The 228,294-nt window shown below is 37.2% G+C and overlaps 3 protein-coding genes across 3 annotated transcripts; 2 read left to right on the top strand and 1 right to left on the bottom strand.

Annotated features, from left to right (window-relative positions):
- Positions 1 to 8,128: 8,128 nt before the first annotated feature.
- Positions 8,129 to 30,883, top strand: LOC150074862 (STAGA complex 65 subunit gamma-like; the record flags this gene model as incomplete). Its single annotated transcript, XM_090389453.1, has 6 exons — positions 8,129 to 8,281; positions 9,812 to 9,933; positions 11,106 to 11,290; positions 19,928 to 20,137; positions 22,993 to 23,160; positions 30,851 to 30,883. Coding segments are annotated over 6 exons (854 nt in total), but the record flags the coding sequence as incomplete, so codon positions are not given.
- LOC150074863 (trafficking protein particle complex subunit 2-like) lies at positions 11,946 to 67,725 on the bottom strand. The gene is made up of 5 exons (XM_090389455.1): positions 67,456 to 67,725; positions 57,675 to 57,816; positions 36,234 to 36,322; positions 30,955 to 31,068; positions 11,946 to 12,128 (listed from the first exon to the last, which is right to left on the bottom strand). The coding sequence occupies exons 1-4, from the start codon at positions 67,546 to 67,548 to the stop codon at positions 30,970 to 30,972; spliced, it is 423 nt and encodes a 140-aa protein (XP_090245581.1). The 5' UTR covers positions 67,549 to 67,725; the 3' UTR covers positions 11,946 to 12,128; positions 30,955 to 30,969.
- Positions 67,726 to 92,224: 24,499 nt separating this feature from the next.
- LOC150074864 (uncharacterized) lies at positions 92,225 to 214,667 on the top strand (the record flags this gene model as incomplete). Its single annotated transcript, XM_090389452.1, has 6 exons — positions 92,225 to 92,330; positions 150,925 to 151,047; positions 170,282 to 170,521; positions 189,507 to 189,662; positions 208,764 to 208,862; positions 214,575 to 214,667. Coding segments are annotated over exons 2-6 (705 nt in total), but the record flags the coding sequence as incomplete, so codon positions are not given.
- Positions 214,668 to 228,294: the final 13,627 nt, after the last annotated feature.

Genomic DNA, 228,294 nt, shown 5'->3' on the forward strand with positions numbered 1-228,294 from the left:
ACCACCACATATCCCAGAGCAATATGGTCTTAGTTGCTAATGCTCCTAAAAATAAAAATAACCAGTGTAAGCTTCTTCAGGCATTCTGTTATGGATACTTCCTTATCAATTATTTGTTTGATTAAATTTTCCTGTAGGTGCATTTTGAAGGTCGATATAATGGCTTGATCCAAAGGTTGGATCTTTGAGGTTGTATTCTTTGGCAAATAGCTCACCTTTATTTTACTGTCATGGCTTATGAGGTTTTCTGCAGGAGGGTGGACAAGACAGTTGTCCAGCAGCAAAAGTGCTTTTGGTTCCATATTTTTCTTTCTTAAATGAGCACACAAAAATGGCACAAAAAGTTTATGAACCCATTTCTGCAAAAACCTCTGCTGTCATCAAGGCAGTCTTACTGTGGCAGTACGAAAACTTTAATGCCTACATGTTTTTTGTGGTGGAAACACCTTGGTACCCTTGATTTTCCTATGCACAGTCGTTTGACTTTGTGTGTCCCTGTTTTATTGACATAAAACAGGGACACACAGGGACACATGTCATCCTGTCCATCATCACTTTATAAAGCCCTGTGCCTTTTGTTTGTCGGATTTACAAGCTAGTGTCTTGTTGGGAAGCATGCAATGACAAAGTCCTGTTTTGTTCCAACTATAAATTTGTTCTGGAATATTAGCCCCCTTCTTGTATGATAACCTTTAATTGTGATGGATAGTCATCAGCAGTCTTCATGTCTGCAGGTCGAATTTCACTCGAAATTGCAACTTGGCAAATTCTGTCTCTTTTTCCATTAGCTGAGTCAGCTCTTGCTCGCTTTGAATTCTTTCTTGTATACTTGTACTCCATGCTAGTTGTCTAAGTCTTTCTTCAGTTTTTCAGCTTGATTCCTGATAATTTCAGGAATTCCTTCTGCATGTTCTTGTGTGAACCATATGAACACAGCCATGTCCCGTGGGCTGTCGCTTGCTGTCTTTAGTTACTTTTTCTGAAGACCTTCACTGGCATCAAAGTTACTTGTTGCTTGCCATAGGTTAGCTTCATCTTTTATCCATCCCCAAGCGTGCATTTCCCCACACCTATGTGTGGAGACACCTCCGTTCGCATCTTTCCCCATTTTAGTAAGTCCAGTGCAGCTAGCTTTTCTTTTTTTATTTTGAGAACTTTCAAAACAAAACTTTGAAACACACACTAATGTTATGTAGAGTAAGCTTGTGTTCAATTTCCAAACAGTACATGTAAAATTTATCACTGATTCATCTTTCCAGGACAGCTTTGAGTTTATTTGTATCACTGAACTTACCTTCTAAAGCCACAGTTCAATCAGTAAAGTAATATAAAGAGAAATAAAATAAAGAGAATTATTATTGATCGCCTTTATAAATTAGTCATGGTGCCTCCAGCCTGAATCATATTTACCTAATACAAAGTCAAACAAAGCATTAAGACGAAAACAAAAGAAATTACAAGTGGTATTGTGAAGTTTATTTGTAGGATATTTACTGATAGCATTATGCTAATCACTTGATGAGGCCTATAAAAATCAGCAACTATAAATGTTCACCAACACAGCAGCTTACCACTTATAATAACACAGCAGCAACTGTTATTTTAAGTGGTAAACTTCAGGGCTAGGCACTGAATGTTACTGGACCTTCTGATAGGCCTTCGCAGGTCTCAGGGAGCAAGGAAGTTTATATAAACATAGAAAAACTTTTTTTTGCTTTGTTTATTTATATAACAGCTCCTCCTTCACAAAGCATTCCATTGAAAGATTGCTGTAGTCATTTTATTAAAAATAAAATGTAATGATTATTTATAAAAAAATAACTATCTCATCCATAAATTTTATATTTTCAACTTAAACAGTATTCTTGCACTTTTTTTTTTTTTTTTTGTAAAAATGAATGTTGAATCTTTCTATGCTGCCGTATCACAGTTGTTCTGACAGCTGATATTTAAAAATTTCATTAAAAATAATTAGTGTAGATTTTTGGGGATTGTCTAAGTCCCCACGCACCTGCTGGCATTACAAAAACCATATACACTCTCAGGCAGGTTAATTACAAAGTTTACTGAAAACAATAACACAAAGAAGCAAGAAATGCCACCCTTTTTTTGTATGGATTATAAGTATCAAACAGTAAATAATATCCCAAGATGTTATATCTCTCTCTTTCTCTCTCTGTGTGATAACACAGAACTTGTTTTCATGTACAGCTCGTATACATAAATCTGCATGATTGTTATGGTAGCAAAAATGAAACTTAGCAGCCTTGTTATCACATGTAAAATATTAACTATTTCTCCATGTCACAATTATCTTTCTCATTCTGATTAAATTAGTGTATTAACCATCTATCCGCAAATTTCTACCACAATGAAACTAAAAGATTGTTAATATGAGAATTACATTAACTACTTTTTACTGTAGATGGTTTACTGCTAAAAGTGCAATAAACTACATAAACTTATATAAAAAAAAACACCTTTCTGGTGTAGGTGGCTTTATTAATTCCATAACAACAAAGCTCTAATATCCAAGTTGTTTTAAAAAGTTAATTTCTTCATAGAAATTATATCCTCTAGACCTGTATTATAGAAGATGGAAATTAAAACTTATCTGGCCTAGTTTTTTATGCCTCGATATTTTCACAATAGTAGGGCTACCAGATGTTCTGATTTTGGGTGTAATGTCCTAGTGTCTCAAAAAAAAAAAAGTTTTGGGAATGCTGTTTTGTTCTGATTTTCACATAAATCTATTTTTATGAACTAAATGGTAAAATTAATGTTATATAATTTTGTTAATTTAGCATTGCAATTAACATTATTGTAATAAATAGCAATACTCACACCTTTTTCATCTAACAATGTTAAAATGTGAAAACGTAATAAAGCATAAATATATAAAATGTATATGTTCTGTTCTGTTTACTCACGTCCTACTGTTTTTGTACCTTAAATAATTAAGCAAGCAGAAGTCTTGTATTATTATTGTTAAACAGTGTGTGAAATATTTTTTCTTCTCGTTCAGTAAAATGTCTATGTATAAAATGTTTATAAAGAAAAATATTGAAAAGAATAGTTATTTAACAAAAAAAGATCACATTGATTTAAAAAAAAAAAGTTTATACTCTGTCATTAAAAAATGTTTATTAATCATAGTTTATACTAAATATGATTAATGATTTACATTTGTGGTTTATTGTAAACTCCTCTAACCTGGTGGTCATACCAGGTTAGAGGAGTTTACAATAAACCACAAATGTCATCATTAATCATATTTAGCAGTCACACTGGCTTGAACTATAGTCCACTCGAAGAGTGCGTGCTATTGCACTCCCGCTCCTGACCACTCAGCTAAGTCAGGCCTATATGAAGTTAAATGCACAAAATGCATGGTATTTTTAAGTGGTGGTCATGCTGATATAAAGGCTGGTTTAAAATAAAGAAACAAGCAAAATTGCAGAAGTGGAACTACAAATTCTGCACCCACCCCCACAAGATACTCAAATAACCTCACTCTACTATATGTTCTTTTAACAACCATACCGAACCAACCATCAGGTTGTCTGAAGTTTTGAGTACCTGCATGGTGGCAGACCTGGTGTTATTGTAGCCTCACCACTGCAAACAGGACGTGCCAAGCCATTGCAATGCCTGAATCCAAACATCAAATGCTGTGAGATGAGTGCTGCTGAGATGAGTGCTCAGTGCTGCTGAGATGAATGCGTACCATTCTTTAAAAAATGATCAAATAATGCAATACTCAAAAGCTGGTAGTATGTATTAAGCACTAAAGTGACTAAGCCACAAAGAGCTAATATACTGTGTCTGTAACAGCATGTATTCTTTGGTCATATTTGCAGTATGAAAAACTTGGGTTTCCTGGAGACAGTCATAAAGGCTTTTCTTTTTCTAAATTGCTTAACATCATGTCAATGTTTCTTTGAACACACATTGGACACAGAAGGGCAAATTTCAATGGAAATCTATACACCGAAAGTGATTCTACAAGTAGCAGCTGATTACAGCTTGACTTGTTTGGAACTTCTTATAAAAGAGAAAATTAAACAAAATAGGATCTAGTGAAGAATATGATTAATAGTTAAGTTTTTTTTTTTTTTTTTTTTTTTTTTTTTTATGGAAACTCCAAACACGACAGATATTTGAATCTATGGTACTTAGTAGTGCATAAGTTTAAGGTTGAGGAGATGAAAGAAGATACTTGTTGACATTAGACTTTAATTTTCTGGAAATACATGTGAAGGGAAGTTCACCACCACAAAACTTTCTAGCGAAGACCAGCAAACTGACTTAAAATATATTTATTAAAATAAATAAATAATATCTACATAAAATGTTAAAACAGAGATAAAAATAAAAGCATTAAAATAATAAAATATACTATAAATATAAAATATAAAATAATAAAAGCAATAAAATATACAGTAGCTTTCGAGACAAAGTGCCTCTTCATCAGTTTAGTTGGTGAATGGTGCATTGCAGTATAAATATATATATATATATATATGTTGGTTACAACAGCAAAAGTCACCTGAGCATGATCATGCCTCACTTGTCTGGGGTCGGTAGAGCAGAATATTTTATCTCTGTTTTAGTATTTTATGTAGATATTATTTATTTATTTTAAGTCAGTTTGTTGGTCGTTGCTAGAAAGTTTTGTGATATGCAACCTGAAGCTCAAGGCCTGTTTTCCAATGAAGGGAAGTTGTTCCAGAAAACAGAAGTGGAAGGAATAAATGAGAAAGAAAAGTTGGTTTGCGAGTTTGAAGTTGGACAGTAAAAGAATGCAAACTAGTTGTGGCATGTGTTTGGAAGAGCAAGATGGGGGAATTATAGAAGCCAATTCAGAAGAACAGTGCCTGTGGAAGTATCTATAGAAGAGGCATGTAACAGAAGCAGATCATCTATGAGACAGAGAATGGAAAGACTTTGTAAGAGATGGGTCATTAATTAACCTACTGTCCACTTTTGAATCAAGTTCAGAATCCTGAAAGAGGTTAAGGGGCCATCACCGAAAATGTGATGTGCAGGAAATGATATTTGTTATGTGCTTATGCCAAAAGAGATTAGAAATCAGGGTAATCCCTAATAGAGATATGTGATCTTGTCTAGAAATCTGAGCATTGTCAAAGATAATAGGAGCAGACAAATTCTTTTGTGTGAGATATAAGACAGGACTCATTTTTAGAATGATGAAATTAACTAAGTTATCTCTGCCCCACTAAAGAATTACCTGGAGATCAGCATTTAAAGGAATTGGCAGTGGATGTTTGAGAAGTTGAAGCTGTTTGTGCAGGGCAAGCTTTCTCAAACTGGAAGATGGCATGGCATGTAATGTGCTATCATCAGCAAAATTATGGATAGGATTTGTAGTCAATGGAAGGTCATTAACACACAGGAGGAAAAGACTGGGAGAAAGGACTAACCTCAGGCAACACCAGCATTAGTGGAGAAGCCATCTACTGTCCATCAGCAGTGAGTGGTCAGAAAGAAAACTGGATGCCTGATTACAAAAAACCATTGGCAAACCATAAGATGGAAGCTTATTTAGAAGACTTTTATGTCAAACACAATCAAAAGCCTTTGAAATGTCAAGAGCAACTGCTTGTGTTTCACCAGACTTTTCCATTGAATTTGTTCATAGATGGCTAACATAAGCCAGTATATCTTCAGTGGATTGACACTGGCAGAATCCATATGGGCAATCATTGATCAGATGGAAGGTGTCAAGATAGGTAGTGGAGTTTGTGGGTAATGGATTTCTTCTTTACTTTAGAAGGAATAGAAGTAAGTGTAATGGGACAATAATCTTATGTGAGAGATTTGTTAATCTTTTTAGAAACTGGTTGGATATGAGCATATTTCCATGTAGAAGGAAAAACACTAATGGAATAAGTGTAAAAAGGTGATACAGAACAGGAGTAAATTCAGGAGCACATGTTTTGAAAAAAAGTGAAGAAATATTACCAGGACCTGCCCCTTTCTTAGCATCAAGACTGTTCAAAATTCTTCTGACTTTCTTTTAGGTCAAAGACCACAGAAGGCATTGAATGGAATGTACTGGGAATGGTAAGAGATATTTTACCAAGATCATCAGTACTATAGTTAAAAGAAAAGGAGAATGCTAACAGGTCAGCTTTATCTTAGCTGCAACAGAACTATTGGATTTTAACAGAGATGATCAAAGGTTTCAGCCAATAGTTTTGCAAGAGACCAGAATGCTCAACCATTTGGACAAGAAGCAAGTTTTCTACTCTTGGCCTGTTCAAAATCTAGTTTGGACTGATTAATAACCTCTTTACAATTGTAAAGAGGTTATTATTCAGTCCAAAAATGAGATTTGGTGTAGGCAAAAAATGAACGTGGAGATTTGGATGCAAGCCAGCTGCAATATGCAACATTCTTATCTTGAGTAGCCTTAGCACATTTATTTGAAAACCAAGGTTTTCAAATAAATGTAAACCTTAAAATATTGTCCCTTATCTAAATAAAGGACAATATTTTAAGGTGGAGTGTGGAATAAAGGTTTTCATACCAACAATAATTTCACTGACACAGTTTGAGTAAACACTGACAGCAGAAGATTTAAAACAGTAATCCAACCAAGGTAAAGAAAAATAGAAATCTTACAGATCATCCTATTTTGCATTCTTGTAATGCCAAATAATCCATGAGATTATTTGGCATTACAAGAATGCAATAATGTTGAGAATAGCTACAAGAGAAAGGCTCCATTGGAGAAGGGACCATCACCAAGTTGTGATCTGAGGTGTCGAGAGGACAACTGACCTTGATTATGTACTTGAAAGGGTTAAATGTGAGAAAAGATCAAGAGTGTTCACTGTGTAATTAAGATTGTCTGGTATTCTGGTAGGTAAATGAACAGTCTCTGTGAGGTCATTAGTAATTGCCTCAAACACCTCAGCATCTTAACCAGGGTCCATATGACTAGAAAATCGAAGCCAGATGAAGCTGTGAACATTAAAATCACAAAGGAAAATTAATTTACTGCTAGGAAATTTGGACTGGAGAAAGTCAAAGAGGCAACAGTTGAATTTGATAGTGGGGTAGAGGGATTTTACACCAGAGATTGAAAAGAGATTTCAAATTACTAAGCCTCTGATAGGGAATATCAGAGTGGACGTATGCATAAGTACCACTTTTGAAGCAAAAGGAAACATGCAGTGAATAATAGGACAACTGAGTTGAGCAGTGGCTTCATCGGATTCTGTAAGAAAAAGTAAGTAGGGCTTAGTAGCCTAAGTGCAAATGGACATCATTGAAATTGGAACTAAAACCACGTGTATTTCTGAATATTTCTGAAATGAACAAGGAAGTGTTTGGATCTTTTCACAGATAAGATTGTTCTCTTAGTTTGATGCATGATTAATATGAAAAGGTGGGGGCATGTTGTATGAAGTCATGAAATTTTTGGATATGGTGTATACATAGTAAGAATAGGATTGGTTATCTGGTATTTTTTAAATGTAAATGTAGTTTGATATTTGGGTTCCCATAGTTAACATTTTCCTATATAAAGGATGATAATTGTGCCTGGATTATGATTTGTTCCTACAGTGAAATGATTTATAATTTTACTTAAACTAAAAATAAAATTGCAGATCTTTTATGAAATTATATTAGCTTTGCTAATATTAAGGTGCCCTAGAAAAGACAGGCAGTAAACATCACATCACTTTGGCTTTTATAAATGGATCCTGGAGATGTCCCATTTTTTTCAAGTGTGTATTTTGTCCTTTTTCATCTCCAGAATTTATTTTGTGATTTTCATCCCTGAAAACCTTGTCACTTAAACTTTTCACTTTTGAAAACTTGTCACACAAATGATAATACCAGTGCAAGTTCAGATATACTGATTGATTCAAAAAAAGAAAAACAATTTTTAAAATCATAGATATGAAAACTGCATTTATTATGGTTGGGACATTCACAGATCTGTTCATCTGTGTATCAAACTTGGCTGTAAAATGTTTACCTCAACAACAAGTCGAGGTAAACACTTCTATATATGTATCATTTGGTATTTGATAATTTACTGCTATGTGCAAGGTTAGTATTCCATGAAGATTTGAAACTGTTTACCCAGTAGATAATCACATAAGAAAACTGACTCGAACCTTCATTGTTTTCAGTGATTTTGTATTGGGAAGAGGAAAAGCACCTCCTGAATTGGGATTTCAGATAGTTCGCCAGCTACTTAGAAAATCGATTGCAGCAATATGTGCTCATGCAGGCTTTGATAGTATGTATTTATGTGTGATATTTTTTTTATTTATGTGTGTTTGCCAATGCTTATTTTAGTGATTAACTGAAATTGGTGAACCTACCAATATTTACACTTAATTTTATTGGGAAAACAATATTTAAAAACTAAATAATTATTCCTTTATTCTAATCAGCATTTTTCCAGCAAAGACCTCCAATTTTCAGAAAATAGGCATCCTCTCAAAGGACTATGCCATTTGTATATATATATTATGGACTTTACTTGAATAAGTGATGATAAAAGTTTTCCCTATAATTACAGGATCAGGTATTTATGAATTCATCAACTGTACTACATTTAATAACTTCTGCATACCATATCTTATCACCATAGAATAACCAAATAAATGAGACAACAAAACACAATTTTTTTATTATTAAAACAAGAACAAGTGATTATATATAGATGTATTAACAATTCTAGAATGAATTATTTTTCTTTGAATAATATTTATAGAATCCACTTGATAGTTTATCAATGCTAAACATTAAAATTGAATTTTGCTGATATTACTGAACATCAGTAACATTGCTGTTGATACTGGTAGGCTCCAAGGAAAAGGAGGGGACAAGAAATGGGAGAAAGTATGGAGTAATAGATGGGAAGTAGGTGATTATCCAATTGTATAAAGTGATGGTTAGGCCACATCTTGAATACTGCATATGATTTGGAAATTTCATTTTAAGATGGATATAGTTCTGTAGGAAGGGGTGCAGAAAAGAGTAAAAAGATTAATTGGAGACACAAAAGGGTATCCTTATCAAGGAAAATTTGAATTCCATAAAACCTGTGTGGTGGTTCAAGTGTATAAGGCTTTAAAAGGTTACATAAACAAAATGCTGATGGCATCATTACTCTTTCTCTGATGACCCAAACAAAGGGACATTAAATTTAAATTTTATAAAGGATGGTTCCAGACAGAGGTGCAGAAATCTGTTGCTATCCAGAGAATAATTTATTATTGGAATAAAATTCTGTGTAGTGTTTTTTGACTAATATATTGGTGTTAGACATAACATAAGTTAACAAACTGGAAAAAAATGAAAAAATATTATATTTACAGTTTCTTTTTTTTTTTTATCCCAATTGATTAAAAACTGGCTTTCAAAAAATTAATTAAATTAAAGATAATGAATATGGGTAGACATGGAAAGTTGTAACTGTTTTGTATAATAAAAATGACAGTTATTTATTCAAACCCACTGGCAAATGTGTGGTGGTCATTTTTTGAATTCCTACTCCCCTTTTTTTATTTATTTATTATAGCTCTTTTGTGCTCTAAAACCACTCTTTCCACCTGGTCATAATTCATAGCACCTTTCAAGGAGAGATTTTTTTTTTCTTGGTTTCTATTAAAAATTTAAGATCTCTCTATTGAAATGTCCCTAATGTATCTTACGTTTTTACACACTGTAAAAACTTACAGATAAAGGATAAATTTTATATAAGCATTTTTTTCATTTTTTATTAAAACAAGAACATTTTAATATAATTTAATTTCCACAGCAAGTACAGAAACTGTATTGGATACGTTTACAGACATTGCTCATGAACATAATCTTCGGATTTGCCGACTTTTAAGATTTGCAGTTGATAAGGAAGCACTAACTGGAAATACTGGCTTTGTGGTAAGTAATTGTAAATATTTTTCATTTTCAAAAAATGTAAAAACTATTTTTTTTTTTTTTTTTTTTGACACAAAAATCCTATTTTTCCTTTTCATTTTAAATAGAGCATCTATTTAATGTTACCTTGCTTGTCTATTTAATGCTTAAAAAAAATTGATATAAATTTCCATTGATTTTACAAAAAGTAAAATAAAATTGTAAAGTGATGAAAATTATATTTTTATTCAAACAAAACAAAACAAATATTAAGAAATTGTATTTAAACATGTTAAAATTATAAAAGTTGGCCATATAAAGAAGAAATCAAATAACAGATTCTCTCACTAACGTGGATTTGTACACTTCCCACAATCAACTTTTCATCAGTAACACAGGCGTCTCCGTAGCCAGGTGGGAAGGAGCAGCAGTGCGTAGCACACGCTTCTTGATTAGACAGGGGTTCGAGCCCGTCACCACCAAATACGGAGGATGCGGAAAGGTCAGGGAATGACCACCGCATATCCAGGAGCAATATGGCCTTAGTTGCTAATGCTCCTAAAAACCAAATAACAAACAAACAAACATCAGTAACACAAAGAGTTTATAGCAAAGAAAACATAAAAGCACATGGTGGGTATCGGATATTTTCAGACAGTGAAAACCATACTTTACTATTATCAAAGTACACACCATAGTTGTTAGAGAAGATAAAGTTGTCATAATACAGTATTAACTATTGGAAAAAATTTAAAAAAAAAAAAAGTCAAATACTCTGTGCCCAATCCAAAAAAAAAAAAAAAAATCCAAATCATATTGGGTCTGATGGCCATCTAGACTAATTTTATTTAAAAAAATTGTCTATGACACTACAGTAGAGCCCACTGTAGCCTAATGCTTAAAAAAAAAAAAAAAAAAAAACCCAAGACACAGACACCTTATGTTTCAGAATGCCATTCTGGCTGGAGAGAGAAACCAATGTACCTCTTTTGATGTTGGTAAAGTCAAAAGATCAGTGACTATTACCTGGCCAAAATTAATGTTGTTCTTTATGTTTGAATTATTCAAAAGCTCTTCATTTAATCTAGATGTTTCTAAATAACTGATATTTCATCATGTGATCAAATTAAATTTCACTAGAAAATTTTCTTTGCTCTGTCTGTCTGTCTTCATTAATGTATTTTTCAATATTTCAGGATGCAATGGAGCAGGTATTCCATGAAATTGGACTTGGTAGTGTCACTGCATTACATCACTTTTATCAGAATAGAATAGTAGGCTATCATAATCATATATTAAGAACATGTCAACAGCTAACTGAAGAATATGAGAAGCTTCGAATTCCTGAAGTAAAGCCCCCTGAAGATGCTAAAATTATAAAGTGCGTTATCTTTTTTATATTTTATTATATTTCATAATGAAAATGTTCATAAAATACATGTATGTTAAGTAGCTATGTAGAGAGCAATGTTTTTTATTTGCAATAATTCATGTTTAAGTTCTCTTGTCAAATATGAATTACTGCAGAGTCTGTAAATATTAGTCTACAAAAAGCACTGACTATTTATAAATAGTTATAAATGGCCACTGCCCTTCACAGACTAATGTTATGAGTGGGATTCCACAGGATTCAGTGTGGGGCCCCTTACTCTTTCTAATATTATTTGTACATATAAAATTGAATGTTACCTTCTGATACCAGGAGATGGTAGCAGATATTACAGTATATCAGGTAATTTGAAATGTAATGTATTTTGTGATCACTACTTTTTCTCAACCAACAGTATAGGATTTTTATATGAATTTTAGTGTGCATTATTAGAAAATTCAGTCTGAATTGAGTCTCCTAGCTTGCATAATTCAAAAACAACTGCTGGCAAACATCATTATAACAAAAATGGAGATAGTAAAAATTTATTAGTGTACTGCATATGATATCATTATAAGTATATAGAACCTTTAAATTTTATATTTCTATTCGTTCCCAGTAATTGGGTAGAATCACTGAGAATTCATGTAACTATAATTTACATTATGGGTGCACGCGTAATCCATTTTACGTACACTGCAGGAAAAAAAACTGATCGCTAATGATACAAAAACATGTGATTTCCCAACGCAAGTGCTGTGCATCTTCAATTCACTGCCCATACATGCTCAATTTGAAAGAGAATGACTGAATATGCTTCAGAGAAACAATACTTTTGCAACTGGAGGATCTAAAAAAAAATAATTATTCTTTAAGAATCACAAATGAGGAATGTTAAATCCTTTTAAATTTCTTACATGTAATAACAAATATTGCCAAATTGCATTTTTGCTGCCATTATTTTTATTGTTTAGTTTTACATAAAATATGGATACTCTCTTTCTAAAGAAAGAGAGTATCCATATTTTGGGATATTATTTACTGTTTAATTTTGACAATGACATTTCTCTCTTCTAAATAAATAAATAATTTTTTTTTTTTCTGTTTATACTCCGGCACGACAACCAAGTCAGTAGAGTTTACAATAAATTGTCAAAACAAATATTTATCGTATTTAGTAGTCACGGGCGTGAACCCCAGTCCACTCAAGGAACGCGTGCTATGCACTCTCACTCCTGACCACTGGGCTACGTCAGGCTAGCACTGCTGCTCATTCATTAAACTTAGTAGCATAACTGAACTATTCTTGTAATTACACAGAGTACTCGTGTGAACTGCTGAGTAGTAATTTCATGTTACTTCAGAGCAGGTCAGAGAGAAAATACTCAGTATGTAGATACAACTGTAAAACTGTACTTTTGATTACAGTTGTGAAATTTTATCTTTGTTGTGCAGAATTAATTCTATTTTTCATGGGCATAAATTAAGTTACTATTTAAGGAAGATGAAGCTGCTTCTGGAGTTTCTCTCTTTTTTCAATACCGCTTTGCCAAACCAAGTAAAAAAGATATAAAATTTGGTAATATCTGAATATGAGATGCCACTAAACACGATGGCAAGTTAGTTTCCTATTACAGGTTCCTTGGGGGAATCTACCATTGTTATGCCTACATGTTTATCAAATAATAGTTGAGTGACAAACAATCAATGGATTAATTTATTATATAATAAAACACTTAATTTTGATTGGATCTATTTTATGTGCAAAATTTGGGTGTGCTTCATTTCTTCCATTCTCCCTCTGCACATGTTGTGGCCATGTTTCATGGCAAATTTTTTCAGTCCACTGTGATCATGGGTTGCAAAATGATTACAGTTAACAGTGTCAAATATTTACCTAGGATAAAAGAGAAAACATGATTATGAAGTGTACAGAAAGCAGTAATGCAAATGTTACCTTTTTGTATGGATTACAAACATTAAACAACAGTAATATCCCAAGGGATGGATTCTTTCTCTCAGCAGGTTTGTAAAATTATACATAATAAACAACACAATCCTTATTTTAATTATACATCTTGTACACATCAAACTGTTTTACTAGTAATGGCAGCAAAAATTAAACTTGGCAATCTTATCAAATATGAGAAACTTACTGAATTTTTTCACTAATGTATAATGTTTTATATGAGAATCATGAAAATTCTACATAATGTTAATAAGAGTACCTGAATAAAAAAAATTTCTTAATTAATAGCAACATGTTCTGAACTAGTAAATTTTGAATGTACAAGTTCAGAACATGTTTGTAAATTTTAAATTTAAATGTACCAAAATACATACATTTAAATAAAAATGTACATATTTCGATACCTTGAACTTTGAATTAACTAGATTCTGTGCAGTATACATTAATACATTAAAATAAATTGGAGACACAAAATAAATTGTCTCCAATTTATTTTAGACTTTGTTAGGATAAAGTAGTCCTTAAATGAAGCAAAATGGTCAAGCAGTACAATCCCATATTCAGAAATCCCTGAAAACTTCACTACTTATCACTCCTGAAGTTCTGTTGTTATCAGTGCCTGTGTCTTAGGAGTTAAGATGAAAGTTTCCTAAACCAGAAGAAGCCACAAGTTTGGGGCTATGGTGTTTAAAAAAGAGATTTATATTTTTACTTTTATATTTTCATTTTTGTTTGATTTTCTGTTTCATTTTCCTAAACTATTTTTTTCCTAAATGTTTTTATTTCCCTTGTAAAAATGTTTCAACATAGTTATACAGTGACTAGTTTGAATACTCAACTTGTAGTTGATGCCTGTAGCCATGTTCATGACCCCCTATCATGAAGACTTCTTCAGTGGCACTTGAAATTAAAATACAGCAGGCCCCCATTATAATGTGGTTCACTTTACACTGATTCACTATAACGCTGTTTTTATATTATAACCCATATCTGACTATAATGCTGTCACAGATCACGATAACACTCTTTTACAGATTGCATTTTTGGCATATTTAACGAAATCTTTTCATTTGATGGAGTCGATAGCTTGAAAATGAATAGCAAAACAGCATTAAAACGTTTCCCACGCCAACTTGAGAAATTTTTCCATGCTCAGTGAAATTTTCTCGCACACTAATTTAATGCAGTACAGTGACCTGTTACGTAGTTCTGAGATCAACATTTTTAAAAAATATCAAGTATATTGCTTGTAATATTTGCGTTATATGCATTTATCCGAAGTCTAGTCATCACTCAGTACAGTATTAGACATTGTGCGTAACGGACAGTTTACTCAAACATTGTATCATAATTAATGCAAAACGCAGTTACATTTTCGAAGACTTAATAATGACCGATAAGAATGAAAAAGCGAAAATTAAATTAGACATTTTGAAGCGAATCAGTTCCGGTCAACGACAAGCGGATGTGTGCCATAATTTAGGACTTTCAAGTTTAACTGTAAGAACAATTATAAAAAAATAAAGAATTAATTTTAGCAGCAGGAAAGATAGCTGTTCCACTGCAAGGAACTAGGGCTAGGCCGGCTATTAGGATTGAAATGGAAAGACGTTAACTAATTTTATCGAAGATAATATCCAATGCAGAATTCAGTTAAGTTAAATATTATAAAAAAAAAAAAAAAAAAGAGAGAGAAAGAAATTAGCCAATATGATCTGAAGAAAACTCACCAAAAAAAAAAAAAATAATAAAAATGTGGAACCATTTAAAACTGGTAAGGGTTGGTTGAATAGATTTAAAATCCAGGGAGAAGCCTCAAGTGCAGATCAAGGAGCTTAAACTTTCAAAAAAGAACTTGTTAAAATTATTGAAGAGGAGTATTATGTGTTATACTTCTCAACAAGTTTTTAACATAGATGATGCAGGACTTTGCCTAAAATAAGTTTCATATTGAAAGAAGGAAAAAACATGCCAGGTTTCAAAGCAGTGAAGGATTGGTTGACTTTATTGTTAGATGGTAACACTGTGGGGGATTTAAAATTAATACCCCTTTTAGTTTATTTGGAAGAGGGCCAAAGTTCAACTCAAAATCGACACATTTTTCATGATTAAATTAAATCAATTTAGATCAATTAAATTCATGATTTTAATTGGAATTTTAAGTTTAATTTTGATATGTAAGTAGTTACCACATAATTATATACGTGTGTAATGCAGAATATTTTATATGTACAAATATTTGAATATTAAATATTTTGACCGACATTTGTTCATCTTTTCACTACCATTTATTATTGATTAGAAAATATTCTATGGCACCGACTGCAACTCAACAATACATATGTTACATTATGGGAATGCGGCACTCGCTTAGTGCGGATTCACTTAGCGCTCTTTTTCCAGAACGAATTATCAGTGTTAAGCAGGGATCACCTGTAATGTTTGCATTTATAACTTATTACATTAGTTATTTAATATATATATCGGTTAAAAAACTATGAAATTATTTGCAGTTCTCCGAGTACTGGAGCCTTAACTGAGGAGAGAACAACATAGAATGGGAACTGCTGTGAGACAAACAAAAGTTATTATCCAATCAGACTGCTCATTTTGTTTCAGGGTCACACTATAAAATTTGTTAGGTGAAGCCCGTTTTCCCTCATGTGGAGCCTCCATTTCTCTGCTATTCTAGTAGATCTGTGCATTCCACTTGGAAGGGATCCCTTTGCTGCAGGTGCCAGATCTAGGACTGGTGTCACTGGATCTGAAAAGAAGTACAGTAAACCCTTGCTAATCCAGTTACAGTTAATCCGAATGTCAGATAATCCTGACCGAAATATGAAAAATTCTGTTCACAGTTGAGTACTTTGAAAGACACACAGGATTTAGGAAGTCTGATGAGTAACTCTTTGCAAGTGCAACATACATTACATTGTCTTGCGTGTTGTTCAGTATCATTGTTGACCGAGTCGAATAGATGTTATTGCTTATATCACTTCATTTGCACTCTTCTTAATATGTATACATGTGCATAAGTTAACATATTTTATATAATTATGGGTTATAAAGAATTAAAAAGTGAAATAAAAAGAAAACACTTTAGTTTAACTATCATTAACAAGCCCAAAGTGATAGAGCAACTTGAAAATGATGTTCCTGGAAAAAAATAATTGCTGAAGAATTTGGTATTGGCCAACAGGCTGTGTCAGATATTAAAAAGAATCTATAAAGACATTTCCTTTAAAATTCGATGTGGGGAGTGATAAAAGCAGTGTATCAAATATACAGCATTAAAAAAGCCAAAAGAAGTGTTGCTGAAAGATGTTGTATTTAAGTAGTATTCCCAGTAATGATCAAGTTGCTGTTGTTGTTTGGTTTTTAGGAGCATTAGCAACCAAGGCCATATTGCTCCGGGGATATGCGGTGGTCATTCCCTGACCTTTCTGCATCCTCCGTATTTGGTGGTCACAGGCTCGAACCCCAGTCTAATCAAGAAGCGTGTGGTATGCACTGCTGCTCCTGCCCACCTGGCTATGGAGGCGCCGATCAAGTTGCATTGGCATGCGACGCCAGCACCACCTGATAAATGTATAAAAAGACAATACATTTATCCATCAATCGATGGATAAATGTATTGTCTTATTATAGTTTTTAAATAAAAGCTCTACAGTGGTATTTTTTATTTTCATCAGCACTGCCTATATCATTAAATTTTCCATTTATTTGTGTACTAAGTTTTTTTTTTTTTTATCTTTTGCTTCACTAATCCGGATTAGTAAGGATTTACTGTATAACCAGAATCTGGAGCAAGGGGAATGGAAATGGCAGGGAAGGCTGAAAAGAAGGGAGGGAGGTGTGTTCAGCTCATTTCTGTTTATATTGGAGGGGTTGGAGAGGATTTTGAAAGCAAGTCTCTTCTCTCTTGCAAAGACTTTGGAAGCTTTTAAGTTGAAGCTGTGGCCTTCAAAGCTGCTGTGGAATGCTACATCATTGGCGGCTGTGTTATGCCTCATGTGGTCTGCATGCTTCCTCATTTTGGCATTTGATTTCCTGTGATGGCCGACAGGTCATTTTTGCACTGGAAGGTGACCTTGTAGGCCATTTCTATTTACATTGGACAGGTTGAAAAGGATCTTTAAAGCTTTCATACAGGCTCTCCTCTTCTAGTGTCATTTTATTACAAGAATTTTTTTGAGATTTTAAGTTAAAGTTGTAACCTTGGTTTCCAGTCCTGGGGCTAGGGAAGGAATGGCTGTGAGGTGTTGTTTTAGCTTCCTATTTCACTGAACCTGTACCTTGCCTCTTTTACTTGTTGGCTAGCCTAGTGATCTTATCCCATCTAGTTAGCCATCTTATTCCATCTTGACTGGTCCTCTTGCATATCTGCCTTAAATTGGTATATTTTCCTTTGTGGTTCTTTCAATCAGTTATTAATAGCTTATTTTTTGAAGCAGAAGTTTTGTGCATCTAATCTCGTGTTCTAAGGACTGCAGATTCTTAGATGATGCCTGCTTTTATAGAAATGAGATGACTGAAGCAAAAGTTAAGAATACTCCTGTGTCAATAGGTTTGTGGTATATGGTGGAGAAGATGGTGTTCGTGTTAATAAGTACATCCAGGAAGGGGATGAAATTATCTTATTCCAATTCCAGGAGAAAGGCTCTGCTGGAATCCTGTAAGTGTTGAAAAAAATCCAATCAAAATATCTTTGCTGTGGCTCCATAAAATAAGAATATCAATATTATCATGCCAGAGCTTACACGTGTATGCGTAGAAAGAAAGGGCAGAAAATTCAAAATCTGCCATGAAAAGTATCCTCTTCCACAATGATCTCTATTGCTCTAGTTCAGGATTATCAGATTCAAGCTGATCTTGGCCAAAAGCATTCAAGCACAACCTGAGCAGGTTTGATGTTAGTACTCCCCCCCCCCCCCCAACAAGACCTACATGAAATGTAGGACATGCAAGTGGAAAAACTTAGACCAGTTTCTTAACCATAGTAGTAGACTTAGGAAATATTTGACTGACCTTTTTCAGGCCAGCATGAAATCGATAGGATAGCAAGCCATTCTCCAACTCAACACCAAGCTGCCTGAAAATTGTCAGGATACTTAACTCCAGCCAGCCAAGCTTTAAGAAAACTGATCTGCAATCAATCACAATAGAAGAAAGGATGGAAGCTCTCTACTGCTGAGGTTAGCAGGCTGATGAAAGGGTTACAAATTGCACCCATGCCTAACAAATCACCACCACCACTACTCAACATGTTGGACCACCTGGAAAGAGAGCCTGCTGCTGATGGTTACAGGCCCACAAACTAAAAGTCTTGCATTTAATATATTATGGCACACCAAGAAGACCAATTGTACTGAGATATATACAACACAATTTCAGATTGCTAAAAAATTTGGTGCTGCTCATCTCAACAATGCAAACAAAAATTCTGGAGTAATCATTTTAGACTAGGCTAACTATGATGACTCAAAGATTCACAATCTAAGTGATGAAAATGTATATTCCAAACTTGAAAATCCTAAAAAACAACTTGAAAAATGGGTGAAGCAAAAACTTTAGGAACTCCTCACTGCCAAAAAAAATTGACAAATGTGTCAACACCAAAAATTGCTAGCCTGCTAACATCTGTTGGAATATAAAAAGAAAATATACCAGCCAAACTTGGAAAATGTCACCCATATCTGGCTCTGGCAAAAAAATTGGCTAACATTTCTTACATAATGCTCACAAACACACAAAAAAAAAAACTCAACCACCTTCTTGGCAAATGCATATCTAGAATGTTCCTTTATCTAAGCTTGCTAACATACACCCAATGTCTAAACCTGTCAGAATGTTCCCTTATAACAAAGGGAACATTCTGGCAATCTTATATACTGAGTCTGCTTACCAGTATTCACTCCCTGAAGGAGGTTTATTGTCAATCTTCCAGTGATGAAAGCTAAGGCTACCTGAGAGTTTAAAATTCTGATGGAGCTGATATTCAGGTCCCACTTGTGAGTGAAGTGCATCGCATTTTAGCCATTTTGGTTGTTGATTGATCTGCAACAACCAAATCTGCTGCTCCTTCACATTTGGTGGGATTTTTAGTAACTTTTAATATCTGCCCTCCACTCTAGTGACCATGCCATATGCAAGTTCTAAAAATAGTATTAATTGGACCAAATAATACAACAGCACAAATTTATTCTGTATCAGTCAAAAAAAAAATTGATTGCAGTTTGCCCATTGCTAAGAAAAAAAAAAGTTAAATATTCAATTCTGCATTGAACTTTGTCAGACTCTCTATTCCAACTAGTTTGTTGGAATAGAGAGTCTGCCCAAAGGTGGTGCTGGAGGTAACTGCCAAGTGTGAACCAAAGTAAACTTGGTTCACACCCAAGTAACACTGAATAGGCATCACACAGAAATGGCCAATCCTCTGTGCCAGTAGGAAATAAAGGTAAGTAGGCAATACCAGGTAGTAAATTATCTCATCATTTGGTACAATACCATCAGTTTGCTTAGTGAAGGTTTGAATTGAAGAAAACCATATTTAGTCTCCAGGAAAATAATATAATAATTATGAATTATTATTATTTTTTTTTAATTTTTTGTTCATTGATACAATTTAATGAATTTCTTAAAACTTTAATCATCTTACTTATGATTATTTTTTGTGACAGAGTAAAAGAGGAACCAGTCTCAGATATTCAGTTTCCAGTAATGGAAGAGACTGAAGAAACAGTTCAAGAACAAGCACAAATACCATTACACTTGGAAGAGCTACAAGGTGCCTTGCAAAATATGGAAGCTGATACAACTGCCACATTAAAAGATGAGGATGCCATGAAGTGGCCACCTGGTCAAGGTGTAAAGAAGGAAAATTTCATGCAGTAAGTAATTAAGTAATACTTATTCTAGAATTAATTTAATTGTATTAAAACGTTGACAGTGGTTTTAAAAACCTTGCTCAGTTAGAATTTATAAAGGAATATACACTGAGTGATCACTGAATTATGACCACCCCTATAAATGCAATTGAATGCGACCCGTTGACCACGTGGGGTACAAGAGTACGGAGTTAGTCGACCTATGTAGCATAGGTAAGGTGTCAGTGGTTCAGTAGGTAGTAAAATTCTGAGCATGATGGGTAAAAGGAAGGATTTATTGGACTTTGATAAAGGACAGATTGTGGGGGCTCGACGAGCTGGTGCCTCAATTTCCCAAACAGCTGAACTGGTGGGGTGTTCAAGAGCCGCTGTGGTTAAAGTGTACCAGGACTGGCATGAAAATGGTCAAACAATGACCCAGCAGCAAAACTGCAAAGGTCAGCGAGAGGTGAGTGCCAGGTCCAATGACTCATACAGGTGCAGCATTGTTGAAGAGTTGACTACCCAATGCAACATGGGCCAACCCGAAACAATATCTGCCATGACCATGCATCACACGCTCGCATGTATGGGCTATACCAGCAGACGACCCCTACAGCATCCTCTCCTAACTAAGGTTCATCGGCTTAAAAGACTTGCCTGGTACAAAGAGCATGCAAGTTGGATGTTAGAAGACTGGAAGGTGTGCTGGTCAGATGAGTCACATTTATTCCACACCGTGGATGGTCATCTATGGATTTGGCACCAACAACATGAGGCTCTTCATCCATCATGCATGGTATCAAAAGTGCAGGCCAGTGGAAGCAGTTGTTTCACTGGCAGGAACTTGGACCCCTGGTGTATGTGGAACAACATATCACTGGTCTCTGCTATCGTCAACTGCTTGCTGACTGTGTACATCCCACTATGTTACACTTTTTCCCGAATGGCAATGATGTCTTCCAAGATGACAGTGCACTGAGCCATCGGGCACTTGTTGTGTAGGAATGGTTTGAGGAACACAGTTCTGACTTCCAGCATATCGATTGGCCTCTGAACACCCCCGATATCTATCCCATAGAGCACTTGTGGGATACTATTGAAAGGTATATCAGGTGTCTGGATACACCAATCACCTCCATACCTGACCACATTACACACAGCTTGGATGGCCATACCTCCTGAATGCTTCTGACATCTTTTTGAATCAATGTCACATCGGATAGCTTCCGTACTGAGGGCAAAAGGAGGACCTACAAAGTATTAGGTAGGTGGTCACTCTGTGTAATTTCAGCTTTCTCCTGTTGGTAAATTGTCACCTTTCATTTTTTAACTGAATGGATTGCTGGTGGCACCACCACTATTTTATTGCAGTTGTTTTTCATGCAAAAAATTTTAATGCAGGAAGAACTGTTTGCCCCAGTTGTCTGTTCCAAGAATGTCAGCTTGCTCACTATTTGACTGATTTAATACCCATACCTCTTTAAACTAAAGATGAATCAATTTTTCTCTTCCAGAACAATAAAAGAGAACATACTAGTCAGATGCACTGACCATTTCTGGATAGAACTTGCTGTGATTGGATAACACTTCCTTCATTGCTCCCAACAAAATTAATTCTTGCAGCGACTTTGAAAGGGTCATCTTTATTGAAAACGATGTCTTACCAAACTTGAACTTAACCCTGACTCACTGACTTTTTATTCTTACAGAAAATGCTCATGTACAATTATATATTTTCACACCTGCCAAATTTTATGGAAATTATATGCTTCATGCTTTTCCAGAAAGTTAATGATACTTCTAGATTTCAGTCAAGTTTGCAATATGTTAGACGGCACTGCTCATCTTTAGAATAAAGTACGGCATGTGTTGAGCAGAAGGTCTATTGTGTGGTTTAGGTTCCCTGTTAATATCAAGTAATGCTGAAATTTGTTTTTTATGATTTGTGCCCAAGTATACTTGCTAGTTTTTATAAAGTATTTCAAATCAGTTCTCTTAATTAGTATTAGCAAAGATGCAAGAAAGCAAACTATCAGTATACAAATCACTTTGATGGTACTTGTAAACTTGCACTAACAATTTTTAAAAAAAATTGTTTTTTACCATATTTAAAGAATGGATGGGGGAAAAAAATGAATGGAAAAAAACCGAACTTTTTTTGACATTCATAACATGTCCCTGTACCTGTCTCACCGGTCTTTTGTAAGCAGTGCATGTATGATTTAAAAACATGCAATTTATTTTCTTGGAAACATTCTTTAATTATGCTCGTTTTTAATAAATTTAATTATTTTATTAATCTTTACTGCTTTATAAATTGAGAGAGGGTGTCATCCATGGGCTGTAATGTTGGAATTTTCAATTACGTTACAGCAGGTTTTCAAACCTGTGTTTGTTAGTGGTTTATTATTATTATTATTTTTTTTTTAAATAGCTATCTGAACAATTATGACAAACTATCACGGTCATATTCTTTCAACAAGTTTTTTTTTAAATTCTGATTTTGCTATTTTTTTGGGAAAAGAAAGATGGGGAAACCCCATGGCAACAACTCCAGTATGATGGTGAGATGGAGCACCAAGGGGAGGCAGATTCAAGTGAAAAATCTAGAGCAGAGTTGGCTAGATGTGTTGAGCTATGCCTCAACAATTTGACTTATGCTAAATAAAAATATAAAAAAGATTGTAATTTTGATATTTTTTTAAAATAAAAACATCAAAGACTGCCTTCAGTACTTTTAATTTGGGGAAGGGGGAATCAAAAATGTGAACTTGTTGTTGATTTATATTTAATTCAAAATTCAGAATGAATTATCTATTCAAATCAAATATTAAGTGTGTAAATTTAATGAATAACTGTCTGATATTTTTCACTAGGGGTAAAACACCTAATTTAGATCTAGATGAGGTGATCAATGTTGGCGATTCTCCATTACATTCAGCTGGAGACATTGATATTTCTCAAGGAATTCCATCAGTTGCAGTATCAGACACAATGTCACCAGGTATGGAAAATACTCGGATAGGAAAACCCCCAAAGAAAAAGTATGTTAATTTCTTGTGCTTCATTCTTATATGTGCTTTAAGCATAATATAATTATATATAGTGCTTGCCATAGTTGTATTGCAGCTTCTGAACTAGAATATATTTTAGTGGGGGCAATGCTTTGACCTGATCCTTGTCAAATCTGAGAATGTCAAAATTTAAGTGGTCATATCATAATCAAATTTTAAAAAAAAATACTATTATTTACTGTACATAGTACTGTATAGTGTGTGCCTTACACTGAGGGAAAAGTAGCATTAATATACAATATGTGGAAAAAAAAAAATTATACAGTAGAGTAAGAAACAATGCCAAAAGTTAAATAATTTCTTTATGAAGCCCCAGCATCAAGTTTCTTTAAAAGGAAACCTTTATTGCAATACACAATAACTTATGTTGGAACATAGCAGTCTGTGTGATAATTTTTTTTTTTTTTTTTTTTAGATGGATATTTAAAGGAAAATGGATACTAAATATAAATGTACTTTTCAAATGTTTTTTTTTTTTTTTTTTTTTAATAATAAAGGTTATCCTATATAATCTTTATTAAAATAATGTACATGAATGAACACTGAATTTGTCAAATATAAAGGGATGAAAGTTGCTGTGTTAGGGGAAAAGAGGTTTGCTTAAAGTGATTGATGAATGCGTATATCAGCCTGATATTTCACAGGGCCCAAAAACTTCGATATCATTGAATTGTTAATCTTGTCTATAAATAGTCATAGATAATCTCATGACCTTTTAACTTACAAATACCAAAAATTAATTACCATTTTTTGTGGATTTGTAACAATCATTTGATGGGATAAACCAGAAAAAGTGGATGGAGATACTGAGGATATGGGAATTGTTTGAAGATGTAGTTAAAAAGTAGAGAATGGGGATGGGCAATAGGTACAAGGGCGAGATAAGGGTCACTTCCCACCATTGTTCATTATATGAGGTGTGGCAATAAAGTTTGTGGACTGGTGCTGTTGCAGTCATGCTTGAGTTTGAAAATAAATAGAAGTGGTATGTTGCAGTTCAAACTTCCTCCAATGGATGGTGGTACATTAATTGTCCACTAGGCTGACAGGTTACAAAGTAACAACCAGTTTCATTGGTAGGCAGCATTAACATTCCGTGTCACAATTTTGCAATGCAGCAACGAACGAATATCAACGAATTCTGTTGCTAATTCTGATAACTGCAACAGAACCATAAATGTTTAAAGAACTGTTTATAGTGATGAAACATTAAGTTTTACCAATGTGTTTGAATAGTATAAGAGGTTCAGACTGGCATGAGGATGTTTGCAATGACCCAAAAAGTGGGCATTCAAATTCTTGAAATGAGGTCAGAACTGCAACAGTTTTCATAAAATTTTGGCAAGAGATAGTTGTTTGACTCTCAGAATGATAGCTGATGAGTTGGATATGAATAGGGAGATGATTTATCAAATTCTGCATGAAGATTTGGGGAAAAGGAAGGCCTGTGCAAAAATTATGCCATGCAGCCTCATGGGATGTGCAAGAAGCAGTAGAGTATCATCATGCAAAGACTTCATCCAGAATTCTCAATCAAGGCAATCCTAATTTCCTCCACTGTATTGCCACTGGAGGTGAGTACCCTCAAAGGAAAGAGATTTCAGGATGTTGAGAACAAAGAAAAATGTAATCACTGAACTGAACATATCTCTTTCACTTCACTTCACTTCACTGACCGAAACTTTTAGAATGGTGTGATAAGTGCATTCAGTCGTGTGGTGATTACAGTGAACCCCCGCGAATAGCGGGGGTTACGTTCCTGAGAAATAACGCAAATACTGAGTTATGGCTCCCATAGTAATAAAGGGGTTCTCTGTTCCAAAGTATGAAATATACAAGAAAAACTAGTCTAAAATTTTGTCTATGTATGTATTATATGTACCTTCATAATATGACTATGTACATAGACAGTATATAGTGAAATGCAAGCATATGGCATTGAAATGAAAATAAGAAACAATTTAATATTAAATGTAATATTTATTAGAAATTTCAAACAAATCTTTCAAACCAGCGCCTAATTTTAAATATGTATAAAAAAGATATTAGCCAAAATCTAAATGTTATTATTATTATGTGCCCCACAGCATACACTTATTACAAATCCGTTGAACCACGTGACTACTCTTGTTGCCGCACAGCCAGTGCACTCGTTTAGTGAAAATTCACGCAGTTTCGTTGTGGAGAGCATAGTGTATGCATCAAATCCTTATTTAGCTTACTTAATATTAATAACCGGACAGTACTTATACATTACTTTAATATTTGACTTAAAATGAATACTATGAAAAAGAGTAAAACGTATCATTTTCATCAAGGGTGGGAACTAGAATACTTTTTTGTAATGATAAAAGAAAAACGTTGTTTGATTTGCAATGCTTCAATGGCCATATCCAAAAAAGGAAATTCAGCTGCAATCCATGGTAAATACTAATCGGATTTTCCGCCTAATAATGACCTTAGAAAAAATAAATTAAAAGAACTTAAATCCAGATTATTCACACAATAAAATTTCTTCGTGACACCTAATTTACAATCTAAAGCAGTAACTATTGCATCATTTAAAGTGATTCATCTTCTTGAGAAAAAATAAACCATTTTCTGATGGTCAGTTCATCAAAGACATATTTTAGAAATAACAGATTCTCTTTTTGAAAATTAAAAAAAAAAAAAAAAAAATGAAATTAAAAGTGCTCTTCAAGATCTGCAACTATCTCGAAATACTGTGATGCAATGCATCGAAAAAATGAGTAAAAATGTGAGCGAACAGTTGCATGCTCATATTGCTAATTTTGTGTACTTTGCTTTACAACTGGATGAATCTAAAGACATCAGTGATACAGCTCAATTGCTCGTTTTTATTCGTCTGGGTTTCGATGATTCTGCCAATAGAGAAGAACTGCTGGGTATGGTTTTGTTAAAAGAAAAACACTAGAGGTCTTGATACATTTAACGCATTCAAAAATTTTATTGAAAAAAATAAATAAATTACCACCATTTAAGCTCGTATCAGTAACAAGAGATGGAGCTAAAACAATGACGGGGCATCTTAGCGAATCGCATTGTGCCAAAAGGATGATGAATTATCAGCTTTTTTTGAGTTACCACTGTAATGTCCACCAACAAGTGTTGCCCAGCAAAAGATTAAATACTAAAAGTGTTATGGACATAGCTTTCTAAATTGTGAATTCCATCAGAGGACAATCTCTTCGAAGGAGACTTTTCAAAATGCAACTCTATGAAAATGAATCAGATGTGAGATGGCCGAGTCGGAGTAAGTTTCTACAGAGATTTCGAAATTTGCTGAATGAAATTTTTAAAAAAAAATTGTTGATCAAAGGGGTGATGATTATAAGCAGCTACAAGATATGGAGTGGTTGTGTGATCTGGCTTTTTTGGCAGATTTTACCAGTAAATTAAGTGACATGATTAGTAGTATTTCTGCATATAAATATCAATTTTTGGCAATGGCTAAGGATCTCAAAGAAAAAAAATTCGATCATTTTGCAAATATGCAAGGTCATTATCAGCAGATACATTGTTCAATACATTTCTTATCCATTTAATCTCGACTTAGATACGAAACAAATTGCAGAAAAAACCGTTGAGATTTTTTACATAGAGAAAATATTACTTGAAAATGAAATTATTACATTGTGAAACGATATCTTCCTAAAAGCCAGGTCATCAGAAAAAGACTTTTGGAAATATGTTTGCTGAGAAAAGTACCCAAATGTAAAAAAATGCAGTGAACTTTTAAATTCCTGTTTTGGTTCCACATATCTATGCGGATCGGCCTTTTCGTATTTGAAACAAAAAAAGGTGAAGAACCGCTCTACTCTTACGGACTTGCATACAGAAGATTCTTTATGGTTGGCCTTATCACAGTATATCACAGTATATCCCCAATTTTGAAAGCATGGCAGATGACATGAAGACACAAACTTTACATGAATTTAAAATAAGAATTCTGAATTCCATTTAATTTTAAAATTTATAAACAACATTTTTCAATATGTGTTGATTAACTTTATTATTAACCTTGTGCAATGAAATTCTTGAGATGGTAGATCTCATCACAAATTCAGTTGGTCACCCCTGGTCTAGATGATCCCATAAAAGCTCTATTGAATTTAAGTCATGCAAATGGAATTTGCAATATCCCCTCTTGGTTTAGTTGCTAGAAAGTCTCTGCACATCATAGAGCTATGCTTCAGGTCATTGTCTTATTGTAAAATAAGATTTCATTCACAAAGTTTAAGTCCAGAACATATTGCATTATGTTCAAGAATGTTTTTATAGCCTTCTTTTAGAATTCTTTCAATTCTGAAAATGTCAGTCACTCCGCAGAAAGAAACTAAACAATGTGGCACCATTATATTTTCAGTTGTCTTGCATAAACTATATTTGGATTCATCCATCCACAGTATATTTTTCTTTTTCTGTTTTAATAAGAATTTTCGGCCACACGACCATGATGTCCTGCTTGTTTAAGACAGTTTTACAATGGATGTACATACGAGAGTTTCTCATTCCTGTTGAACTTTTCTCAGATTTAAGATGCAGCAAGCGGTCAATTGCATTTGAACCCAATGTCTTATCTTGTGCTTATGTTGTTATGATCTATCGTCCTGATCATGGTTTGCCCTTTAAATGAAACAGTTTTTTGCCAATACTTCTCATGGTATAGCTTTCTTTATGCAGAGTTATAATAGCACTTTTGTTTTCAACACTTATTTCTTGCCATGTTTATCAAAATATACAAAACTTACACCAAACTATTTCTGAATGACGGGCGATTGATTTCATAGGTTACAACTCTCACTACTGTATGTACAGTCTGTCCTCGTATAGCACGATAGTTGTGTTCCTAGAAACTCTCGTGCAATGCAAAATCGTGCAATATAAACAACAGGCCCTATGGGAAAAGTGGGGTTAGGTGCCGACCACCCAAGATTGAACACACATTTGGAACCAAAACATTACCAAACACAATAAATAATCGGGTAATTTTAATAACGATTAAAATACGTAATAAAAATATATATTTTTTATTATAATATAATAAAGTATTTTTACGAATAAAATACGTATTTTATTTGTAAAAAATTATTATTTTAAATAAAATAGTCATAATAAAATACTTACGTATTTTATAATACGTAAGTCGTAATAAAATGCTTACGTATTTTATTACGACTATTACGTAATAAAATATTGCTAATGCTTTTGCTTCTATCGCAAGCAAACTTGTTTTTTGTTTGATTTTCTATCCAAACAGATGACAGCCGTTTCATCCCTTCCAATTCTTGTGTCTTAATCTAATGGATTTTAATTACACTTTGAGTTGTTCCTGCTATGAAAGTTGTTTTTATTTTCTCCGCATTCTTTGTAATTCTCGGCGTTGCCTCATTTAGGTCTGCAGCACGTGCAATATCACACGGTCTTTCATTTCGCTCAAAGCGTTTCACAATTTCATATTTTTTTCTCTATCGACAGAGGCGGACTGGCCATAAGCCTTACCCGGGAAATCCCGGTGGGCCGGAGGCCGGTGTGATTTTGGCCATAAACCGTAGTATGAGGCCACTATAAATTTTCCCGGGTAAGAATTTTTTACCCAGTCCGCCTTTGTTTATCGATATTGCTTTTTTTTTTTTTTTTTTTTCTCTGAATCTGCAGTGTCTTCACCAGGACGCTTCCTTTTCACACCTTTTAAGTATTTTACTAATTTTTAGAGAATAAAGCACAATTACAAAATAAGGAGGCACGCTTGATACACATAAACAAAGCTGCGCGCGAGTAGCAACTGAATAAACAACACCGTAAAGGCCGAGATACACTATTAACACCGCACATTTTACTAAAGCACATTTCTGGGGGTTACTACCATAAAACAATAAAAACAATTTCCAGTTTTGTTTCTGCTAGTGGAATCTGTAATAAACTGGTAGTAAACTCCATCTAATTGCATTTGCGATTATATCGATAGCTGGAATTATGTTGGTTTTTACGTTATTATGGTGAAATGTGTTTCCCCTTCACTGATATAGAACACATAAATACATTTTCAGAATCTTCTCTTCATTCCTATCGTGTTGCGTTCGGTTGGGGTGATTCCGCGTTCGACTGCCATTTCTTGTAAACACAAAGGCGAATCGTGCATAAGCGAATTCGGTTCGTGTTATATAAGATAACGTTCCCCTATTTATAAATCGTGTATGATCGAATTCGTGTAATGTAAACACATGTTATACGAGGACCGACTGTATTATAGGAACACACTCTAGAATCATATACGATCTTCAATAATATTGAAACAATACTCCCACTTTCTACCTTATTCAGGAATCTTCTACACCTTTCTGTAATATTCTAGAAATTTCTTAAATAATGTCTTTTGATTTTTATACATAATATAAAATATTCTAGTAAAAATTGGTAAACAAGTTGGTACTATTTTAATAAAAACTTCGAAATTTTATGAAAAATGAAATGTGATTTCAAACTTTTAGGCAGGGTGTACGTGGTCCTAATTCCAGTTTTGAATGAAATCTATTTTCACCTACACTAGATGTATCAGTTGAAGCAACCAATAATTGGGATTCCACCACTCGTATCAGTTTCCCTGATTATTCACTTTATCATTCCTTTAATTTCACAGGCAGTATTTGTGCATGTGTCTGCTCTGATATAGGCTTCCTAATTTGGAATATCCTCATTTTGATGTCATCGGGCTTAAAATCTCTATACTCCATTCCACCAGATTCATCTGCTGCTTCTATTGTTCTTCTAACTTCCACTAATGACTCTGACTTCTTTTCTTTGAAACCCTACTTTCTCCAATCTAACTTTCCTTGGCAATTTTATGTTCCCAAATCCAATTGGCTTCAGTTTTCTAGTTGCACAGAACAAACTGGATGAGATGCCGAAGCTTTTCAAATTTACTAATGACCTCGCTCAGCTTGTTCATTTACTTTTCAGAATACCAGGCAATCCAAACCATACACCCAAACAAGCCGACCGGGCTAGCCGGGTGGGTAAAGCACCTGCCTGGCAACCCAAAAGTCGCGGGTTCGAATCACGCCTCGGGCTTGGATCAAAGTACTGCAAAAACCTTGGGAGGTGCATTATGGTCACAGAAGTCGATGGGCCAATAACTACAAAAAAAAAAAAAAAAAAAAAACACCCAAACAACTATTGATTTTTTTTTTTTTTTTTTTTTTTTTTTTTTTACCCCACAGACAACTCTTCAAAGTATAGTTAGTGTTAGTGATCCTCTAGGGACCTCAGATTTTAACTTGGCGATGGTCTCTTCTCCAATGGACCCCCCCTCCCCCCTCTTTCTCACGTGGTCATTTTTAGCCTTGTGTTGTTTGGCATTACAAAAATGTGAAATGAGATGATCTGTTAGATTTCTATTATTCTTTTCCTTGGTTGAATTAGTTTTAAATTTTCAGATTGCAGTGTTTTTTCAGATCGTGTCAGTAAAATTATTCCAGAAGAGCATGTGATTTTATAAGGTTTGGATTTTCACTTTTCAGTCAATAATGATATATATAAATAGTCTTAAAAAATGGTTAAATACTTTTAATTTATTTTATTAGTAATTAGATTGTGTGTTTATTTAGTAAAATTCTAATTTTAAACATATATTTTATAGGAAGAAGAAACAATAAGCAAAGCTGGATGTAACATGTTATTAATATTTATTATAGTTGCTCAAATTACAATAAAATATTTTATTCAATAGACTTAAGTGCTTACTATGCAATAGCAGATTCATCCTGTGAGATACTTTCTACCAAAAAACTGAGCTTTCCTTTCAAAGGCTGGTGACTTTATCTGTGTATTATGGTCATAAAAAGGATTCAAGGCATGCTGAAAATAAAGGTTATATATATATATATGTACACACACAACACTTTTTTTTACTGCTATAAATACAAAAGAAATAGTTATTTAAGCTGCACCTCTCAGTACAAGTTATAAATGTAGGACTATTAAAAAAACAAAAAAATTCTACTCATTAATTCTCATTTTTACTATTAAGTTAAGAAAAAATTAGACCTCTATTACCTTGCTCAAATCAAGAGCCACAAAACATTTTAGTTTTCTACAGTTGCAAACTGGAAAAACGAGACTAAAGGTATATTATTGGTTATATGCAGTAATTACAAACCAGTTAGTTTAACTTCTGTTCCAGGTAAAATAATGGAGTCACTGGTTAAAGATGCATTGCAGGATCATCTGGACAAGACTGCAGCCGTAATTAAGACACTGCATGGGTTTGTTAAGGGAAAGTCTTGTCTGACAAATTTGATTGGTTATTATGATGTGGTTACAAAGGAACTGGATGCAAAAAATAATTTTGATATCATATATTTGGATTTCAGGAAAGCTTTTGACACTGTTGTGCATGGAAGACTATTGTACAAATTGGAGCAGAATGTTATTAAGGGTAAGTTGCTACAATGGATAAAAGGATCGTTAAGTGGGAGAAGACAGAGGGTGGTAATCAATGGGTGCTTGCTATTCGTGGACTAATGTTATTAGTGGAGTCCCACAGGGTTCGGTGTTGGGTCCACTGTTGTTTTGTATATTTATCAATGATATTGATGAAGGTATATCAGGCTTAGTGTCGAAGTTTGCAGATGATACAAAGGTTGCCAGGGTTGTTAATGGCAGTGTGCTACTGCAACAGGATCTAGATAATTTGAGCAGATGGGCTAAGAAGTGGCAACTGAAGTTTAACCTTGACAAATGCAAAGTACTGCATATGGGTACGTAGAAGTAACCCCAGAGAAACGTACCAACTGTGTGGTACTACACTTAAGGTGGTAGAAAATGAAAAAGACCTGGGAGTAATTGTGCAGTCAGATATGAAGTTTTCTGAGCAATGCAGACAGGCTGCCAGGGCAGGTCATGGGGTTTTGTCAATGATATATAGGAATTTTGCTAGCAGGGAAAAGGAGGTGATTGTCCCTCTGTATAAGGCAATGGTCAGGTCACGCCTTGAGTACTGCGTACAGGTCTGGAGGACTCATTTTAGGAAGGATGTCAATTTGCTTGAGCGTGTACAGAGAAGGGCAACAAGATTGGTGAGGGGAATAAAGGGATCCTCTTACCAAGAGAGGCTTAAGTTCTGCAAATTGCAGTGGCTGGAGACTAGGCACCTGCACGGTGATCTGATTGAGATGTATAAGGCCTTGAATGGGTTGAGCACACTGAATTCTGATGGGATCCTTCCACTTGTTCAGATTACGAACCTAAGGGGGCATAAATTCAAATTAAGAAAAGACAGATGTAGAATAGATGTGTGGAAATTTGCCTTTAGCCAGCGGGTGGTTAATTGCTGGAACAAACTTCCATCTGTCGTGGAAGTTGATAGGTTGAATAAATTTAAGGAGAAACTGGACAGGCATTTGGAGGGAATGGTGTGATTTTTTTTTTTTTTTTTTTGGCTGATGCTGCATAAGCTCATACACTTGCTTTCTTGCATCACATGCCACTACTACTAAACCAAAAATGTTTTCAAAAGCAGTTAAATAAATTAAGTAATGCAATTCAAAGTTTTAAAAGCAATCAAATATTCAATATTTAACTGCTCATTGCTTCAACATATTTGATATACTCATACCCCAACTCTTCTTGGCATATTCTAGAAAGAGACTGTAGTTTGTTCATTCAAAAGATGCAGCAGCAAATACTCATGGTTTGTCATTCCCAACCCCCCCCCAACTTCCCTTTCTCAGGATATCCCCACTTACTAGACAGCATATTCTGGAAGTTTTCTGGTCCCAGGACACATTTATAAATTTACTGACTCTTGACAATATTCATATAATTCCTATGGGAAGGGAGATAATTTTAAAATAATGAAGCTTAAGTCTAAAATACGTTTGACCCTGGGTCTCAAAAACTGGTACACAACATCACAGAAATAATTTTCTTTCTGTCCTTTTCATATCACATACTAGCTTTGCCAACAATTCTTTCTGAAAGGAAGAGTGACTAATACAAGGATTGTTCAAAAAAAGAATAAACTTTATATTCAATCATCAGAGCAGCTGATATAGTGACTCCACAAATAACAGTGGGTAGTGCATCTTTTATGGTAGAATAGATTTATTACATAAAATTGATGTTATTAGCCATATATCATTCCAGGGATGATGGAATGATCATAAAAAAAAAATAAAATAAAAAAAATTTATAAATATTTAATAATAAGCTTCCACATACAGTAAGTGCCAGGTTAGTGAACATGTTTGCAAATCGAATTTTGATTCTAATAAACAGTGATTCTAATAAGCGAAAACCAACAAATGTTATCCACAGGCTATAAAGATATAAAGCACAAAATTACACTTTATTACATTAAATATGTGAAAATCAGATCAATATTAGGTTAGCAAAATAAAAAGTAATTTATACTTACGTAAGTACATAGCTTAATTAATTTAGCATGACACTTTGTAATATGATTATAATTTAAAATACAGTAGTCACTTATTTTAGATTGCTTTAAATTATTACTACAAAATCTATTTATACATTTTTCAATATTGTATAACAGTCTATATTGACAATCGCTTGCACCAGTTTCTTCCAGTGCTCTCCTCATTTTGCTGTTTTGTAACCGGAATTCTTTTGGGTTCATCCTCATTTTCCTCCTCTTAGCAAAATTATCAGTAACAGACTGGGCAATTTCTTCATCTGTTAAAGTTGTAAATCATCTATGTCCACCCAATTATTAAATTCCTGCTTGTCCATGTCATTAGGTGTTTTAACATGATCAGTATCGTGACTTAGTTGGCCATCATGAATAATTAATTCACATTTATTGAAACAGTTGCTAATGCAGGTTCCAGAAACCTCATTCCAGACACTAAAATTCACTCTATTTGCTGACTTTTTTTTTTTTTTTTTTTTGGGAGTAAAATTTAAAACACAGTAAAAAAATATATAAGCTCAATCAATAACAAAGCACACGGCACGCACAAATTGAAACTGACAACATGTGCAGCATTTTATGGAGTAAAAAGTTTACAAGTTTAGATATGGGAATGAAGAGCAGATTCTGAAATTTTGTTTTTTTACATGATTGAAGATTTCAGTGAAGGGGAAAACATTTCACCATAATAACGTAAAAACACAATTCCAATATCAGTATTATCGCCAATGCAACAAGATCAAGTTTACTATCCGTTTATAACAGATTATAAAAACAAAAAAGCCCAAATAAACTGAAAACTGCAAATTGTTTTATGGTTGTTACCTCTAAAAATATGCTTTAGAAAATCACAGAGGCATTCAAAATTGATTCTTATAACCGAAGATGTGATTCTAATAAACGATGAACGTGTAGTGCATTTTATCAATTTGAATCAGATCTTTGAAATTTGATTCTATAAAGCAGGCGATTCTAATAACCAGTGATCACTATAACTGGCACTTACTGTATATCTTAATTTTTTACTGCAGTGTTCTCCCCAGGACCTATCTGCACTCAAATAACTTTTGTTCCAATATCATGATCATTTGTGTTCATTTTAATAAAAATACAAAAAATAAAGATTATAACTAACCTTTTTTTTTATTAAATATTTCATTTATTGTATGCAAAACTATTGTAAATAAATTACATCACATTTTATTTTATATTTCAGTATACATAATGTAGTTCAAGCATATTTCATACAAAAATCTCTTCATATGTTATTTATCAGGCAACACCTGTGTGTCTTAAAATGTATCAATGACATCCTACTAGCTGGATATCCCTCACATCCCTTTTCAATAGACCCTTAACCCTTTAGGTACTGTGCTTCATTATAGTCAGGCACAATATTTGTCACTAATGGCCCGCACTTTACCATACATAAGCCTTAAATTCAAATGGGCTATGTACTGCAATCAAGAATAGTATGGCTAATAAAACTTTCCGGATATGTGCCATATCTGTTGCCTTTCAAATAAACTGTCAACTACAAATATCAGAAACAGAAGTGTTTTTTTTTTTTGTTTACAAAATGGGAAGATATCACGTGGCTCCAAACAGTTACTGCACTATGACTTATAAGCAATCGACAATAACAGATTAGGCAAGTTGCAGTTTTATTGCTACTAAAAGTCTGTCATGTCTCACTGTCAGAAGTATACAAAAATTGTGAATATTGGAAAAAAATTCTGAAAATATTTCATTTGATGAAATAGGAATTAACAGTGATCAGGAACTCTAGCATGTTGAGGCTAGTTAGTTCTGATTCTGACAGAGAAAATGGGGGAAAGGGTGGCTACAAAGAAATAGGCTGATAACTTACAAAATGAAATGACATAGGATGAATTTGATCCTTAAATATATAATTTTGACAACAGGAATTAGGGAAACAGTATTTTCTGATGAATGTAGCAATCTGAAAGTATTCTTTTTTCAAATGTTTACAGAAGTTACAAAATTAGTAGTCAAATAAAAACTCTCACACTATTGGCATAACTGAAAATGCAACTAAAATCTTGCACTCGTTAGAACAGTGGAAAGAAACTTTTGCTTTGGAAATTATGTTTTATTGCTTTGCTTATGGTGCATAATAAGATACAGTCTCTGAAAGCATACTGGTAAAATAATTGCTTCTGAATTCCCCACATTTCTCTGAAATTATGGCAAGAGATATATAAAATATTGAAAAATATTTTTTTAAAAATAATAAAAAAAATTTCCAAAATTAATAAAATATGATCCATATATGTATCATACACAATTTTTGTATTATATTCCTTATGTTTTCAGAAAAAGTAACTTTTTGCAAAAAATAATTCAGGCCATGGGAGTAGCAGCTTCAAAAATCACTAAGTAATTAAGAGGTTACTTCATCATTCACAAATTTACCATGTGTGGACATGATTTATGTTCATGTGTTGCAACAGAGGTTCTACCCTATAATAAATACATAGTTCTACATTAATAATGAATTAATATATACAATAACTGTATAATATATGCATATACTATTAACTACACAATTCTAAATACTTTTACTTACCTTAACATATACTTCATACATCTCTGTGAAAAAATTCTTTATTCCATCATCATTTTTTATGTCATGTAACATGAGGAACCTCATCCTTTCTATTGTTAAGGTAAAATTACTACTGTTATCTCCACTATGAGCAAGATAACACAAACCAGTATTCATATAAAAATTAAATAATAAATCTAAGATCAGAAGTTAATTTCTGATGTTCATTTTAAAATACCGTATTTCCCCATGTATAAGACGCACCTTAATTTGGGGGCCCGAAATTTGAAAAAAAAATGTATTACATAAAGTTATTGAATTCAAGTTTTATTCATCATAAAATTCATACAACTCCTCATCACTGTCAAAACTCCCATCCATTAGCTTGTCCTCATCTGTGTCTGATGACGAATCAGTCTTCATATATTGCCTCGTCCTCAGTTCCATCGATGGCATTTGAAATGCCACACTTCTTAAATGACTTAACAACGATCTCAATCTTGATATTATCCCAGGATCTTTTCACCTAGGTACAAACTTCTCCTATAGTTGGTTTCTTTACTCTTCCTGCTGGTGTCAAATTGTCCCCAGAAGACTTCATCCATTGGTTCCATTCGTCTCTCATAGCAGCTTTGAAGAGTTTGTTAATGCTGACATCAGCGGTTGGAGCTGGGATGTCAAGCCTCCAGGTATGACGGCAAGTTTTGTTTTTTGCTCTGCAGCAATCTTTGTGTTTTTTGTTGTGTGCCCTGAACTGATCAAGCACCAGTAGGGCAGGTTTGCGTAAGAGCCCACCTGGTCTCCTGCTCCAAACTTTCTCAAACCAGATCTTCATCCCATCCTGATCCATCAAACCCTTGTCATGAATGTCTTCTTTTGGCATTGTTTTGCGTTTGAAAATCAGCATAGGAGGCAGCTTGGTTCCGTTGGCACAACAAGCTAGAACAACTGTATAATGGCTCTTTTCATGTCCACTTGTCTTCACAGTTACAGTTTTCACCCCCTTCTTATCAACAGTTCTGTTACTTCGGACATCAAATTGAAGGGGGACTTCGTCCATATTTGCAATCTGTCCCAACTCAAACTGATGTGTCTTCCGACATTGAATGACAAAATGATGAAATTCAAGGACCTTCTGCTCATAGCTTTCAGGCATCTTTTGGGCAAGTCTGGTGCGTGTATGCATGCTTAGTCCATTCCGTTTAATGAACCTGAAGCACCAATTGTGTCCTCCTTTTAAATCAGTAACTTCTTTTTCATCAGCAATTCTTCTTGCCTCATTGCTGAACCATCTTTGTGGACACAGGAATTCCAATTGCCCTTTGCTCTTCAATCCATATCTTCAATTCCCTCTCTAAATCAGGCCATTTTGCTGACTTGCCTCTCATGACCTTCTTCTGCCGTGGTGTTTTCAGTAGGGTTTCTTCTTCCCGTAGCCAGTCTCGGATTGTTTTCTCAGTTGGAGGAGGACCAAACTTACGTTCAGCAGAACGATTTCCATTCACTTTTGCAAACTGGATCACTTTTAACTTGAATTCAGCACTGTACAAAAATCTTTTCTGAGTCATTTCTGGGCAGAACGTGGCAAAACGTAACCTAATATACTGGTAACAAGTGCGAAACAACGAGCGCAAAGACAACAAGCGCGAAAAAGCGGGAAATGCAAGTAAAAAAAAATCTACAACCACTGTATAAGATGCACCCAGTTTTTAGACCCCAAATTTTTCGAAAAAGGGTGTGTGTCTTATACATGGGGGAATACGGTAACTATTGAAATGCAAATTAGTCTCTGTAATGATGCAGTAGCATAACCAGTATGGGGCTGCAGTCCCCTCCGAGCCTATACTCTACTCTGATATTTTTACTTTGTACTACTATTTTCCATATTTCAAAACACTATTCCAATTTCAGTTTAATTACTATTTGACAACACCACAGAAACAAAAGATCAACTATGTCCCAAAGTTATCAGCTCGAGCTCTACATACTCTTGTCACCACGCATCTGACTTTCGCCGCTTTTGTTCAGCTGGTTCAACTTGAAATATGCGTAATAAGTAGGCTAATACCTAACAATATTTTCGGCTTAGTTGTAAAGTGACATCAGTGCGATTTACAGCTTTTGTTTGTATGTGTTTCTTTGTTGTAGTTACAATTTGTGTTTCTATGAAAATTTATAATCTGCGCTTGGATAAATTTAATTGCAAGAGGCAAAAAATAGAAACAATTTTAAATTGGTGTATAAAGTTTATATTGAGTACATGTATTTGTAAAAAATTTAGATTTCATTTCGTTGATTCTCACAGTTGCTTTTGTTAGGCTTTAATTTACCAGCATACGTTTATTGACTAAATTACTCAATATAAAAGATAAGTTTTTTTCATTAAAAGTAAATGTTCCACATCATATTTCGCTTTTTTCTTTGTACATACAGTTACAATTCCAAACTTGGTGCTAAGCTTGGGGATCTAGCAAACTGCATGTAAGAGATACAAAGTCAGTTAAATAGGGGCAATGTTGCGTAATTGTGGCCTAATAATGATCTGTTGAAAAATGAATAAAAAAAAAAAAGTTTAGTAGAGGATTAAATTATTAGTTTTTCTGTCGAATAAAAATTGTGCAGTGGCACAATTTTTATTCGACAGAAAAACTAAAAACACATCTTCCTCAGAAGTTAAAAGCAAAAATTCAAAATTTTACATTTTTTCGAAATTCTCAAAAACAAAAAAAAAAATTTATTTTTCAATGAATTAGGCCCCCAGTTACACAATTTACACCAATTTAACCGACCTTGCATCTATTTCTGTTTTTGAGATCCTCATGCTTGCCTCGAATTTGAGGACCTCTATATAAAATTTCGCTTGACTTGAGGTTTTTTCTTTTTTTTTTTTTAGATAAAATGGAAAAACGAAAACAAAGTTCAATGTTGCAATTTGTGGCAAAAAAATTCAAAATGAGTGATGATGGTACATCTGAGCATCAAAATTCTGTCGAGGTCCAGGATACGAAGTCAGTGAATGCAGAGGAAATTGAAGTTCAAATCAATGAAAAGTGTGAAGTTAATGACATTGTGCTACTTAAAGACAAAAAAAAATGTTTATCGTGGATTTAATCAAGACTTTTGGTAGTGTTTGGGTTCCTGATTCTAACTATAAATTTTCTGGATCTACCAATCAAAAAGTAAAGTTTGACGTTTTCAATTTTATTGGTTGAGAAAATACAACTGGTTAGCCTATTCAAAAATAGAAATTGCTGCATATTGTAAATATTGTGTTCTGTTTTCTAGTACAAATGTAGGTCATAATCAGACTCAACAGGTTGGACATTTAGTGAAAACTGGGTATAATAAGTGGAAACATGCCACTGGAGATTAAGTTGCATACTACTACTACACACTATCATGGAATATCCTTACATGAAGCTAATGATTTACACCAAGTTCTAAGTGGCAAATGTTTATCTATACAAAAATTGCTGGATAAAGCAAAATATGAAAAAAATAATGAAAAATCAGAAAAGACTGGTACCAATAATTAAAACGATTCTACTTTGTGGAAAGCAAGGAATACTGTTAAGAGGTCATCAAGACAGTGGGCCCATTAACTTATCAGAAGCCGTAAACTACAATGAAGGAAACTTCAAGCTTTGTTAAGGGAACAAGCTGACGCCGGGGGACACTGTTTTAGAAAATCATTACACAGTCTGAACACATGCCGTCACCAGCCAACATGCATTTACTGTCCAGCTTCAAACTCACAGAACCTGCTGGTAAAAATTCATTATACACTAGTGCGGGCATCCAGAACAAAATAATTGAATGTTGTGGTTCTATAATTCAGAAACAGATTGTGAACAAAGTGAAGAAAGCTAAATATTTTTCTGTGTTAGCTGATGAAACTACAGACATTTCAACAAATGTCGCTTTGTGTCAGATATGTAGACGAAACAAATTTTGTTTAGTCTTCGTAGAGGCGAAACAAAAATAAAGAGACGAAAAGAAAATTTTCTTTCATTTGCCCCTCTAAATTTTGCAACTGGTAAAAATATAGCAAAAGAAATAATTAACTTGAAAAATTTGGGCTAGATATAAAAAATATATCCACGGACAAGGATATGACTGCACTGGGGCAATGAGTGGCAGAATAAATGGCATCCAGGTTCATATACAAGAATTAAACCCAAAAGCACTTTACACGCATTGTGTATATCATTGCTTAAATTTAGCAATTTTGGATTCATGTGATTTACAAGATATCCGAAACTGCATGGGAATCATTCAAAAAGTTTACGCATTCTTTCAGTATCCAAAGAGGCAGTTGGTATTAGAAAACCAGATAGAAGAATTGTCTGAATTCCAAGAAAAAGTATCTCAATAAAAGTGCCCCACTAGATGGGTGGACAGACACGAATCTGTAATTATGTTCATTGAATTGTTAGAACCAACGTTTGCAGCATTAACAGTAATAAGCTCAGAGAACATAAAGATACAGCAACAAATGCACAATTATTTCTCAATTCCATCCAGAATGGTAATTTTTTGGTTGCTTTATATATTATTAAAAAAGTATTTAAGCAATAGTATTGGCTTGAGTAAACACTTACAAACCATTAATATCAATCTAAAGAAAGCAATTGATCAGGCTAATTTGTTAAAGATAGTACTATAAGAAATGAGATCAGATGCTGACAAACAAGTATCTTTTTTTTAGAAGTTCAAGGTTTATGTAAAAATTGTCAAATAAGTTTGAAGGTACCATGAATTACAGGTCATCACACCAACCACTGTTATATACCATGCCATAATGCAGAGGACTATTATCAGATCTCGACTTTTGTGCTGTTTTTAGATAATTTCTTAAATCAGATCGAGTCTCGTTTTTTAACACATAAGGTTGTTTTATCTTCCTTTAGGTGTCTCCTTCCAAAAAGTAATGTTATTGAAGATATCTATGTTCAAAATTTACAAAAACTATTTTCGTTTATGCAGATGACCTTTTAAATAGCGATAACTTTGTTAATGAAAATATGTTAATTTCTGAATATAACCTTTGGCAGAAGGAATGTGCTGAAAAATTACAAAATACTGTGACCGCCATAGAATCCTTGGCAATATGTAATAAAGATATATATCCAAATATATATCAGTTACTGAAAATATTTGCCACTTTACCAGTATCCACTGCGACAGTTGAAAGATCTAATTCAAACTTAAATCGTTTAAAAAGTTATTTAAGAAACCGTATGGGGGACGAAAGGCTGGAGGGATTAATTCTTTTGAATATATACTATGATGTAATCATTAATCCTGAAGAAGTCATAGATCTTCTCAGAGAAAAAAAAACAACAAAAAAAAAGTTGCTCTGCCTTACAAATTAAATTCTTAAGGCACTGTGTGAAGATGATCCAGATTATTCCATGGAGTTCTGTGAATGGGCATTGCACTCAGCACAAGAATAACTAAAATTGTTCTTGTATGATGGGGCTAATTTTTGTGTGTTGGGTGAAGTTAAATGAAGGGCTAGTTTCAGTTCAGTAATGTATGTTACTGGTCAAAAAAGTAATCCAAATAGATTAGCCTGTCTAAGAAGCAAGGTGGTAGTCAATGTTTTAGAAGTCAATGTTTGTTATTACGTGGTTAGGAACAATGGAACAGTTGGTCCTTTTCCTGAAAGGACTAACTATCCCAATGTTTTTCCAAAACAGTGACAGGAGGGTAATAGCAAAATGTAAAGAGAGTGAAACTAAGTCAGTAAGTGGTGATAATGTAGCTTGTTGAGAGCTTCTGCGTGGAATGTTTTATTTACTTTAAAATGATTGGGGTTTTGTTATATATTTTTTTTAAAATTAGCAGTGCAGATATATGCATTGATCTGATAAAAATTAATTTGTTCTTTACTTAGCCTTTGAAATTGCTTAAAAAGGAAGCTAAAGATGAATTCTGTTGCCATTGTTATTGTATCTATGTAAGAATAATATAAAGATACTTAATATTTTTCTATGCAATTCCTTAAAAGTATAATTAATATTATACTTATAATTACATATGATAGAAATGTTTCTATTAAGTCCAGAAAGTACACTATAGGCCTGATGTAGCCCAGTGGTCAGGAGCGAGAGTGCATAGCACGTGCTCTTTGAGTGGACCGGGGTTCAAGCCCATGACTACTAAATACGATAAATATTTGTATTGACGATTTATTGTAAACTCTACTGACTTGGTTGTCATGCCGTAGTATAAACAGAAAATTTATTTATTTATAAATTTATAGCAAATATGATTTTATAACATAACAGTACTACATAACATAACTTAAAATAGTGCAGATCATACTGCAATCAGATAAGCTGGGATTAGTGTGGCATTATTCTATTCATATCTCTTGGTTTCATGTGTTATTTTAAAATTATATTTAGAATAAATCACGTCTCAAGTCAGAACAGCTTTCCTAATAATCAGGATTACATTAATAGTATTTGCTATATAGTGCAAGGAAGCCACAGTCTTTTGCTGTACTGGCAAAAAAAAAAAAAAAAAAAAAACTCAAGTAGATAAGAAAATAGAAATTATATGCTTCCCACCTCACACAGGTAACGCCACTATCTATTTGACCTTTGAATTTATTCAAACTGTCAGCCTCAACTACCGGCGAGGGCAGCTTGTTCCAGTAATCGAAGACCCACTGGCTAAAAGAAAACTTCCTACAATCTAATCTAAACTGCAAGCCCTGTAATTTGAGTTTATAACCCCTACTTCTGGAATTATTTAGAACAATGAGAATTCCCTCTCAGAGCCTTATAAATTTCAATTAGGTCACCTCTGATGTGCCGACCGGGCTAGCCGGGTGGGTAAAGTACCTACCTGGCAACCCAAAGGTTTCGGGTTCGAATCCCACCTCGGGCTTGGATCAGAGTAGTCCAAAAACTTTGGGTGGTGCATTATGGCCACAGAAGCCAATGAGCCAACAACTAACAAAAAAAAACCCTCTGAGGTGCCTTGTTGCCAAGCTCTGTAGCCCACATAATCAGTCTTTCCTCATACAGTCATCCTTCTGACAATCTCACCATCCAAGTTGCTCGTCTTTGGACCCTTTCAAGAAGCTTATTATCTTTTTTCAGATGAGGTCTCCATACTTGAATACAGTATTCCAAAAGTGGTACTGCCTTATACAGTAGGATTACGACCTCCCTATCTCTACAATATAGTGTTCAATAAATCACTGATAAGAAGACACCGTGGGCTTTCCTGGCTGCCTGTTTACACTGTTTAGAAAACTTTGTATCCACCCATATTGTAACTCTCAGATTCCTTTCCTCCTCCACTATTTTTAATTCAACCTCACCAAGTGTATAATTTATTTGTTAGTTACTATTCCCCAAGTATAATACCTTACATTTAGCAGCATTAAAATATAGTTGCCACTTCTCTGACCATCTCTGAAGTCTGTTCAAGTAATCCTGAAGGAGTGCTGCTTGGCACTGATCATTAACAACTCTACAGATTTTTACATCATCTGAACATTTTGACATCATGCCTTCTACCTCTTTGATGTCCTTTATGAAAATGAGGAACAAGTGGTCCAAGAACCGATGCTTGAGGGACCCCACTCCTGACGTTACACCAATCTGAAGAATATCCATTAATCACAACCCTCTGCCTTCTGCAGAATCTCACCAGTAATCCCAAACTGTTCAAGCTTATACAGTAACCTCTCATGAGGGACCAAGTCAAATGCTTTGCTAAAATCCAAATAAACTATGTTGAAATTGTTCTCATTTAGATAGATATGGCATCCTTAAGAATGCCATATCTATCTAAATGTCCCTGGATTACACTCTTAATCATTGCCTCTAAGATTTTTCATACCACTCAAGTCAAACTAACCAGTCTGTAGTTACCATCCTCTCCTAGAACTGGTATTATGTACTGGCAATACATTGGTGCTTCTCCAATCCAAAGATTGCCCTCATAATGAACCTCAATGGTTCAATGCACTCCTTTGTGCTCTCCCTCAAAACTATAGGGTATATGCTATCAACTCCGACAGCCTTTCTTGCCTTTATGCTCAAATGATTTTTTAATATACAATCATATGTAATTACGACACCATTAATTTCATAAAGCTTAGCCTCACTCGCACAGCCTCTTCTCAGCATGAAGAGTCTTTGTCAGTACCAATGCAAAGTACTTATTTAATTCATCAGCTGGGTTATCAGCCTTTCCTACACCTAGTGCACAAGGATCCAATCTGATTAGCTTTCTTCTTTGTTGTATTTTCACCATGAAAAATTAATTGTCCCCTCCCTGACCTCCTGACTTGTGGCATTCCTGACCTTATTTGTGATACTATTACAGATCAGCTTGTACCTGTTGTAGGCTTCAGTACTTTTCATCACTCTGTAACTGTCCCATGCTATCTTTTTCTGCTCTATTTGACCAGCCAGCTCCCCAGTTATCCATTTCAGAATCCTCCTCCTGCAATATTTTCTTAAAGGTATGTGTCCTTCATGGCTTCTGTGATTTTTGATTTAAAAGTTTTCTATAATTCATAATTCAAATGTATTTGCAATCCTTCTGCAATCCATCCAATTCACAGATGCCATATAATGCCTTAAACAGTCAATGTCCCCTGTTCTGAAGTTAAAACCCATGCCTTTACCTTTAACTACTGCAACATCTTTTTTTCACCTTCCAACCAACAACTGCATGAGCACTTCCCGACAATGGTTCCTGTACTTTAAGCCGTGATACCATCTGTTTCATTAGTAATGATGAGGTCAAGAATATTTTTGCCCCTAATACTTTCTCTAACATGCTGGTACAAATAATAATCATCAAGTTTATTTAAAAAATTTTTCCCCATCATGAGTTTCCTCCCACTTATTCCACTCAATCTGGGGCAGATTAAAGTCACCCATTATAAGACATTCACACCACACAGATTCTCCTGGCAGATGTAACTTCAGACTCAGCAAAAGCTCTTACCTCCCTTAAAACCTGACTATCTCTTGGTAACATCATCAATTGTTGCTCCTGGCAAATGCAATCTGGTTTTGGACCACCTATCTTGATTACAAAAAATGTTACCCGTTTCCCTGACAATAGATTCTCCCAATAAAACTAGATTACCTTCGACTACACCATTCTGCACTTGACTATTCTTTTCTGAGATCCAAATCAGGGGTGCATCACTTGGCAGGTCAGGGGATACTTGAGTTCCTGACAAGCTCAGAGTTACATTTGTTTCTAGGGCAAGCACTCATTTCTTCAGCGACTCAAATTCTTCTTGTAATGCACCAAGTTGTAATTCGAGATAAGTACACTCCTTACATCAGTTGCAAAGAAAAGAATTTCCAAATGAGCTAGGTCTGTCTACCACACCAGCCTATTAGAATATATGCCACAGGCTATACAAACAACAAAGTCGAGACTAACAGTGGAAATGCCTGCAGGCATTTCCATCAATACCCTCAGACTTTGTATTGTAAACCTTGTAGCAACCATAATCAAAATAAAATTTGAACTTTACAAAGTTTACGAAATTTAAATTTACAATATATTACCGAATTTATGTTAACAAAATATTGCAGAAATTAAACTGCTGACAAAACTTAAATCACTAAAGAAGTTAAAATTAAGCTACCGAACGAAACGAAATTCCTGCCAAAATATGAATAATAAAGGCAAACTGAATATTAAGCTGTGGCTTTCCAAATGCTTTACAAATTTAAAATTACAAGATACTGCGGAATTTAAATTAACAGACTATTACAGAACTTATACTGCTGACAAAACTTTTAACCACTAGTGAAATTAAATTTAAGCTACCCAACGAAAGTTACAAAATTCCTGCTAAAATATTGATAGCAAAGGCTATCTGAATATTAAGCTGTAGCTTTCCAAATACTTATCTAAATACAGAATAAAAACTAACCTACATGACTATAGGAATTCAAACTACATATTAACTACAGTGTAGTATATTATAATAAAAACCTCAAAATTATTTCAAAAACTAACCTGCAATGAAAAGCTTCAGCACTATGCAGCGACATGCTGTAGCCTTAATCCCCAATGTAATATTATGTGTAATACTTGCCTCTTTGAAAAAGCTAATTTATGATACAGCCAAAGGGGATATTTTTGTTTGTTGTAAAGTGCACAAGGAGATTAAGCACAAATTCAGCATTCTAATAGCCTTATGTGCTGCCTTCAAAGACTGAAATAAGGGACCCATCATACACTCAGCATCCCAGCTGAACACTTCAGTCCACAACTGAGCCAAATGCAACTTCTATCACAGAGACCTCCAATTCCACAGGGAATAACTGCAATCAGTGACAGTGCACTGGTGTTCAAAGAAAGTGCATCACCTAGGAATTTCACATTTTTTGCGATGGTATGTTACATTAATCACTAGCATCACAAATAGAAATATGAACAAAAGATATTTATTAATAGTTAAGTTAAAGCTAAGTAATATTTGACAGGTGCTCTCAAAATATTCCAAAATAAGCATTTACAACCTTTATACAACAGTTTTAGTAAACAAGACAATTATGGCTGAAATGTTATCAGAAGCCCTCAAATTTGCTTCAGTTTATTATTTTAAATGGAAAACAAAATGAAAAGTTCATCAGGTGCACACTAATATTTAGTTGAACCACCTCTGGCCCTGATGACAGCAGCACACCATAGAGGCATTGACAAGATCAATTTCTGAAGATAATCAACTGATAGTTTGTGGTTCCAAACACAAATTATAGCTTCCTGAAGTTCACGAAGGGTCTTTGGTTTCTTTCTGGCAACTGCAGATTCCACACGATGCCAACAGTACTCTAGAGGATTCAGGTCTGGGCTGTTTCCTGGACAGCTAAGAATTGTAATGGAACATTCTTCCTACCATTTTTTCACCTGTAACAAATGCAAACACATTACTGTCAAACCTCTAATGCAGAAATGAAGCTAAAGTAACTACAGATTACCTACTTACACTTTTCGTCCGATGACAAGGAGCAAAGTCATCCTAAAAGATGTGGTTACTTGGTAGGCTGAAATGGTCTCTAATGGTTAGCAGCAATTTGCCTTCCAATATAGCCAGATATCCATTGGCATTTACGGAACCTTTTATAAACTGCAGGTGACCTACTCCACGTTACAAAATGCACACCCATATCGTTTGGCTGGTAGGGAATTTTGTTTGTCTCCCATCAGAGCCATGCAAGTTGAATTTCTTCTCATCCGAGAAAATAACTGACTTCCACTGCTTGGGGGTCCATTTGACATGCTCCTTACACCAAATTAATCGGGCCTTTTTCATTTTTGGTGTGAGGAGGGGCTTCTTCTTAGGACAACGGGCTACAAGTCCATTTTTGAAGAGGAGTCTTCTGACTGTTACTGCACTTTCTACCACTCCTATATGTTCTTCCCATTCTCTTTTCAGCTCATACTAAGAAGCTTTACAGTTTTTAAGGCATAAGCGCTTCAAAACGTGGTCCTGTTTTGGCATAGAGAACTCGTTTGCATCCGGTTCCTTTTTTCCCTATCAACAGAACCAGTATTCTTGAGTTTGGAAAGAAATCTACTCACTGTCGACTGATTAAAAGACACTAAGCAATATGACGGAAAGAACATCCTTCCTCACATAAAGCAACAATAGCACGCTTTCTTCGTGGCATCAACTGCACATAACTTGCCATCTTGACACAAGCAAGGAATGACTGCAACTCTTACAGAGTGTGCTTATATAACTGAAAGTAACAGCTGATGCAATATTACTTCACCTATGCATATCAATCTTATCTGATGCAATCTGTAAGAAATATTGCCATATACTTACGTTATTTGGATGACAATTACAATTTTAAGGGGCGATGCACTTTCTTTGAATACCAGTGTATTATGAAACAAAATATATTGTGCAAAAAGGAGATGTGGAGTATGACCAGATTATGTCTGGAGGGCTAATGTTGATGACATCATAGAGCAGTTATCTTTTAAGGTCACAAAAGGTGATATTGTTGCACACATTGATACCCAGTGCTTTTTTTGAGAAGGTACACAATGGTACGGTGCACCGGCATCTTTATTAATAGTGACGCGTGACATTTGAATGCAATGCACTTTGAAATTTATATTACACAAGTTTATTCACATGTTTACCTACTATTCAAATAAGCTTAAAATTATTTAACTTAATTTGCATTTTTTACTGTCTATTGTAAGATATTTTCTATATAAAACTGTATAACCATTTTTATAATTCTAAATTACTCAGTTGGACCTCTGTTTAATTATTTTGAATTCCCATGGAAGTTACATTTAAAATACTGTAGTTTCCATTGAGCAAAGAAAATTTCGCATAGCGAACGGATTGGGAGTGAATTAACTCAGTACACACTGTTTGCATTTCTGGCCTACAGGCAATTAGTGCTGCTGCGCGAATTAAGAGAGCTAAAGGGATTAGCATTTTATAACTTAGTGGTACCTGGCAAAATCTATCTAACCATCTGGCCCACATACAGAGAAGTCACACTGAACAACAGTGAACAGATCAAGGGGTATTCTCAATGGGCTCTGGTCCACCAAAGGTTGGACACCACTACTTTGCAGCAGTGTCCAACCTTTACCCGTACAGGGGCCATATTCAAAAAAAATTCAAAGTTAGATTTCTTTAGTATGTTACATTTTCAATATCTTGTTGCATGTAAAAGTAAAACTGAAAATATTCAAAAATTTTATTAAGTACAATTTACTGAACAAAACATTTAATTAGAAAATGTTTTTGATAATTAACAAAATTTAAAATGCTGTTTTAGTTCACTTTCCTCACAGGCCGTAAGTTGAACACCTTTGTAAATCAACTGTAAGCACACCGTTTGAGAATTAGAAAAGTGATTTTCTTTTACCCGACAAATAATCATCTGTTGTTTTGCGGAAGTGCGTTATCCACATTTTCTCCTATCTCTGTTTACATGGTCACAGTACCTGAATATCCAAATGACACCGATATTTTGGACAGTTTCAAAAAAAAGAAAAAAGAAAAGAAAATATTGAAATTTAAGAACTAGCGACAATACCAATGAAGAGAGAAGGACAACGAAGGTATTAATCCTTCTAAACATGAATTGTTGGCATTTGGTGAAAATGAAGTTAAAAAATTGTCAATTAGAGTTAAATGCAATTTGTGGATTTCAGGGATACCTAATTGATAAGAAGGTTTCCGAAGAATTGAAGCATTTGACGAACGTTCTGAGTACGATACCAGTTTCACCGAGTGAATGTGAACGAGGATTTTCACAAATGAATCACCACTCCAACCAGCGCTTCGTTGATGACAAAAACAGCTTCACTTCTTCACTACTGTTTCTTAAAACTGTTGACCCACTGCGATTCAGAAAAAAATATGTCAATTTGTGGCTGCTTTGGAAACATCATTCAGCAACCAACACACAAAGAGGAGGGAAAGAAGTCAGCATAGGGTGTCGGATGAGAACTTAATAAAAATTTGGAATATTCTATAAAAACTTTATTATGAAATTATTTTTACTTATTTTACATTTTACTTATTTTTTTTTATATACTTGAATAATAAATTTATGCTTAATAAACTGTGTTAATATACTTAATTTCTTGTTCTTATTCTAAAAACATTGCTACTAAAGTAACAATATCAGGGGGGAAAAAATTTTAGAGTACTTTTCGTATCCTTTTAATTTTCAATTTTTGCTGATAGCAAAGAATGAGTACCGGCACCTATTTTTTTTTTTACAAAAAAAGCACTGTTGGTACCTATTATATTATCAAGAGGAGACCTGAGAAGTTACTTAGCAGGTACAGGGCAATGTTGAGGAAAGTCACAATTTAAGATTAAATTTGAGTGTCTGCAATTGTATCCAGACATAATCGGAAAGAGAGTACATGAGAACATTGTCAATCAATTTGTTCCTGAAGAGACTGCAAGTTGCATGGGATTGAATTTTTTTTTTCAGCACGGACTATGCTTGTTAGCAGGAAAGACTGTTTTTAGAGGGATGGGATACACTTAAATAGAAGGGGTGAAAGAATATTTGTTGATGATATCAAGGCAGTGTTAGGCAGATCAGAAAACTGGCATATGGTGAGAATATGCAGACTAATAAAGTGACAGAAGTTGCAAGCAGAAGTGAAAGTGATCCTTGCACTGCTTCTAATGAGAAATACAGTAGCCTGGAAAGCAAAGTGTGGAGACTTAAAAGGCTTGCTAAGAGGGAGAGTCCTAATGGGACAAGCAAATACATGAGCTACATTAGGGTTACTAAGAGCAAACACAGGTGCATAATGAATTTTAAGTACTTAAGTACTGATTAAGTCATGAAATGTGAACACTGTAGGGAAATCAGAAACAAGGTGCCACTTAGACATAATAGATACTGAATTTGAATATGGGCAGTACAACAAATATAGGAGGGATGGACATAATAGGAGTGGTTGAGTTATGCTCTTGGTTCAGAAGTACATAGAACCTAAGGCAGTTGCACCCAGTTGACATAGGCAGCCAGTGCACTGTTGAGGAGTCAGTTTGATGTAACAACACAGTGGGAAAACAAAGGAGTGTTATAAGCCAAATGATTGTGAGAAGTACGATGAACAACTACTAGACTGGCCAGTAAATCAGAATGTCTTATAATGGGGTTCCAATCAGTAACTTTCAGATACTGATTGGAACTTGTGGGTTGGTCAATCATAAAGTAGCAAGATTTTTGTAGATTAATTGGATGACTGTTTTCAACAGCAAGCAGTACATTAGGAAACAAGAAAAAGCAATACTCAATTATCTGCTTATTAGCAGGGACTTCGTGCGTTAAGAATCTCCACAAAGTATCAGTGATCATAATATATTCATGTGGGATCTCCTTAAAGATATGACCACTATCAAGGATAAAGGAAAGGAATCTTGCTTATATAAAGGTAACTACAGTGGCCTTAGTTTTTAAATTCTTTTCATTGGGAACAATTAATTATGTTACCAACTGTAAATTCTAAATGAAAGCATTCAAGGAAGCAATTGTAGAAGTTAGTAAGCATTTTATACCAACAAAGTGACACTCTTCAAGTTTCAGACCTAAATAGGTGTCAGATGAATATATGAGACTAGTGGCAGAGAATAAAAATGCAATGATTATAAATTATCAGAACACACAGAAATCTACACTATGTAAAAACTAGTCTGCAATCAAGTCAATAAAAGGGACAGGCAAGAGAAGATAGATTATGTGAAGCCTTTTGTTGAGAATGCAAAGAAAAGTAGCAAAGAATTCTTTGCTTATATCAACACTAGAAGAAAAGGGATGAATCACATTGGCCCACTATATATGAATGGTGATAATTCACAACTTTTGATAACTTTTTCTTTTGATACTTTTTTTTTTTTTTTTTTTTAGAATGGTATAAACTATTGATGATTCTGTTCAGGTTGCTGAAAAACTAAATAAATATCACTCGTGAAGAAGTTTTTAAGGATGAGAATACTAGGAGGTATACCAAGTTATAACTGGAATAGAAATTTTTGAAGCTAAAAGTAAACTAAACACCTAGAGCCAATGGGAGCTATCCATTAAAAGCAGAATTTTGGCCATAATTACAACAATACCTTTCGATTCAGGCGAGATCCCTACAGATTGGAGACGTGCAAATGTCTCCTATTCACAAAAGGGCAAAGTGAGTACTTACAGATCTGTAAGTTTGACCTCTATTCCACAGAAAATAATGAAGTCACCAATTAATGAAATAATGCAAGATTATTTTAACAGGAATACAGCTATATGTAAATCACAGCAAGAATTTTAGAAGATGTCTTGTCTGACCAATCTTATTAGCTACTATGACTCAGTAACAAAGGAACTGGATGCAGAAATTAATTTTAACATCAAATATAGTGGACCCCGCTTTACGATTGGTTCACTACACGATCAAATCACTTTATGATGGACTCACCATAATAAAATACCACTCACTATATGATATGTGGTAAGCGCCAGTCATTACGATCACATTTGCAAATTGAATTTTAGTTCTATTAAATGGCGATTCTAATAAGCAAGAATAGGAGGATTATTATCCACAGGCTATAAAAGTAAAGATCACAAATTTATACTTTATTACACTACCAATTAACAAAATTAAATGATACGTGAAAATAAATTGGAAGAATATTTTCCACAAGTTAGCAAAAAAATAAATTTATGCTTACGTACATAGCTTAATTAATATGTACTATATACGTACATACTAACTAGCTGCTATTTCTGTTCAGTGACTTTTTTTGGGAGGGGGGTTGTAAAATTTAAAACAGTAAAAAAGAAGTCTTTGAATTTCCAGTGAATCTGTCCACAGATGGGTAACATAAGCCAGTGGATCACTGATGGAATCCATACTGGCAACCATTGATCAGATGGATGGTTTCTAGATGGTTTAAGGGTTGGCAGTTAATTGATTTCTCATTACTTTAGAAAGACTAGAAGTAAGTGTAATTGGACAATAACTGGATGGGAGAGATTGGTCACCCTTTTTTTAGGAACTGGTTGAATAATTTCCAAGCAGATGACAAAACACCTTTGGAATAAGAAAGTAAAAAAAGGTGACACAGAACAGGAGTAAGTTCAGGAGAAGAGGTTTTGAGAACAAGTGGGGAAATACCATCAGGACCCGGAGCTATCTTAGCATCATGATTCGTCAAAATCCTTCTTACATCCTTTTGACAGAAGACCACAGGAGGCATTCAATGGAGTGTAATGGGAATGGTAGGAGGTGGTTTACCAAGATAATCAATACAAGAGTTGGAAGAAAATTAGGATGCTAGCAGGTCAGCTTTATCTTTGGCTGAAGTGGCAACAGAATCATCTGGTTTTGACAGCAGTGAGGACAGAAGTTTCAGCCAATAGGTTTGGCAAGACACCAGAATGCTCAACTACCATTTTTTTTTTTTTTTTTTTTTATGTGAATCCCAAACACGAGAGGTATTAGAACCTATAGTACTTAGTACCGTGCTGGGTTGGAGACTGAGAAAACGAAAGAAGATATTTGTTGACATTGGACTTGAACTTCTGAAGATTGTAATTTTCAGGAAATACGTATGAAGGAAGGTTGTTCCAGAAAACGGCAGTTGAATGAATAAATGAGGAAGATGAAAAGTTGGTTCTGTGGGTTTGAAGTTGGACAGTAAATGTATGTTGGCTGGTGGCGGCACGTGTTCGGACTGTTTTGAAAGAGACAGCGGGAATTATAGAAGCCAATTCAGAAGAACAGTGCCCATGGAAGTATCTGTAGAAGAGGCATGCAGCAGAAACAGTGCATCTATGAGATAGCGAGTGGAGAGACTCTGTTAGAGATGAATCATTAATTAACCTAACTGCCCTCTTCTGAATGGAATCAAGAAGCCTGAGAGAGGTTTTGGGAGCACAACCCCAGATGTGGGAACAATATTCCATTGCAGGGCGGATTTGCAATTTATATAGAGTGAGCAGCTGTTTGGAAGAAAAGTAACGCCGAGAGCGAAAGAGAAAACCAAGTTTTTTAGATGCAGAGGAAGCAATATTTGTAATGTGCTTGTGCCAAGAGAGATTAGAAGTCAGGGTAATCCCCAAAAGAGATATATCCTTTTGCCTAGAAATTGGAGTGTCACTAAAGATAAGCACAGGAGCAGAAGAATCCTTTTTGCGAGATATAAGACAAGACTGAGTTTTAGAAGGGTTGAAATCAACTAAGTTGTCTTTGCCCCACTGGAGAATTACCTGAAGATCGGCATTTAAGGAATTGGTAGCAGATTTTCGAGAAGTTGAAGCTGATTGAGCAGGACAAGGTTTCTCAAAATGGAAAGTTGAATGCAATGTGCTATCATTGGCAAAACTATGGATAGGATTTCCAGTCAATGGAAGAAGGTCATTGATATACAAGAGGAAAAGAGTGGGGGAAAGAACTGAACCTTGGGGGACACCGGCATTAGTGGAAAAGTTAGAAGACAGAGAGCCATCAACCATCACCCTCAGTGAGCGATCAGAGAGAAAACTGGATAACCAACTACTAAAAACAGTTGGCAAACCATAAGATGGAAGCTTGTTTAGAAGACCTTTATGCCAAACACGATCAAAAGCCTTTGAGATGTCAAGAGCAACTACTTGTGTTTCACCAAACCTTTCCATTGAATTAGTCCATAAATGGGTAACATAAGCCAGAATATCACCAGTGGATCGACACTGACGGAATCCATACTGGTGATCGTTGATCAGATGGAAGGTTTCTAGGTAGTTTAAGAGTTGGCGGTTAATTAATTTCTCCATTACTTTATAAAGAGTAGACGTAATTGCAATGGGACGATAATTGGATGGGAGGGATTTGTCACCCTTTTTAGGAACTGGCTGGATATGAGCAAATTTCCAAGCAGAAGGAAAAACACCTTTAGAATAAGAAAGTGAAAAAAGGCGGCAAAGAATAGGAGTAAGTTCAGGAGCACAGGTTTTGAGAACAAGTGGAGAAATACCATCAGGACCTGGAGCTTTCTTAGCATCGAGATTCATCAAAATCCTTCTGATATCCTTTTGATGGAAGACCACAGGAGGCATTGAATGGAGTGTGTTGGGAATGGTGGGAGGTGTTTTACCAAGATCATTAATACATGAGCTGGAAGAAAAATGGGATGCTAGCAGGTCAGCTTTATCCTTGGCTGAAGTGACAACAGAACCATCTGGTTTGGACAGAGGTGGGAGCAGAGATAGGCAAAAGTTGCGGCCAATAGCTTTGGCAAGAGACCAGAATGCTCGGCTACCATAAGGGCAAGAAGCAAGTTATTTGGACAAGAAGCAAGTTTTCTACTCTTAGCCTGTTCGAAATCTAGTTTGAACTGATTAATAACTGCTTTACAATTGTTGCGAGCTGTGGCGTAGGCAGAAAATTAACCTGGAGATATGGAAACAAGCCAATTATGATATGCAACATTCTTCTCTTGAACAGCCTTAGCACTTTTGAAAACCAAGGTTAACATAAAGAACAAGATTTTAAGGTGGGGTGTGGAATAAAAGATTTCATCCCTTCAAAAGTAATTTCACTGACACGATCTGAGCCCAACATTGACACTAGACAGAAGATTTGAAACAGTAATCTGACCAGGGGAAAGTTTAAAAGAAATCTCGCAGATCATCCCATTTTGCATTCTTGTGATGCCAAACAGGAGGTTGAGATTGGCCATAAGAGAAAGGCTCCATTGGAGAAGAGACCATCACCAAGTTGTGATCTGAGGTGCCTGGAGGACCACTCATCTCGACAGTGTACTTATAATGGTTGTTTGTGAGAAAAAGATCAAGTGTGTAGGCTATGTGATTAGGATTGACTGGTATTCTGGTAGGTAAATGAACAATTTGTGTGAAGTCATTAGTAATTGCAAAAGCCTGAGCATTGCGACCAACTGGGTTCATGTGACAAGAAAATGGAACCCAGCTAGAGTTGTGAACATTAAAATCACCAAGGAAAATTACATTAGTGTTAGGAAAGTTGGACTGGTGAAATTCAAGTTTTAAAGAGAAGAAGTCAAAGAGTTCTATGCGATTAGTTGGTTCTGTGAATTTGGGAGAATGATAGAAGCAACAGATGAATTTGACAGAATGTGGTAGAGAGATTTTAAGCTAGATTAGATCAAAGAGGAGATTCCAAATTACTAAGTCTCTAACGGGGAATATCAGAATGGACATATGCATAAGTACCATCTTTGAAGCAAAAGAATAGTACAGTGAATAATTTGAACAACAGAGATGAGCAGTAGTTGAATCAACCGATAACTGGGATTCCATCAGTAAAAGTACAAGGGGTTTGGCAGACTAAGTGGAAATGGACTTCACTGAGATTAGATCTGAGACCACATACAGTGTATTTGTAAAATGAATGAGGAAGTCTTTGGGAAGTTTAGATCTTTTCACAGCTAAGTTTGTTCTATTAGTTTGCCAATTCAACATGTATTCATAAGCAAGAAAACGTAGCAAGGACATATTGTATGAAGTGATGAACGTTTTGGATATGGTCTACACATAGTAAGAATATACTCAGCTCCTTGACATAACACGGCCTCGACAACACCCCCTGGATGCGCGCGCGCGCGCACACACACTACTCGGACTCCTCTAGTCACTCTCTAGCAGAACAGAGACAGCAAGATTATACACTAGTTCAGTGGTTCCCAAACTGTGCGCCACGACGCACAGTGGGATAATTTAAATATTCGAGGGAAACATTAGCATTAGCATTTAGCATTAGTAGAGGCATATGATGCAAGAAAGCAAGCTTATTCAGCATCAGCCAAAAAAAAAGAAAAAAAAAAAAAAAAAAAACAACCACTACTCCCATTTCACCCCTCAATTCGTTCGAAATACCTGTCCAGCTGAGCCTTAAATTTGTTTAGGCTATCAACTTCAACAACAAGCGATGGAAGTCTATTCCACAAACCAACTGCCCGCGATATTCAACATCTGTCAGACAACCCGTGAACTACCAGCTCAGGATAGTTCACGGTTTCAACATTACTTATTAAATTGTTTAGACCTAACTACTTAATAAATGGAACTGTCAGGTATTTCTTTTGGCCTAGGGGTGCTATGAAAATATTACTGAGACACTAAGGGCACCGTGAACCGAACAAGTTTGAGAACCTCTGCTAGTGCAGAGGTTCTCAAACTTTTTCTGCACTAGCTTATCCGAGAGCTCTCAAAGAGTGACTAGTAGATTTTGTCCAGTGAACACCCTGCGAACACAGTTTTAGAACTGTACCCTCGAAATGTAAGGAAGATTGGATCGCACCATGATGTCCATCATAACCTCAAAAGACATCAATCACACTGTATGATGGAAGAGATGGAGATTTCCAGAACTTTGCTCTGGAGACTAAACGTGGTGCCACCACTTCAAGCTTCCAATAAGCAAACTGGTGGTATTGCACCGGTTGATAAGAGTCATCTACCACCTAGTATTACCTGGTAATACAGAGGGGTGGCATTCCTCTGTGGGTGCCACAACTCGACCACTCCTTACACTGGTTTGCTTGTTGTTTGTTATTTGGTTTTTAGGAGCATTAGCAACTAAGGCCATATTGCCCCGGGATATGCGGTGGTCATTCCCTGACCTTTCCGCATCCTCCGTATTTGGTGGTGACAGGCTCGAACCCCAGTCTAATCAAGAAGAGTGTGCTACGCACTGCTGCTGCTCCTTCCCACCTGGCTACGGAGACGCCTACACTGGTTTGCACCAATGTATACAAACTGTAACACTTTGTATATAACTGCTATACATAACTACATACAATTCAACAGCCATTTTTTGGCATTCATCTTTCAATTCTTTAATAGTTCTCATTTTACATTGAGCTAGACAACAATGATTGTGGGAAAAAAAAAAAAAAAAAAATTGAGCTAGACCTTGCAATACTAATAATTAAAAGGATATGACTTGCAGTGACAAATGCTGAGACATTCCATTCGTTAAATTTATCTACCATTTTTACATACATATTGTTTGATGACCACATATGTTCATCTACCAGGTCTAACGAGGCATGGGCTATGAACTGGTTTAACTGTCGATGATCATTCTGTAATAAAATAAAATAAAAAATTATATATATGTATATATTGATGCCAATGTAAAAGCACTGATAATGTTTTAAATTGCCTATACAGAATGAAGCATACATATATATCCATCACCAAAAAGAATAACCAACATTTTCTTTAAAAAAAATAGAGTCAAAAACATTCTGCGATATTTGAAAAAGCTGCTGAAAAATGCAGTATCTATGTTCTGTTCATGCATGAATGCTCAGTCAGTTTGTGGAGGCTGGGAAGGAAAATATATACATATTCTTTTCATTCTGATAAGCTGAACCACTGTTTTGCTACAACCACATCTTACAAGATCTGGATCCCTTCCATTTGCTTCCTGTACCTTAAAACAGTTCCTGAAAAATGCAAATTGAAGTCTGCTGAGAAGGTACATGTGTTTTGATGGAGAATAAAGGCCTCAAGGACTGTAGCTGCAGACTAAACTATTTGTACAGATATTGTTTTGAAAGTATATTTTTAATTATAAGAAATACAGTACATACTATATATAGTATAGTACATACTATATAAAATTTTAATAAACCACACATTCAGAAATATAGTAAAGTGGATATAATTTATCATTAATTTTCGATTATGTTATTAATTATTTAATTTTTAATGTTTATCTTTTGTATTTATGTATTAATATGAAAATTCGATTTCTGTGCAAACTGAAATATACAGTTTTTCACTGAGAGAGAGAGAGAGTCACCAAGAAAGAGAAGAATGATGATATCCTGGAGCCTGGGTGTGCCAAGCCCATACTCACCAGATGTGAGCCCCCTCCGAATGATACCGAATTCTTTTTCTACATCTTTAACCCAGTAATGATAGCACTTGGTCCAACAGACCACAAATTCACTTTTTTATTTCTGAAAAAAGTTTTTGGTTTACATTCAGATCACACTTTGTATTGGAATTGTGTTCTTATTAAAAAAACACGACACAAACTGAAATAGTTTTCCATTAGAAACTACTGAAATATCAAAGACTGACACTACAATTTTCAAGAAATAATATTTTAAGAAACTGTAAATTAATCCTCATTTGTGCACACATTCTGGCTATATTTTGTGCTAAACACCATTCACACATGAACATTATCTTCTTCCATGAGTCTGAAATATTTTTATAGCATTCATGCTGAATGTTTTCAAAACTTCGGCATAATTGACTTATCTTGTCCAGTAGCTTTAAGAAGCTGTTTAAATGTATGTCAGAGGTGATAACTTTTAAAAGCTGAAATTACTCCTTGATCCATTGGCTGGATCAATGATGTGATATTAAGAGGCAAAAACAAATTTTACATTTTCTTATAAATTACTAAATTAAACAGTAACATTATCTAATAGAATTAGTGTCTTAAAGTCTAAGTTCTCATTAGAGCATGAATATTATTTCATTTCATGAATATCAAGTCAAAACCCAGTCTTTAAATAAAAACTGCTGTAATCCAAGCTTTTTTGTTTGCTCTCAGCAGACAGAAAGTCAATCCTTTTAAACAGCCATTCTTCATAGTTCTAGGTTTTCTGAGTGGTAGAAGCTCAGAAGAAGAGGTTTAAATTTAAAATTCCCCTTCATATTACCAACTAAAAGAAAAAAAGTCTTATCTTTTCCAGTTCTAAATCCTGGTGCAGATTTCTACGTTTTGGTGATATAAGTTTTAGTTCAGTGGTTTTCAACCGGGGTACCGCAACAACATTCTTGAGGTGCCATGTAATTTTGGTTTAAGTTACTTAAAAAACAAATTTAGAGCAGTGTCCATTAATAACCACTCTGTCTTCTCCCACTCAACCATCCCTTTATCCATAACTGTAACTTGTTCTTAATGCCACACTGCTCTAATTTATATAGCTGTTTTTTTTATTTTTATGTGCAGTAGTATTAAAAGATGTCCTGAAATCCAAGTATAGTATATGATTTTATCTCTAGTGTAATAGTTTTCTTCAATATTTTAGTAATACACTCAGCAGATATATGTTTTCATTCATAACTAATCATAAAAATAACTAGCTGACCGGGCTAGCTGGATAGGTAAAGTGCCTGCTTGGCAACCCAAAGGTTGCAGGTTCGATTCCCGCCTCGGGTTGGATATCACGATGGTGCCGAACCAACCGGTTTGTTGGATATCCCGGCCACAATACACGAAGGAAGCAAGAAAAAACTGGTTCCTTCGTGTATTGATCACATCATACGAAATAAATAAATAAAAACATAAAACAGAAATAACACAATGTAATCATACTCGTGCTTATAAATCTAACAAATTTTATGTACATTTGATGTAAGAAGAGAGAACCATAAAATAAAGTTTTATACTTATTCTAAATATTGACAGTACACACTAAATTTATGGGTAAAAATTAAACCAATGAGTGATAAAGCCATGTCTCAGTATAAGTTAAGTAAAGCCACTTTTAATCATTTGGCGATTTGAAAATGTCACAGTCTATTACACAGTTGTTTACAGTCTATCACATTATGTGTGCTAGTTGACTGGCTATTACTAATGTAGTGGCTTATTCCTAATCTAGACAAGCCACCCTTGAACAGTGTAGCAGAAAAATAACGAAACAGGGGAATCCCCAAACAGACAACAAAAACACAAATGCAGAATTTAATTCCTCAAAGCAAAATTTTGGCTTTGATTGTTTAACAATACGACTTTGTCAACAGCACAAATTGAAACAAAGTAAAGTAGGATCTGAATGTACTCTGATTCTGCTGAGAGTATACTAATCCTTGACCTTTTACTAATGGATTGCAATACCTATGAAATGTAATTTTTATTTTATTAAATGAAAAATTTGAAAATTAAAATTCTTATTTTTTTTTTACTGCTGCCAAAAAAGACAAGACACTGCTATTCAGTAAAGGTAGCAATAAAAAAGATTGGAATATAAATTTTAGAAAGGAATAAGAACATTTACAGTGAAAATTCAACAACAGAATTAAGAAAATAATTAGCAATTATTTTTTATTTCACTTAGAACATTATAGGTATGCAGGAACTGCATTACAGGTTATAAATTCAGAACACTTTTTTGTAAATTTTAGAAAAAAAAAAGCTTTCTGAATTTATATTATATTCTAAACAAATAACCAAAGATGAAGTCATTTGTAAATTGAATAGTGATTATCATCATCTCATCATCCAGCTGAAGTCAAAAAAATGCTGATTTCACCAAAAGAAAAAGTGAAGCCCCCCCCAAACTGCAATAAATCACTGGCAATGGAACCACTTCAATGTACTCTTCCGTACGTTCTCTTCCACCTAACCTATTCCTTTAATCAAGAGAGGTTCTGCAAATCAGAATACTCTTTCTAAACCTATAGCTCTATTAGATTAAAAATTAAATCACATAAATTCATTTTAACTGTATAATATAATATCCTTTATTCATGTATATAGTTATTCACTTGGTCAATGTGGTTCAATGTTAAATAATCTTCTTTGTTTCCAATTAAGCATATTGTTAGTTGGGTTTCAGATAGATCATCTTTCCATCTTATTTTTGGTTTCCTCTACATCATTTGCCTATGGATCCCCAGCTCTTTAATATTTCTGTCCACCTGTCATTTTCCATTCTATGTTTTTCCTATTTTATATATATATATATATATATATATATATATATATATATATATATTCATTAATAGATTGTATTTTACTTATGTTTCTCCTGATTTCCTCATTTTTAAGTTTATTTATTAGTTTTTTTTTTTTTTTTGTTAGTTATTTTCTTTTTTACAATTTCATTTATTTGTTTTATTTTTGATGTACCTCTTGTCTCAGCTGCATGTTATTATAGGCCTTACTCCTTGCCCGACCATCCCACTCACACAAAAAGAAGGCATTTTTGTATAGACAGATAACGTGATAGGCATGTTGCTGTATAAGTAACATGCCTATCACTTTGAAGTCAACACACTAACCAACCAACCATGTTCTTCATACTTAATATTCATTAGCAACTTCATGTTTCTTTCAAATGCACATAGTGAGCTACTGAAATTGACCCTATTTATTTCCATTGTGGAGCAACATGCCTTTGAGACTCCTCTTTGAGTCTCAAAGTCAACAAAATGTCTCCATTCCACAGGATTGTAACTAATTCCTAAATAGTTCATTAAGTCATTTATGTTACTGCTAAACACCATAGAAACGTCCTCAGAAAAGTAGGGGACTATTTGTCATTCTCTGTGTCTGAACCATGAGAAAAACATCCCATGTGCTAGAAGATTTTTTGACTTAAGTCTAGAACCAAGAAATTCTGCACATTCCTTTGATAAATTTAAATCTCTTACCGGATCATTAAGTTCATGCTGTGAAAACAGTTGAGGACTGGACTCAATGTCTCTAGGCATGTAAACTTCAGTTTTATCTTCAGACTTTCAGCACTCTCTGCTGCTTCATTCTACAATATAAATGGAGGGCATGGAATCAGCAGGTTATCTCCATGTGGGACTGGTCTAATGGCAGATAGAATATTACAATGCACAGTACTCTTCTTACTCTTTGCATTATATCCCTCTACATTAACTACACAAAAATTAAGTCATCACAGTGATTTATAGCCCCCAAAAATCATGGGAATTGCAAATGGCATAGTCTTCTTTTACCATTTTCCCACAATCTCAATGCATGTGGAACCCATTATTTATCTTGGTCACCTTGTTCACTCCAAAATAAGCACAATACACATTTTTACAAATTCTGTAATATCTTGTCTTTACTTGAGCACTACATAACTTCCACAAATATAACAAAATAAGTTTGGGTTATTCAAACACTTACATAAAGACATTTTATTCACTTTTCAGCACAAGTCTGACATGATTACATAGGTAAATCAAAATTGAGAGTAGGAGTGTGCTATAGGCCTAATGACTCTGATGAGTATAATAAGATACTGTACAGGGAAATAGAATGGGCCAGTAAATCAGAGAGTCTTATAATGGGGGATTTTAATTTCCCAGATATTGACTGGAATTTGTGGGTTGGTCACTCACACACTAGCAGGGCTTTTGTGGATTTATTGGATGATTGTTTTCTACACCAGCATGTTCGGGAGGCAACTAGAGGGAGTAATACTCTTGATCTGATTATCAGTAGTGATTCTTCATGCATTAGGAATCTGCAGATAAAGGAACCACTGGGTGGCAGTGATCACAGTGTGCTGAAGTGGGATTTACTCAAGGAGGTAACTACCATCAGAGGCAAAGGGAAGGGTTTTTGCTTTCATAAAGGCGACTATGATGGTCTGAGACAGTATTTAAATTCTATACAGTGGGACCAACTGATGATGTTACCAACAGCAAATTCAAAATGGGAAGCATTCAAGGAACTAATCTTGGAAGCTACCAGGCTTTACATACTAACCAAGAAATATTGTTCAAGGTTCAGGCCTAAATGGTTGTCAGATGAACTAATGAGACATATGGCAGAGAAGAAAAATGCATGGGATACATACAAATTAATGGGTGACATGGAAGCCTATGATAGATATAAGTTGGTCTGTAACCAAGTCACAAAGGAGATTAGGCAGGCAAAGGCAGATTATGAGAAATCCTTGGCAAAGGACGCAAAGAAAAACAGAAAAGAGTTCTTTACCTATTTAAACTCAAGAAGGAAAGGGATGAATCAGATTGGTCCACTGGATGTTGATGGTTCAACAGTTGAGGATCCTGCTCAGGTGGCTAACAATCTAAATGAGTATTTTGCATCTACATTCACACATGAGGAGTTATTCAGGAAGGGGAATGTCGTAGGTGAAGTAAACATTGGCAGTGAGCTAGATTATTTTCTAATAACTGAGAGGAAAGTGGAGGAGAAATTGCTGAGGATAAACATAAAAAAGGCACCAGGGGTGGATGGGATCTATCCAGTTATATTAAAGGAGGCAGCAAAGGAAGTAAGCAAACCCCTAGCCATAATTATGAGAGCTTCTTTGGACTCAGGGGAGGTACCCATGGACTGGAGATGTGCAAATGTAACCCCAATTCACAAAGGAGGATCAAAGGCTGACACAAGTAATTATAGACCTGTTAGTTTAACTTCAGTTCCAGGAAAATTAATGGAGGCACTGGTTAAAGAAGCACTGCAGGATCATCTGGACAAGAATTCAGTTATAGCTCAGACACAGCATGGTTTTGTTAAGGGCGGGTCTTGTCTGACCAATTTGATTGGATACTATGATGTAGTCACAAAAGAACTGGATGCAGGGAATAACTTTGATATTATATATTTGGATCTTAGAAAGGCTTTTGATACTGTTGCGCATGGAAGACTGCTGCACAAATTGGAGAAGTGTGGCATTGGAGGCAAATTGCTGCTATGGATAAAGGGATGGTTGAGTGGCAGAAGACAGAGAGTGGTAATCAATGGACACTGCTCAACGTGGACTAATGTTATTAGTGGAGTTCCTCAGGGTTCAGTGTTGGGTCCATTGTTGTTTTCTGTATTTATAAATGATATTGATGATGGTGTATCAGGCTTAATGTCCAAGTTTGCAGACGATACCAAGGTTGGCAGGGTTGTTAAGGACACTACTGATACTATGCTGCTGCAACAGGATCTGGAAAGGTTGAGCAGATGGGCTGAGAGGTGGCAAATGAAGTTTAACATTGACAAATGTAAAGTACTACATATGGGAAACAGTAACCCCAGATCAACGTATCAATTTAACCCCGGGGGCTCACATCTGGTGAGTATGGGCTTGGCAAACCCAGGGTCCTGAGCTGGATATCATCATTCTTCTCTTTCTTGGTGATGCCTCTCTCTCTCTCTCTCTCTCTCTCTCACACACACACACACAGGGGGTAACTCGGGATTTTTTTTTTTTTTTTTTTTTTTTGGCTGGTGCAGCATAAGCCTCAGGCTTCCTTGTACCATATGGCTAATAATAATAATAATAATAACTCTGTGGTACTACGCTGACAGTGGTAGAGAATGAAAAGGACCTGGGGGTAATTGTGCAGGCAGATATGAAGTTCTCTGAGCAGTGCAGACGAGCTGCAAGAGTAGCTCATGGTGTCTTGTCAATGATATACAGGAATTTTTCTAGCAGGGATAAGGATGTGATTATTCCCTTGTATAAGGCATTGGTCAGGCCACACCTTGAGTACTGTATACAGGTCTGGAGGCCTCATTTCAAGAAGGATGTAGAGCTGCTCGAACGAGTACAGAGAAGGGCAACAAGATTAGTGAATGGAACAAAGGGTTGCTCTTACGAAGAAAGGCTTAAGTTTTGCAAATTACAGAGCCTGGAGACTAGGCATCGGCAAGGTGATCTGATAGAGGTGTATAAGGCTTTGAATGGCTTGAGCATGCTCAATGCCGATGGGATTCTTCCTCTTGCTCAGAATAATCACCTGAGAGGGCATAAATTCAAATTGAGGAAGGACGGATGTCGGATAGATGTGCGGAAATTTGCTTTTAGCCAGCGGGCAGTTGGTTTGTGGAATAGACTCCCATCGCTTGTTGTTGAAGTTGATAGCCTAAATAAATTTAAGGCTCAGCTGGACAGGTATTTCGAACGAACGGAGGGGTGAAATGGGAGTAGTGGTTGTTTTTTTTTTTTTTTTTTTGGCTGATGCTGAATAAGCTTGCTTTCTTGCATCATATGCCTATACTAATGCTAATGCTAATGATAACTTCAAAAATAAACTGAGCTCACACTGATAAACACTGCTACATGGAACTCTCAAGGTCAAGAAACAAATAACTGAAGACAGTGTTGCCAACATGTGAAGATTTAGTTTACAAATTCCCAGCATTTTCTCCTAACTTAATACATTTAATAATACAACTCATGAAGAGATCTGTGACAATACGGCACATGATAGAAAAAAACAAATAACATTTCTGAAATCAGCATAAAAAACTGGGTTAAAAACAACTATTAGTTAAAAACGTCAAAACAATGCAGAGGCAGGTTATTCTGTTCTCACCTCCTGAACAGCAAAGAACACTACTCATTAGTGATAAGAATTATTAACATTAAAAAAAACTACCATTTTCTAAGACAGTGAGATGATAATAACGAAAAAAATCTTGCCATATTTCAAGAAAAATAAAATAGGAAAGAGAAAAAACTAAACTCTCTTCGGGATAAACATAATATAGAGAACAAGCTTTTAACTTTGGCAATATTAAAGCTCATATGATGAATGTTGACCAATGCGATTACTCAAGTAGCAAGAGTCACTAAAAAAAACGTCACCTTTCTGAGAGCCTTCCTCTCCATCTCCCAAAACATGCAAAGAATTTTGGGAGTACCTGTTTTCTACATCATATCCAAGTATCATCATGGGGGGGGGGGCCATGATGACCAGGTTTTTGAGTGTTTTTTTTTTTTTTTTAATAGACCTAGGTACACTTATATGCATAGTAAGGGGCATATGCCCCATCTGCCTCACCCCAGAATATGCCCCTGCCTGTGAACATTGTGGGGGGGGGGGAGAGTACAATAAGCAGGAGTCCTTAGCTGGGATTTGGGGCATTGCACTCACTGTAACCGCATGGCCTCTGCAAGGGCAAACCCTGACTTGAGATATTGCATCTGAAATATAGAATTGCACTGCTTTAACACCACTCCTTGTAATACGACGTCACTACCATAATTTTTAGCAAATTGGTGACTGACAATTTATTGAGGATAATGTACAGTGGTCTGTCAGCAAAACAGCTTCGAAATGTAAGGCAGTTGCCAATCTGAACTTTTAAATTTATTTTTTAGTATGCACAATTCACTTTCGGTACTTAAGCTTACTTTTGTAGACATTTCATAAAGTAATATGATTTTTAAAGAACTCTACAAGTTAAATTTTATTTTAAAAAAAATAATAAATAACAAATAAGAGCTCATGTGGTTCCTGCATCGTTTTTTCAAGAGAGTGAGGAAATATTTAAGGCTGAGCTGGACAGGTATTTGGAACAAACAGAAGCATGATGTGGGTGTTTTTTTTTTTTTTTTTTTTTGGCTGATGCTGCATAAGCTTGCTTTCTTGCATCATATTATTATTATTATTATTATTATCCATATGATGCTGTTGTTGTTATTTGGTTTTTAGGAGCATTAGCAACTAAGGCCATATTGCTCCGGGGATATGCGCGGTGGTCATTCCCTGACCTTTCTGCATCCTCCATATTTGGTGGCTCACGGGCTCGAACCCCGGTCTAATCAAGAAGCGTGTGCTACGCACTACTGCTCCTGGTTAGAGAGGCGTCCCATATGATGAAAGGAAGCCTGAGGCTTATGCTGCACCAGGAAAAAAAAAAGTTCCCGAGTAACCCTGGGAGAAGGAGGGAGGGAGAGAGAGAGAGAGAGTGAAAAGTAGAAGGGAATCACCAAGAAAGAGAAGAATGATGATATCCAGCTCAGGACCCTGGTTGTGCCAAGCCCATACTCACCAGATGTGAGGCCCCCGGGGTTATGCCTCTACTAATGCTAATGATAATACTAATATTAGTCGAAAAACAGATAGTCTCCTAAATAACGGATCAGGTCAGTTTATTACGAAATAAATGCCTAAGATTATACAGTGGCATTTCTTCTAATAACTGGGTTTTTTTTTGTGTGTGTGTACAATTACGTTCAAATATATATTTATAATTTTCAAACCTTGGAATCAGTCCTGCTGGTAGGCGAGAATTCCATTTCAAATATTGGATTATCATAATGGCCCACAATAACAAAATAGTAATTTCCAGACATTATTTCGACTCCTAACAATCACAATGAGAAGTCCAATGTGGATATGAAAAACTGAAGTTATCAAAAATACATTAATGCACAAAAACTTTGACTACTCTTAAATACTGACGTTCATGTTTAAAATTTTATATATATATCCTCATTAACTTTTGAGAATAACAAACAAATTAGAAAGCAAAAAATTCCATAAATCAAAGTTAGCGTTCCTTATATTTTATTTGTATTTGATCGGATTGTAAGTTAGCGCCCCCTTGATAAAAACACTGTTGCTCCCACAATGAACTCTTCTAGCTACGAAATGCAGTACACATTGTGAAGGTGGCATGACGTCATACATCATGAAGCATTTGCTCGCAGTTCAAGCTCACCAAGGAAAACTATGCACGTCAATCGCGTGTGTGTGCCTCGCCAGATAGATTATTTGCGTTGTTGTTGTTATTGTAGAATTTTTAGGTGAATCAACAACGTTGACCAAATTGAACCATATATATATATATATATATATATATATATATATTTGCTGATCGATTTGTCTGTCAAATCGATCAGCAAATCGTGGTCGATTTGACTATTGCTGAATGAAAAGTCGAGTTTACTGGAGAAAAACCGTGCTACCCTTGCCTAAGACCGACTGACTCAGCCACGTTGTCAAAAAGACCAATAAAATTTCGTCGCATCATTGGCAGAGTTCGAATTTAGTCTTTTCCACCCGGTGCTATGTTTATGTCTTAAGAGAAGGAACTGAGGCTATAAGGTGTATTGTGTCTAAAAATTGCATGTATTCTATGGACGATTTCCTATTTTTCTGAACAAAAAAATTCAGTTTCCAAGAGAAAGCAAACCGTGTTAGCTTCCCCAAGATTGATTAAGTCAGCCACGTTATGAAGAAAAAAAAAAAAAAAAAGTCTATAAAATTGTTTGCGCCATTCACAGGATTCGGACCCAGGCTCTTTTACCCACTTATATCCACTACCGTATTCAGGGGTGGGCAGAGGGGGATATTCTCCCTTAACCAAAAATTAGAAATTAAGAAAAAGAACGCAGGAAGCGTTCTAAAAAAAAAAAGACTTAAAAGTCTGGTCGCCATGCTCCCCCTTACAATGATACCTGAATACTTCACTGTCCACTGCTACCAGCGAGAGCATTATTAAAAATAAATAAAAAATAAACGGCCAGGTGGTTCCTGTATTGTTTTTTCAAGAGTTTGAATAAATATCAGTCGAAACAATTATATTTAGTCTCTTATCTACCCACGAGAGATTACGATATGTTTTTCGCATGCCTATATAAAATAATAAAAAAAACCCGCGTATGTACCCTGTACTCACTAAAGAGGTTTAATGCGCAAACATCTTTGACGACACCTACTAAATTTCGAACAGCTAGAACTGAACAATGTAACGTTTTATGCTCACGCCCGCCACTTACTCTACCGAATCAATGTTAGCGATATTAGCATCATACTTCAGTCCGAAATATTTAGTAAGAACGATGTAATATTTTATGCACAGGCCACTGCTTACTCTACCGAATCAACGTTTCGAAGAGTTAGTTGTGAAAATGTCCTAATTTTTACTTCACATTTGCCTTTGAGGGCTGTTACTTCGCCAAGTCATCTTATACTTGTTATCACTACTATACTTACAGTGTGATACTCACTCTGTGTATAAGGGCGCTCCTCCTTTTTTCGAGCGTACGTTCGTTTACGCCGCGCTAGGGAAAGACAGCAGTTGAAATACTGTTCCACCTTTATGAGTCTGGTTGATGCACAGCAAGAGATCGTTACACGATCGAATCTGACGAAAATCGTGGATATAATATTCAGAAAACGATAAGAAATTAAATGATCTTCGTCTGGGAAAGGAGAGTAATGTTAATTAAGAAGCACACTTTAGGGTGAAATCTGAACCTTATAACTACGGGGTGATTGTTGTCTGGAAATTCCTTGTGTTGAGTAACGGATTTTCAATCTAGTGACTACCGCTGGACAGTATGGAAATTCCACCCCATACAGATTTGAGGTTCATCTTTCTCATCATAAGTTCCATTTTCACTGTATATATATATGGTGTCCAAAATAACAGTCCCTGGGATTTTCATTTCCCCACGAAATTAGCGTTTAACCAATAGAAGCATTGGAAAGTCTAAAAGGGGAATATATATATATATATATTCAGATCAGAGACGAAAGAGGGTCTTGTCGTGTGCGAGGGACTTCTCTTTTCTTCAGGCTACCTCGTCGGAAAACTTCTTGAGAATCTTTTGCTGCTGACTCCTGTTCCTGAATAAAGCAAAGATTATTCTGATAAGTCTCACCCTAACTTTACGACACGATAGCTTAAACATGAATGAAAGTGTCAAACGATCATGCCTGACTCTTTATTCTCTAAGGTAGCATCAATCTCACAACACCTTAGAAATTAGAGTATAAGACTCGGGAATGTCCATTTGCATTAATGTAATATCGTAAGTTATGACTGTTACATAGTAAGTCCTTACAGCACACCTGCATATACACCCAGATACTCAAACTAAAGCATGAGTGTTGGCTCTGAGAGTAAGGGCAGTGCCAACTGAAGACCATATGAAGAACGCTGACATGTTTGTACACAAGTACCATTAGTCTAACATGTTTAGTTCTTCAATTTATTCCTTTTGATAAGAGATGGAATCTTAGTATAATTATCAATTTACATGAGTTTTATATGTACACATGTTAGAAACAAACTATGTTTTGTTTAATCATTCTTGCGTCTTAGCTATTCTCTTGCTACACGTTATCCATAGCACAAGTTTTAGGTCTAAGGTCTAACTTATAGGAGGATTTCAGAATGAATAACACAACGTCAATTCGATGTTGCGAATCTCTTCTCCATGTTGCAGAATAGGTCTTGAGGGCACGAGATTGTTGTCCTAGCATATAAACAATTAGTCAATCATATAAGTCATAGGCATTTTCTGAAACATTAATATTAATGATTAAACTTGCCCGGAAATCTTGTTATACACATTGCAACTTGTGTAATAATAAGAGTTGAACGTCTTAATCTCCATTTGAAGAATGATGGCCATAAAAACCACTGTGGAACATATTCCAATAGCCTAATTACCCATTTGTTGAATAATTTGATTGCCACAATACAAGTATTTATATTGTTACAATCATACTATCATGTTGGGCCATGTTACGCTATCATGCTTTGTCTAAAATTACACATACATGATGTAGCGCTATGAGAGCAGCATGAAACGACAGTATCCACGCACAATATGCTATCGAAATTATGACTTGAATCAGGATCTCAACGAGTACAAGCGAGAGATGGCAAAAGTGCACATTCCATTTCGCAATGAGGAAAGAGAGATGAAATATGTCATAATATATGACGACAATGAAGGGCTCACATTAGATCGTAAATTGTATGAATCGGACTTGGGCATTCGCAAAACGATTGAAATATGTAAGACGATGTGTCAGGACAACGAAGACCCTGCTGAAGCATGCGGTAATGATCTCCATAGCCTTATAACGCGACTGCGAGAATAACCCTTTCGAAAATTTTACAATCATCCAAACAACGAGATGAATGAGGATTTAAAGCTCGCCACGCTCAACGGACTCAGATCAATGAGAATGACCAATGACAAGCAAAAGATTCTACCCGCACATGTAATTTGAAGTGTGTTATCTCCCAATCGCGAACAGACTCAAATATTCTTCGCCGGCCAAGTTGGTTACAGAAAAACGTTTATGATTTGCCTCTTGATGGAAATATACAATCGCTTCAGTAATACAGACTGGTACTGTAACGACTACATTACATGTGCTTCAAAAATTAACTCCAGGGTCTTGAACTGGATATCGTCATTGTTCTCTTTCTTTGTGATTCCCTACTACTTCCTCTCTCTCTCTTTCAGGGTAATTCAAACTTTTTTTTTTTTGTCTGGTGCAGCATGAGCCTCGGGCTTCCGTGCACCACAAGGCCAATAATAAGTCGCAATCCTGAACACCTGTAGGATAGTTAGAGAATTCCTTGAATGACAGTAACACCAGACATTACAACCACCCTGTGTACTCGTTAGCAGTATCCGACACGGAGAGGAACCCCCACCCCATCAGAGAGATATAATATAATAATAATAATAATAATGTACAAGATCCTGACCAGCTGCATAACTAAGAAGATATCAGACCACTTAGAGAGTCAGAACATAATGGCCAAACAGCAGAAAGGATGCAAGCAAAGGATAAATTAACCAGAGATGCCGCAGTTATGGAGCAAGCCTCCAAAAAGCGCCGCAACATATACACGGCCTGCATCGATTACCGCAAAGCCTTCGACTCCGTACCTCATAGCTGGCTAATAGAGACCCTGAAGATCTTCAAGGTCAATCCGATAGTGACAAACTTCCTAGGAGCAACAATGGCGAAATGGAGTACCACAATTAACGTCGAGAACATCACAACCAGGCCAATCCCCATTAGAAGAGGAACCTTTCAGGGAGATGCTATGAGCCCGCTATGGTTCTGTCTAGCACTCAACCCATTATCCACCATGCTCAACGGCAGCAAGTATGGACATAACCTCAAAGAAGAAAGAAAGAACCTGAATACCCTCACCCACATGATGTACATGGATGACATCAAGCTTCACGCGGCAACCGAGAAGCAACTCCAGCAACTACTCCGGATTACCGAAGAATTCAGCAAGAACATCAGGATGGAATTTTGTCTAGAAAAATGCAAGACACACACACTGCACCATGGAAAATTAGTTGGCCGAAACAACCATATGCTGACTGGTAAAGAGATCGAAGCAATGACAGAAGGAGAGACCTACAAATAATAATGATGCAGGGTGAGCAGTTACAACACAAGGAAATCAAGAAGTGCCTGAACGAAAAATATCATTACAGATTAAGAAGCCTGCTGAAAGCAAAATTGAACGGAGGGAATACAGTTAAAGCCATAAACACCTATGCAGCTGCAGTATTAACATACACATTAGGGGTCATAGATTGGACTAACATATCATGTGAAAGACATGAACAATGATGACCAAGAGTCACCAACACCACCCGAAATCAGCAGTGGAGAGAATAGCAATACCTCGGAAAGAGGGAGGAAGGGGCTTGATAGACCTGATAGAACAACAGAAAACAGCGATAGGTAACCTGAAGGATTACTTCGAGAACAACACAGCACCACTTCACCAGGCCATAAGGAAGATAGATAAGTGGTATACCACACTCAACCTAAGCGAGAAAACCCTTCCCGCCCAGATGGTACAAGAAACGAAGTTAGAAAGATGGGCAAAGAAGACACTCCATGGCAGACATTACAATGACCTCCATCAAGATCACATCGATAACATTGCTTCCAATGCATGGTTCCAAGCGGGACGCTCTTCCCCAAGACTGAAGGATTCATGATGGCCATTCAAGACCAGGTAATCAACATCAGAAACTATAGAAAACACATCGCAAAGGAGCCCGGAATGTCAGATGACATATGTCGACGGTGCCACCTGGCCTCCGAAAGAATCCAACAAATCACCGCAGGGTGCAACGTGATCACTCAGATTGAGTATACTCATAGGCACTTCCAAGTAGCCAGGATAATACATCAGAGGCTAGCCAGGAAATACCAGTTGACCAAAGAAAGTGTACCATACTACAAGTACGAACCCCAGGCAGTACTAGAGACCCGAATCCACAAGCTGTACTGGGACCGCGCCATAATAACGGATAAGACCATCCCGCACAACAGACCGGACATAACTCTTCTGGACAAGATGGAAAACGCTACCTACCTGATTGACATAGCGGTGCCGAACACTAGCAATGTCCAGAAAACCCATGAGTTAAAAATTAGGAAGTACACGAACCTGAGACATGAGGTCAAGAAGATGTGGCATATGCAAGAAGTATCAACCATCCCAATCATCGTGTCAACAACTGGTATGGTACCAAAGACTCTACAATAGCAGCTTAGCAGCAATAGGTGTCCCAAACACCAACAAGGAACTGCAGAAAGTCGCAATCCTGAACAACTGTAGGATAGTCGGAGAGTTCCTCGACCGACAGTAACACCAGACATTACAACCACCCTGTGTACTTGGTAGCAGTACCTGCCACGGAGTGGAATCCCCCAATCAGGGAGAAATAATATAAGAGCAACAACAATAATAATAATAAAAAAAATAAACTGGTAAGGCTGAAGCGCATGTAATATAAAGATCTCGGATGTGCACAGGGCTCAGAGCTGCTTTATGCCAGCTCTGAGCACATCCAAGATCACTGCCCTCAAGATATCCATTTCTCTGGTTACTGGTAAAGGATTCTGCCACGGGTGGCAATAGTTAGCTCACACCCACATAAGTGGTATGCCCCGAATTATAAACCAGGAGTTTTTCCGCAACCAGCTGGTTTATGCTAGCTCTGAGGACATTGAACATCACCTCCCATGATCCTTTGCGTGATTTCCTGTCCGGACTCTGTTTTTCTTTGTTATATAACGGAAATGAAATTAAATGACGTCATCATTTGATGTCATTTCCGCTACATAACCTCGCAAAATCGTGAAAAAATTATTTTACTACCGTAGGTGTCGCCAAAGATGTTTGCACACCAAAACTCAAAAACTTGGTCACCATGCTTTCCCCCCATTACGATGATACTTGAATGCCGCCATAGCCGAGTGGTCAGGCACACGGATGCATAAGTACATGTGCCTTGAGTGACCGGGTTCAAGCCCGTAACCGCTAAATACAGTGCTGTTATTTGTATTCTGTCTATCTTGTGAGGTGCCTCTGTAGCCAGGGGGGCAGGAGCAGCAGTGCGTAGCACACGCTTCTTGATTAGACCGGGGTTCGAGCCCGTGAGCCACCAAATATGGAGGATGCAGAAAGGTCAGGGAATGACCACCGCGCATATCCCCGGAGCAATATGGCCTTAGTTGCTAATGCTCCTAAAAACCAAATAACAACAACCATCTTGTGAAATCCTCTGACCATTTTGGTCGTCCCCGAGTATAAACAGAAACTGAAAATTTATGGTCGCCATTCCTTCCCCCCCCCCATTATGATGATACCTGGATGGTCGCCATGCCCTCCCCCACTTGTGATGATACCTGGATACGCCACTGCTTACAACCTTCATATCATCTGCAAATTCTGATATCAGATTTGTATACTTTCGTCGATGAAATATATAAAATTCAGAGACAAAAGTGGTCCCAGTACCGATCCTCTCCTCGTACAGTTTCTACGTCAGTCCAACCTGAAGAGTAACTATTCATCCCAACCATTGTCTCCTGCCCTGCAGCCACCTGGTGATCTATTTGTGGAACTTCCCTGTGATCCTAATATGTTGCTTGTTAAATAGTAGCCTCTCGTGCAAGCGTGAGTTAAATGCTTTGATAAATTCCAAATAACGAATGTCAAAATTGTTTTATACATCAAACTCATAGAGGATACTATTTTAGAGTGACTGTGAAAATATCTAATCAAGTTGGCTATTTATGATTTTCACTTTATAAAACTGCACTGTGTTATTATTAGTAACAAAAGTTGCAAAGATTGCAAGGAAGCAACCCTGTCAGCATTAGCCAAAAATAAAAAATAAAAAAACTCCAATCTGTATATATCTCGAAAAATTTGCCTAAACCTTTCTTCAGTTTATTAAAATACGCTCTTCCACAACAGCAGATTGCAGTTGTTTTTAAAATCAGTTACTCAAAGGTTGAAAGCAACTTTTAGCATTAGCTTAAGCAGTGGCAAATGATGTAAGAAAGAAAGATTATACAACATTAATAAAAAAAAATAAAAATAAAAAAAATACATAAATAAAAAAAAAGACCGTTCCATTTTACCTATTCATTCCTTCCAATAGTTTGTTTAGTTCTCGCTTAAATTTATTTACGCTATCAACTTCCACAGCAGATGGAAGTTTGTTCCAGCAATCAGCCACCCGCTGGCTAAAGGCAAACTTCGGCACGTATATTCCACAGCCGTCCTTCCTCAATTTGAAATTATCTGCCTCTTTTGTGTTTGTGTGTGTGTGTGTGGTCTGAGCAACACAAAGAACCCTATCAGCATTGAGCGTTCTCAAGCCATTCAAATCCTTAAACACTCCATTCAGATCACCTCGCAAGTGTTTAGTTTCCAGAAGCAGCAATTTGCAGAACTGAAGCCTTTTTTCGCTCATCAATCTCGTTGCCCTTCTCTGTACTCGTTCCATTTATATCTTAGAACTGATTTATTGCATGAAGGAGTTTAATTATGCATGGGTAATGCACATCATTTCTACTACAAAGGTAGTTTTAATTATACGAGGGGTTTCCAAAAAAGTAAGGTAACACATTTTTTTTTTCTAAATAATGGTGAAAGGGAATGAGATGAAACGCAGTGGACGAATAGACCCGTTAATAACGTTCAAAAAGACCACCAATGCAGTGTTGCAGTACTGTCCCCTCACAGCAGATTCTAGTTGCAAAATGGCGCCTACCGTACGAGAGTGATCCAAAACAGGGGTTAGGGATATCTTTTAAGCATTAGCAAAGGCACATGATGCAAAAAAGCAAACTTATATAGCACCAGCCAGAAAAAAAAAAAAAAAAAAACACCATTATTTCACCCATCCACTCGCTCTAAATATTTGTCAAGTTCTGCTTTAAATCTATTTAAGCTGTCAACTTCTAGAACAACAGATGGAAGTTTGTTCCAGCAATCAACCACCTGCTGGCTAAAGGCAAACTTCCGCACATCTATCCTACAACCGTCTTTCCCCAATTTGAATGACATTATTCGTGAAGTTATTCGCTTTTTTGCAAGCAAAAGGGTCTTCACCAAATGATATTCACCGTGAGCCGGTTGCTGCTGTGTATGGCGAAAAGGTGATGACAAAGAAGCAGGTGTATTTTTGGTGCAGTGAATTTAAAGCGGGCCGTGTTGACATTGAAGATTGACATTAGGTGGGCAGGTCTTCGTCGAGCAAGACAGAAGACAACATTTCACTCATTATGGGCACCATTCTCAAAAACAGGCGAGTGAAACTGCTTGAGATTGCACAAATAGTGAACGTGAGTAAGTCGACTGTTCATGAAATTGTTCACGATGTCCTTGTCTTTCGAAAGGTGTGCTGCCGCTGGTTGCCCGACAATTGTCAGAGCAGGACAAAGCAAAACGCATGGGGATATATCTGGAGAACCTGTTGCGACACAGCGACGAAGGAGAGGATTTTCTCGCTCGCGTAGCCACAGCAGACGAAACATGGGTTCATCATTTTACTCCGGAGGGCAAACAAGACTCCATGACCTAGAAACATCCACAATCTCCTGTGCGCAAAAAATTCAAAACTGTTCACAGTGTTCGAAACGCCATGGTCACAGTGTTCTGGAATCACGAAAGCGTTCCGTTGGTGGATTTCTTGCCGAACGGAAGAACAATAAATGCACAGCTTTACTGTGCACCGTTGGAAAAACTGAAAGCCAGCATTCGACGCAAACGACCAGGACTCCTGACAAGCAGCGTGATTTTGTTGCACGACAACGTAACCCCACACCACTCGAGAGTGGTTGCGCCGTAGTCGTTGGGATCTCTGTCACATCCCCCCTACAGCCCAGACTTAGCGCCTTCAGACTTCCATTTGTTCGGCCCTCTGAAAAAACATCTTTCAGGAAAGCGTTTCACCAGGGATGAGGAAGTTCATCAGGCGGTGCGATGTTGGTCACTGCGTGTGGGCACAGACTTCTTCAGTACTGGTATTGATAAGTTGATCCATCATTGGGACAAGTGCATCAATAAAACTGGAGACTTTGTGGAGAAGTAGTGCATGTTCACTTATTTCTTGGTGTGTAATTTCAACTTCGTATCATTAAACATCATCGAGAGAAAAAATATGTTACCTTACTTTTCGGAAACCCCTCATATCTCATATTGTGAATACCTTCAAAACGAATTGCTATGGTATTGCACTACCTTGAATAAGTAACGCTTCAGCTATGGAGAAGACTATTGTTATGTCACTATTGCAACAACAGGGTACCTCCCCACCCACCGAAGAGGGGCTAAAAAGCCTTGAAACGGTGCCTTCTGGGTGGTAGTATCCGCCGAGAATAAGTAACAATAATATTCTCCATAGGTGAAGCGTTACTTATTAGAGGTAGCGCAATACCATGGCAATTCGTTGTGAAGGTATTCACAATATGAGATATAATTAAAACTACCTTGGTAGTAGAAATTATGTGAGTGCATTACCCATGCATAATTAAACTCCTACATACTCTTAGGCATTTAGCCAAGAAATATATTTTTGATTTATTATGTGTACAATCTACCTTTTTCAAATTGACACAAATAACTGAACAAGAAACTGTCACTATTTGAGCATACAAGAATTCTGACTCACCATTACAGAAATTATCCACGGATCACCTGGGATATGTGGACTACAGTTTTGAAGCCACTGATCTAAATGATCTTCGCACTCTTTTGCTGCCTTCCTCAAAATTGCATGGTATATGCTGTCAACTTCAGTAGCTTTACTCGCCTATAGGCTCAAAAGTTTTTTCTGATAAGCAGCAGCCTTTTCTGTTATTTGAACATCTCGAATTTCTTGCTTCCTAGACTCACTCGCACAGCTTCTCCTACCATGAAGGTTCTTTCGTCTTTGAATCTCAATGCGCAGAACCTGTTCAATTGATTAACAACAGAAACTGGGGTTTCGAAGAATTTCCCGAATATATTAGGGTTCAGTTTAGTTCATTCTTTTCTTCTTTGTATCCACTCACATAAGTGAAAAATTGATTGTTCCCGCTCTTTGTTCTGATTTTACCGATTTCTCATAATCATTCTTTTTTTTCAGCCTCACCTGTTCTGCGGTTGGTACCCTCCTCGTGCTATATTTTCTTAATGCTGTATGTGCGTTCCCGAATTCTCTGGTTATTATTTATAGAGAGTCGCAAAAAGGGATTGGGGATTGAAAAAAGAAGACCCTCAAGCTGTTTTACAAAGCCGCCTTCCTGCCGATAGCTACCTATGCTTCCGGAGCTTGGTACCCCAAAGTCACCATGGCTGTAGATCGCAGAATCCTCGACTCTATCCATAGAGCCATGCTGCTCGCTATAACCCGGGCCTGCAGAACAGTTAGCACCCACGCGCTGCGGGTGCTGGCGGGAACCCTACCTTTAGACCTCGAAGTAGCTAAATGTGGAGTATTATATGAACTCTCCAAGGGAAGAGCCTGCACCTTCGCCGGCTTCGACGCAGATCCTACCACAAATCGTTTGACTGAGAAAAAGAGACTTGCAAATCATCTCATGCAAACCTGGCAAACCAGATAGGAGAATTCCCCAAAGGGAGAAGTCACCAAACGATTCTTCCCCAACGTTGGAAAACTCTATCCAATGGCTCCAGCATGGTTCACGCCGGGACTCCACGCGACCTTCCTGCTAACAGGACATGGTGCCTTTAAGGCTAAACTTACAGCCCTGGGCATTACAGATGACCCTACTTGCTGCTGTGGAGAGCTGGAGAGCTGGCACCACCTGATGCATGAATGCCAGCTTTATGATGACCTCCGCTGCCAACTCATCACTCGGATCACTTTTTTGCCCAGAGATAGAGAACAACACCTCCTGGACGGGAGACAGGAATATATTGCCTTCTCAAAGTTCGCTGAAGCCCTGTACAGAAGAAGACGGGACCTGAATGCACATTAGCCACATAATGGCTAGAAGCCAAAATGTGCATAACACCAAAGATGGACTACTAAGCAACCATGAAGATAGACAAAAAATCTGAATGAAGGACGAATAGCAGCTGTTCTGGCGGCCTGAGCCAAGCACTAGCCTGGCTCTCCTTTAATACCCCTTCCTGGCAGGAGGACGAGATGACCAGTCGCCTCGCCCCTGCTACCCCACCTTTCCTTCTGGTGAGGCATGGGCATGCCTCACTGACCACCTGGGGGAATCTCTTCTGTGTCCCCCATACTTCTGCCTTTTCCCCCAACCTTCTTCCTCCCCTCCCCCACTCTATACACAACGCGAGCGCCCTACACACTAAATTTAATCTAGCCGAAAAATAATCTTCGCCCAGTCTCGGCCTAATTATCCTACGCAATGGCCTACTCCTGCCATATGAATGCATGCACACGTGCTGTAGGCAAACATCCAAAGTAATTACGATTGCATGGATGCATATATGTGTACATAAGTTTTTTTTTTTTTTTTTTTTTTAAGGTCCTAGCTGCCGAAATCTCAGGAAATTAAGCGGCAGGGCCTGCCAGAGTAAATCTTAGTCTACTGGTGTTTCCTGGTCTGCCTCCACGGGGCGAAGGTGGGGCAACGCTGGGCTCCAGCAGGGGTCCAGCGGCTAAATGACCAGATGAACAACGGTACACGACATTACACAGGTACAATACCCACACACTTTTAAACCTCTGGCATTCCCAGGAAACTGGTCACCCACAAAGAAAGCAACGCGGAGATGGGGGAAACCCCTGGGGCCGCATGACAACAATATACCTTAACATATTTTACGTATATTCACACCGTGGCTGAATTAGTCGGTCTCAGGCATAGTTAGCAAGGTTTTTCCCCCATAAACGGGTTTTTTCGTAAAGCAGAACCGGCAACTCGACCAGAGAACACACGCAATTTACAGACACGAATACGGGTTAATGTAATAATTTACGGGTAACCCTAATATAATAATTTAATTTAATATTCTACGTATTTGCCTTCTGTGTGTGATATCCAGGGGTGGGAATCAAAAATTTTAAAAACCGATTCTCTATCACCTTACTCCCCTTTTCCTAAAAAAATAAAATCCAAACATAAACCAAAAGTAGCGTAGCTCGCATGGCGTTCGGTGTGAAACAGCCTTTAGGGACCGATTCGGCGAACTCAGGAAATTCTAGGAACAGGTTCGCTCGAATCGGTGCGAACCGCTTGGATTCCACCACTGGTGATATCTCTACAGGTGATAGAGCGCCTTCTTAGTCTGAGTCTTAGTCTGTTTAGTTTGAAACTAAACACATTCTACACCGTGCGCCTTCTTAGTCTGAGCGGCTAGCACAGTGGTATCGTCACCGTCCTCCCCACACCGGGTGGAAAAATGCCCGGGTTGGAATTCCGTCGATGACGCAAAGAATTTTAATGAGCTTTTTTCACTCTGTGGCTGAGTTAGTCGGTCTCAGGCGTAGATAGCAAGGTTTTTCCCCCAGAATCGGGGGTTTTTCTTTCAGCAAAACAGACAAATCCACCATAGAACTCACACAATTAACATACATAAGACACACAGCATGGCACATGAATTTAATTATTCGGGTGGCCTAATATAATAGTTTAGTGCGCCTCCTTAAATTGTCAATGTCTTTTATTAAGAAAACAAAAACTAAAGATGAAGTAAAATATTATAATGTTCACAACGATTGATCTGATATTAGCGATAAAGCAACTGCTTAAACCTACTTAAATGCTATTTACTATCAAAAGTAGTTGCAAAGTTGTCAGTCCTGCAGATTTGTTAGTTCTCAGTTCAAAAACATTATTATTATTATATTATTTCGCCCTGATTGGAGATTCCACCTTGTGACAGCTATTGTTACCATGTACACAGGATGGTTGTTGCTATGTCTGGTGTTATTGTTGGTCGACGAACTCTCTGACTATCCTACAGGTGTTCAGGATTGCGACTTTCTGGAGTTCCTTGTACGTGTTCGCTGGGAGACCTATTGCTGTTAGGCTGTTATGAAGGGTCCTTGGCACCATACCTGTAGTTGAGACGATGATCGGGATGGTCGTTACTTATTGCATATGCCACATCTCTTTGATCTCCTGTCTTAGGTTCGTGTACTTCCTGATTTTTTCCCCATGGGTTTTCTGCAGGTTGTCAGTGTTGAGTATCGCTTTGTCAGTGAGATAGGTAGCCTTTTCCTTCTTATCCACAACCGTTATGTCCAGTCTGTTGTGCAGCATTGACCTATCCGTTATTATGGCGCTTTCCCAGTACAGCTTGTGGGTTGAGGTCTCTAGTACTGCCTGGGGTTCGTACTTGTAGTACGGTACACTTTCTTCGACCAACTGGTATATCGTGTCTATGAGTGTACTCAGTCTGGGTGATCACCTTGCATCCCGCAGTGATGTGTTTAATCGTTTCTGAGGCCAAATAGCATCGTCGACATGTGTCATCGCACACTCCGGGATCCTTGGCGATGTATTTTCTATAGTTCCTATTGTTGATTAGCTGGTCTTGAATGGCGAGCATCAATCCTTCAGTCTCGAGGAAGAGCGTCCCGCTCGTGAGCCATGCATTGGAAGTAATTTTATCTATGTGATCTTGATGGAGATCAATGTAGTGTCTGCCAGGGAATGTCTTCTCTGCCCATCTTTCTACCTTCGTTTGTACCTCCTGGTTGGGGAGGGACTCCTCGCTTAGGTTGAATGGGGTATACCGCCTGTCTATTTTCCTTATGGCCTGGTGGAATGCTGCTGTGTATTTCTGGAAGTAATCCTTCAGGTTAACTATCGCTGTCTTCTGGTGCTCAGTGAGGTCTATCTGGCCCCTTCCTCCTTCTTCCGGGAAAATTGTCAGTCCCTCCACGGCAGATTTCGGGTGGTGTTGGCGGCTCTTGGTCATCATTGTCCTTGTCTTTCTCATGATATCCTCCAACTCGATGTTAGTCCAATGTATGACCCCGTAGTAGTATGTTAGGGACTGCAAAGTTGTTTATGCACTGGGACTGCATATAGTTGCACTGCGACTGCATAGGTGTTTATGGCCTTAACTGTGTTCCCTCTTGCAGGGAACACAGCAGGCTTCTGAGTCTCTGATGGTATTTTTCAATCAGGCAGGTCATAATTTCCTTGTGCTGTAACTGCTGGGCCTACATCATCCCCAAGTATTTGTAGGCCTCTAACATGGCTTCAATCTCTTTACCAGTCTGCAGCTGGTAGTTTCGGTTGACTAATTTTCCCTGACGCCATCCGTGGATCTTGCATTTGTCCAGACTAAATTCCAACCTAATATCATTGCTGATATTAGGATGGAATTATTATTATTGTTGCTCTTATATTATTTCTCCCTGATTGGAGGATTCCACTCCGATACGAGTAATGCTACCAAGTATAAAGGGTGGTTGTAATGTCTGGTGCTACTGGTGGTCGAGGAAATCTCTGACTATCCTACAGGTGTTCAGGATTGCGACTTTCTGGAGTTCCTTGTACGTGTTCGCTGGGAGCTCTATTGCTGCTAAGCTGTTATGTAGGGTCTTTGGCTGCATACCGGTGATTCACACGATAATCGGGATGGTCGATACTTCTTGCATATACCACCTCTCCTTGACTTCATGTCTCAGGTCCGTGTACTTCCTAATTTTTTCCTGATGGGTTTTCTGGACATTACTAGTGATGGGCACCGCTAGTAAGAATATTAATTATAATAATTATAATAATAAAAATATAATAATAATAATAATAATAATAATATTATATTAATATAATAATAATACAATACAAATATAATAATAATAATAATACAATACAAATATAATAATAATAATAATACAATACAAATATAATAATAATAATAATACAATGCAATGCAATACATACAATTTATAATACAATAATACAATACAATTTATAATACAATAATACAATACAATACAATACAATAATAATGATAATAATATTAATAAAGAAAGTATACCAATCTATAAGTACGAACCCAAGGCAGTACAAGAGACCCGAACCGGCAAGCTGTACTGGGATTGCACCATAATAACGGATAAGACCATCCCTCACAACAGACCGGACATAACCCTTGTGGATAAGATGGAAAACGCTAACTACCTGATCGACATAGCGGTTCCGAACACTAGCAACGTCCAGAAAACCCATGAGGAAAAAATTAGGAAGTACACGATCCTGAGACATGAGATCAAGGAGATATGGCATATGCAAGATCGTGTCAACCACCGGTATGGTACCAAAGACTCTACATAGCAGCCTAGCAGTAATAGGTCTACCAGAGAACACCTACAAGGAACTCCATAAAGTCGAAATTCTGAACACCTGTAGGATAATCAGAGATTTCCTCGACCGACAGTAACACCAGATATTACAACCACCCTATGTACTTGGTAGCAGTATCCGTCACGGAGTGGAACCCCCGATCAGGGAGAAATAATATAAGAGCAACAACAACAATAATAATAATACAATACAATTTATTTTTATCAGGAGAATCTGTTTACAATAAATGAACTTGTTAAGAAAAGTAAATTTCTTGACAACAAGTTGTAATTCTTCATTTACAACAGTTTTTGCATACAAATTTGTATCTAACAGAAAAGATAATGAAATCACAACACATAGCGCATTACACACTGCAAACAGAGATAGCAATTCTAATCTACTGTATCATTGAGTATCAAAAATTTTCTTGTTAAGAATTTTAATTTGGAGCTAGAATAACTTCTCCTGAGCCTGAAATCTACACTAGCCAACAAGTTGTTTATTATATTCATTGTGTGCCTATCTCCAAATCTATTTAGTACCCTAGGGTGAGGCAAAACAATTGCTTTTGGGTTCCTTAAATTATGTGAGACATTCCTTTGCAGATTCGACTCTTCAAAAATAGTGTTAAGATTTTTGAAGATTAAATTTAACTTCAGTTTTTGAACCGGATAAAGTATTTCATATTTCAACAAAAATTGCCTTCTCTTATTCAGGTCATCCCAAGAGAGTGTCAAAATTCAAAGTTTCAAAATCCTGTTAATTAAGTTGTTTATTACTCTTATTTCAGTTATATTTGCTCGTGTCAATACATTTACTAAATAATTGAGTTGGGAGTCCACTAATGCATAATATAAGGTACCTTTTGTTCTAAGATTTAACTTATTCTTAATGTAGTAAGAAAAGTACATATAAAATCTATTTTTTTTTGTACAAGTTTGTTCTATGCATTGCTCAACTTGGACTGTAGTCAATCCATAACCCAAGGTAACAATGATTTGAAACTTCCTCCACAGATTGGCATTTGCAATTCTGGAAATTCTGATCATGTAGGCATTCATGTTTGTGTAATTTAATACAGGGATGAATGTCCAAGATTCGATTAGGAAGTCTAATTACCAAAAATTTTGTTTTTTCAAAGCTGAGTGCTAATTTCTTATCAGGCAACCAAGTTTGTAAATGTATTACATCCTGCTATAAATCTTTAGCTATTTTAGTCAGGTTCTTTCCAATTGTATATAAGATTATATCATCTGCATAAATTTTTATAAAGGAGTTCTTTACTACTTCGAATATGTCATTTATATAGATGCTGAACACGATTGGCCATGCATCAGTGCCCTAAGGTACTCTTCTCTTTACATTATATGATTTTCCCTTTGTATTTTCTACTTTAACTATTATTTTTCTTTTGATTAAATAACATGCTAAGAGTTGATTAATTCTTCCCCTTATGCCATATTTCAGTAATTTTTGTTGCAATATTGGGATATCAATTAAGTCGTATTCTTTGGCCAAATTTATAAATAAAATCATTATGAAGTTATTGTTGTTTAAATGTAAGTTAAAAGAGTCTACTAAATACTCGAATAATGTCTCTGTGCTTTTGCCCTTCTGATATGAGAATAGAAAGTTGTTTAACAGTCCATATTGATGTAAATATTTGCTTATATGGAAAAAATATAATTTTCTATTATCTTATTTATAACTGATTGTATTGTTATTGGTCTATAATTGCGAAAGTCATCTGGTGATCCCTTTTTATATATATGAATTAAGCTTTTTACAAATATATAGGAATTGAGCTTATGCAGCTTCAGCCAAAAAAAAAAAAAAAAAAAATCACACCATTACTTCCAAATGCCCGTCCAGTTCCGCCTTAAATTTATTTAACCTATCACTTCAACGACAGATGGAAGTTTGGTCCAGCAATTAACCACCCGCTGGCTAAAGGAAAATTTCCGCACATCTGTTCTACATCTCTCTTTTCTTAATTTGAATTTATGCCGCCTTAGGTTCGTAATCTGAACAAGTGAAAGGATCCCATCAGAATTCAGCGTGCTCAACCTATTATACACTTAGGCCTTATATACTTCAATCAGATCACCGCGTACGGGCCTAGTCTCCAGCCACTGCAATTTGCAGAACTTAAGCCTTTCTTGGTAAGAGGATGCCTTCATTCCCCTCACCGATCTTGTTGCCCTTCTCTGTACACGATCAAGCAAATTTATATCCTTCCTAAAATGAAGCCTCCAGACCTCAAGGCGTGGTCTGACAATTGCCTTATACAGAGGGACAATCACCTCCTTTTCCCTGCTAGAAAAATTCCTATATATCATTGATAAAACCCCATGACCTGCCCTGGCAGCCTGTCTGCATTGCTAAGAAAACTTCATATCTGATTGCACAATTACTCCCAGGTCTTTTTCATTTTCTACCACCTTAAGTGTAGTACCACACAGTTGGTACATTTTCTATGGGTTTACTTCTACCCATATGCAGTACTTTGCATTTGTCAAGGTTAAACTTCAGTTGCCACTCCTTAGCCCATCTGCCCAAATTTTCTAGATCCTGTTGCAGTACCACACTGCCATTACTGTCATTAACAACCCTGTCAACCTTTGTATCATCTGCAAACTTCTACACTAAGCCTGATATACCTTCATCAATATCATTGATAAATATACAAAACAACAGTGGACCCAACACCGAACTCTGTGGGACTCCACTAATAACATTAGTCCACGAAGAGCAGCACCCATTGATTACTACCCTCTGTCTTCTCCCATTCAACCATCCTTTTATCCATTGTAGCAAATTACCCTTAATACCATTCTGCTCCAATTTGTACAATAGTCTTCCAAGCGCAACAGTGTCAAAAGCTTTCCTGAAATCCAAATATATGATATCAAAATTATTTTTTGCATCCAGTTCCTTTGTAACCATATCATAATGTCCTATCAAATTTGTCAGACAAAACTTTCTCTTAACAAACCCATGCTGTGTCTGAAATATTGCTGCAGTCTTATCTAGATGATCCTGCAATGCATCTTTAACCAGTGACTCCAATATTTTACCCGGAACAGAAGTTAATCTAACTGGTCTGTAATTACTCGTGTCACCCTTCGATCCCCCTTTGTGGATTGGGAATACATTTGCACATCTCCAGTCCGTGTGGACCTCCCCTGAGTCCAAGGATGCTCTCATAATTATGGCTAAGGGTTTGCTTAGTTGCTTTGCCGCATCTTTTAATATAACTGGATAGATCCCATCCACCCCAGGTGCCTTTCTTATGTTTAACTTCAACAATTTCTCCTCCACTTTGCTCTCAGTTATTACAAAATCATAAAGCATCTTGCTACAATTTGATAACCTTCTGCCATTTTCAAACCTTAATAACTCCTCATGTGTGAATGTAGATGCAAAATACTCATTGTTTGTTTGCTATCCGAGCAGGATCATCAACAGTCGAACCATCGATATCAAGTGGACCAATCAGATCATCCCCTTCCTTTTAGAGTTTATACAAGTAAAGAAACCCTTGCTGTTTTTCTTAGCATCCTTTGCCAAAGATTTCTCGTAATCTGCCTTCGCCTGCCTAACCTACTTTGTGACCTGATTACAGACTAGCTTATATCTGCCATAGGCTTCTGAGTCGCTTGATAATTTATATGCATCCCATGCATTTTTCTTCTCTATCACGAGTCTCATTATTTCATTTGACAACCATTTAGCCCTAAACCTTGAACAATATTTCTTAATAGGTATGAAATTTTAGTAGCTTCCACGATTAATTCCTTGAATGCTTCCCACTTAGAATTTACTGTTGGTAACATCATCAGTTGATCCCACTGTACAGAATTTAAAAACTGAGACCACTGTACTCTCCTTTACGGAAGCAAAAACCCTTTCCTTTACCCCTGATGGTAATTATATCTTTAAGTAAATCACACATCATTACACTGTGAGCACTGCCACCTAGTGGTTCCTTTATCTGCAAATTCTTAATATACGAATGATCACTGCTTATAACCAGATCAAGAGTATTACTCTGTCTGGTTGCCGCTCGAACATGCTGCTGCAGAAAACAATCATCCAATAAATCCACAAATGTCTTACTAGTGTGTGAGTGACCGACGCACAAGTTCCAGTCAATATCTGGGAAGTTAAAATCCCCCATTATAAGACATTCTGATTTACTAGCCCACTCTATTTCTCTGTACAATTGTTCATTGTACTCATTAGGCCTATCACACTCTCCTATTTTTATTTTTGCTTTCGCAGTGCTTATGTCACACCAAACTGACTCAACAGTGCACTGTTCATCTATATCAACTGGATGCACTTCTTTTGATTTTATATTTTTCTTAATTAACAGCATGACACCTCCTCCCATACTGTCCTGTCTGTCCTTTCTTTACAAATTGTACTCCCCAAATTCCAATTCTGCATTCCTAATATCAATGTGACACAACGTCTCTGCTATCCCAACAATATCCGTCTTGATGTCTTGATCAACACTTCAAATTCATCAAATTTATTTACTGTACGTCTAGCATTGGTATACATGCAAGTATACATGTACATATCCTTATTATTAGTTACCGTAACATATCCCATATACCCACCTGTTTCACGATGTCTGCCATCAGTCCCTGAAACTCCCAGCACCCTTCGCTCCAGGTCGCTACTTATTCTAATAGAAGTTTTGCAAGAATCACTTTCACCTCTGCCTGCGGCTAAGCTAGCAGTTTTCCGACCCACCTAACACTGCCTCGATAGCATCAGCAAATATTCTTGCACCCTTTCTATTTAAGTGTATCCCGCCCCTGTAGAAGCAGTCTCTCCTATTAACAAGCACAGACCATGCTGAAAAAATTCTACCCCTTGAGCCTTGCACATTCCCTCCAGGGCCGAATTGATTGACAAGGCTCTCACCATGTACTCCCTCCTATCGTGTGTGGGCAGGATTACAGACACTTTTAAATTTAACCCTGGCTCACGACTTTTTTGGATCATTGACCTGTACTTGTTAAGTAAATCTGCAGATCCCTTACATTTAATGTCATTGGTGCCAACGACATTAAGCACCCTGATACGTGTACAACAATAGTAGTAGTAGTATTAGTAGCATGTGATGCAGGAAAGCAAGTGTATGAGATTATGCAGCATCAGCCAAAAAAAAAAAAAAAAAAAAAAAATCCGACCATTCCCTCCAAATGCCACCTTTTGTGTCCTTAAAAGATGATATATGCTTTACAACGTCATCAACTTTTGCCCCTGGCAGACAAACCCTTTTTACACAATATATTCCCCGTCTCCCTGACAATAGTCACCAACAATAACTAGTTCCTTTGGGACCAGCGCATTCTGCCTTGGAGATTGCCGCTGTGTTGCCTGATGCCCAGGAGTGAGCTCTGGCGTTCAGTCGGGCAGCTGAGAGCTTGACGGGGCCCTCATATTTTCTTCGAGGCAGTGGCGGATTAAGGATAATTGGGGGCCCTAGGCAAATTATATTTCGGGGCCCCCAAAAAAATAATAATAAAAAAAAGAATAAAAAAATAAATAAAAATTAGGTGGCAAATAAATGAAATTTTGTACTTTTGAATTTTTTGCTTAAATTTTCGCTTAAATTAATCAAGATTTTTATGATGTTTACTGAAAACATTAATCTATTTTAGAACACTATAGGAAAATGTGTTGGCTTGGGCCCCCCAAAGCCTGGGGCCCCTAAGCACGTTCCTCATTGCCTTAATGGGTAATCCGCCACTGCTTCGAGGACATCTACCCTCACCTCAAGCTCTCATAGACGCCCAGTAGAACGCCGAGTTGATGCCTAATTTCTAGACACTCTCTGCACCTGGCAACCACAAAGACATCCTCCTTGGCTAGATCATGTTCTGTTCCAGAGAGTTCGGCAAACATTTCACAAATTGCACGTTTTTTTAGGCTGTGATGCGTTGGAGGATCGCCCCTTCAGTTCTCCCCCGAGTCACAGCACTCCTGCCACTTTGTGCCCCTTGCTTTGCTGCTCTAGTCTGGGGCATGATATTTTAAATTAATAAGATCAATAAATAAATTAATTAATTGTCAATACTACGCTATCTAATAGAATACTAAATGCAGTGATGCGTATTACGCTGTATAATTATATGTTAGAGCTATGTAGTTACCACAATTAAAAATTTGAATTCCTACTACTCTATACAAAAACAATGGCTGCAAAATTCGAACGAAATAACGATTTAACGTATATTAAGTAGTAATCTACAAAAACTCTTTATCTAAATTAAAAATAAAAATAATCAGCGTAACTATAACTATAACCCCGGGGACTCACATCTGGTGAGTATGGTCTTGGCACATCCAGGGTCCCGAGCTGGACATCATTGTTCTCTTTCTTGGTGATTCCCTTCTACTTCTCTCTCTCTCTCTCTCTCTCTCTCTCAGGGTAACTTGGGAACTGTTTTTTTCCTGGTGCAGCAGTTGCACCATATGGTTATTAATAATAATAATAATAATAATAATAATAATAAGACTACGTATAAAGTACAATATAAAATAACAATTAATTAAATAAAAAGGCAAACACTTATCGCTTTTTCGGAGCCTGTAATTCACAGCTGTAATTTTTAAAGAGAATCAGTGCCCTCAAGTAAATTTGTAGGACAGCTTCTCTACTGTAACATCCGTGCAATGAGCTCCACCAAGTGAACAGAGAACTGTTCTTTATTTCTCTTTACTTCAGTTACTGTAATACAGTCCAGTCCGTAAGATTTCTTGTCCTTTAACTGTTCTATAATCTTAATAATCTCTGTATATTGTGGAGTTAAGATTACACAAGAGTTTACTATCTGTGGAAGACTATCTTGTTGATTAAAGGAATTTTTGCAATTATGAATATAATATCTTTTGAGATCTAATACGGCTTTGGCAAACCTATATGCAGCCTCATATTGTTTGTTTGTACCAGAAATCTGTTCTAATAGTGTTTTAATTTGATTTCCCCTTGATCATTTCTTCCTTGTAATAAAAAGTTGATTGTAATGTATTTTTTGTTTTCTAATCATACCTGTCAATTTATTTCTGAGTGTTTTATAATTGTGATAATGTTCCATCTTTGATGGACAATTTCTATACTGCCTGAAGTATTTATCCCTTTGTACCATTAATTCTTCTATTTCGTTAGTCATCCAAGGTTTCTTAAGCTTAATCCTGCTACTCCTAGAATTTATGTTGCAAGCTGAGTGATTTACTTTTCTCTCTGTATTAAACCTCGAATTGTTTCTAATTTGTATTATCTTATTTAAAAATACATTTACATTTATTGTGTAAGATACTTGCTCTTGTATTAACATGTTATCTATGTTCTGTTTCAGTTTACCTGTTGATAAATAATTTTTCTTCGTAACATTTGTTAATTTTATATCTTCACATGGATGTTGTTTTGAGTACATATCTACTATTAGTATACATGTTCTGATCTGAAAATTGATTTAATAGTATGTAAGAATTAGCATACTTCAACTTTATATTTGTTATAAGGTGATCTAAACAAGAGCTTACTGTTCTATCACCCTCCATCCATTGTTGCGTAATAATAATAATAATAATAATAATAATAATAATTAACGCTGCTGCTCATATCATTTCTCCATGATTGGCGGTTTCACCTCATGACGGGTATTGCTACCAAGTACACAAGGTGGTTGTTTGGTTGTTGTTATGTCTGATGTTACTGTTGGTCGAGGAACTCTCTGACAGTCCTACAGGTGTTCAGGATTGCGACTTTCTGGAGTTCTTTGTAGGTGTTCGCTGGGAGACCTATTGCTGTTAGGCTGTTATGTAGGGTCTTTGGCAACATACCTGCGGTTGGCACGATGATCGGAATTGTCGTTACTTGTTGCATATTATTATTAGCCGTATGGTGCAAGGAAGCCTGAGGCTTATGCTGCACCAACCAAAAAAAAAAAAAAATTCCCGCATTACCCTGAGAGAGAGAGAGAGAGAGAGAGAGAGAGAGAGAGAGAGAGAGAGAGAAGGGAATCACCAAGAAAGCAAGAAAGAGAAGAATGATGGTATCCAGCTCAGGACCCTGTGTTTGCCAAGCCCATACTCACCAGATGTGAGCCCCTGAGGTGGTCTTATTATTATTATTATTATTTATTTTTTTACCTATAATTAAAGTTGCAAGAGAACGATTAAAAATTGATTTGTACGACAAGCTCTAGATTATTAACCTTGGATAAACTAAGAAGGTTTGAAGATGGAGAAACCATCCTCATCTTGAGAGCTGTTAATAGGCTTTCTGAAGCCTAATGATAAACTGTGAAGACAAGACAAGACAAAGTTGCAAGATTTTCTTAGACTTCTTTATTAGACTTAGACTTCTTTATTTTTATATTTGTTTCTATGGGTCTTGATTTTTAATTTTCAAAATTGGATGTCTCGTAACACTAGTGTTATTACGAAGTGTGTCGGTAATACTACTCGGTTAAACATGAATTTCGCTTTTCGCTTTTGTTCTCCAACAAGTGGCGCTGCTGGAACTTGGTTTATTTAGAAAACCATAGTTATAGCGCGTAACGTTCTGTATTACGTGGTTTTTGTACGATGTGTATTTTTTCTTATTTTTGACAGGCAGCGTAATGTGATAAAATAGCTTTTATACACATATGAAGTTTATGAAGACTGACGAAATAAACAATTATTTGAAACTTTATTTTAAGAGAAACTTAGAGCTTATATTCGGAAGTAGTAGGTAAGTAATTAGCTGTTTCATGTGTCTAATGAGAAAAACTAACGTGAGGAGATTGCTTGCAGACGAATTCGGTTTTGATTGTTCTGATTTGACTGACAAGTATTTCATAAGGAAAACGTTATGATTTCTTCCACCCTATAATCATTAGTAAATTATTACAAAATATTTAATGTGTAAAATGAGGTTAGTTATTAAATAATTTCTTAAACGATAAAAATGATTATCATTAATGCAAACTAAGGAGGAAAGAGTGGGACAGACGTTGCTGTTATGTTTACAGAAATATTTGTTAATTAATATCTGCATATAAATGGAGCCACTGAATTGATTAATTATTTCTGCGATTGTATTTGTTAAGCGAACGAGAGTTATGTATATATTTATATCTTATCGTGCTGTTGTTGTTATTTGGTTTTTAGGAGCATTAGCAACTAAGGCCATATTGCTCCGGGGATATGCGGTGGTCATTCCCTGACCTTTCCGCTTCCTCCGTATTTGGTGGTCACGGGCTCGAACCCCGGTCTAATCAAGAAGCGTGTGCTACGCACTGCTGCTCCTGCCCGCCTGGCTACAGAGGCGCCTATCTTATCGTGCATTTGATTTGGTGTTTAAACGATAATCGCCAGTAGTAATAGCGGTATGTGATGCAAGAAAGCAAACCTATGAGCTTATGTAGCATCAGTCAAAAAAAAAAAAAATTTCACACAACCATTCCCTCTAAAAGTTTGTCCAGTTTCTCGAATTTATTTAAGCCATTGACTTCCACAACAACAGTTGGAAGTTTGATCCAACAATTAGCCACCCACTGACTAAAGGCAAATTTCTGCACATCTATTCTACAACTGTCTCCTCAATTTGAATGTATGCCCCCTCAGGTTCGTAATCTGAGCAAGCAGAATCCCATCAGAATTCAGTGTGCCAACTCATTCAAGGCCTTTTATACCTCAATCACATCACCTCACAGGTGCCTAGTTTCCAGTTGCTGCAGAGTTTGCAGCAGCTGGAGACTTTCTTAAGCCTTTCTTGTTAAGAAGAACCCTTCATTCCCCTCACCAATTTTGTTGCCCTTCTCTGTACATGCTCAAGCAACTCTACATCCATCTTAAAATGAGGCCTCCAGACCTGTACACAGTACTCAAGGTGTGGCCTGACCATTGCCTTATACAAAGCGATAATCCCCTCCTTTTCCTTGCTAGAAAAATTCCCGTATATCATTGACAATACCCCATGACTTACTCTGGCAACCTGTCTGTATTGCTCAGAAAACTTCTTCATATCTGACTGCACAACCACTCCCAGGTCTTTTTCATTTTCTACCACCCTAAGTATAGTACCACACAGTTGGTACATTCCTCTGGGGTTACTTCTAGCCATATGCAGTACTTTGCATTTGTTAATGTTAAACTTCAGTTGCCACTTCTCTGCCCATCTGATTGTTATTCATATGTTTAATGAGGAAGAGGCTGTTTTATATAGCTTAAAGACTTTACCTTATTGTATTCACTGTTTGCTTTTATTTTGCTATCACAATTTCTATCTGATGTTTACCTTAAAATATTGTAGTCTATCAATTTTCACTGATCAGTTTTGTCTACTGTTTAACTTTAGAGTGCTGTACAGGATTTGGAATCAAACCTCAGCCTACACTTGATACAAGAATAGGCTAAGTTTTCTTTTCCCCTTTATGTAATTTTAAAGATTATACAGGAAAATGTAGTAGTAGCACAATTAGGAGAGGGATTTGCTTCCCCCCCAACTTCAGCAAGAGTGTATACTGCCCTCCTAAAAGCATTTGGACTGCTCTTGTACTAACAGGTACCGATCATGCTTTTTTGGACCTTGGCACAACCCCTTCCCACCAATAGCAATCACTACAGTTTGTAGTGTGTCTGAGTTTAATCACAGCTAACTAGAAAGTTAGACCCTGAAACAAATATATTAAACATAATCATGTTATCAGCTGATTAGCATCAGTAGTGGCATATGATGCAAGAAAGCAAACTTATACACCATCAGCAAAAAAAAAAATAAATAAATAAAATAAAATTCCATTTCACCTATCCATTCGCTTCAAAAGTTTATCCAGTTCTTCTTTGAATCTATTTAAGCTATGAACTTCCACAATGACAGATGGAAGTTTGTTCCAGCAATCAACCACTCACTGGCTAAAGGCAAATTTGCACACATCTATTCTTCAACTGGCTTGACTCAGTTTGAGTTTGTGCCCCCTCAAGCAGTGGCGGATTTCCGCATAGGCGCACGAGGCGCACGCCTGGGGCCTCTTAAATAGAGGGGGCATCAAATCTCAGGTCTCAAAAAAAAAAAAATTGTTTCATTTTTAACACTCATCATTATTACCGTTACTGAATAAAACTATAATTTAATATGAGCAGTAAGTAAACTCTTGTGCGAATATCCCTACATATTATATGAAATATCTATGCGAACTAAGTGAATCTGAAGTAGAATACGTATTATCATTAATGCTTAGTTGTGCCATTTTTTTCATTTAAACATTAGTTAAAATATGTATGAAAGAATTGCGCAACCAAAATGATTAAAACCGCAACACCAAATCTAGACCGTGTGCTATAGTAAAAACGTGCGCATAGAATGTAGCGGTACCGAAAATATTTAGAGGGGGGGCCTCAAAATTGAATTGCACCTGGGGCCTCTCAAGTGTATAATCTGAGCAAGAGGAAGAATCCCACCAGCATTGAACTTCTCAGACCATTCAAAGCCTAGTACACCTCAGTCAGATCACCTTGCAGGTGCATAGTCTCCAGATGCTGCAAATTGCAAAACTTTAGCCTTTATTGGTAAGATCACCCCCTTTGTTCCCTTACCAATCTCATTGCCCTTCTCTGTACTCATTCCAACAGCTCTACATCCTTCCTAAAATGGGTCCTCAAGTCCTGTATGCAGTACCCGACCATAATTTATACATTTATACAGGGATAATCACCTCCTTATCCCTGCTAGCAAAGTTCATATATATCATTGACATCAGCTGCTCTGACTGCCTGTCTGCACTGCTCAGAAAACTTCATATCTGACTGCACAATTACCCCCAGGTTTTTTTTTCATTCTCCACTACCTTGAGTGTAGTACTGCACAGCTAATCTGGGGTTACTGCTACTCATATGCAGTACTTTGCAATTGCAGTGTTAAACTTCAGTTGCCACCTCTCAGCCCATCTGTCCAACTTTTCTAGATCCTGTTGCAGTAGCTTACCATCATTACTGTCATTAACAACCCTGCCACCCTTTGTGTTATCTGCAAACTTGGACACTAATTCTAGTATATTCTCATCAATATAATTGATAAATATGGAAAACAAGAACAGTCCCAACACCAAACCCTGAGGGACTTCACTAATAACATTAGTCCACGAAGAGCAGTGTTCATTGATTACCACTCTCTCTTCTCACACTCAACTATCCCTTTATCCATAGCAGCAACTTGCCCTTAATGCTGTACTGCTCCAATTTGTATAGCAGTCTTCTATGTGCAACAGTATCAAAAGCTTTCCAGAAATCCAAGTATCTGATATCAAAATTTTTTTTTTTTTTTTGCATCCAGTTCCTTTGTGACCACATCGTACTATCCAATGAAATTGGTCAGGCAAGATTTCCCCATAACAAACCCATGCTGTGTCCGAACTATAACCAAAGTGTTGTCTAGATGATCCTGCAGTGCTTCTTTTACCAGTGACTTCATTATTTTCCTTAGAACAGAAGTTAAACTAACAGGTCTGTAATTATTCGTGTCACTCTTGGTCATGTCAATTGGTCTAGTGGTCCCTGCTCAACCATCTTTAATTTTGTTGAAACTTGGTGTGGATATTTAAACAGGTTTCAAATGAAGCTGTGCAAAATTTCAGTTCAAAATATAGTATGCTTGAGGCACCAGCACTTTTTTTGTGGAGGTCACTTGTGTTATGTGGAATAAATCAAAAAATTTTCAGTTTTAAGTGTTACTGTTGCACAACAGTAACACTTAAGTGCTCTAAAACTTGGTATAGCTAGTTAACTTTTGGCAGAGGATGCAAAACTTTTAGTGACCAGGCTCAAAAACCTTCACATTTTTTACAATGCAGTCTAAAACTGGCACCAAAAATTTGTCGCAACATATTTAAGTAAGACTTTTGAAAGTCATAACTTTGAAATACAAGCTTTTGGTACCTTCTTCTTAGGACATTCCACTTACCAAAAGCATGAATTCAGCATAACTAAATATCAGCTCTTATACTTGTTTTCTGGCTGAGATATTTTCCTTCAAAGATTGACTCAAAATTGGAAGTCAAATTTGACCTATCTTAAGGGGCAAATATCTTAATGTGAGACACCTTCAATTCTCTTGTTTTTGCCATTAGTGGAAAGAGCATAGTTTCAGCTACAAGGGTCATGTTTATCTGTTTTTCTTTGCACTTAAGGCCTTAAAATTAAGCCTAAACATCAAGTAGTTTTATGTGCTGTAGTGTTATTTAGTGAGATTTTTTTGTTGCAGAACACTTCCTTAATCCTGCTTAATGTTTAGAATAATCTAGAGAGTATATTCTAGAATTCTGGAATATTCTAGAAGAATACCCAAGTATTATAGAATATTCTAGAATTCTGGAACATTGTAGAATTCCAGAACATGCTTGAATTCCAAAAAAAACTGATGAACATTCTAGAACTGGAATATTCTAGAATCATACAAGAAAAGTATAAATAACTAATATTTGAACCATGCTGTTATTAATGTGTTTTATCTTCATGATGAACAGTTTGTTTATTTTGTTCCTTTATTTTTTTTATTGTTTGACTGTAATAAAGTTAATTAAGTTTTCATTGCTTGCAGAAACATCCACTTATTAGTCAGCCATGAAAGCCATGGAATCAGAAGATTTTGCTGGAGATAAGCTGGACTCTTGCACCATCAGTCATATGGATAATTCTAAATGTCATGTGCTGTCCTATACACACAAAACTGGGTTAAAATTATTTAAAGAATTTGAATTTGAAGAACAACAGCTGATAGGTTGATGTTGTGGATTAAAACTGGGTGAAGAAGACACAATTTGTCTACATAGCTTTGCTTTTGATAAAATTTGAATCCTTTCCAGAAGAAAAATTATATGGTGAAAAAAAAAGTTTACAACCAAGTTGTAAACTTTTGATTTATCAATGGCAGACTACCTGAAAGACCTCAGAAAGGTAGACATAAAACCAGGCCAGAAGCTGTGCCCATTGTGCCGAAAAGCAGCAACAGGAACATCTGGATCAGACCATGATGACAAAATGCATGTGACTGAAAGCTTGAACACAAGTTTCATGGCTATTGGTATTTCTTCCCTGAAATTTCAGCGAATGGCTAAGAGACTCACGAGGCTATGCCAAAAGGAAGGCAAATCAAGTACAAGATGTAATTGCATCTATTGGTAGCTTGGATCCAAATGACATCATGGAGCCAAGTGCATGTCATCAGTGTGGAATTTGCTTAGATTACAATGAGCTGCTGAAAGAATTCAAAGAAAAGTTGATGGTATCAAGTCATTCAGAAATACTTCAAATATTAACACTAGCTCCAGTTAGTTGGTCCATAAAGAAAACAATGGAAGAGTTTAGTGTCTCAGAAAGGTCAAGAAAGCTAGAAAACTTAAAGCAGAAGAAGGAATCATGGCCATACCTGGGAAAAAGCAAGGAAAAAAGCTTTGAGCAAGTAAAGCAAAAGGTGATGGAATTTTTTGAAGATGGTGAATTTAGTTGGATATACCCTGGAAAGAAAGATTACATTGCCATTAGAAATGCAGATGGAATAAAAATGCAAATGTGACTACTACTCAGCAACTTGAAGGAAATATTTATAACTTATCAAGATAGAAATGGATCTGACATTGGATTTCCTAAATTTTGTGAACTTTGACCCAAGTGGTGTGTCATGATTGGTGCACCAGGAACACATTCTGTATGTGTATGCACAATCCATCAAAATGTCAAGTTAATGCTAGCAGCAAGTCCTGGTGAATATGATTACAAGGTTCTCATTGGTAAAACTCTTTTGGAGTCAAAAGATTGTATGCTTCATCATTGTGAAAAATGTCCAGGAATAGATGAATTAAAAAAGTTTCTAGAGAATATTTTTGAAAACAATATTTAATTCAAGCAATGAATACACACTGACAGAGATACACTGGACACAATGCAATTAACAACAGAAGATTTTATTGAAGAGTTGAGTACAAAGATTTAACCTTATTTATTATGTGGAATATTATGCAAATATTATTAATAATATTTAATCAATAATAATTATTATTATTATTAATTTAATAATTAATAAATATATAATTACATATTATGCAAAAATTATAATAGCAAATATTATGTGGGAAATATGAAATGTTTAAGGCCATTTTTTAGGCCTTAAGTAGCAAGACACAAAACTGAAAAATCATGATTCTTCTTGCTTAAAATCTGTTCTTTCCAATGGTGGCAAAAAAGAGAATTGAAGGTGTAAGATATATTGATGTCATGTGGCACCACGGGTTTCCCCCATCTCCACGTTGCTTTCATTGTGGGTGTACCAGTTTTCTGGGAATGCCAGAGATTTAAAAGTGTGTGGGTATTGTACGTGTGTAATGTTGTGTACCGTTGTTCATCTGGTCATTTAGCCACTGGACCCCAACGTTGCCCCACCTTTGCCCTGTGGAGGCAGACTAGGAACCCAGTAGACTTAGTTACTCTGGCAGGTCCTGCCGCTTAGTTTCCTGAGATTTCGGCGGCTAGGACCAAAAAAAAAAAATTAATAATATGTATGTGTATATACACATGTATATACTCATTTTGCTTGTCTTTGTATGCCCGTACACACCACTTGGGTGGTTTGATGTTACGTAGATGGATAGGCCGAGACTGGGCAAAGGTTATTTTCAGTGTTGTTAAATTTAGTGCGTGTGGCGTTCGCATTGTATATAGATAGAGTAGGAGGGGAGACAGAAGACTGGTGGTAAAGATAGAAGTATGGGAGCGATAGAAGAGGTGTCCCCAGTTGGTCAGTGAGGCATGCCCATGCCTCACCAGAGAGGAAAGGGGGGGAGAGACAAGGTGTCTCCTCCCCGCCGTGGTAGGGTTGGAAAGGAATCAAGTCAGGTGCTCGATTCTGATCCTCAACAAGGTTTGATGGCAGCGAAGCTGTATGGTTCAGGTCCTTGTGGCCCTTTTGAAGATTCAGGGTTCAGTCACTCACAGAGTTGTAGACCATGTCCTTTTATTCTTGTTGGAGATATGGAATTTGTTGTGGGAATAGTAGCTTGTCCCATTTTATATTGTCATTATGTTGCTTGTTCCATTCTTTGTTGCCTTTTGTTTCTTGTTCCTCCTCTACTGTTTTGGTCTGCGGGTCTTTCTGCATTTGTCACTCTATTTAGTTTCCAGTTGTGTTGTTATTTGCTTGTTGGGCCAGTGTGGCTCTGCATCTGTTAAACAGTTTCTGTGCAAATTCAGTGAATGCCATATATGGTTCTTTATCGTCCAGGATGAATTGCTCCTGGTCCTTCGGTAAATGTTGTAGTCTTGTCACCAGCTGGCAGTGGATGTCATTGTATTGGTGGCAGTCAAATATTAGGTGCGACCAAGTTTCTGGATCGCCACAAGTACAATTTGTATTTTCAGTTATTCCCAGAGTTGTTAGTTTGGCATTTAAGGCACCTTATCCTGTGAGTAGGTATGTCACAAACAGACCAGGTGCATACCAGGTTGGTAATTTAGGTTGGAATCTATCTACATTTGGAAAGAACTTCTTTGTTATTCGACCTTTGATCGAGACATCCCATCGTGCCTGCCACGCCTGCAACAAGTGGGTCTGGAGTCTTCTTTTTTCTGCAATGCGGTTATTTCCTGGATCTCCGTTGAAGTCAAGGTGTGTACAAGCATTGCCTTTAGTGAGCTCGTGGTGGATGCCTCTCCTCGCCACCTCTAGGTCTAAGGGGAGGGTTCCAGCGATGACTTGCAGAGCATGTGTGCTCACTGTGCTGCAGCCGCGAGTAGCAGTGAGTAGCATGATTCTATGTATGGAATCAAGTATTCTTAGGTTTGCAGCTGTACTGGCCTTTTTGTGCCAGGCACCAGCTGCGTATGAAGGTGTTCCACATTAAGATATTTGTCCCTAAAGATAGGTCAAATTTTGAGTCAATCTTTGAAGGAAAATATCTCAGCCAGCAAACCAGTATAAGAGCTCATATTTAGTTAGGCTGAATTCATGCAGATGTTAAATGGAATGCCCAAAGAAGGTACCAAAGGTTTTTATTTCAAAGTTATGACTTTCAAAAATCTTGCTTAAATTTGTCACGACAAATTTTTGTTGCCAGTTTTAGACTGCATTGTAAAAATTTGCAGGTTTTTGAGCCTGGACACCAAAAGTTTTGCATTCTCTGCCAAAAGTTAACTAGGTATACCAAGTTTCAGAGCACTACCTCTCAATGTTGTGCAACAGTAATGGTTAAAACTTTGAAAATTTTTTGTGATTTGCTCTGCATAACACAAGTGACCTCCACAAAAAAAGGTGCTGGTACCTCAAGCAAACTATATTTTGAACTGAATTTTTGCACTCTTTGGAAACCTCTTTAAATATTACACAAAGTTTCAACAAAATCGAAGATGGTCGAGCAGGGACCATCTTCAAAATTAGGCCACTTGACATGGAATCTCCCTTTAATCCCCCTTTGTGAATTAGGGATACATTTGTACATCTCCAGTCTGTGGGGACCTCTCTTGAATTGAAGGATGCTCTCATAAATATGGCTGTGTTTGCTTGCTTCTTTTCTTCCTTTTGATTTTGAGGATGCTCTTAAAAAGGCAAAATTCAAATAGCATTTTAGCCATAATTGTTGCCTTTTAATTTTAGCTATTTTAATATATCACAGATTACCCTTCCTATTTCAATTAGTCACAAAAAACTAATTTCCCAGTAAGTATGTACTTTTTCTATTGTAGCAAGAAACAAAGCATTTAAATTTTTTTTTAATCAAAAGGTCTGTAATCATAAATACTACAAAATTGTACCTTTCCTATTATATGAAAGTGAAATTTACTTGTAAACAGATAGAGGAAAACATACGTGCATGAAAAAAAAAAAATTAAAGTTACATAATCATGAACAGAAACTTCTCAACAGGTGCATGTATATATTTTTTAATGTCTTTCTGGCATATCATTTTTTTTTTTATTTTATGAAAATATTTAATCAGCTTTCACTAGTTAAAGAGCTTATTACAAAAAAATATTGTCGTGGTTTTTTAAGTCATGATATGTCTTCTGACAATCATACATCTGTAGTATTAGCATTAGTAGAGGCATATGATGCAAGAAAGGAAGCTTATACCTTCCCATTTCACCCATCCATTTGCTCCAAATGTTTGTCTAGTTCTGCCTTGAATTTATTTAAGCTGTCAACTTCTACGACAGATGGAAGTTTGTTCCAGCAATCAACTATTGCTTGCTGGAACAACTACGTGCTGGCTAAAGGCATATTTCCGCACATCTGTTCTACAACTCTTTCCTCAATTTGAATTTATGTCCCTCAGGCGATTAATCTGGGCAAGAGAAAGAATCCCATCAGCATTGAGCTTTCTCAAAACATTCAAGGCCTTATACACTTCAGTCAGATCACCTTGCAGGTGCCTAGTTACCAGACACTGTAATTTGCAAATCTTAAGCCTTTCTTCGTAAGAGCAACCCTTTGTTCCATTCATTAATCTTGTTGCCCTTCTCTGTATTCATTTCAGCAGCTGTACAATCTTCCTAAAATGAGGCCTTTAGACCTGTATACAGTACTGAAGGTGTGGCCTGACCATTGCCTTATACAAGGGGATAACCACCTCCTTATCCCTGCTAGAAAAATTCCTGTATATCATTGACGAGACACCATGAGCTACTCTTGCAGACTGTCTGCACTGCTCAGTACATATGCTCAGCTGACTTATGTGGATAGATGAAATTTTATGCAGCTCTATCATATAGTTATGAGTTGCTTTCCAGAAAGTATTCATCATGGTTAGCAAAAATATTCTTTGATATCATATGCAGCATAATAGAGACAACAACAATTACTGATTCCGAAATAAGAAATTTCATCAGTCTAATTCATTAATAAGTTCATAAAGACCATTCAAAACATTTGCACTCCAATATCTTGGCATTGTTGTGCATTACTATTTATTTTCTTTCAGCAAATCTATTTTTGAAGTAAAATAATTGCCCTTAAATTAAATATTTGATGATAAATATTTCTGGGAAGATTCAAAGAAATACTTAAATGATACCATTTCTATGTATAGACATGATGCTCTAACACTAGTTTATACATCAGTTAACTTCTATGTAACATAACCCGAGGCTATTGCTCTAAATGCATTATGTAATCTTAATTACTTGTACACCATCAGACATCTCTCATATTGTGAAGTTATACTTTGCAACTGGGTTGTCATCATTGCAACATCAGGGTACCTGCCCACCCACTGATAAGGAGCCAGCAAGCTCTGAAACAGTGCCATCTGGGTGGTGGTAGCTGCCACTACCCAGATGGCACTGTTAAGAATAAGTAATAGTAGTCTTCTCCATTGGTGAAGCGTTACTTATTCGAAGTAGTGCAATAACTCGTTATGAAGGTATTCACAATATGAGATATAACTTAAATGATGCCATTTCTCAACTACTTAGCAGTTGGCTACGTATAGACATTAAACCCCAGGGGGTTCACATTTGATGAGTATGGGCTTGGCACACCCAGGGTCCTGAGCTGGATATCATCATTCTTCTCTTTCTACTTTTCACTCTCTCTCATCACACACACACACGGTAACTCAGAAATTTGTTTTTGGCTAGTGCAGCAAAAGCCTCAGGCTTTGCACTATATGGCTAATAATAATGATGCTCTAGCACTAACTTATGCTTTAGTTAACTTCTACTTAATCGAAGGCTATTGCCCTAAATGCAGTACATAGTGTTTTTTATATACTTGAACTATACTGTATTTTTTATTAGTTATTAAATGTTCTGTTCTGTTAAGTTACAGCATTACCGCACAAGTCACAAGAGCTTACAACTTGTATTTTTTTATTTTTTTTATTAATAAGGATATTATCAATAACTGTATTTAGTGGCCATGTCGCCATAAACCATGGTCAACTCAAATGCATATAGTTTTTTTTTTTTTTTTTTTTAGTAGTTGTTGGCGAATAGGCTTCTGGGGCCATAATGCACCTCCCAAGGTTTTTGCAGTACTTTGATCCAAGCCCGAGGCATGAATCGAACCTGCGACCTTTGGGTTGCCAGGCAGGTACTTTACCCACCCGGCTAGCCCGGTCGGCAGTGCATATAGTACATACACTATGTAGTATATGCATTTGCATATACTATTACACCATGCATGCCAATGCAGTTTGTCCCTATTTGGGAAAAGACAATTCCCAAATATTCGTTAACTCAATATGTTATTTTAAATAAATTTAAAGAAAAATTTATGTACATAACTAAATGAGTGATTTCAATTAGGTAATTGCAGTATAAAGACATTTGAAACCTTTTAAACAAAGACCAATAGATTGACAGTAGCCACTGGCAGAGGTGAAAGAGATTCTTGCACTGCTTCTATTAGAATGAGCAGAAGCCTGAAAAACAAGATGCATGGTATTTCAGAGACTGCCGGGAGCCATTGCGGTACAAGTAAACACATGGGTTGTGTTAGGGTAGCTAAGAATAGAAACAGGTGCAGGTATACTTGCGTGTACACCAATGCTAGGAGTTTAGTAAATAAATTTGATGAATTTGAGGTATTGCTCAAAACATCAAAGGCAGATATTGTTGGGATATCAGAGACGTGGTGTCACACAGATATAAGGGATGCAGAACTGCAATTTGGGGAGTACAACGTCTACAGAAAGGATAGACAGGATAGGAAGGGGGGAGGGGTTATGCTATTAGTTAAGAAACACATAAAAACCAAGGAAGTGAAGCCAGTCGACATCGCCGGACAGTGCAGTGTGGAGTCAGTTTGGTGTGACATAAACATTGGGAGATCAAAATTGAGAGTAGGAGTGTGCTATAGGCCTAATGACTCTGATGAGTATAATAAGGAACTGTACAGGGAAATAGAGTGGGCCAGTAAATCAGTGTCTTATAATGGGAGATTTTAATTTCCCAGATATTGACTGGAATTTGGGGGCTGGTTACTCACACACTAGCAGGACTTTTGTGGATTTATTGGATGATTGTTTTCTACATCAGCATGTTCGGGAGGCAACTAGAGGGAGTAATACTCTTGATTTGATTATCAGCAGTGATTCTTCATGCATTAAGAATCTGCAGATAAATGAAACACTAGGTGGCAGTGATCACAGTGTGCTGAAGTGGGATTTACTCAAAGAGGTAACTACCATTAGGGGTAAAGGGAAGGGTTATTGCTTCCGTAAAGGCGACTACGATGGACTGAGACAGTATTTAAATTCTATACAGTGGGACCAACTGATGATGTTACCAACAGCAAATTCAAATGGGAAGCATTCAAAGAACTTATCTTGGAAGCTACTAGGCTTTACATACCAACTAAGAAATATTGTTCAAGGTTTAGGCCAAAATGGATGTCAGATGAACTAATGAGGCATATGGCAGAGAAGAAAAATGCATGGGATACATACAAATTAACACATGACACAGAAGCCTATGATAGATACAAGTTGATATGCAACCAAGTTACAAAGGAGGTTAGGCAGGCGAAGGCAGATTACGAGAAATCCTTGGCAAGGGATGCAAAGAAAAACAGCAAAGAGTTCTTTACTTATGTAAACTCTAGAAGGAAGGGGATGAATCAGATTGGTCACTTGATATTGATGGGTCAAGTGTTGATGATCCTGCTCAGGTAGCTAACAAACTAAATGAATATTTGCATCGACATTCACACATGAGGAGTTATTCAGCGAGGGGAATGCCAGAGGTGTATTCAACTCTAGCAGTAAGCTACAGAATCTTGAAATAACTGGAGTAAAGTGGAGGAGAAACTGTTGAAGATAAACACAAGAAAGGCACCCGGGGTGGATGGGATCTATCCAGTTATATTAAAGGAGGCAGCAAAGGAAGTAAGCAAACCCTTAGCCATAATTATGAGAGCTTCCTTGGACTCAGGGGAGGTACCCATAGACTGGAAATGTGCAAATGTGACCCCAATTCACAAAGGAGGATCAAAGGCTGACACAAGTAATTATAGATCTGTGAGCTTAACTTCTGTTCCAGGAAAATTAATGGAGGCACTGGTTAAAGAAGCACTGCAGGATCATTTAGACAAGACTTCAGTTATAGCTCAGACACAGCATTGTTTTGTTAAGGGGAAGTCTTGCCTGACCAACTTGATTGGATACTATGATGCAGTCACAAAAGAACTGGATGCAGGGAATAACTTTGATATTATATACTTGGATCTTAGAAAGGCTTTTGATACTGTTGCACATGGAAAGCTGCTACACAAATTGGAGCAGTGTGACATTGGAGGCAAATTGCTGCTATGGATAAAGGGGTGGTTGAGGGGGAGAAGACAGAGAGTGGTAATCAATGGACACTGCTCATCGTGGACTGATGTTATTAGTGGAGTCCCTCAGGGCTCAGTGTTGGGTCCATTATTGTTTTCTGTATTTATAAATGATATTGATGATGGTATATCGGGCTTAATGTCCAAGTTTGCAGACGATACAAAGGTTGGCAGGGTTGTCAAGGACACTACTGACACTATGCTGCTGCAACAGGATCTGGAAAGGTTGAGCAGATGGGCTTGAGAGGTGGCAAATGAAGTTTAACATTGATAAATGTAAAGTACTACACATGGGAAACAGCAACCCCAGAGCAACGTATCAACTCTGTGGTACTACACTGACAGTGGTAGAGAATGAAAGGGACTTGGGGGTGGTTGTGCAGGCAGATATGAAGTTCTCTGAGCAGTGAAGACAGGCTGCAAGAGTAGCTCATGGAGTATTGTCAATGATATACAGGAATTTTTCCAGCAGGGATAAGGAGGTGATTATTCCATTGTATAAGGCAATGGTCAGGCCACACCTAGAGTACTGTATACAGGTCTGGAGGCCTCATTTCAAGAAGGATGTAGAGCTGCTGGAACGAGTACAGAGAAGGGCAACAAGATTAGTGAATGGAACAAAGGGTGCTCTTACGAAGAAAGGCTTAAGTTTTGCAAAGTACAGTGTCTGGAGACTAGGCACCAGCGAGGTGATCTGATAGAGGTGTATAAAGCCTTGAATGGTTTAAGCATGCCCAATGCTGATGGGATTCTTCCTCTAGCTCAGAAAAATCACCTGAGAGGGCATAAATTCAAATTGAGGAAAGACAGATGTAGGATAGACGTGCGGAAATTTGCCTTTAGCCAGCGGGTGGTTGGTTGGTGGAACAGACTTCCATCCCTTGTGGTGGAGGTTGATAGCCTAAATAAGTTTAAGGCTCAGCTGGACAGGTATTTTGAACAACAGAGGGGTGAAGTGGAAGTGGGTTTTTTTTTTTTTTTTGGCTGATGCTGCATAAGCTTGCTTTCTTGCATCAAATGCCTCTACTAATGCTAATGTATGCATGATATCCCCTTCAGCCTTGGCCAGATTAACTAATCTGGTTTTTTAAGTTTATATTATCTTTCAATTGTAGTAATTCTATAGTTAAAGTTTCACCACCGGGCTAGTCAGGTGGGTAAATTGCCTGTCTGGCAACCCTAAGGTCGCGGGTTTGAATCCTGCCTGCCTCGGCTTGGATCAGAGTAAAATGCAAAAACTTTGGGAGGTGCATTATGGCCACATAAGCCGATGCACCAACAACTAACAAAAAAAAAAAAAAAAAAAAAAAATAGTTAAAGTTTCAAGTTATAACACAGAAAGGAAATATACCTTTCTCTTTCTATAGTAGTAGTGGCATGTGATGCAAGAAAGCAAGTGTATGAGCTTATGCAGCATCAGCCAAAAAAAAAAAAAAAAATCACACCATTCCCTCCAAATGCCTGTCCAGTTCCTCCTTAAATTTATTTAACCTCTCAACTTCCACAACGAGAGATGGAAGTTTGTTCAGTAATTAACCACCCGCTGGCTAAAGGCAAATTTCTGCACATTTATTCTACATCTGTCTTTTCTTAATTTGAATTTCTGCCCTCTTAGGTTCGTAATCTGAACAAGTGGAAGGATCCCATCAGAATTCAGCATGCTCAACCCATTCAAAGCCTTTTACACCTCAATCAGATCACTGCGCAAGTGCCTAGTCTCCAGCCACTGCAATTTGCAGAATTTAAGCCTTTCTTGCTAAGAGGATACCTTCATTGCCTTCTCTGTACACGCTCAAGCAAATCGACATCCTTCCTAAAATGAAGCCTCCAGACCTGTACGCAGTACTCAAGGCAAATCCTGACCATTGCCTTATACAGAGGGACAATTACCTCCTTTTCCCTGCTAGCAAAATTCCTATATATCATTGACAAAACCCCATGACCTGCCCTGACAGCCTGTCTGCATTGCTCAGAAAACTTCATATCTGACTGCACAGTTATTCCCAGGTCTTTTTCATTTTTTACCACCTTAAGTGTAGTACCACACAGTTGGTACATTTCTCTGGGTTACTTCTACCCATATGCAGTACTTTGCATTTGTCAAGGTTAAAACTTCAGTTGCCACTTTTTAGCCCATCTGCCCAAATTTTCTAGATCCTGTTGCAGTAGCACACTGCCATTACTGTCATTAACAACCCTGTCAACCTTTGTATCATCTGCAAACTTCGACACTAAGCCTGATATACCTTCATCAATATCATTGATAAATATACAAAACAACAGAGGACCCAACACTGAACCCTGTGGGACTCCTCTAATAACATTAGTCCACGAAGAGCAGCACCTATTAATTACCACCCTCTGTCTTCTCCCACTCAACCATCCTTTTATCCATTGTAGCAATTTACCCTTAATACCATTCTGCTCCAATTTGTACAATAGTCTTCCACACGCAATAGTGTCAAAAGCTTTCCTGAAATCCAAATATATGATATCAAAATAATTTTTTGCATCCAGTTTATTTGTAACCACATCATAATATCCTATCAAATTTGTCAGACAAGACTTTCCCTTAACAAACCCATGCTGTGTCTGAATTATTGCTGCAGTCTTGTCTAGATGATCCTGCAATGCATCTTTAACCAGTGATCCATTATTTTACCCGTAACAGAAGTTAAACTAACTGGTCTGTAATTACTCGTGTCACCCTTCGATCCCCCTTTGTGAATTGGGAATACATTTGCACATCGCCAGTCCGTGGGGACCTCCCCTGAGTCCAAGGATGCTCTCATGATTATGGCTAAGGGTTTGCTTAGTTGCTTTGCCGCCTCCTTTAATATAACTGGATAGATCCCATCCGCCCCAGGTGCCTTTCTTATGTTTAACTTCAACAATTTCTCCTCCACTTTGCTCTCAGTTATTACAAAATCATTAAGCACACTGCTACAATTTGATAACCTTCTTCCATTTTCAAACTGTAATGATTCCTCACGTGTGAATGTAGATGCAAAATACTCATTCAGTTTGTTTGCAATCTGAGCAGGATCATCAACAGTCGAACCATCGATATCAAGTGGACCAATCAGATTCATCCCCTTCCTTTTAGAGTTTATATAAGTAAAGAAATCCTTGCTGTTTTTCTTAGCATCTTTTGGCAAAGATTAATCTGCCTTTGCCTGCCTAACCTACTTTGTGACCTGATTACAGACTAGCTTATATCTGCCATAGGCTTTTGAGTCGCTTGATAATTTATATGCATCCCATGCATTTTTCTTCTCTATCACGAGTCTCATTAGTTCATTTGATAACCATTTAGGCCTTGAACAGTATTTCTTAATAGGTATGAAACTTTTAGTAGCATCCACGATTAATTCCTTGAATGCTTCCCACTTAGAATTTACTATTGGTAACATCATCAGTTGAACCCACTGTACAGAATTTAAAAACTGTCGGAGACCACTGTACTCACCTTTACGGAAGCAAAATCCCTTTCCTTTACCCCTGATGGTAATTATATCTTTAAGTAAATCCCACATAAGTACACTATGATCACTGCAACCTAGTGGTTCCTTTATCTGCAAATTCTTAATACAAGAATGATCACTGCTGATAACCAGATCAAGCGTATTACCCTTTCTGGTTGCCTCTCGAACATGCTGATGCAAAAAAACAATCATCCAATAAATCCACGAAAGTTTTACTAGTGTGTGAGTGACCAATCCACAAGTTCCAGTCAATATGTGGGAAGTTAAAATCCCCCATTATAAGACATTCTGATTTACTAGCCCACTTTATTTCTCTGTACAATTGTTTGTTGTACTCATTCGAGTCATTAGGACTATAGCACACTCCTACTCTTATTTTTGCTTTCCCAGTGCTTATGTCACACCAAACTGACTCAACATTGCACTGGCCATCGATGTCAACTGGATGCACTTCCTTAGATTATGTTTTTCTTAATTAACAGGATAACCCCTCCTCTCTTCCTATCCTGTCTATCCTTTCTGTACACATCGTCTTCTGCAAATTCCAATTCTGCATTCCTAATATCTGTGTGACACCACGTCTTTGATATCCCAACAATATCCGCCTTTGATGTCTTGACCAACACTTCAAATTCATCAAATTTATTTACTGTACTTCTAGCATTGGTATACATGCAAGCATACATGCACCTATTCCTGTTCCTAGTTACCCTGACACATGCCATATACCCACCTGTTTCATGATGACTGCCATCAGTCCCTGAAACCCCCAGCACCATTCGCTCCAGGTCGCTACTTATTCTAATAGAAGTTGTGCAAGAATCACCTTCACCTCTGCCTGCGGCTACTTTTAACCTTTTAGTCTGTGAATCCCCCCAAGCTAGCAGTTTTTCGACCCACCTAACACTGCCTCAATAGCATCAGCAAATATTCTTGCACCCTTTCTATTTAAGTGTATCCCACCCCTGTATAAGCAGTCTCTCCTGTGAACAAGCACAGACCACGCTGAAAAAAATTCTACCCCTTGAGCCTTGCACATTCCTTCCAGGGCCGAATTGATTGACAAGGCTCTTATCACGTATTCCCTCCTATCCTGTCTGGGCAGAATTGCAGACACTTTCAAATTTAACCCTGACTCTCAACTTTTTTGCAACATTGACCTGTACTTGTTAAGTAAATCTGCAGATTTCCTACTCTTAATGTCATTGGTGCAAACGTGTACAAAAATATCACCTTTTGTGCCCTTAAAAAGATGATATATGCTTTACAACTTCATCTTTTGCCTCTGGCAGACATACCCTCGTCCTGTTCCATCTATCCTTTTTACACAATATATTCCCCCTCTCCCTGACAGTAGAGTCACCAACCATAACTAGTTTCTTTGGGACCAGGGCATTCTGCCTTGGAGATTGCCGCTGTGTTGTCTGATACCCAGGAGTGAGTTCTGGCGTCGAGTTGGGCAGGTGAGAGCTTGACGGGCCGCTCATATTAATTTCTTTGAGGGTATCTACCCTACACCTCAAGCTCTCGTAGACACCCAGTAGAACGCTGAGTTGATGCCTAATTTCTAGACACTCTCTGCACCTGGCACACACAAAGACATCCTCCTTGGCTAGATCATGTTCTGTTCCAGAGAGTTCGGTAAACATTTCACAATTTGCACATTTTTTTTGGGCTGTGATGTGTTGGAGAATTGCCCCCCTCAGTTCTCCCCCGAGTCACAGCACTCCTGCCACTTTGTGCCTGTTGCTTTGCTGCTCTAGTCTGGGGCATGATATTTTAAATTAATAAGATCAATAAATTTAATTAATTAATTGTCACCACTACGCTATCTAATAGAATCCTAAATGCAGTGATGCATATTACGCTATATAATTATACGTTAGAGCTGCCTAGTTACCACAATTAAAAATTTGAATTCCCTACTATTCTATACAAAAACAATGGCTGCAAGATTCAAACAAAATAACGGTTTTATGTATATTAAGTAGTAATCTACAAAAACTCTTTATCTAAAATAAAAATAACCAGCATAACAATAACTATAAGAACAATAACTATAATATAACTAAACATAACAATAACTATAATAACTATTATACCTACTTATACGTAGGTATAAAGTACAATATAAAATAACAATTAGGTAAATAAAAAGGCAAACACATCGCTTTTTCGGAACCTGTAATTCACAGCTGTAATTTTTAAAGAGAGTCAACGCCCTCTTTTTATTACTAAATATATATTTTACTAACCAAATAACTCTTTCAACTGCTTGGCTTTCTAGTCCTAAACAAGATCCAAAAGTATAAAACAACATGGTTACTACCTAGAAGCAAAAAAGCAAGTTCCATTAACTACACTTAAGTATTCCTATGCAGCTATTCTTCAACAACCAAAGCAGAAAGTCTCATTTCAAACCAGTCTCCTCTCCAAATATAATAAGGCTGACATAATAGGGCTTACGGAAATGGTGCCACCTGGAGATAGAGACTGATGAGTTTCAGTACAGCATGTACAATGTATTCAGGAAGGATAGGAAAGATAGAAGTGGGGTGATGGTGTCATGCTTCTTATCAAAGGCAGTCTGAGCTCAATGAAAGCTTTCCTAGATTCAGACATTTCACATGCCAGTATAGAATCTGTATGGTGTGAGATAGTTGGAAGCAAAGGTATAATGAGAGTGGGAGTAATCTATAGGCCAGGTGATTGTGAAGATTATGATGAGAGCATCTACATACAAATGGAATGGGCAAGTAAGAGTCAATGTCTTATTATGAGTGATTTTAATTTGCCTCTAGTTGATTGGAGCAAATGGATAGGAAACTCCACATAGCAGACAAAATTTTTAAATCAACTAGATGATTTTTATTTTTATTAACATGTCAGGGAAAGAACTAGGGAAAAGAGTATTCTAAACCTCATCATCACCCATGAACCAGATGACATAATAGGGCTGACAGTACAGGAACCAGTAGCAGGAAGTGATCACGGAGTTAAACAATGGACGATGAAGAGAGAGAGAGGTAGCATAAGGTAAAGGAATGGGTTATAATTTCAGGAAAGGAAATTATGACGGATTGAGATGCTACATGGCCTCTATTAATTGGGTAGATATTGCACAGAGAGCAAATCCAATTGAATTATTGTTTTTTTTTTTTTTTTGTTAGTTGTTGGCACATCACCTTCTATGGCCATATTGCACCTCCCAAAGTTTTTGCATTTTACTGTGATCCAAGCCCGAGGCGGGAATCAAACCTGCGACCTTTGGGTTGCCAGGCAGGCACTTTACCTGCCTGGCTAGCTCGGTCGGCTGAATTATTGTATACCTTAAGTAAACATTAATCCCAACAGCTTTGAATGTGTATATACCATTAAAAAATACTCTACGAGTAGGATTCCAAGTTGGATGCATAATGAAATTGCCAGATTACTTGAGCAGAAAAAGACGGCATGGAAAAGTTACAGAGCAATAAAAAGTACTGAAGCTTGTAGCAGTTACAAAGTGATCTGTAATAGTGTCACAGAAACAGGCTGGAAAAGGCAGATTATGAGAAATTGTGAGCAAAGTGTGAGGATAAGGAATTCTTAATCAGTCCATCTGATCAATGATCGCCAGTACAGATTCCGTCAGTGTCGATCCACTGGTGATATTCTGGCTTATGTTACCCATTTATGGACAAATTTAATGGAAAAGTTCAGTGAAACACAAGCAGTTGCTCTTGACATCTCAAAGGCTTTCGATCATGTTTGGCATAAAGGTGTTCTAAACAAGCTTCCATCTTATGGTTTACCAACTGTTTTTTGTAATTAGTTATCCAGTTTTCTCTCTGATCGCTCACTGAGGGGGATGGTAGATGGCTCTCTGTTTTCGAACTTCTCCACTAATGCTTGTGTCCCCCAAGGTTCAGTTTTTTTCCCCACTCTTTTCCTCTTGTATATTAATGACCTTCCATTGACTGGAAATCCTATCCATAGTTTTGCCAGTGATAGCACATTACATTCCACTTGCCATTTTGAGAAACCTTACCCAGCTCAATCAGCTTCAACTTCTCGAATATCCGCTACCAATTCCATAAATGCCGATCTCCAGGTAATTCTCCAGTGGGGCAAAGACAACTTAGTTGATTTCAACCCTTCTAAAACTCAGTCTTGTCTTATATCTCGCAAAAAGGATTCTTCTGCTCCTATGCTTATCTTTAGTGACACTCCGATTTCTAATCAAGATGATATATCTCTTTTGGGGATTACCCTGACTTCTAATCTCTCTTGGCACAAGCACATTACAAATATTGCTTCCTCTGCATCTAAAAAACTTGGTTTTCTCTTTCGCTCTCACCTTTACTTTTCTTCCAAATAGCTGTTCACTCTGTACAAATTGCAAATCCACCCTACCATGGAATATTGTTCCCACAACTGGGGTGGTGACCCCAAAACCTCTCTCAGGCTTCTAGATTCTATTCAGAAGAGGCAGTTAAGTTAATTAATGACTCATTTCTAACAGTCTCCACTTGCTGTCTCACAGATGTACTGTTTCTGCTGCATGCCTTTTCTACAGATACTTCCATGGACACTGTTCTTCTGAATTGGCTTCTATAATACCCGCTCTCTCTTTCAAAACAGTCCGAACACATGCTGCCAACATCCATTTATTGTCTAACTTCAAACTCATAGAACCAACTTTTCATCTTCCTCGTTTATTCATTCAACTGTCATTTTCTGGAACAACCTTCCTTCATACGTATTTCCTGAAAATTACAGTCTACAGAATTTCAAGTCTAATATCAACAAATATCTTTCGTCTTCTCAGCCTTCAACCCAAGCACAGTACTAAGTACTATAGGTTCTAATACCTCTCCTCTTTAGGGTTTTCATAAAAAAAAAAAAAAAAAAAAAGACATTGCGATGTCCACCCATGTTAACTGAATGCACTTGCTTAGATTTCTTGTTTCTTAACTAACAGCATAACTCCTCCTCCCTTCCTATCCTGTGTATCCTTTCTGTACACATTGTACTCTCCAACTTCCAATTCTGCATTCCTTATCTCTGTGTGATGCCACTTTTCTGATTTCCCAACAATATCCGCTTTCAATGTCTTCATCAGCACCTCCAATTCATCAAATTTATCTATTATACTTCTATCATTGGTGTACATGGAAGTAATCATGCATCTGTTCTTACACTTAGTTAATCTAACACAACCCATGTGTTTACTTGTTGCATGATGACTCCCAACTGCTCTTGAAATCCCCAGTAACTTGCTTTCTAGGCTGCTGCTCATTACAATAGAAGCAGTGCAAGAATCGCTTTCACCTCTGTCTGCGGCTACTGTTAATCTTGTTTGTGAATCCCCCCAAGCTAGCAGTTTTCTGACTCATCTTATGCTGCCTCAAAAGCATCAGCAAATATTCTTACACCATTTCTATTTAAGCGTATTCCATTACTGTAGAAGCAGTCTGTCCTGTTAGCAAGCACAGACCATGCTGAAAAAAATTCTACCCAATGAGCCTTGCACAATCTTTCCAGGGCCGAATTGATTGAGAAGGCTCTCATCATATACTCACTCCTATCATGTCTGGGCAGAATTGCAGACCCTTTCAAATTTAACCCTAACCGGCGAATTTTTTTCAACATTGACTTGTATTTGTTAAATAATTCTGCAGATCTCTTACTGTTAATGTCATTTGTGCCAACATGTACAACAATATCACCCTTTGTGCCCTTGAACGATATCTGCTCTACAATGTCATCAACTTTTTCCTCCCGCAGACACCCTGGTTCAATTCCACTTATCTTTTTTTTGCACAATATATTTCCCATCTCCTGGACAATAGAGTCACCAACAATAATTAGCTTCTGTGGAAGCATTGCATTCTGCCCTGAAGGTTGCCACTGTGTTGCCTGATGCACAAGCAAGCTGTGGCACTGAGTTGGGCACTTAAGCGCTCCACTTGGGCCCTCCATTTCAATTGCTTTGGGGGCATCTACCCTGTTGTTCAAATGCCCATCAGAACGATCAGTGGTGTCTAATTTCTTCACACTCTTTGCACCTAGTACACACAAAGACATCCTCCTTGGCTAGATCATATTCTGTTCCAGAAGTCCGCAAACATTTCACAAGTTGCACGTTTTTTTAGGCTGTGATGCGTTGAAGAATCACCCTTTCGGTTCTCCTCGAGCCACAGTACTCCTGCTAATTTGTGCTTATTGCTTTGCTGCTCTAATCTGTGGCAAGATTTCTGTTTAAATACTATGTAATTAATTAACAATGAAAATTAATTCTTTTATTAATAAATTTAATTGATTAATTAACTCTACTATACTATACAATAGTATACTAAGCTAATGCAGCAGTAGGTATTCCACTATATAGTTTTACGTTATAGCTTAGCTAACAAGTTCGAGATATATGCTCTCAAGTTACACTATATCTTAACGATCACAACGTTAAATTAGTTAAATTATTAGCTAAATACAAAGGATATATGCCCAAAAACTGATTAAAACCTTCAAAATACTTATTTATTACAATTAAAATCCTACTATTCTTCTGCCCTATTGGTTACACTACAATATTTTGTAAACTGGTGGCATTCGTGGCAAGCAGACGTGCATATTAGATGGAGCTCTTCATAGATACAGTAAAGAAGTATAGATAAGAGGGGATTACAGTAGGATTACAGAAGTAGAGCAGAATTTCAAAGATTTCGTATATTGTAGTTTATTTTAATAAGTTTTTTTTTTCCCTTTCTTTTAATAGTTTGATTTTTTAAAATATTATAAACGTAATTGTTTGAAAGTTTCTTTTATTAATAATTAGAAAATTTTATAATGGTTATTACAAGATCTGCCTTGAACACTTCATCAGAGGGTATCGTGACTCATACGGAAATAGCCGATGGCGATTCCTGGGTAAGTCATGATTTTATCCCTTGCAGAACCTGTGGCATGTATTCCAAGGTTGACCTAGTAGATAATCTTAGCTCACTTGGAGATTCTCATCTTTGTCACCATTGTAAGGAGTGCACTGATCTTAAGTTATAATTTGGTGCATTGCTAGAACAATTTGAGTCACTGAAAAAACGGGTGCTTGCCTTCAAGAATAATGTAACCTGGAGCTAGGCAGGGATTCAAGACTCTAGCAACATGCCAAGTGATGCACTCCCGATTCTGGACCCAGAACAGAATAACCAGGTGCAAACTACTTCAAAAGGACTTAGTTTTATTAGGGGACTCTGTTGTCAAGGAAATGGGAAATATTTTTTGTAATAAGGATAGGTGGACTAGAACCATATGTCTGTTGGGAGCAAATCTTAATGATGTCACCAACAGATTGTCAGATTTTAAGGGGGCAAAGAGAATATTATTATTCATGTGGGAACTAATGACATAAAGCATACATGATCTGATGATTTGTTAGACAAATATAGGACCATGTTGTAGAAATGCCACAAGGTAGGTCACAATGTATATGTGTCTGCAATTCTGCCCAGGCATGATAGGAGAGATTGTATGCTAAAAGCTTTGTGGATTAACTCAAGACTTGGACTCTGCAAGGCTTTTGGGGGGAAATTTCTATCAGCTTGGCCACACTTGTAGGTAGAAAGAATCTGTTTTGTAGAGACGGGATACATTTAAACAAAGGTGGTACAAGGGTTTTTGCCAGTATTATTTAGAATACATTAAAGGTGCAGGGAAACTGCTAGTTTGGGGGGGGACAAGGGTAATATAGATATGCATTTATCTGAAAATATTTGTCAAATTAACACTTGCACATACCTCAAGAGTTCTTGTTTGTTACTGCAACAAAACATATTGTTAAGATGTTCTGAGGGCAGAAACATTTCAAATGAGTGGGCAGCTAATACTGGGGAAGCAAGCTTAAATAACTTTAAGGGATGCGTCAGGGTAGTTAACTAGACAAGAACACTGTCTGAATTGTTTATACTTTAATGTCTGAAGTGTCATCAATAAAATGAGTGAATTCGAACTGCTCGTTAAGATAAGTAATGCCGACATAATAGAGCTTACAGAAATGTGGGGCCACCTGGAGATAAGGGATGATGAGTTTCAGTATGGTATGTATATTGTATTTAGGAAGGATAGGGAAGATAGAAGTGATGGGGGTCATGCTTCTTATCAAAAGCAGCCTGAGCACGATGAAAGCTTTTCCAGATTCAGATGTTCGCATGCTAATATAAAATCTGTATGGTGTGAGATAGTTGGAAGCAAAGATATAATTAGAGTGGGAGTAATCTACAGGGTCAGGTGATTGTTAAGAATATGATGAGAGCCTCTACATGCAAATAGAATGGGCAAGTAAGCGTAAATGTCTTATTATGGGTGATTTTAATTTGCATCTTATTGATTGGAGCAAATGGGAGGGAAACTCCACATGAGGGACAAAAATTTAAAATCAACTAGATGATTGCTATTTGTATCAACATGTCAGGGAAAGTACTAAGGAAAAGAGTACTCTAGACCTCATCATCATTCGTGAACCAGATTGCATAATAGGGTTGACAGTACAGGAATCAGTAGCACGAAGTGATCACGGATTTCTGCAGTGGATGATGAAGAGAGAGGTAGCGGTAGTTAAGGAATGGATTATAATTTTAGGAAAGGAAATTACGACGGCCTAAGACGCTACATGGCTTCTATTAACTGGGTAGGTATCTCACAGAGAGCGAATACAATTGAACTATGCTATACCTTGAAAACATTAATCACAGAAGCCTTGAATGCATATATACCATTTAAAAAATACTCCACGAGAGGATTCCAAGTTGGATGAATAATGAAGTTGCTAGATTACTTGAGCAGAAAAAGACGGCATGAAAAAGTTACAGAGCAATAAAAAGTACCGAAGGCTATAGCTACAAATTGATCTGTAATAGTGCCACAGAAAAGGTTAGGCTGGCAAAGGTAGATTATGAGAAATTGCTGGCAAAAAGGGCAAAGAGGGGGATAAGGAATTTTTCACATATATAAATGCAAAGAAGAAAAGAACAAACCAGATTGGACCCTTATGTAATGGATGTGGGATAGTATTAGATACCCCAGCTGAAGTTGCAGATGACCTCAACAGTTACTTTGCATAAATATTTACAGAGGAAAAACCCTTTATGTCAATAAGAAATTATGGAAGTGAATTTGAAAAAAATGTAATTAATGACGTTGAAATTTCACATGATTATTTAATGAAAAAACCCTCAAGCCTACAAGCCAGTAAGGCTCCTGCGGTTGATGGCATATACCCTATAAACTTAAGGGAAGTGGCAAGTGAGTGCATTGAACCATTAAGGCTAATTATGAGAGCATCACTGGACTCAGGAGTGATTCCATGGATTGGAAAAGTTCCAGTGTATCTCCAATACATAAGGGCGGTTGTAAGAGTAAAGTGGGAAATTACCGGCCAGTCAGTCTAACTTCGGTAGTAGGGAAAATCACGGAGGCAGTGAACAAGGTGGAATTCAGGATCATTTAGATTGAAATGGAATTCTGAAGGATACTCAGCATGGTTTTGTAAAGGGAAAATCATGTTTAACTAATCTGGTTAGCTATTTTGAGAGGGTCACTCAAGAGCTGAACTTTGGGAATAATTTCGACATTGTGTATTTGGATTTCAGCAAAGCATTTGACTCAGTGTTACACAGTATCTTATAAGCTGGATAGCAGGATGGCTTCAGGGCAGAAGGCAGAGGATTGTGATAAATGGTTATTTCTCAGATTGGATTGATGTAAAAAGCGGGGTTCCCCAAGGATCAGTATCAGGACCACTGTTGTTTTTGATTTTCATAAATGACAAATGGGTAGAGGGCGTGATGTCTAAATTTGCAGATGATGTAAAGATTGGTAGGGTAGTTAATGATCGCTGCCAAGCAGAACTTCAGAATGACCTAGATAGTGTAGGCGTTACCTTTTACCTTATTAGTTCTTATTGCATTGACTTGCTAACTGGTTGGCTCGTCAATCGTAAGGATATAGTTTTATACTTTACCTCGCCAATTGTAGGTGTAAATTCTTTGGTTTTTTATTATTAACCCTATACCCTTGGCTACTAAGCTAAACCCTACTTTAATTTTATTTATGGAAACTATCAAGTTATCCTTGGGCCTCTCTGACTGCTTCTACAAGATTTCAGGTTTAATTGCATTTTTAGCTAGGAATTGAGTGAGGCAATTGACAAACACACTTAAAAAGTTTAACATGTTTAATTATAGAAATTGACTTAAAGGTTTACAAAATTGATCAGCAAAACTCTTCATATTACAAACATTCCTCACTGGGATAAACCAAAATAATAAGTTCATTCAGCATATCTTGTTACTAAATTGAAACAAGAGTTCCTTTACAATATCCAATTTGTTTATCCAGTTATTCCTTAGGCTAGTTCAAAATATCACAGTTAGGATTTCAGAATGCCTTTCTTCCCCTTTTTGGATTATTCTCTTGACTAGAAATAATAATACGAAACAGTACTTACAATTATTTTCATTTTTCTGACCTTTTGGACCAGTTCCTTTATCTTCTAGCACTTTCTTTAATGGTTTCCACATCAGATTAAACTCTCCTCTATCAAACTCACTTTGAAGTGGCACATTACTTATTAACTGCCCACTTATTTTAACTTTAATAACACTTGAAACTACTAGTTGCAAACCGTAACTAATTACCATTTCCAAACACGACTTTCCTCGATTACTAGCTTATTTGCTGCTTCCAAACTTGTTAACTCCGAACGACTCATGCCCTTACACCAGCAAATCCTCTCGTCCAACAGTATTCTCGCTGTTTCCCAACTATTACTCTCATGGAACTCCTTCTCTCTACAACTAACTTAATGCTACTGAACCAGTCCTTATATATCCCATTTTTACCCATGATTCCCTGAATTTTGACCATACCTCCCCTAGGTAAGTCGAACGTTCCCCGCAAAATTTTTTTTTTTTTTTTTTTTTTATTTCCAAAATTTTCTTATAAGCTTAAGGCAAATTTACCATTGCCTTGTAAGCTTAAGCTTACAATAGACTTCATGGATAGTCAGAAAAATGGCAGCTACGCTTTAATCCAGCAAAGTGTAAGGTATTGCACCTGAGGAACAGTAACCCCAAAATAACTTATTCACTTGGTGGAATTGAACTAAAGCTGGTAGTGGAAGAAAGGGACTTGGGTGTTAAGATATGGTCAGACGTGACGTTCTCTGAGCATTGTAGACAGGGTGCAAGGAAGGGCCATGGTGTCCTATCGATGATTTATTGAACAATTGCTAGTAGAGATAAGGATGTCATAATCCCACTCTATAAGGCTATTGTTAGACCACACTTGGAATACTGTGTTCAGGTATGGAGACTGCACCTAAAGAAATACATTGTGCTTCTTGAAAAGGTCCAGAAATGGGTAAATCATCTGGTGAGATGGTCAAAAGGGTGTCCATATGAAGAAAGACTTCAAATATGTGTGTTGCAGAACTAGGAAGCTAGGCACCTTAGAGGAGACTTGATTGAGGTGTTTATGGCTCTGAGAGGCATAAGCAAAATGCCTCTAAGATGAAATTTTCACGGTTATAAATGATTCTAGAACTAGGGGCCATAATTTCAAGTTACAGTGGGAGATGTTTAGACTGGAGAGCAGGAAGATTTATTATAGCCAGCGAGTTATAAATTACTGGAATAAGTTACCTACATGGGTGGTAGAGGCTGACAGTTTGGGGAAATTCAAAGGTCAGCTGGATAATTACCTACGGGAGGAGGGAAACGCTTAGGTTGTCCATTTCCTTTTCTCTTATTTATTAATTATTATTATATATATATATATTTTTTAAATTTTCTTATTATTATTATTATTTTATTCTTATTTTATTTTTTTGTTATTTTATTATTATTATTATTTATTTATTTTATTTTTTATTTTATTTTATTTTTTGGCTGGTGCAGCATAAGCCATTGGCTTCCTTTCACCATGTGGCCATTGCTAATACTAACAATAATACTAAATTCCTGCCGAAACACCAATACGATCATGTTATGAGTAGCGTGTTGTACAAAATCATTAGCTAATTTAAAGAATAAGCTAACAAATGCTACTAGGCCTATTAAATCTATTTGTAAAACACAAATTAATATGTTAATTAATAAAAAATACGATAAAATTTCAAAGAAAACTTATCCATTTGCAGCAGCTCCAGAAGTCCATGTCTTCATACCTAGTCTCGTTCCCAAACTTCAAATGCAAATCTTGTCATACTGAATGATCATATTGTGTCCTGTCAATATTAGTTGATGCTGTTACATGCATCACAAATAAAATGTTAGTGCCCCAAAAGTTTATTGTGGTTGTTTTTTGTTTTGAGATTTTGTACCAGTTGTTCATAGTCAAAATTTCTAATTTATTTACTGTGCCCTGAAGTAGTGTTTCAATCATGGACATGTATTGCGAGTGATAGGAGATGGTAAGATTGTATGCATACAGGTACATTTTCACTGTATCTGGTATGTGTTTTTTAAGAGTTTGTTCTTATGGCAAACAGAGTATCACCGAGAACCATGCCTTGTTGGGCCCCAAAAACATGTGTGAATGTGTGCTTTTGTATTTGACTTGATGTTCTGCAGCTTAAGAAGTTTTGTATTAGGAGCAGAATATAACCTCTCAAACCAATCATGTACATCTTTCAATATACCATATTACCATTAGAGGCATATGATGCAAGAAAGCAAGCAAAAAAACCTTCCCATTTCACCCATCTATTTGCTCCAAATGTTTGTGTAGTTCTGCCTTGAATTTATTTAAGCTGTCAGCTTCTATAACAACAGATGGTTTGTTCCAGCAATCAACCACACACTGGCTAAAGGCAAACTTCTGCACATCTATTCTACAACTATCTTTCTTCAATTTGCAAATCTTAAGCCTTTCTTTGTAAGAGCAACTCTTGATTCCATTCACTAATCTTGTTGCCCTTCTCTGTACTTGTTCCAGCAGCTTTACATCCTTCCTAAAATGAGGCCTCCAGATCTGTATACAGTACTCAAGGTGTGGCCTGACCATTGCCTTATACAAGGGGATAATCACCTCCTTATCCCTGCTAGAAAAATTCCTGTATATCATTGACAAGACACCATGACCTACCCTTGCAGACTGTCTGCACTGCTCAGAAAACTTCATATCTGACTGCACAATTCACCTTGAGTCCTTTTCATTTTCTATCACCTTAAGTGTAGTACCACCCAGTTGATATGTTACTCTGGGGTTACTGCTACCCATATGAGGTACCTTACATTTGTCAATGTTAGATAGTATGAATCAGAGCTGTATTACTCAATATGTTCTACGTTGGTAATAATATTCAAAATCGTTTTGAATATTTTCGTTAGATTCTTTTAATTGCGTTAATTTGAATTTTAATTGTTTTGAATTGATTTTGAATTGTGTTAAATTGATTATTTAATTATTTATATTTCACTTTAATTATTTATATTTTACTTTAATGTACCGGTAAGTTGTCGATTTTTTCGTTTTTTCCGTTTTAATTTCTGGAGGGTATCATACGGAAGTGTTCCACGTACTATATTGAGGTAAACTCCTCTTATCAATTTACTAATATTTGTCAATGTTAAACTTCAGTTGCCACCTCTCAGCCCATCTGCTCAACATTTCTAGCGTACTGTCATTAGTGCCATTAGCAACCCTGCCAACCTTCGTAACATCAGCAAACTTAGACATTAAGTCTGATATACCTTCATCAATATCATTTAATAAATACAGAAAAAAAACAGTGGAACCAACACTGAACCCTGGAGGACTCCACTAATAACATTAGTCCACGAAGAGCAGTGTCCATTGATTACCACTCTCTCTCTCTTCTCCTACTCAACCAGCCCTTTATGCATAGCAGCAGCATTTTGCCTTTAATGCCATACTGCTCCAATTTGTACAGTAGTCTTCCATGTGCAACAGTATCAAAAGCTTTCCTAAAGATCCAAGTACAGGAACTCCGCGATTTATGCAAGGGTTGCGTTCCGCGGAATGCTACGTAAATCGGATTTTACGTAAGTCGAGGAATTTCCCCCATGCTTCTGCAGCACGTGCAACTGTTCACTGAATTGATTGAATCAAAAAAGAAATGTTCAAAGAACATGTAAATAGAATTATTTATTGTATTTATTCAATTTTTTTATCTGATGTGCAGGAATAATTAGAAAAGCGTGCAATTTAAAAAAAATTTCAAAATTATAAAAATCACAAAAAAAAAAAGAGGAGACAGGCATAACGTTAGTAAGTTTTATCTCTCAAGCATCGTTGCTGGAATCGATGTCTTCAACTAATTAGTATGTCACTGTGGAGGTTGAAGGTTGCGATATTTAGAAGCGGTCGTGCAACCTTTACAATTTTATCTGTAACCTCTTCATATGATTCGTCTTTTTCAAATCCTTCGTAGCCTTTTATGTGCTGTAGCCATATTTTCTTCCATGCACCATTTAAACAACTTTTGGTAAATTCCACCCAGACCTTATTAATTTCCAAAAGTCTCTCAATGTGAAAATTTTTCACATTGTCTACTGCAGACAGTGCCTGAGCAAATGTTGTGCATAAATAGTATGCTTTTAAATTCAAAATAACACCCTGATCCATAGGTTGGATGAGTGAAGTTGTGTTTGGCGGTAGAAATATGACTCTCACATTCGAATTGAAATCATCTAGATGTGTAGGATGTCCAGGAACATTACCTAATAGAAGTGAAAGTAATGTCGTTGTCTTTACAATATTTTTCAACCTTGCGATTAAAGCAGCATTTAAACCAATTCTCAAAGAGAGATATTGTTATCCATGCTCTCTGATTCGATCGGAAATGCATGGGTAGGGTGGCTTTATTGATGCCCTTAAATGCACAAGGATTTCCAGAATGGTACACAAGCAATGGTTTTAATCTGTAATCTCCCACTGCATTAGCCCCAAGCAAGAGTGCGGCCCTATCTTTTGTGGCCTTGAAACCTAGCATTGTATTTTCCTCTTTGGCAATGTATGTTCGATCCGGCATTTTTTTCCAATACAGAGCAGTCTCGTCAACGTTAAAAATTTGCTAAGTTGAATAGCCGTTGCCTTCATCAATAATTTTTTCCAACACATCACAAAATTTCTCTGCAGCTGCAGAATCGGCACTGGAACTTCACTGCATACTTTAATATTGTGGAAACCAGCGCAGCTCAACACCAGAGCTTACACTTGTGCATCAGGCAACACAGCAGCAATCTCAAGGATCGAATATGCTGGCCCTACAGAAGGTAGTTGTTGTCAGTGATTCTATTGTCAGGGAAATAGGAAATATATTGTGCAAGAAGGACAGATGGAATAGGACCAGGGTATATCTGCCAGGAACAAAAGTACATGACATAGAGCAGATATCATCTTTTAAGGACACAAAAGGTGATATTGCTGTATTATGTTACACTAATAGTATTAAGAGCAGATCTGAGGACCTACATAATGAGTACAGGGCAATGTTGGGAAAAAGTTGAAATTTGAAAGTGTCTGCAATTCTACCCAGATGATGAGTACATAAATAAATATTCTGTTTATACTCCGGGACGACCAAACGGTCAGAGGAGTTCACAAGATAGGCAGAATACAAGAAACAGCACCGTATTCAGTAATCACGGGCTTGAACCCCGGTCACTCAAGGCACATGTACTTATGCACCCGTGTGCCTGACCACTAGGCTACGGCGGCCTATATTGAGAGCTTTGTCAATCAGCTTGGCCATGGAGAGATTGTCTAAGGCTCACGGGGTAGAATTATTCTCAGCATGGTCTGTGCTTGTTAATGCGGACATAGGGGAAACCCTGGAAACCGCCAGTAACATACAAAATTACTTTGCAGACATGTGCTTGTTAACAGGAGAGATTTCTTCTACAGGGATGGGATACACTTAAATGGAAAGGGTGCAAGAATATTTGCTGATGCTATTTAAAGCAGTGTTAGGTGGGTTGGAAAACTGCTAGCTTGGGGGGGGGGCAATTCACAGACTAACAGATTAACTAGAGCTGCAGGCAGAGGTGAAAGTGATTCTTGCACTGCTTCTATTGGAATATGTAGCAACTTAGAAATCAGGGTGGTGGGGATTTCAAGCCCTGCTTTGGATCATCATGGAACCAGTAAATACATAGGCTGTGTTAGGGTAACTAAGAGTAAGAACATGTGCACTAATGGTAGGAGTTTTTTCAAAATAATTTGATGAATTTGAATTGCTGAATAAGTCATCAAAAGCAGACATTGTGTGGATATCAGATACATGGTGCCACTGAGACATAAGTGATGTTGAATTTGAATATGGGGAGTACATTGTACACAGGAAGGGTAGACTGGACAGGAGGGGTGGAGGGGTTTTGCTCTTAGTTAGGAAGCATATTAAATCTAAGGCAGTGCATGCAGTTGACATGGGGGGCGCCTCCGTAGCCAGGTGGGAAGGAGCAGCAGTGCGTAGCACACGCTTCTTGATTAGACCGGGGTTCGAGCCCGTCACCACCAAATACGGAGGATGCGGAAAGGTCAGGGAATGACCACCGCATATTCTCGGAGCAATATGGCCTTAGTTGCTAATGCTCCTAAAAACCAAAAAAAATAGCAGTTGACATGGGTGACCAATATGATGTTGAGTTAGTTTGGTGTAACATAAGTACTTGGAATAACAAAACTGAGAGTAGGCATGTGCTATTAGCCTGTTGACTGTGATGAGTATACCAAACAGCTAATACAGAGAAATAGTGGGCTAGTAAATCAGAATGTCTTATAATTAAGGATTTTAACTTTCCATATGCTGACTGAAATTTGTGGGCTAGTCACTCACACAATAGCAGGTCTTTTGTACATTTATTGAATGACTGTTTTCTACAGCAGCATGTTAGAGAGGCAACAAGAGGAAACAGTACTCTTGATCTGGTTATCAGTAGTGATTCTTCATGCATTAAGAATCTGCAGGTAAAAGACCTGTTGGGTGGCAGTGAACACAGTGTACTAATGTGGAATTTAATTAAAGACATAACTACTGCCAAGGGTAATGGGAAAGGCTTTTGGTTTTTATAAGGGTGACTACAGTGGTCTCGGACACTTTTTGAATTCTATGCAGTGACATTAACTGATGATATTACCAACAACAAATTCTAATTGGGAAGCAGTCAGGGTGGTAATCATAGAAGCCGCTAGGCTTTTCATACCAACTAAGAAGTACTGTTCATAGCTTAAACCTAAATGGATGTCAGCTGAAGTAATGAGACTTGTGGCAGAGAAGAAAAATGCATAGTATGCATATAAATTATCAGGTGATACAGAAGCCTGTGGTATATATAAATTAGTCTGTAATCAAATCACAAAGGATGTTAGGCAAGCTAAGGCAGATTATGAGAACTCTCTCTGGCAAAGAATGCAACGAGCAGCAGCAAAGACTTCTGTGGTTATATAACAGTAGAAGGAAAGGGTTGAATCACATTAGGCCAATTGATGTCAGTGGGTTAACTGTTGGTGGCCCTGCTCACATTGCTGACAAACTGAATAGGTATTTTGTATCTACATTCACACCTGAGGAATTATTTAAGGAAGTTACAGGGATGGGATACACTTAAATAGAAAGGGTGCAAGAATGTTTGCTGATGCTATCGAGGCAATGTTAGGTGGGTCGGAAAACTGCTAGATTGGGGGGATACAAGGACTAATAGATTAACAGTAGCCACTGGCAGAGGTGAAAGTGATTCTTGCACTGCTTCTATTGGAATGAGCCGCAGCCTGGAAAATAAGATGCAGGATATTTCAGAGACTGCTGGGAATCATTGGGGTACAAGTAAACACATGGGTTGTGTTAGGGTAGCTAAGAAAAAGAACAGGTGCATGTATACTTGTGTGTACACCAATGCTAGGAGTTTAGTAAATAAATTTGATGAATTTGAGGTATTGCTCAAAACATCAAAGGCAGATATTGTGGGGATTTCAGAGACGTGGTGTCACACAGATGTAAGAAATGCAGAACTGGAATTTGGGGAGTACAATGTGTACAGAAAGGATAGACAGGATAGGAAGGGAGGAGGGGTTATGCTATTAATTAAGAAACACATAAAATCCAAGGAAGTGAAGCCAGTCGACATCGCTGGACAGTGCAGTGTCGAGTCAGTTTGGTGTGACATAAGCATTGGGAGATCAAAATTGAGAGTAGGAGTGTGCTATAGGCCTAATGACTCTGATGAGTATAATAAGAAACTGTTCGGAGAAATAGAGTGGGCCAGTAAATCAGAGAGTCTTATAATGGGGGATTTTAATTTCCCAGATATTGACTGGAATTTGGGGGCTGGTCACTCACACAGTAGCAAGGCTTTTGTGGATTTATTGTATGATTGTTTTCTACATCAGCATGTTCGGGAGGCAACTAGAGGGAGTAATACTCTTGATTTGATTATCAGTAGTGATTCTTCATGCATTAAGAATCTGCAGATAAATGAACCACTTGGTGGCAGTGATCACAGTGTGCTGAAGTGGGAGTTACTCAAAGAGGTAACTACCATTAGGGGTAAAGGGAAGGGGTATTGCTTTCGTAAAGGCGACTACAATGGACTGAGACAGTATTTAAATTCTATACAGTGGGATCAACTGGTGATGTTGCCAACAGCGGGTTCAAAATGGGAGGCATTCAAAGAGCTTATCGTGGAAGCTACTAGGCTTTACATACCAACTAAGAAATATTGTTCAAGGTTTAGGCCTAAATGGTTGTCAGATGAACTAATGAGGCATATGGCAGAGAAGAAAAATGCATGGGATACATACAAATTAACACGTGACACGGATGCCTATGATAGATACAAGTTGATCTGTAACCAAGTTACAAAGGAGGTTAGGCAGGCGAAGGCAGATTACGAGAGATCCTTGGCAAGGGATGCGAAGAAAAACAGCAAAGAGTTCTTTACTTATGTAAACTCTAGAAGGAAGGGGATGAATCAGATTGGTCCACTTGAGATCGATGGGTCAACTGTTGATGACCCTGCTCGGGTAGCTAACAAACTAAATGAATATTTTGCATCGACATTCACACATGAGGAGTTATTCAGCGAGGGGAATGCCAGAGGTGTATTCAACTCTAGCAGTAAGCTAGAGAATCTTGTAATAACTGAGAGCAAAGTGGAGGAGAAATTGTTGAAGATAAACACAAGAAAGGCACCTGGGGTGGATGGGATCTATCCAGTTATATTAAAGGAGGCAGCAAAGGAGGTAAGCAAACCCTTAGCCATAATTATGAGAGCTTCCTTGGACTCAGGGGAGGTACCCATTGACTGGAGATGTGCAAATGTGACCCCAATTCACAAAGGGGGATCAAAGGCTGACACAAGTAATTATAGACCTGTGAGTTTAACTTCTGTTCCCGGAAAATTAATGGAGGCACTGGTGAAAGAAGCACTGCAGGATCATCTAGACAAGACTTCAGTTATAGCTAGGACACAGCATGGTTTTGTTAAGGGGAAGTCTTGCCTGACCAATTTGATTGGATACTATGATGCAGTCACAAAAGAACTGGATGCAGGGAATAACTTTGATATTATATACTTGGATCTTAGAAAGGCTTTTGATACTGTTGCACATGGAAGACTGCTGCACAAATTGGAGCAGTGTGGCATTGGAGGCAAGTTGCTGCTATGGATAAAGGGGTGGTTGAGGGGGAGAAGACAGAGAGTGGTAATCAATGGACACTGCTCATCGTGGACTAATGTTATTAGTGGAGTCCCTCAGGGTTCAGTATTGGGGCCTTTATTGTTTTCTGTATTTATAAATGATATTGATGATGGTATATCAGGCTTAATGTCCAAGTTTGCAGACGATACGAAGGTTGGCAGGGTTGTCAAGGACACTACTGACACTATGCTGCTGCAACAGGATTTGGAAAGGTTGAGCAGATGGGCTTCGAGGTGGCAAATGAAGTTTAACATTGACAAATGTAAAGTACTACATATGGGAAACAGCAACCCCAGAGCAACGTATCAACTCTGTGGAACTACACTGACAGTGGTAGAGAATGAAAGGGACCTGGGGGTGGTGGTGCAGGCAGATATGAAGTTCTCTGAGCAGTGCAGACGAGCTGCAAGAGTAGCTCATGGTGTATTGTCAATGATATATAGGAATTTTTCTAGCAGGGATAAGGAGGTGATTATTCCCTTGTATAAGGCAATGGTCAGGCCACACCTAGAGTACTGTATACAGGCCTGGAGGCCTCATTTCAGGAAGGATGTAGAGCTGCTGGAACGAGTACAGAGAAGGGCAACTAGATTGGTGAATGGGACAAAGGGGTTCTCTTACGAAGAAAGGCTTAAGTTTTGCAAATTACAGTGTCTGGAAACTAGGCACCAGCGGGGTGATCTGATAGAGGTGTACAAAGCCTTGAATGGTTTGAGCATGCTCAATGCTGATGGGATTCTTCCTCTAGCTCAGAAAAATCACCTGAGAGGGCATAAATTCAAATTGAGGAAAGACAGATGTAGGATAGATGTGCGGAAATTTGCCTTTAGCCAGCGGGTGGTTGGTGGGTGGAACAGACTTCCATCCCTTGTCGTGGAAGTTGATAGCCTAAATAAGTTTAAGGCTCAGCTGGACAGGTATTTCGAACGAACAGAGGGGTGAAGTGGAAGTGGTTATTTTTATTTATTTATGTTACTTTTTTTTTTTTTTTTTTTTTTTTTTTGGCTGATGCTGCATAAGCTTGCTTTCTTGCATCAAATGCCTCTACTAATGCTAATGCTAATGCTAAAGTGGGTGTCAGAAATTTCTAAAACTCTTAACTGGTTTTGTAATAACTAAAAGGAAAGTGGAAGAGAAATTTTTGAAGCTGAACATAAAAGTTGTGTGTGGTGTGGATGTAATATATCGAACCCTTAGCCATAATTATGAGAGCATCCTTGGATTCAGGGACGTCTGCATGGGCCGACCGGGCTAGCCGAGTGGGTAAAGTACCTGCCCGGCAACCCAAAGGTCACGGGTTCGATTCCCGCCTCGGGCTTGGATCAAAGTACTGCAAAAACCTTGGGAGGTGCAATATGGCCACAGAAGCCGATGCGCCAACAACTACCAAATCAAAAAAAAACGTCTGCATGGACCAGAGATGTGCGAATGTATACCCAATTAAAAAAAAAGGGATTGAGGAGTGATGTAAGTAATTTATAGATCCTTTAGCTTAACTTCTGTTCCAGTGAAAATAATGCAGTTAAACTGCAGTCACAGCATGGATTTGTTAAAGGGCAGTTTTCTCTGACCAATCACCTAAAGTGAAGCCTCCAGACTGCCAACTACACACTTCAATTCACATTTACAATGTGAATTGAAGTGTTCAGTTCTGCCAGTTGTTGTTGTTGTTGTTATTTTGGTTTTTAGGAGCATTAGCAACTAAGGCCATATTGCTCCGGGATATGCGGTGGTCATTCCCTGACCTTTCCGCGTCCTTCGTATTTGGTGGTGACGGGCTCGAACCCCGGTCTAATCAAGAAGCGTGTGCTACGCACTGCTGCTCCTTCCCACCTGGCTACGGAGGCACCAGTTCTGCCAGTTACAATATCTTGATACTAGGCACCAGCTGCGAGATCTGATTAGGTATTTAAAGCCCTGAGTGGATTGCATAAGCAAAATGTCGATGGTATTCTTCCTCTTGATGAGACCACACATGAGGGTTAATAAATTCAAAGTGAGGATGATTTCAGGGTAGATGTGCGGAAGTTTGCCTTCAGCCAGTAGGTAGTTGACTGTTGGAATAAACTTCCACCTGTTGTTGAATTGGGTGGTTTGAATAAATTCAAGGAAGAAGTAGACACATTTATAGAGGGTATGGATAGGTGAAGTGTGATGGTTGTTTTTCTTCCTTTCTTTCTTTCTTTTTTTGGCTGATGCTTTATAAGCTTGCTTTCTTGAATCATTGCATTATGAATAGTAATACAGTACTAAATACTAATAAGGTGCAACTCAGCCACATAATTATAGGGCACGTATTTTAATGGCTGCCATATCTTAGTGGTTAAATGCTTGGGTAAAACAATTTTTTTTTTAAACAGATTAAGTTAAGAATTAAGGTATTGCTAAAATTCTTCGTACTATATCGAACACGTATTTTAATGGCTGCCATAGCTTTGTGGTTAAATGCTTGGGTAAAACAATTTTTTTTTAAACAGGTTAGTTAAGAATTAAGGTATTGCTAAAATTCTTTGTAAGCAAAAACCAATCTTAGAATCGCTTTCCATAGAAAATAGTGTAATATGGCTGGTTTATATTTTGGATCAGACTATTGGTTCTACCCCCCCCCTCCAAAGATGTACTGCTTTAAGTTACAAACAAAAGAGAATATTAATTATAGTACTTTAGCATAATTGGAAAGAACTGCACAATAGTTTTTGCCATTGTAAATGTGATTTCATTCAAAAAAGAATGTCACAGTGTTATTGTTTATAAAAATTTATAACTCAATATGCAGTAACTGGTTCCCCTCCCTGCTCAGAACTAAATGGTTAGTTTAGGCAGTATCCCATGTGCAATCAGTGTTTCATTGATATATACAAAGGGTACTAGGAAAGTTTTGCAATACAGCTTTGTTTATTTAATTTTTTCAAAGTAATTTCCTCTACATTCAATACACCTCTCCATCCTCCGAAACCAATCTTTAAACCAGTTCTGCCAAGTTTCACTAGGGAGTAAAGTACACTCGTTGTCCCAAGCCCATAGAAGGTCCTCATCACTGGAAAACCGCCTCCCTTTTAGCTTCATTTTCACATGCGGGAACAGTGCAAAGTCGCAGGGAGCAAGGTCTGGACTGTAGGGAGGGTGCTCGAGAAGTTTCAGTCCTGTCGTGGTCAAATATTCGGTGCAGGCTTTGACGCGGTGAGCTGGAGCATTTTCGTGATGGAGGTGCCAGGTGTCCATTCTTGACTTTGGCCGCAGGTTCTTCATAGATCCAATGACTTTAGGCAGGCATTGTTCAGTATACCACTTAGCTGTGACTGTCTTCTGCGTGTCCAAAACGACACGTTCCACAATTCCACTCGATTTGAAAAATACAGCTATCATTTTCTTCTTTACAGATCGGGATTTTCTGACAATTACGGGTGTGTCGTCATCATCAAAGACCCAAACTTTGTTTTGAGCCTTGGTCGGCAGATCGTAATAGTACAGCCAAGTCTCGTCACCTGTCACGATGTTGTTCACATACCGAGATTGTCCCTTATCAAACCTTTTTAACATCTCCCGGCACCAAGTCACACGTCATGTCATCTGCTCTTCAGTCAGTTGATGCAGCACCCAGAGAGAACAAAGTTTCTTCACGTGCAAATGATCTTGCAGAATCGAACGAATTGCTGGTGCATTTAGGCCCAAAGTATCCTCTATCTGTTGGTAGGTCACTCGCCTGTTTTCGTCAAGCATTTTCCTCACAGCAGTAACGTTTTCCTCCGTAACTGACGTTCGTGGCCTTCCCGGCCTCTCAGAATCCTCCAGAGTGAAATTTCCCCTTTGGAATTCTCTATACCACCTGAATATCGTTGTACGATGTGGACAATCATCATCTAGTGCAAGAGTCATTTCTTCTAAGCACTGGTCTATGGTTAAACCACGCACGAAATTATACCGCAAAACTGTCCTTATCTCATTTCGTGACCACGATGCCATCGCAAACACTTTACACTCTCACTACTAATGAATAACTGAGCCCATCGACTTGGCGCGGCGGCTACTATGCACGTATGAACATGTCTCAACATGCAGCAACAAGCAGCTTCCTGTGATTCATTGTTGCGTCATATTGCAAAACTTTCCTAGTACCCTTTGTATATATTTTTTTTTGTCTAATTGATACAGGACAGAGAAACTGAAAATCTCTAGTAATTACTCTCTGAAAACTACTGTTGTTTGTCAAAATTTAATCATTATTCATCTTAGACAATGCTTAAGTGCATGTCTGTGCATGTCAAACAAGCATATCAAGAACTAAACCTTTTGGTTTCTTTTTCCAAGGGAAAAACCACAGTGGAAAGAATGCGATCCATTTTTAACACAGAACTTTCGGGACTATACATATTTTATGTAATTTAATATTTTGTTTTGTGGAGAGACTTTGTTAAAGACGAAGCATAAATTAACCTCACTGCCCTATTTTTAATGGAATCTAGAAGCCTGAGTGAGGTTTTGCAAATACAGCAAGCCCATCACAGCACATGGCTAGGGGCAGATAATAATACAAAGGATTTAACATAAAATAATTGAATACATAGCAGATGTCATATAAACATTAACAATGACTAGGAATTATACTTATGAATTTAAAAATAATTTGCAGAACAGGACATTTGGCTTTCAGTTGCAGTTATTGGGCTGGAGGCAGGCTTCTGTTCTTATTTTTGTTCATTTTATCGGATATCTGACTCCTGTAGGCTTCAGAGTTGAGTAACCTGTTGCAATTAATGTTTTGATGCTTTATGAGGTGAAGGGATGCATTCGGGAACATTCTGTCCATTTGTTTGAGCCTGGAGAGGTTGGATTTGAATTGTAGGTTTCTTGAATTTTCCCTGTTGGGAGCAACTATTATGTTGGCTTAGCATTAGCATTAGTAGAGGCATTTGATGCAAGAAAGCAAGCTTATGCAGCATCAGCCAAAAAAAAAAAAAAAAAAAACCCACTTCCACTTCACCCCTCTGTTCGTTCCAAATACCTGTCCAGCTGAGCCTTAAACTTATTTAGGCTATCAACCTCCACTACAAGGGATGGAAGTCTGTTCTACCAACCAACCACCCGCTGGCTAAAGGCAAATTTCCGCACGTCTATCCTACATCTGTCTTTCCTCAATTTGAATTTATGCCTTCTCAGGTGATTTTCCTGAGTTAGAGGAAGAATCCCATCAGCATTCAGCATGCTCAAACCATTCAAGGCTTTATACACCTCTATCAGATCACCTCGCTGGTGCCTAGTCTCCAGACACTGTAAGGCGCCTCCGTAGCCAGGTGGGAAGGAGCAGCAGTGCGTAGCACACGCTTCTTGATTAGACCGGGGTTCGAGCCCGTCACCACCAAATATGGAGGATGCGGAAAGGTCAGGGAATGACCACCGCATATCCCGGAGCAATATGACCTTAGTTGCTAATGCTCCTAAAAAAAAAAAAAAAAAAAACCAGACACTGTAATTTGCAAAACTTAAGCCTTTCTTCGTAAGAGCACCTCTTTGTTCCATTCACTAATCTTGTTGCCCTTCTCTGTACTCGTTCCAGCAGCTCTACATCCTTCTTGAAATGAGGCCTCCAGACCTGTATACAGTACTCTAGGTGTGGCCTGACCATTGCCTTATACAAGGGAATAATCACCTCCTTATCCCTGCCGGAAAAATTCCTGTATATCATTGACAATACTCCATGAGCTACTCTTGCAGCCCATCTGCACTGCTCAGAGAACTTCATATCTGCCTGCACAACCACCCCCAAGTCCCTTTCATTCTCTACCACTGTCAGTGTAGTACCACAGAGTTGATATGTTGCTCTGGGGTTGCTGTTTCCCATGTGTAGTACTTTACATTTGTCAATGTTAAACTTCATTTGCCACCTCTCAGCCCATCTGCTCAACCTTTCCAGATCCTGTTGCAGCAGCATAGTGTCAGTAGTGTCCTTGACAACCCTGTCAACCTTCGTATCGTCTGCAAACTTCGACATTAAGATTGATATACCATCATCAATATCATTTATAAATACAGAAAACAATAATGGACCCAACACTGAGCCCTGAGGGACTCCACTAATAACATTAGTCCACGATGAGCAGTGTCCATTGATTACCACCCTCTGTCTTCTCTCCCTCAACCACCCCTTTATCCATAGCAGCAATTTGCCTCCAATGTCACACTGCTCCAATTTGTATAGCAGTCTTCCATGTACAACAGTATCAAAAGCCTTTCTAAGATCCAAGTATATAATATCAAAGCTATTCCCTGCATCCAGTTCTTTTGTGACTGCATCATAGTATCCAATCAAATTGGTCAGGCAAGACTTCCCCTTAACAAAACCATGCTGTGTCCGAGCTATAACTGAAGTCTTGTCTAAATGATCCTGCAGTGCTTCTTTAACCAGTGCCTCCATTAATTTTCCTGGAACAGAAGTTAAACTCACAGGTCTATAATTACTTGTGTCAGCCTTTTATCCTCCTTTGTGAATTGGGGTCACATTTGCACATTTCCAGTCTATGGGTACCTCCCCTGAGTCCAAGGAAGCTCTCATAATTATGGCTAAGGGTTTGCTTACTTCCTTTGCTGCCTCCTTTAATATAACTGGATAGATCCCATCCACCCCGGGTGCCTTTCTTGTGTTTATCTTCAACAGTTTCTCCTCCACTTTACTCCCAGTTATTTCAAGATTCTGTAGCTTACTGCTAGAGTTGAATACACCTCTGGCATTCCCCTCGCTGAATAACTCCTCATGTGTGAATGTCGATGCAAAATATTCATTTAGTTTGTTAGCTACCTGAGCAGAATCATCAACAGTTGACCCATCAATATCAAGTGGACCAATCTGATTCATCCCCTTCCTTCTAGAGTTTACATAAGTAAAGAACTCTTTGCTGTTTTTCTTTGCATCCCTTGCCAAGGATTTCTCGTAATCTGCCTTCGCCTGCCTAACCTCCTTTGTAACTTGGTTGCATATCAACTTGTATCTATCATAGGCTTCTGTGTCATGTGTTAATTTGTAAGTATCCCATGCATTTTTCTTCTCTGCCATATGCCTGATTAGTTCATCTGACATCCATTTTGGCCTAAACCTTGAACAATATTTCTTAGTTAGTATGTAAAGCCTAGTAGCTTCCAAGATAAGTTCTTTGAATGCTTCCCATTTTGAATTTGCTGTTGGTAACATCATCAGTTGGTCCCACTGTATAGAATTTAAATACTGTCTCAGTCCATCGTAGTCGCCTTTACGGAAGCAATAACCCTTCCCTTTACCCCTAATGGTAGTTACCTCTTTGAGTAAATCCCACTTCAGCACACTGTGATCACTGCCACCTAGTGTTTCATTTATCTGCAGATTCTTAATGCATGAAGAATCACTGCTGATAATCAAATCAAGAGTTTTACTTCCTCTAGTTGCCTCCCGAACATGCTGATGTAGAAAACAATCATCCAATAAATCCACAAAAGCCCTGCTAGTGTGTGAGTGACCAGCCCCCAAATTCCAGTCAATATCTGGGAAATTAAAATCTCCCATTATAAGACTCTCTGATTTACTGGCCCACTCTATTTCCCTGTACAGTTTCTTATTATACTCATCAGAGTCATTAGGCCTATAGCACACTCCTACTCTCAATTTTGATCTCCCAATGCTTATGTCACACCAAACTGACTCAACACTGCACTGTCCAGCGATGTCGACAGGCTTCACTTCCTTGGTTTTTATGTGTTTCTTAACTAATAGCATAACCCCTCCCCCCTTCCTATCCTGTCTATCCTTTCTGTAGACGTTGTACTCCCCAAATTGCAGTTCTGCATCCCTTATATCTGTGTGACACCACGTCTCTGATATCCCAACAATATCTGCCTTTGATGTTTTGAGCAATACCTCACATTCATCAAATTTATTTACTAAACTCCTGGCATTGGTGTACACGCAAGTATACCTGCACCTGTTTCTATTCTTAGCTACCCTAACACAACTCATGTGTTTACTTGTACCGCAATGGCTCCCAGCAGTCTCTGAAATATCATGCATCTTGTTTTTCAGGCTTCTGCCCATTCTAATAGAAGCAGTGCAAGAATCTCTTTCACCTCTGCCAGTGGCTACTGTCAATCTATTGGTCTTTGTCTCCCCCCCAGCTAGCAGTTTTCCGACCCACCTAACACTGCCTCGATAGCATCAGCAAATATTCTTGCACCCTTTCTATTTAAGTGTATCCCATCCCTGTAGAAGCAATCTCTCCTGTTAACAAGTACAGTCCAGGCTGAAAAAAATTCTACCCCTTGAGCCTTGCACAATCTTTCCAGGGTCGAATTGATCGACAAGGCTAAGTTTGGCAAATCGCATGCAGAAGTAATTAGCTTTGCAAGAAGTATGATTCCAGACTCGTTGATCATCTGTTGCAGAGGCTTTGTTTTTTAAGTTTTCATAAAACTGTTGCCTGGATATTGTATGAGGAAAACGAAGCTTACTATTGAGCCATCTAAGAACCCAGTATTCTAGGGCAAGGAATTTCTTGACGGTTACTTGAGGAGCACCAGACCAGATTTTGGAAGCATTTTACAGAATGGGAAAGATGCATCTTTGAACATGCGTAATGATTGTTTTTCTGTCTTGAATTGCTGCTGTTTCTTGTTTGATTAACCATTTTGCTTTTTGAATTTTATAAAGAATTTTATATATTGCAACATATAAACAGTGAGCATTAAAGGAGAGATTTTTATCAAAAACTACTCCAAGGTCTTTGTGAGCATAAACATTTGGGATTGGGACATCTGCAATTTTTATTTCTATATGGTTGGGTTGTTTCTGAAGGGAATAAGTAATTTGAGCAGATTTGCTTGCATTTATAGTCAGATTGAGATATTTCAGATACTTGATGATTTCACAAATCTCTAAATTTGCTTCATTGATAACTTTGCGAATATCATCACTGGCTTTGGAGATTATAAATAATTTTAAATCATCTGCATATGCCAGTAGATTTGGATTTTCTTGTAGAAGTGGTTGAAGAGATGCTGAAAATTAGTACTGGAGAGAACGCCTCCTTGAGGAATTCCTGTTGAGATTGTGACAGTATTGTAGTACTTGTGGGGAAGAGGAGAAATTACAATTTAGGCTATACTGAAGATAGAAAATAATCATTGTGTCAACGAGAAAATGATTTTTTAGTATTTCAAAAGCTTTTTTGAGATCTGTGTTGTCAAAAGCAACCATGATGTCTAAGTAAAATACATCGCATTGTGCCTTATCTTGAAACACAGTTCAGATGTGCACAATGGTGTCAGCCAGGCTAGTTGTTGTGGAGTGCCCTCTAGGACCAAAATGCATGTTGACAGGTGCATTAGCAAAGATTGCATGTTAAAGATATGGAAGCATGATTTTTTCAATAATTTTAGTAATTATTGACAAAACAACAATTGGTCGATGGCCGGTATGATTATTACTGCAAACTTTTTTAGGAATTAGTGTAATCCTGAAAATTTTCCATTGTCTTGGAAGGAATGGTTGTGAAACGCACCTGGGAATAATATGCACTAACGAATCAATGATGTATGTGCTGGACAATCTAATAGTAAAACTAAGGATGCTGTCAGGTCCTGCACTACTATCAAGGCATAATTGGTTAACTGCACGCTGAACTGTATTCTTGTTCACAAGTTGGTTAATTAGCAGGGCTTGACCTGGAGACATATGTTGCATGCTATCTGCTTGTTCATAAGAATTGAATTCTATAAATCTGTTTTGTATACCTTCAGTGCAGATGTCAAAATTGCTTGTTTCCATATTGCATCTTATCCATTTGAAAACTAGATCTTGCTGTAAGGTAGCTGTTGTTTTTGTAGAAAGTGCTCTTTTATTGTGCTTTAGCATGGACATAACATAATTTTTGTATGACCGTATTTTTTCAGTTGAAACAATGCTCTGCTCTTTTTATATTTTATGTGTGCTGATGAAATGCCATATTTCTTCCACTGTCTGTGGTATTTTTGCTTACTTTTAAAGTATGGTTTCGGGTGGGATTTGAACCAAGGTTTGGAGTTAGAGGATATTCTAACAAGTTTGGATGGCGACTGTTTTCAGTTGATTCAGCCATTTTATAAGAAGAAAGTTGGCATCATGTATAGGAATATTTTTGAGAGAATACCATGGGTAGTATTTTATTAGCTGCAAAAACTTTTCTTTCTGAAGGAATTTAATTGATGTTATTCTTTTGGTGATTTCCAGAGGGGGGGGGGGCGAGGATTTCTGCAGCAGATTGCTGCTTGCAATTTTATATTTTTGTGGTCAGATTTAAATGTAATATTGCTGCTAAATTTTCCTTTCAGTGGAAAATTAGAGTATGCAAGATCAAGCACTTGATTACCTCTTGTAGCAGGGATGTTGATTTTTTTAGCTCCTAGAACTAAACATGAGTCGGACAGCAACTTCATTTGTAAATTATATTTGGGCAGGAGAAGGTTAAAGTCTCTCATTATAATGATGTTAGTTTGAGGCTTAAGAACAGTAGTGATCCAGGTTATTACTTCATTAATGATGTCATCAGTAGGTCCAGGCAGAATATAAATATTACAAATTTTAAGCAGAGAATCTTTAACTTGGATTAGTAGGGAAATTTCTTCAAAAAAGGTATTCGAGTTGTACATGTTCAAAACTATAATATTGGATTTTAAAATTATTGCTGTCCAACCACCTCTATGATTAATTCTTGATGTCATGTATGGCATGTAACTGAGATTCTTCAGCAGTAGGAAAACATCCTGCAATGATTCCTGCATCCACGTTTCAACTAAATATATGATGTCATGAGATTCTTCAACCAATAATGAAATAAGTGTAGACAGTTTATTTTTTATGCCTCTTACATTTTGAAGAAAAATGCTGAGATGGACATATGTGTTAGAAAGATGTTTGCAAACAGATGTCTTAGGTGGCAGGTTAAATGATGGATTTGGATGAGAATCATGATTGAGAGTTAGTTGGTAACTTTTCACTAGAGTTGTTGACCGATCCTCCAATAGCTCCATAAAATGGCATAATGAGTAGACCATTTTGCCAGATATTAGGATTATGTGGGCACTGTCCCAGATGTAGGAACAATATTTCATTGTAGGGTGTGTTTGCAATTTGTACAGAGTGAACAGCTCTTTGGAAGAAAAATAACACCAAGAAAGAGAAAAAAAAAAAAAAACCCAGTTTTTTAGATGCAGATGAAGCATATTTGTAATGTGCTTATGCCAGTAGAGATTAGAAGTCGGAATAATCCCCAATTAAGATATGTGATTTTGTCTGGAAATCACGGTGTCATCAAAGATAAGCATAGGAGCAGAATAATCCTTTTTGCGAGCTATAACACAAGACTGACTTTTAGAAGGATTGAAATCAACTAGCTTATCTTTGCCCCACTGGAGAATTACCTAGAGATCAGCATTTAATGAACTGATAGTGAATATTCTAGAAGTTGAAGCTGTTTGTGCAGGGCAAGGTTTGTCAAACTGAAAGGTGGAATATAATGTGCTCTCATCAACAGAACTATGGATGGGATTTCCTGTAAATGAAAGAAGGTCATTAATATACAACAATAAAAGAACGGGAGAAAGAACTGGACCTTGAGGAACACCTGAATGAGTGGAGAAGTTAGAAGACAGCCATCTACATCACCTGCAGTGAGCGGTCAGAGAGAAAACTGAATACCCAATTACAAAAAACTGTTGACAAACCATAAGATGGAATTTTATAAGACCTTTATTATTCCAGATATGATCAAAGCCTTTGAAATGTCAAGTGCAACTGCTTGACTTTCACCAAACTTTTCCATTGAATTTGTTCATAGATGGGCAACATAAGCAAGTATTTCACCAGTGGATGAACACTACCAGAATCCATTATGGCAATCATTGGTCAAATGGAATGTTTCTAGACAGTTTAAAAGTTGGTGGTTAATTGATTTCTCCATTACTTTAGAAAGAGTAGAAGTAAGTGGAATGGGACAATAATTAAGAGGGAGGGATTTGTCATCCTTTTTAGGAACTTGTTGGATATCAGCAATATGAGAAAGTAAAAAAGGCAACACACAACAGGAGTAAGCTGAATAGAACAGGTGGAGAAATACCATCAGGACATGGAACTTTCTTAGCATCAAGATTGTTCAAAATTCTTCCAACATTCTTTTGATGGATGACCACTGGAGGCTTTAAATGAAGTGTACTGGGAATGATAGGAGGTGGTTTACCAAGCTCATCAACACACAAGTTGGAAGAAAAGTAGGATGCTAGTAGGTCAGCTTTATCTTTGGCTGAATGGCAATAGAACAATCTGGTTTCGGTAGAGGTGGGAATAGAGACGAGCAAAAGTTGTGGCCAGCAGTTTTGGCAAGAGACCAGAATGTTCAACTACTATTTGGATAAGAAGCAAATTTTCTACTCTTAGCTTGTTTGAAATCTATTTTTGACTGATTAATAACTGCTTTACAATTGTTTTGAGATTAGGTGTAGGCAGAAAATGAACCTGGAGATTTGGATACAAGCCGATTGCAATATGCAACATTCTTATCTTGAACAGCCTTAGCATGTTTATTGGAAAACCAAGGTTTAGATAAAGGACAAGATTTTTAGATGGGGTATGGAATAAAGGATTTCATCCCTACAAGAATAATTTCACTGACACGACTGAGCAAATGTTGATGTCAGAAGATTTGAAACAATAATCCAACAAGGAAAAGAAGGAAAGAAATCTGAAACATCATCACATTTCATATAATGCCAAACAACACAAGGTTGAGAATGGCAACGAGAGAAAGACTCCATTAGAGAAGACTATCACTGAGTTGTGATATGAAGTTCCCAGCAGACCACTCACCTCAGCCCTGTACTTAGAAGGGTTGTCTCTGAGAAAAAGATCAAGCATGTTGGCTGTGTAATTAGGATTATCTGGTTTTCTGGTAGGTAAATAAACAATCTGTGTGGGGTCATTAGTAATTTCAATAGCCTCAGCAACCAGCCAGGTCTGTGTGACTAGAAAACAAAGCCAGAAAACAGAAACTGGAGTTGTGAACATTAAAATCGCCAAGGAAAATTTGTTCACTGTTCTGAAAGTTGGACTGGAGAAAGTCAAATTTCAGTGAGTTCCAAGTGATTATTGGAGTTGGGAGAATGGTAGAGGCAACAGATGAATTTGACAGAGTTGGGGTAGAGAGATTTTTAGCCAGAGAAGATTGAAAAGAGGATATTCCAAATTACTAAGCCTCTGAGCCGTGCAGACAGTCTGCAAGAGTAGCTCATGGTGTCTTGTCAGTATACAGGAATTTTTCTAACAGGGAAAAGGTGATTATCCCCTTGTATAAGGCAATGGTCAGGCCACACCTTGAGTAATGTATACAGGTCTGGAGGCCTCATTTTAGGAAGGATGTAGAGCTGCTGGAATGAGTACAGAGAAGGCCAACAAGATTAGTGAATAGAACAAAGGGTTGCTCTTACAAAGAAAGGCCTAAGTTTTGCAAATTGCTGTGTCTGGAGACTAGGCACCTGCAAGGTGATCTGATTGAAGTGTATAAGGCCTTGAATGGTTTGAGTATGCTTAATGCTGATGGGATTCTTCCTCTTGCCCAGATTAATCGCCTGAGGGGACTTAAATTCAAATTGAGGAGAGACAGTTGTAGAATAGATGTGCAGAAATTTGCCTTTAGCCAGCGGGTAGTTGATTGCTGGAACAAACTTCCATCTGTTGTTGCAGAAGTTGACAGCTTAAATAAATTCACCCTGACCATTACCTTATACAAGGTGATAATCACCTTCTTATCCCTGCTCGCAAAATTCCTATATATCATTGACAAGACCCCATGACCTACTCTGGCCACCTGTCTGCACTGCTCAGAAAACTTCATATCTGACTGCACAATTATCCCCAGGTCTCTTTCCTTCTTCACTACCCTGAGTGTAATACCACAGTTGATACATTTCTCTGGGGTTACTGCTACCCATATGCAGGCGCCTCCGTAGCCAGGTGGGAAGGAGCAGCAGTGCATAGCACACGCTTCTTGATTAGACCGGGGTTCGAGCCCGTCACCACCAAATACGGATGATGCGGAAAGGTCAGGGAATGACCACCGCATATCCCAGAGCAATATGGCCTAAGCTGCTAATGCTCCTAAAAACCAAACAACAACAACAACAGCTACCCATATGCAGTACTTTGCATTTGCTAATGTTAAACTTCAATTGCCACTTCTCAGCCCATCTACCCAACTTTTCCAGATTTTTTTTTTTTTTTTTATGAGAACCCCAAACACGAGAGGTATTATAACCTATAGTACTTAGTACCGTGCTTGGGTTGGAGGTTGAGAAAACGAAAGAAGATAGTTGTTGATATTGGACTTGAACTTCTGTAGATTGTAATTTTCAGGAAATACGTATGAAGGAAGGTTGTTCCAGAAAACGGCAGTTGAATGAATAAATGAGGAAGATGAAAAGTTGGTTCTGTGGGTTTGAAGTTGGACAGTAAATGGATGTTGGCTGGTGGCGGCACGTGTTCGGACTGTTTTGAAAGAGAGAGCGGGAATTATAGAAGCCAATTCAGAAGAACAGTGCCCATGGAAGTATCTGTAGAGGAGGCATGCAGCAGAAACAGTGCGTCTATGAGAAAGCGAGTGGAGAGACTCTGTTAGAGGTGAATCATTAATTAACCTAACTGCCCTCTTCTGAATGGAATCAAGAAGCCTGAGAGAGGTTTTGGGGGCACCACCCCAGATGTGGGAACAATATTCCATGGCAGGGCGGATTTGCGATTTATACAGAGTGAGCAGCTGTTTGGGAGAAAAGTAACGCCGAGAGCGAAAGAGAAAACCAAGTTTTTTAGATGCAGAGGAAGCAATATTTGTAATGTACTTGTGCCAAGAGAGATTAGAAGTCAGGGTAATCCCCAAAAGAGATATATCATTTTGCCTAGAAATCGGAGTGTCACTAAAGATAAGCATAGGAGCAGAAGAATCCTTTTTGCGAGATATAAGACAAGATTGAGTTTTAGAAGGTTTGAAATCAACTAAGTTGTCTTTGCCCCACTGGAGAATTACCTGAAGATCGGCATTTAAGGAATTGGCAGCAGATTTTCGAGAGCTTGAAGCTGATTGAGCTGGACAAGGTTTCTCAAAATGGAAAGTTGAATGCAATGCGCTATCATCGGCAAAACTATGGATAGGATTTCCAGTCAATGGAAGAAGGTCATTGATATACAAGAGGAAAAGAGTGGGGGAAAGAACTGAACCTTGGGGGACACCGGCATTAGTGGAGAAGTTAGAAGACAGAGAGCCATCTACCATCACCCTCAGTGAGCGATCAGAGAGAAAACTGGATAACCAATTACTAAAAACAGTTGGCAAACCATAAGATGGAAGCTTGTTTAGAAGACCTTTATGCCAAACACGATCAAAAGCCTTTGAGATGTCAAGAGCAACTACTTGTGTTTCACCGAACCTTTCCATTGAATTAGTCCATAAATGGGTAACATAAGCCAGAATATCACCAGTGGATCGGCACTGACGGAATCCATACTGGCGATCGTTGATCAGACGGAAGGTTTCTAGGTAGTTTAAGTGCTGGCAGTTAATTGATTTCTCCATTACTTTAGAAAGAGTAGAAGTAATTGCAATGGGACGATAATTGGATGGGAGGGATTTGTCACCCTTTTTAGGAACTGGCTGGATATGAGCAAATTTCCAAACAGAAGGAAAAACACCTTTGGAATAAGAAAGTGAAAAAAGGCGGCAAAGAATAGGAGTAAGTTCAGGAGCACAGGTTTTGAGAACAAGTGGAGAAATACCATCGGGACCTGGAGCTTTCTTAGCATCAAGATTCGTCAAAATCCTTCTGATATCCTTTTGACGGAAGACCACAGGAGGCATTGAATGGAGCGTGTTAGGAATGGTGGGAGGTGTTTTACCAAGATCATTAATACATGAGCTTGAAGAAAAATGGGATGCTAGCAGGTCAGCTTTATCCTTGGCTGAAGTGACAACAGAACCATCTGGTTTGGACAGAGGTGGGAGCAGAGATGGGCAAAAGTTGCGGCCAATAGCTTTGGCAAGAGACCAGAATGCTCGGCTACCATTAGGGCAAGAAGCAAGTTTTCTACTCTTAGCCTGTTCAAACTCTAGTTTGGACTGATTAATAACTGCTTTACAATTGTTGCGAGCTTTGGTGTAGGCAGAAAATGAAACTGAAGAATTAGAAACAAGCCAATTACGATATGCAACGTTCTTCTCTTGGACAGCCTTAGCACATTTATTGGAAAACCAAGGTTTAGATAAAGGACGAGATTTTAAAGTGGAGTGTGGGATAAAGGATTCCATTCCTGCAAGAATAATTTCACTGACACGATCTGAGCAAACGTTGACATCAGAAGTTTTGAAACAGTAATCAGACCAAGGAAAAGAAGAAAAGAAGTCTCGCAGGTCATCCCATTTTGCATTCTTGTAATGCCAAACAATACGAGGTTGGGAATAGCCATGAGATAAAGGTTCCATTGGAGAAGAGACGATCACCAAGTTGTGATCTGAAGTGCCTAAAGGACCTCTCACTTCAACCTTGTACTTAGAAGGGTTGTTTGTGAGAAAAAGATCAAGCGTATTGGCTGTATGATTAGGATTGTCCGGTATTCTTGTAGGTAAATGAACAATCTGTGCTAGGTCATTAATAATTGCAAAAGCCTCAGCATCTCGACCTGCTGGGTCGGTGTGACTAGAAAACGGAAGCCAGCTGGGGTTGTGAACGTTAAAATCACCAAGGAAAATTACCTCATTGTTAGGAAAGTTGGACTGGAGAAAGTCAAGTTGCAAAGAGAGGAAGTCAAAGAGCTCCAAGTGATCAGTAGAGTTGGGAGAACGGTAGAGACAACAAATGAATTTTACACAATGAGGTAGAGAGAGTTTAAGCCAGAGAAGATCAAAGAGAGGAGATTCCAAATTGCCAAGTCTCTGACAGGGAATATCAGAACGGACATATGTACAAGTACCACCTTTGAGGCGAAAGGAATCATACAGCAAATAATTTGGACATCTGAGATGAGCAGTAGTTGAATCAACTGATAACTGAGATTCAGTCAGAAAAAGTACATGGGGTTTGGAAGACTGCAAGTGGAAATGGACATCGTTGAGATTAGAATTGAGACCACGTATATTTGTGAAATGAATTAGGAAGTCCTTGGGAGGTTTAGATCCTGTTATATCAGCATACTATCATTACTGTTATTAACAACCCTGCCAACCTTTGTACCATCTGCAAACTTTGACATTAAGCTTGATATACCTTCATCAATATCATTGATAAATATACAAAACAACAATGTGCCCAAAACCAAACCCTGAGGGACACCACTAATAACATTAGTCTACGTAGAGCAGTACCCATTGATCACTCTTTGCCTTCTCCCACTCAACCATCCTTTTATCCATTGTAGCAACTTGCCCTTAATGCCATACTGCTCCAATTTGTACAGTAGTCATCCATGTGCAACAGTATCAAAAGCTTTCCTGAAATCCAAGTATATGATATCAAAATTATTATCTTTTACATCCAGTTCATTTGTGACCACATCATAATATCCAGTCAAATTGGTCACACAAGACTTCCTCTTGACAAACCCATGCTGTGTTTGAATTATTACTGCTGTCTTGTCTAGATGATCCTGCAATGCTTCTTTAACCAGTGACTCCATTATTTTCCCTGGAACAGAAGTCAAACTAACAGATCTGTAATTACTTGTCAGCCTTTGCCTCCCTTTGTGAATTGGAGATACATTTGCACATCTCCAGTCCTTGGGGACTTTTCCGAGTCCAAGGATCCTCTCATAATTATGGCTAAGGGTTTGCTTACTTTCTTTGCTGCCTCCTTTAATATAACTGGATAGTATACTGAGAGGAGAAGAAATACCGAAATAAATGATAACAGGATATATTACATCAATTTATAAGAAGGGCAATTGGAAAAGCTATTCAAATTACAGAGGAATATGCGTCCTGAACCCGCTGTTAAAGATCCTTGGAAAATGGATCAGGAACCATTTAGAAGCCCGAATCGAGGTATCAGAAGAACAAAGTGGTTTTTCAGCTCAACGACAGATCCTTGAAAAATGCCAATCAAAAGGAAAAAAAATATTTATGATTTTCATTGACCTTGAAAAGGCATATGACAGTGTTCCAAGAAAACTCTTATGGGAAGCACTGAAAGAGGCAAATATTGATGGACAACTGATTAACATTATTAAGGCAATTTACAGAATAATAGATGCAGAATTAAAGTGGGATCAGCTTTGTCACCTGAATTCCACACTTCAAAAGGCTTATTACAAGGTTGTTGCATGTCGCCAACACTTTTCAAAATTTATATTGACATCTGCCTAAGATCCTGGTCAAAAAAAATGTAATAAAATGGGATTGCCGATTAATAAGAACACCTATATTCACAATTTACTTTTTGCAGATGATCAGGTGGTGATAGCACAAGACTTTGAAGATGCAAAGTATGCATGTCGTCAGTTGTTTGAGGAATATAAACAATGGGGTCTAAAAATCAATTTTAGCAAGACTGAAATGTTGTCTTCAGGGCCAGGACACGTTCTAAATATTGCAGGTTTTAAAATCAAACAAGTCAATAAATTCAAATATCTGGGATCAATCTTACAAAGTGATGGGTCACCCCAAGCAGAGATCAATAAGAGAATTACAGACGGCAGAAAGGCTATCGGCATGTTAAACTCTGTTCTGTGGAGCAAAAATATCCTAAATAAAACAGAAACATATTTCAAACGATTGTACAAAGTCTTCTATTGTATGGGGTGGAAACCTGGACATTGAATAGGTGAGCGGAAAACAAATTGCTCTCCACAGAAATGGATTTTTGGAGACGCTCAGCAGGAACTTCTAGAAGAGACAGAAAACAGAATGAAGACATTAGGGAAAAAATGGAAGTGAGAAATACTATTATTGACACCATCAAAGAAAAGCATCTAACATGGTATGGACATGTAAAACGGATGCAAGAAAACAGATATCCAAAGGCTATCCTGGAATGGATACCTCCTGGAAGAAGGAGAAGAGGAAGACCTAGGAGGACATGGATGGATGGAGTACGGGAGTGCATGACAGCCCGAGGCTTAACCGACCAAGACACCTTGAACCGCACTTTATGGCGGAAAAAAATTCCTGACAAGAAATAACTTGTAGGCTGAGGAAACCCATTGTAAATGGAAACACTCCTCTTGAAGAAGAAGAAGATCCCATCCACCCCAGGTGCTTTTCTTATGTTTAATTTCAACAATTTCTCCTCCACTTTGTTCTCGGTTATTGCACAATCATTTAACTCCCTGTTAGAGTTTGATAAACATCTGGCCCTCTCCTCCTTGAAAAACTCCTCATGTGTGAATGTAGATGCAAAATACTCATTTAGTTTGGCAGCTATCTGAGAATGATCATCTACAGTCAAACCATTGATATCAAATGGACCAATCTGATTCATCCCCTTTCTTTTTGAGTTCATATAAGTAAAGAAGTCTTTACTGTTTTTCTTTGCATCCTTTGCCAAGAATTTTTGATAATTTGCTTTTGTTTGCCTAACCTTCTTTGTGACTTGATTACAGATCTCCAGGTTGTATCAAATGCCTTCTTTATGTTAAGGCATATCATTAAAAGATGTTCATTATGAAGGAAAGCATTTCAAATATTAGTTTCTGCTTTGATCAAGAGGTTCAGAGTTGATCTGGCTTTCCAAAAACCATAGTGATGGATACTTAAGTTTTGGGTATCCAAAAATCAAGATAGTCTGTTGCTAATCATTTTTTCAAGTGTTTTTCTTATGCAGCTTGTTAGGACAATTGGATGATAATGATTTGGATTCATATGGTTTTTTCTGGTTTGGGGAAGCAAGGACAATGGCATTGTCCCAAGCAGTTGGACCGCAGTTATCTGTATAGATTCTGTTGTACAGAAATAGAAGAATGTGTATGAATATTTCTTACCAAATTTTGGAATCATTTGATGGCGTGGACCTGCAGCATTTTGTCAATCTATCCCAAACAACTCACCTGCAGCGAATGGCTGATTGTCAAAATGTCGAGTAGGAATAAAATTGAGTTTATATTAAAATTATATTAATTGAGTTTTAATAAAATTTTTCAATTAGGGATTTAGACTTTTGCAAAGGTTGCAGATATGAAGATGTAGCTGATGACTGTGCAAAGGTTTCACTTAGTGCATTTGCAATTTTGTCTGTATTTGTTAATTCTCAATTGTATCTTTGTATTATTTGAGTTGATGTGGCTAAGGATTGACCATTAAGTTTTATTTTATTCTATATCATATGGTCATCTGTATTTTTATTGACTACAGGAGTTGAAGCACATCCAAGATTATTTTTTTCTTTTTTAATGGGCTTTTGCTCCAGCTTTTTTTGTAATTAGCATTATATTTGCCTTGGATGTCTTAACCAGCACTTCAAATGCATCAAATTTATTTACTATACTTCTAGCATTGGTGTACATGTAAGTATACATGCACCTGTTCTTACTCTTAGTTACTCTAACACAGCCCATGTATTTACTTGTTTGATCTGGGGATTTGCAATTCCTGAAATCCCCAGCCACTGGCTTTGCAGGCTGCTGCTCATTCCAATAGAAGCAGTGCAAGAATCATTTCCACCTCTGCCTTTGGCTACTGTTAATCTATTAGTCCGTGAATCCCTCCAACCTAACAAGTAACAATAAAAATATACAGTTCTGTGCATGTGTGTGTGTGTGTGTGTGTATATATATATATATATATATATATATATATATTAAATACCTTCATGTAACTGTAGTGTAAAATCATATTCATATTTCGATGGTTGCCTATTTGAAGTGTCTGCATGATACAAAAGCATCTGCCATCTCACACAGCTCATTATTATTAGCTACATGGTGCAAAGAAGCCTGAGGCTTATGCTGCACCAGCCAAAAAAAAATTTCTCAGTTACCTGAGAGAGAGAGAGAGAGAGAGAGAGAGAGAGACAAAAGTAAAAGGGAATCACCAAGAAAGAGAAGAATGATGATATCCAGCTCAGGACTCTGGGTGTGCCAAGCTCATACTCACCAGATGTGAGCCCCTGGGGATATATGAATGAACATCAGATGACAGCAGTCTGGTGCTGTGCCTATTAATCTATGAAGGCTGGGACCTGGACTGTCATTTCTCATGGAGTTTAATGTTAATCTTGAAAATGGCATCCTTTAGCTGCAGTGCTTGAAATTAAAAATTTTTGGCACAGTTTTGTAAGACAGTTTAGCATATGATCAATTTTGGCATATTCTTCGGTTATATCATTGTTTTTTGGTTCACTCTGGTATACATTGTTTCCGGGAATATGCATGGCCCTTTATATATTTTCACAGGAAAAATCTGCAGGGCTAAATCTGGTAACCTGGGCTGCCACTCAATAGGTCCATTCTATCCATTCCATTTCGTTGATAATTTTTTTCATATAGTAAATTTGTGATGTTGAGGGAATAATGTGCTGAAGCCATCTTGCATGAAAAAGATGCATTTCCTTTTAATTTTAGGATAAGAAAAATCTATAATATTGCTGTCTGAAGTAATATTTCTGTAGACAAAAATGCCAAATAGCAACACCTATTACCATTGATAAACCTATATTAAATTTTCTAAATATCTAAGAAACAATTATGTGGATAAAGTATATACACATAATTTCATTTTTATTTTTATTTATGGATATGAGTATACTTTATCCTCCATGTATGTTTTTATCATTTGTAGGAATAGCTTTTGTTAATATTTGAAATTTCTGAGTTTTGTTTATAGGATAGTATGGCTTCAGGTGGCCAAAATATTCCACCAAGAGGTATACGTCCACCAAGCAATCAAGTTAATCAGCATGGTGACGATTTTGATGAAAACCATTGGATGCTACTTCCAAACAATTTGGTAAGCTTTTTACTACTACCATTTTTTTTATTTATAAATGCTCTCATTAATAACTGATCTCGAGGAATTAATATCATTAGAATTTCCTCATATAAAATCAGTTTTATGTTTATAACATATCCATGTTTTATGTATGAATTTTTTTTTTACTAAAAATACAGTAGTTGATGGTGAACATTATAATCAGTAGCGTTCATTGTCATGACTCAATAAATATATATATAAAAATTTTTATACTTGGCACATTGAATATGAAAATGTTTATTATTTTACTTTATATTATTCACATTATTTGTTTTGTCAAAAAATAATTATAACTTATTCATAGAAACTTTGTCTGTTTATGTCACTTACCCAGTAAAGTGGGTTTGATTACAGGGAATGTTTATAAAGAACACATTCCAAGTTAACTTGATATACTGATTTGTTATACTGTACATATTTTTACATTACCCTATATCGTTGTCAAGCTCCTGGCTGTGGCGGGCACATTATTGTATCTTTACTGTACAATAAAGATTTCTTCCTTGATTTGCCTAAAACAGGGATGACCTCACTAATTAATATTGTTGATCTTTGTAATTACAATGTAAATAACTTTTTTTTTGTTTTACTTAATTTTTTTACTTCCTGTAATTCTTTTTTTTTTTTTTTTTTTAAAAAAGATTCATACATTCTCTCTCAAATAATTTGTAATATTGACTTTTGCATTCATTTCATCTGATGAAAAATACATATATTAACAGAAATTGTTGCCTAAAAGAATGAACGTTTGTTTTTGCCAAAATTTTTTTTCTGTTGTTTTTGATAGGTAACAAACTAAATTTTTAGATTTGTATTTGGATAACTTATAAAGAAATTGATATTTAAGAGTTTTGTGTTGGTACTATTAATTTAACTACAGATTTGAGATCACCAATATTTTGATTAATTGAAGCAGTATATTTAGCATTTTGCTGTATATACAAACAAATGTTTTTGATTAAATCATAAAATGATAGGCATATCAGTAATGTTGGTATTTATTCTGAATTACATGAAGAGAGTGAGTAAGTGAGTCTATTTATAGTATTTGAAAGAGGCCAGGAAAAGTAGTGACTTGGCAGCAACAAGTTTAGGAAGTGTTGCACATTTAACTTATGTTGGGGTTGATGCACAAGGCATAGGTGATTGTTTGCAATTTTAATAGGCTATGCAAACAGTGATATCCTTGGAGTGTGTTTTATATCATACAAACTGTCTTTTTCTTCCTTCTTGATAGGTAAGTTTATTCTGGCCAAAGAAAGTCATTTTTAATTTTTTTCAAAAAATAAAGTACTTAAGTTCCTAGTAAAGCAGTTATTGATAGGGAATTAAATTGGAAATATTAAATTTTTATGATTGTGTTTTACTTTAAATTTAATATTTTTCCTTTTGTGATTATTTTTTGAGTCAGGTGAGATGAGGCATAATATAAATTACTAGCAGATCAAATACAGAAAAGAAGAGTTTTTATTTATTTCTGTAGTTATATTTTTCTTCATCAGATTGCAAATTTACTGAGGAAATCAAATCAGTTTTTATATGTAGGTAGTGTTCATTCATTAATAAACCAACATCCAGTCATTTTCATATCATATATTTCAGCATGTTGGTAGTGATTTAATTTACTCTGTGTATGTGTGTAACATTGTTAAAATGCAGTTTTGTTTTTTAACATTAATTAATTTAATAAAATGACTGCAAACAGCTAATATAATAAGTAGTTAAAATTTCAAAGCAGAAGTTATCAATAATACTGTATTTTATTCATGCACAAATTCATATTGAAACATTTCTTTATGATATAGCATGTGCATTTAATACAAGATGTGTGAAAGCTGGTATTTAGTGAACAGGTTTGATGTGTGCAAAAAAAGACAGTGATGCATAATTTATTAACAAAAAAAAAAAAAAAAACCAGAGAAACTTGATTAAAGTTAACTATAAAGTTATAGTTTGTATTGTTTTATTAGTGTATTAGTATTTTATTGGTTTATTAATTTGTTTGTTGTTTTATAAACATGAATTTCAATAGAAAAATGCCAACATTGATGATTTCTTATTACATTTTTTGTTTTTATAATTAGAATGTTTTAAGTCAACACAATATAATATTTTGCTGAAAATATTTAAAAATTAGCTTACAAGGTTTCCCTTTCTGTAGCTCACCCACATAAGATAGCCCCTGGAGCCCTCTGCATGTGACCAAATCAACTGGTCCCATTATATGAAATAGGGAAGTAAAGGTTCATTGTATTAACTTCTTTAGCCAGTGAGTTTTTAATTACAGGAATTGTGAGATTAACTACTCATGGATGATTGAGCACTAGAAAAACTTTCTTACTCCCATATTGAGAACGAAAAAGAGTTGTTGTTTTTTTTTTTTTTTTTTTTTTTGTCTCCTGGCTCTTGGTATTAGGCTGACATGATGCATTCCCTGAACACTAAACTTTTAGAGCTCTTACAAATGTTGATTTCAGTATTTAATGCAAGCACTTTTATTCTAGTTATATGTGAAGCTGTGTTTTTGTGACTCAGAATTTTAAATGCCTTATCACTTACAGCAGAACAAACTTTATCTTAATCATGAGTTTCTCAGGTATTGTACTACTTTCAAAGAGCATTGGTAAGAGATTATATTTGGCATGGACAAGTCCAAAAGAGGAAGCCATAGCAGTGTCTCATTTTTATAATAAATGGCTGATTTATCCTTTGGTGATGCCATTTGTGTGAAAATAGTGCAGTGCAGTACCAGGGAAACTCATTATGAAAGCAAAGCTTATTTTGTTGTGAGAAGATGACTGCATTAACTAGACAGGATTTAAATCAGATTTAATTTAAACAGTGTAAATCCTTCTGGTCATGGAAAAACACATGAAAGGACACGACCTTCCTCCCAATTTCAATAATGTTAAAGTGCATTAGCATTTTCTTTCTTTTTTTTTTTTTTTTTAAGTTCTAACTTCATATAGCTAATTCAAAAAACATCTCATTTCATAATGATGAAGTATGCTGAGTGGCCACTTCATTAGGTACACTTGTCATGAAATGGTGCACTCCTTTAATAACAGTAGCATGTGTATGGCATATAAAGCGAGTAGGTAAATACATAGAGATGCTGTATATGTGCAATTCACTGTGAGAATGAACAAGGATAAAACTTGAAGTGACTTTTAACATGGCATGATAGCCAATGCTAGTCATGCCAGTATGAGTATATTGGAAACTGCAACTTGCTTGGATTTTCACATATGACTGTCTTTAGTATATCAAGAGGGTTCAATAACCAAATGGCATCTTGCCAACAGCAGTCCTTGTTATACATAGGGCCAACAGAGGCTGACAAAAAGACTTATACAGAGTATTGGAAAGGTTATGGTCAATCAAATAACTCTAGTACAACAATGGCAACCAAAGAGAGATTTCAGAATGCTCAACTCGTCATACCTTGTCTTGTATGGGGTATTGCAGCTGATGTCTGAACCTGTTCCACTTCTGACAGCAAGTACAAGAAAGTATGCTTACAGTAGGCTAAGGAATTCCAACACTGGACAGTGTAGGGTTGGAAAAATTTCACCCGGTCTGCTGAATCCTGTTCCTGCTGTTTCATGCTAATGAGAGAACTAGAATATGGCAAAAACAGCACAAGTCCATGGAATGCTAGGAACACCCAACATTGCAAGCTGGTAGTGATAGTGTAATGGGGAGTGTTTTCATAGTGCACGTTGGGCCCCTTGATAGCAGTGGAGCAACATTTGAATGCTACAGTTTATCTGAAAATTGTTTCTAATGAAGCACATCTCTTTGTGGTTTCAGTGTATCCATCTTCAACTAGATTCTTCTAACAGCATAATGCAACATGTCAGATGGACAGAATGTGAAGAATTAAGGAATATACCTGAAACCAGTTCTGCTCAATTCTGGCCATGTAACATGGTATGTTCAGCTTACTGCAGTGGCTCTCTCAGTTACCAGATGTCAATAGATGCATAAGCACATATGGAATGAGGTGGAATGAGCTCTTCAGAGTCAAGACAGCCTAGCATTAATGCTGCATGCCTTGAACACCTTATTGAGTCCATGCTATGACAAATGTAGGCATTTTGAGGACTAAAGGGAAACCTTGCTATTACTTAATAAAGTGACCACTCAGTGTAAAATAAATAACATACAAAACAACACCCAGGTATTTTTTCTCTTTCACACGGATGCTGGTTCATCCATATGTACATTTTTACAATGCCAGTCACTTGCATATGTGATGCATATGACAGTGAGCTTAGCTCTTTTTGTGTAATGTCTCTCCTCCTACTAGACAAATGGAACAGTCTTGGCATCTCTCTAGTTAACAGATAAGCAGCGCTCTCACAACCTGAGAGATCAATGAGAGAATTTTTTTTTTTGGGTTCTTTCATGTATTAGCTTGTTCTTTTAAAAATAGATGCAAGTCTTATAGAAAATTTTGCTGAAAAAAAAAAAAAAAATGTGATTATATTCTCCATAGTATGGAGTGAATTTTTCCCCTTATGGTGTAATTTCAGGATGTATTACAAAACGACTATATTACTATATATTTTACTTTTGTGATTGGATATGATGGAAATAACTGATGAACTGAATAGAAGTGAAGGATTTCTGATTGTTATCAGTGATATTTTGAAGAAAATTCCTATTCTGAACTGAATTCAGATAACTTTATTCTTGGAGTACTAAATTTCCATTTATATTCTGTGTGGATACTATGGCTAGAGGACTTTGCAACTTCATTGGGAACTTTACTGTTACTCTATTATATTTTGCTGGTAACAGTTGAATCGTGTTTTGATTTGGGCTTTGTAAGCAAGACCATCTTCATATGCTATAAAATTCACAAAGAATTTTTATTTCATTTAGTTTGAGTTTTATTGCAGACTCAAGATACATTGTGTTCAAATTACTTTGAAACCATATTCAGTGTTCATTTTATGTGTAGAAGCTGCAATCAGAACTTTAGTTTTAATTAGAAATATCGGCTAATGTTCTGTGATATTGAAAAGTTTGTTCTACTAAGGCTGTTGAAAATTATCTTGTTTTTCATTGTTAGTATTAGTATGTGATGGCCCAGCCAAAAAAAAAAAAAACCCTTCATTTTTCCCATGCCTTCCAAATAATTTTTCCAAACTATCCTTAAACTTACACTGGTTATCCATTTCCACAACACTAGGTGGAAGATTATTCCAACCATTGATTACCCTTTGGCTGGATGTAAGTTTCTGCGCATCTAATCTGCAACTGTAACTGAAAAAAGGAAAAGATACCATCAGCATTTAGCTTACTTAAGACTTTTAAGCCTTATACAAGGGGGATTCAAAAAAGATTTCTATTCACGTAGAAGTAGTTGTGATAAAAAAAGTTTTTTTTTTTTTTTTTGTTTGATACCTTGAAATCTCTATAGCAACAATACAAATTTTGGTTTTGATCTGACAATTTTTTTTTTTTATCTTTTCAGCACTGAATGAAGTGAGGTGTCACAATGGATAAAGTGGAATACAGATCAATGATTCGGTTCCTCTTTCTGTAAGGGAAAACACCCAAAACAATCCATGAAGAAATGGTCACTGTTTATGGAAAAGACTTCTCAGGTACAGTGTTGTTGCACATTGGTATAAACAATTCAAGTGTGGGAGAACCTCAGTGCATGATTAAGAAGTCCAAGGAAGCCCAGCAACTGCTGTAACAGAAGAGTGTTGCAAAAATTGAGGAATTAATCCTGGAAGATTGCTGTATTAGTGTCAAAGAACTAGCTGCAGTGCTCCAAATTACTGTAGAGTCTGTGGGGAACATCATCCAACAACAGTTGCAAATGAGTAAAGTGGTGTAGGAACTTATCTAGTAACACTAGAGGGGTTCCTACACCTCTGATCCCTTACCAAAAGAAGGGAAGGGCAAAATGTGTACATGAAATGTTGTTGATGTGCAAAAAAAAGCAAGAGGAGTTTTTTACAGCTAGTTACCATGGATGAAACTTGGATTCATCACTGTGATTCTAAAACTAAATAAAGGGTGCAACTAAGTGCTGGCAAGGTGATGCTATCAGTTTTTTTGGGATCAGCATGGTGTTATACTAACAGATTACCTTCACAAGGGCTGTACTGTGATGATGAAGTATAAACTTCCTCATAAAGTTACCTGCTGTTTTAAAAGAAAAAAGATGGGGAAAGCTGTCAAAAGGTGTGCGTCTGCTCTACAATAACACCCCTCCACATTCCTCACATGCTGCATCCTGCTTATGCTCCCAACCTTGCACCCTTCAATTTCTTTCTTGCCCCGAAGCACTTTCTTTGTGTAAAACACTTTGCTGCTGATGAGGTGATTTCTGCTGCCGAGTCATGGTTTGAAGGACAGTCAGAGGACTTCTACAAAACTGGCCTGTGGAAGTGTATTGAGAAGTGGCAAAAATGTGTCATTTGTCTGGTGACTATGTTGAAAAAGTGTAATACATGGTGTTTGTTTCAACCTTCTATCTTCTTGGTGAATACAAATCTTTTTGAACCCCCCCCCCACCATGCTCAAGGTCACTATGCAGATGCTTAGTTTCCAGAGACTGCAACTTACAGAAATCCAATCTTCCCTGTTAAGAATACCCTTTTATTCCCCCTACTAATCAATCCTGTTGCTCTTCTCTGCACCCTTTCCACCAGATCTATGTCCTTCGTGAAATGAGGTTTCCAAACTTATTGCAGTATTTCAGATGCGACCTAAACATTGCCTTGTACAATGGGATGATAACCTCTTTGTCCCCACTGGCAAAGTTCCTGTATCATTGATAGAATACTGCAGTGGTCTCCAAACTTTTTTGGTCGTGCACCCTTTTTTTACTTAAAATTACTAGTCCTCACCCCGTAATAAAAAATTAAATATATAAGTTTAATATATATTTTTTATTTATGAATTATTTACATGGAAGGCATTATATCTAAAATCACATATAATTTTAAAAGATCACAAGTAAAAAAATACAAAATAAAATTAAATTGAAGTTCAAACTGATATGAAATCATTAATGTAACAAGTGTAGTAAATGTAATGTAATGCTACTTGTTTTATTTATAAATAATTTACATGGTATGCATTATATCTAGAATCACATATATAAAATCACACATAATTTGAAAATATCACAATATAATTCGACAATAAAACAAAACAAAATTGAAATTAAAGTGCAAAGTGGTATAAAGCAAATCAACAGCACTTTTTAGTGGGAACAATGTGCTTAAATATATTTTTAATTATTGCCGTATATCTTGCAATCAAACAAAGCCGTATACTGAAGTATTAAAGAAAACATTTATAATTTTTATTTTCAAATACATTTCGAAAAACTAAAGTTTTCATAATTAATAAATATTGATTTATTGCGGATTATCTCGCGCACCCAACTTTGGAGACCACTGGAATACTGTATGCCAGCAGTTCTCAAAGTGTGGTCTGCAGACCCCTGGTGGTCTCCAAGATGCTTTCAGGGGTCTGTGAGGTTAAAACTATTTTCATAATAAGACTTTGCAGTCCTCAATAATTTTTAAGAGTGTAAAGGGGTCTTGAGACCAAAAAGTTTGAGAACCACTGTAAGCTGTTTTAACAGTCTGTTTACATTATTCAGAAAATTTCATTTCAGGCTGTATAATTACTCCTAGGTCTTTTTCCTTATCAATTGTTTTGAGTTTATATTAGTATTAATAAATGATGCAAGGAAAAAACAAGATAGCTAACACAGCATCAGCCAAAAAAAAAAAAAAAACTCACCTTTCCACATCTTTCTGACCCCTCTAATAATTTGCCTAATTCCCTGCTTAATCTTATTCAAACTACCCACTAGTGGAACAAAATTCCATATCACCAGATGGAATTTTGTTTCACTGGAAACCTACTGGCTAATGCTAATTTCCTTACACCTATCCTGTAACCAACCTCCCTCAATTTAAATTTGTCCCCTCCTTTGTGTTTCTGTGGAAGGGTGCTATTAGCATTTAGCTTACTCAATCCATTCAAGGTCTTTAATGCCTAAATCATATCTCTTTGTAGGTGCCTAGTTTCTAGATGCTGCAAATTGCAAAACTGAAGCCTCTCTTGGTTAGAGTACACTTTTAATCCCCTTGCTAATCTCAATTTCCTTCTTTGCACCTGTTCAAACACGTTGAACGGGTGCAAATGGTCAAGATTCCTGACCAGTGTTTGGTGCTTAAAATGTAATCTAATTGTTGCCTTTATACAATGGTATAATCCCCCTCCTTATCCCTCCAGGCAGAATTCCTATATATTATTGACAAACCCCCCATGTGCTGTCTTGGAAGCCTGTCTTCACCGTTCAGAGTTTGTTGCCACCCAAAAGGTATTCTCTTCCAGGATTACTGCTACCCAAATGTAGTACCTTGCATTTATCACTATTAAACTTGAAATGCCTTATCAATAACATTAATAAACATTAAAAACAGTACCAGCTCTTGTGGAACTCCACTCATCATATTAGCCCATGACAAGCAATGGCCATTTATAACCACTGTTTGTCTCCTACCACTTAACCATCCCTTTAGCCTTAGTAGTAACTTGCCCCTAATACAACATTTCTCCAATTTATACAGCAGTCATATATGTGGTACAGTCTCCAAGGCTTTGCTGAAATCCAAAAGTATACATTATCAAAATTATTCTTTGCATTCAGTTCCATTGTGACAACCTCGTAGTAGCCAATCACATTAGCCCATGTCAAGGCAAGCAATGGCCATTTATAACCACTGTTTGTTTCCTACTACCTAACTACCCCTTTATCAGCGTTAGTAATTTGCCTTTAATACAACATTGCTCCAATTTATACAGCACTTGTACTTGTAGTACAATGTCAAAGGCTCTGCTGAAAAGTATACAATGTCAAAATTATTCTTTGCATCCAAGTTCCATTGTGACAACCTCGTAGTCACAATCGAACTACCAATCAGAATGGTGAGACATGATCTCCCTTTAACAAACCCATGCTGTGTTTGCCTTATGGTTATATTCCTGTCAAGATGACCTTGCATTATGTAACTAGTGAGTCCATTATATTCCTTGGCACAGAGGTTAAACTTACAAGTCTGTGGTTGCCCACTTCACCCTTTGAGCCACCCTTGTGAATAGGAGATACATTTTCACTCTCCAATCAGCAGGTATTTCTCCTAAATCTAAGGATGGTCTACATCTTTGCCTACATCTTTTACAGCTTATTTTAATACAGTTGGATAGATTTTTATCAACCTGTTTTGTTTACTTTTAGCTGTAGCAATTTATTTTCCATTTTACTTTGTTATTATAAATTTGTTTAACTCCCGGTCATTAGATAGACTTCTGACTCAGTTTCCTAAAAATTCTTACAGTCTGAATGTTGATGCAAAAGATTCATTCAGTTTATCAGCAGTCTGTAAAGGACCATCCATAGTTATACTATTCATATCCAGCAGAGCAATGTGATTCATCCCTTTTCTTCCACTGTTAACATATACAAAATTCCTTGCTGCTTTTCTTTATACTCTTGTCCAAGGAACTCACATAATCAGCTTTAGCATATCTCACCCCCCATCCTGAGTAACTTGGTTTGCTCACTAGTTTATACTTTTTGTAAGATTCTTATCCCTTTTAATAACACTGATCTACATAGATTTTTCATGTTTCCAAAATTTCTGGGCATACTTCTACTGCTAATTCAAAAAAAAAATCCAAACCATCTTTATCTATCACATGCAGATTTTTTACAAACAGTAAGAATTGTTTTCTTAGATGCACATTCCATGTATATTGGCATTAGCATTAGTAGAGGCATATGATGCAAGAAAGCAAGCTTATGCAGCATGAGCCAAAAAAAAAAAAAAAAAAAAACTCCCATTTCATCCCTCCATTCATTCTAAATACCTGTCCAGCTCAGTCTTAAATTTATTTAGGCTATCAACCTCCACCACAAGGGATGGAAGTCTGTTCCACCAACCAACCACCCGCTGGCTAAAGGCAAATTTCCGCACGTCTATCCTACATCTGTCTTTCCTCAATTTGAATTTATGCCCTCTCAGGTGATTTTTCTGAGCTAGAGGAAGAATCCCATCAGCATTGAGCATGCTTAAACCATTCAAGGCTTTATACACCTCTATCAGATCACCTCGCTGTTGCCTAGTCTCCAGACACTGTAATTTGCAAAACTTAAGCCTTTCTTCGTAAGAGCACCCCTTTGTTCCATTCACTAATCTTGTTGCCCTTCTCTGTACTCGTTCCAGCAGCTCTACATCCTTCTTGAAATGAGGCCTCCAGACCTGTATACAGTACTCTAGGTGTGGCCTGACCATCGCCTTATACAGTGGAATAATCACCTCCTTATCCCTGCTGGAAAAATTCCTGTATATCATTGACAATACTCCATGAGCTACTCTTGCAGCCCGTCTGCACTGCTCAGAGAACTTCATATCTGCCTGCACAACCACCCCCAAGTCCCTTTCATTCTCTACCACTATCAGTGTTGTACCACAGAGTTGATACGTTGCTCTGGGGTTGCTGTTTCCCATGTGTAGTATTTTACATTTGTCAATGTTAAACTTCATTTGCCACCTCTCATCCCATCTGCTCAACCTTTCCAGATCCTGTTGCAGCAGCATAGTGTCAGTAGTGTCCTTGACAACCCTGCCAACCTTTGTATCGTCTGCAAACTTGGACATTAAGCCCGATATACCATCATCAATATCATTTATAAATACAGAAAACAATAATGGACCCAACACTGAGCCCTGAGGGACTCCACTAACAACATCAGTCCACGATGAGCAGTGTCCATTGGTTACCACTCTGTCTTCTCCCCCTCAACCACCCCTTTATCCATAGCAGCAATTTGCCTCCAATGTCACACTGCTCCAATTTGTGTAGCAGTCTTCCATGTGCAACAGTATCAAAAGTCTTTCTAAGATCCAAGTATATAATATCAAAGTTATTCCCTGCATCCAGTTCTTTTGTGACTGCATCATAGTATCCAATCAAGTTGGTCAGGCAAGACTTCCCCTTAACAAAACCATGCTGTGTCTGAGCTATAACTGAATTCTTGTCTAAATGATCCTTCAGTGCTTCTTTAACCAGTGCCTCCATTAATTTTCCTGGAACAGAAGTTAAGCTCACAGGTCTATAATTACTTGTGTCAGCCTTTGATCCTCCTTTGTGAATTGGGGTCACATTTGCACATTTCCAGTCTATGGGTACCTCCCCTGAGTCCAAGGAAGCTCTCATAATTATGGCTAAGGGTTTGCTTACTTCCTTTGCTGCCTCCTTTAATATAACTGGATAGATCCCATCCACCCCGGGTGCCTTTCTTGTGTTTATCTTCAACAGTTTCTCCTCCACTTTACTCCCAGTTATTTCAAGATTCTGTAGCTTACTGCTAGAGTTGAATACACCTCTGGCATTCCCCTCGCTGAATAACTCCTCATGTGTGAATGTCGATGCAAAATATTCATTTAGTTTGTTAGCTACCTGAGCAGGATCATCAACACTTGACCCATCAATATCAAGTGGACCAATCTGATTCATCCCCTTCCTTCTAGAGTTTATATAAGTAAAGAACTCTTTGCTGTTTTTCTTTGCATCCCTTGCCAAGGATTTCTCGTAATCTGCCTTCGCCTGCCTAACCTCCTTTGTAACTTGGTTGCATATCAACTTGTATCTATCATAGGCTTCTCTGTCATGTGTTAATTTGTATGTATCCCATGCATTTTTCTTCTCTGCCATATGCCTGATTAGTTCATCTGACATCCATTTTGGCCTAAACCTTGAACAATATTTCTTAGTTGGTATGTAAAGCCTAGTAGCTTCCAAGATACGTTCTTTGAATGCTTCCCATTTTGAATTTGCTGTTGGTAACATCATCAGTTGGTCCCACTGTATAGAATTTAAATACTGTCTCAGTCCATCGTAGTCGCCTTTACGGAAGCAATAACCCTTCCCTTTACCCCTAATGGTAGTTACCTCTTTGAGTAAATCCCACTTCAGCACACTGTGATCACTGCCACCTAGTGGTTCATTTATCTGCAGATTCTTAATGCATGAAGAATTACTGCTGATAATCAAATCAAGAGTATTACTCCCTCTAGTTGCCTCCCGAACATGCTGATGTAGAAAACAATCATCCAATAAATCCACAAAAGCCCTGCTAGTGTGTGACTAACCAGCCCCCAATATCCAGTCAATATCTGGGAAATTAAAATCTCCCATTATAAGACACTCTGATTTACTGGCCCACTCTATTTCCCTGTACAGTTCCTTATTATACTCATCAGAGTCATTAGGCCTATAGCACACTCCTACTCTCAATTTTGATCTCCCAATGTTTATGTCACACCAAACTGACTCCACACTGCACTGTCCAGCGATGTCGACTGGCTTCACTTCCTTGGTTTTTATGTGTTTCTTAACTAATAGCATAACACCTCCCCCCTTCCTATCCTGTCTATCCTTTCTGTAGACGTTGTACTCCCCAAATTGCAGTTCCGCATCCCTTATATCTGTGTGACACCACGTCTCTGATATCCCAACAATATCTGCCTTCGATGTTTTGAGCAATACCTCAAATTCGTCAAATTTATTTACTAAACTCCTAGCATTGGTGTACACGCAAGTATATCTGCACCTGTTTCTATTCTTAGCTACCCTAACACAACCCATGTGTTTACTTGTACCGCAATGGCTCCCAGCAGTCTCTGAAATACCATGCATCTTGTTTTTCAGGCTTCTGCTCATTCTAATAGAAGCAGTGCAAGAATCTCTTTCACCTCTGCCAGTGGCTACTGTCAATCTATTGGTCTTTGTCTCCCCCCCCAAGCTAGCAGTTTTCCGACCCACCTAACACTGCCTCGATAGCATCAGCAAATATTCTTGCACCCTTTCTATTTAAGTGTATCCCATCCCTGTAGAAGCAATCTCTCCTGTTAACAAGTACAGTCCAGGCTGAAAAAAATTCTACCCCTTGAGCCTTGCACAATCTTTCCAGGGCCAAATTGATCGACAAGGCTCTCATCATATACTCCCTCCTATCGTGTCTGGGCAGAATTGCAGACACTTTCAAATTCAACCCTAATTCTCGGCTTTTGTTCAACAGTGACCTGTACTTGTTAAGTAATTCTGCTGGTCTCCTACTCTTAATATTATTAGTGCCAACGTGTACAACTATATCACCTTTTGTGCCCTTAAAAGATGATATTCGCTCTACAATGTCATCAACCTTTGCCCCTGGCAGACATACCCTGGTCCTGTTCCACCTATCTTTTTTACAAAGCATGTTCCCCGTTTCCCTGACAATAGAGTCACCAACAACTACTAGTTCCTTCGGGACCAGCGCATTCTGCCTTGGGGGTTGTCTCTGTGTCACGCGATGCCCAAGTGCAAGCTCTGGCGTTGATGTGGGCAGCTGAGAGCTTGATGGGCCCCTCAATTTAGTTTCTTCGAGGGCATGCACCCTGTCCTTCAAGCTCTCATATAGGCCCATAAGAACGCCGAGTTGTTGCCTGATATCGATACACTCCTTGCATCGCGCACACACAAAGACATCCCCCTTGGCAGTATCATGTCCCGTACCCGATTGCTCTGCAAACATCAAGCAAACAGTGCATTTTATAAGGCTGTGAGTCAGAGGACAACTGCCCCCCTCAGTTCTGCTCTGAGCCACAGCACTTCCATTAGCTTGAGCCTTTTGCTTTGCTGCTCTGGTCTGAGTCATGATTCTATTAATTTATTAATTAATTATGTTATGTTATTAATTATATTACGTTGTAATCTAAGTCGTTATATGTATTTATTTAAACGTACAATTTAACTGCTAACGAAGTTCAACTAACGCTATCTAGTACGGTATCACAATGGCGGGAAAGTTACTAACGGTAGCGGTAGTTACGAACACGTGGAAACCCTTACCGATACTTTTACAAGGCCGAGTAAAGAATAAATACACCAAATTAATCAAAAAATCACAAAATAATGTTATACTACTAAATTTAAATCAAAAGTTTTAGAAAAACAATAATTTCAAATCAATAAATAAGAAAAATCCACTTAGCGGCTTGGAACACGACCGTCACTAGTAGCCTCGTCAGCAGACCTCATGTTGTTTAGTATGGCTATCTTATCTGCTCAAAGCCCCCGAGGAAGTAGCAGAGACTCGGCCATGTAAAAGAAAGTCACCCTCCTATTTTATATTTTTATTAATCCCATGTTAATACAGGTGACCCCCGCTTAACGCTGATCATTCGTTACGGAAAAACAGAGCGCTAAGTGAATCCGCGCTAAGCGAGCACCGCTTTCCCATAAGGTAACATATGTATTTATGAGCTGCGGTCGGTGCCATAGGATATTTCCTAATGATTAATAAACAGTAATGAAAAGATGCACAAATGTCGGTCAAAATATTTAATATTCAAATATTTGCACATATAAAATATTCTGCATTACATAATAACTACCATATAATTATGTGGTAACTACTTGCGTATCAAAAGTAAATTTAAAATTCCAATTAAAATAATGAATTTAATCATGAAAAATGTGTGGATTTTGAGTTGAACTTTGGCCCTCTTCCAAATAAACTAAAAGGGGTATTAATTTTAAATGGCCCGCAGCGTTACCACCCAACAATAAAGTCAACCGATCCTTCGCCGCTTTGAAACCTGGCGTGTTTTTTTCTTCTTTCAATATGAAACTTCTTTTAGCCATTCGTTTCCACAAAAGTCCTGCTTCAGCTATGTTAAAAACTTGTTGAGAAGTTTAACACATAATATCCCGCTTCAATAATTTTAACAAGTTCTTTTTTGAAAGTTTCGGCTCTTTGATCTGCACTTGCGGCTTCTCCCTGGATTTTAAATCTGTTCAACCAGCCCTTACCAGTTTTAAATGGTTCCACATTTTTTTTTTTTTTTTTTTAGGCGAGTTTTCTTCAGATCATCATATTGGCTAATCTCTTTCTCTCTCTCTCGTTTTTTTAATATTTAACTTAACTAAATTCTGCATTGGAATATTATCTTCAATAAAATTAGAAGTCTTTCCATTTCAATCCTAATAGCCGTCCTAGTTGCTTGCAGTGGAACAGCTATCTTTCCCGCTGCAAAAATTAATTCTTTATTTTTTTATAATTGTTCTTACAGTTAAAGTTGCAAGTCCTAAATTATGGCACACATCCACTTGTCGTTGACCGGAATCGATTCGCTTCAAAACGTCTAATTTAATTTTCAAATTCAGTCTTTTTCTTACATTTATAGTCTTCGTACTGCGCTCAGACGTTGTTGCTTTTTCATCCTTATCGGCCATTATTAACTCTTCGAAAATGTAACTGCGTTGGTTGAATTAATTACGATACAATGTTCAAGTAAACTTTCCGTTACGCACAATGTCTAATACTCTACTGAGTGATGACTATACTTCGGATAAATGCATAAAACGCAAATATTACAAGCAATATACTTGATCATTTTTTAAAATGTTGATCTCGGAACTACGTAACAAGTCACTGTACTGAAACTAAATTAGCGTGCGAGAAAATTTCACTGAGCGTGGGAAAATTTCTCAAGTCGGCGTGGGAAACGTTTTAATGCTGTTTTGCTATTCATTTTCAAGCTATCGACTCTATCAAATGAAACGATTTCGTTAATATGTCAAAAATGTAATCTGTAAAAGAGCGTTATAGTGATCTGTGACAGCGTTATAGTCAGATACGGGTTATAATATAAGAACAGTGTTATAGCGAATCAGCGTAAAGTGAACCGCGTTATAACGGGGGCCTGCTGTAGTTAACTTGGAACTATAGGCGATTCAACAGCTGCTAGTACAACTACAGCTAGCCAGTTAGTTAGGCCTTAATTACCGGTAATACTTCCCGCCAAAACAAAAAAAAAAAAAAAAAAAAAAAATCCCCACCATTCGCAAACCAAAATCTATCGGAATCTTGATCTAATATATCAATGCACGTATGTTTAATTGTTCATCCTACAGTAGCATTAGCGCCGCATAAGGGCAATATTGTTCAAAACAAATATAGAACATTGGCTTAAAAGCAGTGTTCAGAAAAAAAAAAAAATATATATATATATAGTCTTATGTTTCAAAGTTTTATGTTTAAACAATTTACTTTATTCTTCATTCTTATTTTTATATAAATATACATTGAGTAATCACTAAATTATGACCACCCTTATGAAAAGTGAATGCGACCCGTTGACCACGTGAGGTATGAGAGTACGCAGTTGGTCAACCTACGTAGCATAGATAAGGTATCAGTGGTTCAGTAGGTAGTAAAATTCCAAGCATGATGGGTAAAACGAAGGATTTATCGGGCTTTGATAAAGGACACATTGTGGGACCTCGATATCCCAAATGGCTGAACTGGTAGAGTGTTCGAGAGCCGCCATAGGTAAAGTGTAATAGGACTGGCATCAAAATGGTCAAACAACAAGCTGACAGCAAAACTGCAAAGGTCAGCGAAAGGTTGAAGTTAGAGGTGAATGCTGGGTCCGACAACTCGAACAGGGGCAGCACTGTTCAAGAATTGACTACCCAATACAAAATGGGCCAACCCGGAACAATATTTGCCATGACCATGCATTGCATGCTCACACGTATGAGCTATACCAGCACACGACCCTTCCAGCATACTCTCCTAACCAAGGTTCATCGGCGTAAAAGGACTCGCCTGGTGCAAAGAGCATGCAAGTTGGATGGAAGACTGGAAGAAGGTGTGCTGGTTGAATGAGTCACATTATTTACTCCACACCATGGATGGTCGTGTACGGATTTGGCGTTAACAACATGAGGCTCTTGATCCATCATGCGTGGTATTAAAAGTGCAGGCCAGCGGAGGCAGTTGTATGGTGTAGAGCATGTTTCACTGGCAGAAATTTGGACCCCCTTGTGTGTGTGGAACAACATATCACTGGTCTCTGCTATTGTCAACTGCTTGCTGACTGTGTACACCCTGCTATGTTACACTTTTTCCTGAATGGCGATGGTGTCTTCCAAGATGACAATGCACCGAGCCATCGGGCACTTGATGTGCAGGAATGGTTTGAGGAACACAGTTCTGACTTCCAGCATATCGATTGGCCTCTGAACTCCACTGATATCAATCCCATAGAGCACTGGTGGGACACTATGGAAAGTCATATCAGGTGTCTGGATACACCAAACACCTCCATACCTGCATTGCTGTTACACACAGCTTGGTTGGCCGTACCTCATGAACGCTTCCGACATCTTGTTGAATCAATGCCAAGTCGGATAGCTGCTGTACAGAGGGAAAAAGGAGGACCTACGAAGAATTATGTAGGTGGTCATAATTCGGTGATCACTCAGTGTATAATAATAATCTTATTTATTAATTTGCTATACATGTAATGAATAATTTGAGCAGTTCCAGATGGTACATTTCGAGGACTCCCTAGAACTGGTCTATGGGCTTCCAGGGGTCCACGGAACCCAGTTTGGGAAACACTGCTGTAGAGGGAACCTCAGTCATATTAATGACTACTTCTTTTGTTCTATAAATGTAGCAAGTTATAATAAAAAGAATAAGCAGAGTATAGTGTACCCCAACAGCATTACTTCAGCTATAAAGCCAGTAAAAATAGATGACTACCCCCATGAACCCGAAATACTTGTACCATCTCCACCAGTTATTCTTGAACATATGCCACCAGATCCCAAATCTGATGTTTGTGACCTAGAGGATGATATAAACTATTATGATGAAGAAATTTGCAGTGCTGAACCATAGCTGTTTACACAATATGAACTTGATGATCTTGTGAAAGATTTAAATATATCCAAAGGATCTGCAGAACTTTTAGAGCCAAGACTGAAATTCAGGAATCTTTGGCTCCAGGAACATTCCTTTCATGATATAGACATATGTTCCCAGAATTGTTTCTCATTTTTCTGAAGAAGGCTGTGTGATATTTTTTAACAACATTCCTACAGTTTATGAACTTTTTGGAATTTTCTACCCACCTACAGAGTGAAGGCTATTTATTGACTCTTCAAAACAAAACCTCAGAGGAGTTTTTCTTCACAATGGAAATATGTATGCATACATTCCTAGCATACTTGAAACTACAAAAATGCTAAGCTTCTTTTGGAAAAAATTCAGTACAAGGATCATGATTGGCTATTGTATGGTGATTTTAAAGTTGGTCTACGACTTGGCCAACAACTTGGTTATACAAAAATACCTTGCTTTCTGTGAGAGTGGGATAGTTGAACAAAAAGTGAAACATTGGGAAAAGTAAATATTGGCCACCAAGATAGTGTCTGACATCAGGTCCAAAAGAAGATTAAACATTAGCTACTAGTAGATTGAAACAAAATTCTCTTATCTCCTCTGCATATAAATTTCGGTTTAATGAAACAGTTTTCACAAGCTCTGAGTATAGAAGGAAAATGTTTCAGATATGTTCGCACTAAATTCCATTACTTATTTATATAAAAAAACATCAAAGCAGGAATTTTTGTTGGACCTTGAATCTGAAAGCGCTGTTGGACTCTGTATTCAAAGAATCCATGAACCAAACAGATTCCTGGACTGGCTTTAAAAATTTATTATGCAGTTTTTTTGGGAAACAGTAAATAAACACTCAAATTATGAGACAATTGTGAGTTGCATGCTGGAGAAGTTTTACAACTCTGTGAGTTGTAATCTAATATTAAATACTAATATTAAAATTTGTAGTTATATGTGAGAACAGTCATTTTGAATCTTAACAAAGGCTTGAACCATTGTCAAAATTTTCCTTGAAAGGTATTGAATTCAGCTTGGCAAACTGCTTTTTTCATACAAAACAGCTAAAAAAAAAGGCACTTTCCATTTACTTTATTCAATTCTTAATCTATTATTACTTGTGCATTGAGGATTTAATAGTCCTGTGAACTCATATCCAAAGAAAGCAAGCTTTCATAACTAAAACTCTATTTGTGAGGTATTAAAATTTAATTCTAATGCAGATTCTGCTTTTCTAATTTCAGATTCTGCAGATTCAACGAAGCAGATTCTACTTCATTGGGTTAATCATTTGTTACCTTAAAGTGTTATCCATGTCACCTTAAAGTGACCAGTCATTTTAGTTTATTACTTTAATCATTATTACAATTACAAGTAATAGTTGTTAATATTAAGTTTTTCCTTGAATACTTGCATCTTTAGGAGCTTGGATTAAGATCAAGGCCAGCTAAAAAACAACGTAACAAAGAAAAAGTAAGGAAAGTTGTTTCCACTGAGAGTTCACCTTCTCCTCGATCGTCTCCTTGTGCAGCACGTAATTCTAGTCATCCACTTGCTCCCATTACATTTCCTCGATCAAAATTCACTACTGCTTCTTGGCATAATGAACAAGCTTATGCAGGAACATTGAAAAAGAATATGACTTGTAGTGATCTAGAAGAGGTTAGTATAATAAGACTAAACAGATGGATGCTGTAAATAGTCAGTGAATGTGTAGTATAGTAATATAATTTAGTGTACCACATTTTAAGCCTTTCAATGAAAGTTTGTGATTGTCTTGCTAAAAATTTGCAATAGAATTCAGCTATCTAACTGCACAACATCATATTTTAAAGTTTAAGAACTTTGTTTTTTGCAACGTGAGTAGTTGATTTCTTTCCCCATTTTGTATTTATTTAAAACTCTTTATTTGTGTATGCATGCATTTCAGTTGATGTGAAATATTTGAGTTAATCATTTGTTAATACAGGTATTGAAATAGTTTGAGGAAAACGTCTGATTTAAATTTGATACGTTTGTTTACCATTCTGCACAAGGTCAGTAACTGAGGTCAGTAACATGATCTGTTGTTTGATGATGGAACCATATAATTCAGAACTGGTCACAATGGTGCCTTCAAGTTTTTAATAAATAGTAGATTTGCCTACTGGGTGACATTATTCAATTTAAAACGACATTAGATATTTTAGGTCAACTTGTAGATAACAGTCATTTCTAAAGAGCTGTAATCCCTAGCTCTGTCACTGGCGAGGCAACTTTCTTCCATGGCAGTAAAGCCAGAAAATTGAATGTAGTGTGAGTGTTTTCTCTCAAATTTGGCTTGCGTATTTCATGTATCCAGCAAGTTGTCCCACTTGCTGGATATGTGAGACATTGAAACTTTGTAGTGATAATTAAATGTCTGATTCACATTCAGTATTTCAATAGATGATGTACTGGCAAGCAGTAAAGTAATGAAGTTCACAAATGTACGTACCCAAACCAAGCTTGAGTATGTACTAGTTACATAAATGGGAAGGAGGAAGAGTTAGTAGATGTAATGGTGGAGGGGGAGATGATGTGTTGAGATTGAGTGAAGTGAAGTGGAGGGGCAAAGGACAAAAGGACTTAGGACAGGATTATAAGCTTTTGTGGTCAGAAAATGAAGAGAGAGAGAGAGAGAGAGAGAGAAAGAGAAAAACAGAGTGGTTATAATATTGAACCCAGAATGGAGGGAGAAAGTTGTGGAGGTTAACAAAATAAATGACAGCTTGGTAGGGATCAAGGTGATGGTAGGACAAAAACGGATCAACATTCTGCATGCACCACAAACAGGATGTGAAAGTAAGAAAAAGGTAATGTTTTGAAGAGATGGAGGAGTATTTAAAGGAAGAAAATCAAATTGTTATGGGGGATTTTAATGTGCAATTTGGTATAGATGGAAGAGGATATAAAAAAGTTTTGGTCAAGTTTGGTAAAGGGAAAAGAATGTTGAACTTATGCATGAGGAATAGAATAAGAATTGGGAATGGGTGGTTCTAAAAGCAGGAAAGTAACAGTTATATGAAGTATAGCTGTGATGGGAAGCATAAGTTTATAATTAACTACATATTGATTAGAAGTGACCTATGGGTGAGAGTGAAGGATATTAAGGTACTATCAAGAGTAGCTATGGAAAGTGATCATAGACTACTTATAGGGGTGCTAGTATCAATGAGAGAGAGAGAGATAAAATAAAACAAGAGAGGAGGAATGAGATATGGATGCTGAAAAACCAGGATTTAAAAAAAAATGCATATAGAAAAGATAGAAAAATTGAAGCCTGAGAATGAAGTACAAGGAGTAGGGGAGGTGTGGGAAGGATTTAAAAATTCTCTGGTTGCTAGTGCAATAGAAGTGTGTGGGAGGACAAGCGGTGTGAGATGGAAACAGACATAGTGGGGTAATGAGAGAGCAAAGCAGACCACTCTGGAAGAATAGGACCTTTAGAAAGAGATGTAAAAGCTTAACAGATGAGTCAGAGAGAGAGAGAATACAAAATAGCAAAAAAAGGGATTCAAAGAGAATAGTTAAAGAAGAGAAGAGGAAATGGTTGGACAGTTGGTCACAAGATATATGGGATGTTAATAATGGGGAAAAGATGTTATATGGATTAGTGAAGGATGGGAGGGATAGGGAGCAACAATATTACCTATATAGTGAGATGGGAAGAATAATTACAGATGAAGAAATAAGGAGAAAGTGGAAGGAATTTTTTTAAGAGGCTATTGAATGTAAGAGAAAAGAAGAAACAATGGAAGAAGAGGTTGGAGAAATAGAGCGATATCAAGAAGTAAAGTGGTGGCAGCAATGGAAAGGATGAAAGGAGGTAAATTGCCAGGGTTTGATGAAGTGACAATAAAAATGATAAGATATGCTGTCCAAGCAGAACTGCAATGGATACACAGAGTAATGAAAGTAGTATGGTAGGAGGAAAGGATATCGAGAGACTAGAAAAGAGAATTGATTGGTGCCTGTTGACATCGTACTTGAATTTCTGTAGATTGTAATTTTCAGGAAATACGTATGAAGGGAGGTATTCCAAAAAACGGAAGTTGAAGGAATAAATGAGAAAGAAGAAAAGTTGGTTCTGTGAGTTTGAAATTGGACAGTAAAAGGATGCAGACTAATTGCAGCATGTGTTTGGACTGGTTTGGTAGAGAGAGTGGGAATTGGAATTATAGAAGCCAATTCAGGAGAAGTGCCCATGGAAGAATCTATAGAAAAGTCATACAACAGAAACAAGAACGTCTGTGAGACAGAGTAGAGAGAGACTGTTAGAGATTGGTCTTTAATTAATTAATTTAACTGCTCTCTTTTGAATGGAATCTAGAAGCCTGAGAGAGGTTTTAGAGGCACTGCCCCATATGTGGGAACAATATTCCATGGTAGGGCAGATTTACGATTTGTACAAGGTGAACAACTGTTTGGAAGAAAGGTAACGTCGATAGTGAAAAAGAAAACCAAGTTTTTTAGATGCAGAAGCAGCAATATTTGTGATATTCTTATGCCAGGGGAGATTAAAAGTCAGGGTAATCCCTAATAGATATATATGATCTTGCCTAGAAATCAGAGTGTCATCGAAGATAACACTCTGATTTCTCGGCACCTCCGTAGCCAGGTGGGAAGGAGCAGCAGTGCGTAGCACACGCTTCTTGATTAGACCGGGGTTCGAGCCTGTCACCACCAAATACGGAGGATGTGGAAAGGTCAGGGAATGACCACCGCATATCCCAGAGCAATATGGCCTTAGTTGCTAATGCTCCTAAAAACCATATAACAAACAAACTCTGATTTCTAGGAGCAGAAGAATCCTTTTTTGCAAGATTAATAAGCAGGACTCAGTTTTAGAAGGGATGAAATCAATTAAGTTATCTTTGCCCCACTGCAGAATTACTCGAAGATCAGCATTTAAGGAATTGGTAGTGGGTATTTGAGAAGTTGAAACTGTTTGGGCAGGGCAAAGTTTCTCAAACTGAAAGGTGCAATGCAATGTACTATCATCAGCAAAACTGGATAGAATTTCCAGTCTCGATATCCTTTTCCAATAGGAAAAGTGAGAGAAAAAACAAAACCGTGGGGAACCTGCATTAATGTAGAAATTAGAACACAGATAGCATCTACCACCACTTGCAGTTGTGGCCTGAGAGAAAACTGGATACCCAATTACAAAAAAAACAGTTGGAAACCATAAAATGGAAGTTTATTTAGAAGACCTTTATGCCAAATACAATCAAAAGCTTTTGAATTGTCAAGAGCATCTGCTTCAGTTTCACCAAACCTTTCCTCTGAATTTGTCCATAGGTGGGTAACATAAAGCCAGAATATATCCAGTGGATCAACACTGATGGAATCCATACTAGCAATTGTTGATCAGATGGAACATTTCTTGATGATTTCTTGAGTTAGCGGTTAATTGATTTCTCTATTACTTTAGAAAGAGTAGAAATAAGTGCAATGGGACGATAATTGGATGGGAGGGAATTGTCACTCTTTTTAGGAACTGGCTGGATATGAGCAAATTTCCAAGCAGAAGGGGAAATGCCTGCAGAATAAGAAAGTGAAAAAGGCAGCACAGAACAGGACTAAGCTTAGGAGCACAGGTTTTGAGAATGAGTGGAGAAATATCATCAGGACCTGGCACTTTCTTGGCTTCGAGACTGTTCAACATTCTTCTGATATCCTTTTGATGGAAGACCATAGGAGGCATTGAATGGAGTGTTCTAGGAATGGTAGAAGGTGATTTACCAAGAAAATCAATACATGAGTTAGAAATAAAGTAGGATGCTAGGAGGTCAGCTTTATCTTTGGCTGAAGTGGGAATAGAACTGTCCAGTTTAGACAGAGGTGGGAATAGAAATAGGCAAAAGTTGTGACCAGTAGCTTTGGCAAGAGACAAGAATGCTCCACTAACCTTTGGTCAAGAAGCAAGTTTTATATCCTTAGCCTGTTTGAAATCTAGTTTAAACTGATTCATAATTGCTTTACAATAGTTGTGAGCTTTGGTGTAGGCAAGAAATGAAACTGGAGATTTGGCTACAATCCAATTGCAATATGCAACATTCTTATCTTGAACAGCCTTAGCACATTAATTGGAAAACCAAGGTTAAGATAAAGTACCAGGTTTTATGGCAGAGTGTGGAATAAAGGATTTCATCCCTTCAAAAATTATTTCACTGACACAATCTGAGCTGACACTAAGGTGTTTAGAGGATATGATATTAATTCAGATCATTTTTAGTGGCTTCAAAAATATAGTTATGGGCTAAATGGAAGAAGAGAAAAGCTATTAAACAGAGGAAGGAGGAGTTAGGTTACAAAGTATATCTACTTCAAGAAGAAAGTATACAGGCACCTCCATAGCCAGGTGAGAAGGAGCAGCAGTGCGTAGCACATGCTTCTTGATTAGACCGGGGTTCGAGCCCGTCACCACCAAATATGGAGGATGCGGAAAGGTCAGGGAATGACCACTGCATATCCCGGAGCAATATGACCTTAATTGCTAATGCTCCTAAAAACCAAACAACAAACAAACAAGAAAGTATACAAAATTTATATGAAAAAAGGTTTAAAGACGAAATAAGTAAAACATCAGAGAGAGAACAAATAGAAGAAGAATGGAATAATATACAAAATGTAATTCAAAAGATAGCAAAAGAGACACTAGGACAATTCAGGAAAAACTATAAGAAGAGGGGGGGTAAAGATATGGAGTGAAGAAATAGCTAAAGCAGTACAAGACAAACAAGATAAATATCATAAATATATACAAAACAGGACAAGGGAGAATGTAGAAATATATAAACAAGAATGTAATAAAACTAAAGCTTTAATAAGGAAGGCTAAAGCAAAGTCATGGGATAGATTTATAAGTACAACAGAACATGATGTTCATGGAAGACAAAATTTGGCATATAAAATTATGAAACACTTGAATAGCACAGAGAAAGACACTTCAAGAATAAATATAATAAAGGAAGAACAATGGAAAAAATGTTATGAAGAATTGTGGAAAGACCCAACATATCAAATAGAAGAGATACAGTTAGACCCAGTTAGTGATATAGATCTGATAACGAAGGAAGAATTGGAAAAGGCATTGAAAGCTATAGAAAATAGAAAAGCAGTGGGAATGGATGGTATAAATGCAGAACTGATCAAGTATGGAGGAAGTTTTTTAAAAGATAGGATACTAAATTTATTTAATAAATGTTGGGAACAATATAAAGAAAATAGAAAATAGAAATGATACAAAGCATTATAGAGGGATTAGCATATTAAAACAGTATATAAAATGTATAGCAAAATAATAAATAATAGCATTAAAATTATCTCTGATGAAATATTAATAGAACAGGAAGGATTCAGAAAAGGAAGATCATGTACAGATAATGTTTGTATTAAAACAAATAATAAAAGAAAAACGAAAAGAGTTTAATTTAGAAACACATTTAGCATTTATAGATTATGAAAAAGCATTTGATCGAGTAAATAGATGAAAACTATGGGACATATTGAGTAATAAAGGATACCCAAAGCATCTTACAAAAATAGTTTATATAAAGGAACAAAAATAGTAATAGATACAGGTAATAAATTAACAGAAGAAAGCATAATAAATCAAGGAGTTAGACAGGGGTGTAGCTTGTCACCAACATTGTTTAACATATACAGGGTGTTTCAGTTAAATGTTTCAGAACTTCTAAGAGGGGTAGGGTACATCCTGACAACTCGAAATCATATAGCAATGTGGGGTCGGAAATGCTTTCCTGAAGCGGTGTTGTACACAGAAGCACCATAAAAAGAAAAGAGACCGTAAGTGAGAAATCGTTTTAATAATACATGAAAAGAAGCAAAAGGTACATGGATTAAAGTAAGTGTTCGAAGTTTCTTCAACCTCGTATTGCTTTCGCACAGTGGTACCTTGGAAAATGTGCTACAAATCCCCTTTTTCCTGCTGAAGTGTTGTTTTCCGATGAGGCATCCTTCACAAGGGAAGGAATTTTCAACACGCATAACGACCATATCTGGGCGGTCGAGAACCCGCATGCAATACGACGTTGTGCAGCACAGATTCGATTTTCGGTCAATGTATGGGCCGGTATTATGGGAGATCACCTCATCGGACCTTACCTGTTACTGTGTCGTCTAACCGGACCTATCTACTGGATCTTTCTGCAGCAAGTATTGCCACAACTTTTGAGAGATGAACAGATTTCTGCATCGACGCAACAGACAATGTGGTTCCAACACGATGGAGCCCCTCCCCATTATAGCGGAGATGTTCGTAACTACCTGGATGTCACATTTGGTCAACAGTGGATCGGACGTGGTGGTCCCGTGCGTTGGCCTGCTCGGTCACCCGACCTATCATGTCTTGATTTTTATTTCTGGGGTCATATGAAATCGCTAGTTTATGACACCCCTGTTGACAATGCTGAGGAGCTGGTTGCAAGAATCGCAGTAGCTGCCGAAGAAATTCGAAATTCGCCTGGAGTATTCCAGAATGTTCGGATGTCCATGCGTCGGAGATGTGAGGCGTGCATTGTAGCCCGTGGAAGAAACTTCGAACACTTACTTTAATCCATGTACCTTTTGCTTCTTTTCATGTATTATTAAAACGATTTCTCACTTACGGTCTCTTTTCTTTATGGTGCTTCTGTGTACAACACCGCTTCAGGAAAGCATTTCCGACCCCACATTGCTATATGATTTCGAGTTGTCAGGATGTACCCTACCCCTCTTAGAAGTTCTGAAACGTTTAACTGAAACACCCTGTATATCGAGGATATGAAATGCAAATGGAAAGAGGAAATTAATGCAGGGATATATTTAAATACAAAGAATAGGATTATTACACTGTTATTTGCAGATGATCAAGTAATTATTCAAGATAGGGAAGATAATTTATAAAGAGCAGTATTTAAATTAAACCAAATAACAGAAGAATATAAAGTTAAAATATCAACAATGGAAACTAGAACAATGGCTTTTAAGGGAAATATACGGTGAGAACAAAAATAGTTAGACAATAAAATATTAGAACAAGTAAAACATTTTAAATATCTAGGATGTGATATAACGTATGATGTCGAAGAAGGTATGAACCAGAAATTGGCAAAATTTCAAAATATATTTGGAACAGTAAAAAGAACTCTGGCTAAGAAAACAAGGAAAGAAACACAATTGAAATTTTACAAAGTAATGGCAATACCAACACTTCTTTACGGTTCTGAAACATGGATACCGAAACAAAGCGACATTAATAGAATACAAGCTGCAGAAATGAAATTTTTAAGATATGTTAAAGGATGTACAAAATTAGATAAAATACCAAACTTAAATATTAGAAAGGAATTAGATTTATTCAGTTAATGAAAAAATTATAGAATATAGACAAAGATGGAAAGAACGTGTAGAAAGAATGGAAGATAATAGATTTCCTAAATTAGCTTACACATATAGAGCAAAAGGTAAAAGAGACAGAGGAAGACCGAAGAAAAGATGGACAGACCTCTTTGAGATTGGAACAGGCGGATCGCCTAATCCGTGAAGGAAGACAAGATAAGACGATCTGAGCAAACACTGGCATCAAACAGAAGATTTGAAATAGTTATCCGACCATGGAAAAGTTGAAAGAAATCTCGCAGATCATCAGATTTGCATTCTTGTGATGGTAAAACAACACGAGGTTGAGAATTGCCACTAGACAACGACTCCTTTGGGGAAGAGACCATCACCAAGTTGCGATCTGAGGTGCCCAGAGGACCACTGACTTCGACCGTGTACTTAGAAGGGTTGCTTGTGAGAAAAAGATCAAGTGTGTTGACTGTGTGGTTAGGATTGTCTGGTATTCTGGTGAGTAAATGAACAATCTGTGTATAAAGTCATTAGTAATTGCAAACGCCTCAGCCTCTCGTCCAGTGGGTTTGTGTGACTAGAAAATGGAAGCCAGCTGGAATTGTGAACATTAAAATCACCAAGGAAAATTACCTCGCTGTTTAGAAAAGTTGGACCGGCGAAAGTCAAGTTCCAATTGATTAGAGTTGGGAGAATGATACAGATGATTTTGACAGAGTTGTTAGAGAGATTTTAAGCCAGAGGAGGTTGAAGAGAGGAAATTCCAATTACTAAGTCTCAGACAGGTAATATCATAGCGGACATATGCACAAATACCACATTTAAAGCAAAAGGAATTGTACAGTGAATAATTAGAACAACTGAAATGAGCAGTGCCTGAATCAATCAATAATTGGGTTTCTGTCAGATAAAGTACACAGAGTTTGGCAGATTGTAAGTGGAAAGGGACACCATTGAGATTGGAACTGAGACCGCATTATTTGTGAAATGAACAGGGAAGTGTTTGGGAGGTTTAGATCGTTTCTCAGATAACTTTGTTCTATTAGTTTAACTATTCATGATGTATTCAGTGGTAAGAAAAGGTGGGAGTACATGTTGTATGAAGTAATGAAATTTTTGGATTATGGTGTACACATGGCAAGAATATACCCTGCTCCTTGACATAATGTGGCCTCGACAATGCCCCTCACATGCACACTAATCGGACTCCCTTCAGTCACTGTCTGGTAGAATAGAGGCAGTGGGATTATACACTAGCTGATCCAGAAGCCTCCTAGAGTGTTACCAATAGGCTTGTCCCTTGGACTATCTAGCAGCCGGTACAGCTCTAAAACTGTTTAGAGTTGTACCCTCGAAATGTAAGGAAGATTGGTTCTCGTCATGATGTTAATCATACTGCATGATGGAAGAGATGGGGATGTTACCAGAGCTTTGCTCTGGAGACTATACACAGGATCCACCACTTCAAGCTTCCAATAAGCAAAGTGGTGGTATTGTACTGGTTGATGAGGGTTATATATACAACCTAGATTGCCTGTTAACACAAGAATGGCATTCCTCTATGTGGTGTCGGTGCCACACCTTGACCCCTGCTTACGTTGGTTCACACATGGGTGGTCACCTCCAGTATACTGGGTGCCATGTTTCAGTACTTTGCACTTGGAGGTTATACCCATGTTTACTAACAGGCCTGCCTCCATGAAGGTGCAAGCAGAAGATTTGGCTGCCACAGAACGACCAGTCTAAACTGAAATTTGGTCCACTTCACTTGAGAGTCACCTGAATATTAGTTCAGTGTTTTAGACTTCCAGGTAGCAAGCCCAGCTTGACATGTCCGAGAGAACGTCTATGACAGCCTCAAGGAACAATTACAGAGGGATCATCCTGACTAGTCACATAGGAAAATTTTACAAAAGAATAGTGGAGAGAAGATTACGAGAAAAGGTTGAAAGTAGGATGAGGGAAGAGTAGAGTGGCTTTAGAAAAGGTAGATCCACTGCAGATCTAATTTTTGTTGAGAGACAAATGATGGATAAAAGATGGCTTTTTTGGATATTGAAAAGTTATATGATAGCATAGGGAGATAGCATACGGGAAGTGTTAAAGAAACAGAGTTAGAAGGTTGTTGATAAAGAAAGTACTAAAAGTTTATACAGAGAGACTGACAAAAATCACTTTTGGAAACATAGGCTTGCTTGAAATTATTAATGGGCTTTTTACTGTCCAAATCCTTTTCTTTGTGGAGAAAAGGATTGGGACAGAAAAAATGAAAGTGATGATGTTTGCTGATGGTTTGTTGATTTATGAGGATGGATAAGAGGTACAGGAGCAGGTGGTAAGCTTGGTAGTGGAGGCAAAGAGATGCAATTTAAAGTTTAGTGAAGCTAAGAGTAGGGCAATGAGAATGACAAAAAAGGAGGGAGAGGAAGGGATTGACATCTTTATTGAGGGAAAGAAGATAGAAGTGTATAGTTTCAGATATTTAGGGAGTACATCGATGAACCAAAACATATGACCAGCGAGTCGTTATGCAAATCGAAGCAACTACAGGTGAACTACTGCGCTGGTTAGAACAAGTGTGTGAAAAAAACACCTGATACTGAGCTCCGTTAATCAGTGTTAGTTACTCTTGTTCTTCCGATGGGAAACATAGCAGACTTCAGTGAGTTTGACAAAAGCCAAATTGTAATGGCCAGATGACTGGTCAGAGCATATCTGAAACGATATGCTCTGACCCAGGCTGGAGGGGTGCTCATGGTCAGCCATGGTTAGTACCTACAAAAGTGGTCCGAGGAGGGAAAATCCATGAACCACTGGCGAGATGTTGGACGACCACAGCTCATCGATGCTTGAGGTGAGCGAAGGCTCTCCTGGATGGTACGTGGCAACAAAAGGGTGACTGTGGTGCAACTCGCCGGTAATTGGAATGCTGGTGACAGGAGTAATGTGTCACAAGACACGGTACATCGAATCCTGCTGAAAATGGGGCTGCGTAGTCGCAGGCCACTCTGAGTGCCCGTGCTAACTATGGTTCACTCGTGACAGTGCCTACAATGGGCACGCGAGCATCGAAACTTGACCTTGGGTGATTGGAAGAAGGTCCTCTGGTCCAATGAATCACATTTCCTGTTTCACCATATAGACGCCCGGGTACACATGCATCATTTACCTGTGGAAGTAATGGCACCCGGATGCACCGTGGGATAAAAACAAGTCAGTGGTGGTGTCATGCTTTGGGTGATGTTCTGCTGGGATACCCTGGGTCCAATCATCCATGTGCTGTACACTCTGATGTCTACCACCTACCTAAACATCATTGCTGACCAGGTACACCCTTTCATGGCAATGGTCTTCCCCTCTGGCGGTACCATCTTTCAGCAGGATAGTGCGGCATGCCACACCACCCGGATTGTCTGAGACTAGTTTGTGGAATGTGAAGAGAACTTCCAGGTATTGCCCTGGCTTCCAAATTCCCCAGACATCAATCCTATCAAGCATCTGTAGTTTGTGTTGGAATAGCAACTCTGATCTGCGGCATCTCAACCACGGACCTTACAGGAGGTAAAGGATCTGCTGGTTACGTGTTGGTACCAGATACCACAAAACACATTTAGAAATCTTGTAGCAGCCATGCCTTTATAGTATCGGTAGTAAGATTATGTATACAGGGGTTTTCAAAAATGTTGGTCAATAATTTAAAGGTGAAAAGTACAAATTAAAATAAGCAAAAAAAATTCCAGTGAACATCAAGCTGCAAATGAACCGTTTTCAAGATAATGCACATTTTCTGTTAAGATCTGCCACTGACTATGAAGCACTAGTTTAACAAAAAGCTGTGAATCCTTTGCTAACGGTGGTTTTATTAAACATAAGATAATACATTTTTAATTTTTGGTTTCAACATCACAGCATTTTACAGATGTTACAAAAGATGTTCAAAATGCTGTCCTTGTGTCCGTATGCAGCTTTGTAGTCTTCTCTGCATTGAGTTGTGAATCCTCTCAAGCATTCATGGGTCATTTCTGATTTTCTGAAAGGCTCCTTCAACCTGACGTTGCAATTCCTCAACTGTGTTAACGTCAGAAGTGTACACCAAGCTTTTTACATGACCCCAGATACAAAAATCCATAGGATTTAAGTCTAGTGATCTGGGAGGCCACATTACAGGCCCACCTCTACCTATCCACTGTTGACCATATTTTCTAGTTAGATACCGAGTCACAACTCGAGCAAAATGTGTCGATGCACCATCGTGCATAAACCACGTGTTCTAGCTTTGCTGAAGCGGAACATTATCATCATCAAGGAGGTCTGGAAGAACATTCTGAAGGTACAGCTCTCGTGTTAGCCTGTTTGGCAGAAAGTGTGGTCAATTAGACGGTGTCCTAGTAGTACTGCCCAGACATTCAATGAGAAATGTTGCTGATGTCGTGACTCGTGAATTGCATTAGGATTTTCGTCATGCCAAATGTGACAGTTATGAAAATTAAAAATACCATCACGAGTAAACCCAGCTTTGTCACTGAACAAAATGTTGTTTAAAAATTGGGGGTTCAGGAAATGCTGGATATGGTAGGGGTACAGTAATTGGCAATGTAAAATTCACCACGCACACATTGCTATGACCACAGTACACGCTCTTGCAGAGCAACCCTCCTTGTCGAAATTCCTGGATTTTTTCTATTCTTTCTAACACCCTTTCCTCAACATCAGGTGCTATGCTTCTGGGCCTAAATGTTCATACTCCATATGTAAAGCGCCCATATTCTCTAAGCTGTTGATGTACTCCAATGAATGTGCACCTGTTGGGCTGCCTTTGGCGGGGAAATGTTTCTTGGTACAAACGTGCAGCCTCCAGTGCACTGCCGTTGGCTTTACCATACATGAAGTGCATGTCCATATACTCTTCGTTGCTGTAACTTCTTTCCATGTTGACTATCCTTTGACAAGTATGCCTGCTACTTCTCAGAGCATTGAGAGAGGAGGAAAGGGAGAGAATGAGCATAGCAACCTAAACAAACAAGTCAGTGGTGGATCTCAACTAGAAATGTGCAATATCTTGAAAATGATTCACTTAAGGACCCATGTTTACTAGCTTTTTTTTGCATATTGTAATCTGTACAGTTCACCTTTAAATTATTGACCATCATTTTTGAAACACCATCATTTTCCTGGTGGTTATAAAATAAGTTTCCCTATTCAGGAGTCCCTAGCAGTCAAAACGGTTAGAGTTAGCGCTGTGAAAATCGGCAGGTATGTCATTTAGGGTATGGTGAAGCGATTTGTAAAAGGAAATAAATTAGTTCAAATTTCCACCACCAGGGTAAAATTACGCTACACAAATGACATCCTGTTAGATAAAAGCAGAAAGGCCAATGCCACCGTCAATAACCATTATGGCTCTTACAAAAAAGGAACATGCTCTTTTAGTAAAACTGTTCTTCTAGAATAATAGTAACGCTAATGCAGCACTACGTGAATATTAGAAACTTAAAGGTTTGCGTAAAGGACCTTTGACATCAGTGGGGCTTCGTAAACTAATAAAGAAATTTGAAGCAACTGGATGGGGAGTTAGGTGTAATTCCGGGCGGGGGACAACCATGTATCGGAACAGAGGTAGTGGATGGAGTGGCGGTTGCAGGGGTCAGAATGCAAAACACTACCAGTCAGTAGTGCCAGAGGTGTGTCATGGGACTTGAACCTTCCTTGGTCTACTGTACGTAAAGTGCTTCGAATAATTTTACGCTGGTTCCCCATACAAGAGTCATGTAGTGCAAGAACTAAAGTCTTGTGATCAACTACAATGAATAGACTTTGCTTTACGATTTCTGACTCGTATGGAACTTGACAATACATGTGCTCAAATGATTTTGTGGTCTGATGAGGCACATTTCACTCTTCATGGGGCTGTAAATGCACAAAACTGCCAAATATGGGAAACTTCTCATCCATCTGCTGTGCACGAAAGACCACTACAAAGTCCATTCGTTACAGTATGGTGTGGATTCACAGCAGAATTTATCGGACAATTTTTTTTTGAAGAGTCTACACCTCATGGCCCCGTAAGGTGTACAGTAATTAGTGCAAGGTACTGCTCTCTTCTAAGAGATCACATTATTCCCATTCTGCAAGAAAGGCAACGCTTGGAGACTATAGTGTTCATGCAAGATGGTGCCCCTCCCCATGTTGGTCGACAGTGAAAGAACTGCTCCGTTCAACATTTGGAAATGATCGCATCATTTCTAGAGACTTTCCGCAGTTCTGGTCAGCCCAATCACAGATCTCAATCTCTGTGATTTCTGGCTATAGGGATACCTGAAAGCCAGAGTTTTACCATGGTGGCATACAAATACTTGTTGATTTGAAAGCAAGCATTAAACAGCTTGTAGCCAACATCCCCAATGAGATGCTATGCAAAATTGTGTTGCACGCAGTCCTCCGTTTTCAGAATATCATCTCAAGTGAAGGAAAGCACATATAGCAATATCTGTAGATTTCTAAGTTCTGTTATTAAAATCTAATCCTAAGTTAAGTATTCCATCTCGTGTTTACGGTGCCAATTTCTCCCCTGGTGGTGAATATTTGAACTCATTTTTTTCTTCAACAAATCGCTTCCCCATACCTTAAATGATGTACCCACTGGTTTTCACAGCACTATCTTTTACCGTTCTGGCTTTTTTTTTTGACTAACAGCAGCCTGGTCATTCTAAACAAACCTAACTGCTTGCCAACTTTCTCCTGTATCCTGTGGGAATCTACCATAGATGTGACCTTAGCCTCTAGCTCCATTGCCCAGCACCTTACAACCTGGACAGTCCATGAGGACTGGATCACCTCTGACCACAGGGTACTGACCTTCCAACTACACCATTCACTAGTCACCCAACCAACCGAACTCAACCAAGAATATATATACACTGAATAAAGCTGACTGGAACCTTTTTAAGGAGGAACTGATCAGCGCAGCCAACCACTTCAATCCTAGCAGTCTCAGCCCAGACCGGCATCAATGCGCAATTACGCAGTTCGTCACTAATGCTGCAAATAATGCAATCAAAAAGAAAAAATTCACACCTGGTGAATTGCTGTCCCCTGGTGGTCTCCTGAACTTTTAGATGCAAAGTCATGTACCAATGAAAACGCTATCAGTGTGCAAGGAGAACATGGCCTCTAGAAGAAACAGAGGCTTTACTGCAGCAATATTGAGTGACCAGGAACCAGTACACCACAACAATAAAATAAAAGGTGCTCGTGGGAAATGGGAAGCCCTGGTAACCACTGAAGGGAACACCGACCCCTGGGGGGTCGTGTTCAATGTGACCACCAACAAGCTCCCCAGAGGTGGCGACGTATCAACCACAAAATTACCAAACAGACTTTACACTAGATCGTGGTAAGACACTGTCAACAATATTCTAGATGCTGCGTTCCAGCAGCCTGTTGATTCACACACAACGGAACAGCCACAGCTCTGCATGGAAAATGAAACATATCGCACAACTGCAATTGAAGAACTCTTCACCCCATCCGAGCTCAACTTAGCTGTATCTAGAATCAGATAAAAGAAGGCTCCGGCAGAGAAATGCTCGATCCAGAAATTGTTCAAAAAGCCATTGAACAATTTCTGTATTGAGCAACATTGAACAACACTTCCATACTCAACCTCTTAAACACCACTGTCTCCACCACTGTCTTCCCCACAGTGGAGGACTGCAACCATTAGACTTATATTGAAGATTTGCAACCAAACCACATGATCTACCACAATCTTACCGGCCCATTGCACTGCTTCCAGTCTTCAGCAAACTTCTCGAACGGATGATCTCCCATAGAATAGAAACCCACTACAATGACGCTGGTCTCTCCTTGCCTAACCAGTACAGTTTCCTTAAAGGACGCTCCACGGTAGATGCACTGGAAACAATCTTTGAAGCTGCTACCAACTGCAGCTCCAAATACTTTCTACTGATCTCCATCGACTTTGCTGGTGCCTTCGACTTCCTCTGGTGGCCCAGCGTTCTGGGCAGGCTCCGGACGGTGCAAGTCCCAGAAAACAGATGCATCCAGACCTACCTCCAGGACTGGCGAGTTGTATTGTGTCCGCTCCCTACTGCAGTGTCTCCAGACCAGTCTTTGGGGATTCCCTGAGGGGTCTGTCCTGAGGCCTCTTCTCTGGAATCTGGTGCTGGATGATTTCTTGAACACCAAACTCAACAATGTACAGACCCAGGCCTATGCAGATGACCTGGTCATGCTCTTTTCTGCCGATAACAGAGCCCAACTGGAAGCGACTGCCAACTAGGCCATCTCTACCCTTCAGGCCAGGCTTGGGCAGAGCATAACAACGTAAAGAGCTTGCCTGAGAAAACCAATTCGATCCTACTAAAAGGTACCCTTGATCTGCGAAGACCACCCCAAATCAAGGTCAAAGGTGTTACAGTCAAACTAAAAACAGCTTAATTATCTAGGTTTGATCTTAGATAAAAACCTTTCCTTCACCCCTCATCTAGACCAACTCAGGATTAAGATCAGGAAGTATGCTGCCCAAGTCTCAAGGGTTGCCCGGAAGGACTGGGGCCTGAAGAAGAGAACGCCCTCCCTCTTCTTTAAGGCAGTTTTCATCCCCGTTATCACCTATGCCTCTGGAGTCTGGTACAAGGAGGCCAATACAGTTGTAAACAGAATGTGCCTAGGAACTATCCAGTGCTCTCTTCTCCTCCTGTCCTCACGTGCCTGTCGCACTGTGAGCACCCATGCACTCCAGCTCCTCACTGGAACCCTTCCCCTGGACCTGGGTAATGCGGCAAAAAAAAACCAAACAAACAAACAAACAAACCTGGACCTGGAGATTGTTTCATGGGTTGCTCTATCAATTGGCCAAGGGAAGAGCAGTTACCTGTACCGGTTTCACCACTGACCCAGCAAATAATAAAAACACTGAAAAGAAGAAGCTTAATGAACATTTAACGGACACCTGGCAAGGAAGATGGCAGACCTCAACTAAAGGTGCTGTCACCAAAAGATTCCTCCCAGATGTCAGGGCCTCTTACCCCCTCACACCTGGCTGGTTTTCACCTGGACTATGTTGCCTACCTCCTCACTGGACATGGCTCCTTCCAGAAAAAGACTACATAACTTTGGAATTACAGACTCACCCTGCTGCCACTGTGGAGAGGATCAGACGTGGGAGCACCTTGCCCACAGCTGTGAAATCTATGAGGACTTCAGGATCCTAATAACGAAACTACACTTCAACTACCAAAACCAAGGACACCTCACCCTACAGAATGAAGAAACTTACCGAGCCCTCACTCAATTTGCAATGGACCTGTTCATCAGGCAGAAAGCGCTACCAACACCATAGCATCCAAATCAATAGGTCAAAACAACCATGGCTGCCAGTTGTTGCTGCACATCGCTGAGCCTTGGATGCTAATGCCTTGGACCAAACTTACACAAGACTTGACCAACAAACCATCTGGAGTACAGAACCCAAATTTGACCCCTCACATTTTGAGCAATCAACTGATCTCCCCACTTGGATGGGACAACACAAGCGGTACAATCAAAGACAGGGTCCTCACATACCCTGACATATTCCTCATCTCTGACTCCTGGCCCAACTACTCCCCACTGGACGTGACATCTCTTCAAGAAGAGACCTAACATCAGTCCAGGGACCGATGTTATCTTGGACTCCCAAGATAATATCGGTCCCTGCCTTGGACTCCCAGTTTTGACCTCCCCACTATTCATTATCATGGACTACTGGACCAGCCTTCAGTCTGGATGCGACACAGACTCACCGAACAGAATCCCAATGACGACACCCGGACTAGACCTTCCTAAACATGACCCATCCACCATAGCAGCACTCAAGCCACTGGAGCCTCCATTCTGATTTCCACCAAGCTATCGGCTCCTACTGACTGGCCGTACCTACCCTGCACTCGCAGTGTATCTTTCTCTCTTTTTTTTTTTTTTTTTTTGCATAGGGTGGTTTTCGTCCCACCCCAGTCTTCCCTCTGGTGAGGCATTGGGCATGTCACACTGTCTGCAGGGGCCATATTTCCTGTTGGCCCCTACCTTCTGTTTCCTACCCTCCAGCCTTCTGCCTCTCCCCTTATTTTTCTCTTACACGTTTTTTTTTTTTTTTCCCTCATGCCCCACAGGTCTAAATCTAAATACATCAAAATTATTGCCCAACCTATTAGGCCTCAAGAAACAGCTATCATCTCATTCTCAAATCTGGTCCTAGCCACTGAAATCCCAGGAAAGTAGGTGGCAGGATCTGCCAGAGTACTCTAGCATCAGTGGTACACCCGGTAAGCCTCCCCGTGGCATGGTGTGGTCTATTAGCCACCAACCCACTAGGTGCTTGGTGGCTAATAGACCGGAAGAACAAAGGGCACAACACAATATGCTGCACATGATCCTCAGCACCTTCAAATCTCTGGCCCGATACAATGTACACCTGCAGAGATGGGAGAAATCCCAGGAGCCATTAGACACCAACATAGCTTACACCTAATCATTTTGACACTGGTCTCCTGAATAGGGAAGTTATTTTATAACCACCTGGTATATATTTTTTTAATACACAAAATATATAAATCAAAATATGCAACAAGCATTCATGGACAACCGTGAACTGAAATGATGCTAGCAAGAAAAGGAGTAACATGCATGGCAGCACATGGGTTTCTTACGTTTACTTGAATTTTTATGTACACAGCTTTGGAAGGGTGTCAAATATATGCATTTTAAGATGGCATGTTAGGATGTAAGAGGGCATTTACAGAAGTGCTGGATGCATGTGTGTGTGTGCATACGCTTGCACATGTGTATAGGAAGAGAAGAGACTTAAAAAAAATATATGGGGACAAGTAATTAAACTGAATAGCTGTTTAGAGAACATAAAACCATACAGTTTCATTAAGTGTTCTGTAAAGTTATCTTAGGAATTATTTGATTAGAAGATAACTATATTTTAAGTCTACTAATCACAGAAAAAGAAAAGATCAGTTAATTTAAGGGGGAAAAAATCAGATGCACCTAAAATGTAATGCCCTGCGTACATGCCTAATTTGTTTAATATGTTTTTCAAAAATGCCAGTTGCATGAGCATTTCTGGATAATGTCAGATAATTGGTCTTTTTCTGCATAGTGTATTCTAATTTATCATTATTTAAAAAATATCTTAACTTCCACACACACACACACACACATTTTTATTTATTTATTATATTGTGTTATTTTTTTTTTTCAGGCAGTATCTGATAACATAGAGCAGACTAATATGGAAAGAGGAAACACTGTTAACCAGCGGCATCAAGTAGCTAGATTTACAGATAATCATTCGAGGAGAGTAGTAATGGATAGTGAAAATAGCAGACTTTATAAGGAAGATAATACCAAGAAAGTGGTATGACATTTCTGAAGATTTAAATGTGGTCAAGAACTAGGCATTTGGGTTACTGTTAAATATTCTTTTCAAACAGGAATATACCATATATAGTACAATACCTGGCAACTGTATACTCATATAATACAGTAAAGGCATATTCTGATTTAATTTATTTGAAATTTTGTCAGGGATTAATTTAATATCCATGCTTTGATTCCGAGACTGATATCCTTTGGTTTTATGTCACCATCTTTTAAGGAATTTGGTGTTCCAATATCACGATTTTGTCAATAGATATGGTGACTCTTTTTAAACAAAAGGGTGGTTTATTTATTTTATTTTTTATAGTATGAACCAGAGCTGTAATGCTCCATACGTTCTACATTGATCTCAATGTTTTTAAAAGAATAAGAGAAGTTTACCTCAATCTGATATGTAGAACACATCTGTATGATACTCTCCAGAAATTAAAACGAAAACAATTAAAAAATAAAAAATCTTTTATTACAGTAAAACATAATTAAAAATCAATTGAACACAATTAAAAATCAATTTGACACAATTAAGTAAAAAATTAATTTAACGAAAAATTGCAAAACGATTTTCCTTCCTGAAGCTGACAACTCTTTTCGACTGTATATCGTAATCACAGGAATGAAAATTACCGAATAGGGGTGAGCATGAAACTTAAATAGGGATTATTTGTTTTCACGCATCCATGTAAAAGACCATGAATTGGAGATTTGATATGGCCAGATACAGACCGGCATTCTAATAAACAAAAATACCTTTCCCAGGTTAGGAAATTTTGCGACAAATTAAAAAATTATCTACGTCCTAACAATTAGTCTGTATTGAAGACCACCATAGATTTGCGACATGAACACAGGCCTCAGAAATAAAAAACAGACATGTTAACAAATTGAATACATTATCGGGAGTGTCAATGCACATTCATACGAGTTCAAACACATTGTTGCAAGCTTGCGACCAAGTGCATATGAGATGGGTGATTACCCCAACCCCCTATACACACGTGCTACTGCAGAATACTTCAGCTAGTTTGCGAACACCCCCTTGCCCAACATTCAGTGAACCAACATATCGACAGATTACAAATCTTTCCTCGTATACACTATCGCAGGACCAGATTTCACTTTTATTCAAAGGATTAAATTATAATTTACCACCTCAGAAACTATCTAAAAAAACAGTGCATAAATGATATTGAATTTGGACTTATAATGTTCCACAAAAATATTTATTCAACAAGTTAACTGAGTGGTGAATAACACAAGAGAAACGCAACTTCCTAAATTGAATACATTATTATTCAGAGAGCAGATAAAGGACATATAGTGGTAATACTCGATAAACCTGATTATATTAATAAGTTAGATTCAGTTGTATCAGATACCTCCACTTATCTTGAAGTAGACCCGGCACTATTTACCAATTTGGTCAATAAAATGTTAACCCCGTATTGAAAAAATTACTACATTACTATGGCTCAATTAAAGAAATTGAAGGCCAGAACATACAATATTCCTGCACTTTTTGGTCAGGTAAAGTTACACAAGACCGGATTTCCCATTCAGCCTATTGTTTCCTACAGAAACTTGGCATTTTCATCCTTGACCACACATGTATATAGTATTATAAAGCCTTTTAGATAGGCAATACAATTTGGGATTAAGAACTATGATAAATTATTTAATAACCTTAAAGATTGTAGATTTATTTTAATAACCTTAGAGATTAAAGACTTGGCGATAATGATAATTTATTCTCATTAGATGTTGCCTCGTTATATACAAATGTAAACATTGAATACACATTAGATATTCTTTGGGATATGTTAAATAATAACTCGATACTGATTAATTATATGAAGCTTTCTATTAAGGAAAATTTTCATTTAATTAAACTCTTAAGTTGAAGCCAATTATATCACCTTTCGAGACAAAGTATACAAACAAATTTTTGATTTGCCAATGGGATTGAGCCTGAGTGGCTTAATATCGGAGATCTATCTCTCAATGATTGAGTGTATACATTTGACGCCTTTTCTACCCTGTATCACATACTATGGGAGGTATTTAGACGATGTTCTAGTTATTACTGATAGTAGCACTATCCAAGATATTTTACATTTGTTTAATAATATTCATTCTAAACTCAATTTTACATTGGAAAGGGAGAATACAGATACTAAGTTATTAAATTTTCAAAATTTCATGCATACTTGGGGCTCAAATAAAATCCAATTTAATATCTATCGTAAACCTACAAACACCTGTATGCTCCTGCATTATAACAGCTATCACCTGTTTGCCTACAAAAGATCTATTATCTTTAATAAATTTCTCAATGCTTATAAATATTCCACATTGAAATCTGCTTTGGGTGCAGAAATACAAATATTAACCAGCAGATTCTTAAACAGGAATTACCCCTGTTTAAGAATCTGCTACAATAAACTGAATTAGGGTACAAGCTAAGGATAGGATACAAAAAACTACACCAACAAACAATAGTAATAGCAAAAAATACTATTTCTGTCCCATATGTTGAACAGTTGCACAAACAGCTTAACAGATTCTTTAAAGATACAGAATTTAAAATTGTGGCCAGGCCAATATGGAAATTACACATTATACTGAACAATTGCTCCATCCTTTCCTTGTTTGCAACACATAAATGACCTTGGTATACAACTTTTCTTGCAGTGATTGTGACTCGTCTTATCAAGGTTCTGTGCAGTTTCCTTTGAATTTTCGTGTTAATCAAGACGCGGCCTCAGTTTGTGCTTCTCGTTCAGCAGCCTCAGAATTAGCCTTTCATGCTGTTAACGAAAAACATACTTTATTTAACGAGGCCAAAATACTTAGTGTCCAACGTAATTATATGAGACTATTAATTGCAGAAACTGTCAAAATAAAATTACATGAGAATTCTGTTAATGTTCACCGGTCATATCTAATCTCTGATTCATGGTCTGCAAAAGCATATGCACGAAGACAAATTAATCCCCTATTTAAGTTTCATGCTCACCCCTATTTGGTAATTTTCATTCCTGTGATCACGACATACGGTCGAAAAGCGTTGTCAGCTTCAGGAAGGAAAATCATTTTGCAATTTTTTATTAAATTAATTTTTTACTTGATTTTTAATTATTTTTTACTGTAATGTAAGATTTGATTTTTTAATTGTTTTTGTTTTAATTTCTGGAGAGTATCACACAGAAGTGTTCTACATATCAGATTGAGGTAAACTTCTTATTATTTTACAAACATTTTTTTATTTTATTTTATTATTATTTTTTTTTTTTTTTTTGTAATGAACATAGATTTTTTATAGGAGAACATGCCACCTTGGTATTGCACTACTTCAGATAAACTAAGGTTTGTATAGTATTAGAATAGAGAAGAAACAAAAGCTTTTTGTCTAATGACATGGAGCACTCTGCCTTCACAACAAATTGCTGTGGTATTTTACTACTTAAAATAAATGACACTTCCCTGTTGAAATGGATAGATGCTGTCTCTCTCTCTGAGTATGGCACACCCTCCATCTTCACAGTGAGTTCTCTCTTTTGTGCCGCTGTTAATTAACCCAATACTTTCTGTATCAACTCAGTACTTTCTGTAAAAAGCTTATAAACCAAGTCTAGAATAAGAAAAGTATTAGTTGACTTTACTATTATTCATTTACTAGTATTAGTAATACATTAATACTTATAATAGCTGTTGAGAAGTAATGTGGTAGGCTTAGCTCTTTGGCTGTTAACACTTTGATTCTCAGCTTTACTTGAATTTTACTGATCGTTAGTAATATTTATAGTCTTAATTTTTTACAAGAGACATATTTAACACCTCAGGTGTCTACTTTGATAAAAAAAATTACAACTCTCTTTCGGCAAGACAAACCTGCTACTAATAATGCTCACGGAGGGGTAGCCATACTTATAGATGGAAGAGTAACCTGCAAATGCATTCAGTTGCAAACTACTGTTGAAATTATTGCCACGTGAATAGCAATTGGTGTTACCCTAACACTTGCTTCAATCTACCTGCCACCCAGTCGCTCTTGTACCATACGTGAACTTGAAGATCTCATTCGGTAGTTGCCAAAACCTTTCGTTTATTGGGTGACTTCAATGGACACCATCCATTGTGGGGGTTCTTCCAATACAGACAGATGAGGAAAAATCACTGAAATGCTTATTGACAGACGAAATTTAACCATATTAAATACTGGTTCACCAACTTACCTCCACCTCCCAACAGGAACAGTCTCTTCAATAGATCTCTCTATCTGCTCTCCAATCCTTTTCCGTAGTATCCAGTGGACAGCTCTGGATGATCCACTCAGCAGTGACCACTACCCTATAATATGTAAAATTGAAACGTCACACTCCATACCTTCAGAAACTCACACAAAATGGAAATTTTCCAAGGCAGATTGGGCAAAGTACACCACTAACGTATCCTTCGACAATCAGATCATCAAATCTCATCCAATTGACACAGTTGCCGACCATATTACAAAACAGATTCTAGCAGCTGCATCCACTGCCATCCCACAGTCAAAGTTAAGCACTCGTAGAACCAGAAATTATTGGTGGAACAAGGACTGTAAGAATATAAAAAAAGAAAAAAATTGTGCATGGAATTTATTCCGCAAACATCCTACCACCACTAATCTTATAAATTACAAGAAAATTAGAGCTAAAGCTCGTCATATTAGGAAGAAAGCAAAAAGAGACTCTTGGGTTTGCAACTACAATTAATAAAAATTCCGATGTAAGAATTATTTGGAGGAAAATAAGACAATTAAATGGTAAATTTCCCCCTTTGTCGTCCCCACTTTTCACCATGAATGGGCAGGAACTATCTACTCCTGCCCTAGGGACGGTATTTTCACAGTTGTCTGATTCTACGGCATGATCCATCATTTTAAAAGATTAAAGCTTTAGCGGAAAAATCCCATCCGAAATTTAGAATTACATCCTCTTTCCAATACAATACACCACTTACTTTGATAGAATTTCAAGAAGCTTTATCCACCACTAAGAACAGTGCTGCTGGCCCGGATGGAATATACTACGTAATGCTACAACATCTTGACAATAAATCATTATCTTCGCTACTGACCTTCTACAATCGCATATTTATGGAGCATTCCTTCCCCAGCTTCTGGCATCATGCTTTTGTACTGGCAATACCCAAACCAGGGAAAGATCATTCTATTCCGAACAATTACAGACCCATTTCGCTCACAAGCTGCTTAAGTAAAACCATAGAAAAAATGATACACCGTCAACTAACGTGGTATCTTGATTCCCAAAATATTATCTCTGACAATCAGTTTGGTTTCTGAAAACACCGATCATCTCTAGATCTCATGATCAAAGCAGAAACAAACATCAGGAATGTGTTTATCCAAAATAAACATCTAGTAATGGTATATCTCGATATAGAGAAGGCCTTTGACACCACTTGGCAGTTTGGTATCCTGAGAGATCTTCATTCCCTGGACCTGAGAGGACACTGACCGTATTTCATACAGAATTTCCTACAACACAGGACCTTTCAAGTTCGCTATCGGCAAGTCCTTTCACAAACATACATACAAGAAGGAGGAGTCCCGCAGGGCTCTGTACTCAGTGCAACCTTATTTGCAGTTAGAATAAATCAGATGACAAAAAATATTCCAAAAGCTGTAAATTCTTACCTCTATGCTGATGATCTGACTGTCTCTTGCAGCTCCCAAAACATGAGCTTTATCGAAAGGCAGCTGCAAACATCTATAAATAATATTGAGCTATGGATGACACAGAATGGTTACCGATTATCCTATCAGAAATCTAGAGTCATTCACTTTTGTAATAAACGAAAGATGCATCCAGATCCAGAGGTATAACTAACAAATCATCCCATCACAGTGATGAATAGCATTCGTCTCCTTGGTCTAATTTTTGATAATAAACTGAACTTCTCAGAATATATCACACATCTAAGGACTGCTTGCCAGAAAAAAATTAACTTATTAAGAATCATCTCTTCTACATCACGAGGTGCAGATCAGTACACCTTACTTCACTTGTACAGAGCCCTAATCAGATCTCGCCTCGATTATGGCGCCCCGGTGTATGATTCTGCTAGGGAAAGCGTACTAGCACGTCTTGCCCCTATTTAACATTCTGCCCTCAGAATTGCTGTAGGCGCTTATAGAACATCGCCAGTGTAAAGTCTTTATATCGAAGCCCATGAACCTCCGCTCAGCTTCAGGAGAAAGATGTTACTTCTGAACTGTGCAGCCAAAATTCTTCTCACCCCAATTAGCCAATACTTAACGATCCACAGTTCACAATGTACTACAGAAATAAACCTAGAGCAGTTCGACCTACTGGCATCAAATTACAGGAATTATCACAGACTTGGAATATACATCTGGACAAAATCCTCCATGGTCTTTTATTAAACCATCCTGTGACAGCTATTTCCTAAACTGGGGAAAACATTTGCTTGCAAATACCAATATACAGCAACTGCATACTGCTCACACACAAAATTACCCAAATTTTACGCAAGTATACACTGATGGATCAAAGTCTGGTAGTAGTCAGTGCTGCAGCTGTCTTTCCCTTTAACACTATCTGTTTCACTTCCCACTGAATGCAACAGTTATACAGCTGAATTATGTGCTATCAAGCTTGCCTTAGAAAACATTCTCCATCTGTCCATCCGAAAAAGTGTAATATATACTGACATAGTTCAATCTTAGCCTTGCAAAATTTCTCCTCAGTAATGCATCCCTTAATAAAATCTATAAAATCTCAGCTGATGCATATCCATGATCACCAGCAAGTAGTCATCTTTTGCTGGATCCCAGCCTACACTGGGATATCAGGGAATGGAAAAGCAGACTATGCAGCTAAACATTCATCCAACATAGCATCACCAGATTACTATGTTCCATATATGGACTACAGATCCCATATAAGAAATACATGTAAGGAACAATGGACACTTCTATGGCAATCTCAACCGAATAACAAGCTCTGTGAAATAAAACCTGAACCACAGTTATGGGTTTCAGTTTTTGTGTAAACAGAAAGGAAGAAGTCATCCTGACTAGAGCATGAATCGGGCACAGTCAGCTCACCCATGCCGACCGGGCTAGCCGAGTGGGTAAAGTACCTACCTGACAACCCAAAGGTCGCGGGTTCGATTCCCGCCTCGGGCTTGGATCAAAGTACTGCAAAAACCTTGGGAGGTGCAATATGGCCACAGAAGCCGATGCGCCAACAACTACCAAATCAAAAAAAAAAAAAAAAAAAAAGCTCACCATATTTTTCTTCTTACAGGAAACGATCCTCCGCAGTGTACGCACTGCAACTCTGTTCTCACAATAAAGCACATTCTCGTTGAATGTACCTTATATACTGATGCCCGAAAAGCCTCATTCACTAATTTCCAAAATCTTCAAGAACCTTTGACACTCCGACAGCTCATAGGTAATGATGCAAATCTCCCAGAATTTTTCTGCTTCTTAAAACGGATACATCTGTATAATTGTTTCTAACTGTTTTTACAGACACCGTGTAATCCTCATCTCTTTTATAGGCGCAATATGGCCTAAGTAGCCCTTGCGCCAGAAATAACCATACCAATACAATACTTATAATGTAATACTTACAATATAATAATACATTACTAGTAATTCAAGGCGCCTCCGTAGCCAGGTGGGAAGGAGCAGCAGTGCGTAGCACAGGCTTCTTGATTAGACCGGGGTTCGAGCCCGTCACCACCAAATACGGAGGATGCGGAAAGGTCAGGGAATGACGACCGCATATCCCGGAGCAATATGGCCTTAGTTGCTAATGCTCCTAAAAACCAAATAACAACAACTAGTAATTCATTCACAAGTATGTCTATTATCAGAGATCGATAAATTCTCTCAAATTATACCATAAGGTTATTTAAATTTCTATTTTTACTTCTAATTATTTCAGTTTTCTGATGGTCAGAAACCCTCAGATACCAAATATTAATCAACTTACAAAGAAATAGCATAACTCACATATTTACAGCACTCACTTTTGAACTGTGCCAATGAAGAAAGGTTCAAATGATGAGGGAAATTAAAATAAATTAATTAAAAGCAAGAAAGGAGAAGCACTGCATAAGGAAAGTAGACATGATTGAGACATCATGCACTTGATATTTTTTTTTATCAGAATTTGAGCATTATATAGTGGATATTGCTATTTGGAATGTAATATTAAAAGGTTAATAAACCTGAAGTTGCAGAGAGAACTCTATTCCTGTTTAGTTCGAACATTGTCAGAAGATAATCTTCAAAAGCTGTTTGTTATAGTTCCCAATATTCAATTTGTTTTTGACAATCTAGAATAATGTGCAATAATTATATTGCACATTATTCTAGGCGATATTATATTATAATCTATTACCAAATTTCTTACTCAGTTTCTTACCAAAATCCCCCCACCCCCACCATTATCACTGTGTGAAAGTGAGTACTGTAAATACATAGGTTATATTGGGGATGGCCAACCTTTCCCTGTACCATGTCACAATATTACATTGGAAATGTGCATTACATGCCACATAAGAGAAAATCCAGAAGCTACCAGATCAACCATCCCTCCCGAACTGACCTACAGCCACCAAATGTTTTTGCTAATTATGTAAAGGAATTTTATGCTAAGTGGTTTTAATAAAAAAAAATTAGAAGACTACATTTATAAAATAAATTTAATATATGTTAACAAATGAAATACTCTCCCCTACAGAGTCATTGTTGTGTGAAATTTACTAGCACCCCACTTACTTCTTAAAAAAAATTAGTGCTTTAATAATAATATCAAAAGATATTAAATATGAGCCATTAAATTAGGTTTCCATAATTCCTGGAAATAAAAGTGGCATTTAAACTGCACATCAGTGCTTTCAAAACTTTTTTTAACACCAACAGAATTTTGTAATTATTCACGACCCCATCCTTTGTGGTTCTTATCTTTAAGTTGATGATAAATTCAGTAGTATGCAACTTTCTTTGTTGTGGACCAAAAATATGTAAACAGAAGTTAGGGGGGGGATCACTTGGCTAAGCATATGCCCCTTAACCAAGGCTATTTTTAAATTGAGAGGTCAGTTTTTAACTTTCAAAGAGAAAGAATGTATCTTTAGTAACAGACTTCCAAGTATGAAGCTTGTGAAGAAACAAATGTGATAATTTTTTAAATATTTTAATCAATCAAATATATGAAAGGAAATCAAAATTAAAACTGCTGATAAAATGTACGACACCCTTTAGGACGTGATGTGACCCCTACTTTGGAAAGCTTTGCTGTATGCGTATAGCTTCAGTGCTAATTATTCAAACTGGTTGTATAATTTGTTATCAAAAAAAAATAAAATGTCTGGTACTTTATGTTATGTTAATTTTTACAATCATTTATTTCATATCTGGCGGCAGTTCACTAACAAGAGCTGCACAGGCCACAAGTGGCATGCATGCCATGAGTTAGCCATCCCTGGGTTCTACTATTTCTTTTCAAGTTGCATATTATTTAGTGCTTCAGGTTTCCAATCATCAGAAAATCTCTAACCTCATTATATTTTATCTGTTTAAACTAAAATGAAAAAAATGTCTTCACCATACCATATTTTCCATTTACACTTAATATCAGAAGCTCACATCTGACTTCCAACTTTAAAGAGACACCTTACTCATATTCAAGTATTTTTGTTTCAAATGGTAGTTTTTCTGAAACATTGGGTACATTTGCATTATCATTAATTTGTATAATAACATGATAATTTTTGTGTTTATTAAGTCCCTCGTTGTTCCGGAATACCCCAGTACAAGCAGTTCTCGCTTTACGAGTTCTCGGGTTTACGAGTTTTTTTTCCCAAGTATCAACAAAATCGAAAATATGAACAATAATTGCAGAAAAATGAATGTTAAACATTTATAAATACCGCATTCCAAACCACTTGCGTAGCTATACAATACAGTGTACCCCACTTTACGATATTAATCAGTTCCAGAGACACCATCGTATCATTAAAATATCGTAATGTGAACCCAATAACACTGTTTTTTGATAATTTGTTTCAAGTTCTCTGAAGTTGAAATTTTCGCTGTATAACTAAGCTATTTATCTCTTTAAAATGTCATTTTTAAGGTCACGAGCGTGACCTTAAGGCCATATAAAAAGTCATGAGCTTGGTTTGTAAATTGTATTAGTTACCAATTCAAATCATTAAAATGCACTACACTTTTATCGTTATCATACGTTCCATTATAAGAATCATTAAACGCCTTTGTGATATTTTTTTAAAGCACATTTCTGGAAGTCACCACCATAAAACAATAAAAACAGTTTGCACTTTCCGGTTTATTGGGCTTTTCTGTTACTGCAAGAAATTACAAATGGGTAGTAAACTCAATCTTCTTGCATTTACGAATATACCAATAGCTGGAATTTGTGGTTTTTTACTTTATTATGGTGAAATGTGTTTCTCTTTACTGAAATCTTCAATCGTATAAAAAACAAATTTTCAGAACCTTTTCTTCATTCTTTTTTTTTTTTAAGCATTGTAAACTTGTTACTCCACATGAATCGTGCTAGTTGTAATTTGTGTATGCCGTTAAAAATGCTTATGCATACAATTGTGAAATTTATAATTAAAAGAGATTATCTTGGAAACAAATGCCTCTTGAAAAATTTCTGAAGAAGACAACTCCCCGTGTAACAAACCAACGAGTGCCGAGCCAATAATGAGTGATCAACAAGTGTGCATTTAGTCGATGATGATGAAGAATAAACATTCTTTAACATTTGTAAGTCGTAAATAATTTCTCTATTATAATTTGCTTGAATTTACAGGCTACATTTACATTTCTTTGGATAAATCAATCATTGTTTAAACATAAACTAATTAGCTAACTAATTTCATTGTTGATAATGTAACCCCTATTTTTAACATTATATCTACGGGAAATGAATTCCCGCTTTACGAGCGTGCACTAGGAATGAATTAACTCAAAGTCGAGAACTACCTGTATTATTAATAAAGCATGCTTTAATATTGTTAGGAGATGGAGATTGATTTTGATCAGTATTAAAAATTTCACTTATAAAACTATGTTAAAAGTAAATATCAGACTAGTTTAATTTCAGATACTAACTGCTAATTTCAGATACTAACTGCTAATTTCAGATACTAAGCAGTGTAACATAGTCATTTCAGTCTAATTTAATATTCTCTATCCTAGTTCTAGAAAAACAGACAGACTTCTGTGTTGCTCCAACTTTTCTTAGTCAGCTCACTTGCCCTCTGCAAAAGATGATATTGTGATACAGATCTCATTAATGTTCTTTTTGTATATTTGTATATTCCATATTGCAAAGCTGAAAATATGTGGGGTGTATTATGGCTGATGGGTCACAAATATGTGAACCATCAGCCATAATAGACCCCACATTATTATTCATATTATTCAATTTCCAAATATGGAAATTTAATAATATGGTCTGCATAGATTCTGATGTTTCCAAAATGAGGGTGTTTCTGGGTGTACTTTTAATGCCAACTCTAAAAATCCAATCCATTTTACCTATGATGAGCAGCATTTTTACAAACAGTAAGAATTGTTTTCTTAAATATGTATTCCATGTACAGTCAGTTCTTGTATAACACAATAATTGTGTTCCTAGAAACCTTTGTACAATATAAATAATGGGCCTCATGGGAAAAATAGCATTAGGTGCCAATTACCCAAGATTGAACAAACATTTGTAACCAAGACATTGCCAAACACAATAAATAATTGTAATAAAATGCTTACACAGTTGAAAAATGTAAAATTAATAATAATTTGATCATTTAAATTTAGGTTTGTACCTTAAAAATAAACGAAGACAGCTTCAGGGAAAGGGTTGAAGCAGCAGAATTCTGGGGAAAGTGGCAGCAGGTTGTCATTATCGGAACTGGGAGATTGGAGGAGATGCAGATGAGGGCTTTGGATGAAATGTGGTCACACCAGAACTACAGGGCTGTGTCACATTTTCTGTCTCTTTCTTGGGTGTTTTCATAAAAAAGACATCTAGTTTCTGTTGTTTTGCTATCTTCCTTCTTTCACAAAGCAGCTGCTTATATGGTTGCAAAGAAGATTGAATTGTACGAAGTGCTCTTCTGCTTCTTTCTGCATTGTAATTATGGTGGCTTGTAAATATTCATCTTCATTGTCTTGCCCACCTTCCATCTGCCCTCCAGCAACAAGTTGTTTCAGTTCTTCAGTTGAAAGTTCTTCATGGAACGAGCAACTCTTCTGTCTTCTTCCTCCAATTCCTCAATGCCAACCTGCTTTGCGAGGGCAACACAATGTGCTTTTAATTTAGGAAGCTCCTTTACAGGATCAAAGTCTTTAAAATCTCTAATAAAATCTGGTAAAAGAGGCTGCCAAACCATTCAAGCATTCTTTTGTCACTTTGTTCCAATCTTCCACAATTATGTTGAATCGCTTCCAGAAGTCCATAACTTTTGGTGCATTTTTGCCCTCTGTTACTGCTATCGAAATCTTAAATGTGCATCTTGTGTAATAGTTCTTAAAAGTAGCAATTACTCCTTGGTGGCACCTCCGTAGCCAGATGGGCAGGAGTGGCAGTGAGTAGCACACGCTTCTTGATTAGACTGGGGTTTGAGCCTGTGACCACCAAATACGGAGGATGTGGAAAGGTCAGGGAATGACCACCGCATATCCTCGTAGCAATATGGCCTTAGTTGCTAATGCTCCTAAAAACCAAACAACAACAACATACTCCTTGGTCAAGTGGCTGGATAAGAGATGTGTTAGGGGGTTAAAAACAGGATTTTAATGTTTGGTGTCAGTTCAGCAAGGTTTGGAGGGTGACTTGTTGCATTGTCCAAAACAATCTTAAAATACAAATTTTTCTTTTTGCTGTAGCTTCAAACACATCCTAAAACACATCTAGCAGAAGATCAGTGAAGATCTGCCCTGTCGTCCACCAGCTTCTGCTGTTCCTAAAGTAAACAGTAGTTCAAGTCCCCATGGACTTGAACTACTGGTACCACCTCCACCAGTTATTCTCAAACATATACCATCAGTTCCTGAATCTGACTTTAGTGATCTGGAGGATTATATAAACTGTTGTGATGAAAAATTCACAACTCTGGAGCACAGCTATTTACACAAAGTGAACTCTTATCTCACGAGAGATTTCAACTCTATCCGAGGGGTCTGCAAGAATCTGCTCCTCCCAGGAACAGGCTTTTTGTGGTAAAGATACGAAAAAGAATTGGTTCATCATTTTTCCGAACAAGGCTCGATTGATATATTGTAGCAGCATTCCTGCAGTTATGAACTTTATTGGATTTTCTACCAGCCAACGGAGTAGATGCTATTTATTGACTCATTAAAGAGGTTCTCCTTCATAATGGAAACAAGTATGCAAGTAGTTCATTCAGCACACTTAATAAAACTATGAAAAGTTAGTGTGTGGAGATTTTAAAGTTATTGATCTGCTACTGGGCCAACAACTTTGTTACACGAAAAAAAAAAAAAAAAAAAATGTTGCTTTCTGGGATAGGCGAGTAAGAAACTCAGAGACTGCTGGGAGTCATCGTGGAATAAGTAATTACATGGGCTGTGTGAAGGTAGTTAAGAATAAGAACGGGTGCATATATGCTTGTATGTACACCAGTCCTAGGAATTTATTAAATAAATTTGATTACTCCTGGATGCCAAAAAGAGAAAGAGCCACTGAAACTGGTTACTCAAAAGTCAAAAAGATGTAAGTTTAATTCCCTAGTCTAGTGGATAAGAAATACAGTTTGCAACCAGCTGTGCTTTACACAGGCATATAGCCTTTGATATTTCTGTTTTTACCTATTTTTATTGTTAATTTTTATTTAAAAAATAATCTATTCATAAAATTTGTAAAAATGAAAAATAAACCAAAAATAAATTTGGTTTTACCAAAAATGCAAAAAAAAATTCTTTTTTTTTTTTTTTTTTTTAATTCCAATGTGAGCAAATTTTTGCTAATTTTCAAAATTTCCATTTAAAATGGTTGAGGTTTCTTATCAGCAACAAAACATAACAGAATATTTCTTAAAATGCAGACTGGTGTTATCAGGAAGGTTGCCAGTATAAATATATTGAAAGTACACTACACCCACAAATTATAAGAAGTGAGCCTATTATTGTCTTAATAGCTTCTGTCTTCAGATTATTCACAAACTAAGTGCCCATTGTGAACATTCTTTTCCTCTATATAGAGACAACTTATGTGATTATAAAACATCTACTAGCACACTTGAGAATTATGACTCCTCTTTTAAAACATCCCAAATGTAATGGTATCCCACTATTTAATGTTCTTATTCCAGTTTAATGTCATATACATGATATCTCAGTCTTGTTTATTTCTTCACATAGATCGTGGTAGCATGGGATCAAATATCCATGAAGACCTTCCATTTTATAAAATCATTTTTTTCTCTTTTCTTGCTTTCAATTCATAAATTGGCAAAAGAAGACAATTTCTGAAAATTCTGGTTTCAGTTCCCAGTGTCCTTCATCGTCTTTGGGTTTTATTTTTGACAATCCAGAATGGTTTGTATACTCTTTTGGAGATTTTTATTTTATTCAAATATATTTTATCTTTCATTTTAACATTTATTTCTAAATGACTTTCTTCATTATCATAGGCATAAATGTTTTCTTACTTTTCTCTAGCTCTTGCATTGATGGTGAATATTATGGAGGAGAGGAGATAGATTACATTTCAGTCAAAGGAAAGTTTTTTAGTAAAGTATTAAAGCAAAGAACTAGTCAGCAGATGTGCAGGATAAACCTTTTATCCACAGAGCCATAATATGTTTTTACACTCTATCGATTAGTTGGCCCAGTTGATAATCATTTCTCTTTTTTTGTTAGAATTTTTTAAGGTTATTACAGTTATAGATCAGAAATAGTGTTTGATGTTTATTTTAAGTCTAAATAGGACTTCAGAGTACAGACTAGGTTTATTTAGCATTTGTTTTAAATAAAATACATTGATATTAGTTTCTCTGCAAAGCAAAGTTTCAATCACTTTCAACCAGGTGGTATTTCAGCTATTTCACAAGTAATTTAGTATTACAGCTTTAATTTGAAAAAAAATACAAGGTCAATCAGAAAGTAATGCCTAAACCCCCCCCCCCCCCCAACTCTTAAGTTATTGCCATACATGAGTGATATAGAGTTAAGTTATTGCCATGTATTGTGTGCATTACTGGAATATTCACTGTTGATTTTGCAGTTTCAGTAATCATAGCAATAGATTACAATAGGCAGTGAGAGGAATTTTAGTTGCTGGAGGTGAGAACCTGATATGTATACACAAACGATTGCCATAAATATATTGTGATTGAACTGTGAATGTGAGTACAATTCAGCAATGGGCAACATACATTAATCCTTTGTGCTCCAATGTAAAATCTAAAATAAATTTTACATTGGAGCACATAAAATTTAAAATTTCTCATAAAATTTTTTTTCCAGTCCAATGTCATGTCAGATGTACCTTTCTGTTTTGCCATTTATATAACGTTTTCCCACTCTTCTGGTGTAATCATTAAACTACCTTCTATTTATACTTCATATAAACAATTTGACAAACTAATCGAACATTTATATTTAATTGTTAACAGCCAGTGGCTGTAGTTTTTCTTCATTTTAGTGTTTGGTCACTGTGTATTTACTGTCTGCCAGAAACAGTGTTTAGTCATGGCTTCAACATCTTGTAAAGGCCTTTCTGATGAAGAAATTGGAAAACTGTTAGAACTTTCCAATTCAGAATTTGATTTACTTTTGTCCGATAGCAAGATTGATGTTATTTTTGATCCCAATTATGGAGGAGTGATGAAGAAATTGATGTTGACCTGTCAGCCAATGCTGGTTTGTAAAACTGTAGACCAAGCAAGGTAAATGATGTTTCATTCAAACATTTCCCCTTTCTGGTTTGAAATGTGGATTTTGTTCAAGTATTTCAACATTTGAACTTGAATATTTTCAGCTGTTTTTTTTTTTTTTTTTTTTTCTGATTCTTTGAGGAAATTTTGAATGAAACAAATAATTATGCCAACTCTTTCAAATAAGTTACTTATTGTCCAATATGTTACGATTGGGTTTTAGTTTCAATAAATTAACTACGGTAAAGGCTTTTTTTAATGTGATTGTTAAAAAATACTGGAATACTGGTCTGAATAGAAGTCTGAAGAATAAACAGATGAAATCCGAGTTTTTTAAGAATGTTTTTAGCAGGAAGAGATTTCTGCAGATATTTGTATGCTACATGTTTGCCCACCAACAAGAAGGCAAACCAAAGAAATCAAAGTCTGAGATTGAAAGTGAAGAATATTGTTGATCATCCTGAAAAATTTTGTGAACATTTTGTTCTAGGCAAGAAATATTGCATTAGATGAAAGTACTATTGGTTTTAAGGGTAGAATTTCATCTGAATGTTATAACTGTCAAAAGCCAATAAAGTGGGGTCTTTCCCAGTATGTTTTAGCTGACTGAGAAACAGGTTATGTCTCAGTTATTGTGCCATATTTTGGAAAGGCTGCTACTGAGACAGCTTGATAAGGTCGGACTTGACTTTCACCTCAATGAATGTGCTTCATCTCATCCAAAAACTTCTTCAGAGTACTGAGAGTAGTGGATTTCATTTGTTCACTGACTGATTTTACACTGGTATTCAACTAGCAAAAGAATTATATTAATTGAATATACACCAAACAGGCACTGTTATAGGAAACAGGAAGGGTTTACTGTTAGAAATCCAGACGACAAAGAAAATTGAAAAACACAGAATCATTGGTTTCTGAAAAGAGGATAAAGTTTTAAGTGTTGGCACGAAAAGACGAAAGAACTGTGCCTGTGTTTTCTACTTTCTATGATACCCAAACTGTGGTCACCACAAGAAAGGTAAAAGGAAGGGAAATCTTACAGATTTAAAAACCAGTTGCCATTTATGAATATACAAAAAATATGCGAGCAGTAGACAGCTGACCATTATTGTGTGAGTTATTCATTCATTCGGAAATCAATGAAATGTAGAGAAAGTTGTTTTCTGGCTATTAAAAGTCTCAATTGTGAACAGCTTCATATTGGTGGCAAGTCCACCCCTTAAAAAACCTTTGTTACAAGCAGTTTCAAAAGAAGTTGCTTGTTCAGGTAGTAGTAGATGTCTGAAATAAGAATGTCCTTTCTAGAAAAAGGCCAAGTTCAGATGCCAAAGAGAGATTGAGTGGCTGTCCTCATTTTGTGGCGAAACAAGAAAATTCAAATAAGAAGAAAGTCTGTGCAGTATGTAGTGACAGAAGGGTTAGAGGTAGAAGAAAACAAAACAATTTGATATTATGAGACATGCTCCATAAAACTAGGATTGCATTCTTGTGAATGTTTTAAGAAATACCACACACTAAAATCATATAACAAATATTTAAAATGTCTGAAACTTTTTTTTATGTTTTATTAAATCACTTTTATGAAATAACTCATGTAAACTTTAAAATAAATAACGTTTGAAGAGAGAGAGCTCATATTCAGTATTTATTTATTTTTTACTAGACCAGAACAGAAATACTGCAGAAATAATCCTGGACTACAAAGGGTTAATGAAGTGGGAATGTGAGTAGTGCAGGAGAAGAAAGCCTGCACAGCAGGCTATTAGAGTGGTTGCCTCTCTACTGCTGCAATAACTGCATCTGTTTTGCCAGTGATTTTATACACAGAGAGCCTAAAGTTAAAGGCAGCATGATGGTCATTATTGAGGAGTTTGACTATTCCAAACTTCATTGGATGCCAGAAATATTAATACACCATTATGATAGCGAAGATGAGAATTTCTTGTTACACATCATCCCCTATGATGATATGTGACAATAAAGAATTTATATTATCTTTATCCCTAATCTGCATGATCCCTTGCTATTCTGGAGATAGACGATGCATGTCTTTCAGAATTTTTTAGTTATCTGAAACAAATACAATTCAATTATGTGACCACTTCTAACTTCACCCTTCATGTGTTTCCATATCTAGTTTGACCATGTTGATGGCTGATGATATATCAGTGTAGTACTGATATAATGTCACCCACTGAGACTGACCCTTTTGTGCAAATTACTGTAGCAGTAACTACAATAGCTGTGTGAACACATTACAAATGTTGAACATTCTTGTTTGACAGATTTATCCTGCAAGAAATGTCTGAAGTGTTCCTCCTCCATAATAATGCCGACTTCCACAGAAGTGTATGTGCTTACTGAGGTCATCATAGAAATTTAGATGGACCTGGATGTTTCACTCTCCTGTAGTCTGGACATAATTGAAATTATCTCTTTTAGTCTTTGAAGGAAGGACTATAGAACGTTGCTATGAGATGAAGACACTGAAGAATACTATGCATCAGTGACTGAACATTAAGTAGAGATTTTTGTAAGGAATACATGCTGTGGTTCAGTTCTGAAAGAAACTGTTCAGAAAGACACGAAGAACATTGAAAATTAACTCTTTATCAATATTGAGACTAAGGTGTAAATTTCACATGTATCTTGTAAATTGTATGAAATATAAATTAGGAAGCATTAGATTCTGGCTGCCCATCACATTAGTGTTAACAATTTAATTCATCAGTAAATTCACAGATAACTGTGGATCTAACTTCTGTTATTTGTACAGAGGTCTAGCAATATCTGGTCCAAAATGCAATCTGTTGTTTTGTGGCACTAGTATTATTACAATTAGCACAATTAAAAAAAAAAAAAAAAAAAAAAGACATAGTAAAACTTGTAGAATAGTCTCTGTTCTAAGGACATTATAATACTTGTAGAATTAGCTGGGAAGTTAAGATTTCTCCCATCCAATTCAGAAAGAAAAACTGTTTTATTTAAACCTGTTCATTTTAATACTCTGGAAAAATATTAAAATAAACAGGCTGATTAAAATATATGAAACTTCTGTATTGTGTGCTTTAAAGGTTTATTCTTTTCTTTTGTTTTTTTTTAGCCTGACACAAATTTAATAGTTGAACGGCTGATGCAGCTTAGGAAGTGCATTAAGCAAGTTACTTTACTCATGAAAAATTTAGAAAAGACTGATGAACCTGTAAGTTATGTTTTAAATAATGATATTTTACAAATTTGTTAAATATGATCTATTTTATTTGAATTCATTTCGTATTATTGCAGTTTTTAGTTATTAATTATAACCAAAATTTTGAATATAGCACCAGCCAAAAAAAAAAAAAAAAACCCAGAAACTTCATTTTCCATCCCTTCCAATAATTTGTCCAAACCTTCATTAAATTTACTCAAAGTATTCACCTCCACAACACTAGGTGAAAGTTTATTCCAGCAGTTGATCATCCTTTGGCTGAACGTAAAGTTTTGCACATCTGCTCTGCAATCATTCTTTTCCACTTAAAAATTTATGCCTCCTTCCCATTTGTGTTTTTACTGCAAAAGAGTAAGATGCCTTCAGAATTTAGTTTGCTTATCCTCCTAAAGCCTTATACACTTTAATCAGGTCACCATGCAGATGTCTGGTGCTGTTCACAGAACCCAAATCTTCTTATTACTACCTTTTTATGCCCCCTCCAACTAATCTTGTTAATCTTTTCTGAATGCTCTCCAAGAGATCTATGTCCTTCCTAAAATTAGTATTCCACACCTGTGTGCAGTGTTTCAGATGTGGCCTAACCATTGCCTTATACAATGGGATGATTATGACCATGAGTTGTTCTGGTCGCCTGTTTATACTGCTCAGAGTATTTCATATCAGACTGCTTAATCATCCCTAGGTCTTTTTCCTTCTGAACTGCTTTGAGTTTGGTGCGACCCAAATGGTATTCTATTCTGAGATTACTGTTACCCAAATGCAGTATTACCCTCAAATTTATCACTATTAAACTTCATTTGCCATTTTCCACCTCATCTACTTAATTTATCTAGATCTTCTGGAAGGTAAATAAAAAACAGAGCTATGATGCTCAATGAGTTCTACATTTGTACATTAATATGTAGAAATAAAGAGGAATTTACCTGAATGCTTTTTTGTAGATTACTTCAACATGACACACTCCTGAATTCAATCAGACGTAAAATTATTCCTTAATGGCTTCCTTCCCTCAAAGACATGAATGGTCCGATATATCCGTGCTTGATAGATAGGTTCCACCAACACACAACTCTGGGTGCCAGAAGGCATTATGTCTAATAATGCCGACCGGGGCTAGCCGGGTGGGTAAAGTGCCTGCCTGGCAACCCAAAGGTCGTGGGTTTGATTCCCGCCTCGGGCTTGGATCAAAGTACTGCAAAAACCTTTGGAGGTGCATTATGGCCACAGAAGCCTATGCGCCAACAACTACCAAAAAAAAAAAAAAAAAAGTCTAATAATAAAATCATTAAAATAATTGCTGTGTATAAAAGTTAAAATCATTAAATTAGTTAAAATAAACCAATTTTGAACAACTTCCTTCCTAAAGCAGATGGGGGACTTTTCGACAGTCTGTCTTGGTCACAGTAGCATGAAGTAAGTTAGTGAGAATTTCTAAAAAAATTGAGATTATTTAATATCTTGGCACATGCATGCAAATGACCACGAATTCAATATGAGAAATGGGTGACGTACATTAATAGAATTCTCGTGTAATTTGATTTTCAGAGTTACAGCGATTAATAATTTAGTGTAGTTTCGCTGTATCCTAAGTATTTTGGACTCGTCAAATAAAAAGATGTGATTTTCGTTGACACCAGGCATGGAAAGCTAATTCCGATGCACCTGCCATAAATGCATGTACCAAAGCTAAATGTTGTTTCACTCTCAACATTCATCGTACACCATGTCCACCCTTGATAAGATGAATCACATTCCCTATATGAAATGTATATTATGTCGTTTATCTGTGTCAAAAATTATGAAAGTACTGATTGATTGCTTAATTCAGTATGTAATTTTCAAATGGGTCTAGATACAGTTTTAAATTCTGTGTATCTGAAAAGTCTGTTAAGTTTGTGCCATTGTTCAATGTACAGAATGGAAATAAAGTATTTCTTGGTATTATTGCTATTGACTAAAGTTCTCACTTGTAACTTATTTTTAGCTTGTACTTTAATTCGGTTAATGAAAGAGGATATATTTTTAAATAGAGGCTATCCTCTTTCTTTCATTAACCAGATTAAAGTACAAGCTAAAAATAAGCTACAAGGGAGAACTTTATCAATAGCAATAATACCAAGAAATACTTTATTTCCATTCCGTACATGAACAATGGCACAAACTTAACAGACTTTTCAGAGATACAGAATTTAAAATTGTCTAGACCCATTCGAAAATTACATACCAAACTAAGCAATCGATCAATACTTTCATAATTTTCGACACAGATAAATGACAGTATACATTTCATGTGGGGAATATGATGCATCTTATCAAGGGTCAACATGGTGTACGATGAATGTGATGATGAAACAACATTTAGCTTCAGTACGTGCATCTAGGGCAGGTATATCGGAATTAGCTTTCCATGCTGTCAATGAAAATCACACCTTTTGATGTGAAAACATCTATGGCAGCACTAAAGTAAAATCAATTGGTAATGAAATTTTCTTATTGTAACAGAAGTGATGCAGTTGATTGATAATGAAATTTTTTAACTGAAATGACGCAACTGACGTCACTTCTTAAATGGCGTTAACAATGCTAACTCAGTCACTATTGTTGATTTGGTAGGGTAAGTAGTTGATTCAGTAGAGTTAGTTCATACTAAGATACGAAAATGATGTCACTTCCTAAATGACACTAACTCAGTCACTAATGTTGATTCAATAGAGTAAGCAGCAGGTATTGCAAGAATAAAAGCTTCAAAGCCGCCAAAGAAGCCTCTCATGTCAAAAAGGAACAAGTTCAAAAATACGGAGAACAAAAAAAATGCAGACTTTAATAAAATCTGCTTCTCAAGATTTTGATCATCATCAACTTTCTATGTAGTGTAAGTTTCAAACAAACCGTTTAAAAATTGAAACAGTTTGATTGAAGAATGCAACAATAAAACAATCACTTGAACAAACAACAATCACTTCTTGCAGTAGTTTTTGGTTATGACGTCATACTAGACTACAAATGGATTTCGCTAACTACTGAATTGTGAAAATGCCAAATCTAATTTCAGTTAACAACCCATAAGAGTATTTCGAAGATGGCTAAAACTCGAGCTGAGCGAAATCGAGAGACGTATGCAAGAATAAAAGCTTCAAAGCCACCATGTCGACAAAAGAACGAGTTCAAAAACATAGAGAACGGGAAAAAAATTCAGAGTTTAATAAAATCTGCTTCTCAAGATTTTGAGAAGAAAAATAACAAACTTGGACATTAAGCCTGATATACACCTTCATCAGTATCATCGATAAATATATAAAACAGCAGTGGGTCGAACACCGAGCCCTGGGAGATAATACCATTAATAACATTAGTCCATGAAGAGCAGCATCGATTGATTACCACTCTCTGCCTTCTCCCACTCAGCCACCCTTTTATCCATTGTAGCAACTTGCCCTTAATGCCATACTGCTCCAATTTGTACAGTAATCTTCCATGCGCAACAGTATCAAAAGCTTTCCTGAAATCCAGGTATATGATATCAAAATTATTTTTTGAATTCATTTCCTTTGTGACCACATCATAGTATCCAATCAAATTTGTCAGACAAGACTTTCCCTTAACAAACCCATGCTGTGTCTGAATTATTACTGCAGTCTTGTCTAGATGATCCTGTAGTGCTTCTTTAACCAGTGACTCCATTATTTTCCCCGGAACATAAGTTAAACTAACAGGTCTGTAATTACTCGTGTCACCCTTTGATCCTCCTTCGTGAATTGGTGACACATTTGCACATCTCCAGTCTGTGGAGACGTCCTGTGAGTCCAAGGAAGCTTTCATAATTATGGCTGAGTGTTTGCTTACTTCCTTTAATATAACTGGATAGATCCAACCCACCCCAGGTGCCTTTCTTATGTTTATCTTCAACAATTTCTCATCCACTTTGCTCTCAGTTATTGCAAAATCTAGCTCCCTGCCAGAGTTTGATAAACTTCTAGCATTCTCCTCCCTGAATAACTCCTCATGTGTGAATGTAGATGCAAAATACTCATTCATTTTGTCAGCCACCTGAGCAGGATCATCAACAGTCAAACCATCAATATCAAGTGGACCAATCTGATTCATCCCTTCCTTCTAGAGTTTATATAAGTAAAGAAGTTCTTGCTATTTTTCTTAGCATCCTTTGCCAAAGATTTCTCATAATCTGTATTCACTTGCGTAACCTCATTTGTGACTTGATTACAGACTAGCTTATATCTACAATAGGCTTCTTTGTTGCCTGATAATTTTTATGCATCCATGCATTTTCCTTTTCTGCCACGAGTCTCATTAGTTCATCTGACATCCGTTTAGGCATAAACCTTGAACAGTATTTCTTAATCGGTATGAAAAGCCTTAGCATTGATGCTGAATTGAGCTGTGCATTGATGGTGAATATTTTATCAATGATAATGAAAATATTGAATATTTATATTAATTATGATTATTTTGTCAATCAATAGATTACTATTTATAGAAATTTCGTCAGATGAAATTTCATTTGATGTTCAGTACTAACAGAATATTTATTAGTATTTCATGTTAAACACTGAAACAAGATATTGGTTTCCATGATACGTGTACTATATATTTTGAAGAAATATATTTTTTGAGAAATAATATTTTATTACAGTAAATATACAGAATATTCATTGGTGCTGTATATATATACACCCACACATGCTCATTTAGCCACTGTAACAATCGTGCTTCACTCCCAACACTAAAATCTCCTACTCTAATTCTTCTAGAACACAACATGACAAAATCTACTTACACAAATAAAATAAGTGCAAACGAGTGTTCACTGCACCCTAAAATCTAAGCAAAAATTGAAATCATAACAAGGACAGAATAAAATAACTGGGGATTAACAGTGAACCAGAATGCAGCAATATGAAACGGAGAGTAGAATTGTAACGTGACGATTAGTCATGTGGATGACTCCATGCCAATTTGTGTGTAAATTACTCAGAAAACTAACTGCCAGCTGACCTTGATTCACACAGAAACAATAAATTAGCTTAAGATAGGAAGATATTGAGAACTGCCCAGCTGCATGTGCAATTACCATTTATTGGCACCAATTTAAAATTCCACGGATGACTGTTGTCATCCTTGCAACTACTGAAGGGTTAAGGAAGTCTCCTTCCCTTTTTGCAGTGTCAGAATTTGACGCTGTACTAAGTATCTGCACTAACTTCTAAAAAAAAAACTTCCAGTAGAATAACACTGTAACTAACAAAAATGAATGTCTCAAACTGTCCTTTGTATTAGTTTTAAGCAGTTTCTCTACCTGAAAATAAAATTATTATATTGGATATGATTTGAGTGTATTATTTTGTAATATAGGGTGATTTGTAAGTGTGTTACCACTCTTATGGAAGCTTTTTTTTTATTTTATTTCAGATTATTACTTCTTGTTGTTTCTTATTTATTTTATTTATTTATTTTTTGCCTTTTTTAAAATTTTCTGGGTAATTTTGTAAAAGTAAGTATGAATAAAAAAAAATACAGTTTATAGTGTTTTTTTATTAATGTTTTTCACCATTACAGTGGTAACGTACTTATGAATTACGCTGTGTGTATAAAATGTTTCTTCTTTCTATCTTTCATTTACACTTTTTAAAAAAAGTACTATTTATGATGTGCAGTAGTTAATGATGACTTATTTAATAATAGGTTGCTAGAGAGCAGATGAATAAACTTGAAAATATGTTAAATCAGCTTCATCATGAAGAACAAGAATATGTAGAGTTATTACAGCAGATGCTGGTAAGGTAGCACTATAGTGTTTAAGCTGCAAATTGTAAAATTAAAGATTGGTGAAAGCAAGTGAAGTGAAAATTGCATGAATCTTATATATAGAATAAAAGGAACATTCCCATTTCATTATTTCTATTTTACCACATTAAAAAACGACTGGCTTATTTACTGGCTTAATAGAAATAACAATTGGAATATTCCTCCTTTCTATTCTAATGTTTCTGTTTTCTCAAACTATATTTTTTGAATTCATTTTTTTATTTTTATATAATTTATATTCAGTGTGCATGGCTTCAGAGATTTTTGAAGAATATAGCATATAGCTTGATGTATGTTTAAGAATAAGAAATGGTCAGTCAAATAAAAATGCAGTTTTAGCACAATAACTTAATAATACTTGATAAGATTAAATTCCTAGTATTTAAGTAACATTTTCAGTATTTTTGTTCTTAATATAAAAATTCTTTGACTGTAACAATTTCTGCGATACTTCCTAAGAGTTTTCTTCAAAGAGGAATACTGAGTACTTAATAGTTTTACGCAGTTCCTAGCATTTTAAACAGCTCTTATAGTATATTATAGGTATGGTATGAAGGCTATTTAAAAAAAATAATAATAACTTTTAACAGGGCTTTTTTTGTGACGGTACGCAACGGTATGGCGTACCGGCACTTTTTTTACAGCGTGCCAGCACGGGTGACACGCCTGGCACGCAGTCGGTGTCAGCCATGCCAGCTGCTTCCATCTATTAAGGAGATCACGTGACAGTGGACGGAGTCAGCACCCGTCAATTACGGCCGTATCGCTAGCAGTCTGGAAGGGGTACCTGTTTCTGAATCTCGACCAAAACTTCATTATGAAATTATTTTTACTTATTTTTTTACTTGGTACTTACCGTATTTTTATATTTTACTTATTATTTTTTATTTATTAAATAAGACTCACCTTTAACTTATTTTTAATATACTTGTATAATAAATTTATGCTTAATAAAATTAATGGTCGAGATTCAGTATCAGATATAGCGTACCAACTGCTAGCGATATGGCCGTGATTGACGGGTGCTGACTCCGCCCAGTGTCACGTGATCCTTAACAGACGGAAGCAGCTGGCATGGCTGACACCCACTGCATGTCACCCGTGCCAGCACGGAATTTTTCTTGATAGCAAAGAATGAGTACCAGCACCTATTTTTTTACAAAAAAAGCACTGACTTTTAATATACTGGACAACAGTGTGAATTTTCTTCTTAAATTAAATACCATGTGTTTCTAATGCCAAGTTCAAAATTCATGTTAAATTTCTTCAAACATCCATATTTTTTACATAATGTGCAATTATTCCTTGATGCATTCCAAGTAATTTTTATTAAGTTTATTGTTATACTAAGAATGAAAGAACACTGCTCTGCACAAGTTATAAATGATTTATTGAACAGCAGTTGCTGCTTTTTGCATACATGCCAAATAATAAATAACAAAAATAAATGTCAGTGAAAAAACACAAAGAATAGAAAAAAGGTAAATGAGGGTAGAATACTATATATTTTGGCCAAAGTTTTATAGCCTTCAGCAGCAGATTTTTGAATTTTTTAGACTGGGAAAGAAATGCACAAAAAGTATTTGCCTTCATGAGCAACTTTGTGATGGCTACAAAAGTAGAAGAGTGTGATTGGGCTGAGCCAGATATCTTTCAGAGATGTATATGCCCATCAATAACATTTACTTTGAGTCAAGATTACTTTGAGTAAGACAGACTGCACTGTCGCAGCCTCAAGAGAAAGTTGTGCTGTTGTTGATTGGCTCTGGCTTGTCTGTTTTTAATGAGCAGTAATCTATGTGGGTTAACTGGGGATTGAATAGATGGTACTTGGTTTGGCATCTTGCTGTTAGCTGTAATTATTTACTTTACTTTCGATGCAAAAACATACTACCTAGTATAGACAATTATGTTATTGACCTAAATGTATCTGAAAAACTAGATGCCTCGTATTAAAAATGAATGTTTACAAGCTTGGCAGACAGAATAGTCTTCTGCCCCTTTGGGGAGAGTGACTTATAAGTATTTCCCCCACTTCTTTGAAAGTAGTAAGCAAACTAATTGGTTCTCTCCTGGATTCAACACCTTATTCTTACTGACAGGACACGGGAGTGTTAATCATAAATTACATGCTTTGGGTTTAGGAACGGGTGGTTTAAGGCTTGTTTAACTGGGTTGGATTGCCAGTCGTCTTTTCTGTTACCTTTCCTAAGCATCTAATTTTCATTTTCCGGGGAAGTCTCTTCCTTCTCCTCAACTTTCTATCCTTCTTTTCCCTTGCCCTCCCTCTCTTCCCTGCTTCTCCCACTTATTCCTGGTTTAATCCTCAAAAGTACCGTTGGGGTTTTCAGGTAATCCCTGAAAGCTCCAATAAGAGTCTGGTGTACAGTCCCTGGCATGCCTCCATGTGGCTAAGAGGCATCAAGAGGTGTGACACTGGTCCCTGCCCCCTGGCTGCAAAGTTGCAAGGTGCCGGTACCCAGTATTCAACAGAATCACCCACACTCTCACATGCCACCGGCTTTGCACATGCCTTATAGATGAAACTGCTGCGTATATGGAGAACCCTGGAGACTGCCTAAAAAACAAAAATACTTTGGTCTGGCAGGTCTGTCTTGAATTCTCTGGGATCTCCTGGTCAGGTAGAAGTAACCCTGAATGTGGGAGGATGTGAGAGAAGAGTAATAAGGTGGAGGATCCAAGGAGATTGGGGTCAGAAGTATTTCTTATGATGGTAACTAAAATCAGAGAAGAAAGCAATCCAGGAGTAAAGGAGGGACAGTAAATCTGCCATCTTTTTTTGTTGTTGTTTGCACTTATGCTGTATTTGAATAGATCAGGCTTCTAGTTTGTAGAAGAAAGGTAAGTGGAGTCTGGGAGAGAATACTGTCCCATTTACCTCTTTTTTATTTCTTCTTCGTTTTTTTAGTTTTTTGATTTTTGATGGGTTTTTCTAGTGTAGTTTACTTTTATTTATTGTTATTCAGCCTGTACACACAAAAAAAAACCCCATCAGTTTGTTTTTTTGCATACAGACTGAATGTAGAAACCATTAAATAAATCATAATTCACACATAGCATGTTCTTTCATTCTTAGTATATCATGATATCTGTGAGTGGAAGATTGCCCTTCAACTCCTATATTAAGCTAGGTGTGTAATAAGAAAAAAGTTATCAAAGTATTGTTATTACAACATCACAGTTCATTTTAAAGACGCCTATCACTATATATTGAGAATTTTTTCTGTAAAGATCAATGCAATTGTTACAGATGAGAGCTCCTTCGTAGTGAGCAGAGAATGTGCAAGTGAGGATGAGCCATATGAAATTAGAAATATTGAAATTACAAATTATTGGAGGCATTGAACCAGCTTAATTATGTGGGCATTATTAGATTTATGAGGAATTACTCTGCATTGGTAAAGTGCCAATGTACAACAAATCCATGAAACAGGTAATTACAGCCCAGTCTGTCAAAAATCATGGGAGGCAGTGATAAAGAGTGCAATATAGGGATATTTAAATAAAAATGGAATTCTGAAGACTACAATATGATTTTTTGTTAAGGGAAAATAATGTGTAACTAATCTGGTTAGCTATTTTGGTTAATCCAGTTACTCATAAGCTGGATGTAAGAAAATGTTTGACGCTATTTGGATTCTAGTGCCACATGATCGGTCATTGTATAAGCTGGATTGTATTGGGATCACAGGTAAGATTCTAAGATGGATTACAGGGCGGGATGCAGGGGACTTAATTAATGGTTATTCATCAGATTGGTCTGACATTAGAAGTGAGGTCCCCAAGGATTGGTTCTGGAACCACAGCTGTTTCTGATTTTCAGATGAAGATATAAAGATGAAGATATGAACGTTGATGAAAATATAAAGGTTGTGATATCGATTTACAGATGGTGTTGAAAGTTAAGAGAATGGATAATCAGTACCAAGCAGTGCTGCTTCAGAACGACTTCGATAAGTAATAGTAATAGTGGCGTGTGATGCGAGAAAGCAAGCGTATGAGCTTATGTAGCATCAGCCAAAAAAAAAATTCACACAACCATTCCCTCTAAATGTTTGTCCAGTTCCTCCTTAAATTTATTTAACCTATCAACTTCCACGATAGATGGAAGTTTGTTCCAACAATTAACCACCTGCTGGCTAAAGGCAAATTTCCGCACATCTATTCTACAGCTGTCTTTCCTCAATTTGAATTTATGCCCCCTTAGGTTCTTAATCTGAACAAGTGGAAGAATCCCGTCAGAATTCAGCATGCTCAACCCATTCAATGCCTTATACACCTCAATCACATTACCTCGCAGGTGCCCAGTATCCCTAGGGGAATGAAGAGGATCCCTTCATTCCTCTCACCAATCTTGTTGCCCTTCTCTGTACATGCTTAAGTAAATCTACATCCTTCCTAAAATGAGACCTCCAGACTATTACAATATGCAGTACTCAAGGCGTGGCCTTACCATTGCCTTATACAGAGGGACAATCACCTCCTTTTCCCTGCTAGGAAAATTCTTGTATACCATTGACAAAACCCCATGACCTACTCTTGCAGCCTTCCTGCATTGTTCAGAAAACTTCATATCTGACTTCACAATTACTCCCAGGTCTTTTTCATTTTCTACCACCCTAAGTGTAGTACCACACAGTTGGTACGTTCCTCTGGGGTTACTTCTACCCATATGCAGTACTTTGCATTTGTCAGTGTTAAACTTCAGTTGCCACTTCTCAGCCCATCTTCCCAAATTTTCTAGATCCTGTTGCATTAGCACACTGCCATTACTGTCATACAACCCTGCCAACCTTTGTATCATCTGCAAACTTCAACACTAAGCCTGATATACCTTCATCAGTAGCATTGATAAATATACAAAACAACAGTGGACCCAACACCGAACCCTGTGGGACTCCACTAATAACATTAGTCCACAAAGAGCAGCGCCCATTGATTACCACCCTCTGTTTCTGCCACTCAACCATCCTTTTATCCATTGTAGAACTTACCCATAATACCACTGTGCTCTAATTTGTGCAGTAGTCTTCCATGTGCAACAGTGTCAAAAGCTTTCCTGAAACCCAAGTATATGATATCAAAATTATTTTTTGCATCCAGTTCCTTTGTAACCACATCATAATATCCAATCCAATTTTTCAGACAAGGCTTTCCCTTAACAAACTCATGCTGTGTCTGAATTATTTCTGCAGTTTCAAGGATTGTCAAAAAAGTGGCAGCAGCATTTTAATGCAGCAAAATAGAAGGTCTTACACAAAAAGTCTTAAATTTCTATTAGATAGCGTAGTATTGACATTTAATTTAATTTAATTTATTGATCTTATTAATTTAAAATATCATGCCCCAAACTAGAGCAGCAAAGCAACGGACACAAAGTGGCAAGAGTGCTGTGACTTGGGGTAGAACTGAGGGGGGCGATTCTCCAACGCATTACAGCCTAAAAAAATGCGCAACTAGTGAAATGTTTGCCGAACTATCTGGAACAGAACGTGATATTGCCATGGGGGATGTCTTTGTGTGTGCGCGATGTAAGGAGTGTAAGGAAATCAGGCGACAACTCAGTGTTGTTAAGGGCCTATATGAGAGTTTGAAGGACAGGGTGGATGCCCTCGAAAGATCTAAATTGAGGGGCCCATCAGGCTCTCAGCTGCCCACATCAACGCCAGAGCTTGCAGTTGGTAATCACGCAACACAGCGGCAAACCCCAAGGCAGATTGCGCTGGTCCCAAAGGAACTAGTAGTTGTTGGTGACTCTATTGTCAGGGAAATGGGAAACATCCTTTGTAGAAAGGATAGCTGGAACAGGACCAGGGTATGTCTGCCAGGGGCAAAGGTTGATGACGTTGTAGAGCAGATATCATCTTTTAAGGGCACAAAAGGTGATATAGTTGTACACGCTGGCACTAATGATATTAAGAGTAGGAGACCGGCAGAATTACTTAACAAGTACAGGTCACTGATGGAAAAAAGCCGAGAATTAGGGTTGAATTTGAAAGTGTCTGCAATTCTGCCCAGACACGATAGGGGGGAGTATATGATGAGAGCCTTGTCGATCAATTCAGCCCTGGAAAGATTGTGCAAGGCTCAAGGGGTAGAATTTTTTTCAGCCTGGACTGTACTTGTTAACAGGACAGACTGCTTCTACAGGGATGGGATACACTTAAATAGAAAGGGTGTAAGAATATTTGCTGATGCTATCGAGACAGTGTTAGGTGGGTCGGGTCGGAAAACCCACCTAATAGCTTGGGGGATACAAGGACTAATAGTTTAACAGTAGCCGTAGGCAGAGGTAAAGGTGATTCTTGCACAACTTCTATTAGAATAAGTAGCGACCTGGAGAGAGGGGTGTTGGGGGTTTTAGGGACGGATGTCAGTCATCGTGAAACATGTGGGTATATGGGATGTGTTAGAGTGGCTGGGAATAGGAATAGGTGCATGTATACTTGCATGTATACCAATGCTAGAAGTATAGTAAATAAATTTGATGAATTTGAAGTGTTGGTCAAGATATCAAAGGCGGATATTGTTGGGATATCAGAGACGTGGTGTCACACAGATATAAGGAATGCTGAACTGGAATTTGGGGAGTACAATGTGTACAGAAAGGATAGACAGGATAGGAAGGGAGGAGGTGTTATGCTGTTAATAAAGAAAAACATAAAATCAAAAGAAGTGCATCCAGTTGATATAGATGAACAGTGCACTGTTGAGTCAGTTTGGTGTGACATAAGCACTGCGAAAGCAAAAATTAGAGTAGGAGTGTGTTATAGGCCTAATGACTCGAATGAGTACAATGAACAATTGTACAGAGAAATAGAGTGGGCTAGTAAATCGGAATGTCTTATAATGGGGGATTTTAACTTCCCAGATATTGACTGGAACTTGTGGGTTGGGCACTCACACACTAGTCAGACTTTTGTGGATTTATTGGATGATTGTTTTCTGCAGCAGCATGTTCGAGAGGCAACCAAAGAAAGTATTACTCTTGATCTGGTTATCAGCAGTGATCATTCGTGTATTAAGAATTTGCAGATAAAGGAACCACTAGGTGGCAGTGATCACAGTGTACTGACGTGGATTTACTTAAAGATTTAATTACCATCAGGGGTAAAGGAAAGGGTTTTTGCTTCCGTAAAGGTGAATACAGTGGTCTCCGACAGTTTTTAAATTCTGCACAGTGGGATCAACTGACGATGTTACCAACAGTAAATTCTAATTGGGAAGCATTCAAGGAATTAATCGTGGAAGCTACTAAAAGTTTCATACCTATTAAGAAATATTGTTCAAGGTTTAGGCCTAAATGGTTGTCAAATGAACTAATGAGACTCGTAACAGAGAAGAAAAATGCATGGGATGCATATAAATTATCAAGCGACTCAGAAGCCTATGGCAGATATAAGTTAATCTGTAATCAGGTCACAAAGGAGGTTCGGCAGGCGAAGGCAGATTTCGAGAAATCCTTGGCAAAAGATGCTAAGAAAAACAGCAAGGGTTTCTTTACTTATATAAACTCTAATAGGAAGGGGATGAATCTGATTGGCCCACTTGATATCGATCGTTCGACTGTTGATGATCCTGCTCAGATAGCAAACAAACTGAATGAGTATTTTGCATGTACATTCACACGTGAGGAATTATTAAGGTTTGAAAATGGCAGAAGGTTATCAAATTGTAGCAGGGTGCTTAATGATCTTGTAATAACTGAGAGCAAAGTGGAAGAGAAATTGTTGAAGTTAAACGTAAGAAAAGCACCTGGGGTGGATGGGATCTATCCCATTAAAGGAGGGATAGAGGAGTTTCCCACGGACTGGAGATGTGCAAATGTATCCCCAATTCACAAAGGGGGATCAAAGGGTGACACGAGTAATTACAGACCAGTTAGTTTAACTTCTGTTCCGGGTAAAATAATGGAGTTGCTGGTTAACGATGCATTGCAGGATCATCTAGACAAGACTGCAGCAATAATTCAGACACAGCATCGGTTTGTTAAGGAAAGTCTTGCCTGACAAATTTGATAGGATATTATGATGTGGTTACAAAGGAACTGGATGCAAAAAATAATTTTGAAATCATATATTTGGATTTCAGGAAAGCTTTTGACACTGTTGCGCATGGAAGACTATTGTACAAATTGGAGCAGAATGGTATTAAGGGCAAGTTGCTACAATGGATAAAAGGATGGTTAAGTGCAAGAAGACAGAGGGTGGTAATCAGTGGGTGCTGCTATTCTTGGAGTAATGTTATTAGTGGAGTCCCAAAGGGTTCGGTGTTAGGTCCACTGTTGTTTTGTATATTTATCAATGATATTGATGAAGGTATATCAGGCTTAATGTCGAAGTTTGCAGATGATACAAAGGTTGGCAGGGTTGTTAATGACAGTAATGACAGTGTGCTACTGCAACAGGATCTAGATAATTTGGGTAGATGGGCTAAAAAGTGGCAACTGAAGTTTAACCTTGACAAATGCAAAGTACTGCATATGGGTAGAAGTAACCCCAGAGAAACGTACCAACTGTGTGGTACTACACTTAAGGTGGTAGGAAATGAAAAAGACCTGGGAGTAATTGTGCAGTCAGATATGAAGTTCTCTGAGCAATGCAGACAGGCTGCCAGGGCAGGTCATGGGGTTTTGTCAATGATATATAGGAATTTTGCCAGCAGGGAAAAGTAGGTGATTATCCCTCTGTATAAGGCAATGGTCAGGCCACGCCTTGAGTACTGCGTACAGGTCTGGAGGCCTCATTTTAGGAAGGATGTAGATTTACTTGATCATGTACAGAGAAAGGTAACAAGATTGGTGAGGGGAATGAAGGGATCCTCTTACCAAGAGAGGCTTAAGTTCTGCAAATTGCAGTGGCTGGAGACTAGGCACCTGCGCTGTGATCTGATTGAGGTATATAAGGCCTTGAATGGGTTGAGCACGCTGAATTCTGATGGGATCCTTCCACTTGTTCAGATTACGAACCTAAGGGGGCATAAATTCAAATTAAGAAAAGACAGATGTAGAATAGATGTGCGGAAATTTGCCTTTAGCCAGCGGGTGGTTAATTGCTGGAACAAACTTCCATCTGTCGTTGTGGAAGTTGATAGGTTGAATAAATTTAAGGAGGAACTGGACAGGCATTTGGAGGGAATGGTGTGATTTTTTTTTATTTTATTATTATTATTATTTTTTTTGGCTGATGCTGCATAAGCTCATACATTTGCTTTCTTGCATCACATGCCACTACTACTACTACTATTAGCAAAAGCATTTGCTCGAATGAGAGTAGCTATCAGTCAGGAATTTAAATTAACCGAAAAGAGAGATGTAAGTTGCAGATGAACCATCCAATTATAACATGAGTTTGAATCACATCAACAAATATGCTACTTTGCCAGCTGTAATAAATTTTCCTATGGTAAGTAGTACACTGTAATTGATGTTACAAACTTCTGTTACAAAATTGACTGTTACAAACTTGATGTTACAATTAATAAATTAATAGAATCATGACTCAGACCAGAGCGGCAAAGCAAAAGGCTCAAGCTAATGGAAGTGCTGTGGCTCAGAGCAGAACTGAGGGGGGCAGTTGTCCTCTGACTCACAGCCTTATAAAATGCACTGTTTGCTTGATGTTTGCAGAGCAATCGGGTACGGGACATGATACTGCCAAGGGGGATGTCTTTGTGTGTGCGCGATGCAAGGAGTGTATCGATATCAAGCAACAACTCGGCGTTCTTGTGGGCCTATATGAGAGCTTGAAGGACAGGGTGGATGCCCTCGAAGAAACTAAATTGAGGGGCCCATCAAGCTCTCAGCTGCCCACATCAACGCCAGAGCTTGCACTTGGGCATCGTGTGACACAGAGACAACCCCCAAGGCAGAATGCGCTGGTCCCGAAGGAACTAGTAGTTGTTGGTGACTCTATTGTCAGGGAAACGGGGAACATGCTTTGTAAAAAAGATAGGTGGAACAGGACCAGGGTATGTCTGCCAGGGGCAAAGGTTGATGACGTTGTAGAGCGAATATCATCTTTTAAGGGCACAAAAGGTGATATAGTTGTACACGTTGGCACTAATAATATTAAGAGTAGGAGACCGGCAGAATTACTTAACAAGTACAGGTCACTGTCGAACAAAAGCCGAGAATTAGGGTTGAATTTGAGTGTCTGGAATTCTGCCCAGACACGATAGGAGGGAGTATATGATGAGAGCCTTGTCGATCAATTCGGCCCTGAAAGATTGTGCAAGGCTCAAGGGTAGAATTTTTTTCAGCCTGGACTGTACTTGTTAACAGGAGAGATTGCTTCTACAGGGATGGATACACTTAAATAGAAAGGGTGCAAGAATATTTGCTGATGCTATCGAGGCAGTGTTAGGTGGGTCGGAAACTGCTAGCTTGGGGGGAGACAAAGACCAATAGATTGACAGTAGCCACTGGCAGAGGTGAAAGAGATTCTTGCACTGCTTCTATTAGAATGAGCAGAAGCCTGGAAAACAAGATGCATGGTATTTCAGAGACTGCTGGGAGCCATTGCGGTACAAGTAAACACATGGGTTGTGTTAGGGTAGCTAAGAATAGAAACAGGTGCAGGTATACTTGTGTGTACACCAATGCTAGCAGTTTAGTAAATAAATTGATGAATTTGAGGTATTGCTCAAAACATCAAAGGCAGATATTGTTGGGATATCAGAGACGTGGTGTCACACAGATATAAGGGATGCAGAACTGCAATTTGGGGAGTACAACGTCTACAGAAAGGATAGACAGGATAGGAAGGGGGGAGGGGTTATGCTATTAGTTAAGAAACACATAAAAACCAAGGAAGTGAAGCCAGTCGACATCGCCGGACAGTGCAGTGTTGAGGTCAGTTTGGTGTGACATAAGCATTGGGAGATCAAAATTGAGAGTAGGAGTGTGCTATAGGCCTAATGACTCTGATGAGTATAATAAGGGAACTGTACAGGGAAATAGAGTGGGCCAGTAAATCAGAGAGTCTTATAATGGGAGATTTTAATTTCCAGATATTGACTGGAATTTGGGGGCTGGTTACTCACACACTAGCAGGGCTTTTGTGGATTTATTGGATGATTGTTTTCTACATCAGCATGTTCGGGAGGCAACTAGAGGGAGTAATACTCTTGATTTGATTATCAGCAGTGATTCTTCATGCATTAAGAATCTGCAGATAAACGAACCACTAGGTGGCAGTGATCACAGTGTGCTGAAGTGGGATTTACTCAAAGAGGTAACTACCATTAGGGGTAAAGGGAAGGGTTATTGTTTCCGTAAAGGCGACTACGATGGACTGAGACAGTGTTTAAATTCTATACAGTGGGACCAACTGGTGATGTTACCAACAGCAAATTCAAAATGGAAGCATCAAAGAACTTATCTTGGAAGCTACTAGGCTTTACATACCAACTAAGAAATATTGTTCAAGGTTTAGGCCAAAATGGATGTCAGATGAACTAATGAGGCATATGGCAGAGAAGAAAAATGCATGGGATACTTACAAATTAACACATGACACAGAAGCCTATGATAGATACAAGTTGATATGCAACCAAGTTACAAAGGAGGTTAGGCAGGCAAAGGCAGATTACGAGAAATCCTTGGCAAGGGATGCAAAGAAAAAACAGCAAAGAGTTCTTTACTTATGTTAACTCTAGAAGGAAGGGGATGATTGGTCAGATTGGTCCACTTGATATTGATGGGTCAACTGTTGATGATCCTGCTCAGGTAGCTAACAAACTAAATGAATATTTTGCATCGACATTCACACATGAGGAGTTATTCAGCAAGGGGAATGCCAGAGGTGTATTCAACTTTAGCAGTAAGCTACAGAATCTTGAAATAACTGGAGTAAAGTGGAGGAGAAACTGTTGAAGATAAACACAAGAAAGGCACCCGGGGTGGATGGGATCTATCCAGTTATATTAAAGGAGGGCAGCAAAGGAAGTAAGCAAACCGTTAGCCATAATTATGAGAGCTTCCTTGGACTCAGGGGGAGGTACCCATAGACTGGAAATGTGCAAATGTGACCCCAATTCACAAAGGAGGATCAAAGGGCTGACACAAGCTAATTATAGACCTGTGAGCTTAACTTCTGTTCCAGGAAAATTAATGGAGGCACTGGTTAAAGAAGCACTGCAGGATCATTTAGACAAGACTTCAGTTATAGCTCAGACACAGCATGGTTTTGGTAAGGGGAAGTCTTGCCTGACCAACTTGATTGAATACTATGATGCAGTCACAAAAGAACTGGATGCAGGGAATAACTTTGATATTATATACTTGGATCTTAGAAAAGGATTTTGATACTGTTGCACATGGAAGACTGCTACACAAATTGAGCAGTGTGACATTGGAGGCAAATTGCTGCTTATGGATAAAGGGGTGGTTGAGGGGGAGAAGACAGAGAGTGGTAATCAATGGACACTGCTCATCGTGGACTGATGTTGTTAGTGGAGTCCTCAGGCTGGGTCCATTATTGTTTTCTGTATTTATAATGATATTGATGATGGTATATCGGGCTTAATGTCCAAGTTTGCAGACGATACAAAGGTTGGCAGGGTTGTCAAGGACACTACTGACACTATGCTGCTGCAACAGGATCTGGAAAGGTTAAGCAGATGGGCTGAGAGGTGGCAAATGAAGTTTAACATTGACAAATGTAAAGTACTACACATGGGAAACAGCAACCCAGAGCAACGTATCAACTCTGTGGTATTACACTGACAGTGGTAGAGAATGAGAGGGACTTGGGGGTGGTTGTGCAGGCAGATATGAAGTTCTCTGAGCAGTGCAGACAGGCTGCAAGAGTAGCTCATGGAGTATTGTCAATGATATACAGGAATTTTTCCCAGCAGGGATAAGGAGGTGATTATTCCATTGTATAAGGCAATGGTCAGGCCACACCTAGAGTACTGTATACAGGTCTGGAGGCCTCATTTCAAGAAGGATGTAGAGCTGCTGGAAACGAGTACAGAGAAGGGCAACAAGATTAGTGAATGGAACAAAGGGGTGCTCTTACGAAGAAAGGCTTAAGTTTTGCAAGTTACAGTGTCTGGAAACTAGGCACCAGCGAGGTGATCTGATAGAGGTGTACAAAGCCTTGAATGGTTTAAGCATGCTAAATGCTGATGGGATTCTTCCTCTAGCTCAGAAAAATCACCTGAGAGGGCATAAATTCAAATTGAGGAAAGACAGATGTAGGATAGACGTGAGGAAATTTGCCTTTAGCCAGGCGGTGGTTGGTTGGTGGAACAGACGTCCCATCCCTTGTGGTGGAGGTTGATAGCCTAAATAAGTTTAAGGCTCAGCTGGACAGGTATTTTGAACGAACAGAGGGGTGAAGTGGAAGTGGGGGTTTTTTTTTTTTTTTGGCTGATGCTGCATAAGCTTGCTTTCTTGCATCAAATGCCTCTACTAATGCTAATGCTAATGTTACCATTACCAGGATTGTTGCATAATCTTTTTACAGTAAGCATTATCTTGTACTTACTACCATCATTTCCATATGGTATTAAGTATCAAAAATCCCTTGAGGGTTAGGTTCCACGAGAGAGAATTTGTAGTAAATAATCA

The sequence above is a fragment of the Mastigoproctus giganteus genome, unplaced genomic scaffold, assembly GCF_048544385.1.
Source record: "Mastigoproctus giganteus isolate SK-2022 unplaced genomic scaffold, ASM4854438v1 scaffold_33, whole genome shotgun sequence".
Lineage (NCBI taxonomy): Eukaryota > Metazoa > Arthropoda > Arachnida > Uropygi > Thelyphonidae > Mastigoproctus > Mastigoproctus giganteus.

Excerpts from the sequence above, each read along its gene's own strand:
- LOC150074863 (XM_090389455.1), bottom strand. The coding sequence starts at position 67,548 with ATGTCTGGAAATTACTATTTTGTTATTGTGGGCCATTATGATAATCCA. Across the intron at positions 36,323-57,674 it reads CTCAGCATTTGTCACTGCAA|AAAGGATGAGGTTCCTCATG; the intron begins GTCATATCCTTT and ends CCTTAACAATAG. Across the intron at positions 31,069-36,233 it reads TGTATGAAGTATATGTTAAG|CATGCCTTGAATCCTTTTTA; the intron begins GTAAGTAAAAGT and ends CTTTATTTTCAG.